The sequence below is a fragment of the Zootoca vivipara genome, chromosome 10 (assembly GCF_965207765.1).
Source record: "Zootoca vivipara chromosome 10, rZooViv2.hap1.1, whole genome shotgun sequence".
NCBI lineage: Eukaryota > Metazoa > Chordata > Lepidosauria > Squamata > Lacertidae > Zootoca > Zootoca vivipara.
Window position 1 is genome coordinate 49320156 of NC_142593.1, and position 288358 is coordinate 49608513.

General features: G+C 42.4%; 2 protein-coding genes across 11 annotated transcripts; one reads left to right on the plus strand and one right to left on the minus strand.

Moving 5' to 3' along the window:
* Nucleotides 1–28834: 28834 nt before the first annotated feature.
* WDR7 (WD repeat domain 7) lies at nt 28835–242291 on the minus strand. Of its 5 annotated transcripts, none has more exons than XM_060280350.2 (28): nt 242009–242178; nt 225469–225640; nt 222871–222977; nt 221092–221170; nt 219101–219275; nt 218921–218997; nt 217698–217817; nt 215421–215566; nt 211458–211572; nt 210845–210986; nt 208992–209240; nt 208289–208509; nt 205578–205773; nt 203859–204073; nt 193767–194533; nt 192752–192840; nt 188091–188177; nt 183944–184062; nt 180556–180679; nt 161574–161687; nt 119563–119784; nt 97716–97902; nt 85537–85654; nt 82243–82392; nt 80597–80679; nt 69363–69462; nt 36087–36191; nt 28835–32541 (listed from the first exon to the last, which is right to left on the minus strand). In XM_060280350.2, exons 2-28 carry the CDS (start codon nt 225625–225627, stop codon nt 32338–32340), a joined length of 4470 nt encoding a protein of 1489 aa, XP_060136333.1. In that variant the 5' UTR covers nt 225628–225640; nt 242009–242178; the 3' UTR covers nt 28835–32337. The 5 variants fall into 5 exon arrangements, with proteins under 5 accessions (XP_060136333.1, XP_060136332.1, XP_060136335.1 ...); XM_060280349.2 differs by having other exon boundaries at nt 208992–209243; XM_060280352.2 differs by lacking the exon at nt 188091–188177 and having other exon boundaries at nt 242009–242291.
* A 1634-nt stretch (nt 242292–243925) lies between these two features.
* TXNL1 (thioredoxin like 1) lies at nt 243926–268858 on the plus strand. Of its 6 annotated transcripts, none has more exons than XM_088652946.1 (9): nt 244396–244547; nt 246257–246333; nt 252852–252948; nt 255974–256147; nt 258438–258560; nt 258775–258844; nt 259772–259944; nt 261349–261453; nt 266345–268858. In XM_088652946.1, exons 2-9 carry the CDS (start codon nt 246263–246265, stop codon nt 266372–266374), a joined length of 843 nt encoding a protein of 280 aa, XP_088509072.1. In that variant the 5' UTR covers nt 244396–244547; nt 246257–246262; the 3' UTR covers nt 266375–268858. The 6 variants fall into 6 exon arrangements, with proteins under 6 accessions (XP_088509071.1, XP_034956571.2, XP_088509072.1 ...); XM_035100681.3 differs by having other exon boundaries at nt 268593–268858; XM_088652947.1 differs by having other exon boundaries at nt 264631–266598.
* Nucleotides 268859–288358: the final 19500 nt, after the last annotated feature.

Here is a 288358-nt window from a genome sequence, read left to right on the forward strand (position 1 = left end):
AATGCAGCCTTCAGGATGAAAAAGCTTGCCCAGCTATGCTTTCTATCAGACTTCCTCATTGGCCGTGCTGGCTGGGGCTGGTGGGAATTGTAGTTCAAAACATCTGGAGGGGCAACCTGGTCAGCAAAAGCTGCTGTAATGCATGATGGCCTTTCTAACAGGGTTGTATTGATCATAGCTGTAGACCAGATCCTATGCACACTGCTCACTTCAAGGCTGGCTGGGGGTGGGCACATACTGATTTAAGCTTCTTTTAAGGTACAGAAAACGATGTATTGCAACGATGTATTCTTTTAAGGTACTGCAACGATGATGCAAATTACCTTGGGTGCAATTCCCCAGGAATATTTCTCTGCAGAAGCCACAGAGAAATGAATAGGAGCCATGCAAGAGCCTGGAATGAGGAATATCCCTCCTTCACTGTTGCCAAAATGTGCTAAAGGCAAACACACACACAAAAATCTTTTCAACTGTGGGAACCCTTTTTCAGTCTGTTGCATTGCAATGATGCTACTTTATATATATATATTGAAGTGGCCAAATAAAATTAATTTTAAACACGGATTATAGAAATATACAGGAAAAACAGAGAAACTTTTGCACATTTTTATTTCTGAAACAACCTGTTTTTTTCTTCTTCTAACCTCCAGGTTGTGTTGGAAGGAGCAGGAGATGTTGGAAATATTAGCACATGTAGAGGGGAAATAATTCAAAGCCTTTATGTTTGGGGACCAATTAATTATCAAAACCTCCAGTTTTGAGAAGAAAGATATTTAATCTCCTCTAATCCCTTGTGACTCTGACCTTTGACCTCTGCGTCCTGACCTCCGGGTTCGGGGCTCCCATCCCGCAGGACACGACTAAATATAGACCCATTGTTTTACAAACAATAGTTTCATAAATCTTTGCAAGTGTAACACGGGAGCCCTTTGCCATCAGCATCGTCTCCATTCCCCCCCCCCCCCTGGACCCTGAATATATTTCTGTGGACATGAGCTACGAATTCTGCTTCTTTGTCTTCTAGCAATTCCAATCTGATCTAATGCATTGTTCCTGCTACCATATTAATTACTGGGAAAGTATACGTAGGGTTGTGTGTGTGTGTGAGAGAGAGAGAGTGTTTGTGTGTGTGTGTTTGTGTGTTGTCCTGTTTTTTGCCTTCACACTCACTGGAGCCAGTTCCCGCTTCTGATCCGACAGCCGGAGAGCTTGGGAGGTAATTATACGGCTCTGCACGTGCCTAGCTTGCGGCATATGACACACCACATTATTGACACCAATTTTAATTACTTCTATTTATCTCTCCCTTCTACCTAATCCAAAGTTGACGTTAGTTACTTCAGCACAGGAGTTGTTGAGTAGAGTGCAGTTCCCCTCAACCTGTCTAGTCTCCGTTTCCCTAAATAAACCACTGGGGTTTCGAAACAAGAGGAAATCCTGTCGTCTTCTTTTTTGTTTTCATGGAATGATGTGAAGAATGTAGGGTGTGCATTTATGGTAGCCACCTAGTGGAATTTATTTTCTTCTGCATGACTTCCTGACAATAGAGCACAGATACCTTGTGTGCATATGCTAGTCCAGGAATCTCCCAGAGCTTTGTACAGGCTCTGATGCATGCCTGGAATTCATCCTCATATTGAGGAAGTTGGGGCAGCTCAGTGCTCAGATCTATGCTCTAGGATGGAGGAGGGGGGGATTTGTGGCTCTGAACTCCAGCTCCCATCATTCATGACAATGGACCATGCTGGCTTGGGCTATTGAGGATCAGAGGGCCCCAGGTTAGCCAAACTTGCTTTTGGAGTGCGGCATTTGCCTCCTTCCCCATTGAAAGGCAGTAGGGAAGGTTTTGTTTCCATGAGGAAATCCTCACACCCACAAATCGCCTCCTGCATCTCACCCCGTGAATGTCCCTGTTCAAAATGTTGCAATTTCACATGGAAACAGAAAGCTCCTCCTCTCTCTCCACTTCCTGTTCCCCTCCCAATTTTGAAGCGCTGTAGCCCCTCTACTGAATTTTGTGAAGAAGAAGAGTTTGGATTTGATATCCCGCTTTATCACTACCCGAAGGAGTCTCAAAGTGGCTAACAATCTCCTTTCCCTTCCTCCCCCACAACAGACACCCTGTGAGGTGGGTGGGGCTGAGAGACTTCAGAGAAGTGTGACTAGCCCAAGGTCACCCAGCACCTGCATGTGGAGGAGGGGAGATGCGATCCCGGTTCCCCAGATTAGGAGTCTACCACTCTTAACCACTACACCACACTGGCTCTTTTAGCTGCCACAAAAACCATTTTGAGCACATCTCAAAATTGGATTACTGCAATGCGCTCTATGTGGGGCTACCTTTGAAGGTGACCCGGAAACTACAACTAATCCAGAATGCGGCAGCTAGACTGGTGACTGGGAGCGGCCGCCGAGACCACATAACACTGGTCTTGAAAGACCTACATTGGCTCCCAGTATGTTTCCGAGCACAATTCAAAGTGTTGGTGCTGACCTTTAAAGCCCTAAACGGCCTCAGTCCAGTATACCTGAAGGAGCGTCTCCACCCCCATCGTTGAGCTCCACTGCCAAGGGCCTTCTGGCGGTTCCCTCACTGCGAGAAGCAAAGCTATAGGGAACCAGGCAGAGGGCCTTCTCACTAGTGGCACCCGCCCTGTGGAACACCCTCCCACCAGAGGTCAGAGAGATAAACAACTACCAGACATTTAGAAAATACCTAAAGGCAGCCTTGTTTAGGGAAGTTTTTAATCTGTGATATTTGATGTATTTTAATGTTTGTTGGAAGCCGCCCAGAGTGGCAGGAGAAGCCCAGCCAGATGGGAGGGGTATAAATAATAAATTATTATTATTATTATTATTATTATTATTATTATTATTATTATTACTCTGCCTAAGCTCTGAGATGTGAATAGGTGAGCAGGCATTGAAAACAAGGCTCCTTCCCTATCCACACAAAGGTATCACTTGCAGGGGGGGAAAACAAGGTAAGACGTTTCTCCACTTTATCCCTTTCCACAGATTAAGACTGCTATTGGCAGAGGCTACCTGGTGCCGATCCCAAGGAGAGGTGATCTGGGAGCAAGGATCATCCCCGCCCAGCACATGCAAGTGTAAAAATGAATTACCGCAATGCAAGGAGTAAGGAGGAGAATATCAAGCCTTGCTTTAATTTAATATAGCACTGGATATTTCTATGCACTCCTTATTAACCACTGGATGAAACATTCTCTGTGGCTGAGACTGCGCTGACATTAATAATTCATCTTCGGTTTGTTCCGGACTGCAGAGTTCCTTCTTTGCCACTCCATAAGCAACTGGATATTTTAAGTAAATGCAGGGGGAGATTGTATATATGTACACACAGACACACAGAGGCACACACAGAAACAGAAACACACACAGAGAGAAATATACTTCCAAAATAAATAATCATAATAGCAGTATTCCAAAGCTCTCTTTTGCTTTTAGTTTTCCATAGCAAGCAAGGATTCCCTCGAGAACACATATTCCTGACCCTAAACTTTCCCCATTTTCCAAGTCAGTGCACTTGATGGGAACCTATCAGGCTCCCTCTCTTTGATTACATACCCTTTAGATCTTTAGTTGTGGAACTGTTGCCAATTTAGGGTTGGATGAATTCATTTCATTGATGGAGCTTTTAAGATATTTGGTCCCTCATTCTCTCTGCCTGCCCCATGCATCTTAAATGGCTTGCAAAAGAATCGAGACCACACACGCAAGGTGTTGGGTCTAGGGGGCAGTTTACCATTCATCTTTCCAAATATGCAAACACATTAAATTTCCTTCTGACCAAGTTCTGGCTGGGGAGTGGAATTGTCCCTTTGGAAACAAAGCTTGAGTTCCAAGCTCTTCAAGTTCCCTCCCCCACCTTCAATTTTTAGCAAGCTAGTAAAAATCAATAGCCTTGTGTTCCCATCTGTAAGCCACCTGACATTCTATGAATGATCAATGGAGCTTACACAGGGACTCTCAAGAAAGCAGGCCAGAACACCACAACATTACAGTTTTTATCTTCTGTTGCTTCAGAACCATCCATTCCTTGATTGCATGGTTTCTTCTTCATTTAGAGAGCATTAATGAATTCCAGGATGTTGCAGAGTGATTATGGTCAGAAAGTAGCTTTCGTAGCGTTCGGGGAATTTGTGGGAAAGTATTTGTTTTTCAATGCAATGAAACTTTATGCTGTGGAATCCATTCTCTAAAGCGGAAGACCGTGCAGCTTGGTCCCTATTGCATTGCTAAATATCAGCTTGCAAATATCAGTTTACATTGCTAAAGATCAAGTCCTGTGGAGGTTGGACAATAGTTGAAATTTACCAGTCTGGTATGGAATTGGAGTGGATTGTAGAGAGTTCAGGTCATAAGAATGTAACAAAATGCTTGTGTGTGTTTAACAATGGACATCCAGGGCACTCAGGGACTTCCATTTGCCACAACTTTATCAACTCCACTTTATGCATGCAAACACAGCGGTTCCTGGCTATTGGAAAGTCATTTTTGATAGCTTATTGCAACAAAGCAATCAGCGGAGCAAAGGTTTCAACAGCGTAATTGAGCAAGGAAACGGCAAGAAGCGGGTCTCTTCTCTCTAAGAGAAGGCTGAAGGAAGAAATGAAACCTTTTCAAAGCCCCCAAAGCGAACCTTTATTATTGTCACTTCCTCGAGCCACGTTAAACTCTGAAAGGGGTCTTTTCAAGATGCGCAAAAGTACCAGAGATCACTCCTCTTCTTCTTTTTAGCTATAAACACACTGCCATCTGCCACCACAATCCTCAACCCATAATCTCTGAGCCAGACCAAGCTTTCTTTCACATTGGCTCAAGCTGAGCTCGCTGCCAAATGAGCGTGAGGGGAAGGAACACAAAGCCGGACGTGTCACAGAGGGGCACAACTTAACTTGTCTGCCTCATCCTTTGCCAAAATCATTTCCTTCCACTGTGCATGCCTAGTATGGTTCAGTGTAGAAACAGTACATAAAAACTTGTGCATGCATGGGTGGGTGGAAGGTACGGCACCCCACCCCCCACCCCACACACACGACAGACAGACAGATTATACAATAAAAAAGTAAAATTATTATTACTATTATCATATTTATTTTACCCCAGGCTGGGACCCAAGGTGACTTACCCCAACTGAAACAATAGAGATAAAATACAAAAAAAAAAGAAACCATACAAAAGATAATTGCTGAAAATTAAGTAATAGAATTAAAAACAATATAAACAACAAATCTATTAAAATACAGATAAGATAAACAGCACAGCACTATAAACAAACCCTTTTCTTTTCAACAACAACAAAAAAAGCAAAAGTCAGTTCCGAAACGTTTGTTGGAATAGAACAGTCTCCACCTAGAAAATTACATGGAATTATCAGGATGTGGCCAACGGCCATGATGACTATGTATGGATACAGAAATGTTTATGAATATCAGCTGCTGGAAACTACAAGAGGAGAGAGGGCTCTTGTGCTTGGATCCTGCCTGCAAGCATCTGAATGGCCACTGGATGGGCCATTGGCCTCATCCAGCAGGCTTTTCTTATGTTCTTATCTGTTTTCACATTGGTTCAAGGACTTGAGGAGAAGGGAATAGAAATATACAGTGGCACTTTGGGGCATCCATTGGGGCATCCATTGAGCGCACGTTTGACACATGGCCAGCCCATAGAATTTGTCTCTTCCCTTAATCCTCCTCTTACCCTACAAATGGCAATTGCTGTATCCACCACCCAGAACAGCTGCTAAGCTCTGTGCCTTTGTTGAATGCTGTGCATTTGCTGCTCCCCCCCCTTGGGGTCAGGGAACATGGGAAGTATGTAAAAAGAGAATTTACTTTGAGCTATTTCTTGGGAGCCATCCCCACTCCTCCCCCCCACCCCCATTTAAAGAAACATGTTTAGAACACATTATTTGTTGGGTGTTTGCTATTTCCTTTTATTTTTCAATGAGAAGGAAATCATCCCTCCCCATATCCTTTGGAGGTGAGACACCGGCGCTCAGCCAAGTGCATAAACCAGTGGTTGGGGGGATTCGCACCTGCTCAGAAAGAAAAAAAAGGGCACACAGTGGATCAAATCTGGTTTCATGCCATGAACCTTTAATTTGCTGCATCCCTAGAAGGATGGCAGAGTGCCAAGGAGCAGCATTCTGACAATAAGCCTTACCCTGAGATCAGAGGGAAACCTTCAGATCTTCACCGCAGACTCCCCAAATGGCATTACTCATGCTTTTAAGATCCGAGGACGTCCCGGACATCCAATTTCACCTCGCCAATATGGTGCTCCCGTGAAAAACAGAAAACACACAAAAGCGATTGACTTCTGTGGAACGGAGCCAATTTAAGCCAGCTGAGGAGTTGACTCGAAGCCTCTTCTTAGAGGTGGATCCAAAAATAGGAGCGGGGAAGGGGGAGTAAGATATAGGGGGTAAGAGGGCAGGGGATGTCACACACAAACTCCCAAAGAAAAGTGAGGAATGGCAAAAAATGGGAGACTTGGCAGCTATGACACACACACACACACACACACACACTGAATAGTCATCCGTAAAAGGAAAATTTGCTAAAGGCAGCTCCCAAAAATACAGAATACTTCTAAAATACCAAACATTAATAAACCCATCAATAATAAATGCACCCATCTCAAATAAGCTATGACCGAAACATAACAGAACCAAACAGAAAAATGGCCCGAGCCATCTGCTGCATTGTAAATGTTTGTGCAAACCTATGCTAAATTTCCTCACTTGCTCATGGTCACAAATTTCCTCATCCCCTGCCAGGGGTGCCAACATACCCCTTACACTTAGGGGGCACAGTCATGTGACACCTCACAAGATGTTGCCTGCTATGTGCCAGGCGGGAGAAGACACGCAAAGGGCGATCTCCATGCTTGCTCATCCCAGCCGCAGCCCAGGAGCCAGGTTATGACGGGGACGAGTGAAGCAAAGATTGCCTGCTCTTGTCCCAGTTGCATGGAGTCTGGGATGAGTGTGGGCGATCTTTGCTTCACTGGGGCGCACGGTGGGTGTGGGTGTGTGGCAGCCCTCTCAATACTGGGGGGCGCTGCTCTGCCAAAAAATATTAGGGGAGCTGAAGCCCTCTCTGGGCCCCCGTCCCCTGCCCCATAAAGTCCATATGGATTTTGCATTCCAATGGAACATTCTTTTTCTCATGGATTCATTCATTAGCAATACTTCTGCGATGTCCATCAAAGAGCTAGCAGAAAGGAAAGGATGGATCAGAGATATGTCTGATGTACATGGGCTCTCCCAGAACATCTATTCCCTGCCTGTATTGGCTGCTTTGTTCCATGTACTGTACTCTGTTTTGGGTATTTACAGAAAACTCAGCAGAGCTTTCCCAATCTCATCGGCACGTTTTATGATGGGGGAAGCTTGCGATCACCCAGAAGGCATATATCCACATTCACACAGACGGGTCATTTGAAGCCATCAAGCACACCAAGGAAAAGAGAGAAACCATTTAAGAGACAAAGGGGGACTTTCAGAGTCTTGATGGCTCAGCCATCTGCACACAAAAGGCAGAAGCTGCCTGAAACTGCGGTCTACTATTCACAGTCGAAGCTCAATCTTACAAGATGACAAAGGGTTTCGACACAAAAAAAGAGAAAAGATGACAAAGCGAAGGAACTGTTTTTGCCACGTGGTATATGTGTAGCTCCAGCAAGCAAAGGTCTCATAGAGACTGACAGAAATTACCTCGGTGGTTCATATTTGGCTTTGTGGTGGTGCAAAGCTCTCTGCAGCTCCTTGCCCTGATCTCAGCAACACTGGCGGACGTGTCCAGCTTTGTTGTTGTTGGCATACGTCTGTCTCAAGAAACATCACCTCTGGTGGTGAAGGCAAACTGCTGGGGAAACACAATGCCTGCCTGCTGTGGTTGCAGAGGCTGGGAATTCATATCTGCTGCCTCCTCTACTGTTTTGCAGCATCAGCCGCACTGAAGTGACCTCTTCCAGGGTGCAAGCCTGGGCAATGTGTATGGAGGTCCTGGCCTGCCCAGACAACAAGACCCGCTCTTGGCCTGACTGATGTGGTCCAAAGGAAAGAAGAGCAATACACTTAGCACCAGCTTGGCTGCAGGAGTTGCTGAAATAACAATGATGATGATGATGATGATGATATTGATGTTATTTATTTACGTGCCATCCATCTGACTGGGTCACCCCATCCAATCTGGGCGACCTCCAACAAATTAAAATACAATAAGACGCCTCCCAACCATCTTAGGAACTCCACTCCAGATTTGTGTAGAGTTTGCTCCTTAGCATTTTCCTCTCCTGAATATGTCCTGCAAGGCAGAGGGGATGGACTTTTTCTTGGGACTAATTCCTGAAGCTGGGTTTACTCTCGCAAGGCATCAGAAGTTTAGGACCTTCTCCTAGATGACTACCTTCCCAGGTTGACAAGCTCCATCTGCCCATCATTTCCCTTTAAGGCATGTGCAGAAAATGCCTTCTTGGCCATTGGACCCACTATTGGTCTCACCCACTCATGGGAAGAACCAACTCCTGGGGTTCAAGGTCCCTTCAGCCCCCAGTAAAATATTTGAGGGGGCCGCCTTCCCAAAGTTGGTGGGCGTTGCCATTCAAATAGTGTGCGTACACTGTGTCTTGTGGTCTATTATGTAGGATGGGGCTTACCTGCCTCCCAATTTTTTATTCAAGTTGGCACCCCTGAACCAAAGGATCTCCTACTTGCACCCTGTGCTCTGATACTAGAGTCTTGTGCTTGCTTTCTGTGGGATGGGAGATTTCAGACAAATGGCTGCCCCACCAGCAACCATGTCCTGGAAGAGTCTTGCCGCTCGGCACCATCAAATCAGCACCAAGTTGAGGTGAGAGTGTGAGAGCACTCTGTAACCGGAGAGCAAGCATGTTTTCTAAAATGCCAACCTTGTTTTATCATGTGTTCGCTTTCCATCCGCCCTTCTCTCTCTCTCTCTCTCTCTCTCTCTCTCTCTCTCTCTCTCTCTCTCTCTCTCTCTGCTCAAGAGCTTTTTGCTTACTGACATTTTTAAAAGTGATGACACACAGGAGGGAGACCGAGACAACCCTTTTGAAAGAGCATCAGCTGTGAGCTTCACCTGTCCAGCAGAAACACATTGCCCCTTGGAGACGTTCGTCTCTCTCTCTCTCTCTGACTGCTGGAGAGAGGAAGTCAGGCAATGACACATCCTTGTTTCAGTAATTCCCGTTTCAGTAAGAAGAAAACAATGTGGCATGCTGTACATATCGGTATAAGACAAGCTAGCAAAATGGCTGTTGCAACAGGAAAGAACGGGCGAGTCTCTCCATTTCAGCAGTTCCCTTGTGTTTCTCATTCCCCCCTCCCCAAATCAGGTCACATCTAACACACATATAAAGCACATGGCTCCCCGTAAATAATCCTGGTAACTGAATAGGGATAATGGGAATTGTAGCTCTTTGATACATAAGCTGAAGTTTCCAGGATTGTCTGGAGGAAGCCAGATGCTCTGTATGGATGCAATCTTGGTTCTCCACCTTTGCACATCAGTTTGCACAACTTTGTTTTGGTGTGAACTGCTCCTAATGAAACCATTTTTAGATGCGATTTTGTCTGGCATAATTATTTCTGCAAAGCAATTTCCTCCACGTAATGTATTTTTGCATGTTATTTTCTACCAACGTATGCACACTTTACCCTAATATATTCATTTTGCGTACGTCACTTGACTGGAGAACTGCGTTGCAAAATTCAGAGAGGTATCAACCTTTCACATTTCAGACCTTTCACGTTTCAAATTCCTTTCCTTTGTTTGTTTTGGAAGGTGAGAGAAATGCCAAATACATTGTAATGCAGTCTCTGACCATTTGTTTTACTAAGTTTATTTTTCAAGACTATAGTGGTTCTGGTGTGATATCATAACAGGAAATGAAGGGTGTGTGTGTGTACATACAGGTGAAACTTGTAGACATACAGTGTAAAATAAATATAAAACAAAAATAAACATCGCTATTGCATTTAATTAATTACATTCCATTTATAATTGACCCGCCTAACGACAAATAATTACAATTACAACAAATAAAGGCTTGACATATCTTGCTTTGCAGGTCATGCACCTATCTCATATATTGGTTTTACCTTTTAAGTTGCATTACTGAAATAAATGCACTTTTCGACGATATTCTAATTTTCCGAGTTTCACCTGTAGACTTATACTTGAGGCCCATTCCTTCTCACAGTGGGTGGCAGTGATTGCTTACTAAGAAGCAATCCTGTGCACACCTATCTTGAAAGTAAGCCTCATTGAACACTGTGAGAATGGCTTCAGAGTAAACAGACACAGGTTTGCTGGTTTGTCTGTTTGTTTAGGACACAATTTCATACACACTTGCCTAGAAGTAAGTCCCGCTGAACTCACTGTTATTTCTCAGTAGAGAATGCATACATATCTGCGCAGTGTAGCGTAGTGGTTAGGGTGTTGGACAGGCCAGAATTTAAATCACCACTCAGCTTTGGATAGGGTTGCCAAATGTCCGGAACTTCCCGGACATAACCAGAATATGGTAGTTGAAAGCAGTGTCTGCTGAAATGTCCAGGAAAATCAGGACAACCTATTTCGGAAGTCTAGATTTTAGCGAATTTCCTTAAAAATAGTTCAAAAACCTCAATTTTTTTTAAAAAAGATTTTGTTAAAAAAAAAATTCAACACACACACACCCCTCCAAAAAAGCAGCTCGACAACTTTGCCAAAAAACTCAACAACCATTGGGTTCAGCTTTTCACTTTTTGAAATATGGCAACCCTAGCTTTAGAATTCATTAGGTGTAATTTACACACACACACACACACACACACACTAAAATTCATGGCCCTTGATCCTCAGTAGTTCAGAAGAACATCTGCTTTGAGGTGTTGACTCAGTCAGGGGAAAAGGCAGGGTATAAATAAACAATTATTATTATAAGGTGCACGTTTATGTCAGTTTGGACAACTTAATCAACTGGTGTGGTTCCTACTCAGAAAAATATTACAAATAATTTAATAAGTTGACAGTCCTAAGAATATTTTTAAAATCAGAGGACTCCCCCACACTTTTCTCCTGCCTTCTCTCAGATTCCCTGTTCCTTTTTTTGAGATGTGAAATGACTAGGCTGGAAATGGGAGAGATAGTCAAAAAGTTCTAGTTGCCTTTACTTCAGGAAAGATGCAGATTTCAATCAATGAAATCAATCAATAGCCTTTGCTGCCTGCAAAGATGGCTCAGAGCTTCCCAGTGAGGGGCTGTATGATGAACGACCAGTTGTGTGGGACTTGAGGGAAGGCCAAAGGTCACTATCACCTTGAAATCTAATCTGCTGCCTTGCCGGCCACTTGCTGGAGGCCGTAAGCCATTTGGGTCAACTGCGTTACAATGGAGTCAGACCAAGTGAGCCACACACAGGTCCCCATTGAAATCCATGTGACAAAAAGGTGGCTGGACGGGGTGCGACTAACCTAGGCTGGAACCGGCCCAATCTTGCTTTGCTTGATCAGCTCATTGGCCAAAGCACTGTTTGCGTTACAGTGGCCTGTTTCGCAGCCTGCCCACCCTCCTAAGCAACAGGGAAATGCAAAAAGAAGAGAAGTGAGAGTATGCGTGATTATAAATCATAGGATCACAGAATTCTAGAATTGGTAGGCACTTCAAGGGTCATCTAGCCCAACCCCCTGAAATGCAGGAAAGCATCCATGACAGATGGCCATCCAACCTCTGCTTAAAAACCTCCAAGGAAGGAGAGTTCACCACCTCTCTCTCATGGGAGTCTGCTCCACTGTTGAACAGCTCTTACTGTCAGAAAAATCTTCCTGATATTTAGTAAATTGAAGTGCAACTGGTTCTTTCTTGTAACTTGAAGCCATTGGTTCAAGTCCTACCCTCTGGACCTTTTCCAGCCGTGGGCTGGTCCACTGTTCCTCAGACCATGTGGTGGGCCAGACTACAGTGGTACCTTCACTTATGAAGGCTATCCGTTCCGCGGCGTTCTTCGGATGCCAAATCCTTCGTAAGTCCATTTTGCGCTTTGTGCATGCGCAGACTGCACGTACTGCTTCTGAGCATGCGCAGACCGCGTGTGCCACTTCTGAGCATGTGCAGAACGCACGCACTGCGAAAATACTTCCGGGTTTGCGGACTTCATAAGTCGAAACCTTCGGAAGTCGAGGCATTCGTAAGTCGAGGTACCTCTGTATTTTTTTGGGGGGGGGAATGAACAAATTCTTATGCCCCACAAATAACCCAGAGATGCATTTTAAATAAAAAGACACATTCTACTCATGTAAAAACATGCTGATTCCTGGACCGTCCATGGGCTGGATTTAGAAGGCGATTGGTCTGCATCCGGCCCACGGGCCTTAGGTTGCCTACCCCTGCTCCGGAGCAGGAGAAAGCAAGCTTGCTCCATCTTCCGTGTGACAGCCCTTCAGATATTTGGAGTTGACATTATTGTATGTTATTATGTTAAGAGTTTTTATGTTTTTAGACTGCAAACCACTGTGTGAGCCTCGTATGAAGGGCGGTATACAAACTTAATAAATATGAAATAAATAAAATAAGTGTGATGCAGTGGTTAGAATGCCAGACTGGGAGCAGGGAGACTAGGGTTCAGCCATGAAGCGAAGTGGGTGACCTTGGGCTAGCCACTCGCTTTCACCCTACCCTACGGAGGATTGTTGTGAGGATTAAAAGAGGAAGGGGAGAATTATGTAAGCCGCTTTGAACTCCGTGGAGAAAAAGGTGGAATATAAGTTGAAGACATAAATAAAACAAACCTATTGCATTTTGCCCTAATAGCAACCTCTGCCCACACCCATGTTGAACTTTTTATGCCTACTGGAGACTGTCTTTTTTTAAAAAAAAAAAAAAATTCTAATAGGCACTTTAACTGAATTTTATAGTTTTAATCAATTTCTCGTTGCATTGCATTCCTTGTACACTGCTTGGAGACTTGTAATTCAGCAGTATATAAATGGTCTAAATCAATAAGAGCTGTCTTATAAGGTTTTGACAATACAGCTGGGCAACTCTAAGTGCAGCCTCTAGAGTTGTAGCATAGTGGAAAAGCAGGTGTCTTGCAGGCAAAATCTTCAGTCCCTGGCAGACTCCGGTAGGAATGGAACAAACTCTATTGTGGAGTGACATGGATCAATGGCAGAGAGCAGCTTCCGATAGCAGGGCTTCTCCATCTTTAACAGATACGGATACAACCTGTTTTGCCACAGCATTGCAGGGGTGGGGAAAGCTGCATTCTCCAAAACGTCCCACTTGCGCACCACTTTCTAAAAGTGCAGGGGCTCCATCTGGCCTCCTCCTTCATCAAAGGGAAATCGGTGCTGCATTTTCTCGTGTCGCCTCGATTCTATATATATATATATATATATATATATATATGAACAATTTTTATTAGATTTTCCAAATAAACAAAACAATACATTTCCTCTTATATTCACCCATCTCAATTCATTTCGCTCTGCCGAGCTGTGACTTCCCTCCCTCCCGTCATTCGGCTTTGTTTCTCACTCTTATCTCGCAGTTCCTTTTAACCCACATGATTAAAACGAGTTTGTAGGATTTATTTCAGTCCTGCAAGTGTCCTTAAACTTCTACAATACTTCTCCATATAGTCAATGAATTTACTCCATTCCCTTTGGAACTTTGTCTCTCCCTGGTTTCGGATCCCGCAGGTCAACTTTGCTAACTCTGCATAGTCAATCATTTTCGTCTGCCACTCCTCAATCGTCGCTGTCTCTTGTGATTTCCATTTTTGGGCTAATAAAGTAAGTCCTTGCCGCAGTTGACGCCTCGATTCTTTTTAACAGCCATGCAATGCAGAAATAACATCTCTCTTCCAGGCTGGACCAGTTGTCCTCTGAGCGGAGGCAAATCTTTGGTCTCAACACCCCAACCCACCCTCACCTGCTATCTCCCGAGCCTAACCTGAACATGTTAAACACTTGTTCTGTCATTGCGGAACTGCCATAAAAGCAATTATTCACGAATGATAAAAAGAGGTATTTATAGGAGCCAACATTCTAAGGAGAACTGAATTAATGTAATTTAGGCACTCATTGGGATCACATGGGTTGCCGGGGAACCTTTGATCCTTGAATGAAAACTACATCTGAAATGAATCATTCACATTATTCCTCCATTCGAATTTATCAATCATCTCCTCCCTTTCCATGTAATTACAGCAGCTGCGGCTTTGGCCCTGGATGCCAAATGATTTTAAAGTGCCATTGTTTAATTAGAGATGTAATATTTCAGCATGCACAGTGCAGGAGTGAAGAAAATTCCCTCCTGGTCTCCTTTGATCCCTCTTAGCCTCCGTATTAATGTCAGGCGCGAGCAAAGCAAGTTGGACAAAATAAAAGTTATGTCTTCATTTAGAGACAGGTATAAATTAGCAGTGGGTGAGATCATTAATTTCATTGATTTGGGATTCAGTGCTTAAAGATTCATGCGGTAGATTTGGAGAGGGAGATTATATCTGAGGCTACACTGGGTCCCAGCGGGATCAAACTCCTCCAGCCTGTTGAGGTAGCTTCATTTGCTGAACACAAATGCAGTGAAAGACTTAAGCTGCTCTCGGTAGAAGTTCAGCCAGTGATTTGCATTGACCTTGGCAACCACACTGGAGAATGAGGTGGAGGAAAGGCAGAATTAAAGGAAATGGAAGCTGTGCAGCTACTTGGATGGTGGCAGGGTATGGCACCAAGGATACTGTTTTCTGCCTAAAGCTGTACTATTTATAAAGGGAAATATTCATATCAGTGTCAAATACTTCCACTTCCTGTTTTCAAGCAGAAACCACACACACACACACACACACACACTCACAAATAGAGACAGCAGTGGTACTGGAAACAAGAGAAGGGGAAGCTGCTCTTGTGCTCAGATCCTGCTTGGAGGTTTCCCATAGGGATCTGGTTAGCCACTGTGAGAACAGGATGCTCGTCTAGACGGACAACTGGTCTGATCCAGCAGGCTCTTCTTACACTCTTTGAAAAACCAAACCTTTCCGAACATAATTCAAAGTGCGGGTGTTGGCCTTTAAAGCCCTAAATGGCCTTGGCCCTGTTATACCTGAAGGAGTTTCTCCGCCTCCATCGCTCCGAGGGCCTTCTGGCGGTTCCCTCACTGCAAGAAGTGAAGTTACAGGGAACCACGCAGAGGGCCTTCTTGGTGGTGGCGCCTGCCCTGTGAAACGCCCTCCCATCAGATGTCAAGGAAATAAACAACTATCTGACTTTTAGAAGACATCTGAAGGCAGCCCTGTTTAGGGAAGCTTTTAATATTTGATGAATTGTATTTTAATATTTTGTTGGAAGCCGCCCACAGTGGCTGGGGAAACCCAGCCAGGTGGGTGGGGTATAAATAATAAAATTGTTGCTGTTAAACTTGCCTACAGTCTTAAATTGTGCAAATATTGGCTTTTCTGCCAATCCTGCTTGTTGCCAGCAAAGCTTCCTTAAGTTCAAATACCAGATGCATACTTGCATTTCTGAATAAAGGTGGGAGATGCACTGCATCTAAAAAGGGTCAAAGCAACCTACTGTCCTCAAGCTGTTAACAGAAGAAGATATTGGCCCTTCTGGTCCAGCACTCTGTTCTCACAGCAGCCAAGCCAATACCCATGGAAAGCCCACAAGAAGAGCCTGAGTGCGGGGCAGAGTTGTTCCCACCAGCAAATGGTATTCAGAGGCCTTCTCTCTCTCTCTCTCCCTCCCTCCCTCCCTCCCTCCCTCTCTCTCACACACACAATCAAACACACACACACACACATATAATTAGTTTTCACATTTTTGTATATCTTTACATTAACCATTTCACACATCCAAAAAAATTAAAAGGTTCCTTAGAACCATCAGACTTCCCTCCCTCCATGAGTCTGTTTTATAATACAAAGTTATCTGAATCCTTTTAAATTATCCAATTACTAATTTTTCCATTAGTGACCCAGGTGGCGCTGTGGGTTAAACCACTGAGCCTAGAGCTTGCTGATCAGAAGGTTGGCGGTTCAAATCCCTGTGACCGGGGTGAGCTCCCGTTGCTCGGTCCCAGCTCCTGCCAACCTAGCAGTTCGAAAGCACATCAAAATGCAAGTAGATAAATAGAAACCGCTACAGCGGGAAGGTAAACGGCATTTCCATGTTCTGCTCTGGTTTGCCAGAAGCAGCTTTGTCATGCTGGCCACATGACCTGGAAGCTATACGCCGGCTCCCTCGGCCAATAATGCGAGATGAGCACGCAACCCCAGAGTCGGTCACGACTGGACCTAATGGTCAGGGGTCCCTTTACCTTTACCTAATTTTTCCATTAAAAAAAAAACACCCATATGACAATAATTTCATATTACAAGCATCTTCACATTCCTGCCAGTGATTTTAGATGTTCACGGTGGTCGTTTAAGTAATGTAAAAATTTATTCCAGTCTTTTTCAAATACTTGATCTTCCTGGTTTCAGATCTTCCCTGTCAATTTCGCCATCTCCGCATCAGCCATCAGTTTCGTCTGCAATTCTTCTTTCGATGGTACTGGTATTCAAAGGCCTGCTAGCTCTCCCAGTGGTCATAGAGTACAGCCATCATGGCCAGGAGCCACTGATAATCTCATCATCCACGACTTCATCTCATTTTAGACCCAAAGCTGCTGACCATCGCTGCCTTTCGTGGGAATGAGTTCTATAATTTGCTATTGTTGTTGTTTAGCCATTTAGTCATGTCTGACTCTTTGTGACCCCATGGACCAGAGCATGCCAGGCACTCCTGTCTTCCACTGCCTCCCGCAGTTTGGTCAAACTTATGTTCGTAGCTTCGAGAACACTGTCCAACCATCTTGTCCTCTGTCATCCCCTTCTCCTAGTGCCCTCCATCTTTCCCAACAGCAGGGTCTTTTCCAGGGAGTCTTCTCTTCTCATGAGGTGGCCAAAGTATTGGAGCCTCAGCTTCAGGATCTGTCCTTCCAGGGAGCACTCAGGGCTGATTTCCTTCAGAATGGATAGGTTTGATCTTCTTGCAGTCCATGGGACTCTCAAGAGTCTCCTCCAGCATCATAATTCAAAAGCATCAATTCTTCGGCGATCAGCCTTCTTTATGGTCCAGCTCTCATATAATTTACTATACTCTGTGCAAAAAAGTCCCTTTTTTGGTCTCCCACCATTCAACTTCCTTGAATAGCCCCAAACGTTTGTACAATGGGGAAAAAACAACTTGTCTCTGTCTGCTTTCTCTACACCATGCAGAATCTCACACACCTCTATCATGTCTCCCCTTACTTGCCTGCCCTCTAAACTAAGGAACTCCGAACCTTTCTTCATTGGGGAGTTGCTCCAATACCCCTGGATTATTTTTGTGGCTCTAAAAGCACACCATCCCTGTCCATTGGCTGTTCTGTTTTGGACAGAGAGACATTGGTTCAAACCACCTGGAGTGCTCCAATTTGGGGAAGGCGGGTTTAGAACATGCAAATAAACACCACCCATGTTCCTGCATGAATCACTAATTTCTGCCTCTTTCCCATGCTTGCTCTGTGGCATCTCCAGCTAAAAGGGTCAGGCAGCAGGTGACAGAAAGCATCTTTGCCTCAGTCACTGGAGAGCCCCTTCCAGTTAGCAGGCTAATTCTAGGCTAATTGGGCAAACCATCTGACCTGGTGCAAAGCAGCCTCCTTTTGCTGCCTCACCTGGGAATAATTAAGGCAGCCATCATCATTCTACACACTTACCTGGGATTCAGTCCAATTGAACTCACAGCACATTAGTTTGCCCCTGCATAGTTTGGGATGTACAGACTTAAGACAGTTATACCCTTGCTTCTTTTTAAATTTTATTTTGGAGTGTGTGTGTGTTTGTGTGTGTGTGGGGGGGGGGGTGCTTTTAGATAGTCGGCCCTGCCCGGTTATCTCTTAAGACCTTCCAGTAAGTCAAAACCAGCCGTTTCTATAATGCCACTGGTCTTGCATTGCAGAGCAGAATCGGCTTACTGTATTTCATGCACGCTTTCCTGGACTAATTTGTCCTGCTGTTGTGTAATTATGAGTATAAGCATTTCTAAAGATAGCTGTTTTGCTGCATTAGCCAGGACACTGAGGGGCCAGGATACCAACTTTATCAATATATTGTTTTAATGTCATCCCATCACTCAGATTTTACTGATTTGCCATCCGTATTGAGAGACCTCCTCCGAGATCACGTCCCTCATTCCTAACTGAGCAGAAGTACCTTGAGATTTATTTATTTTTAATGGATTAAAAGAAGGCACACAAGTTTAGGGCAGGGAGAGTTAACACTGCAGGCAACGCATTTGCCCTCTTCATCAGCTCCTGGGCAATAAATGTGCCTAAGAAGAGTCTCTTGGATCAGGCCAACAGCCCATCAAGTCCAGCAGCCTGCTCTCAAAGCGGCCAACTGGATGCCTGTCTGAAACCCATAAGCAGGAACCAAATGCAAGAACACTCTCCCCTCCTCCATGGTTAGGGTAAGGCCACTGCTTCAGGGGGCAGAAGCTGCCCGGAATTCCCTGCCACCTCTGCCAGCAACGGAGGCGCACAGCAGCCACCAGTGCCGATTTGGGGCAAGATTGCATCCATTTGGAGCAAGATTTCACCCAAAATCAGCACTGGTGAGAGTGCCGCTTCTCCACCAGGCAGTGGATGTGACAGAGCAGGTGGCGGCGACAGGAACTGGTAGGTGGCGGCAGCAGCAGTGGTGGTGGTGGCAGGGCTAAGTGGCTCCTCCTGTTTAAGCCACAGGGTTCTGTCTTGGGCCCAGTCTTATTCAACATCTTCATCAATGACTTGGATGATGGGCTTGAGGGCATCCTGAGCAAGTTTGCGGACGACACCAAATTGGGAGCGGTGGCTAATACCTCAGAGGACAGGATCACACTTCAAAATGACCTTAACAGATTAGACAACTGGGCCAAAGCAAACAAGATGAATTTTAACAAGGAGAAATGTAAGGTACTACACTTGGGCAAAAAATAATAATGAAAGGCACAAATACAGGATGGGTGACACCTGGCTTGAGAGCAGTACATGTGAAAAGGATCTAGGAGTCTTAGTAGACCACAGACTTGACATGAGTCAGCAGTGTGATGCAGCAGCTAAAAAAGCCAATGCAATTCTGGGCTGCATCAATAGGAGTATAGCATCTAGATCAGGCATGTCAAACATGCGGCCCTCCAGATGTTTTGGACTACAATTCCCATCTTCCCCAACCACTGGTCCTGCTAGCTAGGGATCATGGGAGTTGTAGGCCAAAACATCTGGAGGGCCGCAGGTTTGACATGCCTGATCTAGATCAAGGGAAGTAATAGTACCACTGTATTCTGCTCTGGTCAGACCTCACCTGGAGTACTGTGTCCAGTTCTGGGCACCACAGTTCAAGAAGGATACTGACAAGCTGGAACGTGTCCAGAAGAGGGCAACCAAAATGGTCAAAGGCCTGGAAACGATGCCTTATGAGGAACGGCTTAGGGAGCTGGGTATGTTTAGCCTGGAGAAGAGAAGGTTAAAGGGTGATATGATAGCCATGTCCAAATATATGAAAGGATGTCATATGGAGGAGGGAGAAAGGTTGTTTTCTGCTGCTCCAGAGAAGCGGACACAGAGCAATGGATTCAAACTTCAAGAAAGAAGATTCCACCTAAACATTAGGAAGAACTTCCTGACAGTAAGAGCTGTTCGGCAGTGGAATTTGCTGCCAAGGAGTGTGGTGGAGTCTCCTTCTTTGGAGGTCTTTAAGCAGAGGCTTGACAGGCATATGTCAAGAATGCTTTGATGGTGTTTCCTGCTTGGCAGGGGGTTGGACTGGATGGCCCTTGTGGTCTCTTTCAACTCTATGATTCTATGAAACCTCAAGTGGCAAAACGGGACGCGCCTCCCCAGAAACGTGGCCACATTAAGCTCTTAAAAATTTAAACGTCATCCTTCCAATGGAGAAGGCCAGGGTGTGTGTGTGTGTGCCTCCAATTATATCAATTCTCATTTGACATTAAGAAAAATCAATCCAGATTTTTACACAAATCTGTATTTTCATTGAGAATGATCAGTTCTTTCCTTCAGTCTTCACATTAATATACAACCAACTGCCGGCAAGAGAGAGAGAGAGAGACGAGCTGCTGAGCCACTCCAGAGGAAAGTTTCACCTTTTAATTTTTCATAGCAGATTAATATTTAATCCGCCGGCATCAGGGAAGGTGTCCTATGAAGCTGCCTCTTCAAAGGCCTTTTCCTTGGGTGGAGGCATCGCCCCTGTTCAATGTGTTACCCTTGGAGCCTCTGACTGTTCGTCAAACTCCCCTTCTTCCCCCCTTGCCCAAGCCAGGAACATGGGGCCTATTTTACAAAGGGGGGAAACCCTGGAATTCAGGACTGACAAGAGCACGGGTTGCGCTACAACATCCCAGTGCATTTGGCAGCTGCATTGCTCAGCTTTCAGCAAAAAAAAATGGGCTTATAATACGCACACAGAGAAATAAAGACATTTGACATCACTTCTAAGCCAGGGATGATGCAGCTGTGTGTGTGTGTGTGTGTGTGTGCGCGCGCGCGCATAAGGAGGATGGAGGGCTAGCTGCAGTTAATTTAGTTTACAAACTAAGGCAAGCTCAAAATTTTTATATAGCTGCAGTGCAAACACCAGCTGTGCTTGCTGGCCAGAAAGGCTTTAGGAACCTTTGAAGTGAAACTCCAATGAAATTAATTGCAATATATCTTTGGAGGAAACATTTTACACCCACCCACCCAAAAAAGCTTTTTTCCAATTTATTTGGGTTTGGTTTGCTTTTTTGTATTTTTGATGCTGTATACATTTCCTATGGGCTGTCTCTTTCCTCTACATGGAGGCACCCACGAACATTCAAACCCAGCTATTTAAAGGTCAAAACAGGTATGATATTTGCCATTCATTTTATCCTTGCATAGCTGATTTTTTTAAAAATTAAATCATCATCACCATCACCATCATCAAACAACAACAAGAACAACAAGAACAGGGGCCAAGGGTTAAAGCAAGGACTGAGAATCTGGGGGCTGTTTTGATGTTGTTAGTCCAATTCCATCAGTTCCCACCTTCATGGCCAATGAATAAGGAGGACGGAAGCTATATTCCAACAGCAGCTGGAGAACCACAGTTTCCCATCCCTAGCCTAAAGCCTCACTGCCCGACACTGCTACCCCAGTCTGCCCCAATTCTTGAGCTGACTATGCTACATGTAGTTCAGTCCTAAAAGGCTGAATGGCCAAGTTTCAATGGGTCCACATTGCAGGTAGATTAGATTTTGACCACTTTGACATACCTTCTTCTAAAGGGAAGTTTAGGGAAGTTTTTATTGTGTGACATTTTAATCTATTTTAATCTTTGTTGGAAGCCGCTCAGAGTGGCTGGGGAAACCCAGCCAGATGGGCGGGCTACAAATAAATTATTATTATTATTATTATTATTATTATTATTATTATTATTATTATTATTGGAACTGTAGATTGACAGGCAGATGCTGAGAGAAAACATCTGCTCATCATCCCCCACCCCAAGGACTGAAATTCCCAGTGCCAAGGGAATAGTCTATTAAGCACAAACAGACCATTATTTATCCCAGCTTGTTAACAAATGTAAAGTACCAATTACAGAAGGGCTTAAGAATCCATATTTTATGAGCACAAAAACTAAAACCAACATGCAATATCCACCATTATTGGTGGTCTTCTGAGCAAATCAACATTTCCTTCATCAAACACATAGTCACGTATAAGAAATTCCATCAGCTTTGGCCAGGGCCCCAGCTGTGCCCTATCTAGCCTAACTAGTGTTGTCTATGCTCTGATAACCTCTGGGTTAGATTACTGCAACACATTATATATTATACATAGGGCTGCCTCTGAAGACGGTTCGGAAACTTCAGCTGGTGCAAAATTTGGCGGCCAGGTTGCTCACCGGCGCAAGACAGGCTGCCATGTGAACAAACCTGGACCCTGAGATCATTTTCTGACACCCTTTTTCATGTGCCTCCTCTGCCAGAGGTTCAGAGGATGGCAACATGAGAATGGGCCTTTTCTGCAGTGGCTCCCCATTTGTGGAATGCTCTCCCCAGGGATGTTTGGCTGGTGCCTTCATTTAGGCACCAAGCGAAAGCTTTCGTCTTCAACCAAGCCTTTGGCTGATTATCATCTGATGCCCTTTTAACTGTGTTTGTGGGAGCGGGAGGGTATGATGATGACGTATTGTGTGTTTTTATCTTTTTATTTTGTGAACTGTCCTGAGATCTACGGCTGAAGGGTGGTATGCCAATGTTGATGGTGGTGGTGGTGGTGGTTATGATGAGATCAATCAACTGTTCTGGTTTTCTTCAGTGGTGTAATCAGACACCACTGTAAACAGACCATGTTGGGTCAGACCAAAGGCTCATCTAATCCTGCTTCCTGTCTTCACAGTGGCTAACCAGATGCCAAAGGGAAGCCTGAAAGCAAGATCTGAGTGTAACACTCAGGAACGGAAATATCAAGGGAAACTTCCTCCATTGGTGGAGATAGTACACACCCATCATGGCCAATAGCCACAGATAGTTGCCTAATGCTCTTTCAAAGCCATCAGAATGGATGGCCATCACTACATCTTGCAGAAGTAAATTCCACAGTTTAAGCCAGGCATCCCCAAACTGCGGCCCTCCAGATGTTTTGGACTGCAATTCCCATCTTCCCCGACCACTTGTCCTGTTAGCTAGGGATCATGGGAGTTGTAGGCCAAAACATCTGGAGGGCCGCAGTTTGGGGATGCCTGGTTTAAGCCATTTCCACTAACATGTATTTTTGCACACCACTTTCACGAATATATACATCTTTAGGCACATGCTGTATCCTAGCACACATTTTTTTGTGCACCTTCCTTGGAGAACAGCATTGCAAATTTCAGAGAAGTGAGAATTTTTCGAAGGCTGTGTGTTTCGGGTGAGATATTGTTTCGGAAAGCGCGAGAGGAGGAAGGAAGGATGGATGGATGGGAGAGACCTGAAGGTGCCAGGGGCCCTCTCTTGAGGGTCAACAAAGAAATGGGTGGAGAGTAGTTGGCTGACGTTTCTGCCACCAAAATGAGCAGGGCTTCTAGAGTCTGAAGGGAAGCCAGAGGGTGGTCTGCTAGCGAAGGAAGCAAGGAACAGCTGCCCCGAGCTCTGATGGACTGTGGCAACCCCATGGGAGGAGGGGACTTCATCATGCCTTCTCTTGGGCTTTCCTTGAGGTGTGAGAAGCTGCGTTACCGAGCCCCTGACATCAGCACATTTGCTAATTTTGCTTTTTTACAAGAACTTCTTCCCATTAAAATTCTTTCTGCACCGATTTCTCCAAAAGTAAACAAAAACGAAAAGCACAGCACAGCAGTGGTGTGTATAATTCTAAAGAACAAACACAGCATGTGTGTATAATTTTAAAGAACACCCACCGCTCTCCTTGGCTGCTGGAAACCCCACCCAGAGTGCCCTCTAGTGTCACAGCCTTTAGAGGAGCTTGCTTTATACCTTATGAAGGTTTTGTTCTCAACCATGAGGGCTAGAAGCAGGAGTGACGCCCAGTGAGTTTCAATGAAGTTAACCCAGCGATTGGGCTAATGCAAAGGATTGGGCTGCACAGATGCTCCTCTAACAGTGAGGAATTAAACCACACACCCCACACCCCCTTGAAAGGATAAGAATGAATTTGTTCTCTTGAACTGGCTTTTCAGTAAACTACCTGGAGCGGCTGCATCTCCTAAGAAATACGCATAGCTGCCAAGTTTTCCCTTTTCTCGCGAGGAAGCCTATTCAGCATAAGGGAAAATCCCTTTAAAAAGGGATAACTTGGCAGTTATGGAAATACGCACCATATAAAACACTAACAATAATAAGAGCACCATTATTAGAGGCTCGGCAAAAATATTTGATCAATACTTGCTGTTACTTGCAGCTAAAGCTTCCACTTACGAGTGGTGTACCTTGAAGATGACGCTCAATTAAAACATACAGGGAATGTATAATTTGCAAGACCCTGAGACAAGGAGCAGGTACTATGCTTTGGGGGGGAAAGCACTCCCAGAAAAACACCATTGTGCTGACGGTTAGAAACCCTGTAACGCTCGGGGAGGAACCGAAGCCCTGTTTCCTGCAACAAAAGAGCAGACAGTTGTAATTTCCTGTAATAATATTTTCCCTATAGATCTCAAGTGCCCCCCTCTCATCGCAGGTATCTTTTTCTGAGTGGAGGTTGCAGAGCTTACAAGTGAAGGATCATCTGTGATATTGAAGTAATTAGCCAGTAGGTGGCCATAGCCATTAAGCAATTTGCACCAGTTCAGATTCATTGCTGTGCTACAGTTTGGAGAGACGCCTCTCCTGTTGCTAAGAATGCGTCACTCTTATTCTCAACCTCTTATTTGTCTTTTTTTGCCGTTATTTCAGCCTTTTCTCTGGGTGTGCACAGAAAATCCCCTGCAACTACTTCTGATAAATGGGTGGTGGAGGTGGGAGGGAGGAGAGGAAACGGCAGGAAGAAAAATATCCAGCTGTCTCCTTTGTTGTGCTATCCCAAAATTCTGATCTCAGCGCTACTAGACTGGCCTTTAATATTTTTTTTTAAAGGTCTTCAAAGCAGTCCACAAGCTTAACATGGAAAATGTCAAAACAGCAACAAATTTGAAATAAACGATCAATCAGCAGCCATCATCTCCCTTGCCTATATATCCTTGCCTTCCTTTCGCTGAATTCTCCACTGTGTTGAATTTCAGGACTGTAAGCCTTTTGGGGCAGGGCTCTGTCTTCTTGTACTTTCAAAGGCACCTTTATGGCAATAACAACATTCTCCCATTTATGTAGATATATTTTTAGGCCACCCCTTTAAAACCCCTCTTGAAGTGGCTTATAACTCACAAAACAATACAAATGCAGAAACAAAATAATCGTTATAAGCCTTCAATAATAATACGCCGTCATCAAGCCTAAACACACTCAGGATAATAACAAATGAAAACATGGGGTCCTTTTAGAACTTTTCCGAACACCAGAAATCATGGAGCCTGTCACAGTGCAGGTGGCAATGTTTTCCAGAGATGTGAAGTCATGGCTGAAAAGACTCTTTCCTTTGGACATGCCAACTGATCACAGATGATCAATGGGTACATCCTTACTTTTCACAATATTAGCTGGCTTCCAGAGACTGTAGTTATGCTAATAGAGGGGGCATTTATCTGTTTTTCTGGATTTGAATGGGCTAGGTGAAAGTAAAGGGACCCCTGACCGTTAAGTCCAGTGGCGGATGACTCTGGGGTTGCGGCGCTCATCTCGCTTTACAGGCCGAGGGAGCTGCTATTTGTCCGCAGACAGCTTTCCAGGTATGTGGCCAGCATGACTAAGCCGCTTCTGGCGAACCAGAGCAGCACACGGAAACACTGTTTACTTTCCTGCCGGAGCGGTACCTATTTATCTACTTGCACTTTGATGTGCTTTCGAACTGCTAGGTTGCCAACTGCTAGGTTGGCAGGAGCAGGGACCGAGTGACGGGAGCTCACCCCGTCACGGGGATTTGAACCGCCGACCTTCTGATCGGCAAGCCCTAGGGTCTGTGGTTTAGACCACAGTGCCACCCATTATTATTATTATTTATACCCCGCCCATCTGGCTGGGTTCCCCCAGCCATTCTGGGCGGCTTCCAACAAATACCAAAATACATTAAAATATCACAGATTAAAAACTTCCCTAAACAGGGCTGCCTTTAGGTGTTTTCTAAATGTCAGGTAGTTGTTTATCTCCTTGACCTCCGATGGGAGGGCGTTCCACAGGGCAGGCGCCACTACCCTTGAATGTCCCTTGAATGGGCTACTCTCATGTAATTTTGAGAAACAACCATAAGGTTATTAATGGTACAGATCATGGATGCAGAATATTCAAGCGTCAATCCCTGGCATCTCCGAGTTGACCCAGCAAAGACTTTGGAGAGCCACTGCTGGTGTAGACAATGCCGTGTGAGATGGACCAATCAGTATAAGGCAGCTTCCTAGATTACCTTGCAATAGGTAACAGTGAACAATTGCATGTGCATTGAAAAGGGTTGCTCTAGTACAGTAGCTGCTGCCATAGTGAGCATAACAGAACAATGGCTTTCCATCAAGACTATATATAGACTGCTGGACTTGGTGAGGATTGCATGGAGACACCCCTAACATGAATTGCTGCCTCTGTACCAGTTATGTACACATGGCCGATGCCCTTTATGTGACTGCAGCTGTCATACAGATGTTGATGGTTCCAACATGAACTCCACTGGGCTGGTGATATCAAAGAGACTGCCTAGGGTGTGAACCAGGCCATGGTTGGAAACCCCAAGTTGTAACTTCATGGTAAGACCTCAAAGCTGCAATCCCAGGTACGCTCACTTGGGGGGCATTCCATTGAATCTAGAATTCAGAAGAGACGTACATAGGGGCTGAGCTGCCCAGGTGAAGCTTATCCTTCCGCAAGACCAGCATGGCTGCAATTTTTCCTGAATTTGACTGTTTTATCTTTTGTAACCTGCTTTGAGGGTGTTGTTGTTTTGTTTTTTTACCATCAAGCACTGTATAAATTTTATGAAATAAATAGCTAGCTAAATAAACCAGCCAACTTACTGACTTGGGGTAGTAGTAGTAGTAGTAATAATAATAATAATAATAATAATAATAATAATAATAATAATAATAATGCTGATCTCTGGACGCAGAATCCAAGAGAGCTAATCGAAGATCTGTCTCACACGTGAATATTCATCACTTGATGACTGCAAAGCTAGGCAATGACTTAACATGCGGGAGTCAGATACAGGCACACAGAATTCTCACATGGTGTGTGTCAGTGTTGGGTCTGTTTACACTTCCAGTTCCGGTAGTGGTCGGCATGCATGCAGAATGGGCTCCAGCAGTTCCCATCCGTTTTGGTACGTATACAGTGGTACCTCTACTTACGAATAACTCTACTTACGAATGTTTCTACTTACGAATGGAGCTCCGTCCTCCATCTTGGATGCAGTTTAGATAGGATTTTACGAATTTACACACTTACGAATGTGTGTTCAGAACGCATTAAATTCGTAAGTAGAGGTACCACTGTATGTGACAGTAGCTCCCATTTCACAAAGAGGATGCTCAACAACTCACTAGGTAATATTATAAGCAATTACTGCAAGGCAGTGCCAGGATACAGCAGAGAACGGGGGCAGATGTGCTACACAATGGAATTGCTGCAGGCAGAACACAGATGCCTTTAATCCCCCACTCGTGCCACTCCCCACAAATGGGGAGAATTCATGGAATCACATAATTCTTTAATGTCCGTGTACATGTATCTGGTAATCAAAGCTGGGCTGCAATCTTGTTATTTGGTAAAGGAAATAGAAAGAAAGACAATGCATGTAATTTCTGAAATTCTCCCCTGCTTTTCTTTTTTTGACCTTTGGTATTTGTACGTTATCGATGCTTTCTCTAAACCATTGTACAAAAACACCTTGAAGTGTCAAGCTTTAAAAATGAGTCTTCTTTTCTCTTTCTCCTCTGCAGCTTGGATTATCTTGGCCTTGTCAAAATACATTCTCTAGTTAGAGGTTGGAAATATTTCCCTCCTGGCTCCTAAGTATTGATTTTTTCCCAACACTCGCCTCTGTCTGTCAGCTGAAGAGGTGAAAGGTGAAAGTTCATCCAGCACTGGCTGGCTTTACCTTCCTATTAATGTCGTGCCCTTTCTGCGTTTGATCAGTTTATGTGATCAGCAATAGAACAGTTACTGAGCAGATTCTACCTATAGGAAATATATATATATATATTTAAGCCGTCAATTATTGCAGCAAAGGAACATACCTTGAGAATCAAGAGGTTCTTGAAGTGTTGCAATTATGAAGGCTTGCGGTTATCTGATGTCCCCCCCCCCACCCTCCCCTGTTACATAATGACCACCTCAATCCATACTCTTCCAAGGGAAAAAAACAACCCCACCAACCCAAAGGACCGAATTAATTATTGGTTATGATCCTCTCTGAAGAATAATTAGCCTAGTGATACCACAGGTATGTAGATCTAAGTGAAAAACTGCTGGATGAAGGAGCACATTCTGCTGCTTTCCCAATGGGAAGCTGCCCTTGTCTTAATGTCTCGGCAAATAACTTGGTTCAATTTCTTGGGAGAGGGGGAGAAGACAAAAAGACCTCCCATTTTCCTGTACTATGGAGGGTACTAATTAAATTCCTGCCTTCCTTTCTGGGTGTAATCACATCATTCCTAAAATTAAAATAACGAGCCTTGGTATTTCCCCCCCATTGATTACCTTCCCTAATTCCTTTTGCCTTATGAATAAATCGGATCTTTCTGAAGCTGAGTCTCCACCCACCAAAATGAAATGTCCCAGACAGACACCGAAAGGAAAAAACAGACTCTCTCTTTCCACACACACACAAAACTAAGGGCCAAACTAGGCAATATGGTAAGCACAGAGTCTGCTGCTAAAAATGGCTGTCCTGTGAAATAGTTCACATCTTAAGTATCATGACATTACAATATTTTGCATTTCCCCATCCTCATTTCATATCGCTGAGGGTCACAGCGACCACATTACTACTGCTAAATTTCTCGGTGTTATAGAGTGTGGGTAGCTGAAACTACAATTGTGGTGTATATTTCCAATCACAGCTATAACATGACTGTTGCGTCCGGTCCAGCCCAGCTTAGTGCAACCACCTGCCGTTGTTGAGTGTGGCAATCAACGTGATGATTGTAATATAGGGAAAGCATTCTCTGGTCCAATTTAGCATTTATTTCATAGACATTATCTACACAGGGCCATTGGGTACATGCAGCAGCCAATAAGTGGAATCGCCCAGTCGTTTCTTGAGGCAGACATTTTAATCAGTTACCGTACACTGCGACTTTAGTCATGACAACATTTTCATATAGGTGTCTCATCATGTCATCTTTTGCTTGTAAACTGCCAATGAAGCCACGTACGTCTCTACATTTACAAGGACAAATCCAAATACAGTACTAAACAAATCAATAAAACACTAAAAGCTTACACTGGAATGACAATACAAATTTTACTGCAGTGCTGAAAGGTCTAAGCCGTGATGAAGTTTGCAGTGAGGACTGAGAAAGTCACTCAAGCGCTGATTTGCATGTGAGGGAAATTAAGACTTCTAGGCCAAAAATCCACTGAACGCCGCCTGCTGTAGCACAGTCTACATTTATTTCAGTGAGAGGGTCGTGTGGGTTCCCATTCAAAGCCTAGCGGATTGTTGTAGTTGCTAGCACATAAATATTGATTCTCATGTTTAAATTACTCTTTTTTTTTGCTGGCTAGCTTCCCCTATTGGTTTAAAAGCACTCCATTTTTTTTTTATTTAAATAGACATAATGCACCACGTGTTAGATATCTGCAGAATACATAATTTTAAGAAGGTACAGCATTTAAACTTCTTTCTTAGATCTTTCACAACACTGAACTACTTCCTAGTGATAAAAGCATGTAGCGTGTTTTTCCATGGTTTTATTTAAAGCGGCTGGAATTTAGGAAATACATGTTAAGCATTTAAAATAAAAATAAAAACGGGGCAGTGCAGTTGCTCCACATTCTGCACTTGAAATAAATAAACTGGGGGTTCTTCACACAGGTCCCACTGAACTGAACATAAATTGTGTAGCACCACTTGGCGGATTTTCTCTCATTCAGCATAATGTAACAGGTCTGGTAGACACCCAGAGTGAAACTCCATGTTGCAACACACACAGAAGCTGTAGGCATGTGAAATCAGCAGCCAATTTTTTTGGGTTCTGAATGCCCCCCTTGTAGTTTGAAGTAAATCTTATGTGCATTTGTATTTCCTTGGCTGGCTGTTGCTCTTATGTCAAAGTCAGGACATGGATGTTGTTGCAACATATTAAGAAGGGGAGAGGAGAGGAGCTCTGTACAGAGGCGCCATTTTGGGTGTCAGCCTTCTGCTTATAGAATGCAAAGTTCTGATCACAGTGGGTCTGTGGAGCTTTCTGCAAGCAGAGGCTCCTTCCATTTTCTGTAGTGATGGAGAGCAGTTTTTGCACCAAGTCCCACCGCATGCAAGAAGCATTTAGCCACTGCTGACGAGCTTCCATGCAGAGCTCCATGTGGAGCTTTGAATCATACCACAAGGAAAGGGGAAAGGGTGGATGAACAACAAAGAGGTCTATGTAAGGGAAGTAAATATGACTCTGGAATGCCCAAGGGGAAATGCACAAATGGTTCGTTTCTGTTTATGTCATACTAACATTCTGATTCGGTAGAAAAGAGCGTACATATTTTTGTGTATGCTTTCTTGCCTTTTCCAAATCCTGGTACCTGTTGCGTAAGTTCACTTCAAAAACACGGAAGATCCACAACAGAATTTCACCATCATTAGATAAAATCCATTTAAGCTTTGCTATAGTTAAAAAGGATATAAACTCACAACAACTATGAGATAAACATTCCTAATGGTCTTCAATTTCTTTCTCTGCTTTTAAAATCTCATGTAGATAGATATGTTGATTGCAGCCTGCGTAATCCTATTTACATGTACAGTGTATTGAACATACCACCGAAATGTTTAACAAAAAAAAAAAAAAAATCAATGTATGCAAACTACTAGGAACTGCTTCAGCACAAGCCCAGTTGAAACATATGAGATGAGAGCAAGACTACCGGATTACTCTTGTGCAATTCTCATTCATATCCATGTGGGCGGCATACAAGCAGTGCTTAAAAGAATGTACTCAATAGTTTTTCAACTCAGAAGTCATCATTTTTCTTTTCTTTTATCAATTCATTCAAGATCTATTTTTGGATCTGACAGGCTCAATTTCTGTTGAGCGTGTTAGCAGACACTAAGAGCGGTCTCTCTGCATATTCCCCAGATTTAAGGCAAAGAGAATGCAAGCTAGAAAAGCACATGTCTAAATGCACCACCATTTAAATAAAACAAGTCTCCAGAATGTTTTCCCTGCCGTACTAGGAACAAAACTCCATGTGCATTCACACAGTAATAAATACAGGCGATATTTGAACATCTACACTGCTCACTTATTGAAACTGTTAAAAAATAAAGTGGCAATTTGCTGCACCAATGACTAGTGATGCATTCCATCAAATACTTCCACCTCTTCAAACCCCTGTCCTTTAATGAAATCTAAATGCTGAAAATGTGTTGCATCATGATTAAGCTGACACCAGAACAAAATTCACTGGGGTCATGTTTTTGTTGGGTCCAGTTCAAGAGAAATCTGGGAGAGAGAACCCTCGTGGACACAAATATCCGTATTAGCAGCAAAGGAAATGCTAACAGCCATCCTCTTTCTCTAGTAACCTTGCAAATTTTCATTTTTTAAAAAATAAAAAAAATAACATCACAGTCAATATTATTCTCTCTTCCCTGACATATGAAACATAAAATGGCCTCTTTGCTCATTAAAGCATGCCATCATTTCCAAATCAATCAAGAATGTATATAAGGAAGCATCGCCGGTTTGAAGGAAGTGGAAAATTCTCTTTCCCATATATTTTGCCGTGAAATCCTGAGCCTGACAGGTACAATAAACCTTTAATGCTGTGAACCAGCATCTCTAGTGGACGCAGGGGAGTTCCTATGCACATGGGGGCCATCTGATCCTGTCCTGTAAGTCAAGAAGTGCCATGAGAATGCATGTGAAGACCTGTGTGTGGATGCTACAAGCTCACCTCTCTGCCACCACCCATTTTAGGCTAGGAGCACAGCTGGAGGAGCATCCATGTAAACAAACATACTTTCAGTAAACATCAGGATTCTAAATACTTCAAAGGAAGAAAAAAAAAGTTTTTAACTTAAAACCCTGTGAATCATTTCAGCCACTCTCAAAGCGATTGGATTAAGCCTGGTTTAAATGCTGTGATTTGATTTTTCTTTCTTTTAACTTAATAAAATCAAGATCTTCCAGAGAGTCTTACTGAAGCAGTCGCAATCCGAAAAAGCACAGCTGTTTTCTCATGGTTCTTATTCTCCCTATGGATAAAGGGGGAAACCCTACATGCTGGCATAACTGTTGCAGGCTGCTGGGTTTGGTATGTGTGCCTCTAAGTCAACAACAGCAAGGCTTCTGCTGTACGGAAGCAATTTCCCCTGGCCAATCTCTCTGCGTTACTGGTGCAGACCCTGGCGTGGACCACCTGGTGTCAAGATCACAATGAGGGAGATGAGATTTACAGGGGGTTTCCAAACAAAACTGTATTGAGAGCAAGAAACAAAAGCAGAACGCCTGGCTCTACACCACAAATCGGTGCTCTTTGCCGTCGTGGGCCATGAGAATGACATTGCGATTGGAAGTCCAGATAAGCCTGGCCAGTCTGAGGGCATTGTGGGAGCCTGGCGATGCAGGTTGGACGGGGGGCACCTGATACGTTTTAATGCAACGGAGCTGTGGTGCAGAATTCAGCATCCCGATACTTCCCAGAAGAGAGGTGTTCATCTGCCATCAGGAAAAAAAAAAGAGGACCAGTCAATCAGTATCAAAATCCCAAAAAATTTTTTATGGAGAGTATAGCAGTGTAAAATGTATAGAGCACCCTGTAAGAGCTTAGAGAAGTTGTTTGATAATACTTCCTGGTGGCTTCAATTGGAGTTTCGTTCCATTCATTCTGAACCAATAGCTACTGAGAATCAATAAAAACTTTGTGAGTATCCCTGTTGAAGTTGCATTATGAGTACCATGAAAAACATGGCCGATCCTTCACATTTGCTTTTTAAAAGAGGGGTCCATAAAGGCTATTTAATTATACTGGTAGCTCCCTGATGCATCATTTTAGGGCAATTTTACAGATGTATCTAGAATTTTACACTTGAAAATGTTGGAGGCAACTTGAAATAAACACACTTCTCTATGGAAGAGAACAAACCCAAAGCCTGCCTGTGTTCTATGCCAATTTTCTTTCTTGCAAAGTTCAGGAGCCAAAATGGAACGGTGGCAATTTCACAACATGCCCTGCATTCCTGATTCTGAATTCAGTGCAAAGCTACCTCCCTCCAATGATGCAAAGAGGGAGGTTTTTGTAGACAGGGAAGCTGCATATACATACTGGAACTTCCATGCCTAACAACGGACAGGGTCAATAGTATTTCGCAGGAAAAATCCAACCCCCACCATTTCCAGAGAGAACTGCTGACTCAAACTTTCTTTTAAAATGCTAGTTTTTGAAGATGAGCAATTGCAACATTAATTGAGCTCAGATCGTCTCTGTGACTGTGTGCATTTTAAACCAGTGTTTCTCAACCAGTGTGCCTCCAGATGTTTTGGGACTACAACTCCCATCATTCCTGACCACTGGTCTTGCTAGCTAGGGATGATGGGAGTTGTAGTCCCAAAACATCTGGAGGCACACTGGTTGAGAAACACTGTTTTAAACTGTTGCAGCTGCACAGTCCAGTGTTGGAAACAATCCTCTCTACTGAATGAAAAAAGTTGCGTTTTTGACCCTATATATTTTGATTAGGGGTTGGATGGAGGATTGGAGAGAAAGCAATAACAGGCAGCAGCTTTTTATACCTCCATCCATTCCCTGGGCAAAACATAAAGGGAACAAACCTTTAAATATTGGAGCTTCTAATTCACATGGTAACTGGTCAATTTGCATTGCTTTGTTTCACCAGGGATGTGCTTTAAAAACAAGGAAATAAAGCAAAAGCCCTTTATCGGTGCAACCTGCTAAACCCATTATAAACTTTGAATCTGCATAGAACAGGTGAGATGATGGCCTCAGCTGCGTGTCCGAGACTTTGACATATGAAAACCTTGGCACATCCTAGGACGTTTTTAAGATGTGCTATTGCCGATATCATGTTCTGAATTCTGATCAGCGCAACATAGAAGCCATTACTTTTTCCCTGGACCTTCTCAGCAGCAGAATGGTGTCAGAGAGTGTAAATCATGGCATCTGTAGCAGGGAGCATGCAAGCCCCACTGACATTTTCACAATTTAAATCATCTTGAGTAATAACCCTTTTAAGATGACTAATGTTACTGATTTTCCTGCATTAATAGTAGTACTGAATAGACCACTGGGGGTGGGGGGAGGAATCACTAGTGGACGAGGTCACATTTTAAAATGCAACGTGTTGGCTCATCTTAACTCTTTATGTTAAAGCTGTCTTTTTGTAAAAAAAAGAAAGAAAGAAAGAAAGAAAGAAAGAAAGAAAGAAAGAAAGAAAGAAAGAAAGAAACAAGGGGTAGGGTGGGAATTAAACAAGAGCAGTTTATATGTCGAAGCACGTGCCTGTATAGGAATATTGTCCCTTCCACCCCCTGCAATCTTAGATGATCATGTAAAACATCTCAATCAATACGTCTGATTGCTTTCTAGATCTTCCCATGCAACTCAACTAAATATATGCAAGTGATGGAAGAGCGTTTCTACGGTTCTTATTCACTGCTTCAGAAATCGCACACTGTATGATGATGGAGAATAATTCAATACTCTTTAATGACACGTACAGTTATCATTGGATGACATGCAGAAAGCCAGGGTAGATTAAAAATATATACTAATAGCTGATAGTTACAGGAATGTTACAAGGCAAGGAAGCAATCATTCTGCTGTCAGAGCTTTCTCCAGCCCTCTTTCCCCCCTGCACAGATATCTGCATACGTAGGCTGCAATTCTAAACAAAAGGCACCATCTACCAGGAAGATGTCACTCTTGAACACCACTCAAATGAACAGGACCTGCTCAACTGTGCAACTCCTATTCATTTCAAGGAGGGGGGGGTGTTGTGCAGGAGAACTTTCCAAAAGGCTATGCTGGAAACTTAATTGCAGGAAAGGAGACTCACTCAACATTCACAATATTTTTTGACCATGGGTGCATTGGAAACATGAGGGAATAGCAGTGTGGTGTCGTGGCTCCTCTCCGCTGAGATAGATGGAGGCTGCAGGTCAATGGCTGCTTCCTGGGCTGAACCTACCCACCATGATACTACAGCTCTAGTGGACCCCAAAGTCTGCCTCATCTGTTGAAGCGAATGTGGAACCCCCACACCCTTTGCACTTTCTGTTTACACAGCGGCTCTGGATCAGAAGGGTGGATTGAAAGACTGCACCAGGCATTTTTGCAAGCAGCATGTTTGAATTGCTTTTCTTCTTTTTAATAAGGAATGGTATATATATTTTAAAATAAATATTGTTAACTTGGAAACTACACATTCCCATGGAATTGCCTTTGTTCCTGTATTTTCCAGATTAAAAAGGGGGAGTTTGTTTTATCCAATTCTGAGTGTCACATCCAAAAGTTGAGGAGGCAAAAGGAGATACGTTCATTGGCTGTCAAGCTGTTAGGGAATATTCTCCATGTGGAAGCTAAGCAAAGGTTTTGAATTATCTTAAAAAAAAACACAACCTCAAGTGGCTGAGACTCAACTGATTCTTGGAGGCACATGAGACTATCAGAAGGGGCTTGCCTGGTATTTATTCTTGGGATTTGGTGGTTGTGGTGTTCTTTGGATGTTTTATTACAGAGGTCTGAGTCTGAGAAGCTCTCTTTACTGACTTGTCTGGAGGAACCTCTTGCTTGTGTGCTATTGAACCCGTGTGCATTGAAGAAAGTTCTCAGACATATTATAGGGTGCACTAAGTTCACACAGAGCTCTTGAAAGGCCTTTTGAACCTCCCCCCTGTGCTGCATGAACTGAGAGTGTACTCTTGAAAATATCCAACGTCCCCTTGTGGCTATAACACTGGAGGGGAAGATTGGTCCTAGCAAGCTGCTTGTCTGATAAGGAGCCTCATCTGCCATTACTAATGTTCTCGCTGGGGAACACATGATAGGCTTCCGAGGAACACTAGGATTTCCCAGACTGCAAGCTTTAAAACCCCTGGGATTTTTTAAAATAGCAAACAATGGGGAACTTCAGACTATGTCTGCAGCGCCCACATATGAGACTGGCAGACTCAGAATATGACAGTTTTGAAAAATAGCACTACTCAAATATGAGACAAAGAAGTGTTACACACATGAAACATACCTGCCAGAAGGAAATGTGGCTGTCTATGTTGGAGTACGTAGCAAGATAGCGTCCATCGGGAGCAAAAGCCACGGCTGTTATGGCTCCTTTATGGCCGTGGATGGTCTATAAAGAAGAACAAGAACCATGATATACAAAATTAGTCAGCCGCCACCAACTATAGTAACATTTGGATTAAAAGAGGATTTCAAATATACACCATACACAATGATCAGGCATAGGCAAACTCGGCCCTCCAGATGTTCTGAGACTACAACTCCCACCATCCCTAGCTAACAGGACCAGTGGTCAGGGATGATGGCAGTGGTAGTCCCGAAACATCTGGAGGGCTGAGTTTGCCTATGCCTGATATAGATCAAAGGCCATTATAACTTCAGATTTCTAAGGGAGGTTGCTCTTATGAAGACCAAACTAATAGTTGTGATGTGCAACAATAGCATTTTCCCATGGAAAGAATCGGTTAGCATTTCACTCCTCCGTTGCTGGATGTGTGATTGTTACATCACATGTCAGTGTTTATGTTCTAGGCTGGCGTGCACTGGGACTGATTTGTGAATGTCCTGGGCTGCGCTTCATCAGGAAGCTGCCTGGAGAGGTCTGTCTCATTCCAGGGGCTGCGTGTGCCTCCCAGCCGTGTTCCAACAGAATCAGCCCCATTTCCTTTTCTGAAATAAAATTAAGCTGGAAGAGCTAGCTAGGCAAAAGTGTTCCTGTGTAACTAGGCCTCTGGCTGGTTAAAGAATCCACGGCCTCCTGCGTTCAAATCTTACCCTAAGAAAGAGCATAGCTACCCATCATTCTCTTTTTGAGAGCACCCCACATTTCCCACTTCACTGCTGCAATGCAAAACCACCAGCAGCAGCACCCCACAACAGAACAGGGTGAATTATCCAATGTTGTCACTGGGGGTGGTGATGCCTGGTACAAAGTAAGACAGGGCAAGATATTTCGAGCCCTGTGCTCCTCTCCCAAGCTCATCAGAGCTCTGAATGCTCCCCACCTCTCTCTCACGCACGCACCAGCTATACTCTCCTTCTTAAAAAGCAAAATTAAAAATTGGCTCTGTTCATGCACTGCTGAGGGGAAGTCCCCATGCTTCTTCCGCAGCACATATTAAGCAGGGCACAGGGATGATTCAGGCTAACATGTCGGGAAGCAATATATGCATGATGGTGTCTTCCCTCGACGCACAGAGGGTTCTTTTGACCTATTCTGCTGGCTGACCTTTCTGCCGAGCGGGTCAACTGGCTGTGGAGAGAATATCCATGTAGGGCTCTTAGCAGACGGCGTGATTCAAAGAGCTAGTTATATTCCTACGGAGATCCCTCTCTTAACCCACAATGAATACCTAGAGTTTCCTAGGCTACTTAAACAAGTGCAACGCCAGGAAGAAAATTTATCCAAACACTAAAAAGAAAACGGAACAGAACCCAAACGGATTGTACTTCCATGAAGTTGCACCCTCAGGTGTGGGCCTGTGCAACTGACGTTTGGTTCAATCCATGCCGATGCATGTGGGGAATGAGTGACAAGCAATGAAGAAATGGAGCAATTCTCCCCAATGTTCAAGGCACTCACATATATTTCCCCTCAAAAATTCTTATAGCAAGGCTGTTAGGTAGGTCACCATTTTGACCTCTTTATCGCATATAAAGAGCTGAAGAACAGAGAGAGAGACAGAGAGGGATGACTCTTTCCCTTATGATATTCAGTGAGCGTGTGGCTAAAGGGGGAGCCAAACACATTCCAGCTCATTAACTGGAAATTAGTTTGTATCCTGCTTATTATCTTTCAAAGAGCTTCTTTCTGGTGGTATACGTTAACTCTCCTCTCCTCCTGTTTTATTTTCAACAACAACCCTATTGGAGTAGTTTAGCCTGAGAAACGGAATGGAGACTTGAACCAGGATCTCCCTGCTTTGCCAGTACACCATTATTATTATTATTATTATTATTACATTTGTATACCATCCTATACCCACGGGCCTGAGGGCGGTTACAACATAAAATAATAAAAACAAAAACAAGCCAATAACTCCCTGCTCCCCAACACATTTTGAAGGGTGGTGGATGTCGATCAACCAAAGGCCTGGTGAAAGAGGAACATTTCTGCCATGTGCCTAAAGGTGCATAATGAAGGACAGCATGGAATGTGCATATGGCCAGAAGCAAGCCTCACAAACACTGGAGATGCACTGGGGAGGCTTCACCACATGGGCATCTCACCGGACCACTTGCCTGTCTCCTTGCATGCATTCTGAAAAATGCAGCAACGGATTCTGGTGTGCAGCGTGCACCTATGTGGAAGTGTGTCCCTGCATTTCATCAAGGAAATAGAGGTGCTACACAGACATAAGAATCTGTGGTGAAGGTCCTGTGTGAGTGCCTGGAGGTGGTTGGAGGATGGATGGTGGCTAATGGATTGAGGTTGAATCCTGACAAGACAGAAGTACTGTTTTGGGGTACAGGGGGTGAGCGGGTGTGGGGGACTCCCTGGTCCTGAAAGGGGCAACTGTGCCCTGAAGGACACAGTGTGCAGCCTGGGAGTCATTTTGAACTCACAGCTGTCCATGGAGGCACAGGTCAGTTCTGTGCCCAGGGCAGCTGTCTACCAGCTCCATCTGGTACGCAGGCTGAGACCCTACTTGCCCACAGACTGTGTCACCAGAGTGGTGCATGCTCTAGTTATCTCCCACTTGGACTACTGCAACACGCTCTACTCGGGGCTACCTTTAAAGGTGACCCAAAAACTACAACTGATCCAGAATGCGGCAGCCAGACTGGTGACTGGGAGCGGCCGCCTAGACCACATAATACCGGTCTTGAAAGACCTACATTGGCTCCCAGGACGTTTCCAAACACAATTCAAAATGTTGGTGCTGACCTTTAAAGCCCTAAACGGCCTCGGCCCAGTATACCCAAAGGAGCGTCTCCACCCCCATCGTTCTGCCCAGACACTGAGGTCCAGCTCCGAGGGCCTTCTGGCGGTTCCCTCACTGTGAGAAGCAAGGTTACAGGGAACCAGGCAGAGGGCCTTCTCGGGAATTGGCATCTGCCCTGTGGAACGCCCTTCCATCAGATGTCAAGGAAATAAACAACTATTTGATGTTTGGAAGACATCTGAAGGCAGCCCTGTTTAGGGAAGTTTTTAATGACTGATGTTTTAATGTATTTTTGATCTTTTGTTGGAGGCTGCCCAGAGTGGCTGGGGAATGTATAAATAAATAAAATAAAATAAAATAAATAATAATTTGGAGCCGAACCGTTGGCCCATCTAGATTGTCCCCCAGCAGTTCCTCGAGTTGCCAGGGTCAAGCCCATACGCAGGCAACTCCTGTGCTGGAGTACTGAGCGACAGCCTTCCCTCTAAAGCTACGTTAGCACTGCTGCAACTTAGCTATCATTGTTTTGATAGACACCACCATCATATGGCCTGTTTCAGCAATTTGTGCCTAACAGCCAGACTGCAGGATTGATTAGGGCTGTCACATTCACAAGTCTTGTGCTGTTACGTTTTATTAGAACTTTAGGTAAAGGGGAGATTTCTGCTGCTTACAACTGATTTAGGAAGAAGAAGCCTTCATATTCTTTGAGGTTTCCCCCCCTCCCCGCCCCCGTTATGCAAATTTGTTGCAAGCCACTTTGAAGATTGGGATAAGAGAGAATACGTAACTAATCTCTTTCCTGTTGCCTAGAAAACTGTCCTGCCCATCTATACTTTCGTCTGTAGAGTTTGTTTTGCAGGCTTCTATCCTTACTTGCCCCTTTGACAGCAGAAAAGCTCTTGGAACGAACGCTGCCAGTTCACAACATTCTACGTAGACTCTTAATCCCAGGGTTCGTGGGTTACGTTGGGCGAAAGATTCCTTCCCTGCAGGGGGTTGCACTAGATGGCCCTTGTAGACTTTTCCAACTCTACAATTCTATCATTTCAAGTTCATTCAATATAAGCTGCAGCACTTTTACCCAACCCTGGTGGCCTTCAGATGTTTTGGATGACAACCGCTGCCACCTGTGGCACATAATTAGAACCACTGCCATAAATAATGCTAATAAATAATGATAATGCAGCCGACTCATGTTGCCTAATGCCGGCGCATGCATAGTTTTGGAGCAGCAAATTTAACTGCACGGTATGTCCCTGACCCCCCCCCAAAAAGGTTTATAAAATAATAAAATGCAGTTCCCATTGTGTTATATCGAAGATCTAGGGTAGAGGCATGCAAGTGCGCAAGCCCTCTGAGCTGTCTCTGAGCACAGACTCTATCGGTGCAGCCATATTATGTGTCCTGAGCTCACGGAGCTTTGACAACAAAACTCCCATGATTTGAGATAGCTGGAAAATAAGCCTTACAAGGCGGCAGCTGGGACCCAGATCCATAACTCCCTGCCTCACAGAAAATGGTTGCTTAAAAGAGCCCACAGTAGCATCATGAGAATTGGCCTCTACTTGCAAACTCCAGGGGAGCCTCAGCATTACGTTTATAGCGAAGGCTTGAACTTGATTAAGTCTGACATCAATTCACTTCTCCGGGAACCCCACCACTGTGTGCTATCCAAATAGGTGCAGGAAGAGACAGTGGAAAAACAGTTTTCCTTGGTTGGCTTGTCTACAACCTACAATTTTGAGAATTGTGGGTTTACGCATAACTCATTTCATAGTAAAACAATGCTTCCTGCAAAAGATTTCAAAAACATGGTCCTGCCAGACCCTCAAATCTTTCAGGGCCAGGTTTAATACCCTGAAATCCCTAAAACCAAAAGGGTAAATCTCTCCAGTTTAAAGTACTCTCCAAGGCTGATTGCCAGAGAGTAAAGATGCAATATCTGTCATAAACAAGACACACTGGCTTCAGCAAACCCCGTGCCTTATGTAATCTCCACTATGAAATGATAAGGAAAACTAAAAGGCCGATTAGTTATGGGGTTCAATATTTTGGCCATCATATTCCTCAGCACTTAACAAGCAATTAATATTTGCCAATGAAAAATGTTTGGGTAATTCAAAGGTGAAAATCAATACTGCTAGCAAACTTGTTGCACTCTTGGCCACTGACAATTTATCCAAATAACTACAGTCCTTAAGGGAGCCAAATCGCTTTGATGTTTTAATTTATGTGCTTTCCTTGCAGATGCTAATCCTTTAAAAACAGATTTCCCTCTCCTCGGTGTAATTCAGGGTGCACTTTGCAGGGCTCACTCTTATTTATTCATCAAATAAACAAGTATGTGCACGCATCCATGCAAAGCCTTGCATTTGAATCAAAAGCATTTATATTTACTGGGTTTTGCTGGGCAAAGGGCAGCACATTTCTGAAATAAAACCTGTCCGGGAGGATGTATTTAGCAGCAGCTTACAAGACGTATGATTGGCACTTAGCATCTGTGAAAGGTTTGTGTTTATTAATGCAGAAAACAAAAAAAAATCAGTAGCATCAGAAAAGAAAATATTAGGGGGGAAACCTTTTGCTTGGCCAATTGCTCTACAGGGGGGGGGGCAGACACTCAAAGTTCCTTATTGTTAGTTATTTAGTTATGTTTAATTTGAAAGCCCTCCCTATCAAAAGGCTCTCTGAGCAACTCTCAGAATAAAAAATAAGTAATAAAAAAATACAACAATATGACAAAAACACAGTAAGGTGAGAGAGAAAAATCGGCTAAAAAGGACAACAGAATTCAAAAACCAGCAGAGCTAGAATAAAGTTTAAAATCAACAACATGATTGTAAAAGGCCTGAGACAATAAAACGTAATCTGCTCGGCCCTGAAAAGATACTAAAGAAAGCACTGGGCGGGCCTTTCTGGAGACGGCATGCTACAACTGGGGTGCCAACACTGAAGAGGATATTTGATAGCTCACTTCGCAGCTGTCCTCTAAGGAGGGCTTAAGAAAAAAAGATGTCAGAGTCTAGGTGGGAAGAGGTGATCCTTCCAGTTCTGACTTCTATACTGGGAGTCCAAGGCAGGCTAGTCCATTAGGGCAGATAGGGCTATGCCCCACCAATCTCAGTCTGCCCAGGGTGTTTTACTGCCTCTCGGTTTCCTTTGCCCCTGCAATTCGGCAGGGAGGATGGTGACAAAACGAGAATTAGTTGGCTCTGCCTGTTGCTGGTACCAGCTCCACCTGCCTCCAGTCTCCTGGCTCCTGAACAGGCACCAGACAGCACAGTCAGCAGGTATGGATAATCCATTGCCAAGGCAAATCTTTACTTGTATTTTTAATATTTTGTTGGAAGCCGCCCAGAGTGGCTGGTGAAACCCAGCCAGATGGGCAGGCTAATAATAATAATAATAATAATAATAATAATAATAATAATAATAATAAGTCAAACCATAATAATAATAATAATAATAATAATAATGAGTCAAACCATTGAACTGTCTCACAACGATTTTAAAATAGACATGTATATATCACATGGGACCCCAGGGCATTTGTGCTACTGAGACAACATATGTAAGACGAGATCTGGAATAAATGGCAAAACGTTATGTACAGTGAACAATTAGATATACTGTAATAATAAGGCTGGGATGCGAGAATAGGGCACCCTTGGAGCAAAGAAATCAGGACTTGACTCCTACAACAGAAATTATTTATGGAATTTGTTGCCGTGAGATGTAATGGTGGCCACTAGCTTAAGAAGGGATTAGACAGATTCTTGGAGGATAAATGTGTCAATGGCTATTGGTCATAATAGCTGTATGGAAGATCCATGTTCGCAGGCAATTTGCCACTGGATACCAGTGGGGGAGGGTTGTTAGACATGGGTGCAAACCCCATGTTAATTGTGCTTTTTGAAAAGCGCAGTTAACAAGGGCACTTTTATTTTTAAGGAAAGGCATGGGCTGATCCTGCACTGCACTCCTGATTATTTGTTTATGAAATGGATTTATATGACACCCAGTAACCCGGTTCTCTGCTGCATTGACAACCCCATAACATGATACACAAGTCCTTTCAGGTGCTACAGACTTTTTTTGTGGGGGGTTTATCTAGGCTGCATTTCATCAAGTAGCTCCAATTAACATCTAATAGAATCCGAGTATATGGCAACTGACAAGCAATCTCCACCGCACCAATTCCATCAACCCATTACAGACCTTTCAAAATGAACTGGAAAACCATGCTAACCATTTGCGGACATCAAGGAGATCTGCACAGCCAATGTAATTCCGTGTATACACAAGAGCTGTCCTAATTTTCCTTTATGGCTACATCCCCATGTGTTGTGTCTGAGAGGCTCCAAAATTCATGCATGCATTTGTAGAGCATGTAAAAAAACAAATGATGAAACACAACTAAGAAGGGACATGGGAGAGTTTTAGAAAATGCATAGTGCAGCATTTTGGGGCACTCCCCACCCCGAAGCTTTGGACTGCAACTCCCATAATCCTGACCACTGGCCAAGCTATCTGAGAATGATGGGAGAGGTTCAAACAACGTTTGAAAGGCACCATGTTGGCTAAACCTGATGTAGAGCGTGGACCCTGTTTTCAGCATCCCTTAAATTCACTGGAAGCAGATCCAGGATAAGACAAAACAAAATACTTCTTCAGGCAACACGTAACTTAAGGAACTCACTGCCGTAATATGGGGCAATTGGTCACTATCTCAGAGGATAGGCCCATCAACAGTGATCAGCTATTCACTTCTGAGTACAAGATGAGGAGGTCTAACAATAGGGTAATACTGTTATTTTCATATCCTGCTTCTGTGTTTCACAGAACCATCTGGCGACTGCGGGAAGCAGAATGCTGAACCAGAGAGGCCCCTTAAGTATGACCCAGCAAGCCTTTCTTAATAGTCTTATGCTAAGAGTGGTGTCCAAAAGGTAAGGAATATCTCAGGGGAGCCAATATGGGAAGACTGAATCAAAGTAATTAAGTTGTATATGGCTTCATTCTGACCTGAAGGCAAAATTTGTTCCTGATCACTAGTTGGAGGAATTGGTTGGGGCAGAGCTTGAATGATCATCATCAATGGATCAATCCTGCCTTTGAATGGTTTGTTTTCTTCAAAACATTTTCAGCACTTCACCCCAAAATCCCTTCCTGAGTTGTGAGAGTCCATCGGTTTCTTTAATGTAAACAATACCTACCTACCTGTAATTCCTGGTTAAAAGTTACCCTGAAGTAATGTTATTAGCAATTTCTTCATGCAAAGACCACTTTCTCAACCCCTCTCTGTACGGAAACTAAAAAACATGACCTCCAGAACTAGGGTTCACATTTTTCTTTTACTTTAGGGTTAACAGAAGAATTGAACTGGAACTCAGTATTTGATCTTTGCTTATAAAATAATAAAAAATAAATAAAATTATATTGACGACCATTGGCAAAGACAGGATGCTCGGCATTATGGACCACTGATCTGACACCATTAGGTTGTTATGCAGCTTTCATGTCAAAACATGTTTACATGCATCTTTAAAACACACTCCATTCTGCAGGATACAATTGCTTTTGTTCATTGTGTACCTAGCCATCTCCATACTTTGCATGATCACTAAGGCATTCCACACATTATGTGGTTTGGCAGAAGTACACAGAAGACAGGAAGCTGCAACCAATCATGTATTTGCTATATGTACAGTTAAAATTTTTAGAGGTACGTAAAAAACAAACAAACCCTTATGTATGAGCCAATAACTTTGAGAGTTTTTCATGTACTCAGGCATATGTCCTTCAATTCAAACTGCATGCTTATGTGAAGGATGCATATTAGAAGCCAACAAATGCATATCCTCTAAGATAATTTTACATTTAAGATAAAATCACAATGACATTACAATTTTCACAAAGATCTGCTGCAAGAGGCTTCTCCCAGTGTAAGTGAATATTATGAAAATTCAAAGTACGCACCACTCCCCAAAGTGCCATTTTGCCCCTGAAGGGGGGAAAATACATATTGCTCCTACATGCATTTACTACAAGTAAATCTCTTTTATTTCAGCTGAACTTCCTTTCCTATTGTGTTTCGCATTGCTGCCTCAGTATTAAGCTTTGAAAGGGTAGTAATGGTGGAAATCACACGCTTATGTTTTGAAATTAGTTTTCAACCTCCCCCCCCCACCTTCAAAATGTCTCTCCATAAAAGCTAGATTCACACTAGATACATTTTAATGCAGACATACATCTTAATTTTATAATTTCCTAATGCTATTATTTTGCATCAGCCACCACAAATTACTTTGTATTAAAACATAAAACTGCATGATTTGACAGCCAGCATACAAACAGAGCAGAAAGTGACCTTGAACAGCAGTGTATAAAAATACATTTATCACTGAAATGGCATGCTGGCTGTCAGTCAATATATGCCTCTCATTTGTTCAGAGGTTCTCCTGCTGTGATTCCCTCATTACAATTTGCTTTTACTTCCTGGGCAAATGACAAGCTGAAAATGAGGCAGCGTCTTTCTTGACCAAACTTAATCCAGAAAAAATTAGACAACAGCTGCAGCCATCCAAGTGTTACCGGGTGTTCCACAAAACGTTATCTAAAACATAACTGTTTTATATACATCCTCGGCGTTACGCGATGCTAAACAGGAGAACCACCAAATGTGTCCCATATCCTCTAAACCCATCACATTTTATTAAGTTATTTACGCTGATCTCTTAAAAAAAAAAATCAATGCAGCCTATTTTTCAAGCACGCCAGACATTTACAAAGATTTGATTTACATTCGCAGTTTAAGAGGCTCACGCTTCTTTTCTGTTTCAGATATTTCAAGATGACACTGCCAAAAATTAATATGGCAGTAAAGTCAACAGCGGATTTTGAACAGTTATTCCTAATTAGGAGCACTCGCCTCTAAGTGGATGTAGTTAAGGCCTGCCTCACAGATTACAGTAAGGGGCATAAAATACTTCATTGGAACAAGGCAGCTGATATCCCCCTATGTGTAAACATGCAGGACTGTATGTCTGGTTCTTATAAACAGATGCAACATCCTTTTGTAACAACTCTTTGCTCCCCTAACAGGCCAGCAGTGCGTAAATAAGTAGGGATGGGTGAATCTGTCAGTTTCCCTTTCTCATTTCCCCAATCATTATTTCTGTTCTTCCCATTTCTGTCTAAATTTGAGATTTCTTCTTCCTCTTCTTGGGGGAAAAAAACCTGCATGAAAATTCACACACACATGCATGTGTATTTCTAATATTAACCTTTCTTTCTAATAATTTCTAATATTTCTAATAATTTCTAATATTTCTAATTATTTATAATAATTAACCTGTGATTGTGAGTGTGTGCATTTTAAAAAAACAGTGCCCCCCCGCAAAATAATAGATTTCTGCAAATTATTTTTGTGAATATATGCAGTTTTCTACGCACCTCTCACTAATATACACATTTTTTTTTTGGTACATATTCTCTAGTTAGAGGACTAAATGGAAAAATTCGGAAATATTTACATTTCAGAGAAGAGCTGTGTGTTGCCGTTCCTGTAGACATTTTGGGAGAAGCAAATCTGGAACGTTCACACAAAAACGTGAAACAAATCCCCCCCTCCATGCCAAATAAGTGACCTTAAGAGAAAGGTAAAAAAGAGATCAATCTCTTTGGATATGGTGAGGCAAAACACACAACTCTTCCTTACCAAAGAAGTAAGACTGCAGTACTAGTTCGTTCCACACATTTTAAAATGAAGGACTATAATTATTATTTGCAAGCATGAAATATGAATCTACCCAGGGGAAATTATAATCTATTTATCATTTGGTATATTATTGCTTAATATTAAATTTTATAAAGAATTAACAATTGGCTAATGTGATGTTTTCCAAACTTTTTTTTTTAAAAAAAACTGTTTTAAATTATTATTCAGCAGGCACTTAAAACAGAAGCATGAAAACATTTGCATATCTTTAACTTTTTAGGGCGCATTCTGTGCACTGCAAAATATCATACTGAGAATTGTTAGAACACCACCATCGCCATTATGAATACCCACACAACTTACTGGCAAAATGCATCCTATTCACCTAATCAGACAGATAATGATCTTGAATTTACATGCCCTAGCTGTTGTAAATCACCGAAGACTCCTTTTTCTTGAACCACCAATCCCACAAAATTGATGTTCATTGGAATGAACAGCTTGAGAGCATTTTATTCTTTTCTGTGTTTTTTTAAAAATAAACATGGAACGCAAATATGGTAATATACATGCTTATATGAGGCTTCATAATTCAAGCACATTATTCTTTATTGGAAACAGATGCTAGATAGGAAAAAATAATGTTAACCCACTTAAGCAACCAAGTGTATTGCTCATAAAATCGTATTTCAAAAGCAGTAAGATTTTTAGTTTTGTGTCTGCACACTAGTCCATAAGCCTAGTTTATTATTGTCCATTTCTTATATAAGAGTCAAAAAGAATATAAACCAATATGATTTACAGGACTGGAGAATGCTCTATATAAATTTAAACCAGGCTTTAACTTACTTGAAGAGCATATTTGGATAGCTTGTTGCTATATTTACCTTGATCTTTTGATGGAGTTCAAGAGGGCTATAGGCATTTTATATTGTGAATTATACTGTATATTTGGAGTATTCTATGGAAGTTATGGTATGTAAGAAATAACAGTAAACAGAAAAAGCACATCAGTAAGTTGAAAATACAACTATTTTCTGAAATCAAGATCTGCTGCATTATAAGGACTTCAATAGCCTATGGCCTTTGGGGACTGCAAAATATATATATATTTTTATTATGTAAGAGTATATATATTTGATATGCATTGTTACAATAAAATAATTTCATGGTTTATTTTTAAAGCCACATTTCCCCTCTCCAACACAAAAGACATTAGATCTGCTTAATTAGAATAGGCTTTGTGACCAGACTCAGGACTGCAAGGACCTTAAGAGTAGAAACCTCCAAAAAAATAAAACAGAAGCTGTAGAGAATTATTTAACGAAGAACTAAAACAAAATAAAAATGTTTCGTATGCAAAGAACAATCCAGCTACTATCACACATTCAAGGCTTTGGGCGGTTAACTACAGCTTGCATGGTAAACTGCTTTTGAAACTGGTGAGACTTTCAAAAGCAACTTGTGATGAGGCATGGGAATCTGTCATTAAAAAACAAAGCATTCTGGTGGACACATGGGAAACTCTTGTGTGCCCTAAAACTGCTCTTTCATTCTTATCCACAATTGTGCATGTTCAAAGCAGCCTGTTGTCCAGTGCCAGGTAATTCTAAAGCCAGTTATTTAGAAATTCTGCAAGTTTATAAAGCTCTCCATTTCAATTTGCCACCCTTGAACGGGAGGGGTTGAGGGGCGGCACTGCGTTGAAGTGTGGGACATTGGTGCACAAGCAATTTATGCAGTTACTGTAATCTTTATATTAATGATACGTCCAAAGATTAAAGTTATGATCTTCAGAGAGGTAAGAAGAGATAAGGTAAATGAGCAATCCTCAATATCTCTCTAAACTTCTGCTTGTGGACATTATTCTAGAAACAAACAAACAAACAAACGAAAAGGAAATCACTTGTGCATCTTCTTATACTATCCAAGCATTTCTGGGAACTTCTGTTTCAAGGATCAAGTTTGCAGATTGTCATGTTTCACAGTGTAAGAGAAAGAGGTTTTTGGCTGTAAATGTTCAGCACCACTTAACCCATAAGCTCTGGTCAAGTGTTTTCCCATAAAGCAGAATGCCATTTTATTTAGACAGCCATTCCAACCGTTTGCAATTAATCTCTTAGAGCAAATCAGTTTTCAAAGAGATATTCCAATAAATTTCGCCCTTAAAAAAAAATCAATCTTATTTGTTTCCAACTCATCTTGGGGGAAGGAAGCATTTTAATTGAGGTCTCTTCTGAGCTCTAGAGGCAAGGATCAAACTAGGGCACTAGGATGTATCACTTGAATAAGCCAAGGCAAAGAGGCTGTTCTCACTAAATTATTTGTGGCTGAACTAAGGTTTTATCTACTTTACATTGCAGGGTTTTTTTAAAAAATGAATTATACGAACTGACCATGGACTAAAATGGTTGGATATTTAAAACGGGAACTCTTAACCTTTGATGTCACGGACTCCAGGGTAACGAATGTGCAGAAATCTATCAATTCCAAAATGAGATGAAATTTGCAATAATACCAGTGCCCACTTACTCCCTACCCCCTAAACATCCTTTGCCTGGTGCAAATGTGTCTCTATACCAGGGGTCTCCAGGAGAACATATGGACCAGCAGATGTCTTCTCTGGTGCTTACAGGGTCTCTTTCCCCACTGAAAATAAATTGCTATGTTTGCTTGTTGCGTGTGTGTTTGTATATATGTGGTGCTTATACAGCAGTTTCTCCATCTTGTATATGTGCCCATGAGCCCCGAAAGGCTAGTGACCCCTACATTGGGAGATCTCTGTTTAATTATTATCATTCAAACAGAAATACATCTTGTCATAGTGAAAACTGTGAAAAAGGTTCCTTTTGCTTGGTCTTGCAGGTGATGGCAGCTTCCAGGACCTTCCTGGTTCCCCCTTCCTTATAGTTCTTAATCTTTGAGAGTCCACTCTTGGACTGGAACGAAGTTTCCCTCAAACAGAGAAGTGTCCTCTGCAAAGTAGGGCATATGACCACCCTACTTCCAATAACAACTATCAGGGCTTTTCTAACTCTATAGGAAGCTCTGAGTTTTGCCCTGGGGGCAGGGGTGGGGTGGGGAGAAACGGTCTAAAGGAACCAGATGTTTAGCGGACTGTTATGGGTCGATCAATTTCGTCTGAAAGTTGAGACACAGAATCTTTGAATGTCAGTGGAGAGGAGGGGAAAGGATTGAAGAGAGTTAGAATTGGTCCGCTCAAGCCCAGATCAGCTAAGGGGATCCATGCCACGATGAAAAAGACCACTTTGAAGGAGGAAGAAAAGGGAAAATGGACACTATCCTACTTCACTGCTCTCCAGTCACCCACTCCCTGGCATTATAGCAATAAAATGTTAAGGTTTCGGACTGAGCCCTCTAGTGCTATACAGTGGTACCTCTGGTTACGAACTTAATTCGTTCTGGAGGTCCGTTCTTCACCTGAAACCGTTCTTAACCTGAGGTACCACTTCACCTAATGGGGCCTCCTGTTGCCGCCGCCGCACGATTTCTGTTCTCATCCTGAGGTAAATTTCTTAACCCGAGGTACTACTTCTAGGTTAGCGGAGTCTGTAACCCAAAGTGTTTGTAACCCAAGGTGGAAACCACATTCATAATAGTGCCTTTGCTACTCCAGCCATCAGCTTGTAGATCTTCCTCTCTGGAAAAGCTTGGTTTAATAATAATAATAATAATAATAATAATAATAATAATAATAATAATACTTACACCCTGCCCATCTGACTGAGTTGGCCCAATCACTCTGGGTGGCTTCCAACATAATAAAAACACCGCAAAACGTAAGCGTCAGGTGATCTGCCAAGAAATTCTTATTTTGCTGGTGTCAGTGTTTGTATGGGTCAATGTCCTGACTCCCCATTTTGGTGCTGATTGTTTTCTCCCGCTTTTGGCTTTATTGCACACATGTGATTTTGGAAATTTGGACTTTCCACCCTGTGTTTTAATATTCTGTTATGTTTTGGTCACTTTGAGTTTATTTTATAAAGAAACAGTTATCCAAATAATTATAATTTATGGGTGACATAGGATAGCGGCTACAAGTACGGCTTTTGTGAAACTTTTGTTCATTTATTTTAAATGTAAGTTACCTACCCTTCAGTACATTGTAGTGCTATGCCAGCATCTTTAAAAAATGCACAGAGTAGAGGAGATGGTAGCTATTCTTTTATAATTACATATGACACAAGTGGCAAGCTTCCTAGTTTTTTTTTTGGGGGGGGGAATTCAGGATATTTCATTTCATTTCTTTTAACGATCTTTTAATGCATCCAATACAAATAAGTCATGATAAAAATGACTTAAAACAAACAAACTGTAACAAATAAAGTAATAATCCAGAGGAACATAATAGTACAAAATTAAAATTAACTCTCAAAATACCAACAAATAATAACTAAACATAAATTCGCTCTCAACCATTACAATAAATCATTATCAAATTATAAATAAAAATAACAACAGAGTCACAATATATAAAAGACCATAATACATTTTTTTTAAAAAAAAAACCCATAGAAAATGAGAACCACGTTGGCTGGGGGAGATGAGAGTTGGAATCCAACAATTTCAGGAAGGTCACAGCTTCCTCATCTCTATTTTAGTGGAGATCCTTAAAGCCACCCGCTCCTTAAAACCACTAATATTACTATGCTGTTTTCTCTGCTTCAGGGTTTATTTCTTCAAGCATACGGGGATGAACTGCACTCTTTCAATGTTGCCCTGGTACCTTCTGGATTGAAGATGGAAGCAATGGTGGTACCCATGAAGGTGGCCCAACTGACTGCCCCTGAGAACAGCAGCAGTGCAGGTTTCTCACCTATCATATTGTTGTACCTGGGTTTTTTTTTAGAAGCTTCTTTTGGTGCAGCACTTCCACATTCTAGAGATGCACCCTTGAACGCTAGCCCACCCCCAAGAAGCTATTCGCATAATGGCTGTTTCTTTCCCTAAAGCCACCAATTAAGCGATTGCCACCCAATTACCACTAAAAGCTGCTTCAAAAATATTCGCTCAGGAATCTGCTCCTGGAAATAAATAAGGTAGTTCGCTCCCCATGCATAGCCTCCCCCGTAAAGCTGCCCATTGGACTGATAAGATTGAAATTGGCACCTCCTAAGCTTGCTATGCTGTTTGTGTAGCTCAGTTCCAACCCAGACACACTCTGCAAACAGCAGCTACATGAATAAGGAATTAGAAGTGTCAAAGCAGAGTTAACTATTTAATTGAATCTTGCTACCTCGAAACTAAAACAATATGGAAGAGCCTGCCCCGTACCGGTCTCCCACCAGCCTGCCCCGTACCGGTCTCCCACCAACCACATACATCGAACGCAAGGCTCTCTCCAACATGGAGAACAAAGCTGGCTTTGTTTCAGAAGTCACAAGGCTTTTTACGCTCCCCATTTCAAAATGTGGAAAATGTTGACGTAGGGCCTCCCTTGTGGTAGTAAGCAAATGCTAGTGGCTCCTTACAGAATCGGGCCCCAGGCTGCTTAGAGGACTCGGAGAGTCAGGCATGACAGAAGCAGAAGCCAATAAGGTGTTTGGGGTCTAAGAGAAAGGTGCTATCCAACATCTAATGATCTCCATTGGGACAGCGTGCCACTGTGATGCTGGAAGAGGAGCACAGTAAATACTGACATCAAGTTTTAAGCCTGGAATGATGATATTTGCAGTTTGTTGCTTTCTCTCTCTCTCTCTCTCTCTCTCTCTCTCTCTCTCTCTCTCTCTCTCTCTTAAAAAAACAATTCCTTTGTCTGAAGCTTGTCTTTTGAGTTTCTCACAGTTTAACCACTGCAGCGCCTTTGAGGACAGCTGTGCATCTTCAGATTATTTAAAGTACTGCACACACTGATAGCAATATACTACTTTTTAAAAGTATGCTTAAAAATCAATTTTGGATAATTAATGCTAGCCTTCTTTTTCGGTGCTTGCTGCTCTTGAAATGCTACATATGCCTTTATTGGGTGGGGTGGGGTGGAGAAGAGCTGGAAGCAAACTTTGCTCTACCAAGCTGAATTTTTGGCGGGGTGGGGTGGGGGAGAGAATTAGGGTGCTATGCTTTAACGAATCTATGCTCTCTCTACCCCCCCCCAAATTGATGTGATCACACATCGCCAACCACAGCTTGTCTGCACTGCTAGCCCCTCTAACAGCTGTGTCATAAGGCACATCCACGTTCCCGCATTGCCGGTCAATACCATGCAATCTGCTCTTGCGTTGCGCAGTTCACGTACAGTAACATGTCCCAAGGCATTTTGACAATCCATACAAGGTAGCCCCAGAAGGCAAAACCTCAAATGAACTGGATAAAGCAAAGGAGAAAGGAAGGCGGGAGGGGGAAACAACAACTGTTTCAAACCCTCACATTAAAAGGGGAACTAAAGCATTGAGCGGGGGGGAGAAACAGAGACTAGACCAACACCACCCTGTTCTCTCCTGGCAGGAATGCTGTGCAATTTTAAAGGAAATGCTATTAAAAATAGTTAATACATTAAGATGATGCTTAGCAGTAGTTATTTGTTCAAGCAGCAAAAGTCTACTTTCATGCTACCAAAATGTTTCAAATGGGATTTTTCTCGTAAATTACTGTACTTGGATTAACGTTTATCGTTTGATATGGGGATTAAAAAGGTTTAGTTCCGTTGCAGCCTTCAAATGACCCTATATCCTCTCTTGAAAGGCCATTTTGTAAGACCCCACAGCAAGACTCTAAGAGAATTCACAAACATATACCTAAGGGTCTTGGCGTGTTTATGAGTGTGTAAGGGAGTTCTTCACCCAACACTTCCTTGCACTCTTAGAAATAATCAATTCTCAGAAACGTACAAGTTTATTCATACAGAAGGCTTTTGATCAAGCAGTGTGATCCAGCTTTTTGGGGGTGAGGAGGCATCTTTTGACCTGAATAGAGGGCTTCAAGTAGTAGTAGTAGTAGTAGTAGTAGTAGTAGTAACAATAGTAATTTATTATTTCTACCCTGCCCATCTCGGCTGGGTTTCTCCAGCCACTCTGGGCGGCTTTCAACAAAATTGGAATACCGATTCCCATTTTTCCAATATTGTTTTACTGGGTTTTATAATGTTATTTCTGCTTTTATTATACTGCTTTATTTTTATGTTGCTGTTTTTATGTAATCTTTAGAGATTTGTAAATATTAAGCACTTTAGAAAAGGTGCACCAACACTTTTCATGTGTTGTGTGATTGACTGCTGTAACGATGACTAAGTATGTCGGCTTTATAGAACAGTGAAATAACAATAGTTTGTTTTTACCTGTTAAGATCTATGATCTTGACAATAGACCCTAAACCCTCAACTTGTTGCTTCTGGCCACACTGTTGCTGGTATTGCAAAAGGTTCCACCTATTCTAACTATCGAGTATTCTAAACCACTTCCAAATTCCTGACTCCTTAGAATTTGGTTCACCATCTATGCTCTTTCTCCCTCATGCACACCCTCTTCCTAGTTATGGTTTTCACCATAAAAGGAATAGGGCAGGAGCAGGAGCCACTTTTATTCACCTCTGGCTGCCACTGGTGAATCCTCCCTTAAAATACCCCATATCAGGCATAGGGAAACTCAGCCCTCCAGATGTTTTGGGACTACAACTCCCATCATTCCTAGCTAACAGGACCAGTGGTCAAGGATGATGGGAGTTGTAGTCCTAAAACAGCTGGAGGGCCGAGTTTGCTTATGCCTGCTCCATATCAACACTACAAACATAAACACATTTTTACAGACATTCCCTCTTCTGAAAATCTCTCTCTCTCTCTCTCTCTGTGTGTGTGTGCAGACAGTGCTATTTTTCTAGAAAAAGAGGTGCTGGAACTCACCATGAACACCTCCCTTGTTCTCTTTGAATGGCAATGGTGCCCACCTGAGGGGTGCAGGAACTGAGTTCCGGAAAGTTCTGGCTGAAAAAAAAGCCCTGGGTGTGGACCTCTTTCACATGAGTTCTCAGCACACTTCCCAAGCTACAATTCTCAGCCTTCTTTAGGGGAAGCCATATCAATTGAAGTGGTAAATGCTCTTAAGTTGCCTCAAAGTTAGCGATATGGCAAAAGTGTTGCCAAATGGGAACACCTCAAAAATAAAATTTGGTTTGCATGAAACAATGGTGAATTTTTAAAAATCAAACCATTAGCATGCATTTAGCCCGAGAAGTTCCTCTTTGTTTCAGTGCCATCCCAATGGAATTTCGGATCCCACCCAGAGCTCAATGGGACTTAATTCCTGGTAAATGTGTTTTGACTTGAAAAGCTAGTGACTATGAAATGTAGACTGAATATCTATTTTGCTGCAAGCACTCAGAACCATGTACTTGTGATTTTTCTACCTGCAGAAATAATGTCATGTATGAAAAGGCTTTAATTGAATGCGACTGACAATGCAAAACATTTCCTCACTTTAGCCAAACAACAGACCACTTTTAATACCCACCAGGTAATAAAATAAAGGTTTATGGTGGATCTTACCAAGTACCTCCACTTTCTAAGCCATGGCATTAAAAAAACAAAACAAAACAATTGATTATGTATTGTGCTCTGTTCTGAAGGCTCAGTGAATTGGGAGCATTTTTTATGTTTCCAAAAGTCAGAGAAAATCAGAGGAAAATATCTCCAAATCCCACAATATTCAGATTGTAGGATCTACCCCAGTTTCAGCAGTAATTCTGCCAATCAAATAAAACACTTTTACAGCTGGCAACAGTGTAAATTTCTAATCACAATTTGCTGAATGTATACTATTGTCCAATTGACGAATCTTTTGGAAACCCTATCTTGTATTGTGATACCCTATGACGTAGGCTGCTCATTGAAGGTAAAAAATAGCTCAGTATTACATCAGGCTGCTCTCTGGCATTCAAGCTGCCTTATTTTTTATGTCTCAACTTTACCTTTCAAAAGCCCAGGTTTTTCCTTTCTTTTTCCCTTCTGGATTTAATTCTAAAACTTTAAACGTTTAGTGCAAACACGGCTTTTCACATCTTGCCTTTGTACAGTCGTGCTGACCAATTATCATTTTTATATATGATGAACAATAAGAAGAAGAAAAATGGGTGAAAATGTTGAGACTCAGTACCAATTTGAGTGGCACAAGCGGACTGCAATAATATCAATGAGCTGTGATGCTGTATGTTTATCATGAGATAATCACACCCCTGGAGGATTAAAGGCACTCAGCTGAACCTTGCGCCTTCTAACACACTTGGGGTGTCATTATCTGATGATAACCCTACTCCCTGTCAAGCCTTATTGCTTAATTAGGGGTTATGAAGGTGATAACAAGACTAAAAGAAATCGGATGAACAGCACCTAAGATGAGCGATACCTTAATCAACTTAAATCTAGCAGCTGAAAACAGACATGGCCAACAAAAGGCATATAATCACTTAACAGTAATTACGTGCTATACAAGAATGCGTCAGCTGATATGTGGAGTGGAAATTCCCACACTTAATCGTCGGTTCTGTCAATGGTTTTGTGAAAGGGAAGGAAATTTAATGTGTGCTTAGGAAAACATTATATTCAGCCAGCACCTGAAGGCAGCCTGATCCGGCAAAAAGGAGTCTCATAATCCAGTCCTTAATTAAAAGGAGTACAAGGGAAGGTCGGGTGCATCCCCCTATATATTTTCTTGCTGTCTAAAACGTAGTCAGTGATTGAAAAACAGGCAAATGCTTTTAAAGCACACATAACATGGTCTGTCAAAATCCAGGTCTTTTGTTCTGTTCTGTAAACACTTGGCCTATTTGCAGATAGAACACGCTTGCGGACCTGGTAAATTCGGAACTGCTTTCCAATTCACAGTGAAACATCAATTATCTTTATCAAACAACAATATCTCATCTCAGTCCATTATCAAGATGGAGTCTTATTTTAGCTGGACTGCAGCCCTATCTGTATATCAAGGCGGGCCGCAGTGGCAGAGAGTGAGTGAAAGGCTGTGAAATAATCAATAATCATCATCAAATTGTGGCCGACAGGTTGTGAGGATGGAAGTTTTTGATGAAACCTCAACCTTTTTGTGTGTGTGTCTGTGTGTGTGTGTATGTGTGTGCGCACAGATGATAAGGTTTAACCTTTACAATACCTGATAACTATGACTCAGAAGAAGCAGACTAGCATACACATAAGACATTTGGCCATTCAAAATAAGGTTGCAACGACATATCACCTTCTTATTAGAGAACACCCTGTATTCAGGAAGGACAAGAAGTGGCTCCATGAGCGTATGACATAGTGCATTGCAATGTACTACAGGGTAGCTGTAATTCAATTATTTAGCAGAAGCATTAACATGAAAAGGAAAGTCAGTGTCTGTGAAGACACCGTTTGAATAAGCATGAGAAGAAGAAAACACGACCACATTTTGTGGTCAATAGAAACCCTAAAGGCCTTTATATTGCTACAATAATTGCTGGTGTGATTTTGCGCAGAATCCAGGCTGCTCATTATCACTTGACAATACAGATTTTGATGTTGTTGTTGTTGTTGTGGTGGTGGGTGGTGGTGGTTCAGGCTTATTTTAAATGTAAATTCACAGAAACCTGAGATTGCTAATTCCTTACCAACTTGACTTGGAATGCAAATATTTGCAACAAGTGCTTTCGAAAACACACAGGGATAATCAAAGCAGACAAGTGTTTAGGAGGGAAGTGTGGACACTCAAAAGTCCATTTAACTCATTTACTTGCCTCTTTATTGCTTTTGTTGGAAAATACTGAGCAACCCGTATTACTGATCAGCTTGTGAATTCAGAAAAGGGGGTAGTATTTCGTTAAAACCTCTGGCTTTAGTGCTGCTTCTTTATGGTGTAGAGTCTACATGCACATGCCACATGTGACGTAATAACGCTGTCTATAGATAATGTCAAAAACACAGGACACCACAGAATTCTTGAATAATAAAGTGTGGAAACATTTTACACTGTGATCTGTGTAAAAGATCAAATCCATAAGGTCCTGTATTCCTCCTCTCTTGTGTACACATTCCCCGCTCCCTTTACCATTTGGAGTCAATGAAAGAAGATAGCACCTTGGCTTAATATGAACTAGCCTTGTGCCACCCACTCCCCAATTTACAACCTCTCTTTCCACAAGCTGGCAAAGAAAACAAGACATCTTGGATTAACTATAGTTTCTAGTTATGGCCAAATCAGAAAACTATGGTTAACAGCTTTGGAAAAAGCAAGAATATAAAACTATGGTTTGAGATGGGCTTTGTAGCCTGGCTTGTTCCAAAGCTGCAGCTAGCCACAGTTTCTAGGTTCAGACTGAATACTTTCGTGTTTTGTTGGCTCATTTGCACAAAGTGGGAAGCAAAACAGCTGCATCTGGCAAATGAGTCTTCTTCGTTTCTTGGTTTATTAAGCCAAGATGTGATGTTCTGCACCCACCCAAAAGAAAGTACAGTACCAGTGATCTGATGAAAAATACTAGTGCTCCTGAGGAATAAAAACAAAACAAAACATGGTTTAGCGTGCACCAGAAATCATCTATAAACTGCAAAAGGATCCATAAGCACACGAGGTTCCTGCTTTCTCATTTCCACTTGCTGAGAGATTTTACTACACTGCAAATCTTGAGTAGACTCGAAAAGCAAGCTGAAATAAGAGCATAAGAGCAGCAGCCCTGCTGGGTCAGAGAAAAGGCCCATCTAACTCAACATCCTATTTTCACTGTGGCCAAACAGCTACTTATGAGAAGCCTGTAAGCAGGACATGAGGGCAAAATAACTCTCCTGGCTTGTGATCCCTAGCAAATGGTAATCAGAAGCCTATCGCCTCCAATACTGGAAACCATTGGTAGACAAATTCATGGTGGATAAGGCTAAGCGTGTTATGCATTTAGGGAAGGAATACATGATTTAAGCAGTGCTCAAACCACAATGCTGTAAAAGCAATTTTACAATGCTGTAAAAGAACAAAATTATGACCGCGTTTGAAAGCCATAATTTTAAACCATATTTTTCTAGAATGTGTAAGTAAATTAATATGACAGCAGTAACTCTATTAAAAGATCTGTAGGCCTAGTGTGGCTTAGAACGCATCACCAATAAACAACAGGAATAACACGGTGCACTATTACACTCACCTACTTAAAAAAAAATACCCCAACTTTTAAAGGAGGGTATCCCATACGAATAAACTGAAATGGTTTTGCCATGGTGTGAATTCTAAACCATGGGCCACAGTGATTGATTAAAGTGCTAAACAGACATGCCCACCAAAACCATGTCTTGTACTCCTGGCATATTCCTATATACACCTATGGGATCATCCCAGTTTAAAAAGAGTAAGGATAGGAGTCTAATTTTGTTTAACTACAAATCACTGAATAAAGTAGGAGGCAAACCTTTTTTTTTTTTTTAAAGCGGAGCCCAACAGCCAATTAGCAAAAGCGAAAACACTGCCACTGAAGTGACTATCATCTTGCAAATAACGCCAGGCTGAGTACCGTGTGTTTTCAGCTCTTATGAAGTGCCTGTTGATTTAGCGATATTGTGCAATCAGTTGCAATAATCACACAGTTCATTTTCATTCTCAGCGACACAATTCGTAAGCTCGCCTCTTCAAAACCGCGACAATATTTTTCTTCCAAAGTGTGGAAATCTGCTAAAAATCTAACACACAATGTCCAGCCTTAAAGCAGCTATAGGTCTCTGTCCAACATATAATAAATGTTATCCAGAAATGCAGCAGTTGTACTAAAGCTACATCACTTGCTTTCCAGAGCCGAGTAGCAATAAGATAGTATGTTTTATTATGAGTGTCATGGAGACGGTGTGAAAAATCAAGAGCCACAGGCAGTAAGCAGCAATGGGTCAATAATGTTCACAGAGACATTGTGTAGATAATCAACAACAAGGCCTTAGGTTCTCTATGCACTGCAAACAGCTGAAGGGCAAATCAATACAGCCATGGGAAGGACACTGCCTTGTTCCACTTCCCACAATACACTACCCACCACTACAGGAAAGCACCCTAAAAATGAAATGAATTCTAACTTCATCTGCAGCAGAGCACAAGGCAACTGCCATTAAAAGCATTGTATACACCAACGTTTGTAGCAGAAAAGAAAAGAAATCTAAGGTACAGAACATGAAAGTCCAATGAAAACAGATCTAAACAGTGAGTGATGAATGTAAGACAGGAAATGGTATGTACTCTGAATACTTATTGTGCAATACCAAAAGGAATGCAGCTGGACTCTTAAGAGAGAGATCTTTTAAAGATCTGCCCCCCCCCCCCGCCCCCAACTGCTACCTGGATTCCAACCAGGCAATCACAATATTAAGTTTTTGAAGTTGCCCATTTAGAAAACAACACTTAACGATCCATTGCCTTTAAAATTAAGTAGCGAGTAACAGTCTTAGGTTAATAGATTTATATGTACAGATTGTTACAAAACTAATGAATCAACGTAACTGGATAATATTGCAATGCAGATCATTGTTGCCAGAGGCAATATTTTGCACGCATTATTAATAAATGACTACTTTTTAAAAATATGTGGCGCTAATTTTACGAAACCATTCTGTAAAACAGAACAAAAAAAATGTATTGGAAATAAATGTTGATTTATTATTTCTCAAGGAAAAGGCGATTCTCTGCATCCATCATGGCATTAATCACTAAATGCAATCTCCAAGTTTGCAATATAGAGCCATCATTGCTCGGGACCTGATTAAAAATGTGCTGAAAATGGAGAAGAATGCATACAAAAACAATTGGTCTGCTTCTAAAAAAAAAATATCCAAGCTAAAGTAACCTTTCGTCTCCCTTCATTCAGACAATAGTTTGTATTGTTTCTTCACACACCAGAAATAATTCGTTGCATTTTGGAGGGATATGTATACGAAGTAAAGAAAACATGAAAACAACCTAACAAACCCAAGGCGATGTGAATAATTAAAACAACAACAACAACAACAACAACACATGTACTGTCAGCTTACTGCCGGATATGATTTAGAGGGTTGTATATGAAAAATTGATAGAAGAATTGATGCATACACAGTTCAAGAATGTATGGAGAACTGAGTGTTAACTGAAGCTATGACTAATAGCCAAAGCCTACCAGACTGTTTTCACTACATGCCATTAAATTATATCACTAAAATATGAAGCAAAAAGCATAATGATTTGGGGCATTGCGTGCCTTCTTACAGAATCGTGAAAAACTAAAAAAAAAGTCCTTTAGTGCAGGAACATTCCTCATGGAGGTGAGAGAAAGGATGTACAGTTTATAATGCAGAATAAATTTAATTAATTGCATCAACAGAATATCATGCTAAACAAAAGTACCTTGACAAATGCAATGGCATTTTTATTAGTATAGGGCAGTATACAAATTTAATGAATAATAATAATGATGATGATAACAATAAAGTGTTCCGTTTGTAACAACAGCCTTGTAAAGCTGCAATCTTGAGCATGCTTACCCAGAAGTCCATCCCAATAATAATAATAATAATAATAATAATAATAATAATAATAATAATAAACCCCAGTGGGCTATGCTTCTGAATTCATACACTGTGTGCCAGGAGAATTTACTATGGAATATATAATGGATTTCCAGGCAGCTGATTTTAGGTTTGTTTACTCTTGGATAAGTAGTTCAAAATTAAACTAAACTAAACTCAGGTGGTCTTACAGCAATGTAAGACACCGTTCGCATACCCCCAATACAGTCATACCTCGGAAGTCTAATGGAATCCGTTCCAGAAGTCCGTTCGACTTCCAAAACGTTTGGGAACCAAGGCGCAGCTTCCAATTGGCTGCGGGAAGCTCCTGCAGCCAATTGGAAGCCGCAGAAGCTGTGACGGACGTTCGGGTTCCAAATAATGTTTGCAAACTAGAACACTTACTTCTGGGTTTGCAGCATTTGGGAGCCAAAACGTTTGTTTCGCAAGGCGTTTGACTTCCGAGGTATAACTGTACTCGTATCCTCCCTGCAGATAACTTTCCAATGTTTTAAAACAAGAAAGCCAGATTTTCAATCAAGTGTACATATCCCCAAGTGACCTACCCATTCAACACTCACCAAGCCCATCCATTCCCTGATGACAGGGCAAACATTAAGGACAGGCATGGCTGGACACTTGCTCAGACCCACATTCCTGTAGCCTCATGGCCCTGCTGTTACCCCTCTGCCTCCTTGCTCTCACTACCTTTTCCCTTGCTGCCCACCACCTCCATCTCAAAGTATTCTCATTTTCTAAAATTGTAGGGAAATTTCAAATTGAAGCAGCGATCTTTCCTATGCAGAGTTTTGGGACGCAGAATGAATAATTGGCTTCAAACTTTTGGTTGCAATGAAAGAAAGCAACACATTTTGGTGACTGGAGAATATGAGACATAGGGCTCCAAGAGGAATGGTGATTTTTAAGGTGACGATAGTTCCGTTCAATAACAGCGAGGGGATGCCGTTCCAGGACTGACTGCAGATTTGAAGAGGCCCACGGAACAGTCCAGCAAAATCTAGAGGGACACAGGTTCTCACCCCCTACTGTAAATTAAGATTTTTAACACTGCAGTATCCAAACATTTGCACCATGATGCAAACCTTACTGAAAACACGGTGACTCTAGGTTTGGAATCAGTGTAATTTAGCCCACATACAAACCTTTCAAGTGGGCTTGTTTCCTTGGCATGATTTCCCATGCAGACGTAGCATTGGCTTTACATAGGGCATAGAGCTGAACACGAACATTTCAGAAGGCCTTCTCTGGCATGTAGAACATAAGATGTTTAAGTGCCAAGGACCTCTCTGCCATAAATAGTGGTGGAATGGACAACTGTTCTATAGGCTAGAACAGGTCTAATGCATGTGTTTTGTTACTTGAGTCTAATGCATGTACAGTCGTACCTCGGGTTGCGAACACCTTGGGTTACGAACAACCCGGGTTACGAACTTCGTAAACCCGGAAGTATTTTCGCCGTGCGTGTGTGCGCAGAAGCACCACGCGCCTTTGCGCATGTGCAAAGCGCGAAAATAGCGCTTTGCGCATGTGCAAAACGGCGGTTCGGGCCCTTTTCGGGTTACGAACTGCGACCCGGAACGGATCGCGTTCGTAACCCGAGGTACCACTGTATTTTGTTTCTATGTATTGCACTAGACTGACATCTACTGACACAACGTGAGCATTACACAGTATTACAATTCCATTCGAGGGCTACAAACCAGAGGAGGAAGCGCGGTTAAAAACTGGTTCCAAATTTGTCTGCTGCACAAATTGACTGTATAGCTTCACCTTAAGGCACATGTGTACAGCAAGCCTGCAACTTACGCCAATTTAACTTGAGTGCATTCAGTTTTACAGGTGTGACAAAATTAATTAATTAATTGATTAATTAATTAAAAGGGGTGGGGTGGGGAAAATGATTTTGGGAATCCCACCTGCCATTGAACCCAATGTGTTTTGACTCTGTGCAGGTTTGGCTTTAGGCGCGATCCCTGGAACATAACCCCTGCGTAAGTTGCAGGCTTACTGTATGCACCACAGACAAGTTGTTCTCCCTTGCACTCTGGCGTCAGGGTAAAGCGAGACGTTTAGACTCTTGAAATCTAGTATCAGCACAGTGACTAAAACCCTTCACTTAGTTGCAACAAAGATGTGTCATATTTATAAGAGGAAGTGTTGGATTCTTTGGGGACCTGTGAATTACACATTTCATTTGGGGCAGCCGCCAGCTCTGCCACTGACATCTACCCTACATTAGGTGCAAACAGACACGCAATGTGGCCACTGGGAGCCACAACATTTCAAAAGCAACTCTCAAGAACAGGATCAGAAGAACCACATGCTTCCTGAGAGCAACAGCTAACAAGTTCTCCAACGGGCTCCTATAATTGCCAACTTTCTAAATAATTAACAACAAACTTATTGGAATCATTTGTCAAATGGAAGCACTAGAACTCCCTTCTTGAAACTGAACCTTATTTACAGGAAGGGATGCGTCCCATATTCCAGTGTGGATAAGCAGTTAAGTTTACAGTGGTACTAGCGTTTCCAGCAGCAAAAGCATGAAGTTAAAGGGACCTAGCTTACAATAGATGCTGCAAATCCCAGAAAATGGATACAGGTTTGTCACAGCTCATTGTGTTATTGTTTTTAATTTAAAAAAATGCACTATTGGACCATGTGGAGGCTCATCTAGCGCTGCATTCTGTTTCCAACAGACACCACTTGGATCATGCCAGGAACTCACAAGCTGGGCATGAAGACAAGAGCTCTCCAGATTGGTCCCCAAACAGTAGATCAGGGCTGGGGGAGCCTGTGACCAACTACAGGCCAACCGGAGATCACTGACCATGCTGGCTGGGGTGGGTGGATATCAGAATCCAGCAACATCTGGAGGACCAAAGGACCCCCATTGCTGCAGTAGATCTTCAGTGGTGTCCTGCCTCTGAATATAAGTGGATTGTATTTAACTATCATACCTATTAGTCACTTTGAGAAAAAAAATTGAGTGAACCAGGTAGATAAATGCAATAGGTAAATTTACAACAACAACAACAAGAAAATCTAGTGCACCTTAAATCCCTTACATAACAACCAGAAGTTTACCTGGTCAATGGTGAAAGGAGAATGTTAGATCTGCATTTATAAAAAAAATGGAAAATAAAACTACCATTTTTTCTGTTGTATAACTTGTTGATAATTTTGTTGTCTTCCTATGTACATGAGGACCTGTGCCTTGGATCCATGTTTTTGTAGTGCTGTCAATCACCAGATGATTTTTACACTTCAAGATATCAACGAAAGCTTTAAAAGTTTTTGGTTGGACTCTATGTAAAAACAAACTAATTCAAGAGGACCCATTTCAGTTGCACTGAAACCCCCACCCCCCAAATGTTGGGGGGGGGAAACAGTGTAGGACTTGGGGTAGGGGAGTGATCAGATGGGGTGGTTCACACGGCATTCCCTCCAAGCCCATTTGTGCCTATGCAACCCCAGACCATAATAATAGTGTGAATCAGTCTGTCCTTGAGTGTACTTCCAATGAGAACATCTTTTCCTCACTCAAATTTCCTTCTTCCGGGAATATAACCAAACCGGCTGATGGAACTGTTCATACGAATTACCTAATAAGGCTTGGATTTAGTTGTAGTCATTTAAAAGATGGTGCCATGTCAAAAAACAACAAAAACCCAAAGCACTTCTGGCTAAAAGGTACAAATATAAGCCAGTTATTTGCCTTTTTCAAGCTGCCCGTTGTCGAAACACAAAATGCATCCTAAAAGGTTGCTGGGAGGAAAAGGGGGGGAAAGTCAGGAAGATAAGATACTCCAGCATGTCTACTGAACCAAGGGCAAACCAAGCCAGAGGGAAGATTTTCATTGCAGATTCAGCCATTCATACAGAGATGTAGCTTTAAGCACTTGCCCAGCCTGTCCATCAACACCTCTGACCTTTGTTAGCTACTTTAGACTCACAGACACATTTTTAAAAGCACGTTTTAGAATCCATAATGTGGAGCCATGCTTTCCAGAACTAGTGGTGGAAATAAAACTCACTGTATTTACCCTGCAGACATGTTAGCAAACTAACTGTGGGAGGGAGGGAGGGAGGACAGGATAAACTCTACTTTGTGCTATTGTTTGAAATAAAGGGGGAAGGCACAGAGAGTAAAATAAATCAAAATGAGAATAGAAAGATCATTTGCTAGCCAGTCTTAACAACATGGTTTGTTGTTGGACAGGTTGTGGCTTGTTTGGGAGTAACAAACTCTACCTATGCTGGTTTGTTTACTTGTCAGCACAAGGTGAGGACTGAAGCGGAAGCAATTGTGTTGTATGTATGTATGTACCAGCTTGCTTTATAAAGTGAAGCTTTTTGGCTCACTGTTATGTGAGAACATGACCATGTGTGTGGGTTCCTCTGGAACGCTATGCAAATGTTATGCACCACGACGTCATTCACGCTTGAAAAGCCTTAGTTCAAGACGGATCAATCAGGTGTAACTCCTGATAAGAGAATAAAATCCCTACTTTTGCCTAACAAAACCCGGAGCTGGGATACTAAAAGATGACCAGCTATTTGTATATCCTCTGATATTCATTGTCAGATGTGAAAATTGTCTCTTAAGAGGTCAGTACAAGACATATTGGAATGTTAAATTTCATTTCCGCTTATTGCCAGTCCACAGGCTTTCTTTCAGTGAAGTACAGCGTGGGAGGAAAATGCTCTTCTTAAGAGATGTGTATTTTATAACACATGGAAAAATCATCTAGAGCAGCAGTTGGGAGTCTCCAGCCTGCAGGCGAATTAGGCCCAAGCGAGGCTATTTTCCCCAAACCATGCCCACCTGCCCTCCACTTGACATCATATATGTCAGGTGTCGGGCAGGTAAAGACGGAGCTCCCTGCTGAAAGCGGGCTTTGCATGCACCACCTTTGCAAGTGCTGACAATCACCCGGTGGGTGAGCTAACCGGTGGGTGAGCTAACCAAGATCTGTCCCTTTGCCTGCGTGGCTTGAAATAAAGGGGTAAGAGCTTCCACTGACATTGGGGTGAGGTCAAGTGATTGGCAGGTGGGAGGCATTGCTGACCTGCCAAAATGATCTGTGGAGATCACTGACTTCCGGTCCGTCGCAGCGGAGAGAAGGACGCAGGGACTTCGCGTGCCGAAGTCCCTGGCCTCGCGGAGGGGGGGAAGTCCGCAGAGCGAGCGGACTCCCCGTAAAAACACCGGGTAGAGAGTCCCGGTGACTCATGCGCCCAGCGGCTGCTCCGTTTTGTGGATCCCCTGCTGCCCGAGAGCTCAATAGAGCGATCGAGAGCCGGCGGGGTGGAACCGCGGGAGCCATTTTGGGCTATATCTTACCTCCGAGAAGCGAAGCTCCGAGTCCTGACCCGGCAAGCGGCGGATTCTTCCGAACAAAATTAAAGATTTCCATAAAGTAAGTGGAACGTTTATTTGGACTATAAAATCATTAATTGGAAAAATAGGAGAGACTTTAAAGAAACGGAAGTCGGTCTCTTCCTAATGGAAAACCGGGAGGCGTTTTAAATAAACTCAAGCCGAAAGAGAAAAAAGTTCCAGGGTTGGTGGACCCGAGAGAAAGAGAGACTTTTCTGAACCTTCCCAGCTCCCGAGTCCGGCACCCCTTGAGGTACAGCATTATCGAGGGGAGAGTGTTTTGACAGCTGTCAAAAGCTGTCAAACTGTCAAAAGACCGGGTGGATTTTATCGCGCTGCTGTCAACAGTAAAAAATTGTTTGAAAGTGAGGCAGAACTATTTAATTTGGAATCAAGAGTGGATTTGTGATTGAGTTAAAGATAAAGGAAAAGAACAGCCAAAATGGAGTCGATCGTCTAACAGGAAGGAATTTTCCAGTACCCTTTGCTCCCTATCTCCTGTTTGTCTGCGGTTAAGAGAAGTATGAAAACAAAGTACTCTCGAGCCTTCCAGGAGGCGGTGCTGAACTATCTACAAACATGGGAGGACATTTACAAGGAACGGCAACATCCCAATTTATCATCAGTTGAGGCTGAAGTCCAAGTTCAGGACTTAGAGGATAATTTGGACTTGGAGGCGGTGGAGTTTGAGACTGTGTGTGAGGAGAAACAACTTGATGAGAATCTGGAAGGGGACTTGGGCTATAAAAAATATGTCTGGGATGAAGCAAAGCACGGATTTCAAAAGGAAGAGAAACAAGCAGAGCAAGAAAATGAGAAGATCAATGGAATTGAAGATCCTGGAGGGGTTAAAATGTTGAGTGGTGTTATTGAGGGATGGGAAAGACAGGGGCAGGGGGGGGACAAAGGCCTGGAGATGGAACTAGGAAAGAACAGGGGTGGGGTGAAAATTTTAGTTAAAAGGTTTTGTTTTGGCTTTTGAAAGACGGTTTTCGAAATCTTGGCTTGTCAATGGAAATGCTGATCCAATTGGGGGAAAAGACTTAAGGAGAAGGGATGGAGGGTTAAAAAAGGGGGGGGAAATGCTGTACTTTCTGGAGGGTGTTAGAAGAATGGCTGAGGAAAGAATTCTTAGGTTAAATACTAATGTTTGTAAGTTCAGATAAGTGTCTGGGCAGAGAGCTGCCTATCCTCCTCTCCTTACTCTGAGATACCCAGTGGCAGGGGGTGCTCGGAGGGGGGAGGAGGGGGTGGAAGGAAACCCAGACGCAAATAATGGAACCTTGGAAGTGCTGTGCACTGCGGGTTCCTCTTGTGGCAGGAGGGGGTCTGTGGGAGGACAGCATGGAAAAGGAGGAGGATTAAAGTTAATATTATAAGAATAAGATTTTGATTTGGAATAGGAAACCCGCCATAAGCAATTAGAGATTGTCAGGAAAACCAGAATGAAGAGTATCGAGGAAGTCACAATTATAATGTTATGATAATAAGAATTGGGAATTTATAACCTTTCCCTATTGTTGATGTGTTGTTTGTATTTGTTTAAATATGCTTATGAAAGAGCTGGGGGAGACCAATCCTCAGAGCTCCTCCACTCCTGTCCCTTCAGTGGCAGGGGGGGGGGGATGTGGGGGGAGGAGGGAGGGGGGAGGCTAAACCCAACTTACAATGGAGCCCTTTGATTCTTAACGCACACGGGTACTACCGGTGGCAGAGGTGGACCGGTGGGTGGAGAGAAAACGAAGGGACAGTGTTATATTGTATGTTTTGTTTGTTTTGTCTGTATAAAATTAATAAAAATTATTTTTTTTAAAAAAAGGACCTAAGTGCCACTGATACTTCCCTGCACACCCCCCCCCCCGGTCATTGGGATCTGAAGAAATCAGCACTACAACTACAGGTATGGCACAGAGGCTCATGTTCTAAAAAAAATTGGGAATTTTTAAAAATTAAGAAAAAACCCCTGAAGATTTAGCCCACAATTTTTTTAATGCAGCTGAGATCAAACTGGAATAGATTGCCTCTTCCCTAAGTAACTAGGATATATATATATAGAGAGAGAGAGAGGTGGGGGGAGAAGGTAAGGTTTGTATGTGTGTGTCTTCAGAACACAAGAAAAAATAAGTATCAGAGGATCCTGACTTATGGCTCCTAACAATGTGAGAAGGCTGGTATCTGTCTCTTAAGATTAGACATTTTTGGTTTTTTTCTGCCTTGGTAGAAGAACCTGGTGTGTTTTGACCCAGTGAAATAAATTTACAGTGTGATCTTAAGTACATTTACCGTGTGATTAACTTAGTAGTAATTGTGCTTACGGTCGCAGGTTAATTTCAACTACATTCTGGTGATGATTACTTGTAATGTTTTTAATCTACCGTGCTTGCTTTAAAAAGTGTGTGTGTGTGTGTATATATGAGAGAAATATGGGCTTGTATATATTTAATGATCTCACTAAAACAGCTCTACTTCAAACAGAAGAATTAACAGGGTGGGGTGGGAACGGTATCTGAAGTAAGCAAAACACTCAAGATACCCTTTGAGAAGTTACGGCCTTTTTTGGACAGCTATTATTAACCCATCTGTGCTCGCCATTCAGTTACAGCAAATGAAAACAGTAAGACTCTATATACATTGAGTCCTTCATTAAACTATTGATCCCCCTTAGCATTATCCATAATGTTCCAGCGACTCAGCATGTCAAACTGGTGCAGAGCTAGTCTCTTTCCTTTCAATAACTTCCACAGTTTACAGAGAGGAGATCACAATGATTTATTTACCTGACATTTTCCAGTCCGGATGTCGTAGAGCGCCACTGAACCATGGCGAGATCCAACTGCTATTCTGTGGCTCCGCTCATAATAGCTGACCATGTAGAACCTGAATTGAACATTAGAGTAAGGAACGAGTGAGATTTGATCAGACTGTGTGGGATGCAAAACTTCTTCTTTTTTTACTACACTCTGGTAATTAATAGCACTGCTAGCATCAACGTTTTATTTCACAGCCTGGTCCTGCAAATCTACTTTAGCCAGGGATATGCAAACAGCTGTTCTAACTGCCATGGCACCCTTGTCTTGTGGCTCTGCACCTTACCAGCTTGTTATACAACAATTTAAACTGAATAAAGACTCTTGACGGAACATAAAAACTGCTCTGAATAGACCTGATTGGAGCTCTCTCTCTTTTATCCTACCAACAACCCTGTAAGGCGCATGAGGTTGGAAGTGCAATATGATAATAACAACAATAACAATAACAATAATAATTTATTATTTATACCCCACCCATCTGGCTGAGTTTTCCCAGCCACTCTGGACGGCTTCCAACAAAATATTAAAAATACAATAAAACACCAGACATTAAAAACTTCCCTAAACAGGGCTGCCTTCAGATGTTTTCTAAATGTTAGGTAGTTGTTTATCTCTTTGACATCTGATGGGAGGGCATTCCACAGTGTGGGTGCCACAACCGAGAAGGGCGTCTGCCTGGTTCCCTGTAACTTTGCTTCTCGCTGTGAGGGAACCACCAGAAGGCCCTCGGCACTGGACCTCAGTGTCTGGGTTGAATGATGGGGGTGGAGACGCTTCTTCAGGTATACTGGGCCGAGGCTGTTCAGGGCTTCAAAGGTCAGCACCAACACTTTGAATTATGCTCGGAAACATACTGGTAGCCAATGTAGGTCTTTTAGGACCGTTGTTATGTGGTCTCGGCGGCCGCTCCTAGTCACCAGTCTAGCTGCCGCATTCTGGATTAATTCGCCTAAAATCACCTAGCAAGTTTTGTGGCTGGGCAGGGATTTGAACCCAAGTCTCCCTGGTCAAACTCTGCAAGCTACACTGCAATGGCAACCCTTAGGAGCAGTGCTATTTTTCTAGAAAAAGAGGTGCTGGAACTCACCATGAATACCTCCCTCGTTCTCTTAGAGTGGCAATGACGCCTACCTGAGAGGTGTTGGAACTGAGTTCCTGTGAGTTCTGGCAAAAAAACCACTGTGTGCTTTTGTTTTTCTGTGATACACTCCATTTGCAAGGGTAAGCCCATTCGAAAGTGAATATATGCACAACTCTGGCTACAATCGAGGAATAACAGCACCAAAGACCCAAGCATGAGGGGGGGGGGGCACATTATTCGTGTCAGCACACAGTTCCATATTTCTGACTTCACTGTGAGAGGAAATGGGAGCTAGGACACAGCATCCATATGGAGGTTAGATATAATATTTTTTGCCTCCCTCATTCTTTTCACATGCAACTGATAACAGCTAGATTACTACTGATGGTTTAACAAGGTGGTGATCAAATGCTGATCATTGGTTTATTGATTGCCTGCTACAGTTTTCTGCACTGAAGGCCTGATTTGCCACTGTATGGAGGGATTTCCCCCTCCTGCCACCACAGCACAGAATCAGGTGGGTGATTTCTGTCTGTTCCTGCATGGCACATGGCTTGATTGAGTCCAACTGCGTAGGTGATGCTAACATTAACTGCACCTGCTTACCAGGCGTTCCAAAATCTCTTCTCTTGGAAGAGGGATACAGTAGATAGATATACAGTAGAAGAGTATTGCAAACAGCCCCGACCAAACTTCCTGATGAAAGCAAGAATATGATGAGGAAAGAATTTCAGGGGTCAGCAACCTTTTTCAGCCGTGGGCCGGTCCACCGTCCCTCAGACTATGTGGTGGGCCGGACTATATTTTGAAGAAAAAAATGAACGAATTCCTATGCCCCACAAATAACCCAGAGATGCATTTTAAATAAAAGCACACATTCTACCCATGTAAAAACACCAGGCAGGCCCCACAAATAACCCAGAGGGGCAGCCCTGTTTAGGGAAGCTTTTAATGTTTAATAGATTATTGTATTTTAATATTCTGTTGGAAGCCGCCCAGAGTGGCTAGGGAAACCCAGCCAGATGGGCGGGGTATAAATAATAAATTAAATTATTATTATTATTTTAAATAAAAGGACACATTCTACTCATGTAAAAACACGCTGATTCCCAGACCATCCATGGGCCGGATTGAGAAGGCGATTGGGCTGTATCTGGCCCACGGGCCTTCGGTTGCCTACCCCTGGAATAGATCATAATGCAAATACTGGCATCTTTTATATTTCAGCTGCAGTGGGGGGCAAAACACAATGCAGTACTGAAAAGGCGATTCTGAAGAGCAAGGAGGTTTTTGTCTAAGGAATTCTGATGCCTGAGGCACAGAAGGATGTCCATAATTATTTAATACGGCTGAACAAAACACAGGCAACAAAAATGAAAGGGATTCTAAGATGTTGCTTTGCTGCAGTTTGTTTTCTTGTACAACAATAGATTAGGAAGAAAGCAACAGGTGGCTCTGCGCTTTCTTGATTGGAATTGAGTAGAATTTGGGGAGCATAATTTTATACAGTTTGCCTTCTTTGGAACCCCTGGAAAATCTCGCCAGCAAAGTCTTCTGTGTACAGTAATGCAGTTTCGCTCTAATGCAGTCTACCAAGCTAAATGCAACAAAGAGTAACTTGTGAGGGGGGGGAACATAAAGCTGGGGGCAATTTTGTAGGGCTGTGTTAACAGTTAACCTTGCATTCTGGACATTTGGAATTTCTCTCACAAAAAGGCGGTGGGTTGTTAATGATGACACAAAAAAGTGCCACCCAACAACCACTGAGGTTCTTGATTTCTGATCCTTCTTCATGGCAATAGTCCAGCACACAGAGATCTACTTGGGATATATCAGCACTACAAGTTTCTACCAGTTTCATACTAGTTTAATTTGGGGAGAGTGTCTTTGAATGGTGCTAGTTTTTTAATCTATTGTTTTTTCTTTCTGTGTGTATGTGTAGGTCTCATGATTTTATAATTCTCTATTTTGTTCTAAGCCAGGCTTCCTCAGCCTCATCCCTCCAGATGTTTTGAGACTACAATTCCCATAATCCCTGACCACTGGTCCTGCTAGCTAGGGATCATGGGAGTTGCAGGCCAAAAACATCTGGAGGGCCGAGGTTGAGGAAGCCTGTTCTAAGCCATCCTGGAAATATTTATACTGAAGGGTGGAATAGTAATTTATGCAAGTGAAATAAACACCCCTTAAAGCTTTTCCTACTTGCTTGGGATTTCTGAAACAGTATGGCCATATTCACATGCAATACTAAGCCAAACATCCTGGCATAATAAGCAAAGCATGCTCTAGCATGCATAAGTATGCACCAGCTTGCAGCCCCCTGGCTCCTCCCTCCATACTGGGATCTAGCACTTAACCATATCTTCCCATTACGTGTGAACTTGAAAACTATGGGTGGGACTTCAGAACAAACCAGGATAGGAAGTCCTGATTTAAAGTTGGCTTCATATTCTGGCTTGGTTTGAACCAGGTTTAAACCTGGCTGGGTTTGCACGTAATGGAAAGCTACGGTTAAATGATGAATCCTAACTTTGACAGTCACTTTCAAAAAGGAAGAAGTAAAGTGGTTGCAAAGGACCTGTGTGCCACTCAGGAATCTCCCAGCTTATTAAACCGGGATGTCTGGCTTAGTATGAATTCAGTCTGTGTTTCTGTGTGTGCACAATCCCCTGACAACTTGCAATAGCTGGTGCAGAGGTCTGTTCTCTGCATCACCCCTCTATATCAGGGGTGGCCAACTCCCAAGAGACTGTGATCTACCACAGGCACCTAGTGATCTACCGGTAGATCACGGTCTACCTGTTGGACCTGCCTGCTCTATATCAATATTTTTATTTTTGTAAGAAAACAGTATAACTGAAAACGCTTCTTGATAGAATAATGAAGGAAAGGGAATGTGGCTTGCCCAACATCAGACAATCGAGATGGGAAACAGAATAGCTTACAACTACTACAACAAAAATATTAGCAGAGTCTATACAGAAGAGTATTCCTCAGAGAACAGGAACAAAAATATTTTTCTAGCTGGTTTCCTAAAATTTCATTCTTACACACAAACACACAAATATAGTTGACCACTAAATTTACAAGAACTCTTAAAATACAATACATAAATCAATATATAAATTAAAAACACACTGTCTTGAGAGTATTTTTTTAAAAAATTGCTACAAGCAATCAGATGCTGTGCATGCAATGGTACTAATAATAGATGATCCATTTTCTTTGACATGTTTTTACTGAAATGTGGAATATCTATTTACATATTTGCCACTCTCCATCTTAAGTCTTCTTAAAGTATGATAGATTTTATCTCACAATGCCAACTTTCCAGTTATAGACATTCATAGTAAGTTTATCTTAGCTGATTTCACTTATTCTAAACATGTCTACCTTGGATTGGACAAGATTTTATCTTACATGAATGACTTTGATAGGTTTGATAGATTGCTGATTTGTCGTATCAGTAATTGTAGTTAATGCAATTATTTGATTTAAATTATATCCGGAATTGCCAATTACGTTGTGAATGCTTGGTCATGTTCAGTCATTGGTGATCTAATTATTGCATTGTAATGGCCAATTGGCTAAGCAATAAATTTGCAATTCATACATCTATACTTAAGAGGTACCATAGAATAATTTGTGTTTTGTGAACTGTCACAGTTTCAAAGTTGATATATTATATGACTGTTTGAGAAGGACAGGCCATGCCAAATAAATTGTGACGGGCAAATGTATGCACTTGCTTTGAATAATCAACCACAAGGTGATGTTAGGACACAGGCACTCTTTTCTTTGGTGTTGTTTGCTTAACAACTATTTCATCTGGAATAAAATAAGCCAGAACACAAGCCATTCCATGGTAATTCTTTCAAGTCATTTTCTATTTTTACAAATAAATTAAAGGGGGAAACAAGGCAATGCTTATTTAAAGCGTGAATAAGATTGGATTCCAAATATTTACAAAAACCCGAGTGCAACCATAAGTGCACACTTAGGTTCACACTTCTGTACTCCCCCGAGAAGCAGCCTTTTGTTGGCTGCAGATGCTGCCAAGCGTTGGCGGGAGGAAATGGGGATGTGCAGGAATCAGTGCACACAGCTAAAGAAGCCTAGGGAATCTCACACAGAAATCTCTCTTCTCACCACCCTGTTAAACTGGAGCTCTAAAACAGAGGTCAGAAGGAGGTCTCCACAGGGGGCGGGGGGGGGGGAGTATGTAGTGGACTTGCATTCTCCCTATCAGTCTGGCTGCTGATAGAATCATAGAATCATAGAGTTGGAAGAGACCACAAGGGCCATCCAGTCCAACCCCCTGCCAAGCAGGAAACACCATCAAAGCATTCTTGACATATGCCTGTCAAGCCTCTGCTTAAAGACCTCCAAAGAAGGAGACTCCACCACACTCCTTGGTAGCAAATTCCACTGCCGAACAGCTCTTACTGTCAGGAAGTTCTTCCTAATGTTTAGGTGGAATCTTCTTTCTTGTAGCTTGAATCCATTGCTCCGTGTCCGCTTCTCTGGAGCAGCAGAAAACAACCTTTGTCCCTCCTCTATATGACATCCTTTTATATATTTGAACAAGGCTATCGTATCACCCCTTAACCTCTTCTCCAGGCTAAACATACCCAGCTCCCTAAGCCGTTCCTCAGAAGGCATCATTTCCAGGCCTTTGACCATTTTGGTTGCCCTCTTCTGGGCACGTTCCAGCTTGTCAGTATCCTTCTTGAACTGTGGTGCCCAGAACTGAACACAGTACTCCAGGTGAGGTCTGACCAGAGCAGAATACAGTGGTACTATTACTTCCCTTGATCTAGATCAGGCATCCCCAAACTGTGGTCCTCCAGATGTTTTGGTCTACAACTCCCATGATCCCTAGCTAACAGGACCAGTGGTCGGGGAAGATGGGAATTGTAGTCCAAAACATCTGGAATGCCGAAGTTTGGGGATGCCTGATCTAGATGCTATACTCCTATTGATGCAGCCCAGAATTGCATTGACTTATTTAGCTGCTGCATCACACTGTTGACTCATGTCAAGTTTGTGGTCTACCAAGACTCCTAGATCCTTTTCACATGTACTGCTCTCAAGCCAGGTGTCTCCCATCCTGTATTTGTGCCTTTCATGCTTTTGTGCCTTTGATGCTTTTGTTGACTGTAGGAGATGAGGTTGGGCAGCCTGACCGAACTCAGGTATTGGATCCTGGAGACCTGATCTGAAAGATTCAAGCAATAAGAACTGGGCATATAGTGGAAACCTGAAGCACACCTTCTGTTACGTTTGATTCGCTGTGACCTGAGGCTGAATGGACAGCCTTTTTCACGATGACCTTTAGGTCAGAATTCCTGGTGTTTCCCCTCCCCTCTCTGGCTTCCTCTCTGTCACCATGGGCATTCACCAATCCCCTCACTTCAGTTTCCTGGGAAATGACTTTCTCTCTTCATTGAGTTGCATTTTGTTTCCTGTTTCCTCTCCATCTGCCTCCCCTTCCCTGCCCCAAAACAAATACAGCGCTTGTATTTTTATTTAGTTAATAAACAAAGCATTTATAAGCCACTTTTTTTAAAAAATAAGTAAATCTCTAAGCGGTGTACAATATAAAAACAATGTCATCAAAACAAAAACACACAACATAAAGCCAATGCAACAGTCAAAATAAAAAAAACACACGGAACAAATAAACAACATAAATCAAGGTCAGAGCTCAGGGAAAGTCTGGACAAAACAAAGATGTACTAAAACAAAAACCTCCACTGATACTCCATCAGTATTGTTACCATTCATTTCAACGATTCTTCAGCAGTAGCTTCTCATTGAATTTTAATCCCAAATGCCAAACAACTCTACAGTTCAGTGATACCGATCCTTTTAAAGGGAGGCACATAATAATGATTGTACTGAAGATCTTGCTGAATTAAAGCCTAAACAAGAGGAGGTCTTGCTATTCCTAACATTTTCAAAATGTCAAAAACTACATTACCCTATGCCTAACACAATTTCTACTACTATTCTATTGTTTCAGCTTGCAGGATCCCTGTCTGGCATTTTAATGGCCCATACAGTAGTCAGAATACAAGATTAGCCAAAATATCAGAAGATATCGGTCTGAATAAAACACTGTCAAGAGATACCGGATTTGACCCACAGAGTTCTGTGCAACAAATGGCTTAAGAAAGCTGATGAAGATGCATAACCCTATATGATTTACGTTACAGATGAAATGGGACATCCCCACTGCTACTTATGGGAAAGCCAATGCGGATTACATTGGCTGACTGTCCTCTTGATGCACACTGCAATCCAGAAGCGCAGTTAGATAATGATAGCGATTAATATGAAATATGAGGCTCACCACCACTGAAGCATACATACAGGAGTTACAAAAACAGAGTGTAAATGTAGATGCTCCAAATCAGGTCTGCAATGTGCGGACTTTTAAAATTGTAAGGTGTAGGCCACAGTTTTAGCAAGGCGCCTAATTTATGCTTGCTAAAATGAGATGCTCGCCCTTATTAAGATCCAGGAATTGAGCTTCCTTGAGTTTAAACTAATTTACTTCTCAATGCGGCTGAACTGTTTTGCAATTTAACTATTTTTGCTTTGATCTGCAAAGGATGCTCCAGGGCAGCCTTAGTTCTGGTAAACAACGTTGCACAGGAATCTTCATTGAACATGAAGTTGACCAGAAAAAAAGGCAAAGTCTAAAAGATTGTTAAAATTTCAAATAAAAGGAGGGGAGAAGATTAGTCCGCAAACCAGTAATTTCTTTGGGTGTGCAGGGTGGGGGTTGGGGAGGACTACTTGGAAGGGAAGGTGGGTGGTGTCCCTTCCAAGTAGCCCCACCCCACCCCACAACTATTTCTCCAACAGTTTGCCATCCTCCAAGGCCAACTTGTAAAAGAAGAATGGAAGAGGAAAGGCAAATTGTCAGGGTGGCCACAAATATTTGTTGATTTAATCTGTGAGTTCTAATATAACAGACGGATCTAATAAATCTGCACGTGAGAGTACTGCTGTATTGATCAAAACATTTTCTCTTTGTTTCTGGATTTTGTACATGGGTGACATCAGGCATCACTATATAAGAGACATTTCCTCCATGCATGAAGGAACACCTTTTCTAAGCCAATACTTTGAATCCGGCAGCTGTGCTGGAGGCGGGAGGGTTTACTGGAATGGGATGAACCCTTTTGGGCTTCACTCAGGCCCAGGAAGTGGATCACAGCTTGCCTTCCTATTTGGAAGGGAGCAGTAGGCCAAATAAGTTTGGGAACCTCTGGTCTAAAAGACGCTTACTGAGTGATATGCTTTAGCTGTGGCAGGAACCATGTGTGAAGGGAAAGAGTCTCTATGTTTCAACACAGGGATTGTCATGAGGGGTCTTCTCACAGAGAGAGGGGTCACAAGTAAGTGATGATTGGGCATGGCAGATGGGGAAGGGGAAGTCAGGGTCTGGGAGTAGAGGAGCATGTGACCACCAACCTACTTTGAACATGTGGACCATGATAGGTTCCCCCCGCCCACTCATGCTAACATGAAGACTATAGGTCAGTCCAGTACCATGACCCACAACAGGCCATTGAGGCAGAAAGCAAAAAGGACAGTGGATCTTAACAACAAATCCCCTTGGAATGGCTTTTATTCTTATTGTATTGCCTCTAGTGTTCTTGCCTCCAGCACCCCTCCCTCGCTGAAAAGAAGACAATGGAATCGTCATTAGTCTCCACACTTTACTTAGGAGACAGCTGTTATCATGGCTTATAATAACAAAAAATAACAGCTCAGCTGGAAAAAAAAATATGCCTTGATATTGTTCAAACTGACAGCACTATATGATCACAACAGGTATGCAATTGAACATTTAATCAGTATAGCAGGAAGATCATTATCATATTAAAATATTTAGTAAGAGGATCATGTCAAAAGTTTCCACTTGGATTGCTTCCAGAGTCACAAAGCAAAATCATATTTAAAAAAATCTCTCCTGGTCTGAAAGCTAATCTGTACTGTCATTAGCACAATGCTGTATCATTTTTATAGGAGCCATAATTACGTACAATAAGATATAATACATGCTATTTAACACAATTTAAAAGGCAACGTGTCTCTATTAAACATGCCTCCAGGATAGAGAGTTTTCTCACATTAATTCCAACTTGTCCTTGCCTTTGCATTTCAAGTATGTGATGTAGAACAGATTTTCAGTAGCGCACCCTATAAGAATTGACGTTCCTTTTTTTGCTTTCACAGCGTGCTACACTGAAATCACTACCTGTGCTATTTTATTTAACAGATCTATAACCTACTTTGAAAATTAAAAAATCTTCCCAAAAGCAGCTTAGAAAATCTGCATCAAAATACAGACAATATTAGCCTAATCATCTGCTCTAAAATACTGCTCAAAAGCTAGCACTGTCATGAGAACCCAGCATTGCCTAAATATTGCTGCATGCCACCCCAATCTGACTGGTGAGAGAGGTTCCAAGCGCTTACCCAGGGTTCGTGTATCCTTTTCAAATGATGGACAGCGGAGACTGTGATGTCTTCATGATATATGGTTTATTTACACATATATACAACCTGAGCCTATGATGGAGGGATCCACAGCATTAACGCCCCAAGAGGGTCCTGTTCCCCCATAGCCACAGCCTTGGATTTAAACAAAAATCAAACACTGCTGTGTCTCTCAGCCTTTCCAGCTTGCTGCTTTGCTTCTAGCTCACATCAGTCCAACCTCTCTTCTCAACTCTGCCTTTTTCTTCTTCTAACCACCTGCCAGTTGAGGGAGTCCCACCCGTTTTCTGGCTCGTACAAAGTCACTTCCTTTGCTCTCCTTAATGGCCCACCACTTCACCAGGAAGGTATCTTGGCTATTCCAGGAAGTGACAGGGCTGTTTGAAACTATCAAGGGATAAGGCCTGCCTGGTTTTTCCTGCAATTGAGATCCATAACTGAGGGACCACAGCTCAAAAGACTCTACTCTATGGGCCCAACAGCCTGATAGTCTTGGCAAATGGGCACCTATCAAAACCTCTAAAGCAGATCTTCAGGAGCAATAGCACTTTAACACGGCATGGTCCTTACAATTGGATCTTCACATCAACTCTGGTTGGGCAGCAAACCTGCCATGGGCCCTATGGAGATCATAGCATGGGGAGGTGCAGGCTGTATGGCCATGTATCAATGTCTCTTGTGGATGCAATCTTGAAGCCATTGCTTTTCTCTACTGCTGGAGCTGTTTTTCTTGAATGTTTTCTACCCTGGAGATGCCGGAGTGAAGACAGGAAAACCTGCTCTCTTTTCCTGCACTCACTCCAATCTGGATTATGCCATGTGGATGGAGGGCATAATAGTCACTGCTACCCAAACCATAAGAACAGGTAGTAGAAAAAGGAGGGCATGGTTTTCTGAAACGATCCTTCACCATGCCCCAAAGTTGTTGGGAATCTGATGTGAGATACCCACTCAGGGGAAGTTTCCCCCAGTTCCAGTCACCACAGAGAGCTCAGTTTAAGGTCCAAAATAGTTGACTGCTGCAGAAGATAAGACTTCAGTAATACCATTCTGGATGTGGATACAGCTTGTAGGCTTTGCAGATACACACACACACATATATACAAGAACAAAGTATTTCTGCTGCTCCAGCAGTTCCAAGATGTAACACAGACTTCAATTCACTTCACAAGACTCACTGACTGACTAATGAACTCACATGCCTTAATCACTTATATCGATGGCACTAGGCTGTTTCCATAGCAACTGGCTTGGCTGACCATGCACCTGTTGGCTTATCTCAGACACGGAGTGATTTGAGCCCACGAAGGAAACTAACACCTTCCTCCGAGTCCCATTCCTCCAACAAAAGTTGGCACATCTATGAGCTATTCCAAAGAACTTTCAACTTAGTCCTGACCATGAGCTTCTGTCCATAATTTTGGTTTAGATAGGGGTCAATGTAAATTAATCCAAACCCTGTAAGTAACTTTCCTAGGTCAGACTATTCATTTGCCTAATGCCAATAAATTATAATAACAGGAAGGGATAGAACGCATAGCAGCTGCAAAATCTGCTCATCACCAGTCTCTGTGTCCACATGTTTTTCAATTTGTGACCCTACCTGCAGATAGCTGGAAAGCACTCTTGAAGTCCCTTTTTCTTGACCAATGAACCTTCCAGACAATACATGATGATGTCCATAACCTATAAGTAAATTTTAAAACAAATGTTAAGTATACAAAAAAAAAAATAACATTCTAAGAATTTGTAATACTAGGCCTAAGAAGGATCAACTGACAAACCGGAATGTGTGCAGAGAAGGATGACCAAGATGATTAGGGGTCTGGAAACCAAGCCTTATGAGGAATGGTTGAGGGAGTTGGGGTTGTTTAGCCTGGAGGAGAAGAAACTGAGAGGAGGTATGATGGGTGTCTTCAACTATCTCACATAAAATATGGAGCAAGCTTGTTTTCTGCTGCTTCAGAGGGCATGACTTGAACCAATGGATTCCAATAACAAGATAAAGGGATTCCAACTTTTTAAAAGGAGCTCAGCTCGACCCCACTACCCACAACACTAGAAAGGGCTGGTCTGGTTGGCAGGATGGCCCCTTTCCTCTTTGGAGAGATAATCTGAAGAAAGGCTTCCGCCTGCACAGCTAGCGGGAGTCGCCAACCCAAGCACCATAAATGCCCCCAGGAATCTCTGCAGAACAAGAAAATCCCCCAAACCAAAAATACAGCAGCACATTTTGAAACATCTTTAGAACTAGGAATACCACCCCTCTTCAGTCTCCCTCTTGTGAAGGCAGTCTCTGCCTTACGCAATAATACAAAACCTACTACTCATTCAGCGTCACTCATTCCACTCTACTGCCACACCTCCACCCAATCACTCCAACATCTCCCACTCAGTCACCAACTACTATAACCAGTCACTCCTTCCACTCAACAAAAATGAGCTACAAAGCCCGCTTTAGCTGCCACCTTCCACATGCCCCACTGCATAACCTTTGTGTGGCCTGAGTTCATTGATTATCTTCATCTACTTTCCCCTCTTCTCTACCATCTCTGCTTTCTGCCATCTCCCCTTTTCTTGAGTTGATTCTACTCTGGACACCCCTTGCCATCTTCTGAACTAGTTCATGAAGTATATGCAAAATGACCTGCGTACATTGCTATGGGTAACACAAGGAGGCCAGGTTGAAGAAGCCTCCAGGAAATGACTTGTCCCTCCTGTCTAGCTCACTATCTTGTTTTTCTGAAATGCTTGGGGGACAGTGGTGTGTGCTTCGTATCCAGCACTGTGATGACTGCCAAAGAAATGGGGCTTCTCCAGACTGATGCTAGTAGTACTGCAAGGTGAATGGGTTCACTGTGCTATAGCAGTAGTAACGACAAGTTATCAAGTGGAGTCTTCATGTGATAGGCATACAGTATACATTAGGCCAGTATTTTGGCTGGGGCTTTCTGAATTTTTTGACTCAGTCTTTCCTAACCCCCACCCAGAGATTGAATCGGGGATCTTTTGAATGCAAGGCATCTTCTCTATCACCAACTACCTCCTCGAAGTGCTTTGCAAAGACTTCGATTAATTTTACCAGCTGGTGAGCCAATGAAAACGTACTTGTCTTTTCTTCTAAAAAAAAATAACCAGGTCAGACATAGGCACAGATGCCTTCAGCACCTTGAAAGGCCTGCACAAATGTCACGATCATTGAACTGCCCAACAAGAAACACAAACATGGCTCATAAAAGATGGCCTTACCTCTACTAGGAGATCCACAACATCCATAGGCATTTTTTCAATAAGTATTTCAATAACTCTCAGAATTTCTCCTTTGGCCCGAGCCAACGTACTGGTATGAACATTCTGCTGAGATTGAGTATTTGCTTGGAGAGCAGTGTGCCTGTGCACCTGTAAAAAAACAGTAGGATTGTTAGGGATGCTCACATTCAAATTTTTCCCTGGATTTTTGGCTTCCACATTGCTGGTCCTTGTGTGCTAAGGGGCACCAATGTCTTCCCTTATTGATATCCATCCTTGGCCCTGCCTCCTACTCACAGGACATTTGCTGAAGCCTTCAGTTTGTCTCTTTCTTACAGGTTAAAGGTAAAGGGTAAAGGGACCCCTGACCATTAGGTCCAGTCGTGGATGACTCTGGGGTTGCGGCGCTCATCTCGCTTTACTGGCCAAGGGAGTCGGCGTACAGCTTCCAGGTAATGTGGCCAGCATGACTAAGCGGTACCTGTTTATCTACTTGCACTTTGACGTGCTTTCGAACTGCTAGGTTGGCAGGAGCTGGGACCGAGCAACGGGAGCTCACCCCGTCGTGGGGATTGGAACTGCTGACCTTCTGATCGGCAAGACCTAGGCTCTGGGGTTTAGACCACGGTGCCACCCGCATCCCTCTCTTACAGGTTAGCAAGGCATAGATCTAAAACACCACGCAAAAAGAAATCTCAGTCGGATTGCATGTACTGTAATTCAGTGAATCCCCACATGCACTAAGGACTGTTGGTAGCTGGGGAACAGGGAAACGATCTAGAAGCTGTGGCAAACACAGTATTCTCTAATTCAGTAACTATATCTCTCTCTATAAAATTTCCTGAATTAAAATGGGAGGCAGGTGGAACAGAACGTAGGACAGAGTCATCCCACTGAACACTAATGAAACAGAATGGGGATGGAGAACATCTGCTCATATTTGTAGATTATATGTATTATCTCTATGAAACTCAAGCAATTAATACATTTAACCCTTTCCATTGGATTCTCACTTTATTTCCTGGCAATAAAGTCACAGCAATGTTTACCAGCATAGGGCTTAACAGATTTTCTTTCTTAAAGAAAAAAGTAATAGAAAAGCTCTAATTGGTAGTGATTATTTCTCCTAACTGCTCATAATTAGTATCAGTGGGTTCTATCTTATGACTTCCTCTTTTGCAAAGTACATGGGGTGAATGAGGATGTTCACCATGCTAACAGTTCTTACTCTGGATAAACTGATCAGGAATAAGTCTCATGCTTGGTGCATAATTGGCAACCAGGTCAAAATCACAGCTCACAACTCAGGATGAATTCTCAAGCTGAGTATGGATTAGTAAATACCATACTTTTCCATGTATAAGACTACCCCCCCCCTTTTTTTACTGTAAAATAATGTTCAAAAAGGCAGAGACATCACCTTGCCGACAAAGGTCTGTATAGTTAAAGCTATGGTTTTCCCAGTATGGGAAGTGAGAGCTGGACCATAAAGAAGGCTGATCACCAAAGAATTGATGCTTTTGAATTATGGTGCTGGAAGAGACTCTTGAGAGTCCCATGGACTGCAAGAAGATCAAACCTACCCATTCTTAAGGAAATCAGCCCTGAGTGCTCACTGGAAGGACAGATCCTGAAGCTGAGGCTCCAATACTTTGGCCACCTCATGAGAAGAGAAGACTCCCTGGAAAAGACCCTGATGTTGGGAAAGATGGAGGGCACAAGGAGAAGGGGACGACAAAGGACGAGATGATTGGACAGGGTTCTCGAAGCTACCAACATGAGTCTGACTAAACTGCAGGAGGCAGTGGAAGACAGGAGTGCCTGACGTGCTCTAGTCCATGGGGTCACGAAGAGTCGGACACGACTAAACAGCAACAAAATGTTCAAAATCAGGGCTTGTCCTATACACGGATAGTGCAGAGGGGGGACGGGTGATTGGTTGCAGCCACGAGCAGGAGGTTGTCAGCGGCGATTGGGTGGGTGATTGGTGACTGTGTCAAGGGCTGCTTTGGATTGGCTGCTACTTCATTCAATGGACTGGTGATTGGTGGCTGTGGCAAGGTCTGCTGTGGATTGGCTTCCGCTGCATCAATTGTGCTTGCGCTCACCAACTGTTGGTGGCTATCGGGCAGACGCTTTGTCAGTCTGGTGAGCTCAACAACTCTGGGCAACCCTCCCCGCAAAAAGCTCAACAACTCCGGGCCATCTCCCCCATTTTCTCAATTTGGAGTCCCCCCAAATAGGGGGTGTCTTATGCATGGGGGTGTCTTATAGACAGAAAAATACGGGACAAGCTTTCTCACACAGACTGAGAATATATGCAGAGGGACAATGAGCGATGGAGTGGCAAATGCCATGGGGAAGGCAGTGTGCTGGGAAGGAGAGCTTATCCCTTCATTCCCAATAGGGACGTTCCTTCTTTTTTTATTGAAAGTTTTCAACACAAAATACAGTAAAAGTCAAACTAGTCTAAAAGACAAAGAATAACAAAAAACCAAAATAAGGCGAAAGGAAAATCAAGAAATAGAGAGACAGAAAGGAAAAAGAAGAAAAAGAATATAGACAAAGGCCCTTCATCCCTTTTATATCATATCCTTCATCCATACTCAGAAAGGTAGACCCTCCCAGCTCCCATCTGGGAGCCTGTTTCTTCTTAATAGGGCCTTGCATTCTAAGGCTCTGGCCCATGCAAGGGATGGCAGGGGGCTCCCCATTCTAATTGCAGTGCGGGGCTAAGGCATCTTCTCCCCTGCATGGTGCCTTGCAAGTAAAAAATGCCTCTCCCCACATATCCACCAGTATATGTGCAGGGTGGGGGGTGGGGAAACTGCATGCTGTGTACTAAGCAAATGTCTAGTTTGGCTCTAAGTCCCAGTGCAGTGTTACAAAGGAATGATTAAATATATGACAGTGTTCTGTGTCTGAGTACAGTTGACAATATTGTCATCAGCTCGGAGCCCAAGGCCCAAATAAATATATACATGAAATTACTCTGCAGATTACTTTATGGATTCAGAGCCTGACTGAAGCACTATCTGGTTGTTCTCCACCCCTCTTTATACACATATATAATGTGTGTATCCAAAACACACACACACACACACACACACACACACAACCTCATGTACATATTGCACATGTATGCTGGGGCACACAAGAAAATATACAAAAAATAATAAAAAAGATATATATATACATATATGAATCCCCAGATGTTTCTTGTTGTTAAACAAGGAAGCGATTGTTCCTTCTGAAGTGGAGCACAGCAAGCCCTGGAAAAGTTCTTTTGCTCACCTCCTTGGCAATAGTTGTAATGAAGGCGGGTGGTCTGGCCGTGGCAATGAGCGAGAGAGCGTGTCGTGCAGAGCGGGCGGAGTCAGCTGCTGGACTCAGAGGCAGCCCCATTGTGATGCTAATCAGAGATCAGACAAAGAGAGAAGGGAGGGGGGAAAGAGGAAGAAAAGAAGCATTAGAAATATAGAGTGAAAAGATTAGACACAGCTTATAATGTCAGTTCAAGGTCAACGGGAGCACTCAAACAGTTAGAATATAATGGACTCCCAACAATGAGGAGTGATTAGGAGTCAGGGTGTTCTAGCATCTAATACAAAATCAAATAATTAACCGTGAAGATTGAAAACAGTATGTGCATCTGTCCAAAGTGTTAAAAAGGCCTTGTTAACAAATTATCTAGCCATAGTACTGAATACATATCAAGAACCCGGGCCAACACAAAATGTACAGTGTCATGCAAAAGAACTGTACAGTTTTATTTCTTGGCAAAGGTTTTAGAGGCAATACGCACATCAGTCTGCAACGATTACTATTGCAATCAGCCAAGTACAGTTGGTGTCTCTTTCTCTCTCCCCCCCCCCCGCCCCGTCCTATCCCGGCTGACAGGGCAAAAGAGCCCTGGAAATACTGACTTCATTTCCATTTGGGCTTGCTGCATTAAGTCAGCTTCTTCCCAACTTTAGCCATTCCAAAAGCAGACCAGCCACCACCAAAAATATGGTGTTCAGGTGTGGAGTTTCTTACATTGCTCTGGGCAATATTTATTTGAACACGAAATATCTGGTTGTTTATTGCCAACAACACCACCACTGACTTTAGGATACTGGAAAGCACACGGATTAGTATGCTATGATGGACAACCAGTAAGCAGCCAGTGAACAACCAGTAATTTATAACAGCAGGAAAACTTCAAATTTAGGTTGCTTTTGTTGGCCAACAACCGTGAAAAGGTCCTTCCTGCTTGTCTCACTGTGGGGCATTTGTAAGAACCTCAACTGGGCTTGATGTATGGCTAATTCCTAGACATTTGAAAAGATAGTTAATGGGTGTAGTAACCTGGAGAGCCAGCTTTGAGAAAGGCATTTGGAACAGTTAAAGGAAGGATCAGCTTTCTTTATCCTCAGTATAGCACTTACAATATTTCTCAACCTAAATCAACGTGGAGTAGAGAGCAGTGTAGAGGGCACAGGAGCCAACTCCTAGGAGATGTGGGGACTTTGGCTCCCACAGTAAAATATTTGAGGAGGCTGGGCCTCCACAAAGTTGATAGACATTCCCATTCAAATGGTATGTGTGCACTGCATCATGTGATCGATTACGTGGGGTGGGCCCTCACAATATTTTATTCAAGTTGGCACCCCTGACAGAGAGAGAGAGAGAGAGAGAGAGAGAAAAGACAAACCTAAGTCAATTGTGGTTTGATATATGGTACTTTGCAGTTTTAGTAGGCTCCCTTGTCAAAGGAGGAGATAATCCCCGTTTGGGAATTTCTGCTTTATCTATATAATATTTGTAAAACTACCTGGACTCCATTAAGTAACTAGTACTTTATTATCTACTGACAAGCAGATACTATGAAACAGGCCCAGTTAATGGTCTGGCCATCATGAGCGGGGCTCCGACTTGCATACACACTGCTTCCATTACGCCAATTTCCTCCCTCAGTTCCTGGTGTAAATAAACCACTGCGAGATGTCTGAATTGAGCAATGTCAGGTTTGCTCCAAACAGGAAGCAAAGGAAGAATTCAAAGTGTCAAGTTGTAAGGAGAACATGAGCAAATTCCAAAGCCTGATAATGCCGTCCAGTCCGTAGCTTGAAGACCAGGACAAGTCTTCAGCCTGGATTTCAGGCACGTATACTAATTCACGCACTAAAATTTCAGCTGACATTTGTAACTCTAAGTCACTGTAAGATCCTACTCATCTTCTTCTAATCATTTGCAGAGAGAACCTTTTTTGGTTAAGCTGAATTGCAAGGGCTCAGATCCGAGGAAGCAGGTTGCTATTTCCGCTGACTTCCCCCTCAATTTGCATCTGCCTGCAAACTTTTCCCCATCCACTTTCGTCACGCCATGCATAAGATTATAAACTTCTATCGTGTCGCCTCTTCCACACCTTCCATTTACACTAACAAGTCCCAAATGATGTAACCATTGATGCTCAGAATCAGTTTTGTGTTTATGTAGGCACTGAATACAGTAAGGATGATGGGCAGGAAAGAACCCTGTTCTATGAGCTAACATTCATTTGCAATGCCATTCAGCATAACACTGCTTACAGTTAAAAAAATTGGTGGCTGAGAATTCTGTTAAGTAACATGATGGAATGAAGAAAGAGGAGGAAACAAACTTCCCTCTCTATTTTTTTAAAGATGAGAAAAAGTCTAGAATGAAGACAGAATGAGAGTTGGAGCTCATTATATTTTTACATTTGGGAAAAGGGGGTACAGAATCCCTGCACCTTCTCTTATCAGACTGGGTGACCTCAACACTTACCCATTTACCCAATTACAGGTAGGTAGCCGTGTTGGTCTGATGTAGTCAAAACAAAATTAAAAAAATCCTTCCAGTAGCACCTTAGAGACCAACTAAGTTTGTCATAGGTATGAGCTTTCGTGTGCATGCACACTTCTTCAGATACCATTTACCCAAGACCCTTTTACTGCCTCGGATCAAGCAGAATGAGCAAGCAGCATTTTTAATAGGGTTATCAACAATTCAAATATTTTCCTTTCAAATAATTCGCTGCACTTAAATGTATTTGCATGAATAAATAAATAAAAATACCCAAACCTTAACATGGATGCCTTTTTGAGACGCTGAAGCATAAATCAAGTCACACATGGGTTTTTCTAGAAAGTCATCGAAATAATCTCAGAATCAAACAAAGGAGTTACCGGGCCACCAGTTGCAACTTACCTTCACAAATCAATCAACTTAAACTTTAGTGGATTAATCTGTTGATTGATGGCAACAGCTGTACTGAAAGCCATGGTGTACCCTTGGACATGGCACACATGTCTAAAGATTCACGGAAAATTGGAAGCTCCTCCCAGATCAATCCCTTACCCCAAGCCTCCTCCTATCTCTTTCTTCTGCACACCCCCCCCCCCCCTGCTGCCACGGGATAAACTTGCAAAATGTTGTACTTATAAGCCTTCTGAGTGCAGCCCTGGAAAGAGGCAGCTGTATTAAAAAGGAAGGTGACATGCAAAGTTCTAAGAATTTCTGTCCTAAGAAAGATCTGTATGTGTTTCTGCCAACAGCACTCTCCCTCCTCCTGTTGGGCAAAGCGTGGATTCCCCCCCCCCCCCGAAAAGCAACAGGCTCCCTGTTAATTCATTAATGACACTCTGTAGTGTTAGTATGTGGCCAGAGATTAACCTCCTCCTATAGTTGGGCAGCTGGTCTGTCAGAGCAAGAAATGTGCATGAAGGAACAGGCACACTGCGCCAAGTCAGAAGACCAAAATAGAGGCAGATGCAAAGCTAAGATCAAGGAAGAGCCAGGTTGGTCCCAGTGCTTAATATTTCATTGAGGAGTTTACTCTTCCACATCATTAACAATACAAGGGGGGGGGCTGCCTACCACTCCCATCTACACACAGATTGCTGTTATGCAAGAAGCCATGTTTATAAAATGCTATAGGTGTTGCTGTTAAAAGAAATCTGTAGCATGAATATGATATTGGTTGGGAAGGGCCAGGGCAAAAGCTTGGTGCAAGCAAAAGATCCCAGGTGCAGTTTTTTGCATCTCCAGTTATGAAGACCAGGCAGCAAGTATGAGAACCTTCTCTGCTGGAGACTCTGGAGAGCCACTTCTGGTTATGGTAGACTATAGTGGGCTGGATGGATAAGTAGTAAAACGGCTCCCTATGTTTATATGATATTGCTACTGGTGTTAATGCTATGAAACCAGAATACTCAATTCCATAATATCTAACGGTTACAAAGATATTAGAATGCTTCACCATATAGAATAACTAAGAAAAGGGTGGTATCCAATGCGTTTGTTCCTTTAGCACAAGGATTTCCACTTGTGCAATGAAGCCACCCTTCTCACCATGAACCCTCCCCCAGATCTGTCCCAGAACAGATTTAAGGTGTGTAGGAAGAGGAGAAGGAAGGTCCATTGCACAGCCAAAACTCCCTGTGCTGAAGGAATGAATGAGTTAGCTGAATACTGAAGATTGATGAAGACAATGTTTCAGTTTAGATATTCAGAATATTCCCCTAACACGCATGCAACCCATTTTTTTTCTTTTGAAAGAGTAAACTTTTAACAGATCTGGAGTGAACTGGACCTAGCTTTAATTGTCAAGGCAATAGAGCAGAGCTTTCCAAAGTGTGCGTCACGACACATCAGTGTGTCGGCTGCAGTGTGTAGGTGTGTCGCGCGAACGCTCCCTGTGCTCCTCCTGGGTCTAGTTTAACCTCTGGTTTGAAAGTAAAACTGAATTACTGTGTCACGAAATGATGCATGTCTAAAAAGTGTGCCACCAACATGAAAAGTTCAGAAAGCTCTACTACTACAGAGCATGGGTGGCAAACCTGTGGCCCAACAGATGTTGCTGTACTACAACTCCTACCATCCCTGACCATGACCATTGGCTGTGTGAGCTGGGGCTGATGAGAGTTCGAGTCCAGCAATACCTGGAGGAACACAGGTTCCTCACACCTGCAACAGAGCATTTGGTCAGCTCGTGATTCAGATCCACAAGTGAGACACAACCTGATGTAAGAGAGATCACCCCAGTGATGCTAGCACCGTTTAAAGAAAGGATTGTACAGAAAGAAATAAAAAACAGAGGAGAGCTGTCCAAATGCAAAAAAATATAGCCAAAGTTCCTTTATTGTTGCAAAGAATACAGCAGGCACAATTTCTCAGCCCTTCAGGGTGAGCTGCTCCTGTCAAACTCTCTCTTTTGTACAACCATTATTTGTCTTTCAATGGAACATTTCCTAGCACTGAAAAAGCAAGATGGAAGATGGATAAATACAGGCCAAATAATTCAAATGTGTCCCATATTGTAGGCTTAGGTTGATGAGTTGCGAGTGGGTTGGGAACTTCTGCTAAGGAGTATAGCACATCATCCCTGACCACTGGTCCTGATAGCTAGGGATGATGGGAATTGTAGTCCCAAAACATCTGGAGGGCCGGACTTTGCCTATGCCTGCCCTAAATGGTTTGGAACCTGAATACCGAAAAGATCATCTCCCCCAATCTTCTTTGGCGATCACTCGTAGCCGAGTAAGATTGTCTTCCATAAACATGGTTTTAACAATGGGTCCATAGGTGACTGTGGAGGCCAATTGTGGATCCACACATCCTTCCACAGTGGGGACATCGGTTTCCGGGCAGGAGTTGATCACGGTGTGGGTTTGCCAAGCGTGCCTTCCTCTTAGCACGTTTCTCCCTCATGTCCTGAGATCGAGTTTCTTCAAAGCCCACGACACCTTTGGTAAAGGCTGTTCTCCAACTGGAGCGCTTGCAGGCCAGTGTTTCGCAGTTGTCAGTGCTTATACTACATTTTTAAAGATTTGCCTTGAGACAGTCTTTAAACCTCTTTTGTTGACCACCAGCATTACGCTTTCCATTTTAAAGTTCGGAATAGAGTAGTTGCTTTGGAAGACGATAATCAGGCATCCGCACAACATGACCAGTCCAACGAAGTTGATGTTGAAGAATAATTGCTTCAACACTGGCGATCTTTACTTCTTCCAGTACACTGATATTAGTTCGCCTGTCTTCCAAAGTGATGTGTAAATTTTTTCGGAGACACCATTGATGGAATCTTTCGAGGAGTTGGAGATGGCGTTTATAAGTGGTCCATGTTTCACAATTATATAGTAAGGTTGGTGGTACAATAGCTTTGTAAACAAGCATTTTGGTTTCCCTGCAAATGTCCCGGTCCTCCCCTATAATCTGCAGGTGTGACAGGGCATTTTCAGTGGTGGTTCCCTGTTTTGGCATCCCTATTCATCAGGTGTGTCTGCAGACATCAGGATTCACTTTAAGGAGAAATCTGAAAACATTCCTATTTCCCTAGACATTTTGGTGGGCGAGGAACTCTGTTCTTTGCAACTCTGCGATCCCTGGGCAGAGTAATGGTTTTAATTGTATTTTCCCCCGAGAATGTTTTTAAATGCAATTGTTTCTAGACTGTAAGTAGGTTACGGTACTTAAAGGGCAGAAAGGTGTGGATTTTTCTGGGGTGGTGGGTTCTTTCTTTTTAGTTGAAAAATATAAAAACACCTAAGACTTACAAACACTATGACAAAAAGGGTTTTCATAAGGTCACTTAAAGATGATAAAAGGGCAGAAACATTCCTTCCAACCACCCTATAAAAGCAATCCGGTGGCACAACCCAAAGCATATATACATGTTTGTCTCAACACACGAGATGCTTAATTTGTAAACAACATGTTCATAAGTATGTAAACACTTATGAATTAAATAAAAAAACCTCCAGTTCATATATTTCTGATGCTAGCAATTCAGAGGCACAAAGGCTGTAGCTCCACTTACCAAGGAGTAAGCCCCCCCCTGACCTCAATAGTGCTTACATCTGAATACACGTGTAGGATGGCGCCATAACATGCACAAACATTTTATTGCTGGGCAACTGGGTTGTAGAACTTTCTGTTTATTATGAGGAAATCACTAATTTCCACCCCCCCCAAAAAAATATGACCACTCCATTCAACTCAGAAGGACGAACGAGCCCAACATGAATTCCTTGGGTAGGAGATATCTAAGCCTTAGTATCTGACGTTCATATCCTGCAATCTCTCCACTGGCTCCCAGGCTCTCTCACTCACAATCAGATATATTTTTCCTTATATATATTTTTTGTACGATCGGAGTCTTTATGTTGCTTGCCATCATCGATTAATGCAGCATTGAACATAGAAAGGGCTCTCACTGCCACCAAGGTCTGTTTCGATGCAATTTCCGTCAAAATGGATGAGAGCTATGCAGGAACAGTACTGCTGAATTGCACCCCCTGGGGAAAACAAAACCCAACAACCCACCACTTAAAAATAAATAAATTAAAAGCTGGTGCTTAATTATACAAAAGTGTGCAGGAACAAACTGTACAGAGTAATCTGAATCAAACTGCAGCTTATAATTCAAAGGAGGGAAATTATGGGCAACAAAGATCCCTACAGATGTCCAAGCCTAGGAATCAAAGCCTAATTAATGCTAGAAAAATACTCTTAATCCTCCTGTGCGGTTCCACTCAACATATCTTCCACAGTCTAATCTCTCTCTCTTTTTTTGGGGGGGGGGGGTGAGAGGCACAAGATGGCAGGGGGAGCGAGATGGGTTAGACCTCGCACAGGAGAAAATTCAAAGCTCGGCAGAAGACTGCAGCTTGGGCGATGTATTTTATTCAGTGTGCACGCACACACAGATGCGCACCGAACACACAAAAAGATAAACACCGCGTGTGTTTTTCTTTGTCAATAAATGCGGAGTGGTTTCCCCCTTCCCCCCCCACTCCCCCGGAACCACACGCTCGACATAAAAGCTCCTTTATAAACCATGCTTAACATCACAGACAGAAGCGAGGCAGCTGTGCGCTCTTATTGTTGTGCACGGTAAATCAGGCACAAAAAAGGGGCAGCTCAGCAGGGCACCGAGAGGGTAAGATGCACACTTAACCCCCCTGTACACTTTGTTGCTCCATTTCTTTCCATCTTAAGTCCCTCTGCAAGCCAGTACTGTACCTGTCACGGATGAAACAGGCCGTTTTCAATCTAAATCTTGTTATGGATTAATAAGCAAACACTTTCTCGCTTATTATGCAATTTATCATGATGAAAATTGCATTGGTCTCCTCAAGGCTACATGCTGATACATTCATTTATTCAGCAGCTCTGTATACAGGGAGCCATACTAATCTTTATGACAGCTAGAGATGCGCTAGGAAGCTGAAAATAGAATCCATAATAATAATAATAATAATACAACAATAAATGGTCTTCACGGAAGCTGTATTTAAAGATACAGACAGAAATATACCTACTTCCCAAAGAGACAAGAAGATTTTACTCAAAACATTTCAAGCTGGTACCAATACTTTATATGCATCACCTCTTTCACTTTACCAGAAAACACACTGAAAAGGTTGCTCTGAATATTCATCTTTGCATTATGTACACAAAAAGTCCATGTCATCTGATGACTCAGAATGATGACTGGGGATATTCATATGAGGCAAGCAATTGTGCAGTTCTGTTTTGTTGACATGGTAATCTACCTCAATCACATGATATTGAACAGGATTTTTTTATATAATAAAAAACTTAATGCAAGGAAAGAGTAGCTATTACTAGTCTTACAGTAATACAATTACAGAACTGAAGAAAATGGGTGATTTCAAAATTATAGGAGAGATGGTGTGCATATGTGTGTGTTTGTGTATTTTTGTTTGTGTGTGTTTGTAAAAAGAAAAAGTTTGATGTAAACACAGTACCAACTGCATGGAAGGATCAGAATTAAACCTTATATCTTTCACATTCATATAAATGAATTTTTAATAGAATGTGTAATGACAGTTTATTCCTTTTCAAAAGGTGAGAGTTAGGGCTCTTTGTGCAGTGATAATCTAAATTTAAAAGAAAAAGAAACAGCTAAATCGTTGAAACTTTGAAATCAGCTGGAATTACTGGAGACTTATAGTAGGATTCTACACATATGCTATAGAGTAAGTACTATCAGTTGTGTATGCTGCAGAACGATTCTGTGGGGGACCCAAAGAAATCCCGATTTCTACCATGGCACATCTAAATTTCTTTTCATGGCAAACTGCAGTGCCAAGGCTGCAGGCAAAAATGCACCTTTTTCAATCTTCTTCTTTGCCTGTTATCTGCTCCATAAATAATTAAAATGAATGCATGGAAAATTCATCAGCAGTATGAGAGGGGGAAAGGATACTGAGAGCTTGAGAAAAGACTGTGCAACTGTCGTTCTCATACGTGCAAGAGTATGTTGTCTCATCCATGACATTTATATTCTCTGATGCTTGAACATGCCTCTGAATATAATTTTTGAGCTAGGAGTGCACAGATCAAAACACATTCTTGTCACAGAGATGACTTTATTGTCTTTTTCTTTAGGCAAGGCACATGAATTGCTAACATTGCAGCAGAACTAGAGGTTAATACCAGATTGTTCTTTTCCCCAACCAAAATATAGTCTGCTACTTAACTTTTTTTTAAAATGATTTCTGCTTTTAGCAAGTTCTTTTTTTTAATTATGTGGTTTATGTATTGTACATTATTATCTATTGTATTATTTCCATTTTTGTAAGCTGCTCTGAGTACTCACCAAGCAGAAGACAGAGGGTGGAGGCATTAAATATTCTTAATAGTAATACTAATAAAAATATTGCTATCAGAAAGAATGATGACATATTGTGCTACAAGCAACAAACAAAGAGATTAAAGAAAAAGATGAAACAAAGTTTGCTTAACAGACTTTGCATCGGAAGCAAAAATTAACAAACGGTCAGCTCTGAACAAACATTTCATATAATTTTTAAATAGCAAGGAGCAATAATAGGCTTACACCTACACGTGGTTATATTTTGTGATTTTAGAACACTGGTTTTATTAAGTGGCATAAATCTATTTGTGACTAGAGATCTGGCATGCTCTGCTTTAGTTGCTTATAAAAATCAGGGAAACTAAATCAAGGTTTGTAAGTTAAAATGATTAACCATGTGGAATGAAACGTAATTTTTGAAAATGCAAGCCTGTAGTTTGGTGTCATTTTTGTTGTTGTTGTTCTGGCCTTCTGCCTGGAATAACAACAATTGCCTGACAAACTTATGTTGTGCTTGGGAAGAAGTGAACACCCAAACGTGTTGATTTTCCCCCAAGTTAAAGTACAATTTTAACTGGCCAACGAAACAGTAATCAGAGATCGTGCTTTTTTTTATCACGGAGGATGTGAGCAGAAGAGCAATTATCAACGCTTTTTACAAAAGCAGGCATGTATCTATATAAGAGAATACAATCCTGCCCAATAGTGCAGGAAAATGTCCCTGTGGGTTTTAAGAGGCAGTTGAAAGCAGCTATGAATTAAAGCACTTGACCATCCTAATAGCTGAACAATATTTTTTATATTTCATCTTACAAGGAAAGGTTGTGCTCACAATGAAAACACCCACTGCCGCTATATTCCCACCTCCCCCCCCTTTTAAAAAAAGTACATGGTTATATTGATTGCCATTACCCCAAGGATTTATCAGATACATCTGTTTATAAGATATAACTTGTTCACATATTTCCATGAAATAAACAAGTCTCAAGCAATGAAACTCAAAACATTTATACAGATGATCCGATATCATTTTAATTGACTGTTATTTTCTATCTATTTGAACTGAAGAATGTGAGATTGAGCACAGCGTACATTTTAGGAATTTTCCCCACATCTATCTATCTATCATCTATGGGAAAAGGTTGTCTTGAAATATTTTTTACCTAGACAAGGAAAAACAAAACAAAAGCCACACACCCAAGAAGATTGCAAGTGTGTGTGTGTGTGTCATTACTATACTTTAAAAACTACAGCAGGTGGATACCCCTTTCCCAAAGTAATCTGGATACATTAATTTTTTTTTTAAAACCTTGCTTTTGTTTTAGTTTTTTTTCCCCTAAAGGAAATCATAAAGTACACCAAGTCATTTCCTTCAACCTGCACAACAAGACCGAGTTATTGTGCATGGAACTGTTGCATGGAATTTGAACTAGCTATTCATATTTATTCAATATTATGCTCGCCAGTCTTCCCTAGCACTAAGTTAAAAGAGTAAGAGAGAATACAACCCTCTTCATGCATCTTACATGTGTGGAGAGTGCATGCATGTGAAGTGAGTGGGATCCTGCCCACTAGCAATGTCCCTTTGATTTCAATGCACACACCAGCTGCATCCCCTGCATTCACTACAATATGAATGCGGACAGAAGCCCTGGAATATCAAAAAGTTGCTGTTCACACGGAAGAAACCATACATGCGTACAGATGTAGATGTGCAAGGCAAATGTGTGGCTGGCATGGGGCACGACTGGTGTGCACATGGGTGCGTGATTGTGACTGCACACCTAGTAGTCACAATCCAGCCTGGTCTCCCACACATACCCCTTTCAAGTACGTGCCTGAAAAGGACTTTTGTCTTAGCATAAGCAGATTGATTGGAGGAGATTAATGAAAAGGCGAGGGAACCTGTACATGAATAAAAGGTATTGATTCTTTCCCATTTTACATGTAGTATGGAGCCATATTTGAAAGGTGGGTGTCAGGTTTCGTAAGAGATCACACTAGATCACACCTAATACGTCGAAAGTGCACAACAAAACATACTAATTTTGAACATGTGTTTGAACCATGAAAAGAGCAGGAGCTTTGATGTTGCCCATCAACGACTGGCACCACCTGGTCACTTGATGGCGCAGGCACACAAGGCCCCCAGTGTCTTCCCCACTATGGTGAGACATAATGTATTCCGATTAAAATCCTAATAATTGTTGCATCTATTCCAAGGGTCTGGAAGCCAAGCCCTATGAGGAACCGTTGACAGGACTTGGAAGTTTAGATTGGAAAAGAGGAGACTGAGAGGAGATATGGTAGCCATCGACAAATATCTATAAAGATGGAGTAAGCTTGCCTTCTCCTGCTCTGAAGGCTAGTACCTGAACCACAGGAAAGGAGATTCCGACTGAACAGAAGAACCTTCTGACAATAAGAGTAGTTAGACAGTTGGAATGGTTTCCCTCCCTTGGAGGTTTTTAAGCAGAGGTTGGATGGCCACCTGTCATGGCTGCTTTAGTTCGGACTAGTTGGCCCTCAGGACCCCTTCCAACTCTACAATTCTATGATTCTATATAAATTACCGTATGCTGATTTTATGCAAATTGCTATCCTCTTTTTCTGTGTGTGTGTGCGTGTGTGTGTGTGTGTGTGTGTGTGAGAGAGAGAGAGAGAGAGAGAGAGAGAGAGAGTGTATGTGTGAATCAAACCCACTTTTCTGGCAATGTGTAACTGCCCCCCCTCCAGACCTTGGTGTTACTGGATACCTCAACCCAAACCACGTGAAACAAAGCCAATTACTACTACCACCTCACCCCCCGACAACACGCCCCAAAATATTGGGTGAAGTACATACTTTGCAAGTTGCTTCTCAGCATCGGCACAGAGCTCCAATAGGCCCATCAGCACAGCAGAGACATCCATATAAGGCTCCCATACCGTAAACCCTCGTCCTATGAGATCAATGGCAGTTCTTCGGATGGTGCTGTGTGGCGGAAGTTTCGGGCTGGGAGGCTGTAGCAGAAGATACGTCAAGGCCTTGCCTGCCACACAAAAAACATTAGAAAGCCAGAGTCAGGAAAAAGAGATCAAACACAGATTACTATTATCTAGAGAGCCCCCCCCCCAAGAGATCTACAATTCCCAGAGTTCCCTGGGAAGAGGGATTGACCATTAAACCGTTCCGGGAATTGCAGCTTAACAACATTCAGCATCCTTAACAGACGACAGTTCCCAGGACTCTTTGGAGAAAGTCATAACTGCTTAAGGCAGCATGATAGTGGTTTTCATGTATTGTGTGGATGGGAGAAATTGCAATTTTCATGGATTCTGGTAAGAAATGCTATTTCTGAGCATGTTCAAGATGGCCAAGCCTTAAGGATGAATCAGGTAAGCACTCTCCTGTTCCCTGCAATCTCTCACCACCAGTTCCAACTCACCTCAGAAGGGTGTGTGTGTAATGGGGGGAAGGGGTGAGGAGAGGCAGAGGGAAGACGGGGGCAAATTCCTTGAGGTTTACTTTTCCCAAGCCCCCCCTTTCCCCAAACAATCAACTCCACCCTAAAATCACGTACTCTGAAAGACCTGTGTTCCTGAGAATATCCGGTGACTGTTAGGAAAAACTAAAGATGAGGTGGGGGAAGGAACCTGCTTCTTGGTCACCCAAGACTACTCAAAATCCAACTTTAAAGCAAGCAAGCGAAATAGACAAAACAGCTTTTGCCGTAATGTCAGCTGCTTTTTAATCAGCTTCCAACGCAGCGGTGGAGGAACGGGGAGAAGGCAAGACTTTAATGAGAATACACGCACGGTCTTTAATGACTCCTTAACAACATGCCGGTGACATCATCCGAGAAACCACTAGCAGTGCTTTCAATCTGCATGAATGGTGCAATCTGAGATTTAATTCTAGTGAGTAATGCCGCAGGAGTGGGATGTAGATGTCCTAGCTAGCCTTTAAATCTTAACCCCATGAATGTGTCTGATGAATATGCTGCACAGCCGTACACTTAATTTTCTTCAAAACACAACTTCTGACTCAAAGACACTGCTTCCCCAGTTTCTTCTTCAACGGCAGACAGGTTAAGAGGTTTCCCTCTCAGTACAAATCCCTTTTTATAATTTTTTAAAATTAATTTTCCAACAACAACAAAAACAAACAATAATAAAGATAAAAACAAAAACAAAACAGACTGACTCCCCCCTATTCCATTCCTTGGTTCCATTGTATATCCATGTACTACATGCCCATTATAAAGTTTTAACGAAAACTCAGAAACGGAACATTCGTAGAAAGGATTTCTGTAAATGTGTTTATGTTATTAATTTATAATATTTATGGGTCACCTTCCAGTCTAAAGCTTATTCAAGGCGGTTTACAAAGCAACAGATAAAAATGCAATTCAAATGATAATAAAATAGAAAAGAATACAAAACCTCCCATTAATAAAAGCAGCAATAAAAAAATATGCTTGCAGCTGGAAGAGAAAACCAGATACTTTTTTTTTACATGACTATCATCCCAAAGCTCACTGGAAGGACAGATCCTGAAGCTGAGGCTCCAATACTTTGGCCACCTCATGAGAAGAGAAGACTCCCTGGAAAAGACCCTGATGTTGGGAAAGATGGAGAGCACTAGAAGAAGGGGACAACAGAGGATGAGATGTTTGGACAGTGTTCTCGAAGCTATGAACATGAGTCTGACCAAATTGTGAGAGGCAGTGGAAGACAGGAGTGCCTGGTGTGCTCTGGTCCATGGGGTCACGAACAGTCGGACACGACTAAACAACAACATCAACCCAAAGGTTGAAATAGCAGAATAGAGAATAATGAACAAACCAGTGAAAATAAGTAGGTCTTCAAGATCAGGAGTGTGGTGCTTTATTGGGGAGGGGTTGTCAGCTGGCAGTGAATTCCAAGTCATCAGAGAAACCTCCCTCACACCAGTGCCTGTTAATTTCACTGATCTTAGTATTGGGGGGGGGGAGCCCTGATCTTGCTCTTTTTTACTGGTTTTGAACTCAGCTGCAAATTACTTTCTTCTGCCTCTCCTAGGGAAAGTTTTGTGTTGTTTTTACTTTGTTGTTTTAATTATTGCATTTTGCATTTTAAGTATTGCATATTCTTTGCTTTTATTTTACAAGCTGCCTAGAGAATTGCATTCATTTGTGGTCACGCATACCTGACAATTAATATCACATTCATGTGATATTATATTCATAATATCATATTCAACACAGGTTCATGTTTTAACCTTTAAAGCCATGCCAACCTGCCTGCACATTAAAAGAAATGACTGAGGCTCATCCTATTTTCCCGCCACCAAGTTCAATGAAACTGATCTGGCAATAAATCGCTAATCAAGATGTGTGTATGATGCAAAAATCACAATGTGGGAAAAATCATGAAGCCAGCCAATGCTTCTCTCGATTCCTGCAACCCCTTTTAATTCTGTTGGCTCAGCTCTCCCCTGCCTCATGCAGGGGGCAGTGAATCACAAGAGGAGGCAAGAATCATGATGCAGGAAAAACTGTGAAGCCAGCCAATGATTCTACGTGGCTCCATCCTTATTCCAGACCGTGATACATTGGTATATCATGATTTTTAGCTGGTGATAGATCACAGTGCTGAAAACCAGATACAGTGGTACTTTGGTTCTCTTGGTATCTGAAGAAGTGTGCATGCACACGAAAGCTTGTATCAATAACAATCTTAGTTGGTCTCTAAGGTGCCACTGGAAGGAATTTTTTTATTTTGTTTCGACCTTGGTTCTCAAACACCTTGGAACCCAAACACTGCAAACTCGAAAGTAAGTGTTCCGGTTTGCGAAATTTTTTTGGAAGCCGAACGTGCTCCGTTTTGAGTGTTACGCTTCTGATTTGAGTGCCATACTTCTGTTTTGAGTGTTATGCTGAAGTTTGTCTGTTTTTGCTATTTATTTTGCGTTTTCCTTTTTGCGGCTCTTTTTGTTTTTGTGACTGTGTGGAACCCAGTTCAGCTACTGATTGATTGATTGATTGTGTGACTGCAGTACCTTGTTTATTGCTTTCATTTTATGGATCAATGGTCTCGTTAGATAGTTAAATTCTTGTTAAATTGCTGTTTTTAAAAGTCTGGAATGGATTAATCCATTTTGCATTACTTTCTATGGGAAAGCGCGCCTTGGTTTTGAAACGCTTTGGTTTTGGAACGGACTTCCGGAATGGATTAAGTTTGAGAACCAAGGTACCACTGTATTGCCCAGCCCTAGTCTTCACCCATGGGCCTTATTTTTTTGCTACGATTTTGCAAAGCGCAGGGCTGGTTTAGAGAAACCTACAATACCCGATCTTTCTTCCTTACAGTTCTTTTCTTTGCTGATCATACAAGGTAGATCTTGGCTTTGGCTTGAAGGTGGGAGTGGCTCTTCTATGACCACACCGCCAAACCGATGCCGGACAAAAAGAACCTTCCACCACGCTGCACATACATGCGTGAAAGAGCCGAGTGTAGATAAAGAGGAAACAGTTGCCAAAGCGGCTGCTGACATCCTTGGATGAAGAGTCAAGCGAAGAAAAGAATGCCACATTAAAATAACGTTGCAATTAATTAGTAGCTCAATTATGGTTGCAACCTCTGGAGATTCCTTATTATAAGCACTTTAAAATTAAATTAGTTCACTAAGATTTATGTTATTACAAAGAATGCCAGATGAATTAATAATGACTGGTCACTTATTTTAAGTGTTGCTAAGTGAACAAAGCTTTCCCACCACTGCTGGGGGTCAGACAGAATGGCCGGATTTTACGCCGTACAATTTGTCCACTGTCCACAAATTTACAGGAGAAGGAACTCTATTTTTTTTTTTTAAAAAAAAATTTCCATACTGCCCCTCATCCGAAGATCACGGGGCGGCATACTTGGATGTGGGAAAGGTTTTCAGCTGTGGACATAAGCAGAAGTCATTTGTAGCAAAGGATCCATAGCGCTGTCACATTAGGTGCCAACTAAGTGAACATAACATCTCTCTTTTTTATATACAGTCATACCTCAACATCCGAACGCTTCGACTTCCGAAGGTTTCGACTTCCGAAGTCGACAACACCGGAAGTCTTTTCGGCGCTCGCGTTCGGCACACGCACAGAAGCGCAAAATCGCGATTCGCGCATGCGCCGACTGCACGCTTCAACACCCAAAAACCTCGACTTACGAAGACGGCCGCGGAACGGCTCGTCTTCGTAAGTTGAGGCACCACTGTATATATATATAAAATAGTGTTATTTAGGTTTACAATTTTATAGTCAACACAATCATTATTATAACAAAGGAAAGATATGGATCTCCCCCCCCCCCCGACTTCCCTCAACTTCTTCTTCTGGTTCTTTAAATATTTGCTTCTCCTGCCCATCTTAATCTACCTTAATTTCATAATCTTTAAATATTGTTATATTCTTATTCTTTTTGTACCATTTTGTTTCAAGTTACATCTTACCCTTTATTATTTCCCCATTACTGCATTTTAACTTTTATACTTGTTTTTTTAATTGCAAGTGTTTAATCAAACCCTGCTAGTGAGTTGACTTCTTTACAATGTTTTTGTAAGTACAACATAAACGGTTCCCAATCTTTTTTGAAGTCTCTGTTGTCCCTGTCTCTTAGTTTTCCAGTTAGTGAACATAACAACTCAACTCCCTGGCCCCTGTGCTCCTCCTTCCAAAATTTTCAGGGTACATTCCTTCAGGAACCTCTACAATATATCCCATTTTCACAATAAAGTTATTGCCCACATAATCACGAGGAGGGAAGCAAAACGTTTTTTTACTTCTCCCACCAAAATCTGCACACACAAAAACCTGGACCGATTTCTCTGTAATTTGGCAGCTTTCTTGGCCACAGAAATCTCTCCCATGTACACTATTTTTATACAGATTAGCCACAAAAAATAATTAGGGGAATAATATTTATTGATTTTCAAACATTTCAAAATACAAAAATTCACAAAAACAAAAAGCAAAAAAATAAACAAAAGAGAAAAAAAAGAGAGAAAACATATCAATTCTTACATTAAATTGACATTGTGGACTTCCTCGATTCCCCCCACACTGGGTCCATTTTTAAATCTAAATTAAGCAATTTTCCTTTATCATCTTAAATCATTCTAATGCAATTTTTCCATTATCTCACAACCAATTCTAATCTAAGAAAAAAGAAATCAACTATTCTCAACCTATAATTCATGAATTAATCGAAATCTAAATTTATTTCCCCATCCATCTCTATTTCTTCCCCTAGCCTCACAATTTATACCCCAAAATTTTTCCATACATTCAAATATTATTTCTTCTATCATAATAACTTTTAACCACTTATATCTAATTCTACCCCCCCTCCTTCCCCTGGACGCATCCTTCCCCAGATGCATCAGCCAGCTCCATAAAACGTTCCAGTTTATTAGGGGAAATGAAGTCAGTTGGTTTAAAATAGAATCGCCCCCCAAATGGGAAAGACAGTATTTGTACGAAAACCACTGAAATGTGTCAGGATTTATCCTCCTCAGAAGGAGATACCATATTTGCAAATTTCATAAACTTCTGCCAAAATGAGAGAGCTACAGATGGTTCTTTAAAAAGGAAAGGGAAAGGAAAAGGAAAGGAAAACTTAATGGTACCCAGTACAACAAAACCCCTGGACCTATCTATCTGAGATTTAGTAAGCATTTTCTGCCACTGTGCCTCCAAAGCTCATCCATCATAAGAATTTTTTTAATGGCTATAACCCCCCCCAATGGTGAACAGGGAAGTAAAAAAGCTTCTTACCTACCCAAAGAAGGATTCAGACCTACCGTAAGCCAAACTAGGCAGCTTCTAGAGCAGGGGTGTCAAACTCAAATTCATCGGGGGCCGCATCAGCAGTTTGGTCAGCCTCAAAGGGCCGGTTGTATCTGTAGGACTATGTGTCCACTCTTTATTATCAAAAATTATTGTCACTGCATTCAATTATTACTGTTTTTTGTAATAATGTAAGTAATAACTAGCTCTGAAAGCAGAAACATAGTCAGAATAATGGCAAGTAGATATTCAAATGTACAATTATTGTACAATTTATTGAAAAATGATTTTTGGTAACTGCACTGGGTGGTGGAGGCTCGCTAGGGTTTCATGCAGGACCTTTGCAGAGCTACTAGTACCTGGAGATGCTGGGGTCCTTCTGCATGCAGGACAGATGTTCTGCCAGTGAGCCACCACCCCTCACCAAAGGGACTGGCTGAGGTTGACTCACTGGAGCTGCTCTCCTGGTTCCAGGGTTTAAGGGCCAGAAGTATAAAGCAGCATCCTATGTTTCTGAGGAGAGGGAGAGGGAGAGGGAGGGGAGGGAGGAAGGAAGGAAGGAAGGAAGGAAGAAAAGAGGGAGTGGGAGGGAGAGAGGAAGGAAGGAAAGAGGGGAGAGAAAGAAGAGTAGGAAATAAGGAAGGGAATAAAGAAGGAAAGAAAAAGAAAGAGGGAGAGAAGACAGAGATAAAGAAGGAAGGAAGGAGAGGGAAAGAAAGAATAAGAACGAGAGAGAGGAAGAACGAAAGGGAAGGGGGGGTCGCTGCCTTGATTCAGCGCAAGAAAAGAGCGCAAAGGGACCCAGGGGCAAAAAGCATTTACCGTGCAGCGGGTGTCCGTTTTAGGAGAAGTGCATAAAGCCTCAGAGTTGCACGTTCGTGAGGCTGAGCTGCTGCTGAGCTCACGTTCAGGAGGCAAGAAGAGGAGGAGGCAGCGGCTTGCCGGGTCGGTGCCCGGCAGCACCGTGTGGAGAGTCCCGAGCCTCTGGGACGCAGCAGTGCTCTGTAGCACTTTGAATCCTCCTCCTCCTCCATGCGGCGCTGCTGGGTGCTTTGTCTGTGCTTCAGCAGCAGCAGCCGTATCCAGGCGCCGAGCCATGGCTCGGGACTCTCCGTGCGGCGCTGCCGGGCGCTGACCCGGCAAGCTGCCTCCTCCTTCTCCTGATGTGGCTCGGGGCGCTCCATGCGGCGCTGCTCCGGCCGCCTTTCTTCCCCCCCCCCGGCCCCAGCTGTTTGTTGGCGCTTTGTTGGTGTGGCGCTTCAGCAGCAAGGTCCCGCTGCTGGGTCCTGCTGGCTGGGGCACTCGGCGGGCCACATGACGAGGTCTGGCGGGCCGGATTTGGCCCCCGGGCCTTGTGTTTGACACCCGTGTTCTAGAGCAATGTTTTCCCCAAGTTCAGAAGCCTGAGCTGCTGTAGAATTACCTTTTTATTTAGAGTGCCTTTTAAAGATTATGCTTAAATATTTGTGTGGCATTAATGTTTCCACATTTCATTATTGTTAATCGGGACATTATATTCTGTGGCATTTTGTTCTTTTTTTACTTTACGGGTGGGGCTTGCTGGCAGTCCAAATAGTCCATTTTTAAAATAATAATAATAATAATATTTTTCTGATTTATCCATGACCTCACACAGTTTTACAACAGATGTCCACAACGCACATTCGCCTTTTCAGTATATTGCCATTACGTCCACCCTACGCTGGTGATCTCCTGCATTCTTGCAGCTTTATGGGCACCAATTGCTTTGGCTCCCCATCCCTACGAAGGAGAGGGAGGTGAAAAACACTCTGAGCGTTTATGGCTTTCTACAGATAACACAATAAACCCCACATTTTCATTTATGTTTACTGCACTGGAGTTAACAGCTACATTCAATTAGGAGAAGTGACTGGGAGCTTTCCGATCCATACTGTGCTACATCATCAGCTTCCAGCCTGTTAAATGCAAAATTAATATGGTCTCCTCTCTCACATCCCTTTTAAACACAAGGGCAGCCCCAGGGCTTTTTTCAAGGGGAACTCGCAGGAACTCAGTTCTGGCACCTCTCAGGAGGGTTCCAGCACCTCTCATGTAGGTGCGATTGCCATTCCCGTTGAGTTCCGGCACCTCTTTTTCTAGAAAAATAACATTGGGCAGCCCCTATGCAACAAAAACAACAAAAAGCCCCTGTCATAGTTATTTCCACGTCCAGATTATGCATACTGAAATTGTGGTAATGAATCCTGTAATGGATTATTTTCCTTTTCAAATGAAGGAAGCTGAAATAATGAACTACGGCAATCATCCATTAGTAAAATGTGAATGAGGGCTAAACAAGTAACTTTCCTAGATAAATGTAATTGATCATTACTGTGATGCTATTATACAGTAGCTCCTTTTAATATCATTCATTTAGCTACTTATTGCTGTGGTTGAGATAAAGTATTGATTTTTATGTTTTTCCCCTCCTACAGGCAGTTCTCAAAACCCAGCTTCTTATTTTTGTTTATTGAACAAACTGCCTGCCATATTTAGCAGCCGAGAGGTTGCTGGCCAATCAGCACATCTTCCCAGGGACCCAAATTTAACCTATTGGAGGCCAGAGTTCTTTTCAAATGGCTCTTCCTGAGACACATTTAAGTGTGCGTTTTAATTTATTAAACATTTCGCTCTCCAATCATTTAAGCCTGCCCCCCGATTTAAATAAAGCGCCTTGGCCCTTGAACACTAGCACATTAGTAAACACCTACTACCTGCAGACACTCTAAATATTTCTCTTGTCAACATTTATCTTGTTTAAATTGAGCTAAGGGGAGAGAGAGAGAGAGAGAAAAGATGAACTAAACAAAAGTCACTCTGCTGCCCACTTCTCAGTCTGGACATCTTTGTTTAAGCTTTGACTTGGCTTAAATGAACGAATTAATATTGACAAAAACATCAACTAAGCTAATGAGTTGTTAGTTAAGGCAATAAACATGTCACATTAGAGTCAGCGCAGTGAAGAGGTAATTAGCCCTAGAAAAGCTTCGCTGATTGGGGCTGTTGCGATCCTTTGCTCTTAACCTTTGAGTCCATTATCTAGTGCAGGACGAGCAGTGTCTATGCTAATGCAAATCTGCCAATACATTGGCCTTGGTACAGTAGCCAAGGACTGCATTAGCAAGGCCGTGTGATGGCTGGCGCCTTCCTATTTACCCAGTGTCTATTAACAAGTTTACATAATAGATCAAAGGATTACAATATGCTATATGTGCCGATGAATCTGCAAAATAACACAAACAACAGTGGTGCAGCACAGAATAAAGCTGGTTAATTGGCAATTGTTTACCGAACGAGCCGAGTATCCTCGGGATCTTTTGGCAACTTGAGTTTTCCTTGCTATGGTTTTTGATTACGTCCAAATAATACCAGAGTGTTCCTTTCTGAATGGAATTTTGAATTGGGGGGGGGGAGAGATGAATTTCCCCAGAACCAATAAATGATGTTTAGATTAAAAGATCTGTATACAGTCCCCAATTTAAGTATAAATCCTGTAAATTAAAAGGAAGTGTTAAGCGTTAACCCCTATAGATGTAACCAGTGCAACTTCAAGAACATGGCATACAGATTTCAGTCATTATCTTCTTCAGTGAAATTATTAGCAACAATTCAGTATGCCAAGTTTTAATGAATCAAAATATGGAGAGCAAGGTAAGGCTGTAACACTTTTGGATTTGGTACTTGACTACACAGTCTCTCTCTCTCTCTATAAACACCCACCTACATCTCAGTCATCTAAAGTACACAAGAAGGGTTTGCATGGCCACTTCTGAAAGTAATAGCAGAAACATGGAATCTCCTCCCCTTTCATAAAATCTAGTAAACCACTGATTTGCTTAAATGACTTGCAGAGATTCCCAAGGTGACTCGCCAAAAGTTAAAATTACAGTAGAACAAAAAACAGTAAGATAAAACAATTAAAGCCGAAACATGTTAAGAAGCTGCCGAAATGGAAAAACGACAACAATAAGCAACACAAAAGCAGCACATATAGGAGCGAAGTAGAGCATGTGATCCAAGGGTCATGCCACTGTTAAGCTTCTCCACCCCTGTAAATGTCAGCCAATAAACTGGAGTGGGGACACTGAAGCTTGCAACACAGTGCCTCCACATCAAATGTTTTAGTTCGACATTATAGGGAAGGGAATTAGAGAGGAGACAAGGAACTGCTGCTCTTGATCCAGCCATACAACCTCTGTAATCATAGAAGCTTTATATAGAACCAATGCTCAGCCAAACTCTTCTCTGCTGACCCAAAACTTTATAAAAGGGATGGGAAAACTGTGGATCTGTTGACCACATCAACCCTAACCAGCATGGCCAATGGTCTGGAATGATGGGAGTTGTGGTCCAACACTGGGAGTGTCACAGGTTCTCCATCCCTGTTATATATACTCCATATTATCAGAGATCTTTCATACCAGTCTACACCAAACCATATCCTACTGACCAATTCTCCTAATATGCAGTTCAAAGCCTGGTTGTGTAGGAACCTTGGGTAGCTTTGTTGTTGTTTAGTCGTTTAGTCGTGTCCGACTCTTCATGACCCCATGGACCAGAGCACGCCAGGCACTCCTGTCTTCCACTGCCTCCCGCAGTTTGGTCAGACTCGTGTTTGTAGCTTCGAGAACACTGTCCAACCATCTCGTCCTCTGTCGTCCCCTTCTCCTTGTGCCCTCCATCTTTCCCAACATCAGGGACTTTTCCAGGGACTCTTCTCTTCTCATGAGGTGGCCAAAGTATTGGAGCCTCAGCTTCAGGATCTGTCCTTCCAGTGAGCACTCAGGGCTGATTTCCTTCAGAATGGATAGGTTTGATCTCCTTGCAGTCCATGAGACTCTCAACAGTCTCCTCCAGCACCATAATTCAAATCATCAATTCTTCGGCGATCAGCCTTCTTTATGGTCCAGTTCTCACTTCCATACATCACTACTGGGAAAACCATAGCTTTAACTATACAGACCTTTGTCGGCAAGGTGATGTCTCTGCTTTTTAAGATGCTGTCTAGGTTTGTCATTGCTTTTCTCCCAAGAAGCAGGCGTCTTTTAATTTCGTGACTGCTGTCACCATCTGCAGTGATCATGGAACCCAATAAAGTAAAATCTCTCACTGCCTCCATTTCTTCCCCTTCTATTTTCCAGGAGATGGTTAGTTTTAGCCATGGTTAACTTCACTCAGGCATGGAAACATCTGGCGAGAGGGTACGCACTCCAGGAAGAGGCTGTGGGAAACGAAGCTCACAATCCCAGTATCTTAACTGCAGTTGAGAAGACCTCCCTCACTTCACTAAGTCCTATAGCCAGCCTATTTCCTATAATCCTCTAGAAAACTAGTTTTAAGTAATATAACCTTTGCCGATTATTGTCGCTATCACCTAAAATGAAACTTAAATATGTGCTCATAAGTGCAAATATACGAGATAAAATCTTGACTTTTTGAACCCCAGGGGAAGACTCCAATTGATTTCAAGATTTCACCCAAAGCCCTTTATGTTCTACCAATGAAATTAATAAAACAGTAAGAGATTACTTTATTACTTTAATTGTTTTATTAAAAGAGGCTTAAGATCCGTCTCTTTATTTGCCTGCCAGCTTTTTATGGCTTTACTGTAAAAAAGGAGCAAGGGTATACGTTTTAAAGGTGGCTTATCCCATCTATGCTACAAGAGCATTACTGGGCAAGCTTGCAAATGAAGATTTCTGGTGCATTTTTTTCCTCAAAAAACTGTAAACAAATATTGGGGCTCAGTGAAGAATAAAATGAAGACAAATAGGATGCTAGCAATATGTTCTTCAAAATCCTGCTCCATTAATCCTGCTCTTGTATCGTGAATGGGCCCCCAAAAATTTGTTTGCTGTTATGCAAGGCCTGCGAAGGTTGAACTCCAATGACTACTGTAGTCAATTAGCTGTTAAAGAAGTCCTTTCATTTAGAGAGCCGGGGGGGGGGACTCTGAATACATTTAGAACCAAACAAGGAGCCCAGATTTAGAATATTTTCCTCAAGGAGAGAAAGAAAATAAGCCACAAGCACTAGGGAACATTAACAAAGTTTCCAAGTATATGAATACTATGTTAGCCTTGGTTTCCAGTACTTTCTAATGGAGATCCTTGTAAATGAAACTGTGCAATATGGCCATTGCATCACTCTAACAATGACATAGGCTGCTGTCTCACTCCCCTCCCCCCCACTTTTTTTTTGCAGATTCTAGATACTTTCAACCGGAGATCAAAAGAAGGGGGATTTAAGTTAGCTTGGGTTAAGGCTGAGAGCAGAGCTTTAAAGCAGAGCTAGGTATTATAGGAGAGTCAGAACTGTCAGCGAAAAGAGAAGACCAATGCCTGTTGTTGCACTTTGTGTGACCACGCAACCACTGAAGGAGAGAGGTTTGTGGAAACATGAAATCAGATGCATAGCTGCCAAGTCTCCCGTATTCCCCGGGAAACCCCTGTTTTTCCAGCTGTCCCCAGCCGAAAAAACGGATTTTTTTTTTTGTTTCCCCCCGGTTTATTCTGGCGTGGCGGCCATTTTGGAACTGGGCGGAGCATGCTCAGAAGCGACTTTTGATGCTGCTTTGCCCAGTTCCAAAATGGCTGCAGTGCGACTTCTGGTGCGGCGGCCATTTTGGAACAGGGCAGAGCAGCATCAAAAGTCGCTTCTGAGCATGCTCCGCCCAGTTCCAAAATGGCGGCAACGCTACTTCCGGTCTGCTACTTCCGGTCCAGTCCCTTATTTCTCAGGCCGGAACTTGGCAGGTATGATCAGATGTCAGATTATTGCCATGCTTCTTGTCCAATGTCCAGTTTCACCCATGAAGACAGTGGGTTACAATTCTTCTGTTTGCATGGTATTAACTGGTCTCCTTTAAAAGCAATGGTTCCAAGGCAATTAGTTATTTTCAGTCTGATGTGGGATACAATATGTATTCTCCCCCCCCCAACCTCAGGAAGCACAGTACTGACCCTCAGATAGCATTTTTTGCATAAGGGAGACATGCATTAGTTTATGTTGCCTGTCCTGCCTCCACCCACCATTCCTTGGAATGTATCAAATCAGACAGTCTTCCCAAACGCTAACTGGCCCAGCCTCTCAGAAAGAGAGCCAGATATTCAGGTGAGGTCAAAGATGAGCCCAGGAATCATCTGTGCCATTAAAGAGGCCCAGTATCCACTTAGTGACTGCGAGGTGCAAGGAGTGGGCAGTTGGAAATCACCTCTTTTCAAGAAGTCTGGGCTTATGCAACTTCTATTCCTTCTCCATTCTTGCTCTGGTATAGATTGATTTGAACACAAGCTCTGCTTTCACATTTGACCATGATGCACCTTCCGACTGTCAGGACTCTTGCTAGCCTGAAGAATGGGCCCTGCTGCCTTCTTTGCTTATGTTGACCAAGGATGTCAGAAAACAGGAAGTGGGCATCCCATGTCTATCTATCTATCTATCTATCTATCTATCTATCATCTATCTATCTATCTATCTATCTATCTATCTATCTATCTATCTATCTATTACATCTCCAAGGAGATTCTACAAATACTCATGTCTCTGTTATATAAAGACATTAGCACATGGGAAGTTTTAGGTAGCTGGGAGTCACATTGGTCTGGGAAAGGGAACAGATATGTTTGGCAAATTTCTATGATTTTTATACAGTGCAATTAGCATGTGCAGTGATGTAAGCAAGGGACAAGCCTTAGCCCAGAGGGGCTAATTTGCCTTCAGTGGTACAGAAATCAAGAGCAGAGAATGGGAACAAAGCAAAGAAAATGCCGGCAAGTCGCAGCCTATACACATTTTGGGGTCCACCAATTATTCCTGAGAGAAGAGAATAGACTGCCCATTTAAACACATGGCCATGAAACATGACAATGGGAATTTGTATTTACATATGAAACAAGTGCAGACCCTTCAAGTGCCCGTATTTCCCAGGGACAGTCCCAGTTTTAAAGAAGCCGTCCCCGTTTCTGATTTGATCCCAGACCCAGAATGTCCCACTTTCCCTTAGGACATCCCTAATTTCATCGGAGAAATGTTGGAGGGTATGGAGTTATGCCACCCCTGAGCCAAGGAGATAAGTAACTGTACAATATTTAGAAGACATCTGAAGGCAGCCCTGTATAGGAAAGTTAAAAAAAAGTTTAATGTTTTATTATGTTTGTTATATATGTTGGAAGCCACCCAGAATGGCTGGGGAAACTCAGTCAGATGGGTGGGGTAGAATATTTTAGGACGTCCTTGTTTTCATTTGAGAATGTTGGAGGATATGCGAGTGCCGTTTTTTAGCTTTGAGAAAGCAAACACTCAAACAGGGCATTACATCTTTGGATCTGTCTCTTCTCCCTGGCCATCTGAAATTGTTGGGAAACGCTCTGCCCAAGGTATCACCACTAAAGCAGATCAAGACATTCAGAGAGGAACAGGCCTCTTTCAGCAAAGACCCCGAGGCTTTGAAACAAGCCTGCCAGATGAGGCTCACTATTGTACTTCATTGTTTGACATACTATCATTTTTTTTTAAAAAAAAGTTATATCTGCCAGAGTTTGTAAATAAAGCTGGGTTTTTTTAAAAGAAAAAAGAGTTAGAGCGATAAAAACGAATATTCTGCCAATCAGTTCTGCCAAGAATTTTCATGGTTTTCAAAAACATGTTCCCAAATGTCTACCTGTGAACCTTTGAGTGATCCATATACATTTTTAGATAAAAACAGAGGTCAGCGTCAGTGGGATATCTCAATCACAGATGCTAAAAAGAAAATAATTCCAGATTTATTTATTTTTTAAGAAAGAAATGCATTTGATGTCAGTAGATGGGAAATCAAGATATTCAGCAATTTAAGGCTAGCGACGAAGCACATTGATATAATGCTGCTGACCTAGACGGAGTGGGAATGAACACAGCTGCTTCATCAATAGTTCTACATGACAGCAATGGGAGGGCTCCACGTGTAAGTTGGCAGCAATCAACTTGTGTGTGTCATCTTTTATAGCATTAAGGTGTACATGGTTCCTTCAGACCTGTGGATGCCTTAATCAAATATACAAGGATGCAGAAAGCAGCAACATCACTCTCTAGGCAGGGGTGGGAGAACAAGATGTGCACATTTATGCTATACAGGCAGTAAAATGCATTTAAATCAGCCCAATCGCTAATAAAATTGCCCACAAAGAAAGAGAAAAGAATTAGAACAACGGGTTTGCCAATCTTCTCTGTCTAACTCTGGCCTAGTTAAACTGACCTAACAATGCTATTTTTCTTCCTCTCAAAATCTGCAGTGGGTGAATCAAATGTGAAAGCAAGATCAATTCCGTTCCAAGACAGTAAATGAGCTTTAGCTCAGTCTTGTTTCAATTTATGGAGAGAATCCAACTATACCAGCTTTAAGTGTATTCTTAGCCCAGCTATGAAACTATATTAAAGTGCTATGGAAACAGTAAGCAATTGTTATTTTCCACCCATATTTGTTTATAATCTAGAAGTGCGCGACGAAAATAACTGTGACGCTTCCCCCCCCCAAGCATGCATCAGATTTTATATCTGCATTTCTAGTTAAAATTAATTTCACAGGGCTATTAAAATAGTCATTTACCTCAATATTTAAAACAGTATATAATTAGCAGCAAAACCTGATAGCCTGTTAAAAAGCAGGAATGTAGCATTTAACATTTCCCCATGTGAATATTAACTTCAGTGTGCTGTAATTATCTTACCGTGTCAAATTAATATAAATGTTTGTACTGTAAGTTACAAGCTGAAAAAAATGGACCAATGAAATAAAGAAATTAACTACTATTAACTTCAGCAGAAGATGAACTGTACCACTCATATTTAATACCTATCAACCATATCTTACATGGAAACTAACATGTCTGAATCCTAAACCAGTTCTGTTCTCAATGCTATCGCACTTACAAGAAGAAACTCATATTCAGCAAGCAATGTTGTTAGCATCTGTCTGTCTCAAGAGACAATGGAGTGCACCTCTGAGGGTGAAGTCAAACCAATGTGTTGTTGTTTAGTCGTGTCCGACTCTTCGTGACCCCATGGACTCCTGTCTTGCACTGCCTCCCGCAGTTTGGTCAAACTCATGTTCGTAGCTTCGAGAACACTGTCCAACCATCTCATCCTCTGTCGTCCCCTTCTCCTTGTGCCCTCCATCTTTCCCAACAGCAGGGTCTTTTCCAGGGAGTCTTCTCTTCTCATGAGGTGGCCAAAGTATTGGAGCCTCAGCTTCAGGATCTGTCCTTCCAGTGAGCACTCAGGGCTGATTTCCTTCAGAATGGATAGGTTTGATCTTCTTGCAGTCCATGGGACTCTCAAGAGTCTCCTCCAGCACCATAATTCAAAAGCATCAATTCTTCGGTGATCAGCCTTCTTTATGGTCCAGCTCTCACTTCCATACATCACTACTGGGAAAACCCTAGATTTAACTATACGGACCTTTGTCGGCAAGGTGATGTCTCTGCTTTTTAAGATGCTGTCTAGATTCTGCTTCATTGACTACACAAAAGCATTTGACTGTGTCAACCACAGCGAACTATGGCAAGTTCTTAAAGAAATGGGAGTGTCTGATCACCTCATCTGTCTCCTGAGAAATCTCCCTGTGGGACAAGAAGCTACAGTTAGAACTGGATATGGAACAACTGATTGGTTCAAAATTGGGAAAGGAGGACGACAAGGCTGTATATTGTCTCCCTGCTTATTTAACTTATATGCAGAATTCATCATGCGAAAGGCTGGACTGGATGAATCCCAAGCCGGAATTAAGATTGGTGGAAGAAATATCAACAACCTCAGATATGCTGATGACACAACCTTGATGGCAGAAAGTGAGGAGGAATTAAAGTACCTTTTAATTAGGGTGAAAGAGGAGGAGAGCGCAAAATATGGTCTGAAGCTCAACATCAAAAAAACTAAGATCATGGCCACTGGTCCCATCACCTCCTGGCAAATAGAAGGGGAAGAAATGGAGGCAGTGAGAGATTTTACTTTCTTGGGCTCCATGATCACTGCAGATGGTGACAGCAGTCACGAAATAAAAAGACGCCTGCTTCTTGGGAGAAAAGCAATGACAAACCAATGTGTTACTAGCACCCAAGCGACCTCCCCGAGACGCAAGCCTGGGCAGTGTGTATGGAAGTCCTGGGCTGCCCAGATGACAAGACCTCCCTCTCGGCCTTGCCAAAAGCAGAGCAATGTTTTGGGCACCAGCTTGGCTGCAGGAGTTGCCGAAAGGAGGCGTTCAAGGCGTCGTCCAACCGTCTTAGGGACTCCACTCAGGATTTGTGAGTCGGGTTTACTCCTTAGCCTTTTCTTCTCCCAAAGATATCCCAAAAGGCAGTGGAGGTTTAGGATCAGAGTTTTCCATCTCCTAGAGAGCCTACCTTCCCAGGTTGACAATCTCCATCTGCCCCTCACTTCCCTCCTCAGCACGTGCAGAAGGCAAACCTTTAAAATGGCTCAAATGCAGTTGCTTTGAACACAGTAGACAATGCTTATGCCCATGGTGTTGGAGAACCTGGTTAGAATGGAAACACTGTTGGAGCATGCTCCTGTCAGTACAGCAAGCTCCCTTGAGGGAACACATCTAATTAGTTTCAAAGGTGACGTTGAAGGTGGGACCAGGCACAATGACAAACAGGGGATCACTTCACAAAGTGGAACTACTGTTTGGAATCACCCATCTACACCATAACTTGTAATTGTGGAAACACATGATGTAGAGCCATCACTTCATACACTTGTCACCAACGCTACCCTAGCAGTCAACGTTGTGGATCTCCCTTGCAGATCTCTTGGGCTCCGTATGGCTCTATTCAATTTGCATGAGTCCAGTCCCTGATGTATGATGGTGTCAATTCCAAATTCTCTTTTAATCTGCCTTGGTTCCTGTCTTCTCAGTGCTTGTGGAGTATCTGGCTGTGATTGGGAAATGTATGAGGAGGGCAAGTTGATTGGGGCTTAATGCAGACAGGCCTTTCCCACTGCTCAGAGACACCGCAAAGCTTTCATTGGGGCTTGGTCAGTTACCAGGGTTAAACCTTTAATGGGCATGCCTGATTTGTTGCGTCTGTTGCGTTTTAAACTGCATTACATGCGACTCAGGCATGTTGGAAATAAACAACACATTTGGAAAAAGCTCAACATCCACACTGCCAGATAATAAATGTTGAGACATGACACTGACTGAGTTGAAGTGCAAAATGCTCACCATTAATAGGTATATTGATGGCACATGGTTGGAAAAATACACTGCTTTAATGACCGAACAGAGTATTTTCATATTCAGGACAGAAGAGTCATTCAGATTTATCAGCCCATTAACTTTATAAACATAGCATTAGCTGCTGCTTAGGTGTGATGTGGTGAATCTGTAATGAGAAATTCTTTACGTGGCATTTTATAATTAAATATCTCATGAACCATTTGTAAGGTCAACAGAGATTAATGTGAGATGTCAGGCAAGGTCACTGTGTGAATTCCTAAAGAATCACATCCTTCCTTACAGAGCAGAAATATCACAATTAATTGGCATTAAAAACAACAGTAGGCAAGCATGTGATAAGCGTTTTACATCTTATCATAGTAAATCAATGATACTTATCAAAATGAGCTACTTTCTAATTGTTATTGCAATTTAAACTGCTGGAGGGACAACACACAGTTCGGCTGCAGACTCTTCCCCCCCTGCTCTTTTAGATCAGGCATCCTTCAACTTTATCATTCTAAGGTTGTGTTTTTCCACAATATTTGTGTTTATTACATATTGTTCCTCCTCCTAAGAGCTTAAAGTGGTTTACATTTGGTCCTTGGGAGAGAGGACCAACACAATGGAAGAGCTCATGCTTGGGGAGCGGGGTTCTACATGAGATCCTGGAGAGATGCTGCTGTTCAAAACAGGCAATACTGAGTTAGGTGGATCAATGATATGACTCCAGCTTCAGATGTTCTGAAATGATCTCCCAGCATGGCCAGACTGGCAGAGAGAGGGGTCATCAAAGGACAAAATAGGTGATGCCAGAGACCTCACCCTGACGAAAAGTGGGGCATTAAGCATCATACAAGAAGGGGGTGGAGTCCCTCCCCCAGTGAGTTAGCAAAAGACAATATCAGAGTTGGGGGGGAGGAGGTTGCCAGGGGACGTGATACAGAGGACTTCTTGAACCTCCAAGAGAAGGTCCCCTCAAAATCAGCGTTCAACACCTACCACCTTCTTGAAATTCCACCACCTGAGGTGTCTGTGATGCTAAAACCTCTCTGAAGAGGTCATATTGCCTTCTTCAGGCTCTGAAGACTTCAGCTAAGCTTCTAAAACAGGCAGGGACCCTTTATGAGTAGAGGCTCTACACCCCAGGGGCAGGGCTAGCTGCTAATCTTGCTGTTCATTCTGGGTTTCCTGGCTGCTGAAGCAACCCCATAGCCTGCACCCTTTTTCACCTTTTGTTTTGCCTGACCTCACCTATCTGGACCTACTTTGTCTACTTAGCCTTTCTGGAATTTCATCTCTGCTTGACCAGACCTTGTTTATTGGATCCTGGCCTGGAGCAATGGTGTGTCTCCTTTCGTCCCTGGACTTTGTGTCTATTACATGTGCCCGCTCAGGCTAGATGTTCACAATAATCTAAATCAGCACTTAAGACAATCTTAGTATTGAAATTCACATGACAGTTCATAGAGAAGTATACCACATGTTTTCTTCACTGCACATTCCAAGGACAGATCTCTGTAGTTTGCCAAACAACTAAGTCAACACGAAGCCAATTGTATGAGGGAATCCCTTCACATGACTTGGTTGTATACACGTGGCAAAAGAAAAGCAACCCGATTTTAAAAGGTGGGGTGGGGAGGAAAGGTCACCCGAATCCTCCTTTAATTAATTCTTCAAACAGGGACTAATCACTACAGGTTTTTTTTTTTTAATGTCAAGCAATTATGAAGGCTAGTTCAGAATGACAACCCATCTTCTGAATTCTTAGCAGTACTCAGGGATAAGAATAAGCATTCAAGTACAGTATTTATGGTTTGTGTGCTGAAACTCGTTTACAGAATGAACATGGTCTACTTCAAGTATTATCCAAAGTTCACATGAGATAAGGGGCAGCCAATATTTTCAGTCCCAAAGGGACTTGCGGTATCATATATTTGCAGTTGTGTTAGAGAGAAAGAGAACTTCTGCTCCTCCTTATGAGGGAGCAGCACTCGAGGGAAAAGGCAAAGGGGTCAACAAATGTGATTATAGAGAGGCAACACTCAGTCTCTCAGAGAACTACAATTAATGATAAGTAACCTCACTCTGTCAAGATGTTCTTTGTGCATTTCCATTGTGGAGGAAGAACCTGGATGACAGTGTGTAAACCTCAACAAAACAGACTGTTGGCTCTTATGATAGGCCTGCCCCAGAAAATAAGTATGGAATTGCAGGAGGTGAAATGCAAATCTCTGAATTAAACCTCTACTGCCTCTTTTTTTTCCAGCAGTGGAGACCTTTTTTGGGTGCTAATGGTGAAATCAAGGTTTTAATTTTGCAATGAAAGCACGTTAAGATAACTGGTGTTCAGATACAAAACGTAAAATAAAGTAAAATAAAAAAAATTTCCAAGAGGCCAGGCCATATATTATATTTTTGAAAACCATAACAGTTATGATTATAAGTTATGATTCCCACTTCAGATTTTTAAAAATATTAATATTCATGGGATGAATGTGAGAGTGCACAGAATATGATGACAAAGCAGAGTGAAGACTTTCCAGTGAAACAGCCTTTATAAACAGTTGTTCCCATCCTACCTTTCACCTTTACTTATTGACAATGGGAAGAAGGGAGGTGTGGCAGTCATGGGTACAGTGTGGCCCATACAAAGAACACAGAAGGATTAGAATTGCAATGCTGGATTTAAACTCAGCTAAGTGGTGTCTGCATTAAGAATTAAGCATGAGACAAAGGTATATCTGGAAAGAAAGTATACCCAAGACCCGAGAGCACTCAGCCTTATTAGATTCAATGCAATGAAACAGTATTACTGTAACCTCTAGGAATTCATCCAAGGCCACTGGTTTGTGGAACCCTTCTGGAAATCACCTACAATATTCATAAACTAGGGGAATAAAAAAAAATGAGTAACTTCTCTGAGGTTTCGATGGCCACCCAAGGCATTTGTGAATAATTAACTTTACATTTCAGTTTTGCTATTAAGACATCGCTAGTAAAGAAAAGTGGGATTGTAAATTTTTGATCCAGCCCCCCCCCCCAAGGATAAAAGGAGCAAAGTGAGAGCTGCAGAAAAAGGACACGAAAAAATTGCTGCAAAAAAGGACATGAAAGCATTCCATGAAAACATGGGAGGGGTAAATGAACAAAAGGAGGGATAGTCCAGAAAAGACAGTGCTGCCTGAGCTAATGGCGACAAACTAGGGACAAATTTAGGTGGGGGGGGGGACTTGTTGCTGTTGTTTTTAAGGCATTTTAGAGTGGTCTTCCTGGATCAGTTCTAAGAGTACTAAGAGCATGTGAATAGATCCTGTGTTTGGGTAGCAAAGATAGGTTTTCAACAGCTCCCAGATATGCACACACATATATATGAGGCTATGATCATTAAAACGTGTCTTAGACCTGCGGCCCTTCAGAACCCTTGGAAGTTCCTTGGGATGAAATAGTTTTAAAATCAAAAGCTTCCGTTTTGGATTTTGTCCTCTGGTGCATGAAGGAGGAGAGGGGTGGTGGAGTGTGTGTGAACCAGTGGCTCTCTGCATCTTGGTTCTCATGGCAGGAAGCCAGGCTTTCCCATTGTTACTGAAATGGGCCACATAACAGAATATAATAGCACTACACATTTCGCTATACAGCTTGCGTCAAGGGGGAGTGGACAGAGAGAAACTTACAAGTATGCCTCGCCAAAGAATAGTTGGATCCAGCACTCGTTGAACCAAACCCTTCGGGAATTTGGCTAGAGCTGCGCGGCCTGGTCAGCAACTTCGGAGGTTCAATTTCTGCTCCAAACTCTGCCCCAATTACTCCTAGCAGAACTATAGCAGTAGCTTGCTTTCGCCTCTCTTCGTACGACATAGTTATTTTTTTCATTTGCGGAAATCCAGACAGGGGGCCTGAAAAACAACACAAAAAGCATTAGGACACGTGGTTCATAAACTGTTCTAACTCCAGCAACTCTGGTGGTCCTTTCACTGTGCAAGGAATTTAAATACACAGCTTTTGACTCCTTTTACTATTTATTTTTTTTAAAAAAAGTGGTGTAGTAGTCACTGCCTTGTTCTCCTAAAACTTGCTGTGCAACCAATGAAACACATGGTATAGGTCTTTCTCTATGGTGGTGCTCCAACAGTTGTCTTAAGGTGATATATAATAAAAAAACAATTGAAAACATTTTTTAAAAAAAACAGAAAATACATTTGAAACAAGACTGAAACCATACAAAATAGCAAAGACTTATTTACCTACCTGGCAAAACATGTCGGAACAAAAATATCCTCAACTGTTTCTGGAAGCTGCAGATAGTGGACATCTCTCATATGCTAACAGGAATCCTAATCCAGTATGCAACAGTTAGACTGGTGCCTGGGAGTGGCAGCCAGGACCATATAAACACTGGTCCTAAAGGATCTACATTGGCTCCCAGTATGTTTCCAAGCACAGTTCAAAGTGTTGGTGCTGATCTTCAAAGCCCTAAACCAGGCATCCCCAAAGTTTGGCCCTCCAGATGTTTTTGGCCTACAACTCCCATGATCCCTAGCTAACAGGACCAGTGGTTGGGGAAGATGGGAATTGTAGTCCAAAACATCTGGAGGGCCAAAGTTTGGGGGTGCCTGCCCTAAACGGCCTCGGCATTGTATACCTGAAGGAACGTCTCCATCGTTCAGCCCAGACACTGAGTTCCAGCTCCAAAGGCCTTTTGGTGGTTTCCTCACTGTGAGAAGTGAATTTACAGGGAACCAGGCAAAGGGCCTTTTTGCTAGTGGTGCCCACCTGTGGAACACCCTCCCATCAGAGTCAAGAAGATAAATACGGTAACTATATGACTTTTTGAAGACATCTGAAGGCAGCCATGTATAGGGAATATTTAAATGTATTGTGTTTTATTGTACGGTACATATAATAAATTCTTCTTCATCATCATCATCATCATCATCACCACCACCACCACCACCACCACCACCTTGCCCCAGTCACTCTGGGTGGCTCCCAACAAAATATTAAAAACGTTTCCCTGGGCAGAGCTGCCTTCAGATGTCTTCGAAAAGCCAAATAGTTGTTTCACCAAATGAAGTATATGGATTTGGTGTCTGAAGGTATCTGAAGAAGCGTGCATGCATACGAAAGCTCATACCAATGACAAACTTAGTTGGTCTCTAAAGTGCTACTGGAAGGATTTTTTTATTTTGTTTCGACTACGGCAGACCAACATGGCTACCTACCTGTAACTAGATATATGGATTTATGTTTTCCCGCACTCTGTTATGGCAGCACATTATAAATGCTGGGAGGCATTTATATCAAGAAAGGCTAGACAGTTGCCCAACTGGAAAAGTTCCCTCTCCCTTGCATTAAGTTTCACTGGCCTAGGGGTCAAGGTCACAGAAGGGTTGGAACACGCAATCCCTTGCTGCCTTAAAACACTTACTTTACATGGCTTCTGGGTCTTACTGTAAGTCAAAGATGCAGACCCTAAAGCAGTTTACATTAGTGGATGAAATAATGCAAGAATGCAGTAGGCAAAGGAATAGGAACAACACAGCAATACTAGCAGGCTATCTGAACTGTCTGCACCCCAGGTGGTCTTTATAAGAACTGTAACTTTAAGAAAGGATGTTCTAAGCTTGTTCTTCCCTCTTCTACCTCCCCATAACTTTTTCCTCCTGTTTCATGCCATTTAGGCTGTACACCAGAAGGCAGGTAATGTACTGGTTTTTGTATGCTGCTTTGGGAGCCTTTTCAGCTAAAGAGAAAGATGAGAGATGCCTTAAAGAAATAACACATAATTATAAGCATGCAGGGCTGCATTTACAAAACTTAAAAATTAATGGAAAAGTCCACTGATTTTAATGGGTCCACTTGTGACTATGGCTTGCATATCAACCATTGCTTCAACTGCATTTTGAGATATAGTTATGACTTCTTCAATGTACCAGGAAACAGACTTGTGTATATTAGAGTCAATGTAGTAAAAGTCTCACCCTTCCCTGCTACACTGTGATGTTAAATCTCTTCTGAGAGAAGTCAGAGGAGACCACTTGGTACTCACAGACAGAATTACAAGGTCTGGGGATTAACAAAGTGAGAATTAATAATAATAATAAAAGCTCTGCTACAGTATGCCAAACTGCAGCAAATGAATTCTCTCGCTCTCTTTTAAAAGAAAAGGAAAAAAGAGCATTGGAACCTCTGTTAAGAAAACTGATTCCCAGTTCAGCTCTAGCTCTGATAGTTTTACACCCAAAGGAGTGGGTGGGGGGTGATCTTTAACAATGAGAAGGAAAGGAGCTTTAAAAAAAAAATCAATAGTCACCTTGTATGGAAAAAGAAAGATGAAAATGGACTCCACGCTAAGTGATACGTAACCATTTTAATCACCTGCAATTTGTATATATAATCACTACCGTTAAACGCAACACAAACCGCAACCGGGGTCTGCCTAGGCAGATCCATTTTTTAATTCGCTTCACTCAGAGCACAATGATCTGGAAGGAAACCACCACGTTCCCCCTCCCTTCCCGCCCCCCCGCCCCCCACCCCAAGAAGCATGCTCCATAACAATAGTTCAAAGGAAAGCTCCATTCTGCAGTTGCACTGATTGTTCTGTCAGCTGACCTCTGCAGAAGGGAATTGCTAACCGCTGCCGAGCTCCTTAGCTGACAAATGAATGATCGCAGCTCCATCTATTTTCACTATGGCTGCCTCTAGCCCAGGTGCTCAGACAGAGAGCCCGGTGTGACATCTTAGATCAAGATGAATTGGCACAAACTCCTGATCCAAGATTGTTTTATACCATTTAATTTAGTTTCTTCCCCTGCTCGGATGAGCACAGCTCTGGTTATGGATTTCTATTCTAATGTACTGAAGCAAGCACTGAAAGAAGCCAATGAAGCAGATGCTGGAGCTGGGGGACTGCAGGGATACTGATCAATAGGCAAGGCATTGACCCCAACCACTCAGCCTCTGCAATGGCCACTGTTTAAAGAAAAGAATTGTGTTGGGGGGAGAGAGAGAGAAAGCCCCACACATGTGCTGCTTCCAGTAGGAAATTAAACAACAGGGGCACTTGGCACAAACTCCCCCCCCCCTCAAAAAACAAAAAGGGAGAGAGGAGCCCCCTTGCTGGCTCTTCCTTTTGTTTGATTAAAGCAAGCTCAAGTTAACCCTTCATTTTATCGGGATTCATTTAGGACCAAATGCTTCTTTATGGAGAGTCGAGCTTTAGTAAGCCAACCCTATTTTAAAACCTCAAGAAGCAAAGGGGAAACATATCAACGTGTTGACTGCCTTTCCCAGTTCTGCTCTACGGATGTGTTTCTTTCACAAGAAGCGCCCGCCTGAAAGCACTTTGAGGCTTCCGACCCCCTTTCAAGAGATTTCAACGTTCTGCAGCCAGGCTTAAAAGCTGCAAGCCTTTTAGTGCCAGAAAGAGCAGCGGAAGTGGATTGGGACCAGAAAGAGCAGTGGAAGTGGATTGGGACAAAGAGTTTGGGGAAACTAATTAGCGGCTCGATTTACGTAAACCGAGATATGTTCACTAGAGGACACAAGCTGACATTTTGTTCTGTGTAAGAGATTTAGGTGTGAAACTGGTCTTTTGAGTTATTAGGAGGAACATGCAATTAATGGCAACCCTTCCCAACAAATAAACTGACAGCCAAATGGGAGATTTTAAAATGAAATAATGTCTATAAAAGTTGTCCTCGCTACAAGTTTCATTTGTCTCGTGAAAATTTGGTATTTTCTCACAGTGATGTGCCTCCATTTAATCATGCTAAAGGGTGACACAGAGATCCATTTTCTTGACAGGACGGTTGATCACCCTATCACGGTGAGAAAATTAATAACCTCAAATAGCCCTATGAGGGGGGGGGGAGAAGCTACGCTGGGGAAGAAGGAAGGTTTCTGCATTTAAGTTGTAGAGATAGCACACTTTCTATGCACTAAGTAAATGGAAGTGACAGATTTCTTCATTATTTGCAAAACGGACATTTTGACTCCACATTTACAAACGTTTCCATGCACACTGACCGAGTACAAAAACCAAAAAAGACAACAACCCTACAGGTCGACAACTGTAGCTGTATATTTGTCATCCCTAATCTGTTTAAATAAAATATAGGTTAAAAAAAATCTGAAAAAAGTTTAAGCTGTTTAAAAGGTTGCAAGATATTGATTACTTCATTTAAAAAGCAGTCAGGGAGTGCAACCAAGAGGTCAGGATAAATTTAGCAGTTTGAAGCACTTTACTAAATAACTCTAAAGATCATGTTAATTGGCTTTGCACAGTCCTAGTGTAAAATTAATTTTATCCTATCTTACAATAAAAGGATTAAAAGACATATTAAGTTCTACAGGTTTAACTGGAACAGGAATCAATGGATTTGAATTAAGGCTAAAGGCTATTTTATGGGAGATGGACTACCCCCAGATACTTTATATCGGCTATTAGGCACATGACGGTACTCTTTTATTGTATTAGGTATTAAAAACTCGGAGGGGTAAATGCCATACCAATTTATTATTATAGAAATATGTCTTGGAATTCTGAGCAGGTGAGTTCTTTGCTTCCAGTCCACAGAATTTACTGATCCTCTGACCCTTTCATACCCCATGACACAACTGCATCCCTTACAGTGGTGTCCAAAGTTTTTTCAAAGAGGGCCAGATTTGATGAAGTGAAGGGCCGTGAGGGCTGACCAAAGAGCCAACCAAAAGTTGTTGACCTTTTTTTAGGATTGAAGTTGTTGAGCGTTTTTATGATTTTACTCCAAAATTCTTGAGCTTTTTAAGGATTGAAGTTACTGTGCTTTTGTTAGGGTTGACGTTCTTGAGCTTTTTTAAAAGGATTTTACCCCAGGAAATAAACTGCCACTGGGGCCGGATTAAACCAACTGGCAGGCCAGATTAGGCCCCCAAAACGGACTTTGGACATGCGCCTGCCTTAAGAGATAAACCAGCCATATTATTCATGCTCTGATAACATCTTGTTTGGACTACTGTAATGCCTCATATATAGGGCTGCCTATAAGGTGTGCTGAACAATGGAAAGCCCGTTCTAGAGAGGCTCATTTGGCACCACTTAAGTTCTGCCGTAAAGACCATTTGCCCAGTTGACTAGTGTTTTGTCTTTTTACTCTCCTGACTTTGGCTTTACGCAGCTGCCATTGCTTGATATGCTTTACTGTTTCAGCATTTTATTCTTTGCTGTCTGGTGGTTTTAAGCGATGGTTCTTAACAGTCAACCAAGTTGGGAACACTCTGGATATTCTCTCTACAATTTAATCCTAGTTAATTTATTTGGTTTCTTCCTATTCCTTGCAAAACTGAATGGACTTTCTGCTGGACCCCACATCTCTGTAAATTGGGGTCAATGCAAGTTTCAGTCCTTCAGAAAAAATCCTTCTTCAGTCTCGATCACTGTTGAACTAGGAACTATGAGACGAGGCGCTAAATGCAGAAAAGCTCGTCAGTGATGCGGTACATTAACTGTAATATTCAGGCATTGCTATTTGTCCTTTAATTATTCATGTAGATATGGCACCATCTACTGATCTGAGCTATTGGAAGTTTACTGTGTTGTCATCTGTGAGGTGTTAAAATTCCCGTTGTGCCACTTTTGAGGCAGAACTACACTTGGCCATCAGCTATATGTGCCTTGAATGAAGAGCACCAAACAGTACTTATAAAAATTTCAAATGCACCTCAGGATGTGCAAAACATTGATTGCAACTATGCCTCTCTTTCCCTGCCTCTCTCTCTCACTCTCCGGCACAAACATTTCTGCTTTGCTGCATATCCCGTATTCCACCCACAAAATCTCTTCTGTTGATATTAACTGCCTTAACATATTATATTTCTTCAAGAATTTCCACATGAGCTCAAAGAACTGACACAGTGCATCAAATGTTGAACACAGTGAAGACTGTTATGCAGTTTAGACTGTGAAGAAATTAAGCAGTAATGAACTTCCGTTTATTTAAAACATGAAATCCCATGAGTTCTGATCCAATCACAGAACTTCCAGGGTGGCTCACAGAGCAATGTAAGAGCACAAACGGCAAAAGAGAAAAGCAGCAATTAAAACGAAACGAAAGAAATAGAGCAACAAGCAATTTAAGGGGAATGACTTGGTAAAAAGAATAATACTACCTTAACGTTTATCCAGCACATGTGTATGTACACACTCCTGACAACAACCTTGTAAGGTAGTTGAGTATTATTGTCATCATCATCTTGTCATTCTTGTTGGCATCCATCTGTCTCAAGAGACAATGGAGTGCACCTCTGAGGGTGAAGTTAGCAGCAACTAAGTGACCTCCCTATTGTGCAAGCCTGGAAAGTGTTTGTGGCGGTCCTGGGCTGCCTAGATAACAAGACCTCCCTCTTGGCCTTGCTGAAATGGTCAAAAGGAAAACAGAGCAATACGTTTGTCATCAGCTGGGCTGCAGGAGTTTCTGGAAGGAGGCATACAAGGTACCATCCTAGGGACTTTACTCCGGATTTGTGTAGGGTTTACTCCTTAATGTCTTCTTCTGCTGAAGATGTCCTGCAAGGCAGCGGAGGTTTCGGATCAGAGTTTTCCTTTTCCTAGATATGCACTAAATGTCTTACTGCATTCAATGAAATTTGCTGGAGTTCGCCCTTTACTGGAGTATTTTGATTAGCATCGTGTCTGATCACCATCAGACTACAAACTTTAAGCTGAGCTGACAGCAAGCAGACGTCCCTTCTCGAACTTTATGGGGCTTAAAAATATTATTCATTCTGTACCTTCTTGGCCCCTAAACAGTTTCCCTGGGCACGTATTGTCCTGTCCGTAAGCCTTGACTACAAAAGCTGTCGACTTCCCAACTGGGCATAATGAATCTCCCACATCAGAAGTTGCAATGTTCACAAGGATTCCATGTGAGTGTTGGAGTGAATAGCTAGAAGGGGCTAACAAGAAATTGGTAGCTAATTTTAATACAATTCACACACAAAAATTAAGAAAAATACCATAAATTATATATGTATTATTCTTATAGCACTAAAGATGTGTGAGCTTTTATAAAGCATCAAACTGGCAAGTGCCCAAGGAATTTACAGTCTAAAATTCAACATAGGGGAAACAACGGAAAACGGGGGAGAATATGCACAGGTTACAGTAATCTGCAGGGTTACAGTTTAGTAGGGAATGTAGACTCAAAGGCTGGGCTAAATATTAAGTAAATTATCATAGCTGGCAGAAAGGATTGTAATGTTTTTACTTTCCCCTTTAATATGAAATTTTAAATTTTTGTGTAATTCGCACAGAGATCTTGGGATGGAGCAGAATATGCAACAGATAAATATGGGATTAAAACCATTGGCTCTTGGATCCAGTCAAAGAACAGTTGACCTCATCTGTTCCTTTTAATCACAGCACACAACACAGCGCTGCCTTGCTTTAAACAAAGTGCAACATTCAAAGCTAAAAATTTGCTTCCATTTTTCAAGCAGCTGGAACCAAATGTTTTCATAGTAGCTTACGAGTAATCGCAAGGATTAAGGTGCTGATTTTCTGCTGCATAGTTGGTGCTATTCTAAGCCAATGGCGTGTTTAAATCCACACCAATGAAATCAATAGAGCACTGTTCTCTTCAAGGTGAGACCAAATAAACCTGTCTGAAGCTCTGAGAAATAGGCTTTGCAGCACACTTTGAGTGCTAAGTGCCTTTCAGTCCAGAGATCTGTCATTAAATAATCATTAGCCATCATTCATTCTTCCTAAAAAGCTTAACATCTAAACTTGTTCAGCATCCACTAAAGTATTAGTACAGACTACCAAGTATTCATTAGCTCGTGGGGATGTGGATACACTTAACTTTAACAATGTACTGACATGCTATGGCACAAAGTGGAACAAGAGAGCCTAGTGCACAATGCTCCTCGTTTATTGCTTTCAAGTTCCTTCAAATTGCTGTCATTACATGGAAGGGTTAAAAGAGCCAGCAAGCTTCCCCCCCCCTTTTCCCTTCCTTCCTTTATTTTTATTTTTTTTGCTCACAGACATTCTTGTCAAGTTATAAAACTGAAAGTACATCTATGGCTTTGCCATTTCACATCCTGCCTTATGGAGCTGGAGGTTGTTTTCCCCCCAAAGCTTTCCCGGTCAGGGTTTTTCATTCATCTTTGGTGACGGGAGCAACATTGTCATAATTAATTAACATTTATCCACACTGCTGTAATGGCAGTCACCTGTGTCATGTCCCTTGCCGTGGGAGCACACTTCTACACCTCTGGAAATTCATTGTAATTCACAAAAAAATAATCTAAACATACTTCCGTTCCTAATTTCAATATATTGCGATTGCGGGATCCAGTCTTTGCATGATACAGTGAACTCGACCAACATATAAATGTTATTGACACCATTACAGCCAATGCAGACAGCAGGCTTCTTATTCATTTTCGAAGGGACATACCTAATCATTTTATTATGCATAAGTGATAAAGTATTCACTTTTGAAAAGAAACATAACATAACTACTTGCTGGCCATACACAGCATCATAGCTAGCTACTGTAGATTTAAATGTGCCTAAATCTGTACAACAGCATCAGACGGCTGGGTAATAGGGAATTTATATAGCTTTCTATCATTCTTGTTAGTTTATTAATGCCTATTAAAAACTGCTAAGATTTTGCAGTATTGGTTGCTGATCTGTAAGGAAAGTGTTCATTCATACTAGTAATATAAATATAAAACAGATTTGATTGTTTAATATCTTCTTCATAATATGCTAACAGGATTAAATTAATTACTATGACATGATGCAGGAAGGCTGGGGGGGAGGGGAGGAAGAGGCAGTATTAACCTCCCCCCCCCCAGCTCTGGTTGATTAAAGGGATCATCTATCAGCTCCATACAAAACTGCAGAGAATCCATTTTGTCCTGAACTATTTCTCACTGCTCTTGCTGTATGTTAAGGCAAATAGTTGCCTTCAACCATTTTAGGTTTCCCGTTCTGCAATACAGTGAAATGTTTGGTTTGCAATGTAGAAAAAAAAGTCCTCAGATCAAGAAGAATGTATCACAGGCAATCTGTGTCAGTATATACACCTTAAATATATGTGAAGCTTTGTGAAATATTAAGGGCATGAACTTAACATTTACGCAAGAAGAGAATAAAGAATTTGATTACAGCCTTAAACTCAGAAATGGTCTTCATCTTCCGTATGAGAGAGTGACTCATATTTTTGTCTCTGAACTCAACTAATTGCAAAGAATTAAAATTACATTTATGCAGTGGAACAGGACAGGTTCAGATCCACAAGCCTGCTCTGTTATTTGTTGCTTTGCTTGCTGATGCACAGGCACTGGTAAAAAAAAAAAAGTATAATAAAAGAATTGCAATTTAAAAAAAATAGTCAACCCTCCTAAAAAATAAATATTTCAAGCTCATCAGTTACCTTGCTAGATGCTGATGGCTAGCTTACAATGAGACAAAAATCAAAGTACATATGAAAATATTTTTCCAAATGACTCCTGCTTTTAAAGATATGCTAGATTACAAAAAAAACCTGATCAATAAAAGCAATTCATTCTGGAGTATCAAACCTCACTGGGCATTGGTAAAACTTCAATAAAACCAGTATTCTGGATTTTACATTTTGAAACATGATTACTATTTTATTGAAAAGTATAAGAGTAACAAACTATTTTAAATTGCAATCATTTTGAAGCCGAGTTGCAACTTATCCTGATTCTTTATGAAGAGACCAGATTCTTATTGGAAATCAATGAGAAGGCAGGTAAAATTAGATAGCCATGATTTGCCAGGAAATCAATAAGAGATAGAGCAATATCAGAAACTAAAAATGGAATGTCTTACAGAAACTGAAAATATATTTTCTCCACAATTTTTTTTAAAGATCTGGGTGTTAAAAAAATTAAATGCCACAAAATAACAAAGATCATGTAAAAATTACATTCGGTTGCCTTTTTGTCATATATATTAGAAAAAAACATTTCATGCCTCAGTTCTTTCTGTTTTCATGGAATGTCTTAAAACGATTCATTAAATCCTTTTGAAAGAAGAATTATATTACAAAAGGTTTAAACAGGATGCTATGCCAAAACAAGGGCGTGCCTACAGAGGTATTTTAACAGCACTTTTAAGAATGCTTCTATAAAAAGAAAATGGAAAAAGAGGGAATACTCAACACAGATAAGAAATGTAGCACAGCACAATTTGATCCCACAAAGCCATCAGTATCACAGAATAACAGTGGCAAAAACAGTAGCAACAGGAGGTTTAGCAGGAATAATTGCACAGATACAATTAACAAGGCTTTGGGAAGTGGAAACTTGTTAGGTATTTAGTTCCTTTCTGCTGTAATGTGCTTTGAAAGAGTTGGAAAACAGCACGATTACAGTTGACAGAATCAGTAACGCAACTTCCTGAAGGATTAGGAGGCACGGCTCAGAGCCTCATTGGTATTCCTTGAGCCTATTATTATTCAGGTGAGTTCTGAATATGTAACAAGTGCAGACACAATGCTGGATTTTCCTTCCTGCGTAATTCTGAAGCTTCAACCATTTGCAATTTTGCAGCGCATCATTCAGTAAATATTGAAACAGCTGTCTAAAACCACTGTTCTACAAAGTATGAGGCAAGTCTCGGGAAGGGAAGAGAGTGCACTGCTAGGTAAAATATGCCCACAGACAAGCAATATATAGGGGGATAAAAAAAGAGAAATATGAATATGAATTAAAATACACTAGAGCTCTGGTTTTCACATAATGCAAAGCCATGGCTCAATAGTAATTTATTTTAAACATATATATGTTGCCTTTCCATATAAAAATTCCTCCAAGACTACTTACATATTAAAATAATATTACGTTAACTGTAATGGAATAGCAGGGTCTCCCAACCTTTCTTAGCAAGGGGAAACATTTGGAAAAATGAAGAAACTGTCACGGCAATACAAAATATCCATTTTATGGAATAAAAAATGGTGACGATCACACCAACCCAAACACCTTCATTCCCTTTTATAAAGGAATAAAACACAGACAAAAAGAGGATACACCCTTCAAAAAACAACCCCTCTAAGAAAAGTCAAAACCCCTCAATTTTTGAAAATACAAACCCAGCAGGGCGTGGGGGCATTAGCAGACACTAAGGGGGTTATCTGTGGGTGCCACCCACCCACATTGGGGCGCCCCAGCTTAGGGTTATGCGTGAAACCTGCTCAGCAGCTTTTCCTAGCTACATGATACAAAACTATGGTTTGTAGCCAGTTTACAAACTTTAGTTTAACTATGGCTTTGTGTGAGATGCAAGATGGATCTCAAATATGGATGGTTTAGCCACTTCACCCCAGATGTTTCACCAAGATACAAAGACACAAGACAAGAGTAGCTGGAAAAGAAACCGAACTCTTGGGAAACAAGCCATAGTTGGATCATTTGTGGGCAGGGCCATCCCAGGTGTGTGTGTGCACATTTAAGATTCTACCAGCACTGCTTTCCTAAAGTAGCAGCAAAATAAAAATGCAAGCTGAGGTGAGAGCTAAAACAATGACAAAAGATAAATTGTGAGCAGAGGTGGAGAAACTCAACTGGGGGATTCAGAGAGTATGATTTGCTCTAGGCCCCACACTCCCTAGGGAATAGCTCTGTCTGTGGAGAAACCTATGGTTGATTCGTTAAACAAACCATGACTTGCGTTTAAGTGCTAACCTGCCCATGGTGGCATACAGATGCCACTGATGACCAATGGTTCACAGGATTAGCCTAATGCAAAATGGTCAATAACATTAGACATGTGACTGTAGAAGTATGGTTTTATGAGTCACTGTGCCGGTACAACACAGAGGGAAGCTAGGTTTGATACAAAGCTTCCCTTCTTCCAGTGGAAGGAATTTTCTTCCATTGGAGGAAGTCTCCATCTGCTAAAGAAACCACTTTGAAACCCCAAAACCTAAAAACCAATCTCTTTAGGCAACTAACAAACAGTGCATGGTGGTGTGTACACAACTAAAAAGACCATAAAAATATACAGTAAAACTATTAGAACAGTTGTAAAAGGACAAAATGAAACTAATTGTCGTATTATACAAAAAGGGCTCAGCTAAATAATCACAGAACATCAGGGCAGTGAGGGGATGGGGATGGGGGGGGGGTCATAAAAAGCATGCAACAACCATGCTTGTATGGTGAAATATTGCAATCACAGAATAATAAATAATAAATTGTTATTTATACCCCGCCCTCCCCAGTCAAAAACTGGGCTCAGGGCGGCTCACACCAACAAAACCACAATAAAACATAAAAACAATTAATTAAAATACAGATTAAAATACAGTATTAAAATTTAAAATGCAGCCTCATTTCAAGTAGTCCATAAATCCAGGCCATGAGGGAGGAAAACACAGGGGTCAGACTAAGTCCAACCCAAAGGCCAGGCAGAACAGCTCTGTCTTGCAGGCCCTGCGGAAAGATGACAAATCCCGCAGGGCCCTGGTCTCCTGGGAAAGAGCGTTCCACCAAGTTGGGGCCAATACTGAAAAGGCCCTGGCTCTAGTAGAGGCCAATCTAGCCACCTTATGGCTCGGGATCTCCAGAGTATTGTTGTTTGTGGACCTTAAGGTCCTCCGCGGGGCATACCAGGAGAGGCGGTCCCGTAGGTACGAGAAGAGTATTAAGTGAGCAACGTGCAAACTAGAAACATCTCAAGTGCAAATAGACCCAAAAAGAGGAGCACAAGTGACATGTTATAATAACATACACCGGCTCTGCCATCTTGACACTGGCACCCAAGTAGATTCACCACACTGATCCCACACATATTTAAACAAGCAAACACTCACATACGCCACGCGAGGAAGGTACTAGGAAGTGCAGTGACACTGTGAACACATTGCAAATGGGTGTTTGCCAACTGGGTATACAGGATTAGCTTGCTCTTGGGCGGAATTAGCTTTGCAGGAGCTTTGTAGAACAGATTACTCTGTTCTACGGGCTCCATAAGGACCACACCCACAATTCTATAGGTTCCACTAGAAATGCATTAGTGTGAAGCGGGAAAAAAGAAAAGAAAAACCTTCCAGCTCTCTCTCTCTGTATCCTGCTTTCTAAGTCACACAATCACTTAACTAATTTCGTACAGTTTACGTGGCATATTTGGTGTACGCTGTGCTTTAGAAACAGGGTCTAACCAAGAGGGATGTGGACAGGGGAGTTTCTGTTTCAAAGGGAGAGAATGTATAACCACAGAGATCGGCCAATGTTCATTTAAATACCACTGGTTGCCATGGCAGCACAAAACACTAAATGGTGGCGGGCTGTGCTTATCACTTTCTCCCCCTAACAGTGTGTGCATGTATAGCTTATTCTTTATGGGCAATTCTTAATACATCACATTGTATTTGACAGTTGTATTATGCAGTTCAATCTGCTAGTTTTTATTTACAATGCCTTTCTTACCTTGACATATTCCAGGGTGGAGCAGCCTAACCTTTAACCTTCTTCTACAAAAGGGGACTAATAATAATAATAGTAATAATAATAATAATAATAGTTGTTGTTGTTGTTTAGATACCACCATTTATCCAAAGATCCTAGGGCAGTGCACTAAGAACATAATTTACAAAGCTTAATAATAAAAACATAATACAGAGCACAATAATCATAATAAAATGATCATAGCAACAGTGCCCTCCCCGCATTTAACAGGTCATAGATTTAAACTTTAACAGGCCAGATTATTTAATAGCCAAAGGCCCGGGTAATGTTTTTGCCTGGTGCCTAGAGACATGTAATGATGGTGGCCAGGCAATCCTCTTTGGGCAGAACATTGCACAGATGGAGAGTCACCGCAGAAAAGGCTCACTCATGTTGGCACCCTCCGAACCTTCTCACAACTCACAAAGAGCCAATTATTTGTGTACCTGAAGGAGCGTCTCCACCCCCACCATTCAGCCCGGACACTGAGATCCAGCACCGAGGGCCTTCTGGCGGTTCCCTCGTTGCGAGAAGTGAGGTTACAGGGAACCAGACAGAGGGCCTTCTCGGTAGTGGCGCCCTTCCTGTGGAACGCCCTCCCAGCAGATGTCAGAAGACAACTGAAGGCGGCCCTGTTTAGGGAAGTTTTTAATGTTTGATGCTGTACTGTTTTTAATATTCGGTTGGAAGCTGCCCAGAGTGGCTGGGGAAACCCAGCCAGATGGGTGGGGTATAAATAATAAATTATTATTATATTATATTATTATTATTCTATTTTTCTGACTCTCATGTCAAAGCAAGTATGAAGCAGTTCTGTGTACTGGTTAGAGCCTTGGACTAGGACCTGGAAGAACAAGGGGCAGCTATAAAGCACACTGGGTGGGCCAGACAGGGTTGTTGTGAGAATAAAATGGAGATGGAGAGAACCATGCACGCCACACAGAAGTAAGTAGAAAAATAGTCATGGATGCTTCATGATAATGGGACTCGCTTCTTGCAAGCATCCTTCGAAGGCAGGTGATCATTTTAATATTTCGATTCATGTTGGAGATTTTATTTCAGAGGGTGGCAACTGGAGCTTGTCCCATAGAACTTTACTTTATACTTTGATTTTTAATCTGCCTGCCATAAACTATCAAGAAAGGGTCAAGCACTAAAATTAAAACCATAAATTCTCCATTACAATACACTCAAGCAGCCAAGACAAGAACTGGGTGGTATTCAACTATGTTTTAAATTAATGGACCCAACTTAGTCATGCTCCGACTTACCTGAAATGCAAGTACATGCGGAGAAAACTGCTCATATTCATTCCAACTTAAGATGCTTGCGTTATTTCTTCTGCTGAGTGACTTAAGCGCTGCTTCAAATAGATAATTTTCAGTTTGTGTAACCCAGGCATCCCCAAACTTTGGCCCTCCAGATGTTCTCGACTATAATTCCCATCTTCCCTGACCACTGGTCCCCTTAACTAGAGATCATGGGAGTTGTAGGCCAAAACATCTGGAGGGGCGCAGTTTGGGGATGCCTGGAGTAACCTGAGGGTGTTGATGTGGTTCTTAGACAATGCGCTTTAGACATCTGCCCAGCCTGGGTAATAAAAGCTGCCAGAGAGGGGCTGACTGAGTTACTGTTGCAGCTAATGCCTCTTTTCAGCAAGACATGATGCTGTCAAACCTCAAGAATAAAAGCTAAGACTGCTTCCTAAGGAAGCACTTGTTGGTCCCAAAGTGTTAGGTAATGATTGACCAAACTCAAATATGCCTTTTAGGGGGGCAGAGTCTTGAAACAGCTGGTGGCATCTCAGCTCCAGGCATATACAGTCATACCTCAGCTTAAGTACGCCTCGGTTTGAGCATTTTCAGTTTAAGTACTCCGCGGACCATCTGGAACAGATTAATCCACTTTCCATTACTTTCAATGGGAAAGTACGCTTCAGGTTAAGTACAGACTTCTGGAACCAATTGTGTTTGTAAACCGAGGTACCACTGTATCCGGTGGTGATACTGAGAAACATTTCTTTGATGCCATGGCTTCAGGGGGTTTCTGATTTTTTTTTTGTCTCTCACGCTTTTTAACACCTGCATGAAACCTCTACAAGAGGTCCTCTGGTTCAGTGTCAATGGTATGCTGATTCAGCTCACTTTCTCTCTCTCCAATGATCCTAAGGGGACTGTGAATAACTTGCACAGGGCTCATATCACACTCCTCTCTTTTGTTTCAAGCGCACTGCCTGCACATTTACTTTCAAGAACAATGGAAAGTGCTAGCTTGGCTCAGAACGAGGTTATCTGAAGAGCTGCCTTTCTCCAAATCACCCTGCTCCAGAATTTAGATCTTCTCTAGGTTCAGCTTAGCTCAGTTGATTAGAACATGGTGCTGATAATGCCAAAGTTGTCGGTTCGATCCCCGTATGGGACAGCTGCATATTCCTGCACTGCGGGGGGTTAGACTAGAATAGATGATCCTCAGGGTCCCTTCCCAACTCTACAATTCTATGATATTGCTGTCCCTTCAGAAATATGGTGAGGTCGCAATGCACAGGAGGGCTGTTTCTCTGGTGGCCCCCTGAATCTGGGACTCGTACTCCTGAGAGATCTGGCTCCTTCACTGCTTACATTTAAGAGCACAGGTGAAACTTTTCTTTCTAATCAGGCTTTTGAGCTCTCCTAAATATCGTGGTGCCTGTGTTGTGTGTTTATATTATCTCTTATGTTTGATAGTTTTTTTAAAAAAATTGCACGCTGCTCTGGGGAGGAACTGTGAGAAATACATTATTTAAAAGTAAACACCATATTTTTCTGTGTAGAAGACTAGGGTTTGTTCCTTGAAAAATTAAGCTTAAAAACTGTTGTTTTCTTATACATGGATAGTGGTGAGGTTAGATGGGCGATTGGTGGCTGCTATGAGCCGGAGATTGTCAGCGGCATTCTGGCAGGTGATTGGTCGTTGCGGCAAGTTCCACAGGCTATTGGGTGCTGCTGCAATTGTGCGGGCGATTGGCGTTCGCTGTCGGTGAGCGATCAGTCGATTGGTCGCTTCGTCGAGGTGCATGCGATCGACTGTGTTGGCCCCGTAGGTGAGTGATTTTTGGCAATCCACCCCCCCAAAAAAACCCAACAACTCTGGGCAATACCCACCCCAATTTTCTCAATTTGGAGTCTCAAAAAAGAGGATGCATTTTATACATGGGGGGGGGGGTGTTATACACGGAAAAGTACTGTAAATAAAAATGAGGAAAGCATTGGACCACAAAGTTTGCTTACAATGATGGAGGGATGGGAGACAGGATCAGCCAAAAATACAAGCAAGTGTCAGATTTGTAAAAGACCCTACAGTATCCAAGAGACTCAATACTCTGAGATGCTTTTGCTGCTGGAGGAACTCCAGAGAGTTAACCTGGTGTGATAAAAGACTTGACAAAGCAATTCTGACTGTGCAGCAATGCTAAGTTGTGGGCTAATACGAGAACAGGGGGCCCAATGGCTGTCTTTCAACATGTGCAATTTACACATGGCTTTATCAATAGCCCTAGTGCTGAATACAGAACACACTCTATTTGGCTTTCAGTCAATTAAGCTTTAAGCTGTCAGCAAACAAGACTTTTAAGTTAATTTTGAATCACCGTGAATCAAGTTGAAGGTTGGAAAAGGGCGCACTCACATGCCGGCATGAAAAAAGGCAGTTTAATTGCCTCTGAATAGCTATTATATGCTGCAATTGGCCTATTGAATCTTAGATGATCTATTTATTTATCAAAGCGCACAGCCAAAAATGGGTACAAGAATGAGCCGCATACATTAAACTTTTAAAATGTGGCGTAAGAAGGTGGTAATATAGTGCTATCCATGCAAATTTTCCAGCTGCCATATTATGGGGTATTTGTAAATTAATTATGTTTTACTACATTAACATCTGAAGGCCTGCCATGCTCTGAATAAGGAAAGAGATGCAAATATGGAACAGAGAACTTATACTCAACACTAAGATTATAAATGTTAACATACACTGTTTGTTTTTACATTTCTTTTCTACATCACCTACGTATAATGCAGATTCTAAAATTTGGTGTTATAAATGTTGTCTTTTTATGCTTAAAAGAAAAATCCTTTGTTAAAATTAAGTAGTTTCAGGGCTCCCTCTAGATAAAATATTGGGAAGTTGAGCAAGCAAATCTTATACCATTTCTGGTGTGAATTATTTTTATTGTTTTATAGCATTACATAGACAAGTTGCTTTTCAAAAACAAACAAACAAACAAACCCCACTTTCACTGATATTCCTAAACAAATCCTGGGTTGAATTTCTTCTGAAATTTTAAAACAGGAAAAATGCACAAAAAGACCAGAAAGTTCAAACACAATTACTTTTAGTTTTTTGAAAACTAAAGTAGCAGGTAATTCTTTTACATAAATGTACCACAATGGTATCTCAGTGGCTGGTATACAGCAATTCAGGATATTTCAGGCCAAGTAAACTGATATGTTTCTCCCAAGGGAAATGCTGCAAATTTTAATTGGTTCCGAGACATGTCAATCAATGCAGCAGTGTTGACTTCAAAAGCAGTGAACTCTAATGTACCAAGAAGGATGCAAGGCACATTTATTAGCTTCAAGTCTAAAATGGTTACTACCAACGTTTATTTAATTTTTGATCATTTAAAATGTAAACGTTTTTTAAAAGTGAGTTTGTTTTGTTTTATTTTAACATATTTGATTTTAATAAGTGCCTTAGGGAGGGATGCTGACAAACAGATTTTTGGGGGGGTTTCCCTGCTAGTTCCCGTAAGAGCCTTTAGTGTTTAAATTGGTTTGTAGATATCGGATTTACTGTACCTTAAATGAATGTTGATGGACAAACACATATGCAAGGGAATCCAGGGAGCTCCACTGCTCAGTAAATACATTTAAACAAACAAACAAACAAACAAACAAACAAAACCCCAAAACAAAACTGGGTTCCCCCCATTGAAAGTCATCAAACCTTTTTACATTGTGTGTGTGTTGGGGGATGGGGGGTGTTACTTAGAAAAACTAGTCAACGTCCATATTGTCAAGAACGAACAGATGCCAAATAATTACTAAGATTGTGTTATTTATTATATATCTTATCCAAGCCTCACCTTTTAGAGCAAAGCCTCCCACTGCTAAAACAATTACCATCATAGGTATATTGAGAATCTTTTATTAGTTTATTACAGGGGGAAAGTGGACATTTATACTGTTTGCACTGCTCAGCTTACACCATTTATGTTGCATAACTTATATATTGCATTTTGATTTTTATATGCAATCTTTATTTAGGAAAGAAAATGATTTTTTTTAGAAAAAGCATGACGTGGATAAAAACTCTTTGTTATTGAAATGAAAGCCTTTTCCCACTCTAATCCCCCCCCCTCTTTCTTTAAAGATATTCACAACTGCTGAGGAAGGAACAAGCCAAACAGCTACACATTCATTTAGATTGTGGTCAAAAGGCCAGAACATTATTAAATCAAACTTTAACAAGATAACCCCTAATGGCCATTAGGTTACGCTGGTGGCTTAAAACTGTGCAGAGACACTTAGCCACTTTGCTTTCAATACCCTCTCCTCCCACTCCTTGGGTATACAGTGTCCTGATTAATCAAACACAGAGCAACAAATCTATAACAAGTCTATAGCCACTAACAAGTAGCAGACTGAGCAGGGGAAAGTCCTCTGTTAAGAGCCAGGCAGCATCACCCCCTTCCCTTAGTATTTTATCACAAGATGGCGTTTGGCAGTGTTAGCCAAGGCATATTAATTTTTTCATCCAGCGGAAAGAGGGGGTCTGGAACTGCAAACCTTGAAGAATGAATATCATGCAGCAGGTGAAGATTTTGGCTATTATATTATATTGAGCTAATATTTATTGAGCATTTCACACACACAGTGAATGGCACAACACTGCACTATTCTGGCATCGCACCCTCACCAAATTTCTGAACCTCATGGCTATGAGAAAAAACAGGCAATCATTTCCTTGGTACATCCATTGGGTTCTATTTCCCAGCCCAAGTCTATGTCTGGCAAAGTTTGGAAGCTGATTTGAAGATGGGTATGCTACCTACTAAGGGACGCGGGTGGCTCTGTGGGTTAAACCACAGAGCCTAGGGCTTGCCGATCAGAAGGTAGGAGGTTCGAATCTCCGCGACGGGGTGAGCTCCTGTCGTTTGGTCCCAGCTCCTGCCAACCTAGCAGTTCGAAAGCACGTCAAAGTGCAAGTAGATAAATAGGTACCGCTACAGCGGGAAGGTAAACGGCGTTTCCGTGTGCTGCTCTGGTTTGCCAGAAGCGGCTTTGTCATGCTGGCCACATGACCTGGAAGCTGTACGCCGGCTCCCTCGGCCAATAATGCGAGATGAGCGCGCAACCCCAGAGTCGGTCACGACTGGACCTAATGGTCAGGGGTCCCCTTTATCTTTATGCTACCTACTGGCCCATCAAGACATGGGTGTAAATCTTTAGGAAGAAAATAAGGAAGTAAAACTGACTGGATGCAAAAAGGATCAGGAGCTCTTCCAAACTGCAGCAGCTGTCCATTGTGCAACAGAGCTCTGTCCCGTCCCCCCGTCCCCCCCCCCACCAGCAGACAAAAATTCTAAGTTTTGTTCCTGATTTCTCAGGTCTTTTATATAGACTGGGTGCCAAGATACCTTGGGGACCTCTCTCTCAAATTCCATGACCTTCCACGCCAGATGCACTCCTCCAGCACAATGGAATTATCAGTCACAGTGGTGGGGCCTGTTAAGGGCGGCAGCAGTTTCAACAGCAGCTGGCTCGCAGCTTTAAACGTTCCCCCCACAATAGATTTTAAAAAAGACAGCGGGGAAAAAAAGAACACATTGACCGTAGTTCTTTCTGCTTTCTGGTCTGTAGCACTAGGTTTTGGCAGGGCAACTTTCCCAATCAAATAATGAAATCAACAACTTTGGGCAAGTAGGAAAGGGTACATCCAAAAGGTGATTAGATCAAGGTTTTGGCAGGGCAACTTTTCCAATCAAATAACGAAATCAACAACTTTGGGCAAGTAGGAAAGGGTTAACTACACCTTTGGCTCTTCTGCGGGAGATAACGAGAGCATGTACCACTCTGGCGAGACAGTGCGCAGCCAGAATGGTTGGAACATAATTACATTATCTTTGGAAATAATTTTCTTCTAAAAAGCATTAGCATCTTAGATTTTGTTTAATAAACAATAAATAATGGTATTTACACCAAGGGTGGGATCAAAGAGTAATGGTTAGGCATCTCCAAAGATCTGGGCAGCCCAAGAGGGATTTTTGACTCCTCTCCTCTTGAGCAGCAGAACCCCATTACAAACTGCCCTGGAAACGTTCAGTTTCAGTAATAATTTGCCGTGGGGCTGTTGGCTGATAAATGCAAGTCCAAACCCCCCTTGCATGTGGAAATATTTGTGTGCCTCTTTGGAACTTGACCAGCAGTGGGTTTTGTGTGTGGAAATCTGTATGAGAGGACATCAGTCTGAAAACTGATATGTGCGGGTCACAGCACAACACAGTGTTCCTGAGCTGCTCACAGTTCAGCTGGTACTCTGTACATGCCAAGTTACCTGTCCTTCAAGTCCAAATATGGTACGGACTTGAGCCACCTATACCCTGATTAGCCTTCTGTGCCTTTCAACTGCCCCGTCAGTCTGTGTGTTCTTCTTCTTGCAGAGGTTCAGCAAATTATTATTATTATTTGTTTGAATTATCCCTTCTACCCAGCTTCAGCCTTGATCTAATCACCTTTTGGATGTATCCAGAGGGGTCTTTCAGAGCGCATGCAGGATTATTTGTCTTCATGATGCTCGCACATTCAAGATGATTTGCGCCCGCTCAAAATGTCCAGCAATATGCCAAATTAAAAATGTACTGGTAGCCACTCCTATATACTTCCTGTTGTTGCCCATACCAGCATTCATGTGGGGTTCCCCCCCCCCCCGGCCGGAAACAAAGGAATCAGAAAAAACATGAAGTGATTTGCCAAAACCATAAGCAATTTTCAAGTAGTCTCTGGGGAGGAAGGTTTGGAAGCCGCTGGGCTCGAGAAACATCATATGAATATTTGCAGTGTTTAATGTGAAACTCTGGACGCGAAAACAGAACGGACGAAAACAGACAAGAACCAGAAGTAGCCATTGCTCTGCCCGGACACTGAGGTCCAGTGCCGAGGGCCTTCTGGCGGTTCCCTCGCTGCGAGAAGCCAAGTTGCAGGGAACCAGGCAGAGGGCCTTCTCGGTAGTGGCACCCGCCCTGTGGAACGCCCTTCCTCCAAATGTCAAAAAGAAAAACAACTACCAGACTTTTAGAGGACATCTGAAGGCAGCCCTGTTTAGGGAAGCTTTTTAATCTTTAAGAAATTAGTGTATTTTAATATTTCTGTTGGAAGCCGCCCAGAGTGGCTGGGGAAACCCAGCCAGATGGGCGGGGTATAATTATTATTATTATTATTATTATTATTATTATTATTATTATTATTATTATTATTATCGCTATGGTCCACAGAAGCCCCACCCCCAGGATTATATCTGCAATGGGAACAGGTCGGGGAAAAGACCTCAGGCCCAACTTTCACTCATCCCAAAAATGGATTTCAAAAATAATTTTGAAAACACAGTTTGTCACTGAGACAGGCAAATCATTTTTAAAGCAGCATTAGAAAACCATTTTCCACAACAGTCTGTCAACACTAAAAACAAGCTTTGTCACAGTCACATAAGCAAACTAAACTAAATTCAATCTACAATACAACTTCCTTTTCTTGTGGGAGGGGGAAGTGGGGAGAGTACAGGCATTATTCCTTTCCCCCAGAATGAAACCAACTTGCCGTACCCTGATAGTTCAACTTTATAAAAAGCTGCAAATAAAGACCCCTTGAATGTGACTTGTAAACTGTTCCAAAATGCGGCAGCCAGATTACTGACCGAGGTTTCATTTAGAACTTGCATAACCCTCATTTAAAAATTGCTGCATTCATTGCCAGCTAGTTTGTGGGTCCAGTTCTAGGTGCTCACATTTGTGTATACAGCCCTAAATGACTTGGGTCTGAAATATCTGAAATGCTGCCTCCATTCCTACAGACATTCTTGGGTATTAAGATCAATGGAAGAGGATCTCTCTTGGTGGTTCCTTTTTAATAATTTTTTTTTAAAAAAATGTTTAAAGAAATAAACAATTCAAAACATTTCGAAGTTAGCAATCAATCACTCCACCTATGACTTCCCCTCCCTCTGTCTATGGTTCCCCCGAATTTCTGTTCTTACTCAAATCCGAATTGTGTTTTAACATACAGTGGTACCTCGACTTACGAATTTAATCCATTCCAAAGGCTCATTCGTAAGTCGAAAAAATCATAAGTAAAAAAAAAGCGCTTTCCCCATAGGAATGCATTGGAAAATAAAAAATAAATAAAAAATCGTAAGTCGAAAAAATCCTATCTAAAAATTCATAAGTCAAAAATATCCTATCTAAACCGCATCCAAAATGAGGGATGGAGCTCCGTTCGTAACTCGAAACATTCATAAGTCGAGTCATTCGTAAGTCGAGGTACCACTGTATTTACATGATTTTTAAGTACAATGGTACCTCGGTTTGCAACCGCAATCCGTTCCGCGAAGGCGGTCGCTCGCCAAAGTGGTCAGTCACCGAAGGCACGCTTCTGCATGCGCGCAAAGCGCCAATAGAGCGCTTCTGTGCGCGCACACGCTACACAGATCGCTTCTGCACATGCACGAGCTGCGCAGATCACGTCTGCGCATCCAACGCCGCGCAAACCGGATGTAAACACTTTCGGGTTCGCGGCGGTCGCTCGCCGAAGCGGTTGCTCGCCGAGATAGGCATAAACTGAGGTTTGACTGTATTCTGCAAACATTTTCCAATCTCTTGGTAGCTCCACAGCCTTCAGAGGTTCAGAGGTGGCAGCCCAGAAAAGGGCATTATTCCCTAAACTGTACAATTCCTTCTCCGCAAAGGTGCGCTTGGCACCTTCATTGTGTATCTATGCTGAAGATGCATCTCTTTACCTTGGCCTTTGGGGTACCAGAGCTGCTGCTGCTGCTGCTGCTGCTGTTGTTAAATTGGGGCTCAGTCTAGAGACTCTTGGAGGATTTTGATACAGTGGTACCTCAAGTTACAGACGCTTCGGGTTACAAACTCCGCTAACCAGGAAGTGGTTGCTCCAGGTTAAGAACATTGCCCCAGGATAGGAACGGAAATCACACGCAAGCAGTGCAGCGGCAGCAAGAGGCCCCATTAGCAAAAGCTAAAGGTTAAGGTTAAGAATGGACCTCTGGAACGAAATAAGTTCTTAACCCGAGGTACCACTGTATCTTTGTTTGTCCGTTTGATTGATTTTTGTAACCTACCTTGGGTTCTTATGGTGAAAGGCAGGCAAGAAATCTAGTTATTGTTGTTATATTTAGATTTACTATATTTAAACAACAGCAAGCTGAGATTAACTCCGTTTTTAAACAAGTGGGCCCTACTATAAAATTGTTCAGGGTTCCAACAAGGCCTTTTCATTCCCTCCTCCTAGTTTTTATCTACCTCACCCCTTTGTCACTGTTCCAAGCTTCTGAGCATATGCAGTTCTCATTTACCAGTTTTATAGGGTTTTCTCCTTGTAGTTTTGGGCTTGTGGGTAGGATGCCCAATCCCATTTATATTAAAATAGTTAATTTCTCCGATGGTTACCATGGGCAGCACTCAGTTCCATCCCTGGGGACATATAGATACAACTTCTCAGTAAACACAAGGAAGTGAGTGACCTACAGGCATACAGGCAATGAATGGCTCCTACATTTGTATCTCAAGTTTTGTTGTTGTTCGAAACCAATAGCATTAACAATACACAGATTCGGCCACTATTAACAGAACTTTCTCCAGCTGTACGTAGTAAGTGTGCAAATTTGCAACCACAGCCCTATTTTACGTTACCGAGATGTTAACCCCTACATCAGGGGTGGGCTTGGGTATTTTTTTCAAAATATGATCGCCTGTATCGCCCTAAATCCAGGATGATTTGACTTCTCAAAGGGACAGATGTCCAGAGCCTTTTAAGATGTTCATCCTGCTTATCATATAACTGAATTCTTGTTTGAAGTTCATACTGTTATTTTTTTTCAAATGGCCTATTTTGATGGCCTATTAGTCCAATTATTAAAAAGTAAGTAACAGAATTTTGTGTAATAACCAGGAAGTCCTGCTTTCCATTAAAAATTTTTTTAGTTGTATTTATGTGAACACCCCCAATCATTAGGCTGTAGAAACATTCCCTTTTGGTAACATGTTGTGAACTTTGTTGATTAGGCTGAATAGAAATAAGCTTTCACATTAACTTTACGCTCTACACAGAACTAACCTTCATTATAGAAATAAATTTCAGTACCTTAGCTTTGCATTCTAACCTATATTGAAATGCAAAGGAGAAAACGCAACATGTTGGAAACAGTGTTGGTTTTCTTATTTAGCATCTGAAAAGAGGCAACATTTGCTACGGGTGAGAAAAAAACTAACTACATCAAGTATTTGACATAATAGCCAAGGCAGGATATGGTGGATGGTTTTTCAAGGAGTGATTAAATACAAATTAAAAGCCTCTTTGATGTGTCTAGGACAGGCTTCTGCAAGATCACATACCAAAATCTATGTTGACAGGATCTGTGGAAGATTCTCAGGTTTGGTCTAACCTACTTAAATGAAACCCAGCAGGAACTTTGTCCAGAGGCCGACTCCGGCTTTGGCACCATTATTGTCCTGAACAGTGGGGCTGTTGGGCTTGTTGGCTGGGGATGACAGATGGTTTCATTTGTTGCAAACTTCTATTCCTCACCAAATTTTAGGTAGTGGTCTTAGGAGAGGGAAGTAATGCATGGTTGCACCTGCCATTTTTCACTTAAACAAAACCCAACTTCAACAGAGGAAGAAGGGAGGGCAGGGCAAACTGTCAGGTCTGGGCACAAATCACTAACTATACAATTTTTATGCAATGTCTAAAAATGCTAGGTGCTCTACAAAAGGGGGGGTGGGGGGAGAGACATGACCTTTCCCTTGGACTTAGAATCAAAAATCTTCTTCACTGCAAGCTCTAATAAAACGGGCATTTACACAAGAAGATGAGTTTTTGCACAAATCAGTTACTTATTACAGGGTTTGCGAATGACATCTTAGGGTACCCATTAAAAAGGTAAAAGTAAAGTAAAAAAAAGTGGCAGTAAAAAAAAAGTGGCAGTAAAAAAATACCCTCAACAGAACATTGCATTTTACTTCCCTGTAATCTTTTACTGTTTTCCCAGCTGAATTATGCAGATTCTTGGGAGTCAAGACATTTCTGTGAAATCGGTTAAAGAGGTGCTTCTTATTCAGTGAGCGCAAATTATTTGAAATATTATGATGCGAATTCAGTTAGACTAATGAAGGTGCATAAAGAACAGAGGGACTCCAGCGTGCCAGCTATCATTTACAGGCAGGTCCTGTGATTCTGTTAAGCTGGCAGCTTCCAACACAGCCATGTCAGAAAAATGTATTCATGATCCTAGCCGAGACTCCCATCAGCAAGCAGAATGCAAAATGATATCATGAGGAACAAGAACTGATGTAGTGACACTGACAGCTACCCCCACAGCAACCCTGTCAGCATTGTCACTACACATAGAATCAAAGAATTGCAGAGTTGGAAGGGACCCCAGGGGTCATTTAGTCCAACCCCCTATAATGGAGGAATCTCAGCCAAGACGTTTCCCTGAAAACAGCCTCACATTACCATTGCACGGAAGGCAACCAAGCAGCACAGACATCACAGAAAACAAGAGCACGTGTGCATAAGCATTATCTGCCAGGAAAAGCTAACAGGGCCTCTGCCTTAAAAACCCCATTCAGAGGTTAGAAGGTTCCCATGTAAAATCTTTATGGTCACAGGCTCTCAAGGAGACAGCAAGTCCCACTGCAGAAAGGATCCATGAACCCACACAGATAATGCCTGTAAAAACTGCACGCAACATGTTTGTATCAGTGTTGGTGGGTGCAGACAAGCATTTTGCAAGAAAATGTCAGCCACGCACCCCGATTTGGTAGTGGGAAAACACAATGGAATGGGAAACAGGAAGTGAGGATTTGAACCTCTTCTAACCTCACCCGGGGAAGATGCAACTGGGGCTCAACAAGGCAAAGTCTATCTTTTGGGAGTCCTACCAATAAAAACACTTTTACATGGAAAAAAAAGGATGGTCAGGTGGAACCTGCAAGTCTCCCATCTCAGAAAGCAACAACCAATCCAGATGAGAAGCAGACAAAGGGCCTGTGATGGAGCCTTTGTAGACTTTCGGGTACCTAACACTTTTATTCTGCAAAACTCAGCCCCCACAGAGGTTTCAAAGCAGAAATAAGATATATTAAAGGTAAAGGGACCCCTGACCATTAGGTCCAGTCGTGACCGACTCTGGGGTTGCGCACTCATCTTGTGTTATTGGCCAAGGGAGCCGGCGTACAGCACACAGAAATGCTGTTTACCTTCCCGCTGTAGCGGTCCCTATTTATCTACTTGCACTTTGACATGCTTTCAAACTGCTAGGTTGGCAGGAGCTGGGACCGAGCAACGGGAGCTCACCCCGTTGCAGGGATTCGAACCGCTGACCTTCTGATCAGCAAGCCCTAGGCTTTGTGGTTTAACCCACAGCGCCACCTGTGTCCCTAAGATATTTTAAGTTTAATGCAAATATTCACCCAGTGAACTTCACAGAAGAAAAAGCTTTTGTTAGTTGGCTGATGTTTGGCAGGTAGAAGGCCAATCCTATCTTCTAGGAGAAGAGACCTCCCAAGGCAGTTTCCAGTCCTGCCAGGGAGTGATGGAGAATGCCATGGTTAGTGGTACGGAATACACCACCAAGAGGTCAAAGAGATTCAACAGCACCACACATTGCATGTTCCACCTCCGCAAAGGTCAGCCAGGAGGACAGTCAATTCAGCTTCTGTCCCATAAACAGACTGATAAACTTCTGGATCGGGGTGGGGAATTTCTTGCCCGTAGGCTCAGCAATTTGGTCCACAAAGCCCTTTCCCCCCAAGCCATGCCAACTCACTGCACAACTCAATTCATAGAAGAATGGGGCAGGGGGGAAGGAGGACAGCATGGAAAACGTTGGAATGCAACCATTTTGCTAGAGCCACTTTGTCTGCCTGGATTCCAATGAGAATGGTGAGTGAACAAAGGTGACAACTGGAGGCTAAACTGTAAGCAACTCTAGAGTATACATGGTTGGCCACAGAAGTAACCACCTTATCCACATCCTCAGGCTAAAGCAATTGAAATCATTGGGGTGGATAAGAGCAGGCAAAAACTCCATATATATTGCCACCACCACTAAAGTGAAGTCCAAGAACAAATGCGAGTGATTTTATCTACAAAGCACTTCACAAACATGTCACAGTGGGCTGCCAAGCAGTCCATTGTAGCCGCGTCTGGACTAAATCACCACCTAGGAAAACTCTCTGGGACAGCATTGAGTGGACGCAATAGTGGTAGTGAAGTAAGAATGATTTCTTGCCATCACCATCAGTGACTAGGTTTTAAAATGAGCTCTAATTCATGTTTGGCTGGATTGACCAGGAGTTTCTCTGCACTTGTGATCTCTCAATTGTTGTTTTCTCTGCCCAATTTTCTGAAGCATCATGTTATACAGGCAACTCCCCACTTATGCAGAGGTTACGTTCTGGCGCCCTGCGTGCATAAGTGGAAAATTGCGTAAGCACCCTCTAAGCACCCTTTAAACTCCCCATCTGCCGCTCTCTCTCCAATCCAGATCAAAAGTACTGTACCCAAAATATCCACAACTGGAATTGAAGCTCTGGGGCTAGCTGGAGGCTGTGTGGGAAAGTGGTGGCAATGGCTGCTCTACTCCATGCGTCAGCTGTTGGGCGGGGAGGCTTAGCAGCCAAGAATGTGCAGATCTACACCTGCAGCCAGCTCAAGCATTGCTGGAAGAAAAGCTGCAGCAAATAGAGGGCTGTCTATCCACACTTCGAGGTATCAGCCAAGATGAGGAATTTCTTACTAGAGCAAAATGGGCTTTCCTGGATGCAGGGGAGGGGATGCCCCTAGGAAGGAGCAAGATCACTCACTGCAGGAGATGAATCCATGGAGGAACATAACACACAAGCAGGGCTGTCTGGAGCCATGCTGTGTGTGCTTTCTTCCAAGTGCAAGGATTCATGATGTGCCAATTATTATAAAGCCCACTGACCACAACCCCTTCCTTCTGATTCACATGGATATAAATGATATTGCCAGACCCGGCTTATCCAGAGGATTATGAGATTCTGGTTAGGAAGCTGAAAGGCCTTGGGGGCATAGGTGGTTTTTCCATCATTCCTTCCTGTTGAAGTTCATGGCCTAGGAAAAGAGAGGAAGATACTGGAAGTAAACCACTGGCTGTGCAGGTGGTGTCGTCAGGAAAGGCTGGGCTTCTTGAACCATGGTCTTTGCTTCTGTGAAGAAGGATTTCTGGCTGCACCCAAGGGGACTAAAGGAGCTTGTGGATGTAAATTTATTTTATGCACCGTTTATCTAGTCTACTTGCTTCAACAAGCACAACCAAGAAATACATACTATGTGTATTTACCATTCTAAATTATTTGGACTGTGGCTCAGACATCATAGCCTTGAACAGAAACATGAGGAAATGAAGAAAATGTAACTTGTTAAATGCCTTCTGCAACAACAAGACTCTTGCTCCTGGTCCTAACTGCTTCGAGTCTGTTCTTATTCAGGTTCTGGATTAATCCAGTTAAGGGACATAGCAAGCCCAGATTAAAACATCAAACCATCATTTTAAAGAGTTAAACACCTCCCCTGAAACCAATGCAGCACTGTAACCCAGCCAACTAAAACCATCCCTATCGGCTCCATCAAAAAGCACAAGTCTCAGATTTTGCTTTTGGTATTAATGCCAACTCAAGAAACAAGATGTACAAAGTGCAAGCAATGTTCCTATCAGCACTGCCAAGAAGTCCTGTGCTTTGAAAATTTTATATATAAGAGCTACAGCAATGTGTGCTCAGCACATTTGGAAATCAGCCTAAAATGGTCTTGGCATGGCAAACAGCTTTAAAAACTGTTTTTGTATCTTCAGCGAGGATTTTTGATACCAGAGCTTCCAATATCAACTCTACCGCCTTTGCACTAAGTTTGGAAAATAATCTCTATAGGTCTGCATTTATAAACAAACTTATCCAATGAACTACACAAACTGGAATGTAATTATTCTTGGGATTGTATGCTTCTCTGAATTTTGTGACAGTTGTTGTGCAAAATTATAATAATACATGGAATGCATATACAGAGATGATATAAGTACGAATGGTATGATAAAATGCATATTAAAATGCATATTTAATGATAAGGCATGTATTAAGTACAAGCTAAGTATGTATTTTCATATGGTTTTTAAAATTACATATTCAGATTAATGCTGAATCAGGATGGAATGGACGTATGAATGAAGCATGTCAAAACTGACACAGACAAGAAATAGACAGATTCATCCATCTCTACTTTGCACCAAAGTGACCCAAGTTCTATAGCAAGAATAAAGTACAAGAGAGTTTATATCCAATATTATGTGTGTGTGTCAGAGATATAAATTGATTTAAAAGAGAATGTGAGGGATTATACTTAAGGGGATTGGGAATAAATGGGTTTCAAGGGCCAGGAAACAGTCATTTCGTTTTTTTATACATATTATTAAATCATCTTTATGACTGAAAGGCAATCAAGACAAAGTACAACTTAAACAAAGCCATAAAGCTACAACTGCAACAACGATGACAAATAGTGGCCACGAGGAAAAGTCTAGCAGATTTCTGGGGGCCCAGTACAACTAGATCTGATCAGCAGCAGGCACTTCTCAGATAGTGCTAATATAAAATGGCACATGGGCTCACACATTTGAATGAGCATGTCATATTGGTTATTTCAACATAGCCAATGGTGGAGTTTGAGTTGCCATAGAATTGTTCCATACAAAGAAAAGGAACTATACATTTGCATGCACGCAATGTAGCATTATGCAGTCCGCCATTTTCTTGGGATGGGTAGCAATTTCCTCCAAGCAACCGGCAATGTTTCATTGTTATAAGCATGGCTGCCCTGGCACACACTGAGCATCAAAACTGTGGCCAATAAAGTACCACTGACTCTTGTGCCGTTCTGATGACCACATAGTGAATCGGAATGCACACAGACACAAACAAAATGGGCAAGCTAGTTTACGTGGCAAGTTGGTGCTCAGCCAATGTTATGCTATGCTAGTTCTAGGACTGTGGAGTACGAAACCACAATGATCTCACAAAAAGACCCATTTTCAGCACCCCTTTGAGTTTGTTTTGCTTTCGATTTTTTTTGGGGGGGGGCATGTACAGATTCAAGTTCAAGTTGCAACTTGAAGCTCTTTGACACCATTTTGATTTTGCCTCCAATAAGCTGGGTAATTCTGAGGGGGAGGGGAGATAAGGAAGAGATGGCTAGCAGTACAAAATCACCGAGGGCGGTGTTCTCTAGAATGCTAAAAGATTAAAAAATAAATAAATGTATAACTGTATACTACATTCTGCACTTGTTTATCCCTGCCACCATTTCCCTCCCCTTTTTCGATTTCCTTATGTCTTAATTTAAACTCCTTGAAGTACCAACTTGTTGGACATATTCTTTATTGGATGCTTTGTACGTTGAAGAAAATTAACAATGCTTATAACAAAAAAATTAAAAAGAGGCCAGGGCAGAACTTTCCCACAGAATCCCTAAATCCTGGATCAGGCTTTGCTAACATACAAGGAACATGGCTAAGTGGCAGGGCCCTTTGTTGCATAAACAGGTGCAAGAAGTAATATTGCAATTGTTTTGTTTTGTTTGCCATTTAGTTGCCAACTACGGCTACCAACACCTTCTTAAAGACAGCTGTCTGGTTCATATAACAGCACTCTACATTTGTCCAAGTGAGAGCTTCAGGATACACCTCTATATTTACCAGCACAGCATTAGAATTATTCCTAGGTGCCTGTCCAGAAAAAGCTAGTGCACTTTGCCTATTTTTTTTTAAAAAAAAAACAAAACAAAAGCCAGAGCAGGCCAGCAGCCTGATTTTTTTAAAAATCCCTTTCCCCCCATTTTTATCAGAGTTTGCACATGGATAGTCATAATTCACAGGTGTGATGTAAAACCCCTGAAATATGAGACATTGCTGTCATTACTCTTGTGAATTACAACTTTTTTCATATGGACTTGTGATCAATTATAAGGGCAATCCATGTAATATATAGAATATATATAATAGTGTGCCACAGTCTAATGTAATTTATTTCCATCTGCGAGGTAGTATCGTCCAGCACACCAGAGGCCAAACCTGAAAGTTCATTTTGAAGGTTATTTCTCCACAAAGGTCTGCTTTCTACCACAGTTATGCCTTCCCTTCTTGTACACATGTCAGAGGCTGGTGCTTTAGTTTTAATAACCAACATTAGGGTTGCCATATTTCAAAAAGTAAAAAACAGGACACCCCGAATTATTATTATTTTTACAAACCCCACCAAAACCACAATTTTTTGATTGACTTGCCTAAGGTCCAGGACAAAGCGCCACCTTTCAGAAATCCCCACCCCCCCGCCCCGGATGTTAATTCCACCTTTGAAATCCCAGTAACGTCCAGGAAAATCCGGATGTATTCCAGCCCTAACCAACTTCATTACAGCACTTGACTTAAGAAAATGAGACCCCCAAGTGGTTAAGAGCAAAGCTGCAGGCAAGGACACCATGATTGAATCGATTTATTTCGGTCGCTGACCAGAGCGCAAGGACCACCTGAAAATACATTCCCTGGCAACTTTTAAAGACCACCACCACAATATCTGCAGCTCCATTGTAAGCTAAATCTGGGTAAATTATTTTCAGAATTATTTTAGGAAACCAGGAGGGCTTCACACTTTATATTTTCCTTGGAAAAAATTAAACTAAAACTAAAACTGAATTTATCATGTTTATGGTCCATGTTGTGGGTTAGCACAAACTGTGGTAAGCATACTAATAGGTGTGTGAAATAAACTTTGTTTACACGCCCAGCTTTGAGTTATTTAATACAATTTTTTTAAAGGTTTTAAAGTAACTTTGCCGTCTTTGAAAAGAAAAATTCTCTGTCTTCTTGCACTTCTTTTACAGTTGAACAAAACTAAATGTACACACACAGTTCCAAAGTCATAGATCACTTACAAGTTTTCTGAATAAACCATGATTTCAAAAAAGTGAGATTTAGCCAGCCATGCTCCTTTAAGAAATGGTGAAATGTGTATAAATTATTAAAGACAATATCACCCGGCTTTCCCATCTTTGCAACTCCCTTTATTCAGCAATGCAAGCTGTCAGATGCAACGGTAATGCTGATGAAAGAAAAAGCCGGTGGTTTCTGACAGCAGCGTTGAACTCTGACCCTCGAGGACCATAAAGCAGCCAACTTGGGCCCATTTTACATGAATGGAGCAGAGTGATTTACGTAGACTAGTTTAAGTTTCAAGAGACAGATAACATCTTATGAAAAGCCACAGAAATTATGGGAAGAGCCTTCTAAGCAGAATTTTAAAAATGGCAACGCTTTTCAGTACAGGAGATTTTCAAGGATGTATAACTGGATGTTAATGTGTGCACATAAATTTACTGCCTTGTTGTAGGGCTTGGAACCTGGCTCACCTTTTCCAGAATGAGAAGGCACTTTGGGAAGCTGAAGGATTTGTTTAACCCACTAACAGACACTGGCCCAATATGCAGATACTATTCAACCCATCCAACCCTTTTGGGGCAGTACTGCATATTATATACTGTATGTAGGGGAGATTGCTGAAAATGCAAACCCCCAAGTCAACATGATGCATTCCCCCATGCAACGTATTACTCAAGACAAATGTCACAAAACTTGAAATTTTCAATATCTACCTCTGTAGGCATCCCTATGTTTCCTTTGTAGGGATGCGCAAATCCCTCCCTCCTTTTTCCCAGGCTCTGTAGTGCCTTCAGTTTAGGTCAGAGAATCAATCCATAAGCATAAAAAGAGGCATGGTGTCTGCTTACCACACACCTTTATGCAAGGAACCCATATGGGAAGGTGTGTATGTGAAGGTTCCCCCTGCAGATCCAGCGGTTTTTACACAACAGTGCAAGCAAGCAAGCAAGCAAGCAAGCAAGCAAGCAAACAAACAAACAGAGAGATGGTTGCATAGGTATAGTAAGATTCACTGGCCCCATGATTCCCAACAGAACTGTGTTTCAAGCAAGCATTATGCCACCGATTGTGCACGGAAACTGATCTAAGAACAGAATAAGGAAAAAGTTGCCATTATTTCCCCATCCCCAGACAGTACAGTGGTACCTCGGGTTACAGATGTTTCAGGTTACAGATTCTGCTCACCCAGAAATAGTACCTCACTCAGGTTAAGAACTTTGCTTCAGGATGATAACAGAAATCGCGTGGCGGTGGCGCAGCGGCAGCGGGAGACCCCATTAGCTAAAGTGGTACCTCAGGTTAAGAACAGTTTCAGGTTAAGGACGGACCTCCAGAATGAATTAAGTTCTTAACCCGAGGTACCACTGTACTAGTCAGACCAGACAATACTGAGCTAGATGAATCAGTGACCTGACTTGTTAAACCAGAGCCTAGGGCTTGCCGATCAGAAGGTCGGCAGCTTGAATCCCCACAACGGGGTGAGTTCCCGTTGCTCGGTCCCTGCTCCTGCCCACCTAGCAGTTCGAAAGCACGTCGAAGTGCAAGTAGATAAATAGGTACCGCTCTGGTGGGAAGGTAAACAGTGTTTCCATCTGCTGGTTTGCCAGACGCGGCTTAGTCATGCTGGCCACATGACCCGGAAGCTGTACGCCGGCTCCCTCGGCCAGTAAAGCGAGATGAGCGCCACAACCCCAGAGTCATCCGCGACTGGACCTAAAGGTCAGGGGTCCCTTTACCTTTTTATGATCCTAAAAACAAAGCACTGAAGAAAGGATTGCATTTAAATAAATGTTTTCAGGAGTTAAGGGAAGAGAAGAAAGAAATCTGTATTTGCTTGCGGTGTTGCCCTTATGGGCACTGACACCAACCGTATAGGCTTTCAATGAGAGCTCCTACTTAAAAACATGCAAAGGTTCTACTGAAGTGGAAATAAACCTGGGCTCTTGAAACAAAGGCTCACATTATGAAAAGCACTTTACAAAACAGCATGGTGCAGATTTGTGAAAAGCAAAGCAAGAGCTTTCTGGCCCATGCTGAAAAAAATAATAATTTAATTGCAAAAAATAGTCAGAGGCAGCAATGGCAGCTGGGGGCAGTAGAATTTAATGAACCCTCAGAGAAAGTCAAGAGGATAACGAAGGAGAACATTTGGTTCAGTTGGAAGGTTGCAGAATGCTGACTGTGAAAAAGATTGGAGAGTTACTGAAAAAGAGTCCCTATTCCCATCTCACCAATATTAGCTGGTAGCAGAGTGGTTTATGCCACTGAAGGAACAGGGGATAAGACAGGCTTGGGGGCCTTTTGTTATTTATTGCAGGTTTCAGCCATGAGTATAAAACGGAAGTTATTCTGTTTCATTCACATTATTAGCAGGGACAGTAATTTTAGAGAGTGTCTGTTTAATACTAAATCAAACACATCTTCAGCTAGGTCAGCATTACTCTGCAACCGTAATAAGGCTCCATAAATGGGTAAATACCGCAAATAGTTCTGCTGCACAGCATTCAGAATCTGCAAGTCTGGAACCATGATCCTAAAACCATAATTATGATAGGAAATTCTTGCTGTCACGAACACCCTTGAAAGCTACTCTTCAAAGTTTCTTTAGTAGCCTAAATTGAGATTCCTGCATTTCAGGGAGTTGGAGTAGATGAGGCTCCAACGCTATGATTCTAAGAAATGAGTACCCCCAAGTATGATGGATCTTGCATCACAAACTCACAACCCTATGTTCATTTATTTCCGAGTAGGTGTCACTGACCTCGGTGGAATTTAACTTTTTGAGAGGGAAGCTCCTGGGTGATTTGCAACTTCTACAAGTGCTATGCAGCTGAGAACCAGAAGTGAAATGCTTTGATTTTAACTCGCATTAAGCTTCTCTACACTGTTTGTCCCTGTACACTGTTGGATGTATAAAAGTGCTAGAAAATATCCCTCCAGCAGACATAGGAAGAATAAACTGGTTTTTTAAGCCAAGCATGTAGCAATGGCATGTATTTTCATAGTAGCTTCTATTTTTGCATTCTAGACTTAGTTCACCCTTCAATAAGGTGCAAAATTACCTCAACTCTGCCAGCCAGAAGGAATATACAGATGCTTTATTAGCAGGGAACCTCAGAAACCACCAACAAACCCAAATCAATACTCAGTCTCACACTAAATCCTCCTTCAAACTATATCCCTGAACACTGGAAAAAGATACTTTTCAGCACTAGATGCATTTTTTAAAAAAAGGATTCATTTGTATTGCATTTACATTCCTGAACTTATAGTGACAATGCACTTTTCCATGTCTATGAAATATATTTGTAGTAAGAGGTACTGGAGTGCAATGTGTTTGGTGCTTATTGAGGTGGATGACTTAACATGGAAAAACTGGCTACAATGAGGAACTATTTCAAGACGTGTTTATGTGTTTCTCACTATCCCTCCATGTGTTCTGCTTGGTGCTAACAGGTCAGAATACAGAGCACCATAAACAAGATCTCCAAATTAAATTTCTGCTCATTGACAGAACCCACAAACTCTTTGAAGACTGCTTTGAAGTCTATTTCATATCACTGACAAGAATTATTCTAAATCAGCTGAACTCTAGTAAGTGGCAAAATGTATTTCACCGCACATCCAGAATAAGTCTACTGCTCTTTCTTCTGTTTGCATGTAGGAAACTTATGAAGCTTGAGTAAATCAATGGAAGGAATCATGTCATCTTAATTCACAAAAAATAAGGTGTGAATTTTTTTTAAAAAAATCGTGGTTCTATCACCTACCACACAGCATCAAAAAAAGAGAAGGCGCTGGAGCATTCTTGCTGAGATTTCAGATGAACATGTATCATTTGGGGGAATATTATGGAAAATTGGGAGTATTTTTTTCATGGATATAACCATATGTAACAGAGTACATATAAAGGGGAATGCTTCCCAAAGGATGGCCCATTCTACTTCTCCTTAGAAATTAAAAATGAAATGGTTTAGATTGGGTTCATTGCATAGCCAGTGACAAAACCACATTTAACCCAATAGGAAGGAAAGCAACATATTAGGTGCTTGGTCAAACAGGGAGAACAGAGGCCACCCAGGAAATGACTGGTGTAGCACAGAGGCAGGAGACGCACTATTACATGCTCCTTTTGCCATTCTGCACAAATGCAAAATGCCAAAGTCATGGGTCAGGGAGGGAAGAGCGCATTGTGCTCTGCTTTAGGGCTCTGGAATATTCTGCCGTTTCGTTCCTAATATGATGATATTGCTTTGTACTTGGAGGTACGTAGTTCTATCTGTCAACAAGAAGTCGTGATATAGTATCATATTCTCTGCTTTTGACAATGTCAGTGACATTTGACCTTTACTCCTATTATGTGGTCAGCTGTGCTGACCATGAGGAGGCGAAGACTATCGTCACAGACACTGACTGCAGTATTAACCCATGCAGCTACATCCACTTAGCAGGGTTACTATTTGCCATCAGAAATATAAAGGGTGTGCAGCACTTTCCTATTTAAATTTTCAAGCATCAACACACATTTTAAAGAAGAGACCAGGAGTGCATCGAAAGATGTATTGTTTCTTCCTTAAGAATAAAAGGGTGTATGGTTATGTTTTTCTCAAAGTGTCTTGGAAGCTTGAAATATCTATCTTTTTTTTAAGCCAACTATTCTTGGGCTGGAATAATCAGAATATTATTTTGCATTTCCCCAAATTTTTAACTTCCCAGTTGAATTCATTCAATGCAGAACGATTCCCTTTTGCTTTTAGCTTGACGAATGTCCAAATCAGAAGCTGGGAATAACCAAACTGTGTAATTCATTTTAAGCAGAAATAATGCAACAATTCTTCTTTTTTGCAATGTCCTCCAAGGAATATTTGAATTGGGAGTAATGTGGAAACCTGTATCTGAAAGAGGCTTCAGAATTTTTTAATGCCCCCAATTGCCAAAAAGAAAAAAAAAGAAAAAATTAATCTCCCAAAGGACTGGTATAGAACAGTGGGGGTTTTGTTGCAGTTGTTGTTCTCTTTTAAAAATGATAAATAAAAAGTTTAGGTGAGTTGCTGAAAGCAATTCCTGGGGACAATGGCATACACACACACACACACACACACACACACACACACACACACATTATGAAGCAAATCAATAGGTATTAGCATTTAAAATACAGACACAGAAAGAAGCTGTATCATATTTTAAGATGGCAGGGTGAGATTTAAGTTGTCACAGGAACAACTTAATATTTCCTTATTTGAGTTTCCCAGTTGTCATTCTGCAACTAAGGGCTATTCTTTTCATATCATTTTTATAGTTGTAAATTGATTTGACTATTTCCAGCTTCATCTGTGTCCGTCAAAGGCAATATTTACTTTTTGAAGAAAAACAGAATGCTCAGCTATCAAGGCAGCCATTGAGTTACAGAATTTCTAGGCCGACCAATCACCTGCATGTTAACCAAATAAATTTAAATAAATGTTGTTTATGCCTAAAAACCCTAGTGCCAAAGTCTCTTTAACCTATTTCAGGAAACGTGAGCTGATTTAGGATTTAAATTAACAAAACATGCATTGCTTGAAAATATTGAAGGAGCCTTTCCATCAATTTATTTCCTTTTATTATAGTTAGGCCTAAAATAATGTGCCCACAAATGTCAGTTCTGCTGATTTATATAGGTTGAATCAGGCATCCCCAAACCTCAGCCCTCCAGATGTTTTGGAGTAAAATTCCCATCTTCCCCGACCATTGGTCCTGTTAACTAGGGATCATGGGAGTTGTAGGCCAAAACATCTGAAGGGCTGCAGTTTGGGGGTGCCTGGGTGAAATGAGCTGATGGCTCAGTTGGTGGAGCATGAGGCTCTTAATCTCCATGTTGGGCAAAAGATTCCTGCACCGCAGGGAGTTGGACTAGATGTTCCTCATTGTCTCTGCCGACTCTATGATTCTATCATACTGTCTATCCAACTATGTTCTCTAGACAGTTTCCAGCATGTTAAAACCAACACAGCAACACCTTTAAAACAGTATGAAACAGCAGCTAATAGTTCTGAACATTGGAGCGGAGTCCCTACAACGGTTGGATGATGCCTTGTACACCTCCTTCTGGCAGCTCCTCTAGCCAAGCTGTGCCAAACGCATTGCTCTGCTTTCCCTTGGACCACATCAGCGAGGACAAGAGCGGGGTCTTGTCGTCTGGGCATCCCAGGACTGCCATATACAGTGGTACCTTGGTTCTCAAACGCCTTGGTATGCAAACAACTTGGAACCCAAACACTGCAAACCCGGAATTAAGTGTTCTGGTTTGCGAACTTTGTTCGGAAGCCGAACATCCTCTGTTTTGAGTGCTACGCTGAGGTCTCTCTGTTTTTGCTATTTCTTTTGCGTTTTTGCAGTTTTTTTGTTTTGTTTTTGTGACTGTGTGGAACCCAATTCAGCCACTGATTGATTGACTGTGTGACTGCAGTACATTGTTTATTGCTCTCATTTTACGGATCAATGGTCTCATTAGATAGTAAAATTCATGTTAAATTGCTGTTTTAGGGGTTGTTTTTAAAAGTCTGGAATGGATTAATCCATTTTGCATTACTTTCTATGGAAAAGCACGCCTTGGTTTTGGAACGCTTTGGTTTTGGAACGGACTTCAGGAACAGATTAAGTTTGAGAACCAAGGTACCACTGTACACTGTCCAGGCTTGCACCCCAGGGAGGTCACTTTTGTGCCACTAACACACCAGTGACTTCAACCCCAGAATTGCAGCCCAATGTCTCTTGAGTCGGATGGACGCAGACAACCTAACTCAATGCAACGTGGCTCACAATAACAAAAGATAAAATATTAAAAACCATTCCACCCCCAAAGCATAAAATGAAAGCAAAATCTGTAATAGACAAACAAATGTACAACTGTGAGTCTAGTGAGCAGGAAACATTACTCAGAGTTTGCAAAATGCAGGAGATCTTCCAAAGCCCAAATTGATTTATTGCCCCATGCTGTTTCTTAGCATAAATGTTCAAGCTACTACCTAAATCTCAGCTCCCTTCTATTGCCGCCAAAATAAAATTTACAGCTCTTGATACGCGTTTTCACTCTTTGTATGCCTACCAGATTTTTTTCATAATGTAATTTATATAGGCTTCCAGTCAATAGAAATACAGTACAGTTTTCTTTTAAACTTGCTGAGAAATCTATATAGAGCTCAATCAAGTCATAGAATCCAAGAACAAGACTGCACAATCTGGAAGTTGGAAACTTGTTAACTGCTTTGCCGACATGCTAGGGAAGTCTTTTAGTTATTTAAATTGTTTTGAGTACAAAGCACTCTTCCGTCATAGTTTACATCATCTCTGTTAAAGAGAATAAGTCAATTCAAGAAAGAAGTATGGTTTATTTAACATATTCTTCTATGCAGCTGTTGCTGTAGAGTAATTTCACCTCAAAGTTCATTCACATTAGACTCTTCCTACCCTTTGTTAATATTTAGACTGTAAGCGACTCAGGGCAGGGGCTTCTCTTTCTAGCTTCTTCTGCTTTGTCAGCCACTGCATATGTGGATTTTAATGTGCTAATTCATTCATTTTGCAGTAAGCAGCTCCAAGGAAGAATTATCTTTGAAGCCTGCCACTTAGAAGAATACACATTTCCAACATTAGATCCATGAAGATGTTTTTAAATCGGGGGTTATCTTCGGCAAGCTAGATGTTGCTGGACTCCCAAACCCCTTCAAGTCTGACTTATGAGCCTTGCTAGATGGGACTGATGGCAATAATAATAATAATAATAATAATAATAATAATAATAATAATAATAATATTTATACCCCGTCCATCTGGCTGGGTTTCCCCAGCCACTCTGGGCAGCTTCCAACAAAATATTAAAATACAATGGTCTGTTAAACATTAAAAGCTTCTCTAAACAGTCTGCCTTCAGATGTCTTCTAAAAGACTGGTAGATGTTTTTCTCTTTGACATCTGGTGGGAGGGCATTCCACAGGGCGGGAGCCACTACCGAGAAGACCCTCTGCCTGGTTCCCTGTAACTTGGCTTCTCACAGCGAGGGAACCGCCAGAAGACCCTCAGCACTGGACCTCAGTGTCCGGGCAGAACGATGGGGGTGGAGACGCTCCTTCAGGTATACTGGACCGAAGCTGTTTAGGTCAGCACCAACACTTTGAATTGTGCTCGGAAACGTACTGGGAGCCAATGTAGGTTCTAACTTTTGGCTAGCACTCAGTACATGCTCAAGCATACCCTGTTCCGTATTCATGTTGCTTCTCACATCCAGGGTGAAGTTCTTGCATTAAAAACAGGTTCTTGTGTCAAATTAAACCATACAGGGAGTGCTGTGATCCTCTAGGCCAGCCACCACCAAGGCCCTCGGAAGCTGGACCTCAGTATCTGGGCAGAACGATGGAGGTGGAGACGCACCTTCAGGTATACTGGACCGAGGCCATTTAGGACTGGACTACAACATCATCTGGAGGGCCACAGGACAGCCACCCCTGTTTTAAATCTTTACAACTGCCTAAAAGCCATATGCAACTACTTGAGACCATGGTCAGGACAAGACACATGGCAATAAAAGACTATCCATTGTCCATCACCTTCTGAATTACATAACGAATGTAAACTGAATACAAGCCAAATTGGAAGAATTAAGCCCTTGCCAGGAGAGCTTAGCCCCACTTTTGTTAAAAAATTCCAAGATTATATATGCATGCCACCTCTGAAGTTCATTGGTGAGGGCTAAGCATGCAATAAACTGAGTGAACATTTGAAGTAATATGGTTTCTAAGCAAAATATATCCCATTTTTTATCCCTGAAATGTCTTTGAAATGAGATTCGGCACACAATTTCACCAAAGCATAGTCGAAACTTCAAGCAACTTGCAGCACAAAACATGAAGAGATCTGGCTCAGAATTATTAAACATGCAAATGTTTACCTGCTGGGATGTCCTCATCAACAAGGTCATGCTCCTCTTCTGGAATTTTAGTTTCAGATACCAATTGTTCAGGAGCACCAGTAGCGGTCTGAATTCCTTCTGTGGTCACTCCAGCTGAAATGTCAAAATAACACCATTCAATTCACAGAACAAAAGAAAATATGTTGATCTGTACTGTACATTATATTTACATCACATTTAAGTGGAGGGGGAAATACAGATCTCAGATTTTATAGGAATCGGATTGTCAAGCTTTCCTTTTCCAAGAAGGCTTGGAAGAAGAAGAAGACCTGACCCAGGCTCATGAGGTTCCCTGAAGATAAGCGTTGCGATAAAAGGCCAGTTCTTGGGAGCTGACCCTTCCCAAGATGTTTTGAGTTTGGGCCTTGTGAAGATCTGATCAGGGCACATATTCAAAGGAAACATCCTCACTTAGTGCACTGTAGAGGTGGAAAAGGTCAGAAAAGAGCAACGGAAATTAGGGGCTGGAGCAAGTCTCCTATGAGGAAATGTCACAACTGTTTGGGACTTTTAAGTTTATAAGATTTGTATAAAAGTTACACATGGTGTGGAGGCAGTGGACAGTGAGAACTTCTTCTCCCTCTCTCATAATTCCTGAACCTGTGACGGTCCATTGAGGATGAATGTTGGTAGATTCAGGACAGTGTAAAGAAAATAGTTCTCCATGAAGCAGATACTGAAACTACAAGATTACTGGCTGGGACATAAATAGGCACATTCTACTATTTTTGGAAGGACAGATCCTGAAGCCGAGGCTCCAATACTTTGGCCACCTCATGAGAAGAGAAGACTCCCTGGAAAAGACCCTGATGTTGGGAAAGATTAAGGGGACGACAGAGGACGAGATGGTTGGACAGTGTTCTTGAAACCACGAACATGAGTCTGACCAAACTGCAGGAGGCAGTGGAAGACAGGAGTGCCTGGCGTGCTCTGGTCCATGGGGTTACAAAGAGTCGGACACGACTAAATGACTAAACAACCACCACCACCATTGGTCTAACTTGCTCAGTGCTATTTAGCGGGCACTGATTTCCCAGCCTACCTAGAGATGCCGGAGGCCTTTTTGCAGGCATAGCATGTGCCCAGTCACTAAGTTACAGCATTCCCCCAAAGTCCTGTACTGGTCCCGAAAGGGATTATTCCAGAAGAAAAGGACTCTCCATCACTCTTATATATTCTTGCAGCCCTACTACAGGTGCTAGGTAGATCCAAGAGCTCATTCCAGAATTAAGCAGAGGAGGTGTAAGTAATGCATGTCCCAATTTGAACTTTTTTGCACCGAGTCATTTTAACATCCAGACCAATGTAAAGACTGTATGAAGTCATTCACACCTTTGAAATCTGCACGCACGATTCTCAAAGTGAATATAATGTAACAAGCAACACTGAGGTTCCTATGTCCAATTCCCACCATTCTTCCATAACCCCAACCCCACCCCGCCACAGAAGTAGAAAATCTGTGATTGGCCGCATTAAATTGCACAGCCTTGTTCCACAAAAGGTACTTAGCAGCGAGACTATGTCATTAAATAAGCCTTTATTTATTGCAAAGCAATTGTGGGCTAAGCCATGGGCTTGGGGGCCAAATGCATCAACCCAGGTCTCTCTATCTGGCCCTTGAGACTCTCCCCTGGCCACATCCCTCACCAGTCTTGGTTTGCACCCTCCTTGAGTGACTGCCTGGAGAGAAAGGTACGGTGCTGTCCTACGCTTGCCTGGAGGAAGGGTGGAGAGGGCTATGGAGAGGGCTGTGCGAGTGTGGGTAGAAACTAGACTGCTGTACAAAATGTAAAATTCACAGTGGTTCCTCTGGCCCCTCCACTCCCAGCATGTGGTTTCCAGGAGGATGCTCACAAGGGAATGTGGCCCTCAAGCATAAAAAGACTACCCACCCCTGTTCTAAACTAACAAGGAAGTGCTGGCGGCACATGCAAAAGTACTCTTTAGAAAGCATTCATAGCTTCCATTGAAATCACTGCTTAGGCCAGCTTATATTTAACATTCAAAAGCTGGGAGTAATATTTATTATTCACAAAACAAATCATCTGTGAGATTTCATCCGAATCTCCATGGACAGGGGAAAAAAATAATAATAAAAAGAAGAAGACAGCCGCAGCAACCCAGAGGGGGGGAGGAAGGAGAAAAGAACAGAGAATGTGAAAAACAGAAATAAATCAGATGGAGACAGACTGTGAAATATGGCTTCTTTTTTGAAATAAAGTCAATGAACAAGAGCATGCATTACCAAGCCTGACCTTCCTATTCTCCGGTGCTTTCTAGATAACCAATAAAGAGCAAATCCAACAAATAAGTTTATTTTATATCCGAAATAAGGAATAAATAATTGATGTCTAAAATATAGTGGATGTGACGCAAAGTGGTTACTTCAGTACAGGATAGGAGAACTCCTACTTCGTTCCTCTTGTCCTCCAGACTAACAGTTTGCCTATATTTTCTATTCTTTTAAGTTGTTTCCTGAAGGCTGGGAGGAAACTTTAGTCTATTTGCAGATTAAGATGAGTAGATGAGGCCTAGCTCCAACTTCCTTTTAACTGTTGCTCTACTGGTCAAGACCAGCAACGGGGCCTTAGTGGTGGTGATGCCACCATAATGGAATTCTCTTCGCAGAGCAGTTTAATCAGGGCAACTCTTATTCTCTTTTAAAAAAATAAAATGGTAGAATTTTTTAATTTTTTATTTTGGTGTTTTACAACATGGCCTTATTCTTTAGAACAAATTCATCAGCTGCTCAATAGTGAGATTATTTTAGAGACATCTTGGGGGGGGGGCGGGGTAGCGGCCATTCTTTATTTATTACATCTATATACTGCCTTTTCCTCCAAGCAGCTCAAGGTGGTGCACATGGTTTTCCTTTTCCCCGCTTTATCCTCACAACAGCCCTGTGAGGTAGGTTTGGCTGAGAGTGAGAGACTAGCCTAAGGCCATGCACCCGATGAGCTCCTTCTGATGGTAGCCATTTTACAATGTTTTCTGACGTGATGTACACCACCGCAAGAGCTCTACGGAGCTATGTGGCTGCATAAAAGGGAGCCAGCATTTGTCCAGAGACAGTTTTTCTGGGTCATGTGGCCAGCAACGGAACACCGAAAGCCGAGCAGCGCACGGAAACACCGTTCACCTTCCTGCCAGAGCGGTACCTATTTATCTACTTGCACTGGGGTGCTTTCGAACTGCTAGGTTGGCAGGAGCTGGGACCAAGCAACGGTAGCTCACCCCGTTGCAGGGATTTGAACCGCCAACCTTCCGATCGGCAAGCCCAAGAGGCTCAGTGGTTTAGACCACAGCGATGTGGCTGCGTAGAAATTGTCAAATAAATAAGCAGAACATTGGAGCTAGAGGCTCCATCTGGATCAGGTTGTAGCTGATGCTGGAAGGGCTCCACTACTGCAAGAACACAATGCAACCCTTAACTAAGAGGTAACATATCAGAACTAGAAACTGCTTCAATGCTATTTGATGCAGGTGGGCAATTTGGTGAAGGGAAGCCCAAGGCATGCCACCAGTGATATGAGCAGCATTTAGCATCTCATTACTCAAATGGCACTCAGTGATCCAAGTATGTACTGCACCTCTGTTGAACAGACTGGTGCTTTACACCAGGCATCCCCAACCATCGGCCCTCCAGATGTTTTGGACTACAATTCCCATCATCCCTGACCACTGGTCCTCTTAGATAGGGATCATGGGAGTTGTAGACCAAAACATCTGGAGGGCCACAGTTTGGGGATGCCTGCTTTACAAACGATTTATTACTTCATGTCAGAGTGATGGGCATGTATGCATGGAATCAACCTAAGACATGGTGCAAAGACACATTCATGGACTATCAGGCATAATGCTTAAAAAAGAAATGTTTTAGGAGTTCAGCTTATATGTAAGACAAGCTTCCCACTGTTATCACTGGACTCTTAGCACCCACAAGGATTAAATGGGTTCTTCATTCAGAAGTGTTTTGGCTCAATTCAGCCCCCTCCTCCAGCTTCCTGTTTAGAAGAAAATGTGTTGCAGCAAAAGTGGAATCTGTGGCAAAAAGAAAAGAAACATTGCTTGCAGACCTAGCAAGGGGTGGCGGGGTTCAGTTGCTGACCAGAGCTGCAGCAACTCTTTGTCAACATCACAAGCATCTGAGACTGGAGGATAGGCAGCTGTCAGGATTAGAGACTCAGTGGAGACGGGAAGTGTAAACTAAATCAGCATGAGACGAATGGGCTAACAGAAGCTGGATCAGAAATCTGGGCAAAGCAACAAGCCAAATGGTGGGTTCAGAAGAGAACCCACAAGTCAAGCACAGACCAATAGCAGAGAGTTTTGTTCATGAAATGAGGGGCAAAGGGGAATTCAGAAAATAAGGAGCTAGCTCCACAAAAATAGCAGGGATTAGGAACAGTAAGAAACAGCAAATTGTAGTAAATAGCAGGGTCAATGCAGGCAGGGAGCATGCAGAACTAAAGGCATGTAGCCCAAGCACGTAGCCCAAGTTAGTAGCCCAAGCAGAGGGACCTAATGATATTTACATGCACTAATCAGGATTCCAGAGATTGGGGTTATCCAGGAACTCAGCAGAATGTCAAAGCCTTTTGCAAAACCTAGCAAATAACAGCGGATGGCATCCAACCAACTTGTTCCATCAGCACAAGTATTTGTGCTTGCACAACAACAGAACACTCTGCCTCTTCCCATGATCACCCTGTGCCTTCCCTATATCTGCTCTAGAGGGTTGGGAGAAAACCCTCATTTAAGGGGTGTATGGGAAACGTTCCGCTCTGCATGCACAAATCATTGCAGTGAAGGAATAAGGTAGTTGGATACTGTTCATTGACTCCTTTACCATTGACTCTAAGATCCCAAAGAGAGGGCCAGGCACCTATAATGCAGGGCAGAGAAAAATTCATCCCACCCCCTTACCAGGAACTCCCCACTTCTTTGTATCAACCACTTTAAGAGCTTACACATCTCAATTGCATTCAGTTCTCCAAATTACTAAAAATTAGATCTTATTGGACTAACATTCCTGGTGTGACCTCCTCCATTTTGAATATTCACGACCCAATATTCAACCGAAAGCTCCGAGAAAATTTCAAGGCACAGTACAGCTCTGAATATGCCCTGCTGTAAGGCTTCATAATAATGCACAGCTGTAGGCTGAAATCCCAAGAACCATTATGTGTACTTAAAGTCAATACGACTCGTGCCACAGGATTGCAGCCTTAATTTGAAAGAAGCTGGTAGGGAAAGAATCATACTTGTTATAAAGAATTTATTGCTTTTTCTTTTGGAGTGCTAATATGGATATACAGGATCATTTCAAAGGTGCAAAGCTCATTTCATATAAAGCATCCTGCAAATATTTTTTCTTTTGGTTTTTTTTTTGGGGGGGGGTTCTGTTTCATTAGTGTATTACAATAGTAGTGGAAACAGTTTTTGTGAAAATACTATCTAAATAAGTAAGAATTTAACAGTATGGGAGGTGCAAGTTTGTCTATAGTTTATTTCCAGACAGAAGGTTTAAATTTATTGGAAACAGATTTCTGCAGTGACTGACCAGTACTGCCCCACATTCCCTGCAATCCTTATGACAGACAGACTGCCTGCCTCACATTAATTCACTTCACACTATTTCTATCGATCCACAGTCGGTTCCCTAGTCTCTTTGCACACATTGCCTGTCTGGCTGCCTACATCCACATCAGCACATATACACAAAGGCCACAGAAAGATAACCTTTTGCTTTCCATTAAAGACACAGTAGCCATTTTTTCTATCTGCAGCACCATCAGACATATAAAATATATCAGAATTTCTATTGCCTGCTGGACAAATCGAGTGCTCAAAGATTTCAAGTACATCCAGTGTTATATTCTAGAAAACAATCATTTTCACATTTTTAAGAAAAGATGTTGCTCGGACCGAAGAAGATGTGTCTCTGTGTGTGGTGCTGGGTGGGGGAAGGAAACCTGGAATTATATTTTGTGTGTGTGTGTTTACACACACACATACATACACACAGAGAGACATTAGGGGAGGGAAGTCCTTTCAAAATGCATTTCGATTTGAAGAACCAACATTACATACAGACCAATTTGACCCTCTTGTAGCTATAATGAAAATAGCATTTTCTAAGGTTCACACAGGACCCCAACATTTCACCACATTGATTAGTGATTAGACAGAATACAATGGTGCAGTAACTTTAAGAACTGTGCGTACAAGGAAATACAGATAGCATGAACAGATTAACATCCATGCTTAAATATATCTCTTCTTGCAAAAATGAAAGAAAACAAAACACAAAACCCCTAACAATTGACAACAGGGGAAAATGCTGGTATATACACTTATTTCTCCACCCCCTGACAATGCTGTGAATGCTGATCTTGGGTTTCAGGAGTAAAAAAAAAGGGGGGGGCAAAAAAAATCTGCCTTAAGAGACAGTGTCCAAATTCCTGAGTCAAAATCCATGAATTACCATCCCAGTCAGAAAACAAGACTACCTTATGAAATACAATGGATGAAAATCTAGGAGGAACTGAATCAGCCAGTGTTCATGATGCAAATCACCAAATGTTCGCAAGGGAGGATTTCCCCTTCCCCGAGGCTGACAAGTAACCTTCCCAGTCATTTCCAAGCCACTGGAACTGTACAGATACTGCAGACACAGCGGCTTAATTGGACTATTTGCAGAAAACAAATATGGTGCCAGCGCAAAAGGCCACAGATGACACCGTCACAAGTAACAGCTGTAATAAGAACCAGGGGGATAGAAGAGGACGCTGGGGCTATGCACAGGAAGACTGAGGTACCCAAATCTCACTCTGCTGTTCTAGGCAGAGTCCTACCAGAAATCCAGATTGCCAACAAGCTTCCATGTTTCTCCCCAACATGCTGCTTTCCTTGTGGACAGAGAAAGGCAGCTATCAAATGTGTAGAAGTAGAATAAGGATCAGTTGTCCGTCAGACACAAAGACATATCACTGTGCTATGTTGATGGTGACATACTGGAATAGGGGACGCGGGTGGCGCTGTGGTCTAAACCACTGAGCCTCTTGGGCTTGCCAATCAGAAGGTTGGCGGTTCGCATCCCCGCGATGGGGTGAGCTCCCATTGCTCTATCCCAGCTCCTGCCAACCTAGCAGTCCGAAAGCAAGCCGGTGCAAGTAGATAAATAGGTACTGCTGTGGCGGGAAGGTAATCGGCATATCCGTGCGCTCTGATTTCCATCATGCTGTTCCGTTGCACCAGGAGCGGTTTAGTCATGCTGGCCACATGACCCGGAAAGCTGTCTACGGAAAACGCCGGCTCCCTCAACCTGAAAGCGAGATGAGCGCCGCAACCCCATAGTTGCCTTTGACTGCACTTAACTGTCCAGGGGTCCTTTGCCTTTTTTTACTTTACTGGAATATAGCAGCACCTTTTTATCATTTCAGGGGGTACTCAAGGGTCCGGAGTGCTGGCACCTGGCTTTTCGTTGATGTTAAAAAGTGTGGCACTTACTGTAACAACTTCATGGTGAGGGCACCTATTTTCCTAGAAAGAAAGCACTGCGTATATGTGTGTGTGAAGAAAAATCGATCAGAACTGAACTCAAGCATAATCTAAATGCACAGATGAATTATCATAAAATTGCCAGGTATTTGAACTGGGCACACCGACTAATATCTCGCACCATCTGCTTATCGGAATTTTAACATGATACTTTACGTAGGGCACAATCCGAAGCATGTCTACTCAGAAGGAAACCCCACTGAATTAACTGAGATTTACTCCCAGGAAACTGTGCACAGAATTACAACCTATAATGTTTGGTTTTTGTTGAGCCATGGAACCCTGCCGATAATGCATCATCAACTTTTATAAATGTATTTGTTGCCTCCATTAAAAAAAATTCTTTTGTTTCATTCTATCCAGCAACATTGGCTTTCCATCTCTGTTCTCCCCCCTCCCCCTCCCCCGAGCTGCCCTTTTAATTCAAAAAGAGAATGGAATAATATATGGCATAATTCAAGGATTTTGGAGTTGGCTGCGCAAGGGGCGACTGCACGCAATCTATGCCCGTGATAAGCAGGGTGCAAGAGTTGTACAGCTGTTTTGGAAGAGAGAGGAAATGTGTTTTATGTGGAAGAGATGGATACTGCTCACCAGAAGAAGCCCCTTATCTTATATCAGGACTAAAGCAGTTACAAAAAGCGTATCACCCTAGCTCACAACCAAAGCAATGTTTAAAGAAATAAACATTTAAAATAAAAACAAAGAAGAAAAGGAGAAGCAAAGAAAAATATGTTCAAGTCCCAAAACATCCCACTCGGTTTTCCCTGTATGTTCTGCTTATTACCAAAACGGTAGGGAAGGATTGAGAGTGCATTTCTATGAGAGCTCATCTGGCCCCGCTGTTCATCTTTCACCTAAAGTCATAATCCTCTCACTATGACATCACAGCAGGCTATGCGAGGAGTTAAAAAGGAAAGTATAAAATTATATACAATCTGAATTTCTTCTAAAGGGGACGACTGTAAGTTCTCAATAGACTAATGTGCTTAGTTAGGGGCCGGGGATCCAATTATTAATTTGATTACAATTCCTTCTATGCAGCTCCACTCATCTGATTCAAAAGCAATATATTTCTGTGGTTTGATGGGGTGTCCAGATACCCACCCCTTTCTCCTCTAAAGAGCTGGGGAAAATCTGCCCAAAACGTAGCAAATGTACTACAGGGGGAAGATGGAGCAGGTAAAGCTGATGTCGGCACCACATAAACAACTATGTGGTGTGGCATAGTGGTTAGATAGGGCTGCCATATGTCTGGATTTTCCCAGACATCACCAGGATTTCAAGGGCGGAATTGACGTCTGGGGGGAATTTCCGAAAGGCGACGCTTTGTCCTGGGTTTCTGAAATATGGCAACCCTAGGTTAGGGCATTGGACTAGGATGGGGGGGGGAGCAGGATTCAAGAAGAAGAAGAGTTTGGATTTGATATCCCGCTTTATCACTACCCGAAGGAGTCTCAAAGCGGCTAACAATCTCCTTTCCCTTCCTCTCCCACAACAAACACTCTGTGAGTTGAGTGAGGCTGAGAGACTTCAGAGAAGTGTGACTAGCCCAAGGTCACCCAGCAGCTGCATGTGGAGGAGCGGAGACGCGAACCCGGTCCCCCAGATTACAAGTCTACTGCTCTTAACCACTACACCACACTGGATCTCAGCTCAAATCCCCACTCAGCTCAAATATGGGGATTGCCCCATATTTGATCATCCTTATTTGATAAGTACTCTTGATCATCCTTGCCATACTGATGCAACCACTGACTTCCCACTTTCCTTGCAAACAAGTCTTCACCAATATCATTAATGGGAGTAAGGGAAAAACAGTATGAATTTAACCCTCTAGAAGTTGAAGTGGCCACAAAGTATTTCATGCTGAAGAGCCTCAACCCTCTTTTCTGGCCTATCGTCTGCAATTTCCTGCAATTCCCTTCATTAAAGGCTACCGTCTACCCTTCAAAACTTCCAAGTGATATAGCCTATGCTTAGCATTTGAAATTCACTAGGTAACAGGCAGTTCGAAAGCACGTCAAAATGCAAGTAGATAAATAGGAACCGCTACAGCGGGAAGGTAAACGGCGTTTCCATGTGCTGCTCTGGTTTGCCAGAAGTGGCTTTCTCATGCTGGCCACATGAGCTGGAAGCTATACGCCGGCTCCCTCGGCCAATAATGCGAGATGAGCGCGCAACCCCAGAGTCGGTCACGACTGGACCTAATGGTCAGGGGTCCCTTTACCTTTACCTTAGATAACAGGCACATTTTGCTCTCGGCCACCTGCAACCAATGATTTCTCCACCATCTGGAGGTGCACGCCTTGGGATCCATGGATCTTGACTGTTTTCACGCACCAGCAACACAACACACAGAATTCTCTGTGTTATATTCATCTGCACAATCAGAATGAATTTCAGGAACCAAAAAGGTTACTTTCCAGTGCTCTGGCCCCCCAAATTGCAATTAGACATTTTGCTTTGGCAACTGTAACCCTGGTTTAAGGAGCCACTTGTCGCCTAGCTTATATATCCGAGTTTCTGACCCTGCCTATGCTGCTTGTTTTGTACCAGGAGAATATCTGAAGGGATATCAGAGATGGAAACTGCCCCCTTCCAGCTACAATAATATAATATAATATAATATAATATAATATAATATAATATAATATAATATAATATAATATAATATAATATAATATAATATAATATAATAATATATTATAATATATAATATAATATAATATAATATAATATAATATAATATAATATAATATAATATAATGTTCTTTCCTCTAGTCATGTGTATTGCAACCTTCTAAGCTGAAGGACATACATAACCATAAACAGTCATTTTGATACTATACTATACAGTGGTACCTCCGGTTGCGGACGGGATCCGTTCCGGAGGTCAGGCTGGATCCCAAGGTTTTCACAACCGGAGGACCGTTTCTGCACATGCGCACGCAGCAGTAAACCACTTCTGTGCATGCCCGCGTGGCAAAACCCAGTAAAATATTTCTAAGTTTGCACTTACGTATCCTGAAGTTTACGTAACCAGAGGGTTACGTAAGCAGAGGCACTTCTGTATTATACTACACTGAAATGTTTAAATGTTTTTTCAATTGTCCTTGAATCTTCCTGCCACACTTGCCATCTTCTCCTGCCACACCAGGGGGGTGTCCCACACCCTTTGAGAACCACCGCTGTATGTAGTCATCTTCTTCAAGCTGTGGGGACACTACAGTCTGAAAAGAGACCTGGACTTTTTCTGTTTCTCAGCATTTCTAGAAATCTCCAAATCAATACTAAGTTTTGTACCAATTTTAAATGCTCATTTTCCTCTGTATTATAATTTTCTGTAGCGTTAAAATGTGTTCCTGTTATTTCATGTTGACTTCCTTCCACCAGTGGTTCTTCTGTTTCTTAACCTCCTCCAAATCCTATATTGCCTTCCTATGGACATATCAAAGTTGACTTCCAACACTCATACATGGGAAAAAACTAAATCTGGATCTCACTGCTCTGTCAATATATGCATGTGTATATTTACGCCAGTGATGCCAATTATGATGGTTTGTTGGAAGAGAACCCATGAACTGCCACATGTTCTTTGCAGGCTTTAGACATATGGATTTGTAAAGGAACTAAAAGATGACAAACTGCTCTTAAACTGCAGAAGAAACACCATGATTACTGTATATGAAAATGTAATGCTTCTAAAAGCAAAATATAGTTACATCAGTACATTACACTGATTAAATCTCAGTGTTTGTTTTATATATTCATAGCCAACAAATGGATTTTAAAAGGTACAAGTGTTGAACTAATTGAGGAAGCAATCACTTCATACAGCCAGGGCTTTTAGAGAATTAAGTTGTAAACATAAACTATGAAAAATATGAGTAAGAGAGGTTACTAGACCACAGAATTGCTACAATAAATGTTAAATGAGTAAGGTATCTGGCAGGTGAAAAATTGCAGGGAAAGGCAGGCAGGCGTACAAAGAACATAGCTGGATTTTACATTCCTTTATGAAAATCCTTAACAGTTCATCCAATATTTAAGATTTGTGTGCATCAGTAGATTTGCTGGAGAAACAAATGCAGATATTAGCTCTGATTTCTAGTAGTATATTGAACGCTTTCAGTTAACAGTGCAACCCTATAAGTGTCTACTCAGAAGTAAGCCTCAATTCCCATTATTCCCAGGTACAGGATTGTAGTCTGAAATATATAAAATGGCTAAGGTGCTAGATCAGTGGGATATGTACAGACTCCTTAAGGGTTGAGCTTTACAGCCTAATTCAAGACAAGACAACTGTTTCACATAGAATCATAGAATCATAGAGTTGGAAGAGACCACAAGGGCCATCCAGTCCAGCCCCTTCCAAGCAGCCCATCAACTGTAGTGCAACTCTATGCACATTCACTTGGAAATAAGTCACACTTTGTACAACTGGATTAGGATTGCAGCCCTAACACTGCAGTTATTGAGTAATGATAATTACTACCAGGTGTGTAATCAATAGTATCATTGTGTATTTATTAATATTTATTTATGTACCGCTTGACGTCAACATAAGCTTCCAAGAGCTTTGCAAAGTACAAAATACGTATCATGAAAAATGGGTAATTCATCCCAAGTGCCTAGATTTATAGCCAGTACCACCACAGCAGGTGGCACTGTGGTCTAAACCACAGGGCCTAGGGCTTGCCGATCAGAAGGTCAGCAGCTCGAATCCCCACAACGGGGTGAGCTCCCGTTGCTCGGTCCCAGCTCCTGCCAACCTAGCAGTTCGACAGCACATCAAAGTGCAAGTAGATAAATAGGTACTGCTCTGGCGGGAAGGTAAACGGCGTTTCCGTGCGCTGCTCTGGTTCGCCAGAAGCGGCTTAGTCATGCTGGCCACATGACCCAGAAGCTGTCTGCGGACAAACGCCGGCTCCCTCGGTCAGTAAAGCGGGATGAGCGCCGCAACCCCCGAGTCGTCCACGACTGGACTTAACAGTCAGGGGTCCCTTTACTATCTCTAATAGTTAAGGGACTTGTAGTTTAGTAATGATACTAAATTTTGACAATGAATGAAAAAACCCTGAAATGACGACTGCTCTTGAACTCCAACCCTCCAGAGCTGCATGCGAAACTTCTCCATTTCAAGATCTAGACCCAGAAAGCAAGGAAGAAGAAACTTGGCTCAACTTCCTCCAGCAGAAAACATGGGTTAACTTGTTCCGGGGGGGGGGGGGACCTCCTCTTACAAAAACAGGACACAGTAATGAAAGTCAGAGCAGCAATCAACTACCATTACACCAGGTCATCATTCCTTCCCTTCTTCACCTGCCTTAATCAGCAACAGACCAAGAGAAGAACCCTACTAATCTGGGGATGATTCTGTGCAAAACCTTACATTATTCCTTTAGCAGCACCCATCCTGAGTACCAAATAAGGCAAAAGCGTAGTTGGCAAAGGCAAGAATAGAAAAAAGGGTGAGACCAGGATCCAGGAAAACCTGCGCAAAAGTATGTAAAAAACACTTGCATCCAAATTGCTTCTCCACCAGCACCCAAGGGAGTGCAGAAGAGGATAAACTATTTCCTTTCAGTGCAGGACCTTTTCCATCTCATTAGATGCTGCCCTACAAGGCTCCTTGATATGCGCAAGTATGTAGCACCACAGAGGGAACTCTGCATCAAAGCCTTGTGACATCATCAAATTCCGACACACATATACACAAATTAAGCAAATTTGTGCAAAGCTGCCCAAATTGTATAACTTGGCTTTTAAAAAGTATCTTATTATTAATAAGTTGAAAGTGACAGAATATTACGTTACCCTAGAATCTTGATAATCATCCACCAAATTTTCTTTCATTTCCTACTTTAATAATAATTTACTGCTCAGCCCCCTGAATTCTTACAGTTGCACAAAGCATTTGTCCACTTTCAAAAGCCAGAGCACTAGGTCATAGGGAGGCAACAGATCCACTTAGCGTATTTATTTGTATACATAAAGCTGCTTCTTAAAAGGAGGACAAATGGTGGACATAAGAACTGCACGATCCATTATAGCACATGTGCAATATTCTTAAGGACCAGGTAAGTAATTTGGGAGGTGCTAACTGATCCATCCGTAACATCAGAGGAGTAAATGGTTGGTAGCACCATTTTTCCTGCTTATGCTGGTGCATCGGCTATGACCCTACATGCACAGGAAGAGAATGTCCTGCTAACCTTTTGTATGGCATTGCCTTCTACAGGGTATACTATCTTTGAAGATGGTATGAAAAGTTAGAATATGGTTGCGTAATTGCTGCCTGAGATCGAATGTTACAATACTTTGCTACCCTTCCAGGTTGTTTCCAGGCTCAATCCGAAGTCCTGCCTCTGATCTTTAAAGCTCTACACAGCCAGAGACTGGGGTGCCTAGAAGATGGCATCTTCCGATAAGCACAGACCCTGGACCCTTACATCCTTGTTGGAGGCAAGTCCTTGTTGGCTCCTAGGGTTGCCATATTTCAAAAAAGACACAAAGGTTGTTGAGTCCCGTCCCCCCCAAAGTTGCTGAGCTTTCTTTGCAAGAAGAAGAGGAGGAGGAAGAAGTTGTTTTTGAGCTATGAATGAAAAGAGTCCTTTCATCAGTGATATCCAAGTTATGGAATACTGTGCCCTAGGAAGGCCAACCTGGCAGCTACTCTGATGGCTCCTGCACATCAGGTGAAGCCCCATTTACTTCCCCAGGGTCTTTTAAATCTTGCTGTAGCTTTGTAATTTTGCTCTTAGCTATGGTGTTCTCTGGAGCAGGAACTGGCAAGCCACTCCGGTATCCCTGCCAAGAAAACTCCATGGACAAAAACAAAAGGCATATAAAAGTTATGATGCTGGAAGCTGAGCCCCTCAGGTCGGAATGCATCCAACATGCTGCTGAGGAAGAGTGGAGGACAAGTACAAGTAGATTCAGAGCTGATGAAAAGCAGAGACATCACCTTGCTGACAAAGGTCCATATAGTTAAAGGCAAGCCATGGTTTCCCCAGTAGTGATGTATGGAAGTGAGAGCTGGACCATAAAGAAGGCTGATCGCCGAAGAATTGATGCTTTTGAATTATGGTGCTGGAGGAGACTCTTGAGAGTCCCATGGACTGCAAGAAGATCAAACCTATCCATTCTGAAGGAAATCAGCCCTGAGTGCTCACTGGAAGGACAGATCCTGAAGCTGAGTCTCCAATACTTTGACCACCTCATGAGAAGACTCCCTGGAAAAGACCCTGATGCTGGGAAAGATTGAGGGCACAAGGAGAAGGGGACGACAGAGGACAAGATGGTTGGACAGTATTCTTGAAGCTACCAACATGAGTCTGACCAAACTGCGGGAGGCAGTGGAAGACAGGAATGCCTGGTGTGCTCTGGTCCATGGGGTCACGAAGAGTTGGACACGACTAAACAACAACAACAACAATGCTGTTCTCATAATCTGTTCTGGCTATATAACCTTGTCTTGGTTTTAATTTGGGCTTGTTTTAACACTGTGTTATATTTAATCATTGCTTATTTTCTTATAATTGTTTTTAACCTGATTTTTATTTTAAAAAGAATGTGTGAGCTAACATGATAAATGTGTGCATTCAGTTTTTAGTTGGTTGACTAGTTTTGTTCTGTTCAATTTTGCAACTCTGTTTGTCTATGATTTACATTGCATTGTGGATTTTAAATTTTGATGCAGGCTGTCCCGAAATCCACCTTTGGATGGTGGTGCAGTTTATAAATTCTTAAAATAAATAGTGTACCATAAATCAATGCCTAACACATGCTAGATACATGGGCACTGGCATAGTCTGCACCAAACCAAACGTGGACAGATATATATTTTAAAAGCTTCCTAGACACTTGCTTTATTGCAGAAATGTGTTCCCGTATTGTGTTTTGTAAAGCTCTTTATTTCCATTAGCATTTTTAAAAAACTCAGTTCTTCAGCAAATCAGAAAGAGACTAATGGCACAAATCAATACCATGCTCTTCAGTAAAACAAATATTAGGGCATTTTCTACAACAGTACTCACTAACCCTGCTAGCAATAAGGTGCTATCCACCTATTTTTTATTTGTAATTGCAACAGAAACAAAAACATGAACTCCCCCCCCCCTTTAAAAAATATTTAATGAACTTTCATATGAGACAAGCCTTGCCATGCAGTGGCTTGGGTTTTTTTTTTTTTCTCAAAACACCATATTCTAGAATTCATTCTTGAATAGCACAGATTTGGCAAGTATTCTACTGAACTTTAATTGTAAATCAATTAAACCAGGCATGGCCAAACATGGCCCTCCAGCTGTTTTGGGACTACAATTCCCATCATCCCTGACCACTGGTCCTGTTAGCTAGGGATGATGGGAGTTGTAGTCCCAAAACAGCTGGAGGACCAAGTTTGGCCATGCCTGAATTAAACAAAGCCAGTTATCCAGTTATACCTTTTTAACTTGCACTTAAATTATCTCAACAACAAAAAAGTAATGAGGAAAAAACATTTACATCTGGAAAAAGTTGTAAACACTTGCAGTGAGGAACTTTTAGGCTCAACAGAGGCGTCATGACTCTCACGTTCCTGTCCTAAAACACAATAACATGTCCTAAAACACAATAACAAGTGGCCCCTTCCTTGAGCATATGGAAGAGAACTGGATTCAGGCTAATAATGGTGTAGCTCAGCATCAAGTAGGAGGCCGAGAAGTAATGATTCCAAGGTACACAACCAAGACTAGAGATACAGCACTGAAGAGCAGCAATGAAGATGTCCCAACAGTTGCAAGTACCTTGCTGCCCAAGCTTTTAAGGACAAGGCAGGGTGAGCTCACTCACAAGACACTCTTCACCTTCCAGGAGGGCTGCATGTTCAAACATGCTCTCCACCTGGGCAGAGGTGTTTAATTCTACCTACAGACATGGCACCTGCATCTTGACAACAGGACTGTGCCCTGCCCTCTGACTCCACCCCCTCTTCCTGCTCAGTCCCTCCCACTGGCTGGCTGAAGTCCCCCCCCCCCCCCGCCTTGCTGGAGGAGCAATGGAGAGAGCTGGTAGATCTCCTCCAGAGTCACAGGGAGAGGACTTCCACCCCTGGGAGCGAATCTTCAAGCCCCTGCTCTGCTTTCTCTCCTTCCTCCTCCTCCTCTTCCTCATGGGGCTGCCAAACCATGCCAGATCCTGACAGAAGCAAGGGACCAATGACAAACTGGGGGGCCATCAACAAATCATGTTTAAGGAAGCTTAACTCAGCAAACTGCTCTTTATCATTTGAAACATCAGCAGAAAAACAGAAATAATGGTTTGCTTGAAATGGTTTTTTCCCCTTTCAAATCATACCTTGTGCTACCTATGGTTTGGCAGCTGTACGATGGCATAGTAAATAGCATATTATTCCAAGATGGGCAAAGGCCCTTTTTGCAAATATTGGTTGTTTGTTTTGGGTTGTATGATACCTTTTTTCTATTAAAGAAGCAAACATAATGCATAAGATCTAGAAGGATGGAATAGAAATTGATACACAAACAGATGTCACTGATAGCGATTATGAAGAGGTTATTGAGTTTTTCATTTACGAAATATAATGCCATCTTTTTGGTTTCTTGGGATCTCTCCTACTACTGCTTTCGTGGCTCATGACAGGGCCTGCAGCACACCTTAGTTATTGGCAGCTAATGTGGTGCCTTCCAGATGTTGCTGGACTACAACTCCCATCATTCATGCTGGCTGGGGCCGGTGGGAATTGTAACCCAACAACATCTGTGGAGAAAGCACCTTTAAAATGTGTTTAGTAGAACAGTGCTTGATTTAGATGCAATTTATGTGTATGAGGTTAAGGGTTAAAGTTGTAATAGGAAGCATCCTTCCTTGGTGGTTGAGAGTTGGCTGTTGTTTAGTTACATAGGCTTGGTCTGGGAAAACTGGGATACAGTATTTTAAATACTGAAGGGGCGGATTGTAAAATTACACTTTTTATTAGTTTGTGGTAGTCACTCACAGAAAAAAATGTTCGGGGGGGGGAGAATTCTGTGTCACTCGTATTTGATTGGTTGAAGGACAGGCTGGCTGGGACATAAATAGACATACAGTGGTACCTCTACTTACGAATTTAATGCGTTCCGAACACACATTCGTAAGTCGAAAAAAATTGTAAGTTGAATCCCATAGGAATGCATTGGGAGAAAAAAATCGTAAGTTGAAGCAACCCTATCTAAAAATTCGTAAGTAGAAAAAATCCTATTTAAACCGCATCCAAGATGGCAGATGGAGCTCCGTTCGTAAGTAGAAACATTCGTAAGTAGAGTTATTCGTAAGTAGAGGTACCACTGTATTCTACTATTTTGGGGGGAAACCACAGAAAAGAAGATGAAGAAGACAAAGATAGCGACCAGCTGAAAAGAAAAATCATTCCTATCTCATAACTGGAATACCATAGGTTATTGCCACACTAACACCACCGAAGTATTGTCCATGTACCTTGTATGTAATTATTTAATACAAATAACGCTGGGGTTACACTTAAGGCCAAAAGAATGAGTGTTATTTTTTTTACTGGCATTTGTTCTTGGAAACAGCACAAAGTATCTCCATGTAAATCTAGATTATATATCCCATTTAGATTTAACAAGATCATTATATATCTTCCCCAAAAAATCAATTGGCATTTAACACACAAAACACTCTCAACAAAAGGAAATTCAATTCCGTTGGGCAAAACGTTTCTCGTTGTCATAAAAATGTCTGCTATATTAGAAATAAACAAATTCCTGCTCACCAATAAAATGAACTAAATGATCTAGCTTGGGTTGAAACTGCTGCACCAAAGTACAGACTTCATTATATTTGGATGAAATTTGACTGGTGTGATGCAATCGGTCTGATAAGGCAACCAATACAGCCCGATTCGAGGTAGATCAGGATGGTATATAAGCAATGTAAATTTGAAATAATGAATTAATTCAAGGACAAATGTCTTGTCATATTCATACAGTTGTCATTGAAGGACTTGTTTACCTTGCCCCAGACTTTCAACATCCCTATATCCAATGCTGACATCTGAGAAAGAAACAAAATAAAAAAAAATTCCTTCCAGCAGGACCTTAAAGACCAACTAAGTTTTTATTTTGGTATGAGCTTTCGTGCATGCACACGAAAGCTCATACCAAAATAAAAACTTAGTTGGTCTTTAAGGTCCTGCTGGAAGGAATTTTTTTTTATTTTGTTTCGACTACGTCAGACCAACACGGCTACCTACCTGTAATCTGAGAAAGAGATCTATGCCAAGCCCTGAAACCTAGCTTCCCCTATGAAATATACTGGTTTCCATTGTTACTTGAAATGTCTTCTCTTAAATCCACATTTTTAAGCACATTTGGATTAGAAAGAAAATACTCACGTGAGATAACACTGTCCATATACTGTGGCAAATACGGAGCCCACATGTCAATTGTCTCTTTCCTCCCTGCCTGCTCAATTCTTCTCAATTCTGCTAACAGCAAGGCCTGGGCAGCTTCTCGCACCTACAAACCCAAGGAAGACACACGTTTGCAAAATGACTCCATAATATTCACATACAACTGTCCAAACGTAAATAACCACACACACGTTAAGGAACCTTTTCTAGCACCCTTCTCCAAAAGAGGAATCACAGAGCGATTTTCAAAACACTGCAAAACAACTTATTGTATGAGAAAACAACAACTAAAACTATTAAAATTATTGATCAATTATAAAACCATCATAGATAATAGCCAAGGTTTATCACAGGCATCCCCAAACTGTGGCCCTCCAGATGTTTTGGCCTACAACTCCCATGATCCCTAGCTAACAGGACCAGTGGTCAGGGATTATGGGAACTGTAGTCCAAAACATCTGGAGGGCCGAAGTTTGGAGATGCCTGGTTTATCACATCCTAAGTCCTTCGGTATTCTGGATTTCAATAATCAACTGGTTGGGAAAACAGGTGTTTTAACCTAGCAAAAGCTGGTGTGCTTTGCCTCCTAGGGGAGAGAATTCAACAGTCAGGGTGCTATCACAGTGAAGACTTGATCCCATGTCACCTCCTGCCATGCAACAGCCGATGGTGGCAGGTCAAAAAGCTTCCCCCTAACCCAAGCTGGCCAACCTCAAAGTCCAAGTCAGATGATATGGGGGAGGGGGAACACTCCTACTGGTAAAAAAATAAAAAGGAAAAAGAAGAAGAATTCTGGTACGCAAAATGAATTGGTTGCAGATATTGCTTGTGAATGACATCTTACCAAAGCAAAGATAGTTGGCATGATAGATGGCATTAAAAAACCTCTTTCTGCAGTTCACTTGCAAGGTCCCCAAATGCTTCCATCATCCATTTAGCCACAACAGAATTTATAAAGGGACTATCTTCCCCAGACAGTTCAGTGATCAACAATGTCACATCCATGCATAGGAACAATACTGTACTACTTACTCATACCCTGATAGGGCACATGTGGATGGAAGAACCATATGGGCAAAGCCAACAAAATAAATTATTCTCTTGGAGACACTGGCCATGCAAAACCCTGGGAGGGACCCACGGGATTCTAGCAGAATTGCACATTTACAACAGTGGTGCCTAACCTGCGGCCTTCCAGATGTTGTTGTGTTCCAATGACCATCAGTTCCAGTCAGCCAGAATGGTTACTAGTCAGGGATAGAGTGAACTGTAGTTCATTAACTTCTGGAGAACCATAGGTTTCCCACACCTGCTTTATTGGTTCATCAAGAAAAGGCACCAATGGAAAATACCTCCCTCACCACTATGCCACAGTATGCGTTGGGCCTTAGCTGTGGTGTAAAAAAACACCCTCAGAAGTAACAGAGAACCTGGCACTGGTGGAATGATAAGACCTGATTCGTAGAATTCATGATACTGCCTTAATACACTGCAAGAACACAGATTGCTTAGGATTCCTCTTCAGGACCCTGCGATCTGAGACCCTTCTTTGTGTGCCTCTTCTGCAGGAGGTTCGGGAGGTGGAAACAAGGAGACAGGGCCTTTTCTGCAGTGCCCCCCTCCCCACTTGCAGAATGCTCTCTCTAGGAAGGCTCTCCTCCCAGGCTTTTGGCTAATTAAACAATCTATGGCCATTTAAACTGTGGGGGTATTGTTTTTGTTGGTTATTATGGTGTGTGTTATTGTGTTTTTATACTGTAAACCTTCTAGTTACAGGTAGGTAGCCGTGTTGGCCTGCCGTAGTAAAAAAATAAATAAAAAAATCCTTCCAGTAGCAGCTTAAAAGAAGAAGTGTGCATGCACATGAAAGCTCATACCAATAACAAACTTAGTTGGTCACTAAGGTGCTACTAGAAGGAATTTTTTAGTTTTTTTTTAATTTTGCAAACCAGACTGTTTGGTTTACAATGGATGAAGTTCAGTATATAAATTATTGCTATTATTATTATTAATCTGCCACAGTATACAATAGAATTAAAGCTTAATATTCTTAATATTTTACTTCGACCCAGACCAACACGGCTACCTACCTGTATTCTTGAGAATAAAAGCTGAAATTATTACATGTTTTGACATTCACCAGCAACACTAAAGAGTGTGTGTTCACACACAACTTCTCCTCCCTATGTCTTTGGGATGAGGCAAGCTAGAAACTGAAATAAAAGATTAGCTTAGCACAGAGTAAGGTTTCATCCACCATGTGTGCATGAACTCCACCACTACTGCACAATCCTGGCAGCAGATTTTCAATTAAGCTTAGGAGCCAGCTCAAAACACTACTGTAAATGTCACAGGTCTGCTCCTCATATATTTCTTTTTAAAGCTGCACAATCAACTCCCCCCCCCCCCGCCTTCTTTTTCCTTTTGGCCACAACAGCATAGATGTGATGTCAAGGCCAGATAGTCATTTATCAAAAATAGTAGATGCCAACCGCATTTGCCGACGAGTGGAGTTACGTTCGAACAACCCAGCAAGCTCTCTCTAGAAACTGACTTGCGAAACCTCTTAGCTGAACGCCCTTCTCCTCACTGGAACAAAAGACTGCTCTGAAAATTTGAATAGAGTTGAATATTCATTGCAAATGTCAAAGACGTCTTTGTATTTTCTGCCTGCCGGCGTCACCCATGTCAAAAAGCAAATGATGGACTTCAGCATTGCTGAGGGGAAACTAATATTAATTGGAAGCGGCGCCTATCAGCATTTCATTTCAAATAACTACACACAGTGGAAGGAAAGAGTTTTCTGGACCGTGACTCACAAGGGTTCTTGTTCTCTAAGCATGCTCTTCCCTCCTGCTCTTTTTAAAAATATGTATAGTACTGAAGAGGATTAAAAATGAATTTGCAGCAGTTATTGAACTGCTGATGCATGAGGAGTAAACAAACTGCATGCAGCTCTGTCGCAACATGTTGAAATGGTTTGTGGCTTATGGAAATGGAGGATTTTGGTATTCACAAGTGGTCCCACGTGCTGTAATGGAACAACGATGACATCCAGTGGCCAGCAAGATTCATCGTGTACTTTGGATTAACCGCGTTCTCCGAGGCCTAGATTCCCATTTAACTACAATATACTGTTGTTATGCGGGGATGTTAACTCTCCATTTTGCAAAACTGACCTGCAAATTGAATTGCATATACCTACACAGCATATATAAATCCAACCTTTAAACCAGAATTATGGCACGCTTTTCTTGGAACAATATATCCGACATAAAAGTAATATCCCCATGTTGGCCAACAGATTCATTTCATTCGCACTCACCCACCCCCTTCACCCCCACTGCCTCCTTCAATAAAAAAACAGTACCTCCAAGCATCGATCTTGCCATCTACGAGCTAACATTTCAAGGAGAGGTGGTCTAAATTTATCCAGGCCCAACAGGTCAGGAAGCATAACACAATGCATAGCAGCAAGTTGACTCCATCCTGTTGAAGACATAGGCAAAGCATTATGAAAGCAGCCATCATGGAATTAATCAAATGCCACTAGATTTATTAGCACCCACAACTACCTTTGTCAATCCGAAGTTATCATGGCCTGCTTGCCCACAATGACCCCCTTTTTAAAATATATTGCATCTTAATCAACAGGAATGCAGTTGTACTGAATAGCTTAACTTAAAACTAATACGTTATCAGTAAATGCGCACGCTAACCTCTCTTCCTGATCACTGAGGTAAGTAACATTATTTGAAGCTCCTATCATCTACATTTTAATTATTCACTGCTTTATTTTGTTGTCTCTGCCATTTGTTCACTACACTTCATAACTTCGGATTTCAGAAAGCACAGCTTCCAGGTATATAAACTCATACTAATTCAAAGTTACATTGGGGCCTTAACATTGCAATCCTATACAACCCTTCTCAGAAATAAGTCTACTGGGTTCAGAGGGGCTTACTCCCACCTAATAATTATCCTTCTAGAACTATGCATTTGTAACCGCTCTAACCCAGGCATGGCCAAACTTGGCCCTCCAGCTGTTTTTGGACTACAGCTCCCATCATCCCTAGCTAACAGGACCAGTGGTCAGGGATGATGGGAACTGTAGTCCCAAAACAGCTGGAGGGCCAAGTTTGGCCACGCCTGCAAGTCTAACCTAAGGACCCTCCTTTACTGAGATTAAAAAGAAAGCTAGGGCAATTGACAAAATAGCTATGTGAAGAGCCACCAGGAAGATAGCATTTCTTCCCTTCTTCCTCCTAATCTCCCCATGAGGGTCATGATCCAACATCACATGAAAGCTTAAGCTTGTCTGTTAGTCTGATGGGAAGACTGGGTCTAAAGATGCCCTTCTAACACGCTGAAAGTGTCTTCAATTCCTAGAAAGGTAATTTTACACTTCATTCTCTAGCAATGGGTGAGAAAAAAATAATTTCACTAATGTCCCTCCTGCTTGCACAACCTGTAGCACAAGGGGAAGCATGAAAACATCACTGAAATGCACATATGTCAGTGATGCATAAATTCTTGGGCAATTATTTCCCTTCTACTCAAAGTTCTTTGAACCGAACACGTAGTATCCAATTATTGACTAATTTGAAGAGTGTGTGCATGTACGTGTATGCATGTGTGAGAGACAGACAGATGGACAAGAGATAACATGTTTAAACCAACAAGTGCAGGACGTTTAATCAGACTGGGTACAAAACTCATGCTTTCACAAGCACCCTCTTCCACATAAAATAGGTTTTTAACCGATGAATTTGTTTTTCATGCTAGAGATTTATCACAACATGATAAGGACAGTGCATGAGAACAGCAGCCACAATCCTGCCCTGAGGCCACAGGTGCCCTGGCAGCCTCTAGCTGAATCAGTTGGCAGGAAGTGACATATCCTGTGAGGTAGGAGGAAAGGGCGGGTGTGCTACCATGCACAACGGGGAGGGAAAGGAAGCAGAGGGAAGGGATGGGATTATGTTAGCAGCTATGAAAGACTAACATGGATGCTCTAAAAACCAACTCCTGTTTTGGCTTTAGGGAAAGTTGCCTCCGAGCCAGTGTTTTATGGTCCTTCTCCAAGGGCTACATCAGGCATAGGCAAACTCGGCCCTCCAGATGTTCTTGGCCTACAACTCCCATGATCCCTAGCTAACAGGACCAGTGATCAGGGATGATTGGAACTGTAGTCCCAAAACATCTGGAGGGCCGAGTTTGCCTATGCCTGGGCTACATGGAGGAACAGCAGTGGAAAATCATTAAGGTGCAATACTGCTGCTTCAGGTGTGTGGTAGATTGCCCTCCATGCACAATAGCAACAAGGCTGAAATACATTTCAAATTCCTAAGCACCAGAATGAATTATTTTTCTCCTGAGGCACATCTTTCTCTCTTTTTTAGGATTGCATCCATGAATAATAATGATAATTATTATTAATAATAAAAACAACAACGGGAAGAAACAAACAAAACTGTTAGGTATCAGCACCAGTTTTTTTAGAATCTTGATTAACATGCTCCAAGGATTTTCCCCCCTTTTAAATCCCTGCTAAAAACCAAACTTAAACATAAGCAAGATAGGTGTAGAATTGCAGCCAATACATAAAGCCAGACATGGACACAATCAGCCATCAAATATACACAGAGGAACGAACACTAGCTTTAAAAAGCCATAAAACACACAAAACTCTTTCAAAGTTCTAAACAGCACAACACTACCAAAAAAAAAAAAGCATGGGTTAAAATGCTGGTTTTGATGCTCACCAATACGGACACTAAAATAAACGGAAAGCTATGGGTTTCAGTGAAATCGCCACTGTGTCAGTGTAGAACTCTAGGTGTTTTACACATACTGTTAACTATAGGAAATAATCTCTCATAGGTTTTTATTTTTTTAAAAAAAAATCAAGGTACACCTAGGTTAGCATCACCATCTAGCAGGCTCCAATAGCTAGAGCTGAAGCAAAACTATTTAGTTTTTGTTGTGTCGAAAAATGCACACCTTTTCATTTATGTAAGGCACTTTGAGGGTGCTGGGTTTTTTAAAAACAAGCAAGCGGTGTAGAAATTTTATTAAATAAATAAATTTTCACCGCCTTGCAATAATATTTGCTTAGTAAGTTGAATTGCCTTTATTTGATGTTATTCCCAATTACCCTCGCTGACGTCATCACATAGCCAAGTCTGATTGGCTATAGCATCGTGATGTCATCCCAGTCACTGTAGGATGATCCGCGTGACTAATCTAATAAGGAAACACAGCAAAAACACCCCACACACCGCCAAATGTGCTTATGCTTTGTAATTTAGATTTTATTTGCAGGAGAAGTTTCTTTTCTTTCTTTCTTTTTTGTATTTGGGAGAAATTTTAAACCTGGAAAAATCACAACTTTTCGGCACAACTTTAACACACCACGTCTAATCACTGCAGAAGTAATCTGAATTGTTGCTGTTTTCTAATGAATTCTTCCAGTCACCACTTAGAGGAAGGCTTGTGTCTACTTAGAGATGAATGAAGCAATTTTCTCTTAGCATGACAACTAAGCCATCGGACACATAGATGTTACCTGCTGAATACAGTCTCTGTTTCTTGTGTAAAGGGAAAACTGGATACATTTAGTAGCACAATGAATGAGAACAATGTATACAAATAACTGAAAACTGGTCCATAATTCATAAACAGTAGAATTTACGAAAAACGCCAACAAGCAGAAGGATCTACAAATCATTTAAACTGAGACATATCATTTTAGAAATCAGCTTAGTTCCACTGAAGTTAACAAGGCTAGGCAGATTAAATTGCTCATTTTTTTGCTCTTTGTAGGGTACATTTATTTCTTTTTTTTCTTTTTTTTGCTGTTCATAGGGTACTTTTGTTTCTTTTTTTAAAACAGCAACAACAACATGATCTTTTCTATGTGATCTTTTGAGAGAGAGAAATTACCTGCACATTACAAGTCTGTGTTAGAAAAATAGTATTTACAAGATCTCATATTTTGCCTTTTCCTTTACAGATAAAGAAAAGAAAGAAAGAAAACCCTTACATATAAGCAAACAAATTTTTATCAATAGGAAAGTTATCCACAAGGTAACCAATTTCCTCTAAGCCACCCAAAATATCCCTTCAGTTGCGATTTAATTGCTTAAATCCTCATTTTGCAGCCACTGGAAAATTAAAAATTATGTAATTGTTCTCTCCTTGTCCCCTCCCCCACAAGGTGAAAAAGGGTTGACAAATTGAATTTAAAGATCTTAATTCATTAAATACAAATTTCTTTTTTCCAGTCAGATAAGCTAGCTGCTTAAGTGATGTGCAATCATCACTTAAAGGCAGAGAAAAATGAATTAAAACTAATCATTAGTTGCAAATAAAGGTTGCTAAATGAAGCTTGTTTTCAAATTGAGAAGTGAATGAATGTGCAGATTAGAAGAGGCATGTAACAACAAGAGAGCAAGTTAGTTTAAAGAAAAAGAAAAAGAAAAAGGCCAAGTAGATAGAAACGGAGGTGAGAATACCTTCATTTACTAAGAAACAGGTATGTAAAGGAGCAGGGTCAGAGCCAGAGAGATCAGCTTCAGTGCTAGCAGAAACAGCAGGAGCAACTTGAGCAGGAAAGAAGAAATAAAGAGGAAAATGAAGACAGACGTTTCAGAAAAACGGTTCGTATTACTAAAGAATGGGGAAAGGGGGAGAACCATAACTCTCTGGGACTATATTAGCAATTACTATACAAGAACCCATCAAGAAGAGTTCTAGTGAGAGAGAAACAAGTCAATTATAGAACACAGGGTGATACTTGGGTTACTTGTATTGTACACCAAGAAATGTTAAATCAAGAAACTTGCATCAATCCCATTTTAAACAGCAGAGTGAGCATGTTAGGTAGGGAAATCCTGGTCACAGTTACACGTACTAACAGAAAGTCCACATTACAACGAGCAATATTGCGGCTTAAAATCACAAGTAATTATAAACTCAAAGAACCAGGATATAAATAATCATCCACATCACAACTGCACAAATAAAGCTTTACAGTTAAGACAAGTCTAATTTTGAATGTTTTGACCTTTGCAGATTGTTTTAAGGCCAGGCCGAATAAAACACCTTGAAAACTAATCTCTTTAGTACCCACACTAAGATTGATTTAGTGCATATTGTCAACTACTTTCAGTGAAGAAGCCACTTTAAAAAAGTTAATTGCTCAGAATAGTTTTTGCCAAATTAAAATTTCTGCAGTTTTACGATGGCCGTTTTGTGGTGGGGTTCTTTTTTTTTTTTAAATGTGAAGGCAGTCCAAAGGCAGCCATAAACTTTATAGTTTCGCTAATGCTCCATGAATCAAATTATCATATGAAAGGACAGGCAGACCTTATGGCACACACCATTCTACAACCAGAGGTCAATGTTAAGATTTAGAGGTCACTAGCTGACACTTCCTTCTCACAGAGAATTACCATATGTCATGCACAAGCATCTTCAAATTAATCCCTCTCCTTTATTCCATTGCAGAACAACAATGAGCTCAGGCTCCAGAACAGATTAAGCATTGTTTCCTGAATTGTATGTTTGGTTTTCATGCAGTGAACTTCTTTTGTCACTCTAAGACATCTGCATCAAAATTACTTCTTCTATGATTTCCACGCGAATGCATCACGATGGCACGCGCAAAGCTGTAAACCAGCTAGCATGTATTACGTGTGAATTAAATAATAATAATAATAACAACAATAATAATAGACAAGCAGGATTGGTAAAGATCTTGAACTGATAAATGCACAAGCTTTCCAAAAATACACCCAGACTCCAATTGTCAGAGTTTACTGTTCGATATTTAAGCTTCACTCCTTTGTGACGAGGGTGGGAGAAAGAGAACAGCCTCTCTGGCTGTCATTGTTTATATCAATCAGTGTAACTGAAAGTAACAACAGCTGGCTTGGTAGGCCAGCAGAACTGGGCGTTCGAGCAATCTGAAGAAAAAAAACGCTGCATGAATTGATTGTGTTCAGCCACTGTCCATTGCATGTTAACTGCACTGCAATTAAGAAAGTTAAACTCACAGAAATGCACAACATGTCACAGGCACCAAGTCAAGCGATAGAAGGTTGATGAGAAAAACCTACAATGTGATAACTAGGAGAAAGGTGGAGCAAAAATCTAACAATTTCATGAATAAAAATCTTCTGGCTGTTACTGTTTATGATTAACTTTCCCCCATTTATTATCAGGGCAGAAGTAAGCAAATAATTGTAGATCTGATAGCATGAACTATAAACATGGCAATAGCATTATGAGCCACATTAATAGATGACCGATGAGGATGGTAATACCTGAAGGAGCGTCTCCACCCCCATCGTCCAGCCTGGACAATGAGGTCCAGCTCCGAGGGCCTTCTGGTGGTTCCCTCACTGCAAGAAGTGAGGTTACAGGGAACCAGGCAGAGGGCCTTCTCGGTAGTGGCGCCCGCCCTGTGGAACGCCCTCCCACCAGATGTCAAAGAGAAAAACAACTACCAGACTTTTAGAAGACATCTGAAGGCATGTTTGAGGTTTTATTCTGTTTTTAATGTTCTGTTGAAAGCCGCCCAGAGTGGCTGGGGAAACCCAGCCAGATGGGTGGGGTAGAAATTATTAATTATTACCAGTAATTATTATTTTGAAAGGCCTCCCAGTGCACCATGGTTAAGATGACACTACATTGTGAACATTAAAAAAAAAAAACGTACCATACTTTTCTGTGTATAAGATCCCCCCCCCCCAATTTTGGGGACTCAGTTTTAAGAAAATGGGGAAAGATGGCCCAGAGTTGTTGAGCTTTCTTTGTGGGGGATTACCCAGCTTCTTTAGCTTTTTTTAGGGGGGATTGCCAAAAATCACTCACCCACGCGTCGCTAAATCCGCCTCCTGTCTGTCCCATCGCCAGCAGAAGCTGCCAATCGCCCGCCAGTCAATCAACACTGCCCATTGACGCAGCAACCAATAACACACACACACAATAGCCGCTGACAGCCTCGGCAGCAACCAATCAATCAGCCACCCTATGCACTACCCATGTACAAGACGACCCCCATTTTTAAGCATGATTTTTACAGGGGGGAAAAGGTAAGTCTTATACATGGAAAAGTACGGTAAATGACATGCAACCTCACATTAGTGGACTTCTGCTTGCCTGATGCAATACTTCTTCCCTGTTCCCTGTGCCATCCCCAAATCTGCTCTGGAGGGACTGAGGGGAGGAAAAGGGGAAGGGGAAGCTTCACCATACCAGAAGAAGCCCCTTTTGCTGACTAGCAGCTACCAATGCATGTCAGCCATAATGATTTACATACTTTACTGCACAGAAAAGTCAAACTTCATCACAGCATCACATACAGTGAGATACTGAAATATTTGCTTTCATATCCGTTCATTGCCCATTAAAAGCAAGACTGAAAGCTTTCATTCACTTGATTGCTCAGCTATTAAATGTGACTTTAAAGGAGACAACAGGGTTTTTTTCAGTTAATGAAATTTATCTCTCCACTAATTTTCAAAAAAGGAAAAGAAACACGTAGGGAAAATTCATGGACACTTCCTTGGGTTACTCTACAGACTTCCAGGGGGATTTGTATTCAATTTCTAACTTTCTTCTCTTGCAAATCATTCACAACCAAGCTACCTCCCTGGGGTGGGGTGGGGTGGGGGTGGATTATCTAATAATTGTACGCCACTGGGCGGTTTCCAACACATATAAAATCATCAAACATTAAAAAAACTTCCTGATACGGGGCTGCCTTCAGGTGCCTTCTGAAAGTTGTATAGTCATTTACCTCCTTGACACCCAATGGGGACATCTACACTGGAGTCTAACATAAGACAATGTGCTTGATTTATCGTGTTTTAAATATAGTGGTCATGAGAAGAGGATCAGATGCTAGGCAGGAGATCCCTCTGTCTTAGGTACAGTGCTATTAATACATATAGGAAGCACAGGGTGCTTTTCTTAATGGATTAACTACCTTCAAGAAATCAACACATTTTAATAAGTGTAATGATCTACTCAGCAGGGGAGAAAAGTTTACTAGAGGAAGTTCTAGAAGTTCTACACAGTTGCAGCCCAAGTTCTGCCGTGATGCCCTCTGGTTAAGCCAAAGTTACAGGACTACAAAAGGCTTCCACTGCCAAGAGTGAATTAGCAGACCATGGGATCCAGTTAGGAAAACAAATTTATATCACTGTTAAACAAGACTATGTGCGGAACAAAGAGAGAGTAACAAAGGTGTTACAGGGAGGTGATACCCTGTTTTGCCCAGGTGTCAATGGACACATGTTTCCTTTTCCAGAAAGAAAATAAGGAGAATGTGGAATCTGACATAGTGTTAAGTGAAAAAGAAAGATTTGTGCTTGCACAACAGAACTTTATTCCCCTCTCCTTTCCCATGTGCCCTCTAAATATGTCTTAGAGGGTTCCCCCCAACCCTTCGGAGCAGGTTTGTGGAGGTGAGGCACACATGAGGAGAGGAGAGGTCGGGGAAGTCCCACTGTGCAAGCAGACATCCTTGCACTGATGGGATGTGGTAGCTGAATACTGCCCCCAAGATCCCAGATATTATCTGAGCCATGCCCTTTTGTGGGCTCCCTTGAGACACAAACAGGTTAATCTACCTACCTCTGAATACCAGAGATATACAGGATCAGTAATGCCAAGCATTAAAGAGAGGGGAGTCAAACAGAGTGGATCTAGAGATTCCCTCCCCCAGAACAACCGCCGGGATTAACCTGAGTTGTAATTATGCTGATCCATCAGTTTAGGAACAGATTGCAAAACTGGACTTGCAAGGCTCATGGCAACTGCAGGTTTCATATCTGTCCCTGCTGATGAACTGCCAGGAGGTGAATCCAGGGTGAGTTCAAAGAAGGGTGGATCAGATACATATGACCACCACCTCAACCTCCAGAAAGGTGCTTGGCTGTCAAGTATGGGGTACCTGAAAAATGTTGCTGCTATGAACTCAAAAGATCATATGCACTCAGGAGCCTTCAGTTTCATAAAACACCTGCAATTATCAGACCATCCTTTGCAATTATCAGACATTTCAGCTTAATTTAATCACTCAGAAAAAAGAGAGAAAAGAACGTATCATTAAGACAATTCCACAGTCTGAATGATATCTCCATTATCTCAAGGGCCTAGAGGTTACCTTGTTTAATCAGCCCCTGAGCTGTCGGACTGGCAACTGGAGCAGGAGTCTTCACTCTAGCAAGCTCAGGAGTCCCTGGTCTAGGTGGTCTACAAATAAAAAAAATCAAGAATTGGTTATGTAAAATCAGGAAATATTGCACACCATATAATATTTGGGCTTGGGGCCACATAAGAATAGCTTAAGAATGGGTTGCATCTTCTGTTAAACATGCACAGATCTTGGGACCGTTTTTACCCAATTAATCATTGTCTTTCTCAGCCTCTCTTCTACCGTATCAATACCCCAGATATCCTCCATCCCTTTTATTTTCTGGAAATTATAGTTCCCTTCTTTCCTTCCAATGGCTGATTAAGTATCTTCTGTGGGTATGGTGGTCGAGGAAGATGGAGAGGCTTACCTCAATTCTTATAGAAGCTTCTTCTTAGCTTCTATTTTATCCATGAAGTTTTATTTTTAAAACCAGACAGGCAAAAATAGTTGTCAAGTGCTGTAACCTGTACTGAGTCTAGACAGCGACAAAAGCAAACCAAACTTCATTTTATGAACTACCTCCTTAACAACGTAACTTTCACCTATTTGAAATGTAATATAACATTTCAATCACTTGACGGAAACCTCGCCAAAATGGTGTCCAGGTACAAATACCTAGAACTTCACTACTTTCAGCCAAGTTGGAATAACAATACTGGGTATAAGAAAGAATAGGAAAAGCAATCTGTGCTCTGGGTTTATCTAGGCTAAGTTTTCCCAGACTTGGGTTTCCAGCTGCTTTTGGACTACAACTCCCATCATCCCTAGCTAGCAGGACTAGTGGTCAGGGGTGATGGGAATTGCAGACCAAAAACAGCTGGAGACCCAAGTCTGGGAAACCCTGATCTAGGATGAAATTCAACCAAACAATGATCTAGCAATAAAGAACGCACAACTGTGTACTAAAGAAAGGTGGTTCGGCGCGAGACAGCAAATGATGAAAGAGTAAATTAAATAGGTTAATTTTTTTTTCTACAGGTACCTGACTGGTCCCTTCTTCATATGATCACCAATGAATGTTGCGTTCGTCATGCTCATCAAGGTGTTAGCCAAGGAGATTATGGAGAGGAGGTGCTGAGTAGTTACTGCACGTGATATGCCGTATGTTCCTCTGATATGTCCCTCCGTGGGAGATACAGACTTTCCTACCTCCACATCAACAGAGGGCACCTTGCCTATCGGCTGATTGTATCCGGGAAGCATCAGCGACATGTGGCCTCCTCTCGAGAGCAAGCCAAAAGAGACGGAGCAGTGAGGTCTCAGCATCCCCAAACGGTCACTGCAAAGCTCATCTAGAACACCGTTCAAGCCCCAGGCATGAAGGCATGACATAAACAACTTGGCTGTGTCCATGGTTAGGTTGTATTCTAAGAGGGTTAAGGGCTTAGATTTGCTGGACCGGTACTCGGGATCGCTGTCTTCTCTCCTCTGCCTGGCTTCCTCGTCGTCCTCGTCCTCATCAAGGAGATGTTCTTTTATGTTCTCTTTGATTGTTTCTTTGACCTGCTGGAACAGGACCGCTGCTCGTTTGCCAGCCAGGAAGGAGCTCCCTTTGTCAGAACTACCAGATGCTTTCTGCAAATTCTCTGGGGAAATAAGGGCTGTATTAGGCCTGGAGGCTTCTTCAGTTAGCAGTTGAATAATCAGAGCTTCTACATCAAAGAAGAGCACATGGACATCTGGGTCTGTTAAGTTAGTCTTCAGGGCCTGAACCATCAGAGAGTTGTGAGAGTACTTAGGCAAATTTCCCTGCAATAAAACATGCAATAGTTATTTCTCTGGCTTGTGCAGTACTCTGCAAAAGAGTTTGCGCAAAACATAACCTGAGTATCTTGGATAGGAGAACAGTTGTGGCATTTGAAAGGAAGCAAACAACAAACTTGAAATGTGAATGATTTAAGATTACTATATGATTCCTTTTTTAAAATAAAGTATAATTAAAAGAGAAACACTCCGAAACAATATGTATAACGTGTTTTTGAAAAATATGCTGAGCAGTTAATTGTATTTTCCCATGCTTTAAAAAAAAAATCATTAGGAACCAGCACACATCTGTTGGGATATCCACGTGGTTTTACGTGATAGTAGTGCTTGTACAAACTGTGTCCAAGTCTATCAAGGATCCCAAGAGAAGGGATAAATTAATTCATCCAAGAGATGAATTTCATACATCCATGTGTATGAAAAAGACCAGGGCACGGACAGTTCCCCACTTTTTTTTAACATGTGTTGATAAACAGGTCGCAGGACTCCCTTCATAGAAATAAAACATTGACAAGCATTGTCTCCCACAGAGCCAATCTACAATGGGAAGTCTAAAGAAGACTTACAGCACATTCCTATATATGTCCACTCAGAAGTAGAGGCCCCATTGAGCTCACAGGTAAAGTATGAAATCAGATTACAACCTTAACAAGGTTTTCTCCTTCTTCCCCACATTGGAATGCAAGATCACAGGGCAGTTGCCGAATTCATTGTTAAAATTACCAGTGCCACTTTGAGACAGTAAATAATGAATTAGCTTGCAACAAACACACACCTCTTAAATACCCCCGAGATTTATGTATGGCGCTAAATTGGATACGCAACTCTTCGTTGATTCTGTTCACCAGTTTTTGAGATCTGCTCCTTTGATGCTCAGTTCAGCCCCCCTAGAACAATATGTTGTCTTTGGCCATCAACCTGTACCTCTTCAAAACCTCACCTTGCTAGTCAACAGCATGTGCATCCTTCCTCTGTCTGCCAAGGAAGTGAGGATGATGAAAGCAGACAATGCTAGAGTGCAAGCCACATTCAACTTGTGCCAAATTAGACTGATTTCAATACCAATCCCATTTGCGGGGTCTAAATAGTGGAGGTCAATTTCAATCTCTGCTTCCACCGCCATGCAAAACACATTTTCAGGCAGAGAACGGGCTCACAAGTTGGTCCCCAATGATTGGTTGGAGCGGGGAGAAGAACACAATGCATCATCACATTTTCCTAGCTATATTTTGTCGGATGAATTTCAATGTATCCTGTACAGAAACGTGATGGAAACAAAAAAAGAAAATCCTTCCAGTAGCACCTTAGAGACCAACTAAGTTTGTCATAGGTATGAGCTTTCATGTGCATGCACACTTCTTCAGATACACCTGTAACTAGAAATGTGATGGTCTCTGTCAAGGTTATGATGGAGCCTTGAAAATCCTCTCTGTTCCTGCCCTTCTCAAACCTCATAGGCAGCTGATAGATTGTAGCCAGGGGGCCATGTTTAAAATCCAAGCATGGTAGGAAAGTGTAGAGTTTGACAGTATTTAAAGCTTCAATTTCAGCAGTTGTTGGAAGTATCTGTTCCCAAACCAGCCCCTAGAATTTTCACAAAGCTGTGTTACTCCAGTCTGCATTCTAGAGCTGCTTCGCTTCCATTCTACGCATTTATTTATTTATTTATTTGTACTTAACAAAATTTATATACAGTGGTACCTTAGTTCTCAAACTTAATCCGTTCTGGAAGTCCGTTCCAAAACCAAAGTGTTCCAAAACCAAGGCATGCTTTCCCATAGAAAGTAATGCAAAATGGATTAATCCATTCCAGACTTTTAAAAACAGCAATTTAACATGAATTTTACTGTCTGATGAGACCACTGATCCATTAAATGAAAGCAATAAACAATGTACTGCAGTCACACAATCAATCAATCAATCAATCAATCAGTACCTGAACTGGGTTCCACAAAGCCACAAAAACAAAATAAAAAGAGCCACAAAAACAAAAACACAAAAGAAATAGCAAAAACAGACAGACCTCAACGTAACACTCAAATCAGAAGCGTAACACTCAAAACGGAGCATCTTCGGCTTTCTAAAAAAGTTAGCAAGCCAAAACACTTACTTCCGGGTTTGCAGTGTTTGGGTTCCAAGTTGTTTGAGCACCAAGGCGTTTGAGAACCAAGGTACCACTGTACTGTATGATTTTAGCAAAACCTCTAAGCCGTTTAACAAGAAACCCAATGCTCTGCTCCTGATCTCAGCTGCACATTGCACGGCCAGTTCCTTCTTTTCTAACAATTTATCTCCCTGCGTGCGTTCCTCTTCCATCCCAAACGGGTGGGTGTTTCCCCCTCCCCGCATGCTGAACTGTTCATGCATGCATTCACCTGCCCTGGCAAGTTCAGCACTCACTGCATGTCATCTATTCCTCACGCAAAAGGCTGAAAAGTGCAGCTGTGAAAGTGACAAGTCCCCCTTACACGCACACACACACACACCTCCGCAGGGAGTCTGCCGAAGACTCTTCACAGTAATGGTGAAATTGACAAAAGGCAAAACTCCTACAGAAGAAGAAAAAAATTGAAACCCCTATTATGAAGGACCCTCTCTGGCGATAGCGGTGATGGAGAAAGCTCATCAGTTTCACCACTTCGGTTTGCAGCCTTTGCAGGTAATTCTCTGAACTCAAGCAAGATTTCCACAGAACCTGCCAGAAAGATTTCAAAGAGCAGCAGTGAAACTGACAATCTTGGAAGCTCAAGGCTGTAGAGGTGAAACTGACAAGAGGCTTCAACCCTCTTGTCAATTTCCCCTTTCACCTCCTTGCAGTGAAGGGACTTCTGGGAACTCACCGCAAAGGGTTGTTTGTCAGCTATGCCGCTTTTCTCTGCAAACTACACAAATCTAAGAGCTTGTAACAAGCCGTTGATTGTCTAATCACATCTATTTTCATTTTTATTTATTTTACATGCAGCAAAGACAAGTTTACGCACCAAATCCAGCCACCAGTTTCTGTTTCTTAAGAGAAGTTTAATTAGATAAAGATTTAATTGGATAAAATGACAAGTGAGGGTTTAATAAAAGCTGCTTGACAGTGGAACGTACTCCCTCGGGAGGTTGTGGACTCTCCTTCCTTGGAGGTTTTTAAGCAGAGTTTGGATGGCCGTCTGTCTTGGATGCTTTAGCTGAGGTTCCTGCATTTCAGAGGGTTGGACTAGATGACTTTTGGGGTCCCTTCCAACTCTATACAATTCTGCGATTCTATGAATACACCATAAGAAAGCCCTGTTGGATCAGATCAAATGCCCATCTACCAGTTTTCACAGGGACCAACCTTAATAGCTCCCTCACCTTTGCAAAGGAGAACTCCCATTGGCAAACCTTATAATGAAATGGGCCATCAATGGCAACTATACCATCCCATTTCATCCGAAATTGGGAAACTGTGATTTTGATTGTTTTAAAATTATTTGTATGAAATTTTTGAAATACAGGCAACTCCTGTTTTAGGTAAGCGCACTATGAGTGTGATCGTGCACGCGCGCACACACACACACACAGAGAGAGAGCGCCAAACGCAGAAGTGACCTGGAAACATCATAAAATATGTCACTAAAAGGGTGGGGGCAGGGATGGGGCAGGGGCGGCACAAGGCAGAGCGGGGCAAGAATGGGGTGTTTCAATTGCACACGATTTCACACAAGCGCACAATGACCTGGGACACAACCCCCATGCAATTTGAGGGATGCCTACATAACATTTGACAAACTACGAACAATGATTTGTGAATGAGACAGTATATGAAGCTAGAGTCTGGAGTTAGATTCATATTCTTTATTAATTTGTTGTTGTTGTTGTTGTATATCGCCCTAAACCCACAGACCTCAGGGCAGTTCCAAAGCAGTTAGCTAGTTCTGATACATACAAAATGGGAGGGTATAGTTGACTATGTGTGTGTATTCGCATGGCTCATACACAGGTCAGCTTATCAAGGCAAGACGCAATCATCCGAAACATTGATGAGAACTTGTTTCTCAAAGTTCTACTTCTCTAGTTTAATTATCATAAGTACAAAAGGAAATTAAAGCAAGATGGAAAGGATGAATGGCTCAGGAAGTTACTTTTCTCTTTAAAATGTTCGTCCATGTTGTTGTTTAGTCGTGTCCGACTCTTCGTGACCACATGGACCATAGCACGCCATAGCACGTTCGTCCATACAACAGTATTATTTGTACCTGTAGCAAACCAGTATTAAATGCAGCCCTAAGAGTGCACTGTCAGAGCACTTTAAAAACACCAGGAAAATGTTATAAGAAGTCTAATATGTTTAAAGGCAAAGTGCACATACACATTCTCTGCCGTTTGAATTTGCTACCCTATTAAAATCATTTTGACACAAGGAATAAGGCAGCAAACTGGAATGCTAGAATTGGAAATATGATGGATTAGCCGAAGCTGGTAGCAATCCTAGTACTGGTCAGTATCACTGATTTTAAACAGGGATAAAATCTATATAAAACTGGGGGATTGCAAAAACACAGAACTGCCCTATTTTATGAATACCAACCATAAAATCCATGGGGGAAAATATGACTCTTAACAAAAAGTGGATCTCTGATGCCCTCTGCTGTTCTACTGTCAAACCTGATTAGAAAGCAAGGCAACCCTTTGTTCAAAAGAATACTACAGAACTTCTCAGTATACTTTCATATATTGGCATCACAGTGCTATAGTGTTTGTGCCAAAATGCAGTCACCACATCAGGTTATCATGAGCCTTAGCCATTTGTTTGATAAAAGTTAATGTGAGTAAGGGATGCAGGTGGCACTGTGGGTTAAACCACAGAGCCTAGGGCTTGCTGATCAGAAGGTCGGCAGCCCAAATCCCCGCAAAGGGGTGAGCTCCCGTTGCTTGTTCCCAGCTCCTGCCAACCCAGCAGTTCGAAAGCACGTCAAAGTGCAAGTAGATAAATAGGTACCCCTACAGTGGGAAGGTAAACGGTGTTTCTGTGTGCTGCTCTGGTTTGCCAGAAGCGGCTTTGTCATGCTGGCCACATGACCCGGAAGCTGTACGCCGGCTCCCTCGGCCAGTAAAGCGAGATGAGTGCCGCAACCCCAGAGTCGATAACGACTGGACCTAATGGTCAGGGGTCCCTTTACCTTTAATATGAGTAGGAATTAGTATCACTACAGAATATATCTATTAATTATTATCTTTTTAAATCTCTGTGGAAATGTCAGCATGTAGCTAAATATTTTGTATACAGTACATTCTTATTTGGGTATAGGAGGCTGCTGGGGCTATTGTACATCGCAAGAAAAGGAAAAGGAAAATTCTTCATCAAAACAAAGACAAATACAAAATAAATGGATGTATGCATGTCCATGAAGCTACCAACATGAGTCTGACCAAATCGCGGGAGGCAGTGGAAGACAGGAGTGCCTGGTGTGCTCTGGTCCATGGGGTCACGAAGAGTTGGACACGACTAAACGACTAAACATCATCAACAACAACAACAACAACAACAACAACAATGCATGTCCATGCACTTGTTCAATATGAACATAAAGCACCAAAATATTTCCCTGGGAAGCCTGATCCCTTGTGTCTATGAGATTTCCCCAGGTATTGGCATAAACTATCAGGCCTACCTTCATAACACTCAAAATCCAAAAGAGAGAAACCAAGAATAGGGATGCTGCACTCAGGTCCAACCAATCAGGGGGAATGCACAGGACCTCTGTCCAATTCTACCAGCCCTCACGGGATTCTGCGACCTTCAATTAGTCTAGCAGAGCAAGTACCGTGTTTCTCCGAAAATAAGCCATAGTGATAGGCAGTTTAACCTTGTAGGTTAAACTGTACCATACTTAATAAAAAAATAAGACATCCCCTGAAAATAAGCCACTGTGTGTTTTTTCGAGGAAAAATAAATATAAGACGGTGTCTTATTTTTGGAGAAACACGGCAAGAAAGTGTTAGAACTGATTTCATATTTGTTTGTTTTTTTTCTAAAAGGATAAGCCATGCTTTCATTTGGGCCAGTATACATATAATAATTTTAAAACCCACAATGCAATATGAAAAACATAAAAGCAACTAAAAGCATGGTAATTTTAAGTGCTTCTGCAGATCAAAAGGTTTTAACCCAGCGCTGAAAGGAATGCAGTGTTGTCGCAGAGCACGCCTCTCCTGTGCATTCCAAAGTTGGTGTGCCACCACAGAGAAGGCCCTCTGTTTGGTACATGCATAGTGTCAATAGATGAATCATGGATAAGGGTTGCCTCTGATCATCTTAATGCTGAGGACAATTAAAATGGGAGAAGACACTGCTTCAGGTATCTAGACCTCAAGCCATTTAGGCTTAAAAGGTAAGCATCAACACCATAATGTGGTCATAGGCAGAACTGATGTATGTGGTTCTGTCTAAATAAACCAGACCAGGTTCTGTGCCAGTTGAAGTTTCTGAACAGTTTTCAAGGGCAGTCCTGCATAGAATGCATTACAGCTTGAATTTTCAACTTAGCGAAAAAGGTACTGGCTTTGGGGAGGGAAAATATCTATTGTTTGAATTTTAAAAAAATTAAAATGTTTAACAGCTAAGGTCCATGTCACTACCTGATAGTAGAAATTCAAGGCAGAACTACAATAAACAGCCAGCAGACAGTGGAATGTGGGATAATAAACAAGGGTGGGGTGTGTGCAGGGAATGAGGCATGGGATTTGCTTGGTGCATTCTAAAGTATATAAAACTTCCTATAATACTTTAAAAACAAGTACATTTTTATCTTAATATATCATCTATAAGCTGCCTTACTAATAAGAAGCTTGCCTAAGGCAGCATATCAAATCACTTGTTGGAGCTGGTTTACAACCGTAATAAACAATTTCATATCAAATCACTTTCCAGTTTTAAATCTCATCTTCTGTATTTCTACTCTCTCACATGTTAGGAAACCTTATTTAGAACGCTGTAAAGATTCTGCCTGGGATTTTGCCTTTTGGAGTTGCATGACATTGTGCCATGAAGTCAATTTCCCGCAAAAAAAATTTTAATTTGTAATATTTATGAATAGTTTTCTCACTTTAAAATTGCCCATAAAACTAGCTATTAGGATCCTCCATCTACTCCCATCTATGACTGCTCCTTTACTGTAGCCAAAAGCCAAAGCCATTAAAGGAGATTCCTCTTGCCCAATTCCCCCCCCCCCCAAAAAAAAGAGATGAGAAATTTCTACACCACAGTGGCGAGACAAACCCCCATGCAAGGAAAGTGGCAAGGCTGATCCCTAGTGGCTCACTTTGAATGCATTTTTCATGAAGCTGTGATCCCTACATGCAAACCACCTTCTGTGTTGGTTTTCCCTGTGAACTAAGGAACAATAACAGTTGCAAGCCATACGTAGGACTCAATCTCAGATCCTGGCTTCAATCGCTATCACAAAGTATTTCTCAAAAGGGGCAGATGTGGCTGGAATATCTCTTTCCATACTTGAAAGTTTTCACATAACAGAAAGGGAGAAAAGAACCACCATATATCAGGTAAAACACTTTAACCACGGGGTGGTGGTGGGAAGGCGGACTGGGTTTGAAAGCACCTAGTACATTATTTAGAGGCCAATGCTTACAGCATCAACCGTTTCAGTGTAGAAGTAATAATAATAATAATAATAATAATAATAATAATAATAATAATTTATTGTTTATACCCCGCCCATCTGGGTTTCCCCAGCCACTCTGGGCGGCTTCCAACAGAAAAATAAAATACAATAATTTATTAAACATTAAAAGCCTCCCTAAACAGGGCTGCCTTCAGGTGTCTTCTAAAAATCTGGTAGCTCTTTTCCTCTTTGACATCTGATGGGAGGGCGTTCCACAGGGCGGGTGCCACTACCGAGAAGGCCCTCTGCCTGGTTCCCTGTTGCCATATGTCCTCTTTTTCCAGGACACAACCTCTGTTTAATTGGTTGAGTAGTCATAGCGATCCATAGTTAAAAGCAGAAGTTGGCAAATGTGTCCTCTTTTTTGCTCTTCGAAATACAGCGACCCTAAAACACGAGCTTTCATTTCACAATTTCCAGGATACTCCAAATCTTTAATCCATCAGACAAGAATGTTCAGTTATCACCTGTTTACTAGTCATTTCAGTGCTTGCTGTAACTGTCAAGTTAACAATTAATGCTGGATACACTTTTCATACCGCATTGAAAAAAAATGTTTTGCTGATTCTTTTATTGCTTTTCTGGTTTATTTCCTGTTAGAAGCTGCCTTGAGCCTTGGAAAGCAAGGTACAAAAGATGGAGCCAAACAAAAGTGAGAACATGCAGGCTCCTGGAGAAGAATTCACATGCCACACCGGGCTAAGCCAAAGTTTGGGCAAGTATGCTATCTGTACCCAGACTTGTGGTTAAGCTCTCTCCCCACTAACCACACGCATAGCCAAAGACGGTGGTAGGCAATGCTGGATCAATGGCCTGACTGAGTATATGGCAGCCTCCTTTGTTCCTACAAAACATTCCTCCACACACATCTAGATAGCGATTTATGACTGCTACCATGCACCCTTCTATGTGCCCCTCCCACTTCATCCCATATAAATGAAGGGCAACCAGTGTTGCTGTTAGCGGTAGAGCTCTGGGCAGATGTTTAGAGCCCCACAACCCCCTCAGGCTACTTTTCAAATCTCCTCCTTAGAAGCTGCACTTGGCGAAGGCGTCTGGCCATAGCAGCTGGCCACCACACATTCTGCTACTGCAAAGGAAGCACAAGCCAAGGACAAGGAGGACAATAATAATAATAATAATAATAATAATAATAATAATAATAATAATAATAATATATTTATTATTTATACCCCGCCCACCTGGCTGGGTTTCCCCAGTCACTCTGGGCGGCTTCCAACAGAAAAATGAAATAAAATAATCTATTAAACATTAAAAGCCTCCCTAAACAGGGCTGCCTTCAGATGTCTTCTAAAAATCTGGTAGCTGTTTTTCTCTTTGACATCTGATGGGAGAGCGTTCCACAGGGCAGGCGCCACCACCGAGAAGGCCCTCTGCCTGGTCCCCTGTAACTTGGCTTCTCGCAACGAGGGAACCACCAGGAGGCCCTCGGTACTGGACCTCAGATGGTCCCAGGCCGATTCTGTCTCCTCTTCAGTCACTTCACCCAAAGCCAAAGGAGTATGATGTGGCTGGGACGCTGCCAAGACCACCATCTTATGGATTCCTTGCAATACACAGGGCCCCGCTCAACACACAATCTGTCCTGACAGCAGGGATTCTGCTAGCATGTGTATTAACAAGACGCAACCAAAGCTTACTTTGTCAGCTGAATCGGAGGCCAGGAGGTTTGTGGCAAGAGTCTGGAGCTTCTGGTGGGCCATGTTTTTCAGTGCCGCAAGGCTACGTCGAGTCATGGCCTGCTTTAAGTTGACAGCAGGGTGGCTGAGGGAATCGACTGCGGCAGGCACAGCCTCGTCACAGGCATTCAGGATCTCCACGGCTGTTATTCCCATAACGCAGCGATCAAGAGCACCTTAACAAGATATAAAGGGGCGAGGGGTGAACTGGCTGTAGTTAAAATGCATCCAAAACATTACAAAGGTATACTGAAGTGAATGGAATAGGAGCAGCTAGGCCATACTGAGCCAAAACTTCAAAAGAGAAGGAAAGTTAAGAGTAATTAACTTTCCTTCTCTTGTGAAGTTCTGGCTCAGTACGGCCTAGCTGGTCAGCAATGTACTTCCTATGATTTTCTTGCAAAGTACTTTGTAAACTATACTATGAAGAATGATCTCTAGGCCATTTTGTGCTTGCTCAAAACTCAAAGTAAAAAAAAAAAATCTAAGAGAACATATTCTTCTGCTCCGGAGAGTCAAAAACTGGGAAACGACCTGAATCAGTTTTATAGCAAAGTCAAGCATTATCAACTAGTGCCATTCGCTCGGCGCCAGAGGCACCAACAAACACCTCAACCTGTTCTGAAGTCACTACAGGGACAGAAGGCAAAAACTCCAGGCGTAGTCGGAGTGGCTCCTCTTTGCTTGAAATAGTGTTCTGCACACTCTGATCTTCACATAGATTTTTAACAGATATTTTGTATAAAGTACGTTTACATTGTAAAATTAGCCAAAGCAAATTCCAAGTATGCAAGTACTTGGCAAATAAACCACTATTCTATCCTATCCTATCCTATCCTATTACAATTCCTTCAGAGCCAATTTAGGAGGGCACAGGGGCAAACTGGGGAGCAGAGGAGGAAGTCCCATTGCATAAGCGCAAGCCCTTGTGCAGGGGCTTTGGGTGACAGAACTCATTACAGTGGTACCTTGGTTTATGAACACAATTGGTTCCGGAAGTCTGTTCATAAACTGAAGTGTTCATAAACTGAAGCGAACTTTCCCATTGAAAGTAATGGAAAGTGGATTAATCTGTTCCAGACAGTCCGCGGAGTACTTAAACTGAAGCATTCATAAACTGAAGCGAACTTTCCCATTGAAAGTAATGGAAAGTGGATTAATCCGTTCCAGACGGGTCTGCGGAGTACTTAAACTGAAATGTTCATAAACTGAAGCATGGGTGTAATTGGTTCCGGAACAATGTTCATAAACTGAAGCGTTCATAAACTGAAGCGAACTTTCCCATTGAAAGTAATGGAAAATGAATTAATCCGTTCCAGATGGGTCCGCGGTGTTCATAAACCGAAAATTCATAAACCGAGGTGTTCATAAACCGAGGTTCCACTGTAGTTGAATCCCACCCAAAGTTACTAATGATTTATCTTCTACAATAAAAGCAGAAAGGCAACAAAATGGCAGAAGTCAGCCATTTCCCCTTTTATCATGCGTTTCATAGCCAAATAACCCCTAATTCACTGCAGCTTTGCATATATGTTTCTCAAAGTAGATTTATTTGGCAGGGTAATGCACAAGTAATAACCTTTCCAAAATTAAAAAATTGGATGGAGCTGCTGAGCTACCTTCTACATTGCTAAAGGGTACACCTGAAATTATTAAGTCCCTTCTTACACAGTTCCTTACCAGTATCCATCTGCCAGACATACACAGAGCCATCTGAACAGCCCACAACTAGGTAGTCATCTGATGGTCTCCACTTTATGACTTGAATAGGAAAGAGGTGCCGGGAAGCTAACATGATACACTTTTTCTCCCGTAAGCTCAGAAGTCCTACTGAGTGGTCACTGGCAACAGAGCAAACACAATGCTGGACTCTCGACTGAAAAGGAGGAAATAATATTTTTTCAGTTGTCAGATATCTTTTAGTTGCAAATCCACCGGATCTTAAAAACAATGTACTTGTCATTTATTTAGTCAGTAAGCCATCAGAAGCAAGAGGCTGGATATCATGGGAACCCCTTGAATGTTTGAGCAAGAGACGCACGTGAATCCCAAATACTGTACAGTTTAAACCCAAACCACCTCTGTTTAAAAGCCATTGCACTGCGCACTGGCTTAAGCCAAAGTAGAAACAGCTGTAGAGAAAACAGCAAAGTCCGCCATTACAATTAAAGCATGAGCCTGTGCTTGGTTCTGACTCACCTAGGAGTCTTTTCCAGGTCTACCTGGAGATGGTGGGGATTAAACCTGGGAACCAACAGCTACCGCCCCTGAGTTTCCATCATATTCCCGAGAAGCTCCTATTCTCTTGCTTTGTTTTAGAAATATCTCCTCTTCAAACATCTAAAATGGAGCACGCTCGTTTTCTCCTGCTCCAGAGGGTAGGAGCTGAACCAATGGATTTAAGTTACAATAAAGGAGATTCCCACTAAACATCAGGGAGAACTTTCTGACAGCAAGAGTTGTTTGTCCGTGGGTTCTCCTTCCTTGGAGATTTTTATGCAGAGATTGGATGGCCACCTGTCATGTATAATCTGGTTGAGATTCCTGCATTGCACGGGGTTGGGATAGATGACCCTTGCAACCCCTTCCAACTCTACAGTTCTATGATTCTATGTACCTGCAGAGGTTGAATGGGGAAAAAACCCTGGAAGCTCAGCAGTGTTGAAGGATAAACACCTATGTCAAATTCTACGATTTTCTACCTACGCACAGCAGTTCAAAGAATCATGCAATACAATGGATGCTTTCAGTTACCTTGAACTATTTATATAACTTTCTAAATGAATTTTTAAGAAGCGTTCACCTAGAATGCCCACAAGCATTTACCAATAGAAAAAGCCATCACATGAACCAGAGCAAAGGGTCTGTAAGTCAAAGCAGAAACAGTTCTGTTCTAACCACAATAAGCGAGGCCATAATCCAAGCAGGCTATAGCGAGTCCACTGCTTACCACCAATTAGTAGTGTGGTGGACTCACCCTGCTAAATGCCCCCAATTAATTATAGTGCACATACCTCACTGCATACCAATTACACATATTTCTACAATTTACCACAGTTTATCTTGTGTGAGGGAAAACTTAAGTGATTACCTAAGAAGAACTCTCCCCTCCTGGCTAGTATGAGGTAAAGGGTAAAGGGATCAGTCGCGGACGACTCTGGGGTTGTGGTGCTCATCTCGCTCTATAGGCCGAGGGAGCTGGCGTTTGTCCACAGACAGCTTCCGAGTCATGTGGCCAGCATGACAAAGCTGCTTCTGGCGAACCAGAGCAGCGCACGGAAACGCCATTTACCTTCCTGCTGGAGCGGTACCTATTTATCTACTTGCACTTTGATGTGCTTTCGAACTGCTAGGTTGGCAGGAGCTGGGACCGAGCAACGGGAGCTCACCCTGTCGCAGGGATTCAAACTGCTGACCGTCTGATCGGCAAGCCCTAGGCTCAGTGGTTTAACCCACAGCGCCACCCGCGTCCCATGGCTAGTATGAGACCCAGGTAGAAATGATCTATAATGAACTGGAAAAGATGTTTAAATATACCTTTCCCAAAAAGCCAGAAGCAATTTTGCTAGGCTTGATGGGAGAGGAAATGGCGAAGGCAGATCAAAGACTATTTATGTATGCAAAACCGCGGTGAGGACTTTACTAGCCCAAATTACAGGAAATTACAGGAGATACCGACGATTGAGGAGTGGCAAACGGAGATGATGGACTATGCTGAACTGGCAAAACTGACCTGCGGGGTCCGAAATCAGGGCGAGACAAAGTTCCAGAGAGACTGGAGAAAATTTATTGACTATATCAATAATAACTGTAGAAGTTTGAAGACCCTTGGGGGATTGAAATAAATCCTACGATGTGAACTTGATTTATAAGATGGAACGAGAAGGATGAATATATGTTGGAATGTAATTTGTTTTGTTTATTTGGAAAATTTAATAAAAATTATTTTTTAAAAATAGTATGAGACCCACGTAGCCTGAATTCCCACAGGCTCTACCTCTCCTGGCTCAGACGCAGCCCTCCCAGGACACTCTCCCTTTCTAAGCTGTGAGGCACTGTCCTCTCGCTATGGATAGTCTCCTCAGTGTAGATGTTTAACTTAACCCAGAACCAGTTCTCCCTCAGTCAAATCCTACCCCACTCCCTATCTCTCATCTCAAATCAAGCCCTCTCTCTTGACCTGAACCGTAGCCCTATCTAACTCTCTCCCTCAGAAACTGCCCCTTTTTATCCTCCCTCCCTAAGTGCTGCTCCTCCCCCTTCTGTGACTCACTGACTTTGTAGCCAATCAGCAATGGGCTCCAGAACTCTGGTGTAATTTCGGGGGGACTGCACAACCAGACTCTGGCCTGGCTCTGCTGTCCGTCACACACAGGCATTCACCAACTTACACTGCAGTTTTCCGGAGGGACCAAAAGTTGCGTGATTTCCCCACCGTGCACACAGAAGATGTGTTTCATTTCTCCAGAAAAGATGTCCCAGATAATGACGGAAAAATCCACACCGCCTGACACCAGGTATCTTTGGTCGTAACGAGGGGAGGCTTGGTGGGGATACAGCAAGCAGGTGACTTTGTTCCGATGGCCACGCAGAGTTCTGTGGGGCGGCCAACCTAAAAAGTTTGGGAGGAGACCCAAAAACCACAACATGCAATGGGTATGAATGTCATTTTAAGGATTTCAGTATTAGAAATTACTACTGGTAACCCAAAACAAACTGTCATCACATCCACTCAGCAAAACACACACCCATAATAGACCTTTTCTATGGTCCATTTAGGGAGTCTTTGGGTGGTTTTACCAGCAGAGTTGCAAACTGCACTCCAACGCTTTGCATTTGTAAATGCAACGTTTAGCTCTTCCACTTTCTAGAGCACAGAAACATAATTCAGAAGTGGGACCAAAAGCACTCACATATATCATTTGATTTTAAAACTAAGTGCCTGTGTTTGTTTTACTATTTTAACAGATGCAGGAAGACACCCCCAAACCAGAAGAACCACTACATCACAGTGCCCTCTTCAAGTATCAGCAGAACAAACAAAATGCTTCAACACCACATTTCAAGGCAAACTTTTAACGATGGCTCACACACCTCTTCTGCGCACGTGCTCATCTTGCAGGAGCTGAACTATAGCAGTTTGAGTTGCTGGTACAATAATAATGCTTCCATCTTCGCGGCCGCAAACCAGGCGTCCATGCGCAGGGATATATACACTTGCCGTCACTTTAAGCGGCTCATCGCTATTGGGCATGAAGCTCAGCTGATCTATGATTCCAGCAGGACGAGGAGCAAGTTTGGTGAACGCTTCTTGCAGGGAAGTGGAAGTTGTCACTTTCAATCCTGCTTTCAAGAACAAAGGAATAAAACAAAATGCTCGGAATGAAGCGCTGTAGAAGTACAAGTGTTCTCAAAGCTTTTCAGTTAAACTAAGCCTTTCAAAACTGTGTTTGGAAATGGGCCCTGCCAGGTTGTCCACAGTAAGTAAGGATCACATATTGGCGACAAATCTGGGAAATTATTCACAAACTGGGGCTTCTTCTTTTCTTTGATGCTGCAGGTTACCAATATTGGTTTGTGCAGGCAAGTGCGCTAGTTAAAATATTTCTGGGCTAGCCGTGCTTGTAGATTTTTTTTTATAGCCAAAATTGGAAAAGAAGTGTGTGGAATATTCAAACAATATCAAACTGTTTTTTTCTCCTTTTTCCGGGAAAAAAAGGCTTTGGGAAAAACCGGGGGGGGGGGGACTGGGGTTTTTTCCGTTTTTCCCAGGCCTTCCTATCTCTAGTGTACCCATTAAAGTCCTCCCGTTAGCACAAGGACTTCTGCCTGCAAGAGGACTTCCCTTCCCCTCCCAACACAACCCCCCTGCCCAATCTACTCCAGAGGGTTGTGGAGAAATCTGAAACACACACACACACCACCCCCACTACACTTTTAGAGAGAGATGCTGGTTAGGGAAAGTGGTAGGTAGAACACTGCGATCTACGATTAACAATTGTGCTCTGATTAAAGAAATCTTAATCAATTCATCATTTGGAATTTGATCTATTAAATCTGCATACATTTGTACACGAAAAAACAACTGTGAAGAAAAGGGCACATTATTCTAGGTAATGACTGCAAAAGTCATGGCGGACACTATCCTGCTATATGCCTTCCCTTTCACACACCCTAAGAATGTCTCTTTCAATATGTTTTTGCAAAGAGCTCCCCTATTAAGAATAAGGTGGGCTTTTTAAAACAACTCCTCCTCTATGGCCTGATTAATTGGAGTGGCCTTTTTAAATCAAGCTATCCATATATAATTTAATCTAACCTATAAAACAGGCTAAATATTGCAGACCCAAATTCATACTAACATTAGATTACCACGAAAGAGAGGCTGCTTTTTTAATCTTGACAATTCAGAACTCATTGTTACACCTCAAAAAGGCTTATTAGAATAAAGTTTGATTACTTCTTCATCTAAGTGTCTTTTTCATGTATGCTGCCCTTCATTTCAGGATGTGTTTCTGTACTTTATTCTCACCATGCCTGTCTGCATGTATTACACTCGACAGCTTTTTTTGCTTCACACATCTGATGAAGAATACTTATTTTCAATAGGAGTGATTTTCAAATAACATCTCACAGGAGATTATGTTCATGCCAGAATCTTCCTTTTTTCAGGTCTGAAGTGTCACAAGACATTACAACTGCCTAAACACAGCCATTCTTTTAGAGCTTGGTTTTTATGAATTGCTTTGTAACTGAAACAGAGATCATGAGCAATTAAATTGTGTGCAGGGGAATCTAGCGATCGACTCCCACATTCGACAATGCATGCCGAAGCGTTTCAAGGATTTTTAGAGACTTGCTAGATTTTAGAGAAACGAGCACCATTCTTATAAAGGGGAATGTCTGCGCTGAATATGCATGCAAAAAGTTAACTGCAAAGTAGCTACCTTCTGTCACAATTGGATGGTCAAGTGAATTTGGGATACTCCAAATGCTGAGCCTCCCTGAGGAGTCTCCCTGAATAAGCAGCTTGTGAAAGCACTCTCTGCGGCCGTAGAAGAACCGAGTCACAGGAGGGCAGATTAATAACTGCAAAAAAAGAGAAAGAGGCATCAGAGTGATCTCAGAGAAAAAGGAAGAAGTAGAGGGCAACCTTGAGCATCAGAAGCCCAGTTTTGCACAGCTATTGGTGAATACATGGAGGTCTCAGGTTTGATCCTCAGCATCTGCAGTTAAACCATTTAAGGTAGAATGGGGCAAGCCACACCTGAGCGCTTAGATTGGAGTTTCCAAAACTTGTGGTTCCAGCTGGTTTTCTGGACTACAACTCCCATCACCCCTAGCTAGCAGGACCAGTGCCCAGGGATGATGGGAATTGTAGTCCCAAAAACAGTTTGGGGAAACCCTGCCTTAGACAGACCCTTCCAGTCAGCAGAGGCCATAAGAGACTTGATTCTGGGAAAGTCAGTTTCAATATGTTCACTGCAAGACTGTCCACACAGCTTTTAATTAACAAGCCCCTTTGCTGTGAACACTGCAGCAACCCAAATAAAGTCTTACCTGTTTATCTGATTTCTCCACTGCTCTGTCCACAACACAATGGAGTTGAGGGGGATTTAGATTTTCAACAACTTTTCCAACATCACTGCGAAATGAGTCACTAGCTGGCAAGCAGCTGCGGAGGAGAGCCACACATACACATTTAAAGACAGCAAAACATAACAAGCTTAATCTCACAGCTTCAGTGTACATGTATTGGTCGCAGGCTACATAGCTAGGTATGAGCTGAGGCTCCCTCATTTGCTTCAGGAGCTAGTTTGACCTACTAGGTCAACCATCAATGGCTCAGAGGTGGAATGGTCTGTAGAACCTCCTCCAGGTTCTTATACTTATTTAACTGGCCGCTTCTCGCACATAATGCTTGTCCCTTGTCACTTTATGCCGAAAGAACCCACAGAGGCTAATCACATAGCGTCCCATACAATTGTGTTCCTCCAGCAGAGGCTTCAAAGAGCTAAAAAGTGGTGGGTAGGGAGATGTTTGTTTGTTTTTACAAATTTCCCCCCTTTCTCTTGCAGCCCTCCATGCTAATTACTAAACTGTTCTCATACAGTTCCCCCAACCCTTTAGAATACATGTGGGAATGCATAGGGGGAAATCAGGGAAAATACCTCTTTCCCTACTTCTGTTAACAGAAGACTCCACTGAATCAGAAAGCCTTATCTTGGCAGGGGGGTATAACTGAGAGCAGTCTGTATGTTTTATTGAGCAAGGGCAGAGGCGTCTTAGCCATAGAGGCTAGTGGCATGGGGAACCACGGCGCCGGGCGCTGGACAGCGCCAGGGAAGAGGTCCGGGGGCCATGGCTTGGTGGGGCGGCAGCCTGCCCGCCGCCAGGGGGAAGGCAGGAGGAGGCAATTGGCGAGCCGGGCGCACAGCGATCAGCCCTCCAGCCCTCCCTCCCTCTGCCTGTCCCTCTCTGGCTGGTGTGTGCGCCCGGCCCGGGAGGCGGGCACAATCCCCGACGGCCGCCTCTCCTCTCGGCACCACAGTTGGTGGCCAGAGCGCTTCTCCAGCCCTTTCCTGCCACTACACAGGACTGGAGGGTGCAGGGTGGTCAGGAAGGAGCTCAAGTCGGGGTGGAGGGACGGACAGGGACCTGCTTAGCAGGGGGCTTCCGGTCCAGCGCCAGCGCCGATCGGCGGGGTTTTTGTCTCGCTCTGAGACAGCCCGTCTTCGCTAGAGGGGGGAGGGCAGCGAGAGCAACGCTGCACCCCATAGAACCTCGGGTCGAGCGTCCCGGGGGCAAAATCGCTCAGCGGAGCCCCAATCCGGACTCCCCAACTCTCCGGTTGCCCTAGTAAGAGCGCCGGAGCGAGAAGGGTCGAAGTCGCGGGGGCCATTTTGAGCGCCATCGTTGCTCTAGCGGAGAGAAGCTCCGAGCCAGAGGCGGAGAGCGCTGGATTCTTCCAAAAGAAAGAATTGGAAATTAAGACTGTAAGTAAGCTTCTAAAAATTGGATTTAAAATTAATTTGGACTTGGGAGAGAGGGAAACAAAACGGAAGCCACCCCCTCCCACCGGCAATTCAAGAAACGGTAAATAAATACCCGAAGCTGGGAATTGAAGATTTTGGTTTAAAAGGTATCCTCAAAAACGCAAAAAAGTTCTCCCCTGGATGCAGGGTAAAAGGGGAGAAGGACAGTGGTTATTGATCCCCTGCAGAAAGATGAAAAAGAATTAGGAAAACCTTTTGTTTCCCCGGGATCCGGCAGCCCAGACAGCCCAGCGAGCTGACCAGGATTTATAAACGAACTTTCTTATTTAGACTTTTTAGAATTTCTGTGTACATGCCTTTGTTTATTGGCTTGGATCTTTATGTACTATGAATTGGAAAATGCAGTCAGTTTGCTAAAATGAGGCTGGGAAAATAAGCAGCGACCATTTTCCACCCCACATGATAAGTAGTGACCTTGACAAGACTGAACTATGTCAACAAAAAGGTATTCGCCTGAGTTCCAGCGAATTGTTTTGACAACCCTGTGGGAAGTAAGAATAGGACTATGCCGAGATGAGACTCAACAGCAAGAGTTAAAGCAGCAATTCCAGATGATGATTGCTAAATATGACTTTTCAGATGATGAATGTACTGAAATTGAAGGGAAAGATAGTGACAATGACAGCGACAGCGATTTGGAAGATTTTGACAATGATGGAGACTGTGATTTGGAGTGTAAAGCTAATAATGATGACTGTGATAATACAACACAAAATGAAGATCACCACGAAGGAAAAGATGATTTTTTTCCACAAAAGGATAAGCGGAATACCCCTCTTCTGAGGAGGGACCAACAGGAACCAGCGGAATTTCAGATTACCCACAAGGAGAAAGACAAGAACAACCTAAGAAGGGGAGAAACTCAGGGGGGGCCTTATGGATGCCTGGAGGGCAAAACATTGGAAAAGGGGGGTGGGATGAAGGGAAAATGGGTGTGTGATCAATAGGATGGATTATTAGGATTAAAACTGGACTGCTGACCATGGAACTTGCTGGATTGGAGGGAGGTAGCCGGAGATTGGGGAGGAAAGGTTATATTGGGAATTGCTAGAGTGTAAATGAGATTTGATTATGGAAAAAGTTTAAGCTAAGGAAGTTTATTGAGGGGGAAAACTAGGCAAGGGAAGAAAAATTGGATTTGGAATTATAGGGATTAAGAGATTTAGCGAAAATGATAATAGTTAAGTTAAAAGTTTTATGAGGAATAAAAGTAATTATTTTATAGATAAGGAAACTGTTAAAGAGGATAATAAAGGGATGAAAACCGGGGAAGGGGGGAGGTAGGGGAAGCCCAGAAAACATGGTTTAGTAATGCTGATTTGAAAAAGATTATTTTTGTTTTTTATTTTTATTTTCTTTATATTTTCTTTTTTGTCGTTTTTTTCCCTATTTTTTCTTTTGTATTCTTTTTCTTTTTCCTTTTTTAGTATAGATTTTTTCTTTTTGGTATGAGAATGGATGGTTGGGTGGTTGTCTTCCTGCTTTCTGCCCTGACTCCCTAGAGCTTTCTGGTGGCAGGAGGGGGCTTTGGGGCGGGGGAGGGGGAGGGAGACATAAACCCAACCATAAAATGGACCGCCTTCAACTGTTCGCCTGCATGGGATTCTCCTGTGGCAGGGGAGGGCCCATGGAAGGGGGGTGGAAAGAAGGTGGAAAATATGTTTATGTAAGTACCGTTTTTGTAATCTGTAAAACTAATAAAAATTATTTTTTTTAAAAAAAAAAAAGGGACCTGCTTAGCAGGTTTGCGGAGGGCGCCACAGACCCGGGGTGGGTTACATGAGCTCTGCGGGACCCTTCCTTCTCCAGGCTGGAGGCACGCTTTGGGGTAGGAGAAGCCACGGAGAGCCCTTTTTATCTCTGCACCCTCCCTCTCTTTGGGGAATCGAGCCATGCGTCATTGGAGACCCCGGGATGGAAAGAGGGGAGAGGGGAGGGAGGAGATGGATCCCCCAAAGGGAGAAAGAGGGGCCGCGAAAGGAAAAGACGCACCCCCCCAGCCCTGTCCAGCTTGTCCGGAGGGAAAGGTGGGCATGGGGGGGCGCCGGAGGGATCCTTGCACCACGGCGCCAGATAGGCTTAAGACGGCCCTGAGCAAGGAAGAGCCTTCGGGAATGCAAACATATGGACAGTAGGAACTTCTTGCGTCTTTCAGGCTTTTCATTGTAAATTCCATTTACATTCAACCTTCATTTAGCATTGCAGAGGAAAGCGTGCCCAGTTATGTTTTCCCTCCCTTCCCACATGCAAAGAGTTCAAAACCTTCCATTTTAGAACTAACCACAATTTCCAAAGCGAGGGAACTGTGGTTTTCCCCAGCCATAATTTAGTTTAAAGAAGCCAGGATCCGACCATGCTTTGGTATTCAGTTTGTTAACATCACCTATTTCTGTTCTAAACCAATAGCACGAAGGCAAGTTCCTTTAAATGAAACATTTAAAAGTGAAACCCTTTCGTCCCTGTTTACCTGGCTGGCAGTTTATATATAAGACTTTGACCATCTTCTGTCCATATGATTACTTTGTCCGCTGATACAAAATCGCCACCTGTCCATGTCTGTCCATTCTCACTGGGGACTGAGCATAACAGGGAATAATCACCAGCATCAAACACCTAAAGAAAACAATCACATAACAAAAAACCATCACTGTATCATAAATCCTGCCCTGTAGTTGGATAGTTGAGAACTCAGCAACTCCCTGTACTTTTTAAATACAAAGGGAACAAATTAAAAATGAATCCCCTAAATATAGCATGAACTGTAATTGATTGACTCCAGCTGATCTTACTAATAACTAAAAGAAACATTTTATTAAAAGATCTATATCCCATCTTTCCATTTAAAGGCAAACTGCCCAAGACAGCACACGTCTTTAAGATACAAATTGTCTTTAAAACACTAGATTAAAAAAAAAAGGTCACAGTCAATGGAGAGACATAAATAAAGGGATTTGTAAAACTTTTTGACTCAGTGGGTGAAAAGCCTGGTGGAAAATGAATGTTTTAGCTGTGTGTCTGAAAGCCATCAGAGAAGGTACAAGAGGAACTCCTTACATAGGAGACAAAGGACTGCAAATATTGTATAATCCATACTAGAAGCAATTATTTCCGCTTTTCCTTTTTTTGTAAGATAAAAATCTGGGAAAGCAAAGGTCATACTGGGTATCTTAGTAATTCTATTAAAGGAGGGATGGCATAGAGAAAGGGGACCAGCGCACCTTCAAAGCAATGGTACTAGCAGGAAAGGCAACAATAGCTTTAGGTTGGAAAGATAGAGAAAAATGGACAGCAGAGGTCTGGACTAATGATTTGTTTGAATTTATTCAGTCAGACATTGTGGCAGTAACGTCACAGGAAATAACATGGAGGGCCAAGTCTACTATTATAAGGACCAGATGGAAACCCTATCTCAAATGGATAACAACTACTGGATCAGAAGACATTCAGTGGAAATTGAAGACATTGTGCCCACGGCTGAGGACAACTGTTTGAACCCTTCCAATGGATTATGGGTGGGGGAGGGGGTGGGAAGGGAAAGGAAAGGAAAAATGGTACGGGAAATTAAAAATTGGAAGGAGAGACTATAATGCAGGCATGTCCAACAGGTAGATCGTGATCTACCAGTAGATCACTGGATGTCTGTGGTAGATCACTGGTAGATCACTGGCTCCCTCTAAAGAAGCTCAACAAATTTGGCTCTAAAAATGCTCAACATTTTAGCCCTTCACCCCCCCAAACAGGGCTTTCTTCCCACCTCAGAAAAGCTCAACAACTTTGACCTGAACCCCTAAAAAACAAGGCTTTCCTCCTCCCTAAACAACTTTGACCTGAACCCCTAAAAAACAAGGCTTTCCTCCTCCCTAAACAACTTTGACCTGAACACCCCAAAAGGGGGTAGATCACTGCCAGTTTTTAACTCTGTGAGTAGATTGCAGTCTCTTCGGAGTTGGCGACCCCTGCTATAATGTATGTAAAAATACTTGTACTTTAATACAAATCTATTTTTTAAAAAAGTACTTTCTTTCAGCCTTAGGATCACATTCACGGTTAGTCAATCCTCTGAGGGATGCATGCCAGCACATCACACATTCACTGTCCACCCCTGCCCAAGAGAGAGGGAGAGAAAGAGAGGGAAAAAGAGAACTCTTTCTCTGTGTCCCAACTTAGAACCCCTCCCTCTTGAAATCACAAAGGGTCAGAGAGACAGCAGTTTTCCTCCCAACTGCAGCACATGGCAAAGAAGGGAAGACCTCTCTTCCCAACTCAGCACTTACAACAGCCTCTGGAAAGGCACTCTTTGTCCCTCTGTTACAGCACCACTGCTAGAAGTTGTCTTGCTCAGGAAACAGAATGGAGCACATGTTCCTGCTTTCGAAAAACCAAAACCTCCTAAAAATGGTGCTGGACCAGAGGGAGAAAAGGCGCATTTCCAAAGTAAACAGATACCCAATTTTGCAGGTACTTGAAGCAGCCTGGTGGACCCCGATCCAAGCCATAGGTTTACCACTCCTGCATCAAAATCTACCTTAGCATTTGAATAAAGCCTGTATTATAAAACAAAAGCAACACACCAGCAACAGGGTGAGCTCACATGCACTGAAGAGATTATGTATTTGATGAAATCAAAATCCAATTGATTTATAATCTGACTATCCTAAGCTTCCCTGCATACGTGTCTCACTGACAGTAGCGGTAGCTTGCAGAATCAAGAAAATCCAGCTTTTACTTAACTGGTTATCCTTACCCTCCAGTATTTAGAGCAAACCACCAAAAGTGATCTTTGGGTAAATGCACAGAAGGAAATACTTTGGCAGTTTTGACAGTAAATTGGTTTAGACTCCTCTTCAAAGATTGGCTCTGTATCCTATAAAGAGAGAGGAAAGCATTTCAGTCACTCATGCAATAATCTCCAATACATTGCATTCCTCGACTCCTCCTTTGCACTCCTATAATTAATACAACTAATCAGCTTGTTCCTTTTTCTTATTGGTTTTTCCTGCCACACGAACTTTTTTGTAGCTTTAAAACTTAGCTTGAGAGGAACCGATTTCAAACTCATATTGGGTTGGATCCAGACCTTGCCTTCCATGGATGAAACGTTGCATTCTGTCCACAGAAGGAATTTCATCCAGTGAAGCGATCCCACTGGCATACTGGGGTGGGCATGGGGACTTTAGAAAATTCTTTCTCCACCTGCAGGCCCCAGAACCACTACCCATACTGTTCACCTGCAGAAACAAAGTCTGGATCCAACCATAACTCCCTTTCAAGAATTAGCTGGGGGACATACTCGCCTTCAACTTCAGTAAGCAATTTTCATGTACCATGATGGCTACATCCAGCATTCACTTGCTGAAGTAGTAAAATATGTTTGAGCCTTAGAAATAGACATTCCCTCTTCTCAAAGCAGCTGAAATGCTAAACAAGCAACACTGATGAAAGTTCATGAAAGTAATAAATATGTATTACTCCACGTTTTCCAAAAGGAAGGAACAAAACCAGGAAAAGGTTTATATATATATAGGTCATATATATATGACCTATATATATATATATATATATATATATATATATATATATATATATACAGGTGTATATATATATATATATATATATATATATATATATATATATATATATACAGGTCATATATATATACAGGTCATATATATTTGTGTGTGTGTTTATATGCTAAAAACTAGACATTCTCTATCTGCACGTACTGTATCAGACTAAGTCAAGGCATAGTAAACATGTCATAAGAAAAAGCCCTTAAGCAAGCAGATTTTAAACACCATCTGTCCAGAGCAGAAATAGAAGCATATATGAAAATAAGTCTATATTTGTAATGGGAGCAGAGCAAAAGTTACTGTTGATCGTTTTTGGTGATAAAGCCAGATTGCCTAATAAAGCCAATTCTGGAAGAAGAAAGACTATCGGTATGAATCTGGGTCTGTTTCTCTTTACCTGCATGTGATTCACTTCGGAAGTTACTATCCACACTTTCAGAATGCCAGTCACTGAAACAGCCACAACAGTATCCTCTAGGGAAAACGAAGACAGAACATCAAGACCTGCACACCAAACTTTGTTTCTTAATGGTTGCAGAGAAAGTCCCCGAAAACAAAGATCCAACCACGGGCTAACCTTGTGTTCTGTGAGATCGAATCACACTCATGGAGCTGATCCAGTCAGGAGAAATCTTTGACACCAAGGAATAAAGAACTTCAAGGCTGGTAGCATCCACAACAAGAATTTCTGGGTAGTGGCCATGACACAACAGCCTCCCTTCACGCTGGGTTCCAATTGTGAACTGATAGAACTGAATATTAAAAAAATTGGGGGGGGGGAGAAAGATATCAGAATCTTTCTAAATTAGTACTCTGTGTGTGTGTGCTTGATCCACAATGCAGAATCTGCTTTTGGACCACAGGTGCAATCTATTTTTGTATAAGAGCAGTGGTTTTTTAAAAAGCATCCCATAATAAAAACTACCCAGGTGGGCACCCAGGGAGGGACCCAGGCGGCACTGTGGGTTAAACCACAGAGCCTAGGATTTGCTGATCAGAAGGTCGGCGGTTCGAATCCCTGTGACGGGGTGAGCTCTTGTTGCTCGGTCCCAGCTCCTGCCCACCTAGCAGTTTGAAAGCACATCAAAGTGCAAGTAGATAAATAGGGACCGCTCCGGCGGGAAGGTAAACGGCGTTTCCGTGTGCTGCTCTGGTTCGCCAGAAGCAGCTTTGTCATGCTGGCCACATGACTCGGAAGCTGTCTGCAGACAAACACCAGCTCCCTCGGCCTATAGAGCGAGATGAGCGCCGCAACCCCAGTCGGACACGACTGGACCTGATGGTCAGGGGCCCCTTTACCTTTACCCTTTAATAAAAACTACGGGTGGTAACCAACTGCAGTAGCCCACTCAAACAACAATTGTTCTGCTAGTGGGAGCTTTGTTTTTAACAGGGCAGCAGCCAAAGCAAATGGGTGTCTTGTGCTTGGGAAATACGTTGCACAATTCCTAGAAAAACTGCTATTATTATTCCCATCCCCCTCCCTGCTGACCATTAAGCTTGTGCACGGCTGCAAGTTCTGCCACTGTCACAACAACTTCGACTCTGAAACATTGTGTGCTAACATTACATTACATATAATTAAAAGAATACCAGAAATCAACACTGAACAAGTTATTCAAAGGTCAGCAGTATAATCTTGGTGCTGTGCACTTCACAGCAACAACCTGTGCTTATGTTGCACTAGATTACAGGAAGTGGGCATTTATTTAGCTTTGTAGTTCCCGTATTACCATTCATTCTTGTTGCAAAATATCACACATCAACTAAATAATGGAATTTACTAAACTAATAACAGACCATAGAAACATCTTGCCAATTATCATTTCTACACTCCAGCTGGTACGGAAAGGCAGAAAAACTGGTTCCAGTTACCCCTCACAAAATGTAAGTGTAGTCAACGTATATTTCTGCCAGTTTTTCTAACACATCATTAACAGTGCACATGTTTCGCAATGCAAAGAAACCTCAACCCTCTGATCGGTCGTACTTGTATGAAAATTGATAACTGGGTTCCTGTAAACTTTGTTAGCTTAAAAAGCAGTTATAAAGGTAAAGGGACTCCTGACCATTAGGTCCAGTCATGACCGACTCTGGGGTTGCGGCGCTCGTCTTGTGTTATTGGCCGAGGGAGCTTGCATACAGCTTCCAGGTCATGTGGCCAGCATGACAAAGCCGCTTCTGGCGAACCAGAGCAGCACACGGAAACGCCGTTTACCTTCCCTCTGTATAATAATAATAATAATAATATATTTATAATTAATTATGTATTATTTATACCCCGCCCATCTGGCCGGGTTCCCCTAGCCACTCTGCGCGGCTTCCAACAAAATATTAAAATACAGAAATAGTGGTACCTATTTATCTACTTGCACTTTGACGTGCTTTCAAACTGCTGGGACCGAGCAACGAGAGCTCACCCCATCACGGGGATTCAAACCGCTGACCTTCTGGCTCTGTGGTTTAACCCACAGCGCTGCCCGCGTCCAAGAAAGAACTGTTATAGGGAAGCCTATATATGCAGTATCACATGCAACCAGTTATGGCTTTTATTTATAAATCATTTACCTGTATACCAGTATGTGTGCAGGCTAATTTAGTAAATTCAATGCATCTTCCATCATTCACATCCCAGAGGCACATCTCCCTAAACAACACAGAAAGGACAATTAACCAATCACCCTCCTGCATTCACATGAACCAATGACTGCATCCGACTTATTGATTGATTGAATTTACATTCTGCCCTATACCTGCAGGTCTGCACAAAATGACTTTAGCAAATACAATGGCATGTTAGGGGAGGGGTTGTACCTCTGGTGGGGACACGCCATGGTCCTTCTGGGGCAGTCTGTCCATGTTTGCTCCCCACCTGCACTCAGCTCTCGCCTGTGGCTCCTAGAAGCTGTCAGCAGGTAACAGCAGCCACACCTTGGGCTGGCCAGCTAAACCAGGTGAGGGTATCTGATGGCTCTCAAACACTCAGTAAGTTAAGGATTTTCCCTGCATGTCTGGCAGACTGAGTAGACGGGAACAATAGTGGGTCCAACAGTGAAGAAGGCAGTTTCTGCATGTGCAGTAGAGGGAAATGAGGCGCAGAAGGGGCGCGTCCACCTGGGAACAGAGCCCATATAGGAGAAGAAAAACTCTGATCTTAAACCTCCACTGCCTTACAGGATATCTTTGGAAAAAGAAAAGGCTCAGGAGTAAACCCTGCACAAATATGGAGTGGAGTCTCTATGACGGATGGATGGGTGGCATCAGGGCCGTCCCTAGGCCTGGGCTGGGTGGCGCAAGGCGCCAGGCCATCAGGGGCGCCGAAGGGGCGCCGAACGCTGGTGTCTGCCTCCGCGCGCCTCTGCTGTTGAGCGGCTTAAGGCAGCTCTCCGGAGGTGCATGGGGAGCGCAAGCCTAGGGCCGCCTCTGTCTCAGCTGTTGAGCGGCTTCAGACTGCTCTCCAGAGGCGTGCAGGGAGCGCTGGCCTGGGGCCACCTGAGCAGCTGAGAGGCGTGGAGGAGGCAGCCCCAGGCTCGCGCTCCCTGCGTGCCTCCGGAGCTTCACGCGGGGGAGCGGGAGCCTGGGGCCGCCTCCTCCACGCCTCTCAATTTTTGAGTGGCTTCAGGCCGCTCTCCGGAGGCACGCAGGGAGCACGAGCCTGGGGCTGCCTCCTCCGTGCCTCTCAGCTCTCCGCGTGCCCCTCCTGCCCGCCTCAATCGCGGGGGGCACCGGAGGGATCTTGGCACCAGGGCACCAGATATGGTTAAGACGGCCCTGGGTGGCATCTTGTATGCCTCCTTCCAGCAACTCCTGCAGCCAAGCTGGTGCCAAATGTATTGTTCTGCTTTCCTTTGGACCATATCAGTGAGGCATCTGGGCAGGCCAGGACCTCCATACACACTGCCCAGGCTTGTGTCCCGGGCTAACACAGCAGTTTGACTTCACTCCCAGAGGTACACTCTTTCGTCTCTTGAGATAGAAGGATGCCCACAACCCTCCCTCTCCTCTTAGCGCACCCTCAAATCTGCTCTGGGGTTCCCCAAAATCTCTGGAGTAGATTTTGGGGGTGCTGTGAGTGGGGAGGGAGGGAAGCAAACCAGAGGAGGATGTGCTTTGGGAAGTTGTTCTGCATGCACAAAGGGTTCAGTTGGCCACAATCTTGAATCTTCTTGGTTGATCTCTTGACATCTCCTTCTGATGAAAGGAGGAGGAAGGGCAAAGGTTTGATGAGTGCTCATGACCCTTTGCACTTGCAAGTAAGCTATGATGCTGCACAACACTGAATATTGTAAGAGAATGAAAAATTGAGAAATCAATCACATGGGTGGGAAGGGAAGGGGCTATACTTACCCACTTTCTGATGCACTCACTATATACTGCTTCTCGGACGAAGCACTGGCCTTGGACAAACAAGTAACTGAAGCTGTGTGACCAAACAACAGGGCTCTAGGATTTATCTGGGATCAGAGAAACAAAGGCATTCAGAATTAACGAGAAAGCACCTGAATTGCCGAGCTTGATCATTGAATCAAAAGTTACGATAGGTATGGAGAAAGTACTTTGCCAACTGCTGGTGAGACAAGGTGGTGGCTCTCCGTAAAAGCCAAAGCCTTTACAATGCCTTGCAAGGGAGTGTGCACAGGAGACAAGCATTTTATTTTTTAAAAAAAGCATTATAATGCTGTAAGGCACAACTATTTTCTTTACAATGAAGTAGCAAAAAGAAAACAAAGGTTCTTCTAGTGCCTCCATCTCCCGGTTTAGATCACTCAATCTGTTGCGTAAACAGTTTCTGCTAGTGCAACTGCTGGATTGGATTCTTCTGTTACATAACAGTAAAAGTTACCCAGGAGGCCTTGCACTAGTGGACAGAGAACATTGGATGCAGCCCAAAGTCTAAAATGGCCTAGATGAACTACTGCTTCCCCACCCTTAACTCTGAGTTCTGATGGCCAACGTGGAAGATCCTGCAAGACTTCTGAAAGTTGCTCAGGCTTTGACTTTCTGTAGAAATCAGAGTTCTTGGTGAAGTCCAGAAATAAACAGTAAATTGCAAGGACACGTGAAATACTCCCAGGACAAGGCCCTGTTTCGACAATTCTTCATCAGCAATGTTTTAATGGTCAGAGTGTCCTGGGAGTATTTCACTGGAATTTATTTTTATTTGCCTCACTATCATACCGGAATTGATTCCTATTTGAATTCATCATTACATAAATAAAACCTTTTGAAGACTTACTTGAAATTCATCTTCCTCCTGGCCCGAGTTCTTGCAATGTACTGTTTATTTCCAGGCTTTGACTTTAGCAAGCTGGCAATAGGTGTTCTACAACAGGAGGGCAGCCATTAAGACTACTACTTTTTGCACCCTTGTTAGTGCTCTTGGTGGTTCTCAGATTTTGTAATGAGACACAGAAAGAGGCAGCCTCTTAAATTCTGTTATGCTTAAGTTGTTGAGTCTTCATGACACATTCAATGAAATGGAATCCATTCTTTTAGACAAAAACAAGGAGGCTTTCAGTAGTTAAATCTAAGAATTTCTGTTCCTGGATTGATTGATTGATTGATTGATGATAATAATAATAATAATAATAATAATTTATACCCCACCCATCTGGCTAGGTTTCCCCAGCCACTCTGGGTGGCTTCCAACAAAGGATTAAAAATACATTAAAACATCAGTCATTAAAAATTTCCCTAAACAGAGCTGCCTTCAGGTGTCTTCTAAACATCAGATAGTTATTCTTATAAGTGCCTGCTATTCATAATACCAAACAATTGATCTCACACTTTGTGGCCAATGGCTTGCTTTCTCAGCAAGACCAGTCCACGTTTTAGAGTTTTATTTGCATACAGAACCAGTTTACAATTTATGCAAGTTAATGCCTTTGATCCAATTTGTATAGGGAAGTTTTTGCTGTTGCATTCCACAACTTTGCTTCTCATGCGTACGGTATTCCAGGTCAAGAGCACACACCTTTCACTGGCAGAGAACCACAAAATATACCAGCATAAACACACTGCCTTGTATTGCTGCTTTCACTTCAGAATTGCCTAGCACTATTTGCTTTAAAACAGATCACTTAAAATGCGTGTCTCTGGCTTTAAATGACGCCCAGGAGCTGCAAGTACCGGCATGTGCCTTTCTAATCTAATGCCATAAGGCTATGATTGGTAGAAAAATGTTTTATTTTAAAATTTACTGGAACTTCACAGAGCAGATTACTTGTTTAAGCCACCAATAATCATTCAAACACTGAAAAGTCCCATGGCTTCTTGTCATTTTCTATATATGTGCAATAGACATGCAATTAGCTCTGAAAGCTTACCCTCGTAAAGAGAACAAAGAACATGTACTGGCATACAGAAGATGTGAATTTCAGTTTCTAGTTTATTTATTTGGCATTCAAGCCTGCGTGATCTTTAAAGGCTTACTGCAAATACCACCACCACTTAACTATACCACAAACCAAAAAAACACAAGCGGACGAGGAGTGCCATTTCACAAGCAGAATTGTTTACAAGAGACAATACATTCCCAGGTTCAGCATTAGTTATTCATGTTAAATTGATCTAGCAGGTTGACCTCCAAAAGGTCAGGGGGAAGGGAGAACCCAACAGAGCCGCTTTCCAGCAGAATTCATTGATTTTCCATGCTAATGATAAAAAAAATCAACACTCTCTCCTACAAAAGCAACCCTATGAATATCAATAATATATATTGATTGTTATTCATCAGCTCAAGCAGCAAGGTTTTGCTTTGGAAGAAGCATGCATACCGTAACTAGGCCTTATCTGTAGGTTACCAGACACACACACACTCAAACCTGATTATAAATGTTCAGAAATGTGTTTAAATTGTGTTTCTGCAAAAAAAACAGGGCATTAATTACATTTAAACAAACCTAGGCATCATGAAAGACGTCGTGTAGCGCACAGTTAACTTACTTCCAGATCTGAAGAGAGGTCCCAGAGACATATCTGTCCATCATGACATCCCGTTACAATCATTGACACATCATCCATTAGTAGGATGGCCGATACACAGTGAGTGGGAGCTTTGCGTCCCCATAGCACAATTGGTAGGACCAAACTGTTGCCCGCCATTATGGTATCACACCTGTAAATGCAATATGCATAATGATGATGATTAATTGATATACTACTTACATGCCAAAATGGTTTCTTATTTCGATTCCAAAAGTAAAGAATAACCCAACTAATTTTATTAGTATTGAGATAAGATATGTGATGCATTTAAACATCAAAGAGCGTTCTACAGAAATGCATCTTGATTCAATACTATTTGAAAGTTTGTATCTGAAGAAGCGTGCATGCACACGAAAGCTCATACCAATGACAAACTTAGTTGGTCTCTAAGGTGCTACAGGAAGGATTTTTTTTATTTTGTTTCGACTACGTCAGACCAACACAGCTACCTACCGTATAACTATACAGTGGTACCTCGGTTTGCGACCGCAATCCGTTCCGTGGAGGCGTTCGCTCACCGAAGGCATACTTCTGGACGTGCGCGAAGCGCCGAGCGTTTCTGCACACACGCGAGCTGCACAGATCACTTCTGCGCATCCGACGCCGCGGAACCCGGATGTAAACACTTCCGGGTCCGCGGCGTTCACTCACCGAAGCGTCCGTAAACGGAGGTAGTCGTAAACCGAGGTTCCACTGTATTTGAAAGCTCTTTAACTATTTTATTCACCCAGCAAAATTCCAAATGTGTTAAGGTTACCCAGAGAGGGGGCACTGAGTTTGTAATGAAGGGTTCTTCAATATTTAATTAAAGAAACTCATGTGTTAATGTACTGTTATCCTGCTTCTCCACCAGTCATTTAGGGAAAAGAAAGTGCATGTGGTCTATTATCAGCTGTGGCCCAGGAGAAATCATCATTGGGAAATAAATATTTCAGAAGTTCTCGAGTCAAATAAGATGATGTTCAGTTTCTTTCTCCAAACGATACTTAGCATACACAGAGGCCTCATTTGCACATCACACTAAGGCTGTGACTGAGCCATAGATACAGATCAATACAACTGTGCACGCTGCATTTGTAGAGAGGAAGATATGCGTCCATGGCAGAGTTTGCTTTCAAAAATCAGATATAGAGTTAAAAAAATCTTCAGGATATAAACCAAAAACAATTACAAAAAAATGAACATATACACATAAACTGGTTTTTTTGTTACATCTGTTACAACTGAATGCTTTCTGAAGATTTTTTAAAAACCAAATATTTGGATTCTATTTGATAAAAGTCTGTACCCTATTTTAAAGATGGTTTTCTTACCATTAAGTAAAAAATAGTCACAGGAAGCAGGAGGTAAGTAATGTCTTGCAATACTGGCATTTGTACTTGTAAGTTTGTGGGGCAATTATTGGCCTCCCTTTTTGTGATTTTCTCTGGGTTTTTTTGCAGTACACACAGAGCCTGTGCTTCAGGAAGAGAGACAACAGCTGGCTATTATTTCACCCTTCAATGCATCATCACTTCAGTGGTAAACAGCTAATTTGGTATGCCATCAAAAAAAACCTTTAAAAATAATTACACAGCAAAATGTGACCTTTCCAAGGGAAGATGAAGCACTTCCACCCTCCCGATTTTAAGATTATTTTGTTATTTAAGATTAACACCGCAATGGTCTCTAAATCTTTATACAGAGTAATTCTTAGTGCAGCCTATAAAGCCAACCATTATTATATAAGTGCACAGGACATCCAAGCAGATCAACACACATTGTACAAGTCAATACAAATTTGACTTATATCACAGTGTTGTACCTATTGCTTTGGGCAGGCTGCACCATCAGATATGACCCCGTCTGACATAACTGAGAAGCACCATGCCACCAGGATCATCTGCCACAGACAAATATGTAGCCGTCTTTTCTCCCTGCCAAAAACCACAAGCTACCTGGTGCCCAAGAACATTTGCTGCCTTGCTGCCTTGCTCAAAATTGCAACTGGTTCCTACCAGGGTCAGATTTAGGTTTGATGAGGCCCTACACTACTAAAGGTAATGGGGCCCTTTATATGTCCAGCTGTCCTTTGTCAACAACAAATTGTCACTGTTTTTTGTGTTGAATGTATGCTATACAGTATGGTAATTTATGGACCTAATCAGTATCTAAAGCCATTTGCGCATGTTGCCATGCAACCAGTCCATGCAGAATGCAGGGACCCTATATATAGAAATGAGCAGACCAGTGATATTTTAGGGAGCAGGCTAGCAGGTGGGGCCCATTACTTACATCACAGGAGCCTACACAATACAAGACACTGTTGCTGTATGTAGGTTTTATTTTATTTGTTTTTTATCTGATATTTTGGAAATGTACATCCAGGTGTTTTTTTCCTTTAATTTTTTTGGGGGCCCCCAAGAGTGGGGCCCTAAGCTATATCTTGTTTAGCTTATACAGTGGTACCTCGACTTACGAACGACTCGACAACCTTATACTTAAAAAAAAAATACAGTGGAACCTCGGTTTATGAACACCTCGGTTTACGAATTTTCGGTTTATGAACGCCGCAGACCCATCTGGAACGGATTAATCCACTTTCCATTACTTTCAATGGGAAAGTTTGCTTCAGTTTATGAATGCTTCAGTTTATGAACAGACTTCCGGAACCAATTACACCCATGCTTCGGGTTAAGTACGCTTCAGGCTGAATACTCCGCAGACCCATCTGGAACGAATTAATCCACTTTCCATTTATTTCAATGGGAAAGTTCGCTTCAGTTTATGAACGCTTCAGTTTAAGTACTCTGCGGACCGTCTGGATCAAATTAATCCACTTTCCATTACTTTCAATGGGAAAGTTCGCTTCAGTTTATGAATGCTTCAGTTTATGAACAGACTTCCGGAACCAATTGTGTTCATAAACCGAGGTACCACTGTACAGTGTTATCTTGACTTACGAACAACTCGACTTATGAATTTTTCGACTTACGAATGGGGCAAATGGACCCACGCTTATGAATTTCTTGACATCCGAACAGAAACCGCGGCGGTTTTAGATAGGGTTTTTTCGACTTACGAATTTTTAGATGGGGTTGCTTCGACTTACAAAAATTTCCGTTTCCAATGCATTCCTATGGGAAATCGCGTTTCCAATGGCACTTTTCGACTTACGAATTTTTCGACCTACAAAGGTGCCTTTGGAACGGATTAAATTTGTAAGTCGAGGCACCGCTGTACGTAAATCCGGCACTGGTTTCTACCCAATCCTACCTTTCCAACAATTTCCCCTCCCCAGCTATAATTTGCCTGTGCAAATTTCTCTGGCCCTGAAAGCCTCCCCCATTTCCCTGTCTCCACCTGTCCCTCGGCCTTTGTGGAACAGGCTTCAGTTGGGCTCCCCAGCTTTCACTTTCGCCTCAATCCTCAGACAGATTTGGCCACACGACCTTTTCAGAAATGGCTTTGCCTTCTGACAGGGGCAGCCCATCCCATTTCACCACCTGAGAAGAAACGGGAAGGTGCTGCCTCACCAAACATCACAAACCAAAGGCTTGCTGACTTGGGTCATGAGAGGGGTGCTGCCTCTGGGGTTTCCGTCCCCCAAGTCAGCTGCCTCAACTTGCCTCACTGGTGGGCCAGCCCTGCCCTGTGGCAATCTAGGTCCGCTTCCTAACCCTCACAAGCACGCCCTGACCCTGCATACAAATCAGACTCCCATAGTTTATCGCGCAAAAACCACCTTCCAAAATTTCTGGTCACCTAAAGCCATTTATTTGTTAGCATTACTGACAGCTGGACTAAAATTTGCAGGAACAGGATTTGTTAATCGCACCAAAGGACACTGCAATACCTCAGCCTCTCAGTGAAGTAATTCAGACAAGACCTGCAAATGTCTTGAGCCGGAAGACAAATAGCCAATAGCACGATGAAGGGAATTTTTGTTACTTAAATTGGTGGATTAGCTGGACTACCAAAATTATTTTCTGCTTCAAAATGACCATTTCCCCCCCCCTTCCTTCTACAATACAAAAAGTTTTGTGCGTCTTTCATGTGCTGTGCTGCAACTGCTCTGATAGTGTTTAAAGTCAATAAATTTTGAATATAGCTTATTCAAAGCGTGCCAATTTATTGCAGTCCTCTGAACAGCTTCTGTTTACATCAGCCTCTGTTATCTAAACTACACATCTTCCCTTTGGCATAAAACATGTTTAAACCAATCACATACGAAGAACCACACAATCTGGACAGAGAGCAGGGCAAAACACACACAAAACAAGAATCAACTTCAAGGCTGCAAGCATACAGCATATTCACTTACATGGGACTCAATTCTTAGGAGATATGTTAGAGTATTATGCCTTAAGTGGGCAATGGTCCCAGGATGATGATCTGCAGGTATTATTTGTACAGAATAAAACATCATACTTTAGGTACTAGACCTGCACAGAACTGAACATATTTCTAATTTCAGGTGCTCAAGATGTCTTTGCACTACTGCAGCACTAAGTAATTACACAACTGAAAAAGGTACACATTTCCTCAATTTATTTATTTATTTCTGCCTAATAAAATTACAATATATATTCATCAAAAACAGATTACTTCTTTAGAATAGGAGGCAAACATCAATATATTCAGCTTTCAAAAATAAATAAAAATACTGCCCTTCTGCGACATTCCCAAAACACATTTAAGGTAATGAATTTAATATCACTCTTCCCTCATTCATATAGCATTGCAAACTTCATTTCATCTGTCCATGTAGAACTCAGGATACATGGATGTTATCAAACACATTTCGGCACAGAATTGCAAAAAATTCCCCATCACCCCAAAATTATGGAATACCATAATGAACAGGACCAATAAGTCCGCTATAAACGTCCACATAAAAATCAACCAACACCAAGCTTTCAGAAAGGAAATATTAAATCTAGTCAAAGAAGGAACGTTGTTTCTGTAACTACCTGTTTCCTTTCATTTTTTTGGCGCGGGACCTGAACGCTTTTAGTACTATCTTCATTTTCAAGAAGTGCAAGCTCATTTTGACAGAGGATAGGGCTGGTCGGTCGGAACAGTGCAGGCTTCTTTAACAGTACGTTTAGAATACCAAATATATCTCAGTGAAAAAAAATCAATATTTTCACATCAATGATGGAAAAGTACAGTCACAAACATATTAATCTGCTAACAAAGAGTCCTGAAGCTTTCGGGGCATGAATAATTATACTCTGAAGCACATATTTTCTGCAGGACTGGTGCTGATCCCCAACCCTCAGCCTGGAGAATCTGAAAATATATCATTAGGAAATCACTTTCTCAGGACTTTCAGAAGGTCCCAACACTCTGTTCTGCTGAAAGAAAACTCAATCCAATCAGTCTGTAAAAAGCTTCAAGCCTTCCAAGTTTTTTTCAGCAGCATATTAGTCTTTTCGTTGTTTTCATTTATAGTTTCCTATGTAAACTGTGTAATCTATGGTTGGACAGTGTTCTTGAAGCTACGAACATGAGTTTGACCAAACTGCGTGAGGCACTGGAAGACAGGAGTGCCTGGCGTGCTATGGTCCATGGGGTCACGAAGAGTCAGACATGACTAAAGAAACAGCAACAACAACAACAACATGTAAATTTCCACAGACACAAAATATCACAGTCATGATTGCTCCAAAGTGTGTACAACTAGGTTCAATTCAGAGAAGACCCACTGAAATTAATAAACATGACTAGGTTAGGTCAATTAATTTCAATTAGCAGAACAATGCCACCTAAAAGATACTAACTCTCCTGGACTTAAAGCACAAAGAGTTAATTTCCAAATTAGAATTTCCTATGCTTTGTTTCTCATTTACACAATCAGTGTGCACTCCCTTACTTAAAACTTTCACTAAATATGACAACAGAAACTACAACTGTGAGCACTACCCCTAAAGGAGCCGACAGGTTGTTTACTTTTTGAATGATGGCAATTTGTCTCTCCCTAAAGCAGGGGGGGGGGGAATGGTTTTAAGGAAAATTTTAATAAAGGAAGGTTAATGATTATGCAACAAAAAGGAAATAAAATTATTGTTTATTATAAGCAGACAGGGTAACTAAGAATATCCCTTTTTCCGGAAATGTTATGTGGATCTTGCACTTCTGACCTCTCACCAAAGTCTAATTACTATCAGTGTAATATAAACACAATTCTGTCCACATCAAGCCCCTGCAAGTGAAAAGTTTTTTGTTCTTGCAGATTGCCAGGATTAGGAGGGGTGAGCAACATTTCTCTGTGCTAAAGAGACACAGCACTCCAATGTGAATACCTTCAGCAGGGCTTGAGATATCAGGGAAATGAATGAATTGAAGCTATTCACTTTATATGGGAGGGGGGAGAAAAGGTATACCTGGGAACACCATTCAAGTAAGTGGAAGCTTCAACTGGCCCCAGGGATTCCAACCACTGAGATTTCAAGTGTACTCCTATCTAAATAGCCCCATCCTGAATCCTCATGTCACAATATAACATCACAGGGTTTGGGGGATTGTTGTAAGTAAAATTCTAGTGATGTATTTACCTCCCCAATTCCTACAACAATCACCTCCATTTTTATACATGCGGATGGCGCCGTGGTGTAAACCACTGAGCCTCTTGGGCTTGCCAATCCGAACGTCGGCAGTTCGAATCCCCGAGACGGGGTGAGCTCCCGTTGCTCTGTCCCAGCTCCTGCCAACCTAGCACTTCAAAAGCATGCCAGTGCAAGTAGATAAATAGGTACCACTGTGGCAGGAAGGTAAATGGTGTTTCCTTGCGCTCTGGTTTCCGTCACGGCGTCCCGTTGCACCAGAAGCGGTTTAGTCATGCTGGCAACATGACCCGAAAAGCTGTCTGTGGATAAATGCCAGCTCCCTCGGCCTGAAAGCAAGATGAGCGCCGCAACCCCATATTTGCCTTTGACTGGACTTAACCGTCCAGGGGTCCTTTATTAATTATTATTATTATTATTATTATTATTACCTATAAGCCACTTTTACCCACTCCCTCATTCCATATGCTATCCTCCTACCTGTGGAATGCATTCGCAGTACATAAAATTTGGACTTTAACAAAGCAAGAAAATAACTGTTCAGCCCTCCAGAAGTGTAACTAGAGGAAAGAAAGGTGGAGCATGTGTTCAACTCTTGTCTTTAGGAACCACAAGCAAAAAAGAATCCAAGGAAAAGAACCAAATAGATTCAAAGAGTGATTCAAAGTGCTTGGGATATTAAATATATATACAGTCATACCTCTAGTTGTGTTCGCTTCATGTTGCGGATTTTCAGATTGCGAATGCGGCAAACCCAGAAGTATATACTTCCGGGTTTCGTCATGCGCCCACACGCAGAAGCATTCTGTGCGCTTCGCACATGCGCAGAAGCGCAGCTCTAGTTGCGGACTTTTCGGGGTGTGAACGGCACCCCAGAATGGATCGTGTCCGCAACTAGAGGGGCCATTGTATAGCCCCTATTTATCGTTCATCTTGCTAAATTTTTTTTTGGGGGGGGGGGCTAATTAATCCTAGTTCCTAGCTTCAAGGGATGGCTGTCACTAGAGCATAAAACTCTTAATCCCAGGGTTGTAGGTTTGAGCCCTACATTGAGCAAAAGATTCCTGCATTGCAGCGGGTTGGACTAGATGATCCTTGCGGTCCCTTCCAACTCTGCAATTCTATGGTTCTGGCCTGGTGACATGTGGCCTATGTAATTGCCAATGGGTAAGTTTAGATACCAAAAGGCTGAAAGGAAGGTAATGAAGAGCAAAACTGACACACTTTTTTAAAGTAGCTGAAATTAAGGGCAAAAGCCAGGTCTGAATACACTGAAAGCTACTTACATAAACTGTAATTTGACACCATAAAGGTAAAGGGTAAAGGGACCCCTGGCCATTAGGCCCAGTCGTGACCGACTCTGGGGTTGCGGCGCTCATCTCGCGTTACTGGCCGAGGGAGCTGGCGTACAGCTTCCAGGTCATGTGGCCAGCATGACAAAGCCGCTTCTGGCAAACCAGAGCAGCGCATGGAAACGCCATTTACCTTCCTGCTGTAGCGGTACCTATTTATCTACTTGCACTTTGATGTGCTTTCGAACTGCTAGGTTGGCAGGAGCTGGGACTGAGCAACGGGAGCTCACCCCGTTGCAGGGATTTGAACCACCGACCTTCTGATCGGCAAGCCCTAGGCTCTGTGGTTTAACCCACAGTCCCACCCGCGTCCCAATTCGACACCATACAAGGGGGCAAAATAAATTTTACAGCTTTATTCATTAAACGGTACATTAATTGTTTAAAGCAAACAAGTGCTAGGTGGTGATTGCAGAAGACTAAATTTATGCTCAAGCCATGACTCAAATCTGCATTTTGAAGTATGATGCAAGGTTCACTTCAGTTGATGTTAATGGACTGTATGTCACATAAAGGTAAAGAGACCCCTGACCATTAGGTCCAGTTGTGACCGACTCTGGGGTTGCGGCGCTCGTCTCGCGTTATTGGCTGAGGGAGCTGGCATACAGCTTCCAGGTCATGTGGCCAGCATGACAAAGCCGCTTCTGGCGAACCAGAGCAGCAGACGGAAACGCACAAAGCAAGTGATAAATGTTTTAGAACAAGAGTGCAAATGACACTCAGGATAGTAAGATTAATCTAGTACATAAGCCTCACACAACACAGCTCCATGGGTACTTATCACATGGTGTTATCTACTACAACTACATATCCTTGGAAATTAGGATAAATACACAATAATACCATCATCACAATAAATAATATCCAAGATTATAGCTTTATATTTGAGAGGAAATATCAGTATTGCTTATTATTTTCCTACAGGTAAAGGCTTGTAGAGTATGGAAAGAGCGCAAGAGAGAGAGTGCTATTGAAAAATCAATAGCTGTAGAATTAAGCTTGGAATCCTGCAAAGCCCAAATGAGCTGGTGTGGAGACAAATGATTAGAGCTAGTATTGCAGCAATTGTGCTCCATTCTGGTGGTAACAGGAGGATTCAGAAACATTCAGCTTTATTTATATCGCTATTGAAGATCACCACTGTGTCCAGCGTGCCCTTTGTATTCAAAAAAGGTTCGGAGCGAAATGGTTGAGTACTCTGGTAACTTTTAAGTACTAGAAGATTATCTGGGAAGAAATGCATGTTGACAAAAAAAAATTTTTTTTTGCTGCATTTGTTAGGAACTTCTGCTGGGCGAACTGAGAAAACAAGGGCCAAATTGAAGGCGTGAATGCCCCACACAGCAATAATACTCTATGCACTTGTATTTAATGGATTTGAACATTATTTGGTTTTGACAAAGTGCTGCAAAAAAAAAAAAACCAAATCACTATTCTGAGCCTGGTTGTTTGAGGGCTTTTAGGAAATTAAGGAGGCAGTTTCAGACCTAGTTGCCATGGAGACCAATCCACATCAACTATCAGTAATCAGGCTATCATTATCCGCAGGATGGCCAAAGATTGAACTGACCTGGAAAATTAGCTATGCCACTACTTATAAGGGTAATCCCTCAACACAGCTGAGGGAAAGAACTCTGATAATGTGCCAATAAACACAAACATTAACTCATTTGTGCATTCATATGCTTTCCTTCTAGCAGGCTCATCAGCTTGCAGTATCTCAAGCTTCCAACTTAAATCTTTTTCAAACAATGGAAAAACTAAATTGCGAAGGATTTAATACTTTCCAAACATGCAAGAACTTGGGTCTCTGCAAGTTATATGACTTATAATAAACATTAAAATACCTCCCTTTGTTTTAATTAGAAAGACACACAGTGGAAACCTTGGGTGCAAGTTAAATTACATTTCCCCCCTGCTCACTTGAACTTCTCACTGAATATATGGAAGTGGTGGGGACTGGTGCAGCTCGCAAAACTAAGTGGATACCCTGGTTTAGAAAATGAAACAAGTTAACTCCTTTGTCAACAAAACCATAGCTTCCTTAGAAGGAAATGAGGTAGTAAACAATGCTAATTCCCTTTGCGTCATCTTCCTTTCCTTATGGGTGTAATAGAGACTGATGTTCCAGGGAAAATCCCCATTATACATGTGACAACAGCAGCTAGAATATTACATGCACAGAAATGGAAAGAAGGGAAGGTTCCAACAAAGGAGGAGCGGCTTTTGAAAGCAATGCAGAAATGGCAAAACTGAAAGCAAAATCATAGCTGCCAAGTTATCCCTTTTTTTAAGGGAAATTCCCTTATGCTGAATAGGCTTCCTTGTGAGAAAAGGGAAAACTTGGCAGCTATGAAGCAAAACTGAGAGACAATTAACTTTTCCTAGAAGAATGGAGGCCTTTCATGGGCTATTAAAAAGAAATTACAGTCAAATGAAAGCGCGGGCAGGACTAGACATAAAAGCAGAAGAAGAAAAATGACAAAACAATTGCAATAGAGAAACTTTTTGTGATACATAAATAAATAATGCAGTAGAAAAGCTCTGAATAAAAACACTGAGGTGGTGAGGGAGGGAAGTCAACTTATGAAACAATGTATTTGATTTGAAGGTTATTGAGAAAACGTTTGAAAAATGTAATTAAAAATTTACACAAACACACAGTATAGCTGCAGCACTTTGCACAGCTTTTTGGTTTTTATATTGTCTGTCGTGTCCAACCTGTTCTTTCCGATTTCCATAGAGCAGTACTGTATGGTCAACCCATACTATATATTCAGCGATGTCAGAGGCATATAAAAGGACAGAGGATGAGAGGAGGAGTGGGGCAAAAGACAAAAGGAACCATGTTAATATCTGACACTGATTTATTAATTGATTGCATTTATAGACCACTTTTCTGCCAAGGCACCCAGTTTTCAAGTGCTAATACAAATTTATACACATATAAATTTGTACACATATTTTTCCATGTATAAGACATCCCCATGTATAAGACGACCCCTATTTTTTTAACCTGAAATTAAGAAATTAGGTTTTTTAGCTTGGGGGGGGGAGGTCACTTCCGCCAATCGCTTACCTGCCTGCCCGCCACTGCCGATTGCTTGCCACAGCCACTGCCAATCACACACCTTGCCACAGCCATCAATTGTCTGCCTGCTCGCCGCCACGAACAGCCCACCCGTCCACTTGCCACAACCGCCAATCGCCTGCCAGCCTCGCCACAGCCGCCAATCGCCTGCCCAATTGCCACAGCAAAAGCCAATCGCCAGCAGGCCTTGCCGCAGCCACCAATCACCCGACCAATCTCCTGCTTGCTGCTGCCATTAATCACACGTCCCCCCTCTGCATTCACTATCTGTGTATTAGACGACACCCAATTTTTGCCTAATTTTTTAAAGGAAAAAGCATCCTCTTATACACAGAAAAATACAGTATATAAAATGTACCGGCGGGTGGAGGCAGTCCAACTGGAGCAAGCCCTGATGCTGTCTTTGCCTCCCTCCCTCCCTCCCTCCCTCCCTCCCTCCCTCCCTCTGTTCTTCTTTTTCACAGTCAGCATTAGAAACTGATATATAAGTTAGGTGTGAAATACCCCCTTTAACCAGTGTTACAGTCAACAAAACAGAATGCCTAGTTGTCGTATGTGGGGCCGGCCGGACTTCTTGAAAGTTGTATTTTTCAATACGATTTATTGGTTCCAGAAATTCAGACGAAAATTCAGACAAAATATAGTGGATAGAATTCTACAGGATGGTGTGTTAGTGTGTGAAAACAGTCAAGATCCAAGGATCCCCAGGCATGCACCTCCACATGCTGTTACGAAAACAGGCACACATGCGCAAATATTTGCAAGATTCATCCCCAAGATGAATTCTTATCTTGCAGTGTTTTAAGCAATGTGTTGGTTTAAGATTACTATAAAAAGCACATTACTGTTAAAATTATTCCCTCCACATACTCATTCAGGTACACTATTGGAAACATGCTTCGTAGTTTCAAGTGAAAAAAGTGACTCTTTCAAGCTGTCACAACACAAATTATTCACCACACTTATGAATTCAGAGTTCAAATCTATAATTTTTTTGAAATAATCATTCTTGTTTTCTGAAATCATAAGCTCACATTGCTTGTTGAAGAGGTCCTCAGCGGATCTAGAATACTACCTATAACACATATTCATGGCACAAGTTACACAGAGATTTGTATTTCATGGCCCTAATGCATAGAGAGTTGTGTTCCTAAGGAATCACATTAACTTCAACGGGGATATTTTTCAGCATAGCAAAATGAATCATCCCTGAAGTTTCTATTCAACGCATACTTCCTCAAGAGTAAGTCCACTAGAGTAAGCATGCTCTGCAATGCCATGCACTTGCACTACAGATTCTGCGGCAGAGGCTAGGATGAAAGGAAGTGCTGAAGACCTCAAATGAGCTTTATGGCTCAGACAGGATTTGGATCTGTGTAGGCCCATTCAAACTGAACACTCCAGCTATTCTACCACAATAGTTCTCAGTGTCGCAGTCTTTTCTTCATGTCTAGCATTACTTCAGTATTTACTGGCTTTTGCTCACCAGAAGACAGAAACATGGCTGTGAAAGGAAATTACTAACTCCTGAAAGTACAACTTGCAACACTCCACTGATCTATCACTGGATTGTCATACATAGGCCTCTGTGAACTGCACAACAAGCACACACAGTTGGCTCTATAGCTCAGTGGGATTTCTTGTGTTCAAGTGCAACACTCTAACCTCTATATATACCATGTTGTCTCTGTTAATATGTATATAGAATAGCTGTTTGCAGAAATATGCACACAGTTAAAGGTTGTGTGGCAGGGCGATTTTTTTTTATATATGCAGTTTGTATCAAAACAGTACTTTGCGCCATTATGTGTGTGCATGCTCCTGGTCCCAACATCTCCAACACAGTTGGTACAGTTTTTCTAACATTTTTGGAAATGTGCTCTCACTTGTAAAGGTGAATCAACATTATCTCTTTTGGGGAGTGGGGTAGGGTGGGAATACACAATGATATTTCAAGGTTGAACAGTTGAGAAACACCTCATGCTCAACTAGCTCTTATGTCCTTAGCAGCATTGATTCAGCACCTCCTCTGTTCCTCGAACCCTCACAACTCCTCCATCACATTCACCTTCCTATCCAGCTGTACACACTATCCTCTGCCTCTTCTCCACAAACTCTCTACTTTGCCGATGCAACTGAGCACTTCAGGAGTCAGGAGAGCTGCAACTTTGCTTGAATTTTGTGGGTTGGGATGGGCATTTTGGGAACCTTACAGAACGGTGCGGGGGAAACTGCCGCCATCAGCTCCCTTCAGCCCCGGCCAGTACCATCAGCAGTCAGGTATAATGGGAGTTGTAGCCCATCATAATCTGAAAGGTGACATGTTTGTCTACCCCTGCCTTACACCTTGATTATTCGTGGCTTTATTGTCAATAAAGCATGCAAAAATATTTGTGCTACATCTATTTGTCCTGGGGTGTGCCACCACCACATTGTTCTGTAAGAAACTGACTTAAAGGCTTTGCCCGACGCTTCTATTCCCAAAGAGATTATATTATTGATCTGAAGTTTATTACACCTTTGTCATCCCATTTCCTCCAAGAATGACCTACAGAGCAATTGTATGCATGTTTACACAGATGTAAGCCCCACTATGCTTCGTGCGACTTTTGGTGTATATTGTCTGCGTGTATTAATGACAGCGATCTTACAGATGTTGAAAATATAAGAAATAAATTAGCTAATTGACCAACTGAATGTTTATACCATGCATTTACTATACTTAAGTAACAGTTATGATAGCAGAAAGGTTCTATACCAATACCTGAACCAATTCAAAACTCAGTAGTATGAAATATGAACTTGTATTTAGATTAAGATGCTCAGACATTACACAGCAGCAATTAAAATCACATGCTATTCAGTGGCCATAGAACAAAAGGTTCTTCCAATGCACTTGTGTTAATTAACTCAAGCCAGCTTCTCAGTACATTTTGCTTCTTGACAATTCCAGCTGGCTCGATAGGGAGAGAATAAGAAGCTGCTAAACTAGGGGTGGGTGGGCTAACCCTCAGTTCAGAGACCTCATCCCTGCTGCCCAAACAAATATCCCCACTCCCAAAGAAGCCACTGTTTTGACAGCAGAAGCAAACAGGGGGAAATAAAGCAGCCCAGCACCCTAATAGCAATGCAAATTGGTCCTCCCCACACATCATTATTTTATCAGCAGACAATGTGGTAACTATCCCTAACTGATCTGCACAAATCCACCGAGGGGTGCAAGTGCACCTCCTGTTTGGAAGTAGGTGGTGGCTACACACCTAGCAGCTAGACCATAGAACAGAATACTTGGATAAAACCGCTATTCATAAATGCCAGAAGCATGCATTATGCCTTTCTGTCCCTCTTGCAATTTCTGTAAGACTTTAAATCCCCTCCTGAGCCATCCTACCTTCCTCTTGTCAGCACTTTCCTGCTACCTGGGATTTCCTCCTATATCACCTGAATTACAAAGCTCTCATCTTCACAGCTTCTCACATACCATCAACATAAAACTGCCAACTTTCTAATACCGTATTTGTGCTCTCTCAAGCCATGCACAGAGCAATTTACCCTGATATTTTATCTTTTTTCATACAAGCTCCTCGCATACCTCTCTTCCCGACACCCCATTTGTCTGTCTCATAATGGGATCAACAGCTAATATGTAAAGAAACAAGTTACAATGCATTATGATAGCCTCAAATCATAAGATTAAAGGTTTCAGTAACAATGTAGGTTGAACTCTGCTACAGACCCACTTGAACAAGAAGAAAGGGAATGCCAAAATGCCAAGTTTAAGATGACAAGTAACTACCAAGAAACAAGTTTCTATGTGTATTAGGTAATTATTATTTATCACTCACTTTAAGCTGATCTTTGGGGAGTGAGGGAAATTTCAAACAACTAACCATTTTCTAGAGGTAAGAGCCACATTGTTTGCAGGGAAAAGAAACAGCTGGAAATAACTGATAATGTCTGCCACCCTATCAGGGCCCTAGAAAGTTCAAGAAAGTTCAGCCATCCAACTGCATCACCCACAGAAAATAGATGCTTTTTTTCTTGTACCAAGAAGAATGGGGTAACTCTTTGCTCATGTTGCAGTGGAAACTCGGCCAACTAAGCCTGCCAGACCATGCCATGCAAACGTTCAGTGGCCATCATCTCTGAAGAAGGGTTTTCACACCGCAAGGGCAACAGGGCACCAAACAGCCACAGTAGCATTTACAAACAAAAGATCCTGCTCTGGAGATGCAAGTCACAGTCCACTAGAGAGAAGGGTTTTGTGAGGAGCCATTAAAGAAGTGGTATCTTCCCAGAAGTCCTGGAAGTATTCTAGGCATAACAGTGGCTCTGGTTGAACTCTATAATATGTGTTTGCTTTATATGTAGTACTCCACAGTCACCTGCTCCTCCTCACTTTCACCAACACATGGTAAGAGTAAACAATGGGGTGCCATTCTAAGGTGCTAGAATAAAGGAGTTTCCACTCCAGGGCTGAGGATAGGCCTGGTAAAATCAGTCTCAAAGGAGATTGGGCAACAGGTGTCAGTTGCCATTATAGGCAAGGTGGGGGCAGAAGCAAGCAGAAAGCAGTTGATTGCTAAAAAGCAAGGATCCTGAAGATGGGTTGGAGGGTATGAAAGGGTCACTCTTGCCCCCCCCCCCAATGTCAAGTGAAGGGCAGCAGTGCGCTTGGCACAGAGGGAATATGGGTGGCACCCTTCTGCTGAAGGAGAAGGGAGAGGGCAAAAACTGTACCACAGCAAATCCAGCCATCATCAATGGCCAAAGTGGGAATGACACACTTCAGACCACTTTTTGAGTTGTTTCAGGAATACGAAGGAGCTGGGCCCCCGATAAAAGCTTATCAGCCCCTTAGACTGTGACTTTTGGTGGCTTTTCTATTTATTTTTAAAATGACATTGCCCTTCCTAGCCTAGAAGCACCTCAGGTCGAGCAACTCGCAAGGAAAGTGACCCAACTTAGATATAACAATGAAGAACGAAACAATATACCGTACAAGGGGCAGGATAGGAGACACTAAGGAGTAAGGGGGCTAGAAGCAAGAAATGGGTGGGTGGGGTGGATTTGACAAGAGGAGCATTGCCAGCCAAGCATCCCCTCGTGGGTTGGGGGGGGAGAAGCAGAGGTTGGCAAAAGGGGCGTCTGGTTGAGAGGGTGCCCCCTGTTACTTCTTTATACAGTATATATAGAGAGAGAGAGGGGGGGGGAGGGAACTAAGAAGAGATAGGAGGATGTCGCCTCTGAGCCCTGAAAACCAAAAGTACCAACCCTATGCACCACCTTGAATGGGGGGGGGGGAGGACCCAAAGGTATAGTAATAGAAAGCAGCATTTTTTAAAACAAAAAAACAAAAAATGGGGGGGGGACCCCGGGGGATGAGAATACTCTAAGGAGGGAAGGACGCTTCGGTCGACCTGCGAAGGAAGGGAGCAAAAAAAGCAAAATTACTCAGCAACAAGGGAGACAAGAGGGGTAGCCCACCGCCCCAGGGAGGCACCTACCTGTGTGTGGGCGGGGGCCGCCTCTCCGCCGGCAGAAGGGGCTTCCCCGCTTGCCCCCCACCTTCCTCCGGGCTCGCCTGCCGCCCCTCGCCCTCCTTCTCTCTCTCTCTCTGCCTCAACGCCTGGCGCTGGAAATCAGCTGACGGGCTCCTCCAGCTGCCGCGACTCCCGCAGCAAGTGTCGCAAAAGGCCCGGGCGGCGCTTGGCGGCAGGAGGGGGAGGAAGGAGGCCTCGTTGCCCTGGAGACGGAGCAGCGACCCGGCCCCCGGCGCGCTTCCCTGCGGCCCTCGCCTAGCGCTGCACGCGGGAGATGCGCGCGGTGGGTGCAGAGGGGGTGGGGGGTGGGAATGCGTGCAAATCACGCAGGGGGTGCGCTAGTTTCGTTGCAAAATGCCCTTTGCCAGGCGCTCAGTCGAGGACGTAACTCTTCCTCCTACCGCAACCTTATCATCATCATTTATTTATTAAATGTATCTGTCGCCTTTCTTCCCGTTTGCAAAACTAACAAAAGCAATAACCTCCCCCCCCCCACAATCATAGAATTGGAGAGTTGGAAAGGTACCCTGAGGGTCCTCTAGTCCAGCCCCCTAAGAATTGGTCTCTGCTTGTGCCAAATGTACTGCTCTGCCTTCCTGTGGACCACAGCAGCGAGGCCGAGCACTTACCGTACTTTACCCCCAAAGGCGCACTCATCCATTGTCTCCCAACAGAGGGATGGCAGTTCAGGCAAAATACAGGACAGGTCGGGACAGTTGGGGGCGATTTTTATTTTATTTTTTCATTTGGTGCTGAAGTGACTTCAAATCAATCCATTACAATCTATTGCAGATTAACAGGACGGCCCCTGTGGAATTCGTCTCACACACACGTGGGCATAGCCAGGATTTTTGTTAGGAAGGGGCAGGCCTTTTGTGGGGGGGGACAGAACTTCCGTTTGCTATGTATTTTTATTATTATTATTATTGATGGGGAGGCAGCTGCAGCTCCCTGCCCCCCCGCTATGCCCACACACACACACACACACACAGTTGCAGACACACATGCACATGAATTTGTAAATCTTGTCTGTGCTTGGCTACCCAGACCTTAAATACATGACATTTCGCACACCCTTTCAAATACATGTATTTGGAGAGGATCCCTAAGTTGGCAGAGAGAGAGAGACAGACAGACAGACAGACAGACAGACCTGAAATACAGGACTGCCACTAAGTGGTAATCAGCTCTGTTCAAGTTCAGTAGGACATACTTAGATGCATAGGTTTGTGGCCACTCCAGGTGTTCCACTTCAATTTGCGTTCATAATGATTTGTGTTCGTGGTGCTATGGGGAGGTCACACTTTCTATACTGTCCACAGACGTTTTTGAGGCGATCCCACTCCTAACCCCACAAACGTTCGGCAGGAGTGGGGGGCTCACTGGAATGAATGGCACTTAAGTCAATTACAACCGCCTTAGCCCATGGATTTCAGTGGGACCTTGGTGTCATTGCAACCCTATGTGCATTTACTTTGGATGACCTCAATAAGCATCGATTTAAAAACAAAAACAAAAAACCCGCACAACAACACACAACTCTGCAAGGCTATGCTGGTGAATCGGTTATATCCATAAATCTCCCGATCTGGCCAGCAGCCTATCCCTACACTGCAGGCAGTTGGACTGGATGACCCTTGTGATTCCTTCCAACTCTACAAATTGTACGATTCTAGTTCATAATTTTAGGGATGGGAGGGTGTCGGGTATGCACAGAACCGGAACCAATGCATCCGCCCATGCTTCCCCCACTTCCGCGAGCCCTAAACTACGACGGCTGCCTTATAAAGCCAATCACTTCCGCCCGCAAATGTCACCAAGCTGAAATGGCAAGGCTTGCCAACCAATAACGCTCCTCCCCGAAGCCGGAGGTCGCACCTTGCCCTTCTCCAAGATGTCACCGGCGGAGTCAAACGGGTAAACCCATAGAGGTGGAACCACAACCAAAAAAAGTCACCCACCGGCGCAAGCCCGAACTCCTTTTGTTATTCCCAGTGCAAAAGATGAAGCAGCGTCGTGTGCGTTTGTAAGGGGGTGGGTGGGGGTGGAGGTGGAGAGAATGTTTACACCATAGAGTCGTCGAAGGCTAGAGCGCCCAACAGAGACTCGCGACCAATGGCGGGTTTCGTCCGTTGGTTAAGTCTTTCACCCGGAAGTGTGAAGAGTCGTCGACCCCGCCCCTCTCCCTAGGCGCGTGACCCTGGGTGAACTCGCAGCCGAGGGTGCCTGAGGAGGAGGAGGAGGAGGAAGACGGAAGAAAGAGATGGCCGGAACCGTGTGCGCCTGCGCGGGAGCGGTGCATGCTGGGCGCGGCCGGCCAGCCTCTCGCCCCGCCCCGCCCGCGCTCATTTTCTTCCCGCGGTGACTTTGCACTTACCGGGTGCGTTGCTGCCGCCGCCGCTAGGATGGTTGGGGTGAAGGTGATCGCCAACGACGCGGACTTCCAGAGCGAGCTCAGCGCCGCCGGCTCCCGGCTAGTCGTGGGCAAGTTCACCATGAGGGGGTGAGTAGGCAGGGCCCCTTCGGGGACCCTTCGCACGTTCACACGAGCGGACACGCACACGTGTACGGCTCCCTCTCTGAGGGAAGAGGGGCACCCCTCCTCCCCCCCGGCCCCTCACAAGGGTCCCCGGAAAGACGTTATCCTCATTGTATCACCACATTCAGGTTTTAGTTTGACGGAGAGCTGTGTTGGTCCGAGGTTGTGCCTGTTTATGGGATGTTGTTTGGGGGTGGGGGGGTGTTGCTGCTGTTGGCTTTCTGTATCTTTATTTTAGGTTTCCCTGCGATTCCTGTAGGAAACTGCTCGGTTCTGTTTTGCGCAATATATATATATATATATATATATATATATATATATATACTTTTTTTGTTTCTGGCTACTTTTGCTACGTTGTAGCTATGAATTCTATTTGTTTTAAACCGCCTTGAGCATGGTTTGATGAAGGCATACAAATAAATGTGTAGGCATGTATTTGTTTTATTTGTTTTGTAAGGTGTATATACTGCTTGTTTAAAAAACAAAATTCAAAGCAGTTTACAAGAAAGATAAGATGCTAAAACCCAGGGAATTATTTTTTTAACAACATACAAAAGTTAAAATACTGAAATAAATAACAATTAATTCATATTTCTAAGATTGCTCATTCATATTATTTAAAAGGCAAATATGTTAACCAGTTGTAATGAATCCAGTGACTTGGGCAGCTAGCATGCCTCCCCCCTGGGATCTGAAGCGAAATTCTCTGAGGCTATATACTGTGGTTCCTTTTTCTTTGCACAGCAAATGATTTCTTTTCCTAAGCACACAATTATTATTATTATTATTATTATTATTATTATTATTATTATTATTAATAATACCCCGCCCATCTGGCTGAGTTTCGCCCGCCACTCTGGACGGCTTTCAACAAATAACAAAATACATTAAAATATCACAGATTAAAGACTTCCTTAAACAGGGCTGCCTTCAGGTGTTTTCTAAATGTCAGGTAGTTGTTTATCTCCTTGACCTCCGATGGGAGGGCATTCTACAGGGCGGGTGCCACTACCAAGAAGGCCCTCTGCCTGGTTCCCTGTAGCTTTGCTTCTCTCAAGTCTGTGTAGCCAAGCAGACCAAACTTCTCTCAGTGAGGGAACCACCAGAAGACCCTCGGCACTGGATCTCAGTGTCCGGGCTGAACAATGGGGGTGGATACGCTCCTTCAGGTATATAGGACCGAGGCCCTATAAGTAAGGCCCATTCAGGTCAGTGGGACTTACTCATAGGTAAGTGGGTTACAAAGTTGCAGCAGGAGGGTGTGACAGTAGAGAAAGCATATTGTCCATTACAAACGATGAGAATAGATCTTGAGGTAGGGGCAGATGTACTTCAGGGTTGTTTTTTGCGCTGTTTTGTGACTAAACCCTGGAGGTGCACGAACTGGAGCTAAGTGGAAAATAGTGGCTGGGAGTGACATAACATAGTTTTAACATTAAGGCTCAAAGTGCCTTTCAGTGCATGTTCAGTCCAGTAATTGATTTTATTTCCAGAAGTCTCATTGCAAACAAGTTCATTGCTAGTTCTCTGCGAGGACAGTTCTCTCGCCCATTTTCCTGCAAGATCTGAAGTGAACAAGAAGCCATCAATATATTGTATTCTGATTTTTGTGTGGGTCTGATTTCACTAGTCTCACCAATTACCATCCTTCTTTTTAATTCACTTTCTAAAAGAACATAATGAAGCAACAGGTTCAGAAGCAGGAAGAAGCCCTATTTGAATATGGTGTTCAGAATGCTAGTGTCAACAGGTGAGAGTTCTGTGGAATAGTCCTCACAACTTGAACCCCTTTCAGGGCTACTTCACACTTTACAAAATTTCTGTGAGGAACAGTGTGCAGCCTGCCTTTACGTAGTCACTGTTAGCTCATGTGTTGCAAGCTCAGAGCACACTCCATGCACGTGTAGCAAGCTTGCCACCATCACAGCCGAGTTGTGTGACAGCAAGGGAACAGCATGTAATTTCCTGTGCAAAACCAGAGTTTTGTGGCATGACCCATATAGGGAGCAGTTGGGGGTGAAGGGAGAGGGAACAGCTTTTCAGAGCTACCTACCCCAGTAAGCACATAGTTGAAATGGTATGCACTGTCATTGTTTTATTTACTGTGCCTTTTAGGGCAAGCCCTCCCAAGCCATATAGCAATAATAAAATGCAGCCATTGAACAAACAGCATAAAGCAGACAAAACAATCTCTAGGGGTCCAGCAATAAAATCGGTACAAAGGCTTGGCGGAATTTTTAAAAAAGACCTTCTGGTTTGCTTAAAGCCTGCAAGAGGGAGGGCTAAGCAGTGCTTTTGGGTGACAGGATTTCCACAAAGAGATATCTTTACATCTGCTGGGCTCTGCTTCAGAGTTCTAGCATGAGCTGTTATTTCTCTGTAGAGTCATCACCATTCCCCAGATTCGGCATTACAACTTTGTCTTTCTCTGGGAACTAAACCCACACCCTAATTTGGGTTTCAGTGATATCCTGTGACTAATTGCTGTACTTCCTGCTTTGGAAAGGAATGCTCCTTTTGCAGTGAGTAGGAGATATTTTGAGGAGCAATTCTAAAGGTGAAATCCTGGATTCATTCTCTGGTTTGAGAGAAAAATGCAGTACGCATCACGGTAAACCATAGTTATCACTAACTTGGAAAGTGGAGGAATAAGGAGTATATATGTCCAAGGGTAGAGGAGGACCATGTGTGTTTGTAGGAGTTCCCAGTTGCTAAACTACCGTTTGGTGATTAGAAATAGGACACTTGAATAGATATGATTCATTGTTGGTGTGATGGTATAGAACAGTACACAGTCCAAAGTTGTGTGTTTGGTTGGGATTATAACCTCACACAGGGTAGTCTAAGGACTGGGAAATGTTCTTTGGCATGGAAAGACTAAGTGAAAAGGGAGCGCAAGCAAGTATGGTCCTGAGGAAACAAGGAATGCTACATACATGGGGTTGAATAAAGGCGCTGCAAAGGATGCGGGTGGTGCTGTGGGTTCAACCACAGAGCACAGGGCTTGTCAATCAGAAGGTCGGCGGTTTGAATCCCCACGACGGGGTGAGCTCCCATTGTTCGGTCCCTGCTCCTGTCAACCTAGCAGTTCAAAAGCACGAAGTGCAAGTAGATAAATACGCACAGCTCTGGCGGGAAGGTAAACAGCGTTTCCGTGCTCTGCTCTGGTTCACCAGAAGTGGCTTAGTCATGCTGGCCACATGACCTGGAAGCTGTGCGCGCCGGCTAGTAAAGTGAGATAAGCGGCACAACCCCAGAGTTGCCCGCAACTGGACCTAACAGTCAGAGGTCCCTTTACCTTTACCTTTTAAAGGACCTGAAACAAAACATCACATGAGACCCATCAATAGAAGTGGGATCCGCTGTGCATTACAAAGAAGGAGCATGTGGGCAATTGGTTACCTAGGCCTTGTCATGGCAATTTGGGCAGTTGTGGTTTCTGCTATTGTTGCAACTCGAGCCAATCAGCATTGATGGGTGTGAGTTAGAGAAATCTTCACTTATTTATTTTAATCGGCCAACCAACTGTTGGGTTGCAGATGTCTAGTTATTGATTTAATGCTTGTTCATTTGCTGGCAGTCTATGTAACAGGCAGAAGGGAATAGCAGCTATTACTGGGTGCATCAGTCAGGGTGGGGCAACTTCAGTAGGACCCAAAGAAATAATATCACAACTAGTATGTCTACTGACACTGGTACTGGATGTATTTCTGAACAGCTGAAGAGACGGACGCTAGCCCTGTAATAAGTTTTGGAAAGTTGTAAGGTGCCACATGCATGCACTTTATCTTAACTGGGATTGAACCTGATCAGAACTCATTTGGTACCAGCTTTTGCCATGTTGCATGAGAGCAAGCTAACCAGCAATAGTACTGGTTAGCTGAGCATTATTGGCCATGTGAGAGAGCTCATTCATTCAGTTTTAAAAATTGGTAAGGTGGACTGAAAGGATGGCTAAACTGGTAGCTAGGGTCTGAATTTGCCTCGTGCTGGTCCTTTTTTATATTCACTAGATTTTGATTGGACTTGTAGAAATATTATTTTGTTGCCCCATTAACACCCACATTTCATCGTGAAATTATTGGAGGTATCTGTTGGCTTCTAATCAGTTTTTGAATGAAAATAGGATAGAGCTACTATCACCTGCTATTTGACGATATTAGGCTACAGTCAGATTTTGTAAGAAGCCAAGAAGATGGTGGTACCCAGCTTCCTTCGCTGAATCATCATATCCTCTGATAGTGGTGTCCCTACCATGGTGTCTCCCTACCATAGCCATGGTGTCTTGTGTGACAATTTTTGATGATTTCTCACGGAGGCTATCCCTGGGGGTCGTGAACAAGATCCAAGAAGAACGTTTGTATTTCTTGACAGTTGGTTATGTTAACTACATCATAATAGCTTGGCCTTCATAATAGTTAACTGTATTAAAGTACTTGGCCATTATTCGATCGTGATTGTCTGGTCAAACAACAACAACAACAATTTATTATTTATTCCCCAGCCACTCTTGGTGGCTCACAGCACATAAGAAAATGTAAACCATCAGACATTAAAAATTTCCCAGCACAGAATTGCCTTCAGCTAACTTTGTGGGTTTTTTGTCAGTCGTCTCACCCTCCACTCGTTACCCCTCCCCAACTTGGACCCGTTCTGTTGTGACTACAGGAATAGATTTCCATTTTAATCAGTATAATTCTGTCCTCCCTGATTCCACTATGTAAATAAGTGCCAACTCACAGAATACTTCTGTCTTGCCTACAATAAGTTCTAGAGCAGTGGTGGTTAACCTATGACATGTGTGTCAGCACTGACACACATAGCCATTTTCAGTGACACGTGGCCACATGCCGAGACCTCACTTCCGGCCGGCGGAGGAATGCTGCAGGCGACGCATCTCTGGGGGCCTTGTGGACTTCCAGCGAGGCAAGATGGCGGTCGGCCTGGAGCTGCGGAGCTCCTGAAAGTGACCAGCGCTGTAGGAGCTGCCGGACAGGCTCCTGAGCCACCGAAACAGCCATCGCCCATACACTGGGGGCCACCAGTGCAGCAACCGGGAAGCTGCCGGACCCCACCCCGTGAAGCTGACAGATGGCCTTGAGGCACTCTGGAGGCCGGAGGAAGAAAAAGGAAGCCCCAGCCCTGCTGCCGCTGCCGCCACCTCCGCAGAAAGGAGGGAGAAAAGAAGGGAAAACAAGGCAAATGAGAACAGGGGTCCGCTCGCTCTGTTGCCGTCCCCATCACCCCACCTCAAGGGAGAGGAGGGGGCCCTTGGAGGAGGGAGAAGAACCCCCCACCCCGATCCTGCTGCTGCCACCGCCGCCACCACCTCGCCGCCACCTCAGGAAGAGAGAAGAGACACCCAAGTAAGCTGAAACCCCTTCCCTGTTACCCCGCCGCCGCGCAAGCATAGCAGAGTGAGGGGAGAGGTGGGCTGAAGAGGGCCACAAGGAGGCACAGGCCCAACCTGAGCCCACCTCCCCAGCGGCAGACCCGTTGGAGGAAGGCCTGAGCCCAGAGTCCCACTGGGAAAGACCTCTAGGTTTTGCCTTATTTTTCCCCCTTTTTATTTTTTTTAAAAAAAACTTTAATAATTTATCCCCTCCCCTTTTTCCTTTTTTTAAAAAAAATGGAAACAATTATACATTTTTGTTATTTAAACTATAAATATTGCAAAATTGTGGTGTTTTCTCTCTCGAAATGACACACCACCAGAGTTATGCTCGGTTTTTTGTCAAATTTTGACACACCAAGCTCAAAAGGTTGCCCATCACTGTTCTAGAGGGAGAAGCCAGAATTGTGATCAAGCCCTGTAAAGATCGAGAATTCGTCCTAAATCCCCTTATTAACTGATGTGAAGTTTTCAGAGCTGTCTCTTTGGTTATGCCCTATTGCAGTATTGAACTGTTTTGATTGGTAATTTTCTGTAGCAAAGTCATTTTCTCTGCAGTCAGCTTTTACAGTGGAAAATCAGTGGGACATCATTGGTGTCATCCACTGGCAGAGAAACTGTTGACAGACATACTGAAAATGACTAAGCTTATTATCCTGACCTACAGAGGTCTGTATAGACCTAGTAGTCTGGGGTAATTGAAATTCTCTAATGCTGCTAGCAATAAAATTTAAACACAGACATAAGTGCTAGTTGTAACCAAATTGCCCCTTTCCCAAATAATGGTTTGTATACTTGAGCAGAGAGAAAGCCATTGTAAATAAGGAATTAAAAGTGGGGAAGCAATGAGAAGTGATGGTGCTGTATTGCTTTTTTCTGCTGATGGGAGAACATATTTTGCTCAAGCTGTGTTTTCCATAGAATTCCCTTCCCATGCCAGTCAGTTTGATAAGACGCCTTTGGGAACAGACTGAGGTGTTTCAAGGTCAGTGTAATTGTGCCATCCTGCTGAGATGCTTTGTTGATGGATGGTTTCGTTTCTAATGTTACAGCTCTGCATTTTTACTATTGTTGTATTTTTACATAGCCTGTAAATATACTGGATGAATAGATGAACAGCAGATTCAAAGTTGATTAAGCAATAAACAAATAAAATTGTGTTCTTGTCTAATTATTGAAGCTGCTCGTGATGTTTTTCTTGCACTTTTACTTTTCTCCCTCCTCAAAGTGGATAGATTAGAACATAGGCACATTTCTTTGCTGACTTCAGGGGAGGGGGAAATTTCAATTTTTCTCTTTTTTTAATGTGGTCAGGTGCATGGCTCTGCACAGTTGTTTGTATTCAGGAATGTGAAGTAGGGACATAAAATATTGGAATGGTGTGTATGGATCCCCCACCTTGGCAGCTGCCAGCATAAAAATAATTTCCCTTACTCTTGAGTTGTCAGCGTATTGATTAAAGTCTGGGGAGACCAGAAGCAATACAAGTCTTTCACACTCTTTTCTGCTTTCCTCTGAAGCGCAGCAGAAGATGAGCTATCCACTCTTCCCTCCCGCTGAATTCTCTGTGCAAACCGGATGACTTTGGGAGGAGAGGGAGGGAATTGGTGCCATTCACAAATAATGGGTTGCTCAGTTAAGTGGAGCCAAAATCTGTGGCTCCTTGACACTGGAAATGTGAACCCAACATGGAGAGAAATATTTCATACTCGTTCCCACAATAAATCAGAGATGCAGTGTTGGTGTAAATGTGCGTGCAAAATGGGCCAGAGAGATATTCATATGTGGGATGTGTGTGAGAGAAGATGCAAATTGTCACAACTCCTTTCCTATGCTTGCTTTTGTAAGTCTTGGAATGAGGCAAAAGGTGCTGTGTTGTACTCTCCAGAGAGCAATATATTTTAATAAGCAAGAAATATTACATCACTAGAAAGCTGGATGTTTACTTACAGCTTGGGGAGTATTCTTTATGAGAACCATTAAGTTCTCATGGTTTTCTAGTTACCTATAGTCCCCGAGCACTGTGGAGTATACAAATTAAGAGATGTGTTTCTAATGCCAAGCTTCGAGACAGTTTTCTACGAAAGGGCAATCACTGTGGGATTGCAATTGAGTAGAAAAGGATTTTGCTTTACATAGGCTAACCTGTATGCTTTCATTATGCATTTTGCTGAGAAATGATGATGTAGTCATGTTGACTTGAAAAAGTATCGGATATCCATCTCCTCGGTCTGAAGCTAGATGTTTTGGGGATTGCATGTAGCCAGTGCCAAAAGCAGAAGCCCTGCATCTCCTCTAGGGCTGGGCGATATAGCAATAGTCCAAATCATGGTATCAGTTTCATTTTTGACTTGGCAATATAGCACAAATCATTGTGTGTGTGTGTGTGTGTGTGTGTGTGCTATGCAAAAATCACAATGTGGGAAAAACTGAAGCCAGCCAATCCTTATTTCAGATGTTGTAATATATCAGTATATGTTTAGCTGATGATATATCACAGAGTTGTAAACCAGATATCTCCCAGGCCTAATCTCCTTCCCTGTAACATCTAGCAAGCTAAAACACATGTTGTGACTTAGGGTGGCAATGAAACTTGCAATGCTGCTATCAGCAGCCAAAGAAAATGGGAGAGAAGGCTAGGTGCATAATGGTGGTTTATTTTACACCCCACTTTCCTTAAGCAGAGCTTGATGGATGTCAGTTCATACTACTGGAGGGAAGAAGAGATGGCAGCGTCAGGGTTGCTGTTCTCAGTACCAGCCACGCAATCTCTGTTATCCTTAGCTTTAGCCCACCTTACCATGTGAATCCCAAGGAGGCTGCAGTTACCTAAGTGGAAGTGCTGATGTGTGTTGTCCTTTTCTTCCCCCTGACAGATGTGGCCCATGTTTAAGGATAGCCCCTGCTTTCAACGCTCTGAGCAATAAATATCCCCAAGCGACATTTTTAGAAGTTGATGTGCATCAATGCCAGGTGAGTAGTTTTTGTGTATGTGTGCATGAGCGTGTGTCAGTGAACAAGATTTGACTTCTACAGGTGTATTTTTTTGATATGTGGGGTATAAATGCAGTCCAGAAATAAAATAAATACTTAAAACATGTTTTTTCTATAAGCCTGTTGACAATCCGTGGGCATACCAGAGGAGAAATAGGCTGTAGATTGTCCTCTAAAAGGCAAGGTTGGCATTTATCAGGAGGGGGGTGCCATGTAAAGGTGTAAGGGTTAAGTTTTATAAACCTACTGCTGCTCATGTTACAGTGGTACCTCGGTTTACGAACGCAATTGGTTCCGGGGAGCTGGCTGCTCCCCGAGCAGTCTGTAAACGGAGCGTCTCTTCTGTGCATGTGCGAAGTGCCGATAGAGCGCTTCTGCGCATCCACGCACTGCGCAGACCGCTTCTGCGCGCCGCAGAACCCGGATGTAAGCACTTCCGAGTCTGCAGCGTTCGGAAACCAATTGATCGCAAACCGCAGCTATCGTAAACCGAGGTACCACTGTATTGGCAAGAATTTGAGTTATATGTTGGTAGAGTTTAAGTTTGCTGTTGTGGGTGGATGTACATTCAGCTGTAGACAGATCTATCCACGATAACCATTTTAACTCGGTGGTTGAAAACAAGCTGTCATGTGATGGATGCAATGATCCCATGGTAAATTGGGTCATTTAAATTTTATTTCTTTATTTGAATGTTGTGGATATATTTATCTGTAGTCCACCAGTTTGCCTATACCAGGCATAGGCAACCTTGGCTCTCCAGATGTTTTGGAACTACAACTCCCATGATCCCTGACCACTGGCCCTGTTTGCTAGGGATCATGGGAGTTGTAGTTCCAAAACATCTGGAGAGCCAAGGTTGCCTATACCAATGTTTGAATCCAATATTGGCCAGATATAATGAACGTTCGGGGTTTTCTCCTAACTTTTGTGATTTCTCCACTGAGATGCAGAAAAGGTGACATAAAACCCCAGCCAAATATTAATCGGATTGTATTGCCAAATTTGGAAAAAAACTTTTTAATACAGAGTTGACAGAGCTGGATCCAGAAGGGACCCCCAAACTGTGAAGCTGCTCCTTCAGGGGGAGTGCAACCCCACCCAGGGCAGGCAATTGACTGATTTCTCAGGCACAGAAACTACTTACCCACAGTGCCTCCATATTGCCAGGATTCTAGCTCAGCTTGTTTTCCTTAAGCATTTCACCACTGCATCCAGACAATGGCTGAGGGATTGTGCTGCTTCCTAATTCAGATCTTTTTAGAGTACGGCACAAATCTTAAATAATCAATATTACAAGGGTTAGGAATAGAAAGTTCTGCGGAGGTGACATTTTATTATGTGTGACTGCAGTGGATAGAAAGGTTCAATTCAGCTGGCCTTTTGAGTGACTTCGCTTCAACCCTCTGCAAGCAATGCTACATTTTTCAGCTATTAACTTGAAGCCTGGTAGTATTTAATGTCAAATTCTGGTTTCCTAGTGTTGTATAATTTGGCTACTTTGAATGTATTTGGTTGGTTCTTTCTGGTATAGACATTAAATTCATCCAATAAAAGGCTTTTTAACTATGCAGAAGTATTGTTGGCATTTAACAATGCAAGTTGTACCGTAAGGTTTACATTATTAAATTTAAGCCATTCAAAAGCTGTTGTTCATTCACTCTTTTATGAACTAACAGTATCTTGGGTACATAGTAATAGGAGTCTTATCCTTATTCTCAGTAAAGTTATAAAACTTTGAAAAATGTCATTTGGTGCAGTTTAATCTCTGGTGCTTTTAACTTAGTGCATGGAGTCTGAAGAAACTTGTGAGTGGTCTTCGAAGTAAATACAGTGTTCTTTCCCTAGTTGTGCAGGAGAAAGCTGGCTCTAATAGTCCTTGGCTAAGGCTTAAGTCTGTATCTCATCTCATGTGCAAAAACAAGATTACATATATAGGAATCCTGGCCACATCTAAAAGTGCATGGAAAGATAGTGATAGGATCATAATGCGCTTCACTTTTGTGAGGGGAAGACATTCAGAGAGCTTTTAAGTGTCGTCTTTGTCTTTCAACAGTGGATATGTGACTCCTGCTTGTCAACTTTTTTACAGTGCTTTCAAAACTGCTGCAAAATTTGACACTTGGCCAGTTCAGATGTAAACTGCGTGGCTTAATAAATCATGGCATATTAAGAATTAGTGTTTCCCTTTGCTCCTCCCTTGCACATCATCTTCAGTGTTCCTATTGGGGTTTATTAAATTGAGATCATTATGTCTGAACCACCCCAATGGCTCAATTTAGGCATCATGCCTAAACGATGGCTTGAGCTTACAAATAATATGCAACAGGTAAACAGTGTTTTAGCTGCTCTTCTGTGTTACTTTCTCCATGCTCAGATTCATGCCATCACTCCCCTCCTTATGGTGCAGCCACCTCTGGAAGTGGAGCAATGGTCATAAGCAGAGTTTGTCATTTCAGATATCTCATCAAACCGTAGTTCGTAAAATCATGCTTTCATAACTGCAGTTCTGAACTGAGCAAATGTACCAATATCTTTTACATACATGCCATGAGAAGCTTCATTTTATGTTAGCCTTTAGCACATGCTACCAAAAGGACAGTCGTACCTCGTGTTACGTTTGCTTCACGTTGCGGCTTTTCAGGTTACGAACGCGGCAAACCCGGAAGTGTTTACTTCCGGGTTCGCCACACGGAGAAGCAATCTGCGCACTTTGCGCATGCGCAGAAGTGATCTATTGCGCAGTAGCGGCGCTCTACTTACAGACTTTTCGGCGTGCAAATTGGAGGTACCACTGTATTAAAAAGTCATCATGAACACCTTTTTCTCTGTTAGGGAACAACATAGAAAATCATATTTCCAATTAGCACTATTTTTGCATGTAAGCACCAGACATGTTGCTGCTGATGTTTATGTGGGTGACCTGGGATGATTGGTACTCTTTTGTTCATTAAATATTAAAATCTTGCTACACATTGCTAACCGTTGACTTCTCAAATGCTAGGGAACAGCTGCAACCAATAATATATCGGCAACCCCAACGTTTCTTTTCTTCCGGAGCAAAGTGCGCATCGACCAGTATCAAGGTGCCGACGCTGGTGGATTGGAAGAGAAAATCAAACAGCACCTAGAAAATGATCCTGGAAATAATGAGGATGCCGATATTCCTAAAGGATACGTATGTATATTTTATCTGAATACTATTCTAGTGGATTATTATCTGCGCAGTACTGAAAGATATGCATTCGAAAGGATCCAGAGGATCAGGATGGAGCTTCCATGCGGGTGCAAAAGCTCTTCCCATGATCTGGGACTTCTGAGGGTCCCCTTTCCACTGCAGTCCCTCCTTGCTCTCCTCCCTCCACCCCTTAAATAATGCTTCTGGAAGTTAGAACTTCACCTCCATCCCGGGCAGCCTCTGTTGCATCAGGAGGGAGGGAGAGATACAGAATGTATTGATGCATTTGAAAGTTAAGAGTACTTTTTGAATCCTGGCCCAGATTAATGATAGAATTTTGAATTTCTCCCTCTCTCTCTCTCCCTCCCCCCCCCTCTCTCTCTCTCTCTCCCTCTGCTCCTCCTCTCTCTCTTATACACACCCAAACACACTGAGCTCTCTTTCTGTTGCTACTCTTGCTGCACATGCAAAGTCTTTATAGCTTGTGCTCACAACAGGCCTCTGTTGTCCAGCAGCTGTGGAAAGAGGAAATGCTATGTTAGGGATTATTAGGAAGAGGATTGAAAATAAAACTGGTGATAACATAATACCTTTATATGAACATATGGTGCATATACAGACCTGCATACAGTTTCAGTAGCAGCACAGGTTATTGAAGACCTGGAAAATGTTCAAAAAAGGGTACTAAAATATGTAGTGTTGCTTGGTGTCTAGGGAGCACATGACCCTCAAAATACAAATCCCCTTTGTGGTGGTTTTTGGAAAAAAAACACCACATTCTCTTGGTTATGGATTCTGCCCTGAAGACCTGGAAACAGTTTTCCCCAAGGCAAATGAAAAGCAAAAGTGGTCAGTGAAGGGGGGAAAATACCAAATCCAGAGCAAATCCACATAGCTATTGGATCAGCCAAAATGTCTTAAATCATGTGCAGGTGTTTGAGTTCTCTAGAACTTTTAATTGGGGCAAGATCCTACACTAAGCAGGAGGGTGGTTTGGAGTGGATGGGAGTTTTAAAAACTTTTAGCCCAGATCTTGAAGTCTTGAGACCAGAATTTCTAATCATCTTTTTGTCAAACACCACCTTCAAGATTTTACCTTGACTTAAGAGAAAATAGCTCTATTGTGCGCTCTCTCGCTCTCTCTCTCTCTTAACCATCTTTCCTTGTTGAGCTTATACCTCGGGGCTCCTGAATGTTGCAAATCAGGGCTTGTCTGACAGCTGGAGTGACACACACATGTAAATGAGAACCTTAATGTGACAAAACACTCAACTGGAGCTGTCATCTTCATGACAGTTTCTGAGCAACATTTGATATAATATTCCTCTTAAAAGGGGTCAGCTTTTGCATCCTGCCCAAAATATTAATACAACCTCTGACAGAGTACAGTGTTCAATATTTCAGCCAAGTGCCAGCACAGCTAATAGTTCAGTAGCTCAACAAAAGCACACCCAGCTGCTGCAGTGCTGTCACGGTTTGTTTTCCAAATTAGCAAATGCAATCCATTAGACTTTGCTGGGAAACAGTATGTGCTAACCTAGAATTATGTTAAATGCAAGAATGCACCTCTTTTGAGATGACTGCCCAGTTTACTGTTTCAGCTGAATCCCTGCCCCCCCCCCCATAAATAACCCCGTGAATATAGGCCACTTGCATTTGCACTAATTCAGATTTACATATGTCGCCTGTGCCGCTGTGTTCATTGCGTCTAGTGTGAATGCAAATAGTTAAGCAAATAGTTAACTGTAATAAGCAGTTGTAGCAGCTTTGACTTCCAAAGAGGCAAGCAATTCCATATTTTGATTCTAAAGCTTTTCAAAACTGTCCTGAAGGACACAAAAGTGAAGGATTGCAGAATTATACTTGGACTGTCTTTTCAATTAGGTAAATAGATTTCCCCTCCTTTGGTGTTTATATTTGTTTTTGTTATTTCATGTGTTCTGTTTATAAACTGTCGTCTTGCCAAATCACTCATTGTAATTTACAACACAAATCAACATACAGCAGCCTTCTCCAACCAGGTGCCCTCCAGGTGTCTTGGGCTACAACTCCCATCCCAGCCAGCATGGCCAATGGTCAGGAATGGTTGGAGTTGTCCAAAATATGTGGAGGGCACCAGGTTTGAACCTGGGATAAGGGATGAGAAAACAGGGCAGGTAGGAAAGAGAAGGGATGATCAATCTGTATGGAAAAACAAGTGCCGCTTGTTTTTGCACGTTTATCCCGCTGTAAATGTCTTATAAATGTATAGCCCAGCCAGGTGATCATTGTCACTGTCTCTTACTTCTAGATGGATTTGATGCCATTTGTTAATAAAGCTGGCTGTGAATGCCTTAACGAAAGTGATGAACACGGGTTTGATAACTGTTTACGTAAAGACTCTACCTTCCTGGAATCAGACTGTGACGAACAGGTATTTTACCTTCCAGAGAATATTGCATCATACTATCAAAAGGACGAAGGTGTTCTTTTGGCCAGAATAGTACTCCCATTTGTATGCATGTTTAAAATCTGGGGTCTAAGTTGGTGGTGACCATCTGGGAAAAGAGTAGCATTCTAAATCCATGTGAGGTGGGTCAATGCATTTGAGATCCCTCATATATATTTTTCTCTTGCTCTCTCCACAGCTGCTTATTACGGTAGCTTTTAACCAGCCTGTCAAGCTTTATTCTATGAAGTTCCAAGGGCCCGATAATGGTGAGTAAAAAGATTTCCTCTTTCAAGAGAAGCCATCTATGCATGCAGCCGCTGTTGATTTTAAAAATACAAAGCACAAGACACAGGTTCCCTGATTGCGGCCGTGTTCTCTGCTCTGGAGTCTTAAAAGTCTGGACCTGGCCATCAAGCACATTGCTGCCATACCATCAAGTTTCTGCAAATGCACTACCGGCAGTGCAAAACTTTGCGACACAAACTGGCTATTCCGGTTTTGAGACCGCTGGTATATTTCCAAGAATCTGGATTTGCGAAATTAGGTGTTGTGTCACTTTTGTCAGGTGACATGCCAGCTTGGCTATCTTTTGGCATCATTGTTCTGAAAACCACGGTTGCTAATAATATTAATTTCTATTGCACCTATTTTAATTGGGTGTGGTACATATATTGAAATGAAGGCATGAACTCTGCCCTGAAAAGGCTAGGGACACACTCCTCAGCAATATGAATGGAGTCCATTTAACCTTCTCCCCAGTTGAGGTTGGAGTTGTGCTATGTGTAGCCACACTAATGCTCTAAGCCTGCTAAGGGTGAATTTTTGAATGTTCCCCATAACACGTAAAAGTCATACAGCCTGTAGCAACCTTCCCCAGCTCCCATCATCCCTGACCATTGACCATGGTGGCTTGGGCTGATGGGAATTGAAAGTCCTACAACTTCTGGAGACTGCAGAAGACTGGCAGCCCTTACTAAGTAAAGTAATAAAATTTAAGTGAGTGATGTGCTTGCTTCCGATAGAAGACTCTTTGCCTTGGGGTGCAGATTGGACATAATAATTTGCCTGTCTCGATTCTTCTGAATCTACATAATTTTGGTATACAGAAGAACTTCCAAATACTGTCAAGTATATAAAATAATGTTTTGGGTGTTTTTTTTTAAAGAGTCAGTGGCATTTTTTTTTAATTGCAGGTCAAGGTCCAAAGTATATAAAAGTGTTTATCAACCTCCCTCGATCAATGGATTTTGAAGAGGCAGAAAGAAGCGAACCCACTCAGGCCCTGGAGTTAACGCCAGATGATATCAAAGAAGACAGTATTATCCCACTCCGCTATGTAAAGTTTCAGAATGTTAACAGTGTAACTGTGAGTATAAACCTTCCAATTCATTCCTGGTTAACAGAATCCTATGACATAACAAAAGGATGACTCCAAAGCATGGTAGATCCACCAATAACTTTTGCCACTTCCACCATAGTTTTAATGCAGTGAAGCCGAACTATGCTTTCCCCCCCCCCCCTTGCCTCTTAGATACAAGAACTGGTAGGGATGCAAGCCTGGAATATTCAGGCTTGCCAGACCCAGCTCCTGTCAAGCTTGAGAGAGAGGAAAGCAAAGTGAAGATGGGTCTGGGCAGACAAAATCACTCTTTTGCAAGCAGCAGCAAAAATACCTTTTGTTTTGTAGACTAGTAAGAAAACCTGTTCCGGTCTCATGCAACCTATTTTCATCTGTTGTTTCCAAGAGGCTTATTTGAAAGTCTAGTTTTTTACCTTGGTATCTACTTGTTACTTTGACTTGGTAGCCATATTGTATTAATACAGTGGTACCTCGGTTTGCAAACTTAATCCGTTCCAGAAGTCCATTCTTAAACCAAATCCGTTCTTAAACCGAGGCGCACTTTCCCTAATGAGGCCTCCCACCGCCAGTGCCCTTCCACCGTTCGGATTCCGTTCTTAGACCGAGGTAAAGTTCGCAAATCAGGACACTACTTCCGTTTTTTTGGAGTTCGTAAACAGGACTGTTCTTAAACCGAGGTACCACTGCACTCATCACTAGTTCCCCCAGTACCTCCTCCAAAGTCTTATTTGGCCCTTCAGCAGAGGTTGGGAAGGAGGCAGGGGTCTTCTTTATTTGCACTGAGGTTTGCAGGAGGTCAGGACCGTCAGGATTCTTCTCACACTTATTTTTTTCAAACCTCAGTGCAAATGCAGGCTCAGAGGAGGGATTGCTTACTAAATAGGCATCGTTCTCACCAGATGGCAAGGGCACTTGGCCCCAGCAAGCTTAGAAGTGGATTTGGTGACTCACTCTTCTGGCCAGAATGTGGTGACATCCTTTAACTGCCTGGTTCAAGCTCCTCCACCATGGGCTTGAATCCTATCATTTAGTTAATACAACCGAAACATTTTCTATTAACAAACTTGAAGGGGTAGACTAGTCAGGCCTGTCCATCTTCCCTTCCCTTTGCTTTTCCCTGCACTTCAAATAAGTTGACTTTTTGTGGGCTATTGTAACTCAGTATAGTGGATGCTCAGGTTGCAAACGTGATCCGTGCGGGAGGCACGTTCGCAATCTGCAGGGCCACATCTGCACACGCACGGGTCGCGATTTGATGCTTTGCGCATGCGCAATCTAGCGCTTCTGCGCCGAAACCCGGAAGTAATCCATTCTGGTGCTTCCAGGTTCGGTGCAGTATGCAACCTGAAAATGCACAACTTGAAGCATCTGTAACCCGAGGTATGACTGTACTGATCTTTTCCATTTCAGGTATTTGTCCAGTCCAATCAAGGTGATGAGGAAACAACGAGAATTTCATATTTCACATTTATTGGAACACCAGTCCAAGCAACAAACATGAATGATTTTAAGCGGGTATGTTCAAATCTGTCTTTAAAATTGGAGACTGGATTGCAGTTTTTAAAAGCTGCAAGGGACAGTGTTAGCTGAACAGCTCCCCATAACTGTAATATATTGTGAGTTCTGACTCTTCAAAGATCTTCCATTCCCACTACAACTGATATAGCCTTTTCGCTTAAAAAAAAAAAAAGAAGCGTGGAATTTGTCTTGGGTATTCTGCCTTTGATTTTTATGAAGTGTCCAAAGAATGCACGGTTGCTTTACAACGTTTGCAGAGCCAAATGACCTCTTAAGCCAGGGTTTTCCAGAATTGGTTGCTTTATCTCCAAGAGGCCAGAGTTGAGAGGAGAGGGAGAAGACAACTAGGAAATGGCATCTACCGTAGCCTACTTTTCTATGGTAGTGAATATGAAGCCATGTTCAGATAAATACGAAAACTGGTTTTCTGTATAAAAAACATAGGTCTTCATGCATGATGTTATTCTGCCTCCAGTTCTGTAATGGCAAAATACAAGAAGCTCTGCTGGACAGTAGCAATGGAGAGTATAAAAAGTCAGCAACACAACTGGAGACATAAGTGATTCATGTTAGTCCTTTGATCTTTAGAAGCCCTGCTTAGGTACTCTATACTTTCTCAGCGTTTCCCAAGCTGGTGTTTTCCAGATGTTTTCAACTAGACCTTCCACCACCCCTGACCATTGGCCATTGCCTCATGGGGCTGATGGGAGTTATAGATCAAAACCTCTATAGGACATTAGATTGAGGAGACTGCTGTAAAGGGTAGCAGTCTGTTTCTCCTCCAGATTCTTAGCTTGTGCTGTAAACCCACAGATGTGATAAATAATACTGGGCTGACAACAAGTGTGCCAACTACCTAAAAGACAATGTTGCAGAGGAAAATGGGTCTCACCTTGTTAATTAATTAGCCTATACCAGATGTGGAGAACCTTTGGAATTCCAAATGCTTTTGAACTAAAACTCCTTCCAGCCCCAACAAGCATGGCCCAGTTCTGTAGGTGAGCAACATCTGGAGGGCCAAAGATTCCCCACACCCACCCCATATAGTGCAATTTAGATGAGGCTTTTGAAAGGAAACAAGATGTGATAGGGGCATTTTTGGGAATCCCTGACTTAAGAAGTGCATTTAAATATTGCAAATGTGCATGGTATTTTGTATGCGGAAATGTTCGGAGCAAAGGAAACTCTTTGCACAGAAAACTTGATCATTTGTCCCAAGTGATCAAGGTTGACTTGAGTTGTTGTGTGTTGCCCACAAAAACTTCTTAACCGTTTATGGTGTGTTTTTGTCTTCATGTTTGTCTGCCTAGTAAATATTCTATACTCCGTGTCAGGACCATTAAAAGAGCTTTTTCAGATACTGGGCAAAAGTAGGAGAAATGTGTTAGCAATAGGTGTTCTGGGTACTGTAAGACAGAGCACAATAATAAAATAGAAGAGCTTTGGGTAGCCAGTAGGAGAACAGATGCAATGGAAAACAGGGATCCTGTACTTTTCGTAGGTGTGTGAAAATAATAGATTTTATTGGATGCAGCTTGTCATGCAAGAGAGAGAAAACCTGTACCTACTAAAATTATTACTTCTGTGTATCCTAAAAGGCAAAGAGCCTTGTCCTGATGACAGTATAATTATCTATCTGATCACTGACAGTGCAATTCTATACGTGTCCACTCAAAACTTCCTGTAGATTTCAATGCGGGAGAACTGTATAGGATTGCACCCTAAATTGTTGTAGTGAAAAATAATATATATTGGTTATCTAAACTGTAGTTTTTATGTGCACATACTGAGATAAATTGGGGTGTTGATGGTCCATTATTAAATAAACAATACTGAATATTTAAAGATAAGTTTTGCAAGTTACTCCAAAGTTTTTAAAGGCAGGGATGGAACTAAACCCAGATTTTTAAAAGAGGTCCATTCCTTTTTAGCAACTTAAGTTAAATGTGCATTGGAAAAGAAGGGGGTGCTGCTGCTCCTGCAAAGTGTTGCCCAGCATTCTTCCACGGAAAACTCGTTTCTCTAGACAAGCTTGTCTTAGTGGATGAGCTAGCTTGCCTGGAGTGTTCCTGGTGTGGCCCATCTGTGTCTCTGAGGATGGAGGCCTGATGCTATTGCTGATAAGATAGACCTAGCAGAGAAGTATCTGTCATTATTGGTCCTATGATGGTGGAAGAGGAGCTGAGAGAGCTCTCTGAATCGGAAGTGGTGAATAACGACTGAGGAGTACTCCTGGGAATGGTGACTAGATGAGAAGCCATTGGAGACCAGACAGAGCCATCAAGCTGCCATTTCCCCCTCCAGCCATAGAGATATGCAACACTACGATATAGCTTAGCATCTATACGTAGAAGATTTGAATTGCCTCCAAAGTTCCAGAGCAAAAGCTTGGCTACATGGCATGCATGAAAATTCGGAACAAGGAACATCAGACCATCATTCTGTGTTCACCTTGAGAATGGGGTACCTTGGAAAATGCAAGACCAGCTTTATCATATCATTAATGCAATGGAAGGAAGGACTTCAACTTACAGGTGTATTCAGAATAGCAAGGAAAACTGATACTTTATAGCCCTTTATTCCCCCTCCCCACAGAGGAGATCTATGACTTCTCCAAACTTCTGCTCCCTCAAAATAGCTTCCCTAGCTAATATCTATTAACTTCTCCCCCTCTTGCTTTAATTGGAACGTAGAGTAGACTAAAAGGCAATTGAAAATATGACTTAAATTACACTGCCTGAAGTAACACCTAGGAGCTTTCATTTTTATTGTAAGTTCTTCCATTGCTACCATAGTATTAAGTGAAGTCTGGGAATGCTTTGCTTGCTGCATGTGTTGCTCAAACTTTGCAGGCTTAAAATGCAGAGGCTTGTGCGGGAAGACAGAGAGAGGGAGAGGAGAGCAAACTTTGCTGCTTAGGTCAGAGTAAGGCTGGGCATGACCTGTCTCTTCTTTTCCGTTTGCATATATTTCATTGCTGATTTGAAATGTCAGATGTTAGGTTAAGTCCATATTTGGGGGGGGGGAGACAGAGCTCCTGCCACTCCCTTTAGCTTGGAGGACATCCAGGGGGTGCAGTTGCATGAGATACGCATGGCGCTTCCATCCCTTCCTGTTCCCTTCCTACGGTTTTTCCTTTGCTTCATTATAACGCTCTGTTTCATTACTTTTCAGCATTTCCCTGGCCCAAAGAAATAAAAATGCAGAAGATATCTGTTTCTAAAATGGTCTTTCCTCACACCGCCCCTTTCCCCTGCTCCTTCCGCTCATCTAGCACCTGCCTTCTCCTTTCCATCGCTTGAGGCACCATCACATCCTGCTCTGTGACTGTTTTCCTGGGTCTCTTTCCTTTTTTTTATCCCTCTTTCTCATGGACTTCTCTTGGTTTTTAATATACCATTTTTAATATATATCTATAAATCTTCTTTTGCACATCGTTTTTGTCCCACCCACCCCAAAAAACCCATCTCATTCTGTTATTAGATGCTTCAGAAATTAACCTGACAGCACATTATTTGCACCTTTGCATTCTGTATTCCCTGTGAGTAACGGAGTTGGAAGAGGTCTGCTGTGTTCTCAACTGGAACTCTAGTCTGGGTAACCTGTGGCTAAAGTTTTCCTGATAGGGATTTCTTTCCAGCACCTGTACGGTGGTACCTCTACTTACGAATAACTCTACTTACGAATGTTTCTACTTACGAATGTTTCTACTTACGAATGGAGCTCCATCTGCCATCTTGGATGCAGTTTAGATAGGATTTTTTCTACTTACGAATTTTTAGATAGGGTTGCTTCGACTTACGAATTTTTTCTCCCAATGCATTCCTATGGGATTCGACTTACACATTTTTTCGACTTACAAATGTGCGTTCGGAATGCATTAAATTCGTAAGTAGAGGTACCACTGTACTTCCTTGAAGACTCTTCAAGGCAAGGAGGTTTTTCAGTCTCTCAAGATTGAGCTGCCCTCTAATGATTTGTATGAAGCTGCCTCAAACAGAATCGCCATGGGGGTCTTCTAGGCCAGTGTTGTCCGCTCTTGCACCAGCTCTCCAAGATAATCGTGCAGAGAAGATCCAGGCAGTGAAACGGCGATGCAACATGTTAACCGTGTGCTCTGTCACTTGTGTCATGGGCCCCCTTCAAGGCAACCTGTGCCCTACATTACGTAATCTGGACCGATGGTTCAATCCGCTGAGAGCCAGTTTTGCAGCTGTGTGTTTTGAAATACGATGCAGCAGCTTGTGTGAAAACTGAAAGGGAGGCTCCATCTTAGGGTTCACACTCCCGCTTCAAATATGATTGAGCAATTTAGATCTTATCTGTGTTGGACACATTCAAGTAATGAAAAATGAGGTGGTATCTTGGCTAGAGTACTGCAATGGTGACAGCTGCCTTATCAATGCTGCCTTCTTAATCTAATGAGGAAGAGTGAGCCCATTTCCTTGCTGAAAGAATCCTGCATTGTACATCCCCTGAGTGTGGCCGTTTTCTTTTCTAGAAGTGCATTGTGCTCTGTGGCATGGGGACAGTATACGGCTAAAAGATGCATTGTAGCAAAATTGGGCAGGGTTATAGGGCATAAATCTGCCCACTTTTGAGTGTACAGCCAGTGTACAAGTTAATCCTTAACCAAATAAAGCAGTCAAGGGACCTCCAGTCACCCACCTGAATGAAATTTGCCCCATATGGAGAATTTAGTTTTTATGTGAAGTGCACAGTTAATAAGAAGCAGAAAGTGTGCCAGGAATAATGAAGTATTTCAAGAGGCATTGCTCTGTTGTGTTTGAATTATCTTATCAGTCTCATGGTTGGAAATTGTTGGTGTAAAGTTGGGGGTATAAATATGCTAACAAAGCGTCAATATCAAAAATATTTAATTTTTCAGGTAATACACATGGGGCACTTGAGCATTTGAGCATTTCCCCCTCTGAATGGTATAGATGCATACAAATTATTATTTTTTAATGGTTGCTCCACCTCTGCTAACATTATAATTGTCTAATTTCTGGATGTACCTACTTAATCCAAACCTGTAGCGTTTTGCTTTAAGCGCTACCGAAGAATAAATATTTCTTTCTCGCCTTTCTTGGATTTAGTTTGCCTGTTTATAACATGCTTAATTAAATCTTAATTTGGTTGGTTGTGCGTGTTTTTTCACTCAGTGTTGTTTTGTGAGATAATAATTTTACATTGGCCTCTGCGTTTGTGAATCAATTATCTGCATGTCACTATGTAGGACGATCCTTATCCCACAAGGGTAGAATAGCCTTAAGTTCCACCCCCTTGAAAAGTGTGGAGCCATCATTACTTAAAGTGTGACTCCTCATAGTATTGACCAGCCTTCCCCAGCTTGATGCCCTCCATATATTCTGGACTATTAACTTCCATCAGTCTTGGCCATCGTCCCATCATCTTAATGACTAGGACTGATGGGAGTTGGGGGGGGGGTCCACCACATCTGGAGGGCACCAGCTTGGGGAAGGGTGCTCTTGACCATAAGCTAAGATCCTTGATATCACTGGTGGGTTAGAGATGTTGCACTTGAGAGTCTATCATCATCATCTGAACACCTCTGTGCTTTAAAAAAAGAAAAGAAAATGCCTTCTTAAATGCACAATATGCTAAGTGAGACGAGACCTGTAGAATTAATATAAGCTGTACACCAGCCAAGCACTTGCTAGTCTCCCTCTCAACAAAACACAAGAATGTTTACTATGGGATAGATCTGAAACACGGGTTTATTTTCTCTTCTTCAGCCTGATCTTCTGAAACAGTCAGCAGCAATAAAAAGTCCACATGTATTTTGTCGCTAACATGATGACCAAGGATTGTTATATTACATTCAGTGCCAGCGCAAGGGCACTTGTGCAACAGCATTTCGTTGGTTCAGAACCTTTTGCCCGTGGAACAAGCCGTGCCACTCAATGGCCTTGAACTTAGCACTACATTGGATACAACCCCAAGGGTTTTTACTTTTGCTTACGTGGAAACCTGTTACTTGCTTTAAAATGTAATTTTCTTGCCCTTGCCACACAAAAAAGAAAATGGATTTATAGGTAGACCGCATACCAAATGGAAGGCATGTCTGCTTAGTTTGCATTGTGATACTAAGACCTTTTAGAACTTGCCGATTTAAGTGAGACTTCTTTCCAATGCGTAACCTCCTAACAATGCGTACTCAGAAGTAACTCTACATTATTTCAATAGGGTTTTCTGCCTGTAAGTATGCTTAGGCTTAAAGGCAGAGAAACTGATTCTGTTCCTCTGAGCTGCTGCAATCCTGCATTCCCAGGAGGAAGCCTTGGGGCGTCAAACCGCTGTATGTGCCACCAGTAGGAAATGCTATGAAAGTTAGGAGGTGTATTGTGAGTTTGCCCACTGGTAACGACAGCATATGCTGTTCCGGCCATTTTCATGCCAAAATCCCACCCTGCTGCCTTAGAATTCAGTGCACAGAAACCCCATCATTCCAGAAATCTAGTCAATATCGACAAGTTGGCTCTCCCTGCAGTGGGTGTGTTGCATACTTGACAGATTTATTTCTGGTGGACCAGCTCAGGTAGACCCATTTAAACTTGATGGGATTCTTGGGAAGCTGATACGACACAGCAATATCGTTACATCATACTTTACTCGGCCTACTCTCGGTTTCATAACATTATAGGACATTTAGAGATAGTGGTTTAGCTACAAGCATCTGAACAAGGTCACAAGTAGGCAAGTTTCTTGGATGGCCCCCCTACCCTATGCAGTTCAACTTTGGTATGAACATGTGGGGATTGTATTGCAGTCAGTATTTGAATAAGACCTTGCTTTATTGGCTGAGTGCATACTAAAAGCTATCCCATTTGATCCCCTGATCATTTTATCACTGGCTAAATTTGGTTTGCAAGAGGCACAGGGAACTGGCGGCCTTCCAGATGTTGGCTCATCAGCCCCAGCCAGTCAAGGGTGGTGAAAGTTGCAATCTAGCAAGAATTAGAGGGCCAGAAGTTCCCTGTCGCTGGTTTACAAGATCCCTCTCCCACTGGTGCTAGAATGCATGTTGGGGTAGTCTCTAGAAGACTTGCTGTTTGGAATCGGTTCCCTTTTTTATTTGCCTAAGTTCTAACTCCACTTTTCTCTCTTCTCAGGTCGTAGGCAAGAAAGGAGAGAGCCACTAAAGTATGAGGAAAATGCTGGGAAGGGCCTTATTACAATCAACATGGGATCTTCACATTTATTTCTAGCTCCTGGGAAATTGCTTGAGCGTAGCCAGAGAGACTGTCAGTCTGTTCAACTATAATACCATTACAAATAAATCACTGCATTTTTGTTAATACAGGATTTCATTAAAAAAGTCTTTTCTGTTGTAATCTTGGGTCATAAATTTGTAAATAAAATCCATTAATTTTGCCAAGTTGTTTAGTGCAAGATTCGCTGTATTACTTTGAAGGTGGAAACTGGATTCGCGCCGCCTCTAATTTAAATATATATGTTTTGCCAAAAATGTTTAAATAATCCTTCATTTTCCCAGTCTCTGTTTTTAGAGATGGTTTTTTATTTGAAGGGATTGAGGCATCTTGGTTCGTCTGAATTCCCGGCACACTTCCGTAGATCTTTGTCAACTGTCAAAGTAGCTCGCTTGGAAAACAAAGGACTTCAGGGTGTGGGGCCAAGGCCCCTTTGACCGCTTCCCAAGGTGACCTGCCAACAAATCCCATTGACACAAGGGCTTCTCTGCAGGTGGCATTTCCAAGGCTAGGTGGCCACAGATTTGGCCCGAAGGGTTTCCAGTTGCCAACCCTTATCAGGTTTAATAATAGATGCATTTGTCCCGGTGCTTGTATTGAACTGTACGTGTTCATTGAAAAAAACCTGAAGGATCTCTAACATGTTTTACACAAAGGTTGGTTTTGCTGCTGCAGCAGCATCCTACATCTCTTCACTTGTGCAAGCTCTCTGGCTGTGCTCTCTTCCTCAGAGGAAGTTTCCTATCTCCTTGTTTGCTGATAAATTGTAGTGGCTGAATTTGTAGCAATCTTCAGATCAAATCATGTCTACTGTCCCTCTCAATGGGTGTTATATTCAGAGACCCTTGTGTGGTTCTGCTGCATGAGAGCAAGAGGTATTGGTGGCTCCTATGCCAGAGGGGTTGGGGGGGTTGGCAGGGGGGGGGGGAGTCCTCACATCAGATTCATGGCATGCCAGAAACATCATCAGTGCTCAAAACTTGTATGGCAATTCCTTTTTTGTGAACCGTCCTTGGCCAAGGGAGTTCCAATACAGTTCCAGTTTCTCATGCTTTGTAGCAAATTTGAATCTAGATGTCAAAGTGAGCAGATCCCCGGGGTCACGTTCTGCACAGTAATCCCCCATACCTACCTACCCGCCGTATCACCTCATAGTGAGGTAAGATGCGCAGGGCAATAACCAACATTGCATGAACACACTTGCTTTTTCTTTCTGCAGCTTCCCATTCCTGCCACCAGCTCCAAAAGCTCCCCCCAACCCTCTGGAACAGATTTTGGAGGTACACAGGGAATCAGCTCTGCTGGTGGGAGAGGCACAGTTGGATTTCACCCATAGTATGAATGCGGAGGCTAAATAGCTTTGTGTTCTGTCTGAGGCTAATTTTGCAGAATCTTCTTCCAGTTTTGCTACCATCACCCCAAATCTGACTTCTCTGGGAGAAGGTGATGATCAAATATTTCTAATAACAGCACATTAGGAGTCATGCTTCCCCCACCCAACGTTTTTAATAAACTTTTAGTGAATTCGCTTTATCTCTCTAGGATTTCTTATAGAGAAATATTCAAAGCAGATAGTTATCTTTATTGAGGGATGAGTGTCTAGGCTTGATTGTTTTAAGCCTCTTTTATAAATCTCCTTGGCACAGCTCCCTATAAAGATTTTATAAATTGTGCATTGACCGGCACCATGCCCATATGAGGTTGGTTTCTAAGTCACAGTAAGTTTTAACAAAGAGGTTTTAATTGGAATAATTACTCTGTTGACTTAAATTGGTTGCATTTTCTCTGTACAATAAATCCCAATAAGAATTTAAATCCTACCATAATTAGCATTCTGTAATTTCTATTTTGCTTTTTTGTTAAATACTGCAGGCATTTTTGTCCTGCCTTGGCAGATTTAGGTATTAATACTTAACTTAATTCCTGCGCATAAAAGTTGGACACAATCCACCAGAAATGTTTCCTGCAATAAGCCCTTTTGGAAAATGGTTGGGACTTAACTAAATTGCAGGTGAAGTTGTTTGCTTACAAACCTCCAAGACATTTTCAACAAGCGAGATCTGGAATGCATGTTGCATTGTGGAGTGCTGCTGATTAGCATTCCAACCAGCTATGCCCCTTCCAGGCTACATCATCCCATTCCATTACCCCTTCCCACGTTTTTCTCCCCTGAATTATCAGCATTCAGCTCCCACTGAGCCATATTTAGGGAACTGAGGCTTCCAATCCTTTAGGTTTTCATAGGGGAGTTTTTTGTACATCTGCAAACCTTTGGATTCCTCCAAGCCTGCTGCTGCTGCTGCCTCTTTCGTGTGGGAATGATGCCATTTGGACTGCAGAAGGAGCCACTTTCAGATAATGAGTTTAATAGTGGTACTCCTGTGTGATACTCCTGTGATGCTCCTGGTCTAGCTACTCTGCGTCACAGTGTACCACAAGTGGTGTGAAAAGGGAGAGCTATGGCATAGACCCTGTGGCCTGTGCTCCTTTGTTAAGAACATAGGACTCTGTAGCCCTCCATCTGCAGGGCCACCGGTCCCCTATCCCTAATACAGGAAGAGCCCTCTTGGATTGGACCAAAGAGCCATAGAGTCCAGCATTCTTTTCCCAATGGCAACCAACCAGATGTTTCTGGCAGCTTACAAGCAGGGTTGGAAGGCAATGCCACCCCTGGAGAAAACAACAGCTGGGAAGTGAAAGAGACAACACCATATATGAACAGAAGGAATCTCCATGGATATAACAGTTTTCACATACAGGGCAGAATAAAGATACTGGGGTACCTTGGTTCTCAAACTTAGTCCGTTTGACTTCCGAAACTATTTGAAAACCAAGGCGTGGCTTCCGATCAGCTGCAGGAGCTTCCTGCACTGAAGCGGAAACCGCGTTGGACTTCTGAAAAACATTTGCAAACCAGAATACTTACCAGTACTTCCTGGCTAGCGGCGTTCAGGAGCTGATTTGCTCAACAACTAAGAAGCTGTTTGAGAACCAAGGTACCACTGTAATAGTTTGAGTTCCTCACTTGAAGCTTTATAAATTTATATTTTGTAACATCACGAGTGGAATTAATTACGTAGCTGTTGACTAGGATTATTATAACTGAAACGTAACTGACGTTAATTAAGATTATGGAATGCAGTGTTGTAAGATCAGAAATGCACCCAAACCATCATGCGGGGAGCCACTTTAACTAAAATGAATTAATTGGAAGTTGATTGGCACTTTGGTAATTGTATAATTTGGGAAATAATTGTTATTTGTTATAATTTGGCTATTTTGGGGGGTATATTGGAAAACTAATAAAAATATTATTTTTAAAAAAGGAAGGCAATGCCACCCCTTTTACTTTCTCAGCATCTGGTATTCAGAAGTGCATTGCCTCCAGATCTGGTGTCACAGCTAATACAATAGACCTATCCAAGCCAGTGGCAATTGCTATGCTTGGAGCAGTAAACTGCATGGCTTAGTTTTGTGCTACTTGAAGAATAGTTTCCTTTACTCTGTCCAGGATGTAATTGTATTGGGTGGTCCTAAACCTCTGCCCTGTCTCTTTAGTCATTGTGTTTAGAAGGGTATCTTTACATCGGTAAATATATATTTCTGATAAATGGATGGCAATGTAAATGACTGTTCCTGAACCTAACTATAGCTTTATACTGCTAACTTTCTTTTTGGGTTATTGTTGAAGTGCCTCATCTTAAGTATTGCTGACCTCATATTTATACCTGGAAAGATTGGTTAACAGGGCAGTTTCCCCCCTCTTTGAACAAGACGTTTGTGGTTTTATATTGTCTGATGCTCTCTTGTGACTTGTTCCTGTTCCCATCCATGTTTTAATGACTGTTAATCCTGCTGAATCAATGGGACTTTCTGTAATAAATCAGTTAATATGAAATGTGTTAAAACAAACGCTTCATACCTCTATAGTGAAATTTTGATGGGGCAGAAGTGTCATACCCGAGTGAAGTTGTTAACGTGTTAACAATATATTCTGGATAAAGACAGCAGGTGATGGGATTTGTGGTAAGAAAATAAATCTTGAACAGGTTACTGCTTCTTTTACTAAAAGGGCATGAGTGGTATGGTTATAAAGCAGGCATCCCCAAACTTCGGCCCTCTAGATGCTTTGGACTACAATTCCCATCATCCCTGACCACTGGTCCTCTTAGCTAGGGATCATGGGAGTTGTAGGCCAAAACATCTGGAGGGCCGCAGTTTGGGGATGCCTGTTATAAAGCAACTTTTAAGTATAGTGTAGTAAGCAAGCAAAAAGGTTACAAGATAATGATCCTTGCATCCACTGATTCTTGTTCTTAGTACACACTGGTGGTGTTGTTAGAAGACTGGTGTTTTGTTTTGCAATTCCAGAGAGTAGCATCTGATACATCATTGTGGATTTCCCTACAACTCGTTTTCCCTTTTAAAAATTAAGTCCCATACACCTGTTTTAGTTGGTCCCCAAGTATGCATACAGCGAGAACTCAAGAAGGCATAGCTTCTACCTCTCCCACATGCCTTCCAGTAGTGTCCCCTGCCAATTTTCATATCGCATATAGGTACATAATCACACAAGAAGAAGTTTGACTCTTTACCTCCTGTCAGCCCCAGCTGCCATGCCCAAAGACCAGAAATGTTAGGAGTCGCAGTCCAGCAACATCCAGAGGACCAAATTTGAGTATATGCAAGAGCACAGATCTCTATCCCTGGGCTACAAAGGGAATGATTGTTCATATCAAAAGAGAGGCTTATCCCTTTTCCTGTGCTGGCCTTGTTACCATGAGCAAAGCTTTCAATTAAGAACACAGGCAATTGTCTATGTTCCACATAGTGTCTGAGATTTCTTGGGATTCTCAGATTCTCAGACAAGCAAGTACAAGGGGAGTCCTAAGAGTAAAAGCATGGATTCATTGAAGACACATAAACTGGGAAATTAGCTAATCTCTCTCTGTGTGTAATAGAAAATCCAATCCAATCCAGAAAAAAGATTTCTGTGTCCTAGCTCATTACGGTAATAAAGGCTTATTCTTAACCAACCCCATAAAGATGTAACCAAAAAGGCATAATGCCATTTTACAAAGGAATGTTTGCAGAATGGAAAGCAAAACATGCCAAAGTCGCATTCTTCCAGTTATATACTTAGCTCTTAATTCCTGTATGGAATCAGCATACATCTGTTTAATGCATTTTTATCACACTCTTAAGCTGAAAAATATCTGGGAGGAGCTTAACGAAGATCATTAGTAAGACAGTCCCTGCTCTCATGCTTACAGGGGAAGCAAACTCGGGTCAAATATAAAGACCAGCTGAAATGGAACTGGTTCAGGTTGCTGCCGCTAGACAGTAAGGCAGTATAGCCAGAGACGAGAGTTATAATGCAGCAATAGGGACCCCTCACTCTTATGCAATAAGGGTAGGTGTCACTTTGTAGAAATAACCATCAGAAGACATAATCATCATTCCTTGCATACTGCATTCCAACATTAAGCCATGCTCAAGGCAGCTTATAATATAAAAGGTTTACAGCATTATAAAAACAAGAAGATTTGAGTAGTGGAAAATAAAGTATGTCACTAAGTATGCAATGCAATTAAGCAACCCCTGTATTAATAAAATCTAACAATAAAGCTACCGACATCAATAGCAAAAACAAAACCCAAGCATCTACAGAACTAAATTTTGACCTGAACAAAAACTTGTGAAGAATATCTTATGCCGATAGTAGATAGAGGTGTAATCTACTTGGATAAAAAGGAGGGATGGCAAAAAGCAAGGAAGTCTCAATGTTCTCCATATGTTCACCAGGTGTTGAGAGTAGGAAATGCTGTTCCAAGATAACTGACCTTTCCATGAGCTGTGTTGTAAAAGTGAGCATGGCATCTTCATGAAATATAGCCTGTCATGCTTATGTAGAGGTAACAGGCAGGCTCATCAGACGTGTAAGAAACAGGATGGTGTCAAACAAGTTTTGGTTAGTAGGTAGCCCAAGTCCCAGAAGAGTGTGTTGTACATTTGTTGTAATATGGAAATCCTTGAGCACATGCAGTAAAATTAAATCAAGGCCTTTGCAAAAATTGGAAGCTTCTGATTGGTTTGGGGTTTGGTGTTGTTTGGGGATCACCTGGGGATCTATTTTGATTAAAGGCCAATCAAATAAAGCAGCCTTCCATGACCCAGTGCCTTCTAGATGTTTGAGACCTCAGCTCCCGTTGGCTCAAGGCAACCTGGCCTTTGGTCAGGGAAAATCATAGAACTGGAGAGACCCCGGGGTCATCTACTTCAACCCCCTGCAATGCAGGAATTTCCACTAAAGCATCCATGACAGATGGCCAGCCAACCTCTGCCTAAAAACCTGCAAGGAAGGAAAGTCCACCATCTTCTGAGGGAGTCCGTTCCACCATCAAGCAGCTTTTGCCATCAGAAAGCTCTTCCTGATGTTTAGTCAGAATCTCCTTTCCTGTAACTCAGGACGCAAGGGAGAAACATGCTAAGAGGAAGGCACGCTTGGCAAATCCACACCGTGATCAACTCCTGCCCAGAAACCTATGTCCCCACTGTGGAAAGACGTGTGGATCCAGAATTGGCCTCCATAGTCTCATTGCTAAAACCCTGTTTTAATCTTACTCGGCTACAAGTGATAGCCAAAGAAGAAGACCCTCCGGAGCAGAAGAAAACATCACCTGCAGGTTGGGGAAAGGAGAAGCCAAGCTTTCCCTGAAGAGAAACCCTTCAAATGTTGCAAAGATTGTTTTATTGGCATGTCCCCTGCACAGCCCATAGGAGGCAAGTAACCTTGTGTTGAGAGGTTGTGAAGAAGTGTGCATGCACACGAAAGCTCATACCTACGACAAACTTAGTTGGTCTCTAAAGTGCTACTGGAAGGATTTTTTATTATTATTTTGCTTGAGAGGAAATGCCTTAGAAAATTTCTCTGAAAATTAAAGTAAAGAGGGACTTGAGTAGCCATGGGACACTTCGAATAATTTTAATTTTGAAGTAAGAGCGCTAGTGGCTCTGCCAACCCCCTCCCCGTTTACTCTTCATTCAACAGCATAACCACCATTTTTTTTTCATCCACTAGATGTCACTCCCTGCACAGGGCATTTCAGACATCCACCTCTCGCCTTCCTAGCTGTGCTCTGTTTATTTTCTCCCCCACCTCGCCCAGTCACCCTTACCGAGAAACAACAGGCAGCAAATTCCAGAGAGGGTACCATTTTCTCGCCTCCGACCTCTGTCTCCGTGGGCCATTAGAAAAATGAGTTCCAGTCCAAGGGGCGGTTTCTGTAGTGGTTTTCTTTTTCAATTATTTCTTTTTAAAAGTCCAGGTATGGAAATACATAAGGTACGACTGTTCCATGGGCTGAGTCGTGGACAAGTTTTGCTGCAGTTGCTCTTAGCATAGCTGTCAAGTTTTCCCTTTTCTCGCGAGGAAGCCTATTCAGCATAAGGGAATTTCCCTTTAAAAAAAGGGAGAACTTGACAGCTATGGCTCTGAGCCTGAGATTAGGTCATTATATTATTATTTTTCAGAAGTAGGTGCTGTTCCAAAACAAGGAAGCACAGGTTCTGCCCAAGAGCTTACAATAATTTAAGCACGACAAGCAGCAATAGCACCACTTAGACAACAGCACACAATCGATGTATTGATGCCATGGGAATCTGATTGAGCAGCAGAAGATAAATCCCCCCCCCAAAAAAAACAACAACGAGGGAAAGGAGTCTCTTCCCAGCAGGTTAAATAATGAATAAATAAACCCAAGGGTGCCTGAACTCTGGATACAAAGTGATGCAACAATTGCTTCTTTTGGCCTCTGCCCATTTTAGAAATGCGTGAAAATCATTTGTTTGGAATTTGAAGATCAACATAAATTAAATTATATATTTAAACGATGCCAATTATACAAAAATGGATACCCTTTGAAAGTCAGTGGATATTTACCGAATGTTTCTGTTGTCATATGATACTTATAAAAAACTTCTCTTCTGTAGCATAGAACTTCGGAGTTTATAAAAATACAAAACTGATTGTGTCCGTCCAGGACAGAATCACACTTCCTCTGTTCTAATCAGGTGTTCAGTTGTCCCTGCAGCAAATTAGGACAGTGGTCCTCAAACTTCCCCTCTCCTCTCCTCTGGGAGCACTTGAAAATTGCTGGTGGTCTTGGTGGACCATTTGATTGATTTTTTTCTTCCTATTTAGTAATTGCAACATGCTGTGCCACACGCTAAAGTATTTTTAAATAGAATTCAAATATTGATAAAATAAAATACGAGAAGAAATAAAAGAAGCAATGGAAATACAATTAAACACCAGTTTGGAATATTTCAATGTGTTGTCTTTGAATACTAGAATTGTAGAGTTGGGATTCTTCGGTTGTGATTCCTGCATTGCATGGGGTTGGACTAGATGGCCCTTGGGGTCCCTTCCAACTCTGATTCTATGAAGTCTCCCATGACTACTATCTCTCCTTTTTGAATGTTTGGAAATCACCTCCAGGAAGGCATCAACCAGGGTTTCAGTCTAGCTTGGAAGTCTATAGCAAGCTCCCACAGTAGTCACTGTTGTTTCCTCTCCTACATTTTTTTTTTTTACTGAAATACTCCAAGTCATGAACCTCCTCACAGGAGAAGAGCCAGCTGGATCAGGCCAATGGCCCACCTAGCCCAACATCCTGTTCCCACAGTGGCCAGCCAGATGCCTGTGGAAAACCTGCAAGCAGGACAGCACTTTCCCAAAGCTTCCTGTGGCAGTGAGTTCCATAGTTTAACGGTCCTCTTTCTCCATGTCATGCATAATTTTACAAATTCTGTCACGTCAGCTCTCACTCACCTTGTCTCTGAAGTAAAACAAAAAACAAAATGCTGCAACCATCCCTCATAGGGAAGTTGCTTTATCTCCTAGCTTGGTTGCCCCTTTCTGAACCTTATTCTGCTCCACAATGTCCTTTTTGAGGAGAGGTGGCCTAGTAGTATGCTGTTTAATGCATGGATATCCCATCAGTATGGTATAGCTCTGGGGCAGCTTTCCACTAACAATGTATACCTATGTATAGTAAAGGTAAAGGGACCCCTGGCCGTTAGGTCCAGTCGCGGACAACTCTGGGGTTGTGGCGCTCATCTCACTTTATTGGCCAAAGGAGCTTCAGGGTCATGTGGCCAGCATGACTAAGCCGCTTCTGGCGAACCAGAGCAGCACACGGAAACGCCATTTACCTTCCCGCCAGAGCGGTACCTATTTATCTACTTGCACTTTGTGCTTTCGAACTGCTAGGTTGGCAGGAGCTGGGACTGAACAATGGGAGCTCACCCCGTCACGGGGATTCGAACCGCCGACCTTCTGATCAGCAAGCCCTAGGCTCTGTGGTTTAACCCACAGCGCCACCCGCGTCCTCCTATACCTATGTATACCTATGATTAATTCCAAAAGTGGGGAATAGCAAACCTCACATGCTTTGATGTGCTACAAGCACATAATGTATACGTGCCTCTACTTTGGACACATCTGAACAGCAGTTTTGAAGGGGAACAGACAGGCATGTCCCCAGAAAGTTCACCTCACACAAACCCCTAACAGTTTTAGGCAGCATTGATTTCTGCATCAGTCTGGCAGGAGCTGCTGGTCTAAGGGACAGGATCTGGCCTGTACCGAGTGCCAGGGACCATTTTGGTTGGCAGAAAGAAACAAAAACTACCAAGAGAGCCAGATGGTTCTCGAAGGGCCAAGCTGGGAGATCAGATTTCAAAAGACGGATGACAAGTGATCCGTCCTGAAAACTGGTTGGCAGTTCTAGTTATTACACACACCGGATAAATATATATTACAGTGTGCTTTAAAAGCAGACAGACCTCATAAGGAAAATATGTAAACACATCTCTGAAGTTCCAGGTGGTTAACTCTGCCTCGCCACCTGTCCCACATGCACACAAACTTATTAACTAACATGCTTTATTCGGGCCAAAGAATGGTTGGGGTGTAACTGTCTTGCCAGGCCAGTTTCCACTGCTTGACTAATAGCTTATGACATCATGCTTGGTTGTAAATAGGCCAATGGTTTGTTTTTTCCCCCCTTTCAGCTTTCAGCTAAGGGCCTTGGAGGCGAGGGACAATCGCCAGATACTCTATCTTCTGTACATCAGTAAAGCAGCCGACCCAAGTTTCATTTCACGTGCATCAATCTTCTTTGGATGGGTAAGGGTATTCAACAGATGGCGCTTCCCTGCACACAAACACACAGGTCATACACTGACCATTCTTTCTTTTTATTTAAAAAAAAAGGAATTGGGGTGGGGGCCATCTTAGTAAGGAATATAGGCTCAATTCTCTCTCTGTCGGTCGGTCGGTCGGTCTCTCTGTCTGGGCAACCATATATGAAATACATTGTGAAGCACCAATTGAATTAGGAGTTTATGTTCAAGGAGGTTCCCACTGGTGGAAAGTGTGGCAGAGAGATTTTTGCCAAATCCCCCTTCCCCTTCATCAATGCTTTTTTTCTGAGGGGATGCAGGGGTACGCAGACCCCTAAACATTTTGTGAATTTAAGTTTGGCAGTATTTCAATATAAGTAGGAAAACGAGAGTACACCTACATATATTTTTTTAAAGAAAAAAAGCACAGCTCTTCATGCTCCTCCTCCCACCATCTCTCCCACCATACTGCCCCCCCCCAAACCCTCCAAAACAGATTTGGGAGGGATATCAGCAGAAGGGGCAATCCACAATAATCACCCCCACACACCCCCACACTTGCTTGCTTGATGACCCTGTGCTGTTATGTTCTACAGCTCAAGAGGTTGGAAAGGTAGCTGGTTCAATTAGATTCGACTGTTGCTAATTGTTACCACGTGAAAATGGGCCTGCTATCTATGCAGCAGATGCAGGAGGATGTGTGAACAGAAACATTTCTTCTTGTGGGCTTAGTCCCTCAGTGATCTTGGGTCCAGGCAACTACACTTGCTTCTTCCTTGGGTTTTCTTTCACTATTACATTCCTCCTCCCGCTCCCACCTCTCATTCCCTTCCACATCTGTTCTCGCTGCTAAGGTTTCTTGGAGAGAGAAAAAGGCTAATGTGCACCTGGCAGGGAAACCTCTCCAGACTGGAGCTTCATTTATCTCTGCAGGTTGAGTGTTTCTCCGGCTGCTTTGCCTCGTAGCGAAGCTGCTTTGGTTAAAAGTTCCACACATACCACCAACGTATTGAAATGTGGTAGCAGAAACATGGTTAATCAGCAACATGAGTCCTGTCTGAAAGTTGTGTGTGTGTGTGTGTGTGTGTGTGTGTGTGTGTGTGTTGTGCCTGTCCAGTAACAGTCTTGCAGAGCAGTCTCCCCTAGAACCGAGAAGTGAGGCAGAATGTGCAGGTGCCTATTCAGAGTGAGGGCTGGAAGCATTGCCCTCACTTCACTCGGAATGGGCTTTGGGATTTCGACACACAATCAAATCTGATTGTGCAAAGCGATGTCATTACACACACAATATGATTCCTCCAATGACAATGGCATTCTCTCCAGTGAAGGAACCCATTAATTGCTCCTCCCCACAACAGCCCCTTGGGTCCTCCTCAAAAGTTGGGGACAGTGCATGTGGTAGCACTAGAAACTGCAATGGATTAGCAAAGGATTGACCAAAAAAAAAAAAAATCTCCTCCCCCTCTCTTCCTCCAATGGAATCCTCCACTGAATGTTGTTCTCATTCATGAATGGATGAAGTCCTTGCATTTACAGGAGGGCAAGTGTGGAGCTGACCACTATTTTTTTATTGCTGCTATTTTATACTGTCAAAATGAAGATTAAAATGGAGGTCTGTTGGGACTAAGCAAATGCAGGCATTGTTGTTTGATCAAATAGGCTCTCTTCAACAACCCATGATATCAGTCCCATGCAGTGCTTTTTTTCTGGGGGGACGCATACCCCTAACATTTTGTGAATCTAAGTTTGGTCTCATTGAGGGGCAGTATTTCAATATGAGTAGGAAAATGAGAGTACCCCTGAACATATTTTTTTAAAGAAAAAAACTACTGGCCCAATCCATAACAACACAACATGTGTGGATGATTGCTTGCCATGCAATGGTGTGCCAGTTCCATTAGAAAGCCAGTTCCAATTGCATTGCTCTAGTTACAATTGGAGGGATGCTCAAACAGCTCACTGCAATTAGTGCTGCATATGTTAATTGGCTAGGGGACCCAGGTGGTGCTGTGGTTAAACCACTGAGCTTAGGGCTTGCTGATCAGAAGGTCGATGGTTCGAATCCCTGTGATGGGGTGAGCTCCCGTTGCTCGGTCCCAGCTCTTGCCAACCTAGCAGTTCGAAAGCACGTCAAAATGCAAGTAGATAAATAGGAACCGCTACAGCAGGAAGGTAAACGGCGTTTCCATGTGCTGCTCTGGTTTGCCAGAAGTGGCTTTGTCATGCTGGCCACATGACCTGGAAGCTATACGCCGGCTCCCTCGGCCAATAATGCGAGATGAGCGCGCAACCCCAGAGTCGGTCACGACTGGACCTAATGGTCAGGGGTCCCTTTACCTTTACCTTTATATTTATATTAATTGGCTATTGGGATGCTTAGGGCTAACAATGGACACTACTAATGCTCTTCACATGATGGATGCAGCAACAAAGCCCTGCTCAGGAGTTATGTCTGAATAGAGAATGTCAACATGAAGGAGGGCTATGGGGGAGATTTCTTCCCATCCGTCTCTTCCTTCACCTGGTTGTTTGATGTGCCGAAAGGCTAAAATTTGCAGGCAAGAGCACCACTGTTTTCAGAGGAGACTTTGTCATTGGAGTGTGTAATGTTTGCTCGTCTGGAAGTTCATGGCATTAAATTAATCCAACAAAATTTGGAAGGAAAGGAGAGCTGGCAAGTGCTATCATTTATCACAATTATTTGAAAAGCCATGCTCTTGCACTTCATCACTTTTTTCTCAGCCCTTCTCATGTCAAGCACCACATGCAAATGTCTTAGCACATGGAAACACGACATCCTCTCGTTGCAGAGGCTTTGACAAGCTGATACGAAGCTACAAACTCTAGGAAGCGATGAAGAGGTGAGGTTACGCTGGCGCGCCGAGTCAGCAGACACCTTGTTCTTCAGCGTTGACACGCACGTAAGTCCCAGGAGGGTTGTATTTTACCTCCTCCTCCTCAAATCTATTCCATTTCCAGGGTAGATGGGGACCAAAGGCGGGATAGCAAGAGCGCTCAATCGCCAGATCACATGAGAGGTCCAGCCATGCATAGCATCTCATTCCCAGGTAAAAATCCCCCAGGTGCTTTTTGTCCCGCAAAGGAAACGATGTGAACACCTGTAGAGCAAAAAAAGCAGCTAGTGAGGGAACTTCAAGCAAAACAACGGCAAACCAAAATTAGCAGCAGTATGAGGAAAAGGAATAAGAACCCCCCCCTTTTTTTGTAAAACCTGCTACCACACACAGAAACAGCATCCTTGGGGGGGGGGGGGGGTCAACCTACGTATGACTGAGCATCACATGTATTTAGCGATATTGATTTCAGTTTCTCTCAGTTTCTCATTTTTCCAGTTTACACTTTTCCACATGACTTTGAGGTGGTTTTTTTTAAAAAAAACAAATCCTAATGAAAAAGTTTTAGCAGCATTTTAGTGCAAATTTCTCACGTTTTACACATCTTGGGTTTGGTATTCAACTGCATTTTATTCAGAGAAGACCTATGGAAATTAATGGACATAGCTTAGTCATTGCTCACAATTTTGCCTAATACAGTTGTACCTTGGTTGCCAAACACCTTGGAACTCTCATGTTTCAGCTCCCGAACGTTCGAAAATCGGAAGTGGGTGTTCCAGTTTTTGAATGGTTTTTGGAAGCCAAACGTCCAGCGCTGCTTCTGCGGCTTCCGATTGGCTGCATGAGCTTCCTGCAGCCAATCAGAAGCTGTGCTTTGGTTTCTGAACGTTTTGGAAGTTGAACGGACTTCTGGAATGGATTCTGTTCGACTTCCAAGGTACAAGTGTATATACATTTTTGCAATGCACTTTTCTCATCTCATGCATGTTTGTAAGCTGTCTTCACTATTACATGCATTCCTATGCATAATTTACCCTAGCACATGGATTTTTGTACGTGTTATTTACTGCAAAAATTCAGAGCAATTGGGATTTTAAAGGATGGCTCTGTTTGGGTCTGAGCGTTGTGACTTAAGTAGGCTCACCTTTTAATGCTAATGGAATTGAATCTCTCCTCCGTTCCTACCAAGACGGGGACGGATGGGACCCTAAACAAGTCACAAAAAGGAGATCATATTAATAGTGCCTAACCATTCTGAAATGGAGCTCAGGCAGACAAACCAGGAATCCCTTTGCCCTTTGGACTTGAGACTTATAGAAAGAAAAAGTTGCTGAGAATGTTTTTGTGAGACTTTGGGAAGTAGTGTACATATGTGTGGGTTGCATTTGCAGAAGGAAATTAGTCATTAGTAATGTCAGGTTTGTGGAGTGGAGCTCTTTGTCTAGGAAGGAATGTTTGGAAAAATAAATAATTCCACGCAGATGGAAGAAATGCATTTTAATGAATAATTATAAACGGGAAGCAAGACTTCTGGGTGGGTAGCTTTCATCTTGGCTTTGGAGAGGACGCAGAGTAATGTATACTGCATTGCTATGAGAAACGAGTTATTTAAGGGATATATATATATATTGCTATAACAGGAATCAGATTTAGAAAAGACTTGGCAATTGCATTGTTATTAGGATAATTAGGATTAGAATTGTTAGGACTGTATTATTCGGATCATTATTAAAATTAGTAGATGTTAGGAGAAAGTATGGGGGAATTTGTTACAATGTTAGCAGCAACTGAAACTGTTTGAGCAAGATATTGAATGGCAAGGCAAAGTGGATGAGTACTTTTTTGAACATATTAGAGACAAGTAGGACCTGCAGCAAAATGGTGCGCGTCCAAGAGGTATGAGGAATAAATTTGACTCACTCAGGGCCAGATTTAGGTTTAATGAGGCCCTAAGCTACTGAAGGCAATGGGGCCCTCTATATGTCCAGCTGTCCTTTGTCAACAACAAATTGTCGCTGTTTTTTGTGTTGAATATATGCTATATGGTAATTTATGGACCTATTAGGTATCTAAAGCTATTTGTGCATGTTGCCATGCATAGAATCATAGAGTTGGAAGAGACCACAAGGGCCATCCAGTCCAACCCCCTGCCAAGCAGGAAACACCATCAAAGCATTCCTGACAGATGGCTGTCAAGCCTCCGCTTAAAGACCTCCAAAGAAGGAGACTCCACCACACTCCTTGGCAGCAAATTCCACTGCCGGACAGCTCTTACTGTCAGGAAGTTCTTCCTAATGTTTAGGTGGAATCTTCTTTCTTGTAACTTGAATCCATTGCTCCGTGTCCGCTTCTCTGGAGCAGCAGAAAACAACCTTTCCCCCCTCCTCTATATGACATCCTTTTATATATTTGAACATGGCTATCATATCACCCCTTAACCTTCTCTTCTCCAGGCTAATCATACCCAGCTCCCTAAGCCGTTCCTCATAAGGCATTGTTTCCAGGCCTTTGACCATTTTGGTTGTCCTCCTCTGGACACGTGCAACTAGTCCATGCAGAATGTAGGCACCCTATATATAGAAATGAGCAGACCAGTGATATTTTAGAGAGCAGGCTAGCAGGCGGGGCCCATTACTTACATCATAGGAACACAAAACACTGTTGCTGTATGATAGGTTTTATTTTATTTTATTTTTATCTTATATTCTGGAAATGTAAAAGGTAAAGGTAAAGGGACCCCTGACCATTAGGTCCAGTCGTGACCGACTCCGGGGTTGCATGCTCATCTCGCATTATTGGCCGAGGGAGCCGGCGTATAGATTCCAGGTCATGTGGCCAGCATGACAAAGCCGCTTCTGGCGAACCAGAGCAGCACACGGAAATGCCGTTTACCTTCCCACTGTAGTGGTTCCTATTTATCTACTTGCATTTTTTTGATGTGCTTTCGAACTGCTAGGTTGGCAGGAGCTGGGACCGAGCAACAGGAGCTCACCCAATCACAGGGATTCGAACCGCCGACCTTCTGATCAGCAAGCCCTAGGCTCAGTGGTTTAACCCACAGCGCCACCTGGGTCCCTGGGTCCCGGTTTTTTTCCTTTAATTTTTTTTGGGGCCCCCAAGACAGTGGGGCCCTAAGCTATAGCTTGTTTAGCTTATACGTAAATCCGGCACTGGACTCACTTCACACTCAAAGGTGAACCAAACTATTTCATATTTTCCAAACAAATATACAAACAAAAAAAGCAGCCATCCGTTGAAATTTTCCCTTCTCCAAATTTTGCAATGCAGTTTGCCAGCCAAATAATATGTACACAAATGCAAATATTAAGGTGATGTGTATATAAATGCATATATTTGTGAAAACAGTGTAGAAAAATGCATTATTTTAAAGGGCAATATTTCATGGGGAAATGTGCATATTGGGCAAAATTGCGTAGAATGTTTGTTGTTGTTTTTTAAAGCAGAAATCGGTACTAAAATGCTGACAAATTTTGACGGGAACTTTTATTTTTTAAACATTGCAAACCAATGTGCAAATTTGGAGAACCAAACTTAAGACAAATGGAGAGAAACTGGAATTGGCTGATTTGCTTGTCTCTGGTGTCCCAGCTGCAATTCCTTCTTTCTGTGTGTTTCTAAGTAGCTCTTCCATTTCTCCAAAGGTTGGGCAGATTGGGTTGCTCCAATCATACCAATTTTTTGCACAGGCTTATTCATAAATTCTTTGCAATCTGCTTTGAATGGTGTGTTGTTGGGGTTTTTTTAAAAGAAAAAAACTAACTGTGTATAAATTTTATGAAATAAATAAATAAACCCATCCCTTTCTTTTTCTGCACCCATCTGCATTTTTTAAAATAAAAAAGCATGAAAATTCATATTTCAATACAAATTTATGTATGCATCTGATCTTGAAACATGCATTTAAAACATATATTTTTAAAAAAGACATTTATTTAGATACATCCTCAATTTCAATATATACATTTCTAAATCAGTTTCATCCCAAAGTCTGCATTTTTAATAAATGCATTTGGGCACTTTTTTTCCTTTAAAAAATAATAATAATAGTAGTAGTAAGAGAATTCAAATTATGACATTTGAGAAGTGGCATACTGAAGGACGAACTGTGCTTTGCCAGGGTGGTGTGAATTGGGTCCGTTCAATTAAAACTTTACACGAAAGGAAATTCGCCTCCGCCTCTACCTCCCTCTTCTCTCTTCTCTCCTCTCTACTTCCCTCTTCTCTCCCACTCCAATGTCTCAGCATGAGTGGCAGAGTTTTGCTGCTGCTGCTCATTCAGCAGAGGTGGGGATTCCATGTCTCTCTGTGTGCTGCTGGACTCCCCTTCCCATCATTCACTGACCATGCTGGCTGCGGCTGATGGGAGCTGGAGTCCAACAACATAGAACCACAGATTTGTAGAGCTGGAAGGGACCCCAACCCTGGTGATCTGATCCAACCCCCTGCAATGCAGGAATAACAAAGGGCAATTAGCAGGCTACAATTCGTGGAATTCCCAGGCGAGAAGTCTTTTCCTGGTTCAGCTCATGAAACAAAATGAGCTGGACCAGATAATGGGAGGATCCAAGTGTTTTAGCTCTATATTTGTGGCCTCTTTGTTCTTTTAGACATTTTTCCAAAGAAGATCGTGATAGAAAAACAGGAGTGGGGATAAAGAAGGAGGAGAGGAAACCAGAAAGAATATTCCCATTCATCTTTTGTTTCTCCCACATTTTTCAGCGGATTTCCTCACCTTGCGGCCCGCTGGTAACCCCTGGATAACTCACTGAACAATTAAGGGATGAGGAATCAAGCATGTGGTAGTGTGAACTGGCACAGAGATGCAGATTTAGAGCAGCATCTCCCTTGCCAACACAGCCAGAAAGTCTTTGCATTTCATATACATTTATTAAAAACCCAGAAGCTTTTTTACTTGGCATTATAGGAGAGGATATTAATAGACAAGATAAAAAAACAACTGTTTTTATATGCGACTACGGCAGCAAGAGTATTGTTGGCACAGAGATGGAAGCAAAAAGAATTACCAACGATAGAAGAATGGCAGATGAAGTTGATTGACTACGCAGAATTGGATAAGATGACAGGAAGAATTTGAAACCGGCGGGACCAGAGGTTCTTGAAGGATTGGACTAAATTTGAGAAATATTTGAAAAAACAATTGTAATCAACAAATTGCGCTTGTAGGTTTGCAGGAAGTTTTGTAAGGAGAAATGTATGAAATATTAGGAAAATGAAAATCGATTAGGGATTATTGAAAGTAATAGTGAAATAAGGAACACTAGATGAAGTTAAAAAGTTTGGAAATCTTAAGACGTGGTTGATGAAAGTCCAAAAAATATTGTATTGGGTATGAATGAATGTTAAATGATTTATGGAATATATATGCAAAAATTTAATAATAAATTATTTTTAAAAAGGAAAGTCTTTGCGACATCTGCCATGCCAGCATTAGTTGGCCCTCTGGGCAGGGCAGCCATGCTGGGGAATGTGTGATCCTGCTCTCCCGCAGCACAAAGCCATGGCACAGCTGGGCCATTATGTGATCTGTCCCTCTCTCCCTGGAAAAATATTTTATCCAGTTAAAAGAACATTGCTTTGACTGTACAGTATCTGTGCACTGCCCATTACATCCTCTTCCTAGCAAATGACCCCTCCTCTCCAGCAGTGTCAAAAGACCAGTAGGGGAATCACCATTCAAAGTTCTGTATAGTTAATTGGGAACTAAAGGAGCACTGGGTGTACATTGTTGATTTTTAGCTGTTAGGAGACAATCCTGTTGGATGATGTTTGTCTGCTGAAATGAATGGACTAGGCAGAGGGCCTTCTCGGTAGTGGCCCCCGCCCTGCTGCACGCCCTCCCATCAGATGTCAAGGAAACAAACAACTATCTGACTGTTAGAAGACTTTCTGAAGGCAGCCCTATTCAGGGAAGTTTTTAATGTTTGATGTTTTATTGGGCTTTTAATTCTGTTGGGAGCCACCCAGATTGGCTCATCAAAGAGGGATCTATAGGTGGAGATGAGGTGAGGGCAGGCAGCTATCCAGGAAAATACCTTAATCTGAACAGAACTGAACAGAAGCAGGATTATGAGGGGTGCTGGTGATGGAATGAACCACACTAATATTTCCACTTGAATCAACCAGAAGCTGCAATTTGACTCTACAGAATCATTTTGTTTTGCATTTGTAAGACTTTCAAAACCTGAGATGATTTGCTAATAGATGTGTCCAATCTTTCATTTTTGGCCATGATTAAGTCCATCAGTGTGTCAACTGTCTTTCCTCACTTTTGATTTCAAGCAAAGAGGCTCCCTTGTCCTTTGAGCAAACACATCTGGTTCCTTTCTTGGGTCACGACCCGAAAGCCTGTTTTTAATCGGCAGGCGTTCGACACCCGCAGATTATAAAGTTGAGAAACAAAAACGAAACCATTCTAAATCTCATGTTTTTGATAATGCACACCAGAAGGTCTCTTTGCTTCCATCTTTGCAAGATAATGAAAAACAAGCCATGCTTCTCCAGCTCATCCAACTTGGCCTGGAGATCCCAGAATCTTGTGCATCTTCTTGTCACACCATCCAACTATTTTGAAACTTAATCTGG

What these genes read in the sequence shown, in the direction of transcription:
- WDR7 (XM_060280349.2), bottom strand. Translation starts at nt 225,627, where the DNA reads ATGGCGGGCAACAGTTTGGTCCTACCAATTGTGCTATGGGGACGCAAA. An exon ending in TGAGCACGTGCGCAGAAGAG is followed by an intron (nt 208,510 to 208,991) that starts GTGTGTGAGCCA and finishes CAAACTTTTTAG; the next exon opens with GTTGGCCGCCCCACAGAACT. An exon ending in ATGAAGAAGGGACCAGTCAG is followed by an intron (nt 192,841 to 193,766) that starts GTACCTGTAGAA and finishes TTTTATTTGTAG; the next exon opens with ACCACCTAGACCAGGGACTC.
- TXNL1 (XM_088652945.1), top strand. Translation starts at nt 244,345, where the DNA reads ATGCTGGGCGCGGCCGGCCAGCCTCTCGCCCCGCCCCGCCCGCGCTCA. An exon ending in TTGATGTGCATCAATGCCAG is followed by an intron (nt 252,949 to 255,973) that starts GTGAGTAGTTTT and finishes CTCAAATGCTAG; the next exon opens with GGAACAGCTGCAACCAATAA. An exon ending in AATCAGACTGTGACGAACAG is followed by an intron (nt 258,561 to 258,774) that starts GTATTTTACCTT and finishes CTCTCTCCACAG; the next exon opens with CTGCTTATTACGGTAGCTTT.